The sequence below is a fragment of the Lepisma saccharinum genome, chromosome 24, assembly GCF_977018435.1.
Source record: "Lepisma saccharinum chromosome 24, izLepSacc3.1, whole genome shotgun sequence".
Lineage (NCBI taxonomy): Eukaryota > Metazoa > Arthropoda > Insecta > Zygentoma > Lepismatidae > Lepisma > Lepisma saccharinum.
In genome coordinates, this window is record NC_139252.1 from 43,280,064 (window position 1) to 43,553,407 (window position 273,344).

General features: G+C 37.3%; 3 protein-coding genes across 6 annotated transcripts; all 3 read left to right on the plus strand.

Annotated features, from left to right (window-relative positions):
* Positions 1 to 11,071: 11,071 nt before the first annotated feature.
* Positions 11,072 to 26,987, plus strand: LOC145978312 (intermembrane lipid transfer protein Vps13-like). Its single transcript, XM_083110861.1, has 4 exons — positions 11,072 to 11,302; positions 16,960 to 17,046; positions 21,909 to 22,107; positions 26,856 to 26,987. Exons 1-3 carry the CDS (start codon positions 11,203 to 11,205, stop codon positions 22,103 to 22,105), a joined length of 384 nt encoding a protein of 127 aa, XP_082966987.1. The 5' UTR covers positions 11,072 to 11,202; the 3' UTR covers positions 22,106 to 22,107; positions 26,856 to 26,987.
* Positions 26,903 to 195,782, plus strand: Vps13 (vacuolar protein sorting 13C). Of its 2 annotated transcripts, XM_083110859.1 has the most exons (56): positions 26,903 to 27,088; positions 31,979 to 32,117; positions 36,535 to 36,654; positions 37,135 to 37,261; positions 38,129 to 38,363; positions 51,057 to 51,186; positions 52,059 to 52,305; positions 54,472 to 54,726; positions 56,756 to 56,908; positions 60,296 to 60,473; positions 60,942 to 61,125; positions 66,339 to 66,433; positions 69,031 to 69,160; positions 73,194 to 73,426; positions 74,790 to 75,039; positions 76,575 to 76,801; positions 79,179 to 79,334; positions 80,557 to 80,691; positions 81,902 to 82,074; positions 83,380 to 83,533; positions 85,098 to 85,251; positions 86,584 to 86,726; positions 94,046 to 94,337; positions 95,707 to 95,987; positions 97,026 to 97,148; positions 97,849 to 97,951; positions 99,144 to 99,290; positions 102,213 to 102,403; positions 102,607 to 102,744; positions 103,942 to 104,046; positions 113,346 to 113,525; positions 113,871 to 114,032; positions 120,901 to 121,062; positions 121,268 to 121,425; positions 122,474 to 122,591; positions 123,162 to 123,386; positions 130,016 to 130,231; positions 132,992 to 133,039; positions 148,590 to 148,793; positions 150,366 to 150,644; positions 153,704 to 153,852; positions 156,590 to 156,713; positions 158,386 to 158,621; positions 166,235 to 166,397; positions 168,522 to 168,738; positions 171,820 to 171,995; positions 172,815 to 172,934; positions 173,201 to 173,331; positions 174,756 to 174,951; positions 177,339 to 177,456; positions 178,767 to 178,885; positions 183,919 to 184,088; positions 188,373 to 188,487; positions 189,627 to 189,767; positions 193,044 to 193,205; positions 194,656 to 195,782. In XM_083110859.1, exons 1-56 carry the CDS (start codon positions 27,053 to 27,055, stop codon positions 194,701 to 194,703), a joined length of 9,171 nt encoding a protein of 3,056 aa, XP_082966985.1. In that variant the 5' UTR covers positions 26,903 to 27,052; the 3' UTR covers positions 194,704 to 195,782. The 2 variants fall into 2 exon arrangements, with proteins under 2 accessions (XP_082966985.1, XP_082966986.1); XM_083110860.1 differs by lacking the exon at positions 132,992 to 133,039.
* A 19,733-nt stretch (positions 195,783 to 215,515) lies between these two features.
* Positions 215,516 to 257,302, plus strand: LOC145978007 (protein lifeguard 3-like). 3 transcript variants are annotated; one of them, XM_083110381.1, is made up of 8 exons: positions 215,516 to 215,638; positions 230,292 to 230,427; positions 235,458 to 235,687; positions 239,525 to 239,578; positions 244,764 to 244,854; positions 249,438 to 249,563; positions 250,950 to 251,099; positions 254,527 to 257,302. In XM_083110381.1, exons 2-8 carry the CDS (start codon positions 230,299 to 230,301, stop codon positions 254,668 to 254,670), a joined length of 924 nt encoding a protein of 307 aa, XP_082966507.1. In that variant the 5' UTR covers positions 215,516 to 215,638; positions 230,292 to 230,298; the 3' UTR covers positions 254,671 to 257,302. The 3 variants fall into 3 exon arrangements, with proteins under 3 accessions (XP_082966507.1, XP_082966506.1, XP_082966508.1); XM_083110380.1 differs by having other exon boundaries at positions 215,570 to 215,720; XM_083110382.1 differs by lacking the exon at positions 215,516 to 215,638 and adding an exon at positions 215,810 to 215,908.
* Positions 257,303 to 273,344: the final 16,042 nt, after the last annotated feature.

Below are 273,344 nucleotides of genomic sequence, written 5' to 3' on the forward strand. Positions count from 1 at the left end.
TTTATTTCTCCCTCTCCATTTTTGTTTTTTTCTGTCCTTATGTTCTTCTTTCTTTATTTCTCCCTCTGTATTTTTGTTTCTTTTGTCTTTCTGTCTCCATCCACTTCTTATTGTATTTCTCCCTCCATCTTTTTTCTTTTTGTCTTTCTGTCTCTATCTCCTTCTCTCTTTATTTCTTCCTCTGTCTTTTTGTTTATTTTCTCTTTCTGTCTCTCTCTCTTCTTCTCTTTATCTCTCCCTCCATCTTTTTTCTTTTTGTCTTTCTGTCTGTATCTCCTTCTCTCTATTTCTTCCTCTGTCTTTTTGTTTATTTTCTCTTTCTGTCTCTCTCTCTTCTTCTCTTTATCTCTCCCCCACCTTTTTTCTTCTTGTCTTTCTGTCTGTATCTCCTTCTCTCTTTATTTCTTCCTCTGTCTTTTTGTTTATTTTCTCTTTCTGTCTCTCTCTTTCTCTCTTCTTCTCTTTATTTCTCCCTCTGTCTTTTTCTTTTTGTCTCTCTGTCTCTATCTCCTTCTCTCTTTATTTCTTCCTCTGTCTTTTTGTTTATTTTCTCTTTCTGTCTCTCTCTTCTTCTCTTTATTTCTCCCTCTGTCTTTTTCTTTTTGTCTTTCTGTCTCTATTCACTTCTTTCTCTACTTCTCCCTCTGTCTTTTTCTTTTGTCTTTCTGTGTCTATCTCCTTCTTTCTATCTTGCTCATACTCTTTCCTAATCTCTCCCTTTCTTTCTCTCTTCTCAATTGTAATTCTTTTCAGAAGAGAAAAATTTGAAGAAGCAGCTTGAAGGATGGAAATTGTCCCTTTCTAGTGTAGAGAGGAATTTTCGCATTTTCGCACTTCATGGCAACCTCTTGCAAGTGTTTCACGTTCGCTCCCTCTGCCAGCTATGTACGCTAGTACCAAACTGGAGGCTCATCCTTGCTAAGCTATTTATTGTGTGAGATTTGTTGCATACGTGGAAGATACAGCTCTATAGACAAAACTCGCTTATATACTCTTAATGTCTCTCTCCGTGTGATTTCCCTTTGTATGTGTGGCCTCATTGGCTGGTTTTCTGAATTACTCTGGGTAAAGCTTGTTCTACTAATATCTCAAACTAAATATATATGTGGTATTAAGTACCTCGAAGTGGTGGTCGAGTTTGAGGTTAGGAGGGGGGTGTTGTATGGATCAAGATGGAGACAGTGCAGTAGCTGTGGGGATAAAAAAATCCTATCTGGGGGATCGGGATACCATCCTTCGCCTTTCCCCCACTTCGAGCACTGATTTGCACTACAAATGCCAAGAGTAGTCGAGAGGCGATCTTGATTTATTATTTTTATTTCTCTTAGTTTTTCTACCACTTTTGGCTAATCGCGAAGATGAAAATGAGTAATGACACGATGAAATTAATGAAGGGACGCTCACAAAGAACATATATGCCCATGCCATGATACGATACGGGGATCCCGTGTTCGAATCCCGGCTTGGGAATGGGTATTCCTTGTGAGTGTCTCTTCATTAATTTAATCATATCATCATTCATCCTCATCGTTGCGATTAGCCAAAAGTGGTAGAAAAGCGAAGTGAAATATACCAAATCAATGAAAGAAATTGTTACAAAATATTTTGATGTTTGTAAATTGTAAAGTGCATTTTGATGTAGAAGTGGTTGTAGATACTAGATGGAAAAAAAAGTTATCTTCATTATAATATAACATAAACGCATAAACTTTGGTGAAGAACATATATTTACACGCGATTGCAGACAAAACACAAATGGTGAAGCTCACACGTATGGAAGCTCGACCTCCTTCCGTGTGTATCGTGATCCCCCCCCCCTTCCTCCCACAGACGAGGCCGCAGCAGGCGACTGTCACGTAACTAGTGATAAAGAGCTGTTGCTATTGACGGCTTTCCCTTGTATCTTACCACAGCGATAACCTCTCCTTCGAACTCACTGAAACCAGGTTACGAGAAAGGCAAAATGGACTTAAACTTGTAGATCACTGCAGCTATACAATTATATGGTGTGTGGCGGAGTGGTTAGTACCATGGTGGGTTAGTCAGTGCGCTACGACGCCGGGAGTACCGGATTCGAATCCCGATCTGGTCATGGGTGTTGTTCTTGAGTATCCCTTCATCATATCATCACTCATCTTCATCAAAATGAAAGACAAGCTAAGAAATGTTCAGTAGTTTGGAAGTAAGAACAATTACTTCTTTCGAGAAACGGAGGGGAAACCCTTGGAAATGATTATCAGCCTAAAATTATTTATATAATTTCTAGGGGCAGCCGATACCACTTTGAACCGATAACGATACTCTTACCGATTCCAAACGATACCGATGTTTGAATAGTGTAATAATTAAAAGATGTTCAAAATATTGATTTATATCAGCGTGTAAGTACTCTACTCTATTCTTATGCATTAATTTACCAAGATTTATGCTTTAAAATATTCACGATTGATTGATTGATTTTACATCTCTTTTTGTGCCACTTTTGGCTAATTTGCGAAGATGGGATGAGTGATGACTAGACCTCAGATTTTAGGATTTTATCCTATTTTTTCCTTTGCAGGTAAATAAGAAATAACAAGTGATATCAGCGTTTCATTAAAAAACGAAACAACTAAGTTTTATAGTGCTTAAAATAACCTATTTTGCTTGTTAGAACCTATTTTAGGTTTATGTGCCTAAACCTTTTTTTAGGTTTTACAGGATTTTTATATCTCACTAGGTTTGTTGTCGAAATAATTCAATGACTACCGTGTTTGAAACATGTTTTCTGTCGATTTCCCTCCCTCCAAGTGTATGATGTTTATCAAAGCTTTAAACAAAACAAAAAAATGTCTGACGTCACTGTTCCCTGCAGATAGTGAGGACAGTTCCCCTCTACTTTTTACCCCTGCACTATAGACTTTTAATGCTAAGCCTTGCCTACTAAGATAAAGTAAACTGTCCTTGCCCCACCCCCCTCCAACCCCATTTTCAGTTCTGGCACCTAATCGTCTCTACTGCCTGCACAGTCCCAATTGAAAACAGTTTGGTCCTTTTTTGGCATTCACGCCTTCCGAGGTAATGTCTCAGCATTCAAATTTGCCTTGATTGATTGATTGATTTGGTGTTTTAAGTCGACTTTATGCACAGCAAGGCTAATCGGGACTGGACCTACAGTTTAAAGTGGGATCCGAACCACTATGTGCCTCCACCGGGTATCGAACCCGGAACCCCTTGATTACAATTGCACTACTGACTATATTTCTGTTGAAAGATAATTTTCAGCACATGAAATGATCCTCACAGACAAAGGTGGAGTTTGAGTGTGGATAACACAAGATTCATGGTGGTTACCATGATAAAATTAAGTATAATTCCTTGTTTTCGAGGCGAACTTTCCAAAAATTCAAAGATACGAGCAGATGTTTTCTCTATTCCAACCTTACGTATTACCGACTCTCACCCTCCCTTCCATATACAAAAATATTGACAATATAAAGGGTTTGTATGATTCCAATGTAACAAAAAATTGACCTAATCAACTTCAAGATATATTATTTTGTAATAATCTTCCGTCTGTCAGATAGATTGTTCTGCAAAATACTAACAAAGTTAACAGATTGAGAAAATGTTGTTTTATTTTCCATGTAGCTTTCTTTTTCTTCCTAAAAAAATACAATCTAAACTGAGAGAAACTTGCCTCAGGGCATTTATAAACTTGTATAAATTTAATGGGATTTGGATTAATAAAAGTTGCTAGACAAAACATCCGGTTGTACCTTTTGTCATGTTTTGCCAAAATTCATGAATAATTTCCAGAGCTAATAATTCACGCATAATTTCCGGATCCAATAATCCACGTGTAATTCCGGGAATTCAAGGAATTCCAAATGAGTAGCAACCCTGATATTGTGCAGCAAATTATACATACGTAATTCATTTTTCATATCAACAAGTAGCATTTTCTAGCAGCACAAGTGCAGTATTATAATAATTTGTAGATAATTTTGAAAATGATATAAAGAAATGAAAATTTGTTTAGAAAATTAATATTTGATTATTGCAGTTCTTGTGAAATTTTGTTTTTAACGATTGTATCTAATCAGTATTTTTCAGGAATTTTGAACCAAATTAAGTCTTTTTGCAACCTATTTCAGGATTTTTCGAGCCTAATTTAAGGTTTTTAGAACCTATTTTATGATTTTTAGAACCTATTTTAGGATTTTTAGAACCTATTTTATGATTTTTAGAACCTATTTTATGATTTTTAGAACATATTTTAGGATTTTAGAACCTATTTCATGATTTTTAGAACCTATTTTATGATTTTTAGAACCTATTTTAGGATTTTTAGAGCCTATTTTATGATTTTTAGAACCTATTTTAGGATTTTTAGAACCTATTTTATGATTTTTAGAACCTATTTTAGGATTTTTAGAACATATTTTTAGAGCCTATTTTAGGATTTTTAGAACCTATTTTAGGATTTTTAGAGCCTATTTTATGATTTTTAGAACCTATTTTAGGATTTTTAGAACCTATTTTATGATTTTTAGAACCTATTTTAGGATTTTTAGAACATATTTTTAGAGCCTATTTTAGGATTTTTAGAACCTATTTTATGATTTTTAGAACCTATTTTAGGAATTTTAGAACATATTTTTAGAGCCTATTTTAGGATTTTTAGAGCCTATTTTAGGATTTTTAGAACCTATTTTAGGATTTTTAGAACCTATTTTAGGATTTTTAGAGCCTATTTTAGGAACCTAAAAGCACATTTTTTAGAACCTAAAAATCCGAAGTCTAGATGACATTATGAAGTTGATGAATGGACACTCACAAACATCCATGCCCAGGTCGGGATTCGATTGATTGATTTGGTGTTTCTTTTAGTCCACTTTATGCACAGTGGATGGAGCACTGGTATCGTCGTTGCCTTGTAATCAAGGGGTTCCGGTTTCGATACCTGGTGGAGGCACTTTAAACTGTAGGTCCGGTCCCGATTAGCCATACCGTGCATAAAGTGAACTTAAAACACCAACTCAATCAAAAAACTTTATGCGCAGTAAAGCTAATCGGGACTGGACCTACAGTTTAAAGTGGGATCCGAACCACTATGTACCTCCACCGGGTATCGAACCCGGGACCCCTTGCGTTGTAACGCGATGTGCTAACCACTCCGCCACGGGGGCTGGCTAAAACATTGACGAATTATATCATTAAATTACATGTTATCATAAAATTAAGTTTCTCCACATAAAACTGGTTGAAAATAAAAGGAAACTTCGAATGAGACTCCGCGTAAGTGTCGCGCGGTATTTTTGTGGAGCCTGTGAAAAACCAAAATGCCGGACAAGGATAGGCCGGTGTGGTAAATAAATTCTAACCGATACATCGACATCGATATCGGCCCAGGCCTAATAATTTCATTTCAGTCACGATAATTTGCGTTAATTATTATAAGAGAATGACAATTATATGTAAGACAGGATAAATACAAATTGAAGCAGTGCTTTTTAAGGGAGCAGCACTGTTATGAGGGAAAATGCCGCGTTCTATATATTTGACTCGAATTAAATATCTAGGTATCTAGTTGCACTGGCAATTTCAACTATAGTGGCGACACTACGGTGGGGTCAGGAAGCCGCCCATTTGAAATCTGGTTGACCCTCAGTTTAGAAGAAAGACCATGTGACATAAGTGAGAAATATTATTGTCATGTAAATGTTCGTCAGTAACTTCATGATCGTTTTCTTCTGTTTACTTTTCGTTGAATTTTCAGGCTGTAATAAAGTTACATTGTGTCATACAAATGAATAGTTCCACTTCCTGATTTCATTCTGTAAATAAACGAATAGTGCACATTAACTATTTTTGATTGCAATATTTGAACATGATTCTTTTATGTACTTTGTTTAGAATATGATTTCAGTAATTCTATTTTTTCTGTAAAAATAGTAAGGAAATATCAGATTTGGAAGCACCTGCGTCTTGTAAACTCCTAATACACCGTGCACAACAATTAGTCTTATCTTATCTTCTGCGGCCCTGCAGGTCTTTCTGAAACGCAGGGTCTCGAGTTCCCGAATTTTCTCTCTCTCTCTCTCTCTCTCTCTCTCTCTCTAGGGCCGACTCTGTCCGGGAGAGATTCTATTTGAGGGGGAAAACTAGGAAGAACTCGTGATGTAGCTTTTCGGCTTTCCTGTCACCGCCTGAAGTTATGTCATGTTTTCCGAACTCAAGGTCACTGCTGTGAAGACTGAGGCTACCCACGCCCAGCTACAAACAGAATGACGTCATCACATTTCCTGTTTAAATGGACAGGTAACCATGGTTGCTGCTGATGAGGTGCAGCAGCGGAACTTTCTCCTTTTGTCGAACGTGAGGGAAATGCTAAGGGCGGAAGGCGCTACGCCGCCAGGGGACCCGGGTTCGAATCCCAGCCTGGACATTAGTGTTCTTTGTAAGTGTCCCTTCATCAATTTCATCATACAATCATTCATCCTCATCTTCTCAATTAGCCAAAAGTGGCAGAGAAGCGAAATATAATATACCAAATCATACAATCGAAACTGAAGGGTCTTGATTTATCGCACACTTCTCAAAACATCTTTCTTGGTCAAGCCCAGGGTTGGCATGTTTAAAACAAAAGTGTTTAAATCAACTTGTTTTAAACGTTTAAAAGACACGGCTTTGTTTTTTACAAATGTTTAAAACATTAAAACAATGTGTTTTGAACATGTTTTTTTCAGACATGTTTAAAACACATTTTGATACTTGATGTTTGATAGTTTGTGGTTATTTGCGTGTTCTGTAACTTTGTATTTTCATTCATTCCGTGTCATTTTGTTTATTATGCACAAAAATCTGTTGAGTGGCTGAAAATGTGTAAACAGTTAACAAGAAACATATCGTGATGAGTACCCGTGGGCCTCTTTTAAACGTCTGGGCTACCCCGATGGCGCAGTGGTAGCGTCGTCGCCTTGTAATCAAGGGGTCCCGATACCGGTGGAGGCACATAGTGGTTCGGATCCCACATTAAACTGTAGGTCCAGTCCCGATTAGCCTTACAGTGCATAAACCTAAAAGTGGACTTAAAACACCAACGCAATCAATCAATCAACCAATCTTTAAAACATCTCATCTGGGTATGTTTTTTTTACAAGTGTTTAAAAAAAATGAGTACTATATGGACGAAACCGTTTTGTTCCTCACTTAATACACTGCACACAGTTATTAATGTCAATATTTTGTTGCATTGACGAAAGAATGTCGTATTCCGAAAAACAAAGTAGCTACCACGTGGATAGAGTGTGGCCTAGCAACTGTGATTTACTTGAAGCTTCTTGAACAGCCTACATGAGAGATTTAACTTTTAAGATTAACAAAAATAAGTATTTTAAGAAGTTAGTCAAGCGATTACTTTATAACTAGGAACATGGTCCTTTCTTGGATTATTAACAGATTCCTTATTCATCATTATTCTTAGAAAATAAGTATGCTTGGCATTATGTTTTAAACGTTTTATTTGTTTAAAACACGGTTTAAAACATTGTTTCAAACAAAAGAACTGTTTTCTTTAAAAAGAAATCCACATAAATTTTGCCAACCCTGATTCCAGCGCCATCTTCGGGAAATGGTTGAACTACAGATTATTTACGTCCCATTGAATGAGATTGGATACCTCCATGTTAAAAGCGTAATTTTACTATAGTTGATTCCAGCGCCATCATCGGGAAATTGCTGAACTACAGATTATTTACGTTCCATTGAATAAAATTGGAAATCATTATGTTTAGAGGGTAATTTTAATATATTTGATTCCTGCGCCATCATCGGGAAATTGTTGAACTATACATTTATCTCCCTTGGGAAAGGATGAATATCTCCAAAGAGAGTTAAGTGATTTGTAATTCTGCTACTTCCCGATGACGGCGCTGAAATCAACTATATTAAAATTACCCTTTTATCATTGAAGTTTCCAATCTTATTCTATGGGACGTAAATAATCTAATCTGTAGTTCAGTTTCGTTTGATTCATTTGATATTGATATTTAGTTATCAATCAATCAATCATTCTTTCAATGATCATGATCTCCATCCTTCATCCTGAACGCCGCTATTATGCAAAAATGCTGTTTGTCTGCCGGTGCTTAACTGTAGTATGTAAGTCACTTTTTCCATAGGTTCGAAACCAAAACCTTCTGGGTCAGTACGCCTCTGGAACGGGGTAAGATAGAGAAAGCGAAACATTGATAAAAAGTGACAGAAGCGGGAGAGGGAGGAAGGAATATATAGAGGCAGAAAAGAGGAGAAAGAGAAAAAATATACGAGAGAGAGAGAGGGGGGGAGGTTAAACAATCGGCACGTCCATTTCCATTCCGCATGTACGTTCTCTTTTCTGAATCTGCTTGCTCTTGACACAGGAAATAGAGTGTTTTCATTATTTTACAAAGTAGGAATTCCACGCACTGAATACTTGAAATGTCTCACCTTTTCAATTTGCATTTCGTACCCTTTTCTAAATTGTATTGCTAAACGGGGCGTTTTGTCCGTCCCGGCAAAATCCGCTGTATTTGAACTATTTAAATTAACAATACTTCACTCAATAAAAATTGGGAATTATACTTAATATAGTTTTACGTTTTAATATTTTTTATATTAATTTAAACCTTAATTTAATCGATTGGTGGATTGATTGATTTAGTTTAATTTACTTCCCTATTCATCTACTTTTGACTAATCGCAAAAATGAAAATGATTGATGATACTTATTAAATTGATGAAGGGATGCTCACAATTTCACAAAGAATCACCAATGCCCAGGCCGGGATTTGAACCTGGACACCCGGCGTCGTAGCGCGCTGTGCTTACCACTCCGTCGCGGAGGTCAGCTTATTTAATCGGGACCGAATATTATGATTTGAACACCTAAAAATGTATCTCCACGGAAATAGATTCAGTTTCAAATACACTTAATTTATTACAATTAATGTGATAATTAATGACAACCTTTTGCTTAAAACATTTATATACATCAGTGGGGGATCCAGAAGTGACACTTTAGAGAGATTTGTTTTGAGAGTGTCTTACCATGCTGGGAATCTGCATATTTTATCTAACCGATGATAACAAAAATGAGCCCTGGGTTCCAGGCCCGTACACAGTGTTCAATGCCCCTCCCCTCGAACAGTGAAAAATTAATGAACCTATAAAAAACTACAAAAATAACCGTCGATTTTCCAAATTTTAAAAATTTCAATTTTGTTCTTACATAAATGAATGTGTTTCTTGTGTAGAAGTCTCCAGTCTACAATATTGGGTAGTTTTAGTCATATAATCATTGATGCAAGGCTACCAGACGTCCGATTCACCGGCGACGCCAAGAGTCCCGGGTTCGAATCCTGGTCGGGCTTGGTTGTTTGTGAATGTCCATTCATCAATTTCATCATTTCATCAATCATCCCCATCTTCGCAAATTAGCCAAGAGGCACAAAACGCGAAGTAAAATAAACTAAATCAAATCAAATCAAATCAAGTCCGATTCACCGATTTATTCAGGATCGTGGGTTATTTTTAATCCCTGTCCCGACATTTTCGAACTGCAGTCATGATGCGAAAAAACTCTCTTCATTTTTCTTGTAAACTAACATTTAGACATGTTTTTTATGGTAATAATAATTGCTAATACGCAACATTTATTTTCTTAACATAGAATTATCATGGGTTTTCAATGGCACTCTCATAAGAAAATGAAGGAAATTAGAAAACATTGTTAATTTGCAGAACACAAAACTATTTGAACTTTTTGTAATCTCTCTCTCTCTCTCTCTCTCTCTCTCTCTCTCTCTCTCTCTCTCTCTCTCTCTATATATATATATATATATATATATATATATATATATATATGTGTGTGTGTGTGTGTGTGTGTGTGTGTGTGTGTGTGTGTGTGTGTGTGTAATTTCGTTCCTGGCCCCTCCCTCAAAAAATCCTGGGTACGGGCCTGCTGGGTTCGAATCCTGGATGAATGTTATTTTTTCTTCATTATTACCATAATTTATCACATTGGCGGTACATATTCTATGGTACAGGACTTAAAAAAAAACAACAACAAAAAACACTATGACAAATCCACAGTAGAACAATAGTCACCAATAATAATAATAATAATAATCCGTTGCGCAACAGCCCATGAGGGGCCTAGGCGTACTGCGTGGTCTGAACAGTGGGGAGGGGCGATCATCGTCCACGTGGACCTGTGTCTGATTTACATACGTTCGTTTCAATGACATATCCCAGGCTCAAGCCTCCAGAAACGTGGGCATTACGTCATCGGCGATAAAATGTACATTCCTCTGATGCAAAGTTTATTTTTATGACTGTTTTCATGACAGAAAGCATCCTACACATCGCGATAACTGAATGTTATTTCTGTTTTAGACGATTATGAAATAACATGTACTGCGCCTGTGTCACTTTTGAATGACATATCTACTTGTTCTTCTTAAAATGCACCCGCTCTTGCCGCTAAAATAAAGGAGATAAGTGAAAATTACAGAGCATATTGCACAACGATTCATTTTGTGCAGTGAGATCTACTAAACCCATAACTTTGTTACTAATTTTATCTTAAGTGAGAAATCCTCGTGTCGTATTTATCGTACAGGTGTTACAAGTTATACAAGTGTCCCCACGACTCGTGTCACAGATCATATATCATGTACCAAGTAATCTGTGCATTAGTGCAGCAGAAGCAACGAGTTTGGAAGTAGGTAGAGTTTGTAGAGTTAAGGAATAAAGGAAATAGATCGTCTTTTGTTGAGGAGCCATGCGAACGCGAACGATTGCGAATGAAACGAGACCGGCGACGTGGAGAAAAGACTATTTATGGCAGTGACATATTTGAAATCCTCTTCAGATATTCTAAAATATCATAAATAAACTTTTGCCGCACAACCGTACAAATCATTTGCGTTATTTTGTTTAGCATTGCCGAGGATTTCCGCCGTAATTTTCATGCGCTCTGCCAGCTTACTTTTGTTTCACGCGGGAAACTCCTTCTGATGCTCTACGACTCAGAACTCGTCCAGCAGCAGTGTTTTGAACATGGCGATGCGGATTTCGTGTAGTCTGCAGTGAGGAGGGCGTGAACAGCGTATACATGCATTGGAACTTAATAAAACCTCTCCTTGTGTTGAAAACTACAATTTTGACAACACAAAAATGGTGTTCGAATCACTTGTGGTAGAAATAGTGAATAGGTTTATTGGTGATTATGTAGAAAATTTAGATAGATCACAGTTGAAAATTGGAATATGGGGAGGTAAGTCAATATTTTTATTAATTAAAAAGGAATAGACTTGTTATTGTTAAATTTATATTAAGTGGCATTTTTATGTAAAAGATTAAGCATTAGTAAAGTAAGTTTGAGTGATGGATTCTTGTGCCTAATAAAATTTTTGGATATTTATCGTTAATATTTGGATGGGACGAAGGATATCTGCATATGTTATGATCATGCATGTGATGTTTACTACGACGATTTACTATATTGGCATCTTTCCAAGTGTCAACAAGGGATCTTGCAGGAATATTTTTTTCTAGGTGTGGAATTGTTCAAGCAACGTGTATGTACTCGTGTTATGCTCCAGAGAAAAACTTCCAATAAATTTAAAAATACTATATCTACGTATGTGTTAATTCCTTTGTACTCAAAATCATACATGTAATTTTATTTTATACTTTTTAATATGCTTAAGTATGTGTTAATTCCTTTGTACTCAAAATTATACATGTAATTGAGCTATCTCATATCATAGTGCTATTTGTACTCATATGATCAAGTGGATGGAAATAAATCTTATCTTATCATGTATTAGCCATATAAATGATTTGACTGGTAGGGAGAGTATACATGATAATGCCTAATAATGAATGAGAATTTAAGTTGAACAAATGGGAAAATATTACTCAAACTTTATGCCTAATAATGAATGAGGAATTTAAGTTGAACAAATGGGAAAATATTACTCAAACTTTTCTGTGCACCATAATGCAATTTTGTAAGATTTATAACATATCTGTGCATGAAAATTTGGTTTCTCAGTTTATCTTTCGGAATTAATCTTCAGTTGATTTCTAGTTATGATACACGAGGTATGGCATTCTAATTGAAAGTAAAATATATATTTGTGTTTAGTCATTATTATTAATTGGCATGCCCAAGCAATATATAACCTATGCTTTTCTTTTCATATGGGAACATGTGGTATGTTTTGAGTAGTGGTCCCATAAGAAGATAGTAACAATACTTGGTACTTGTTTACTATCCTGTGAACAGATTTCTTCATTTTTACAGAAGAAACTACTTACCGTAATAAGTTCCTGTAGTATTGTCTAACATCGGGAAGGTGTTTTGTGTGAAATTGAAGTAAGTTTTCCGTATCCTGAAAACGGATTTCTTCAAATTTAAAAGTTTGGGGCTCATTTGGGGGCAGGTGACTCCGGCCAATTTCTAACATGCCTTTAACAGGGATTCTATAGAAAAGGCTGGAGTGGAGGCGGGGGCAGTAGGTCAATTACCCCAGGGGCGGAGCCCGGAATCTGTGGGAAATTTTGACTCGAAATTCAAAGGAAAATAGTGAAGAATTGCAATTACTTTGATCAAAAAAACGTCAATACACCTTAAGGAATTTTCCGTGAAGCAGATAGGTAAGTACGAATGTCAAAAATTGACGAAGCGAAAGAAATTATAGGTGTTTGCAGGATAGTAAATTTTTACCCAATACTTTGCTCCCCTGGTGATGTTAGTTTTTGGTGTGATGAGAGTCTTCTTGCTTTAATATAATTGTATGAAATGGCATAGTCCATATCAATTCAGGCAGGGGGGTTACCTTCATAGTCTCAGATGTTATTGAATTAAACATGTTAAAATTCAGGACAAAGTAAGAAACCCATATTTTTTTGTTTAGTCCAAAAAAAATTCCTGCCCCGAGATACAGGCCGCCAAAGATGGTACCACGGGCGTTTTTCTCACGTGCGATTTTCGGCAAAATATTAAAATGCTCTATCTCTGGAACGGTTCAAGATATTTTGTTGCTGTTTTTTTATTTGAAAGGGAATAATTTTCTGAACAAAATGATAACATCTGTTTGGAAATATGTGTTCAAATTCTCTTGCTTTAGCCTTCTGAATTTTTTTTTAAAAATCAATAATAATTTGTATAAAAAATGCCAATCCCAAAAAAATTGATTTTTTTTACTGTTGATCAGTACCAAGTACTACATTCCCTGAAAAGGAGAACTTCGACTTTTGAGTTTAACAGGTCTTATGAACAATTGAAAATTTTGCCATACATTAAACCAGTTTCCATTACCACATTCTCACATATTGGTCTCATGAAATCAAAATCTAGTCTTATTTGACATGGCATTTTAATTCTTCATAAAGATGAGTAACAGACACTGATTTCAAAACATATTAAAGCTTCCAAAATATATATAATATATCTCTGAGGACTAGAATATCCTTACCTATTAAAAGCTGAGGCTGCAAGAGGTCACTCGGCACACGTAGCAGGGTGTCTACCAGTCAAGCTTTCAAAACATATGTATGAATGTGGTAATGGAAACTTGACATAGCAGATGACTCTTCGGAAGTTACATATGCAACATGGGAGGAAAATAAACTCATTAAGAAAACTGTAGCCATTGATACCTTCATTGACGAACTTGGGAAATGGACAGTGAAAGCAGTAACACACCAACATCTGAAGAAATTGCAACAACAACACGTTGAAGGGATGTGTAGAGGCTGAACAACTACGTTTAGTGCTTCACTGTGATTTTGCTGAGAATTGGTCTGAGATTCTGCCACAAGAAATACAAGGGTATCACTGGAGTAATGACCAAGTTTCAATTTTTACAGGAGTCACATATTTTCAAAACAAGACCACAAGTGTTGCAGTTGAGGACATGACTCAGCACATGCATTGTTGGCAATACGCAAAATTCAACAACAGCTGCAATCACAGGCAGAAAAGTCATCATTATTTCTGATGGTGCCCCGAGTCACTTCAAAAATCGTTACCAACTGTTTGAATTGACTGTCGCTTGTGCCAATGGAGTGGGTATACAGTGCTACTGGTTATGGGAAGGGGCCTTGCGATGGTGTAGCAGGCCTGCTGAAGCACCACGCTACAAAACATAATCTTTCCAGCCCAAGTTCAGCTACAATTCAGAATGCCGAGGATTTTACAAGAGTGGTGAAGTCATACGTGCACATCAACAGCCCTCATCCTGTTGCCCAAAGAGGAAGTTGAAGAATTCCGCCAGCAGAAAATAGAAAAATGGTCCAACCATTCACTACCCCTGTGAAAGGAATTCAGAAGAGACATGTCTGGATTCACAGTGATGGGCAAACATATATTGCACGAACTTTAAAGGTCAAGAAAGAAGAAATTTCATTTGTCCATCCAAGATCTCGGAAACTGCAGGAGAATATTCAGATTCACAACCTACAAAGAGGGATGTTTGTGATTGGTGGATTGCAGATGTTATAGATATCAGTTGAGTTAAGTGAAATTGTCATGAACTTTATGCTACCACATGGACCGGCTGTTGGATATAGATTTGCAGCTGCAAGACAGCAACACCACCACCACCAGTGCTCACTTCCAATTCGTGATGTTTTAAAGATTGTGGGTGCCCAGTTCCTAAATGTTCCACAGGAAGGCATCACTCAATATCAAAGGAAGATACTGATGCAGTTGAACAAATTTTTAGTTCATTGAATTGCTAATTTCAGTTCTAAGCAGAGTGCACAGAAGTGGTATGCTTTGGAACCTGTAATATGTTTTGGAACTTGCACATATATTTTGGAAGCTTTAATATGTTATGCTTTGGCCGCGGTGGCTCAGTCGGTAACGCATCTGACTACTATGCTAAAGGTTCCGGGTTTGATCCCTGGCCGGTTCAAATCCGGGAACTTTTCTAACGGAAGCGGCCCTGGTGCCCACCCAGCATCGAATGACATGGGTACCTGGGGGGAAACCCTGGGGGCTAAAGGCAGTCAGGGACATGATGCTGATCACATCATCCCCACTCACGGCCCAATCAAGAAAGTGTGGGGCGTTACCTCCACACCCCTTCATGGCATGGAGCTTAGCTTGCTTAGCACCATGCTATGAAGGCATATAGGGGGTGTAGGGGTAATGCCCCACACTTTCTTGATCGGGCCGTAAGTGGGGATGATGTGATCAGCATCATGTCCCTGACTGCCTTTAGCCCCCAGGGTTTCCCCCCAGGTACCCATGTCATTCGATGCTGGGTGGGCACCAGGGCCGCTTCCGTTAGAAAAGTTCCCGGATTTGAACCGGCCAGGGATCGAACCCGGAACCTTTAGCATAGTAGTCAGATGCGTTACCGACTGAGCCACCGCGGCCAAAGCATAACATATTAAAGCTTCCAAAATATATGTGCAAGTTCCAAAACATATTACAGGTTCCAAAGCATACCACTTCTGTGCACTCTGCTTAGAACTGAAATTAGCAATTCAATGAACTAAAAATTTGTTCAACTGCATCAGTATCTTCCTTTGATATTGAGTGATGCCTTCCTGTGGAACATTTAGGAACTGGGCACCCACAATCTTTAAAACATCACGAATTGGAAGTGAGCACTGGTGGTGGTGGTGTTGCTGTCTTGCAGCTGCAAATCTATATCCAACAGCTGGTCCATGTGGTAGCATAAAGTTCATGACAATTTCACTTAACTTACCAAGTTTATTCCTGTATAAAGAGGTCCATTTTTTGCATCTCAAATATTTACAGCACAACCTCACATATTTCAGAAACATGAAATATGAACACTACAGCATGATATTTCACATTTTCTGTTTTTGTCAAAAACAAAATATGGGTGCCTCTAATCTGAATATTTTGCTGCATTCCCATGAGCAAATTTTCAGATCAAGACAGGGCTTCCAAAGTTGGATGCTTAAAAAAGTCTGCGTCATATTTCTATATCAGATATCCAGGCCCTTGTTGCACGCTCTTCTTTTATTCTGTATACCTTACAAGGAGAGGTTGTAAGTTAATCAATGCTAAGACAAGTATGTGGTTGATGCAATGGGGATCTGAATAAGAAAGCAAATGCACATGCATATATTCATAAGACTATAAAAATCTGAGATATATATATATGTATGGTAAATGAAAGAAACACAAGTCTCTACATAAATGTGCTATTAGAAGGGATATGTTTATTTTTGAAATATGTGCAGTTTTTAAATCAAATGAAGATTTATTTCACAATTTTAAAAACAAAATCTCATTTTATATATAGGCTACACCACTTTTTATCCAATTTCTTGCTACAACAACACCAAAAAAATTATTTATATACCACTTTTGAACCCAAAATTGACTGTTTTTGTTCCGAAACTTTGCTTTTTTATTTACCAAAAATATGTGCCTCTGTCAATATACATTAAAAGTGGTGTAAATACATTTCATTTGAAATGTTCATTTTGATGATGTATCCAGTGGTATACTTGTTGGCATTGATTTTTTTTAACCTACTACTTGTGAAGATAGTAGGCATCCAGGAAATATATTTGTGAAGTGTTTCCACCCTGCATGTTGGTACTTGACCTCACTGGTGGAATTGAGACCCTCTGTCAATTTGGCAAAAGTTTATTTGAAGTCTGTTTCATGTTCATGTAGGTTAATTGGGACTGGGCCTATGGTTTAAAGTAGGGTCAGTTACGCTGTCGTACGGTCCTCCAGATGTGGGAGTCCTTGATTAGAGGTGTGAGCCTATGCCTCTGTACTATCGGAGAGGGTACTGCCAATAAAGTAGTCGATTACATGGTCTTGGCAGAATATTGGATAAGTATAATTATGTCTGCCACATGTGTAATGTCAGTGTCTGCAATGTGAATACCTTTTTATATAATTTTGTATATTGTTGTACTTTGCAGGTGATGTGGTACTTCATGACTTGATACTGAAGGAGAGTGTTTTGGATGACCTAGATCTTCCAGTGAAGACTGTCTATGGTCGTCTAGGTAGTGTATAATTGCTTATTTTTCTTTTTTTGTGGAGGATCCTGCTTAATTTAACTGTAGTAGTGTTTTCATTATTATCATAACCAGGGTGGTCCAATCAGTAGAACATCAGACTGCCACCCGGGCTCTATTCCTAAGGTGGAAATTTTTCAATCAGTGTCCCTGCACGGAGCTGCTCTTGGTTTCATTCAGCCTCTTATAAGTGGATACTTGAAGGGGGGTGTAAATGTGCCTCTAAGCATGATGCTGATCACATCCCCTGCACCAGTGGCTGAGATTAGCAGCATTGAAAAATAATTTATGAACGTCAGTCGGATCAATTGCAGTTATAGTCTGTTAGTTGTGCAGTTGTCAGCCATAATGTCTTCGGTGGTTTAATTCCACAGGTGCTGTTGGCATTTCTTTATTTTTTACTCTAGCAACAGACAACTACTTCAACTATCAATTTGGCTTGTCTACTTGCTTTTTATATAATTTCTGTGGTTAAAATTCTTGAAAAGTTGACCCAGAATACATATTTTCAATTCTTTTGGAGTTAAGAGTATGCGGAACAGTTTTCGCAAGACTCTTCCCTTCGAGTCAGAGTTGCCAACTTAGCTCTTTTGGGGCCAGATCTAGCCTTCGTAAATCTAGCTCCTTGAAAGTCACTTTTAACTCAATTTAATGTGAAATTTAGCTCTTAAATGGACATCAGGTTTGGCAACGCTGCCAGGATGCCCATAGGAGGCAAGGCTCTTGGGAATATCAAAATTCTGACGACAGAAATATATATAACCGAAAGAGGGCAGTTTGATGAAGCTTTTGACTAGCAGAAAAGTCAAAACTTCCATTTGATCAGCCGTAACTTGATGTTGAAGTTGATTCCTCATAAGGTATAAATGGGATTCCGAAAATTTTTATTCATCATATTTTTCAAACATCGTGTCTAGCTTAATATTCAACATAAAAGGACACTTCCACTTGCAATAGAGGGCGAAATTCATACTTTTGCATACGTCCAGATTATTTTTTAGTTGAACTGCCCAATACGAAGATATTGAAATGAATGCACACATGGGCAAATTTTTTTAAATTTTCCTCTCCATTGAAAAAACCTCTTTGATATTTCAAAATATTAAAAATGACATATGCTGAGAATTCCTGTAGTTTTCTTTCACTGTTCTCTAGATATTATCAATAGTTTAATAGACTTACGTAATCACAAAACTATTGATAATATCGAGACAACAGTGAAAGAAAACTAAACGAAAATTCACGTCAATGCTCTAGAAGAAATTTTAAGCGTATGTAATTTTTCATATTTTGAAATATCCAAGAGGTTTTTCGAATGGAGAGGAAAATTTGAAAAAAATCACCCAATTGCATGCCAAAGGTCCAGCCGAGCCTTAAATCAAAACTTGTCTGATATTTACATACACAACCATAACTTACGTAGTACAAAATTCTACCATTTTGGTATTTTTATGAATGCAAGGTAAACTCCATATATATATATCTTGGATTCGAAAATATTAGGACTGATCCAGTGCCACTTTGAATTGACACCAGTAATGATGTCAAGACTATTACTCATCCCTCCAATAATGATGCTTGAAAATTGGCTTCAATTTAGCAGTTTTACTTTAAAATATTCAATAATTATATCAGAATCTGAAAATACTCGTAGTACAGCACCTTGAATAACGTAGTGTGGAAAACGACCCAAGAAACTGGTTCCCCGAGACGATGACAAGTAGATGGCAGTGCGATCGACCCAGGTGCTAATTTTGTTATGAAAGTAATGCGGCTTAGTTAGTTTTTGGAATATATTGTGTAGATTTGTTTCTCTAGAAAGGCGGTAAGAGAATTGATGGAAACAGTTATATTTGTGGAGTGATTTGCAGTCACGAAATGGCATTAATTTGGAAAGAAAAGTAAAATAAAATAAATAAATAAATAGCATGCGTAACACAAGAAGAAACATCGCAATGTGATTCCGGACGTCAGGTCTTGGACTGTGTATTAGAGTTTATTTTTCTATGTTATTAGAATATAAATAGTATCCTGAGAGATATTTCATACCGAGGCGACAAACCACAAATGTCGCTTGAAATCAATGCAGCCTTTTGAACCGTAGGGACACAAGCTCTGACTGCACAGTTTCCTCGAGGAGATTTTACACCAAAGCGAAATGGGTCCTTCGGTCCAAGGCAACTTTCACACCAAAGCGACACATGTTGCTTGGAAACGAGCCAATCAAGAGCAACATTTCACATCGTAGCGGCATGACGGGAAGCACAGGCCAGCGTTCGGTTGGTGAAATCCTTAAGCGATAAGTGTCGCGTGCTGCTTGTTGCTTTGGTGCGCAATCTCACTAAAGCAAGACACTCATTGCATCGCGTATGCGCGAACAACAAACCATGGCAACATGTTGCAAGCTAATTGAGGAAATGGCCCAGTTTGAGCATCGCAGAAGCGACAAAGCGACACGTGTGACTTATCGTGTAGCCTAGATCTATAGTTGTAATGTACGGTTTATCATGTCGGCAATCGGTTGTTCGCAAGCAACGCTTGCTAATAGACTGAAGGCACCATGTCGCTTGTCACTTAGTTGGGAACTCCCCCTGTAGCGCGTCACTTCGGTCTCAGCACCCTTCCTTTAAGGAGCTTTCCGATCGAAGTAACAAGTAGCACGCGAATACGCCATATGAACGTGTCGTTTGCTGTTTGGACCCTCATGTGCAATGAATGCTATTTTACAGTCTGGAAGTGTGTGTCACTAGTGTGACAGTGTGAACATCCCGTGTCGCTTGTCCCATTGGTTTGAAAGTTGCCTTACACTCATGTCGATGGCACTAAGAAAGTTTTGTGGGGTTCCCCGTGTTGTTTCATGCAATCATCATTATCATCATCGCCGCGATTAGTTTAAAGCAGAAGAAAAGAGACAGTAAATATCAAAAATACAAATGCTTCAGTGTGTATATCTTTAAAAGAAATGATGATGATAATAATAATGAACCTAATTCATACACAAAAATGTAGTTGCCAAGAGCATTCCACGTGTATTTTTTCTCCCGTATTATTAACAAAAGTATGACTATAACAGGACGTGGTCGACTGTCTAGAATGTTCGTTAATATCTTCGCGACCACTGTACCAAATATCATAGCAATTATCACATTCATAGAAATGCTTCATGTAAAAGAATCAGACGTTGCAGCGAAAGCTCCATTTACTTCCATTATAAGCAGTCGAACACCAAGCACCGGGGTCAACACCAGTGCCTCTAGCGCATCATTTTCGAGTGGAACCAGCCAGAGAGCGCAGAAGCATGCCGCTTTCCACACTACGTTATTCTAGGTGCTGTACTTGTAGTTACCATTTTATCACAAAATACATTTTTTACACATTACTGATGCAAAACAAATGAATACTCTGAATTTTGCCGAGACTCCTCAAAATAGCTAGACACTGAAAATGTATAGGCTGGCATCAGAGCATAAATTCCAACCAATATATTCTGATACTTATACATTGGCTCAGCCCCATTAAATATACGAGGGCAAATCGAAAAGTATTTGCACCTAATTTTTTTCTAGCTTGTTATAAGTGTTATTACAAAAGTGAGATGTACGAGCGATGCAGTAGGCTTTTCTTAGAATGGCCCTTTGTAACTTCCAATTTCTTCCATGGCACGGTGCTGTTATCAGTTGGCAAAGATGGCCGGAGTGCTCAGTAAGTCCACGCTGTATGAGCAGCAAAGTGTTATTAGTTTTTTATGGTGCAAGGGACAAACAGCCACAGATATCCACCGGGAAATGGAGCCAGTGTATGGGGACAAGTGTTTATCAGTGCGATGTGTACAGTGGTGGTGCAAGGAGTTTGAAAATATGGAGGACAATGAGCGATCGGCGGACTTTAACGACATTACCCATGTTGATGAAATGGTGAAAAATGGTGACATTGCCACTGAACTTGGCATTTCCTATGGTAGTGTTTACGACATTGTTGAAGAAGTTCCTGGCAGGACAGAGGTTCATGAATGACACCGAAGTGCAGAATGTTGTTCGTTGTTGGTTCCGTGATCAGCTGGCCACCTTCTATGCAACGAGCATTGCGAAACTTGTGGTACGGTGGAACAAGTGCCTGAACAGGTGTGGTGATTATGTGGAAAAGTAGCAAAAAGTACGTAGAAGATTGTGTATATCTTGTTTTTCTTTTATGGTTTGTAATTTGGCAATAGATAGTTAGGCGCAAAGACTTTTCGATTTGTCCTCGGAAGGTTTTTTTTTTTCCAAGCAAGACCCATTTGAGTCATCTGATTGTATATGTTAATCAAGAATGTGAATGAACTGGATCATTTGTAACTATACATTAGATAAGTAAATTTCTTATTAGCATTTGCTATAATTCCATAGTGGTTCATCACTAGTACATATTAAAATATTGTAGTCATAAACTGAGAATGAATCAAGAGAGACTTCCAAAGAAAATTGTAACAGAATAAGAAAATAAAGGGGTCAGAGAAGGGAGGGGAACAAAGTATGGTGGAAAGGCTTTTTGAAATGCAATTGATGATGTACAGTGAAATCTTGATTGCTTGTGTTTTTATGGATTGTAGCTAAAATAAGAGAAAACGTGAATTCAAATTTAAAATATGAGATTAGAAAAACTCAGTTTCCTATGGCTAGTTAACATTTTTGGATGGCCAGATGTGGAGATTAAAAAGAAATTCTGGATATTTATCCTTAATCTGAACACATCCTAGTTTCAGTGCACTTTTTTTTTACCTATGACTGTACCAGATAAGTAAATGGTATAATGTTGGAGTGTGCAAAAGCATGGTTTCATTCTGTATTTTTTCTTGTCCATTTTCTTTTCAGGCAAGTTAGTGCTTAAGATTCCATGGAAGAACATTTACACAGCTCCTGTGATAGCCTCGGTGGAGAACTTGTTCCTGGTAGTAATTCCAAGCAAGCTGGTGGTGTACGATGCGGAGAAGGAAGACAAGTTGCTGCAGGAGGCGAAACAACTGGAGCTTGATAGAATAGCGGAGGCAAAAACTGAAGCAAAGTGGTGAAGGTTGGTTTTATATGAGAGAGTAATTTATCGCCATTGATATTATATGTAGTACACGGTTAGATTTTATCATTGCAACCTTCTTATCAATTCTATAGTGTGGTATTATCAATACCATAGAGATTAGAATACAGAATCAATGGATCAGTCCTAGTTGGTTCGTTTTACAGAACAGAAGTTAACATTTATTTCCAGAAATGTGGATATTAACATTTTGTTTCATACTGATAGTATATGAAGCTAACTTTGAGGGAGTGAATATCCACAAAATTAACTTTCTGATCCTTGAGGATTACAAGTTGGTATTTACCTACATAATCCTTACAATTGAAATTATGTGAAAATTTACACATAACTGTCTTAGTAGACTGATTTAATAGACAGATTATTTGCTACTAGCTTCACGTAGTGTGTGTGATCCACCATAATGAAATTGCCTTAGTGGTAATGCCATCGTGTTGTAATAAGGGGTCCCAGGTTCAATACCCAGCTCGAGGCACAAGGCACAGTGGCTCGGATCCTACTTTTAACTGTAATAATAATAATTCTTTATTTCCGTTGACCCATGTCCATGGGCATTTCTATTCTGCCATAATTCGTACTACTCTCTTCTGCAGAATAAAAATTTTTGCACGGTTTCTAGCATTCCCCCAAAAAAGCAATTCTGTATATTAGTTGCGACTGGAAAACACTGAAGTATGTTGTTCTTATTGTCTCCCTGTTTATTATGGTCCTCAAGGTTCGTATACGCTAGCTGCTCAATATGTATGTCCCAGTTGAGATTTTCTTGTATGCAAATACCTAGGAATTTTATGGAATTTATATATTTGAAGTTTTCATTTTCTATTTTTATTACTGGTTCTTCATTGTTTTTATATCTTGAATGATGGAATTTTATTGCTAAAGTTTTGTTATTTGTAGGTCCAGTCCCGATTAGCCTTTCTGTGCATAAAGTGGACTTAACATTTACTCGTATTTTGGTCGATTTTTCAACCATCGAATATAAGGTGCTACTCATAATTTGGTTCAAAAATCGACCATGCAGCGGATTACAAAATTCCTTTTTGTGGATTATCTTCATACTTTTCTATTAGGTGTGAAACACTTACGGTGGGTTAATCGAAGGTTTGGCACATCATGTGGATGCACCCCCCCTCCCCCCCGACTCCAAAGTTACGTATGGAAGCTGGTTTTCGACAGCTGAGCAACAAATACAAAAGGAATTTACGAGCTTATTTTCCTTTCCCGGACTAAGTGACAGCTTTTAGCATGACTTGGGTAACCCAACCTATCTTTTGTCATTAGCCTGCAGAGAGGTCCCTTGGAGACTCATTTACACGACTGGGTGGCATCTCGTGGCCTGACCCGAGCTAAGAATAGACAAAGAGGAACCGAAATGCACGTAACAGCTGGCTGTAAGAAAGGAAAGTTCTGGAACATGCTACGACCCTGGGGGTACGTACTTGACTATGCTATTTATACCACGGCTACAGAAATCTTAATAATATAAAAAAAGACGTTAAAAACTGTACTTACGTATGCGAGTATGTTGTTCCTATTTTCTTTCTGTAGGGATAGTTAATCTCCGAATCGTCGTTCTACAGAAAGAAAATAGGAACAACATACTCACATACGTAAGTACAGTTTTTAACGTCTTTTTTTATATTCTGGAATTGTGAGTAATACGCACCAAACCTACAAAATGCTAAGAAATCTTAATCTAAGGGAATAGGTTCTTTATTCGAGAATTCCAAATAAGAAAGCATTTTATAGCCAAGAGGATATAGTTAAATGCGGATCTATATTTGAAAACTGTACACAATACAGAGAAAAATATATATCGAAGCTTGTATATACATTGAAATATATATATATATATATATATATATATATATATATATATATATATATATATATATATATATATATATATATATATATATATATTGATTCCAAATTTACGTCGGTTATATTCTTCTTATACAACCTCTGGCAATAAAGTTCGGTGAATGATCCTGAATATCGAAAGTAGATGAATTCTTAATGAAACCTATCTTACTGTCCTTCGAAGTAGTCCCCTCCCATGGCTATGCACCATTGAGAACGGCTGTATATGTCCTTGAAACTTTTAGAAAAGTCTTCTTTCGGGATGGTGTTCAAGACCCTCGTCACGTTCCGTTGGATGTCCGGAATATCCTCAAATCTCTGACCTTTCAAAGCGATTTTGAGGCGTGGGAAGAGAAAGAAATCTGGAGGATTCAGATCCAAATTTCTTACAATGCATTGCTACAGAGGATGAGAGCTGGTGTGTGAGGTACGACCCTGAAACGAAACGCCAAAGCATGGAATGGCATTATCCTGCATCACCCCATCGGAAGAAGGCCAAGGCGGAAAAATTGTTGATCCCTCCAGCAGGAATTCCTTGTGGATCATGCCATCACTGTCAAAGAAAGTGATAAGCATCGTCTTGATGCGTGATTTTTACGCCTTGACCTTCTTCCGACGGGGGAGTACTCTTCTTCGGGCCTTTCACCATGGACGCAATGATATATGTCGACATCTGCTCATCAGTTGCTGTCTTCGGACATCCAGTTCTCTTCTTGTCTTCCACACTACCCGTTTCCTTAAACTTAGCTTTCAACTTAGGAACAGTGTCATGTGTGATGGTATCACGGTCCAGGTGTTGTTCGTTGAACTTCTGGGCAACCTGCTGGGTCGAATTTTCACCAACAAGAAGGATTAACTTAAATTCTCTCCTGGATCGTCAGTGGCATCTTTAAAACTGGGGAAAAAAAGAAGAATTAAAACCTAGGAATGTTTTGTGCCGAAGAATGTGTAAATTCAAGTCCCCTCTTCGAATAATGTAAAGTGAAAATAACGGTGGGTAATCTCACATTTCATCATGTTTCTGTCAAAACAAAATGTACATCCCCCACTAATCATGAAAGAAATGATCCTTATTACTCTTGCTGCACTAAATTGTTTGTTGATAAACTAAACTAAATCCCATGATGCAAAAGTGTTTTGAAGCTAGATTGATTTTGTTGTTTTAAGTCCACTTTATGCACAGAAAGGCTAATTGGGACTGGACCTACATTTTAAAGTGGAATCTGAACCACTGTGCCATGTTCCTCCACTGGGTATCAATCCCGGGACTCCTTGATTACAAGGCAATGATGTTACCACTACGCCATCGGGGAGGTACCTTTTGAAGCTAGAATTGCCCACCATCTCTTCATTGGGTGTCACTAGGTTACTGTATCAAGCCCCTTCACTTGGTGGAATAGTCTGCAATTGCTTCTTTCCAGTTGACCTCCTGGTGCGGGATAAGCACCTAAATTGTTGGAAGTTACCACTGTGTATTGAACCTGGGTCCTCTAACACCAAAGCTGAGAGCTCTTATTAGTCTATGTGGGAGCTTGAATTATCTGTGTATTTAAGTAAAAGTTGCCACCTACTTACTTTACAAATGGTTTTGGAATGGATGTTGTTTGATTCTCAGAATTTAATATTTTTGAAGACTTTTCTCAATAATATTAATAATGCGATTCACACAAGATATGGATAATTCAACTACCCATTAGTTTCCAAATACTGACAATACAGCGACTATATACAGCGTGTCCCGCTTATACGTATAATAAAAGAAAAATTCATAACTTCTAAACAAACTGTCAGAATGATGTGATTGTTGTTTCATTTTAACAATGAATTTAAAGAATGACTCAGAAATTTTTTTTAGCAACACATTCAGTGGTAGTTGTGCATGCGCAGTATCCAGAATGTCTTGAAAACTGATATTATCAGTTCCTCAGTAGCCATTCATCATGTGGTCGCCACAAGAAAAGATGTTTTGTGTTTTAACGTTGTCTGAAGTGAAGTCTGTGACACTTGTGCATAGACGATTTTGTGCACGTTATGGTTTGGGTGCTAAAGAAGTAGTACCATCGTACATTTCAATAAAGAAATAGGAAAAACAGTTACGCGAAACCGGTTCATTTCTCAAATCTCGTTAGAGACTTCCTGGACGAGCATTTCAATGGAAAATTGATAGCAAGAGGTTCGGATTTTATTGAATGGCCCCCACGGTCACCAGACCTCACTGTGTGTGATTTTTTGTTGTGGGGGTGTGTTAAGGACAAAGTTTACTGTACACCGGTTAGAGATTTGCAAGCCTTGCATGAAAGAATTATGGATGCAGTAAGCAACATTACCCCGCACATGCTTCAAAACGTGTGGCTTGAGGCTGACAACCGGTTTGACATTTGCCGTGCCACTAACGGTTCACATGTGGAAGTGCGCTAGTTTTCTTGATTTGCAAAAAAAAAATTCTGAGTTGTTACATGTTTGTACAAAGTTTGGACAAAAAATATTGGTAAATAAAAAAGTTGTGATTTTTTTCTTTTATTATATGTATAAGCGGGACACGCTGTAGATAAGTAAATAAACGAAGTAGAAGCAGTAGGCAGGCTGTGTTAAACCTGAAAATTGTGTGGTTATTAAATAAAATGCAGCATCTTCCACTGTAGAAACTGCTCTGGGAAAGAAGCAATTAAATTACTTTCACTGTTCCTGCTGACTATTCCCTGTCTTGCTCTTGCCATCTGATAAAATGCATTCATTCCCATTGTAGTAACCGTGATAAAGACTCAAATTACGTGTGTACTGAAATGTGAGGCTCATCCTCACATTAGATAACAATATAGTTTTAAAAATGCAATTTTAATAAGCTAATGATATTCTCTTTCCAGATGTGCTTCCAGAAGTTGCAGACACGTTCACTGAGAAACTGGCCACGCAGGTCATAAGGAATGTTCAGGTGCACGTTAAGGATATACACATACGTTACGAGGACAAAATCACCCATCCTGGACACCCATTTGCCCTTGGGATAACTCTCCACAACCTCACAGTCGAGACGACCAATGAGGGTTGGACACCTGCTGTAATGCAAGATACTGGCACAAAGGGGATGATATATAAGGTTTGTTAGAGCTTGCTTTAATTTTTGTGCAGTCTCTCGCTTTCTTATGTGATTGTAAGCTCATCAGAAAAAAAATTAGTCACCCCCTGGAGACATCACTCTAATACCGAGTAACACCACCTCTGGCCCTGATAACTGCCTCGATTCGTCGAGGTAAGGAGTCCACAAGGTTCTGCAGGTATTACACATCCAGTTGACACCACTCGCTGATCAGAAGATTACGTAAGGCCTCCAAATTGCCGGGATGCTGTTTTCGGCATTTCAAATTTCCAAATAGTCCCACAAATGTTCTATGGGGTTAAGATCAGGTGATTTAGCTGGCCAGGTTGCCTGAGTTTTCATCAATCCACTCACATATGTCTGCTGCCCTGTGAACACTGCAGTTGTTCTGATAAGTTTTGTTTTGCAGGTAAAACATCAGAGCATGCAACCGTGTACAATTCAGAACACCGAACCGAGGAATGGGATAAAAATATGGAGTTTGCCCTCTCTTCTCCCACTATTTTGGGGAGAAGGTACAAACCTTAGTATTCTTTTCAAAGAATGGACATTTCCAAAGAGAATGAAACATGTTTCATGTTCCTGGGTGCCATACAAGTTGAATAATGAGCCAAAATGTGAAACTCTGTTCGGAAATGTGGCATGGATATGTTGCGGAGAGGGGAGGTTGGTCATCAATGTGAATTTCCAAGGCTTGCTCCAGAGGTTAAAATTTTTCATCTTGATCTCCCTGAAAAACGTAAAATCGAGATTCCACTTTAGTGTATTGTCTCTGATGACTGAAATGGAGACTTGAATTTTCTTATTATTCAAGAAACAATTAGTTTTTAACACTGCATTTAACTTCATTTTAGGCACAAATTTATTGTAAAAATGACTTTTGAGGAAAGAAAGAATTTTTTCAATTTTTTATTACTCCATATTAACCATATACATTGGTATTTGGAGGGTTCAGTACAGTTCATATAAAAGAAAAATATATAATTACAAATTTTCTATAATTTACAATCTAGATATGCACTAACGCTATAATATTCCTTATTAACTAATAGTTTGTTTAATTTATTTTTGAAACTTGTCATACTTTCTGCTTTTATATCATTTGGTAAATGGTTGAATATTTTAATTGCCATCCGTTGGGGTCCCTCTTGAACTAATGTTAGCCTGGTGAAGTAAGGCTTTAAGAGCTGTTTATTTCGGGTGTTATATGTGTGTTCTATTGAACTTTGCAGAGCAATATTTTTTCTTGAATATAATGACATTTCATATATGTACAGAGAATGGAGGGTTAATATTTTAAATTTCTTAAACAGCGTTTTGCACGATTCCCTAGGCTTTATACCTGCTATAATCCTAATGGCTTGCTTTTGTTTTCTAAATTCTTCTAAACTTGCCGGTGAGTTCCCCCAAAATTCTATTGCATAATTTATTAGTGAATGAAACATTGCATAATATACCTGAATTAGTTTGAAGTGTTTGTTTTAATAACCTCAGTGCAAATATTTTGGAATTTAGTTTTTTAACGAGTATTTTTACGTAGTTTGACCAATTTAGATTTTCATTTATAGTAACTCCTAAAAATTTTGTTTCTCTAACTAATATTACTGGAAGATGGCTATTCTTTACTACATCTTTAATTTTATTGTTTTGTTTAGTGTGAAATAGCCCATAATTTGTTTTCTGTTCATTCAATAGTAATTTATTACTGTCAAACCAAGATTTCATTTCTTCCATTGTTTTTTCAATGTTGGCTTCTAACTCGTTCACATCATTTCCCTTTATTATTGTGCTAGTATCGTCTGCGTACAACAAAAACTTTGTATTCTGTATATTAAATGGTAAATCATTTATGTAGAAAAGAAAAAGTAGTGGGCCTAATAATGATCCTTGGGGAACTCCATATTTTAGCTAATGTCTTTAGAGTGGATTTGTATTTTCTTACGTTTCCTTCTCTTTCGTGGCTAATTTCAACACATTGCATTCTGTTTGATAAATATGATTTCATAATTTCAAGTGCGTTACCCCTTATCCCATAGTGTTCCATTTTAGAAATTAATATTTTGTGGTTTACTAGATCAAAGGCTTTTGTCAAGTCGTAAAATATTCCGAGAACTAATTTTTTATCGTTTATACCTTGCAAGATGTTTTCGATTAATGTATGTGTTGCACTTGCTGTGCTTTTATTTTCAATAAATCCATGTTGTTCTTTTGATAGTATGTTGTGTTTATTAAGGAACTGTAGAAGGCGACGTTTTAGTAACTTTTCTAGAATTTTGCTTAGCACAGGTAATAATGAAATTGGTCTGTAATTTTGAACCAGGTTTTTACTTACATTTTTAAATACCAGGTTGACTTTTGCTATTTTTAGCTTAGTGGGAATGATACCTTTTGCGATACATTCATTAAAGACATATTCTAAAATGGGTGCTAACAACTCCTTGATTTCTTTTATTACTCTGATTGGAAATTCGTCTCCTACAGCCTTTGAGTCTTTTAAATTACAGATCTCCTTCGATATTTCATTTGTTGTGGTTGGTGTTAAAAACATGCTTTCTAGAGTGCACGGCTTAGAGTTACACAAAAGTTGCAATGGGTTTTTTGCATTATTTATATTTGTTACTAAGTTATCTCCTAATTCGGTGAAGTATTTGTTAAATGTTTCACACGCTACAAATGGATCGTCTATTTGAATATCATTTGTGCATAATTTTATATTGTTATTTGTTTTTCTCTCTTTCATTACAGTATTTTCATTTACAACGTCCCACATTGCTTTGCTTTTGTTGTTTGAAGACACAGTTTTGTTCGCATAATATTTTTGTTTGGCATCTCTTATTTGTTTTTTATAGTAATTTATGTAAAATTTATTTACTGATTTATGTATGGGAGTGCGTTGACTTTGACTTATGGTTATCATATCTAACATGATCATAGATGGTTATTTAATTCCACATTGCATTTTGCATAATTCTAGGATATTGAGCTCCACAAATGTGTCAAGTTGCTTTTTTGCATATTCTGTGGTAGGACTAGATTCCAGAAAAGATGGGATCAACCCTCTTAATATGGCAATTTCAAACATGGTTAAATAACTATTACCAGACTAACAGAAAATCGTAAAACTGTAATTCATGTTTGGGAAATAAAAGACGCAGTTGATAATAATTAGATGTAAGCAAGTTACTAACTGAAACTTACTTGCAGACCTTGTATTAATTTTGGAGGCCTCTACTGCCATCCGCTTGGAAACTTGTTGCTTCACTGCTGGGCATGTTTCCAGTTCCTGTCATTTCCCTGCATGCTGCTAGGGGCGCTAGTGTAGCCAGTTCATCTGCTGCCTACGCTGAGTTTAAGTTGTAGCGGGTGCCAAATGTGATGCACCTCACTGCTGTCGATGTTCAGATCATGTGGAAAGTGCATAATTGTGTGTGTCTCCTTGATTTTGGTGTCAATTAGTGTGTGCGACGTATGGCTTACTGAAATTTCTTTGATATTGTGTTTGTTGAACTTGAGGTGCTTTGTTAGTCTGGTAGTTGGTTGGGATTTTTTTTTCCCCATCAGATAGTTGTTGTTCAAGGTGGCTACTCACCAGGAATTCCTTGAATCCCATTGAATTTATACATATTTATAAATGCACTGAGGTAAGTTTTTTACAATTTAGCTCCAATTCTATCGAATAAGGAAAAGCGAGCTGCGTGGAAAGTAAACCAAAATTCTCTCAATCCGTTAATTTTGTTAGTGTTCTTTGCAGAACAATCTATCTGGCAGAGGAAAGATTATTACAATATACAATATCTTGAAATTTATTAGGTAAATTTGACTTTGAAATTGTTATACAAATAACAATTTTTCATAGATTAGTATATCACGTTACATTTGTGACTTGTATATGTATTTCGAGTCTGGTTTTGTGAAATGGCAAATGTAAACTCCGCACATCAAATTAAATATTTTAAATATATGTGTATGTACCATTTAATTGAATTGCATTAAAATTTTGGATACCTTGGAATCGCACAGACCCTTCATATTGTTAATATATTTGTGTGGGTGGTGAGACGTGGTAAATACGTAAGGATGAAATAGAGCAAACATTTTACTTGTACTCTTGAATTTTTGAAAATTGATTGATTGTGATTGATTTCGTGTTTTAAGTCCATTTTATGCACAGTAATGCTAATCGGGACTGTACCTACAGTTTAAAGTGGGATCCGAACCACTATGTGCCTCCACCGAGTATCGAACCCGGGGCCCCTTGATTACAAGGCAACGACGCAACCACTGCTCCATCGGCGAGGCCTGAATTTTTGAAAACAGCCTTGACAACCGGTAATTATACTTGACTTTTATTATGGTTCTCTAGTGCCTACCATGCTGTTGTATACGCTCATTGATGGTTCTGATTCATCAGCCAATGTAATGCAAATTGCACTCGCACTGGGTGCCGTTTACTCCTGGGGGTGAGAGAAAATATGGTTTGTGTTTTTTTTAGAGCACTGGTTATTTTGGTTACTGGTTTGTGTGCTAGTTTGATGTCAAACTGTCTCAGGATCTTGGCAAGGCGGTTGGATGTGGTATGGTGGTAAGGAAAGGCAATCTATTTAATTTTATTGGTGCTAGTTGGTTGGTGATGGTTTAAACTAGCGGCACGCAACGAAAGGACAGGAACCGGAAACCAGCTCAGCAGTGAAGCAACAAGTTCCCAAGCGGATGGAGGCCGAGGCCACCGTAATCAATAGAACCTCTACAAGTAAGTTTCGTGGAAAAAGTTAGTAACTCGCTTACTTCTAATTAAAATTGTAATGTTAATTACTTTGGTTGTCGTGACATCATGGCAATTTTAGAATTATCTTGGAACGCTTTGAGTAATAATGTTTCCTTTTATTTCAGCTCCTCAGCTTGGATGGATTGGCCATGTATTTTAATTGTGGCTCAGTTATGATGGGTGACATGGATAATGCACAGAAAGCACATCACATGCAAGCAGGAATTGTGTACAAGGGATATCATCCAAAGAATTATATGTACAGTGAGTATCATTGTTCTTTTGATGCATGGTAAACAATAGCACTGAAACCAGCGACTTTCTCTAACTGTCACTTTTCGACTAGGCTAGAAGATAATGTAATGATTTATGTTACTTTTATAATGAAAATGAGATCCTGGTTTAATTGCCACATGATGACAGTTGTAAATCGTCAAAAAATTGTGTAAAAACAACAAATATGTGAAAAGTATAAATAAATCACATAAATATTTTCATTAAAATTAGGGCTGAGCCCATACCGATGCCTCTGTATTAACAGATAAAAGTGATTGATTGATTGATTTGGTGTTTTTAAGTCCACTTTATGCACAGCAAGTCTAATCGGGACTTGACCTTCAGTTTAAAGTGGGATCCGAACCAGTTTGTGCCTCCACCGGTAATGGAACCCGGAACCCCTTGATTACGAGGCTACGACGCGACCACTGCACCATCGGGGAGGCCACATATACCAGTGTTAACTGTTATCAGCATCAGAAGGTATTGGTTGAAATTCAGTGATACTGAATAATTCTTCCTCTACTACTGCAAATAAATGACACAGTTTTGTGATCACAATTTCGTTTTTCCAAGATGAGGGGAAAATTTGGTGAAGAGGGAAAATTTGACTGCTTCGAAAAGGGAAATTGTGTTTTTAGGCCAGTCAACAAGGGATATTTTTGGGGTCCAATAAGGGAAAAAAATCAGGGACAGCTGGAACAAAGTTCATTATCTTCCTAAAATGGTTCTTGACAACCTAAAATGGTTCTTGACAACATATTAATTTTGCACCCCTGTACCACCCCGGTTTGGCCACCATCTCTGAAAATTTGTGCCCAAAATCAGTTTTTTGCAAGTATCTTGCTTGGAAAACATTTTAGAGCAAAAGAGGTTATGACAAAAATTAATCTACGTGAAATGTTCTGTGCATTTTTCTCCTAGGATGCACCATTTTGGTGCTACATGAGCGAGAAATTTTACGTTTTTTTCCACCATGTTTTGGAATTGTGGAGCTCACGGAAACACTTTTGCACCATAACTTGAGGGCTTATTTCTCATTAAAATATCTATTCTAAATGTTCTAAGGACTTTTCTTGAACATGTATTTACAAATGGAAAAAAATGGATAAAAGCAAGGGCTAAATTAAAATCAAAGAAGGAGAAAGGAAACACTCACCAGACAGTGAAAAGAAATTGAATTTTCGCTAACTATATCGTAGCGTCTTCAGCGTAGAATATATGTATATTAAATAATATTTTTTTTAATGTTTAATTTAAAACAAATGAACATATTGTCTGTATTTCTGCTACTGTTAGAGGAGCGATTTTGCAATACAGGGAATTTCTCCATTTTGTTTGAAATTCGGCATACTCACTAATTTTGGCCCCCTAATCACGAATCTGCAGTCAAAATTTGGCGCTCACACGTGGAAATAGCGAAATAATCGAAATTAAGTTCTTATTTCCACACCCTCGATTTCCAAATTTCCCGCCGGTTCCGGGCTCCGCCCCTGGGGTAATCGACCTACCGCCCCCAACCGCTATCGCGGCCCCGCCTCCGCTCCGGCTTCCCGCCTATATCTATAGACTCCCTGATAAGGGCATGTTAGAAAGTGGCCGGATTCACCTGCCCCCAAATAAGCGCCAAATTTATACGTGAGCACCAAATTTTAAGTGCAGATTCGTGATTAGGAGACCCAAATTAGTAAGTAACCGAAAATTCAAACAAATTGGAGAAATTCCCTGTATTGTTAAATTATACCCTGTTAGAAACCAAGCTATCCTTTGTCTTCTACAGGGTGGCTACTCACTGGGAATTCCTTGAATTCTGGGTCAATTATTGGCTCCGGGAATTATATGTGAATTTTTCTCGGTAGACGTGAAAAATGGCAACTTTTATTAATCGAAATCCCATTGAATTTATACATATTTATTAATGCCCTGAGGCAAGGTTTTGACAGTTTAGCTTTTATTTTTATTGAGAAAGGAAAAGAACTGAAAGCTGCATGGAAAATGAGACAGAATTCTATCAATCCGTTTGCTTTGTTAGTGTCCTTTTCAGAACAATCTATGACAGACTGAAGATTACTGCAAGATATCTTGAAAGTTGATTAGGTAAATTTCAGTTTGAAATTCTTATACAGTTAAATTTTTTTCGTAGATTAGTATATCCCGCAACATTTGTGACTTGTGTTTGCAGATTTATTTCGAGTCTGAGTATGTGAAAAGGCAAATGTATATATACCGTTTAATTTATTTAAATTAGAAATTTTGGATAAATTGGAATCACACAGACCCTTTATATTGTCAATGTATTTGTGTATGTCTATGTACGGGTGGTGACAGGCGGTAATACGTAATGTTGAAATAGAGGAAACATCTTCTTGTACCCTTGAATTTTTGGAAAGTTCGACTTGAAAACTGGGAATTATACTTGAATATTATCAAGATCCCAGAGTAGACACCCTGTTATACCAGCAAGAATTATTTTAAGGAGACTACATATGAACAAGATCATCACAGTTGTCGTGAGCAACAGGCCACAATCTATACAGGGATTTCAAACCGAAGTGATGACACAGCCCCATTTAGTCTAAAAGGCAAATATTCATCCTGCATGCACACGGGAAGCTTGCCATGTCGCTTGAGTTCGAAAAGTTGCATTTATTTTCTTAAGGTTTGTTTCCAAGAGACACGTGCTGCTTTCATCTGAAAACTCCCTTCCACTTCTATGCTGTCTCAGGAATCTCTTGAACGAGCAAACGAAAGCAAGTCTTTGCACAAGTAGAACTCGAGAAGACTCAACCAATGAACGCTTGAGAGGGTTGCGTACCGGGGGAATAACGATTGTAGCTACTAGCTGCGTGTGTACTTGTTTGCTGTGCCCACTCGATTTCTCCTCTTCTCTACTTTAATGTGCGGCTTTGCTCCAGAGATTCCTGGGACAGAGTATAGACATTGCAAATTTTGAACACATTAATGTATTGCAACACTGAACACTTTAGCCCAATTTTCCTACAGCTACAAGGCCCCTTGTGCAACCTTTAAGGCATTTAGGATATTGACTAATGCGAAGAAGCTCTGGCGGTGCAGCTTCTTTGTCTGTTGGAATACTTTCAGAGGATCATAAAGAAAAGGCTTCTTGGTTTTCCACATTCCTACCTCATCAGCTATAACGGGCACGGGGAAGTTTGTACTTACAATTTTCTCTGAATTGGTAGTGTGATTTTTTAGTAAAATATTTTTTTAAATAAAAACTCTGGATCAACTGGGTACAACACATCTGGTTTTCACTACAGAAGTGAAGGGTTATTATCTTTTATTTCGTTCAAACTTGACATTTGCCAAATAGTCAACATTGAAGACACTCCAATATCATGAGCATCGGACAGATTGGATTTCTTATTTCCTGTTATTCCTGGAATTATTGGCTTTATATAAAATCAGAGAATGGTGAGTGAGATGAGAATTACTGTCAAAAGAACTGAAAGTCTGCTTACCCCTTGATGTATGAGACTTTTGTGCATCGACATGCAGCTCATCCGTTTTATCTGTGAACTAGTAGGCATGCTAAAAGTCCACTTAGCATTGAGTGTGATCACTCCTCTGCCATCCCCCACAACTTTTCATGGAGCGCATCACATAAAGTGGGCTCCAAACCACTGTGCAATGTGCCTCCACTGGGTATCGAATCCAGGACCCCTCGATAACAAGGGTGTTTTATTGTGAAATGACCTTTTTGTACCAAGTCAACATGTTCCTTTGGAGTTACCTTCAGTTCAGACCAAATATATTATCTCCTGCACACAGGTAAAGCTAAACCGTTTCCTATATAGTTCTGCATGCAATGATAAAAGCAATTGAACCAATTAATGACATTATAAAAGATCAAATGTATTAAGTCCAATTTTATAGAGGAGAAATGCTATAAAACATCATGCAAAATATGTTTCTGTGAGTTCCGCACTTCCAAAACTTCTCGGAAAAAAAAGAACATAAAATTTCTTGCTTATCTAGCACCCAAACGATACATCCTAAGAGAAAAATGCACAGAACATTTTTTGTAGATAATTTTATGTACATTAATTTTTGTCATAACCTATTTTGCTGTAAAATGCTTTCCAAGCGAGATATTTGCAAAAAACTGATTTTGGGTGCCATTTTTCAAAGCTGGCAGCCAAATCCGGGCTGGCCTATTTCTGGTTGGGGAAGCACCACTCGGGAGCGTGACTCCTTGATTACCAGGTGATACCATTGCCGCTAAACCACTAGTAACGTTTGGAAAATAAATTTCTTGATAACATTAGGATATATGATAAATTCTCTAAAATAGTTTTGCAAATGTGAGGTAGGCTGTTAATATTACACATGTTGTGGTGGATCAATGATTGAATTGTTTACAAAGAACAAAATTGATTTTCAGTGCTGGGTCCAATCAATGCCACTTCACATCTGAAACTCAACCCGAGACCAGAAGCAGATGGGTCAAATTACACTATCCCAAAAATCCAGTTGAATGTAGAAATGGAATCCCTCTTTATTGGTAAGTATATTTTCTTCTTTCCACCACTACTTACTTGAGAATGCCTAGTTTTTTTCTGTAGAAAAAGCATTGTCGAGAACTTAAGTGTTTCGTGATGAACGAACCATACAAAATTCTGTTATGTAAAAAGTAAATGTTTTGATTGCTTCAATGTAGTTACAAGCATATATGATAACAGAGCTATTTTTTATATTGTATACACAGTTTCAGGTTTCCTAATGACATGGAAAATTCAGAAAATTGTGTTAAAATGATTTAAAACCCTGGAGAAGTTGGGGAAATTTGATGGTTTTTGCTTAGAGATTGAAAAGAAAAAATCTGCTTTTTCTCCAACAAACTTATTGATTGTAGATATTTTGTGCAAAAATAAATATTCATAGTGCTGATGACTACCTATTTGTGCATTTACAAATGCATAATGCATTTCTTGTTATGTGAAAATTTCATGTCAGCTCATTCCTGATATTTTGTATTTTACAGGATTGGAAAAACTGCAGTATCAAGATCTTATAAGGTTCTTGGAAACCTTGGGGAGGCTAACACTTGCTGCACAATACAGAAAATATCGTCCTGCAGCTACTGAGTACAAAGGACATTACAAAGAATGGTATTCTTTATTATTCTCTCTATTTTGTTCTTGTATTTTTATATATATATATTGATTTTGTGCCTCATTGTGCTAAATGAATTTTATGAAGGAATTCTTATGGTTAGACCTAGAATTGAATGCAGAAACTTCAGAGGTAAGATCATGAGTTAAGACATTCAATGAGCTTAGGCAATGAAGTAGCATTTATTGTTCCATATCTTACTACTACTGTTTCGTGCCATGCCTGCAATATCTATTACTGGGAAACTTATACACAAACATAGAAGACTTGTCAAATACACTTTTGTAATTTCGTCAAGGGCACCCAGAGGGTTAGTGAATTCTCCTCAAACATCTTGTCCTGATTTTGATAACAAATCTTTGTGCCATTCTTATTGTGTGTTATTTCAATTTTTAACTTTTTTTTTTAAAAGAAGATAAATAAAAGATGAAGTTTCCCATCCCCATGCATATAGCTCCGTGCCATGAAGGCACATTTAGGGGATGTAGGGGTAGGCCCCACACATTCTCGACCAATTTGGAGGCGATGTGATCAGCATCACACTCCAGCCACCTTTACCCCCAGATACCCATTGATTTGATGCTGGGTGAGCCCCAGAGCCACTTTATGCGACAAGGCCAGAAAAATTCCGACCTTAGATCACCCACCCCAGGTATCGAACCCGTGTCTTCCGCATGGCAGTCGGACATCCTACTGACACTGTGGCTCATTTAAGAAAGATAGGAATGTATTTTTGTTTTTGAGCATGTTGAATACTAGTTTAGTATGATATAATATATCTTCATTGGACAGTGAATTTCAGAGGCATTTCTGATTATTGAGGTCATATCAGTAAACATAGCTCCAACATCTTTATTTTTCAGGTGGAAATTTGCATTCGACTGTGTGTTGGAAGAAGATGTACGCAGACGTCATCGGAACTGGGATTGGCACCATATACTGGAGCACAGGCAGCTCTGTAAGCATTATGCAAAGTGCTACCACACGAAACTTAATAGTAAGAAGGTACCTGGGGATGTCTCAAAGGAGCTAGAGGAATGTGAAAAGACATTGGATGTTCTGAACATCGTTCTCATCCGGGAACAAATTGAAATGGAGGTAATAATTTTTTTATATGCATATGGAGACTCAATTTATCTTTTTTTTTTTTTTTGTTTGTTTGTTTGCGTTCAATCAATTATGGAATGGTTTGTGTAGAAATGCCTTACCTTCTTGACTTTAAAGAAGGTAGGCAGTGTTTGATAACTAGGGAACGGAACTTTATGTGCTAAAAAACTCAGAAATATTTATTTTTTATGTGTCATAAATGTTGAAAATATGTGATAAAAACAGGAAAATATGTGACAAAAATAAAAACATTTGGTAACAAAAACAAACTATAACATGCATTTTAAACACCTGAAATTAGTTTCTAAATGATTACCTCTTAGCGAGCTATTTTTTGGAAGAGTTGCAGTGGATCATTGTAAATCTGTGACGATTATCTCTAAAAAGCGTCTTATATTGTGAGAAAGATCGCTCCACGTCACAAGAAACAATTCTTGCATATTTGAAGCACGAAATGTCACTAACGCCGAAGTTTTACAAAGCTTCCTCTTCCTCTACTTCACCTCCTTCCAAAACACATGCAATTTGGCACAATGTTTGAAAACCTTGGTTTTTCCCAAAAAATTCTGTACATTTAGACATTTAGATCCAGTGAGTTCTTTCTGTTTCGTTTCTACTATACGGACTTCACCAATGGAAGCTTCCAAAGTGTTCGCGGACGATTCAAGCTTGCATATGGAATTAGAGAGAATGGACAGGTTTGTTGAGATGTATGCCAATTCGACTTTTAAGGAGGGCTCCATCAACAGTTCTTGCAGAATTCTTCTTTGTCGAGATCATTTACAACAGATACAATTTTTTTCAAAGTTCTGGGCATAACATCTGCATCGCGTAACTACAGGTGTAGGGGGAAGGGGAACCTCAGGACATTTTTGTTTAAAAATGTCTATTCTTCTAGGCGACTTGATAAAAACTTTCTTCCCATTTGAAACCAGTTTATCAACATCGGGATAAAGAGCTCTTATCTTTTCACATATTCTATGCAATGCATGCGCCACACATGTAATGTGCACCATTTTGGGGTAGCTAACGGCAAGACCACTGCATGTAAGCTGCAGCATCTGTCAAGAGAAGAACATTGTCAAATTTTATGCCTTCTAGCCACAATAGCTGCATTGCTTCATTAAAAAGCCTTGCTATCGTTACGTGTAGCCAGCCCCAGCTACTTACAGCTATTTTTTCCCAATAGAATCATGGGCGAGGTGCCAGAAGTCTGCCAGCGAGGGTGTTCAAAGACAAAACAAACCTAGCACTCTCGATATGAAAGAGGTGTGGAGAATAAACATTTTTCCTTCGAGGATTTTGAGGTAGATGAAGTCAATGAGCGATTTTATGTATTTAAAATGAAAATTCGCAAAATATGTATTTACATACGGAAAACTGGAAAATATGTGTTTTGTTGACATATAAAGCTATGATCAGAATTTTGGCAAAAATGAGGGCCTCTATCTTATCGCAGAAAAAAACATTTATTTACCTAAAGTTCCTTTCCCTATTGATAACCTCACAAAATCTTTACGTACATGGGCACATGAGCATTAATTTATTTGCAGTGTTTACTGCATTTTTAAAATGCAAGAATAGAAGAGCATTTCACAAATGGTGCCAGGCAGACAAGCAGAATCTGTGAGAAAGAAATATATTTTCCTGCTTCTATAGCTGAAGCCATTGTGTGCCAGGGCACACAGGATTATATGCTAGGGCATGCAAAGAATGGCATATCAGGTCATACAAAGGATTACATGCTAAGGAATACAGAATTACGTACTGGGGTGCACAAAGGATTATGTGCCGAGATGTGTGGTGGATTATGCACACTGATTCATTCTTGTTAAAAAGCACACAAAACAAATTCACAACACAATAAAATACACTTTAAAGTTTGTCCAAAATTTTTGTTTGCATTTTTACTAAATGATGATGACTACTCCATTATGATTTTGTTACTTCTGCTTATCCAATGATTGTAGACTTGGCAGTGTGCATTCTGTGATTGCTGGTTTAGAAACAACTCGTGTGCCCATGTTCTAGAGGAACACACATTTGTTTCTCAAGATGTGAGATGCAAAATGTCAAATCTCACCAAATCTCTATTTGTGCAAAAATCAATTGATATATTGATGATAACAAGAAGTTATAATCCTATATCATGGAGGTACATTGTATATAATCTAACATATTATGATATAATTTTATGAAAAACAAATGTTGAACTAATCTGTACAGTAACCAGGATTGTAAATAATGCATGCCAATACAGTAATCATATAATTTTAAGTTTTTATTATCAGATGTAATAAATGTTTAGTGTATTATCTTTACATACAACAAAATTCTCACCTCATGCCAACATTTTCACTCAAGTAGTAATGTACTCTTTTGGCATGTACCTGTTATTCTTACCATCTAGTATTCATCACTTTGTGACTTCATCAGAGATGGAAGGAGACTTTAAAATATAGTAAAAGGCAAGAAGCTTGGAAAAGGTTGAAGTTTGACAATAATTCGACAGATTTAATATTTCTATAGCTTTATATGCTATCTGACAGCATTTAATGATGCAAAACTCTACAATTTCATTATTTTTATCATTAATATAAAGGAATAATCATGTACTATGATTTTCCAATGTGAATGTCTAAATACTAGTGATGGGACAGGCAATATAGACAAATTGGGTTATCGTAATTTGGCTAATTTGTTAACATTTTGGGGACTTTAAAGTTATAATTTGGATGTCAATTTTTTGAAAATTTAATGTCTGAATTCTAGATGGATGTAGAGGTTCATTGCAAAAGTGATCATCATTACTTGCATATTGGATTAAAATGCTTTTAGAAGCTGATTTTATCTTTCCATATGTCCCTGTCCTCGATAGAATTGGTCTAGTTTACCATCCTTAGTCAATTCTTTCAGATCCATTTCAACATTGTACAGGGGTAAAAGGGGGTGACATTCTTTGAATACACCCAAATGTAAACCTCTCTTTCACCCTGTACACATGTACACCCTAGGCTGCATTTTTAAGGCAGATGAGGCTCTAGCACCTGAATCCACATACAGGGTAATCCTTTGTTGGGCGTGTGTTGTGTTTCAACACATGTAAACAAATCATATTTGTTTTTGATTGTCCCTTCATCCATCTTATCACCCTTCATCTCAATAAGCCAAAAGTGGCAGGAAAGTGACTTAAAATAAACTAAATCAAATCAATTTTGTTCAACCAGTGGCTAATATACAGTAGGCAAACTGCCCATTACCTATATTTGTTCTCTTTCCATCTACACCATATGTTGTTTTAAGGGAAGGAATATTGATGGTGGAGAAGAGGTTGTTTCAATTCATGAACCTTTCATACTGAGTAACAATTCACCTACTATTACCCTTGCTGTTGGCTGTACTTTCATCATCTTCTTTGCCTTCCTACAAATTTTGTCATCCGGGTTCCAACAAATATTATGAAAACTCCTCTTTCAAGTGTCACATGGCCTGCCCTTCAAAGTTGCGTTAATTCTGATAATATTAGGAGATGAATGCAAATTATGCACTCAAAAAATTCTGCAAGCCTTCTCCTGTTTCTACATCTCTTCTAGCTCCAAATATTTTTCCAGTAATTTTCTTTTCAAAATCCTTTTATGTATGACACTTTTTTTTAGTGTAGGGGACCACATCGTCAGTTCTAAGGTTTTCAAATGTAGACTTAAGGCAAGTGTGTGTAACATGGTTCTAATGATGTGTTTCAATGGTGGGAATTTTGTTGTTGCTTACATACTCTTAACTTCATTCCAAACACACAGGACAAAATTAAAAAGGGAAAACGTTCAGTAAGTTAACACCACATTGCATTGTTTTGTGCTCTGGTAGCTTTTAGTATATATATTTCTTTAATTAAATATTTTTAAGAAATGTTACTTTGTTGTGTGCACATTTCCCAGTAAATATATCCTTAGCGACATGATTCTTTAATTAAGTATCAAATTAATAGTGTTCGAATCAGTTCAGAGCATTAGAATTAGTCCCAGGTTTGATACCCGGTGGAGGCCCATAGTGGTTCGGATCCCACTTTAAACTGTAGGTCCAGTCCCGATTATCCTTACTGTGCATAAAGTGGATTTAAAACAACAAATCAATGAATCAATCAATCATTAGAATTAGTTGAAAGTGTCGGAATCAGTTCAGGGTACGGAATCAGTAGAGTGTTGGAATAAGTTCACAATTTTCTAGTCAGTTAAGAGAGTCGCAGTGGCTCCAACCTACTATCTTCTATTATAGCCCAGTAAATAAAGGGTTGTGAGCTCAAATAATTTATATAAAGCTCAAAATTTCAGAATTTGTTTTTAAAGTTATTTGGAATAACTTACTAAAAGTCGCGGAGAATCGCATGTGTGCATCATCCTCAAAATGGCGGCCAGTCGATATGAGTACAGTTCAAAATTTTGGTCATAGTTCGGAAATGATAAGTCGTAGTTCACTTGTGTAAAATTATTTGAACTCTAAAAACACCTAACTTTAACTCTAAGTGTAACAGTTTTGGATCCAATCACTTTTAAAGAATTTACATCTATTTAAACCTGAATAATGTAGGAATTTTGGGCCTTACTCTGACAGTTTATGCAAAAATCTCCTTATCAATTAAGAAATAGACTGTAAAGGTTGTAATATTTTTAATGAGCTAATCATTACCTACAATTTAAAAAAAAAAAAGGCCGTTCAGATCGAATAAAAATTATCTTGGATATTTAATTTTGAAACAGACAGGCTTGTCCAGACTAGAAAACAAAAAATCTCTCTCCTCCAGATGGGTCACTAATTCCTGGACTCAGACTGGCAGAGTTCTGAAGCAACCTTTGGATAACCATGCATCTTGTGAAAGGTACGCCACAGCCATTGTGGAGCGTGCAAAGACTCTCCCTTTGATATAAGCAGTGTAGTTTCTTTGCCTTTCTTCAATAATTAGCGTCAGATATCATCTACTCTACTCTGCTGTATGCAGTGAAAGAGTGCAAGAAAGTTGGGAAGAGCACCTGTGTTGTGACATTCGACCAGTCATTATACTGGAAAGCTGCTGAAATTGTATCTGCAGCTGAAGAAACTTCTGAATTGTCCAAAGTTGTAGTGCGCTTAGGAGGTTTCCATTTACTTGTGTCATTTCTGGGCACAATCGGGTACATTATGTCAGGAAGTGGTATAGATGAACTTTGGGGTATGCTGTACGCCAAGACAACAGTAGTTAAAATGCTGAATGGCCATGCCTACTCAAGATCATTGAGAGCTCACTTCTTGACCCTGCCTGCCCTATACTAGCAGTTGCAGAGACATTTACAACCCATTCATGATATCACAAAATCTGAGATCCACGATCTTATTCAACAATATCCAAGATTTGCAGGAAAATGAAACTATTCGACACGTGACAAACGATATCGAGGAAATCAATGAAGGTGACTTTTCCTGAATTGGGAAACTCTGGATGCATTGAGCAGGTCAGAATCGTACTGCTGTTCATCCATGAAGATTGAAATGAGATTGGAAACTTTACTTGCATGCTATTAAATCAATGCTTCCATATTATCATGCAGCTGGCCGTCTTTTCTATGCAAAATGTGCCCATCACTATATTCAGCAGATGGAAGCTTTAGAGGCAACTATGAAACCAGAGGATTACAATAAATTAACAACCCAAGGATACTTCACAATTCATAGAAAAGAGACTTTCTGGAGCGTAGTTCCAACTGATCTGGTCATCGAAGAATCTTTAATGAAATTCATGAAAATTTCTCGGGTGTTAACTCAAGGCCGTGTATTAACAGACTCTACGTTAGCGAGATGGATTCTGTCATTCCCAATCACTGTTAAGGTAACAGAAGTTGTAGAGGACTTTTGTAGTAAACAGTGCGTGTCATCTGAACAGCACTAAGACCCTCCCGTTCATCTCGAGATGTTAGAGACTTGAAGAAATTCTTAGAATGGTTGTCCGTTCATGGCCTATTTGAAAACACACCAAAAGGAATTACTCAAGAACATTGCCACAGGCTTAGTTGAAGACAATTAAACAAATTGTGATCAAGTGAGGAGTGTTGGGGAAACATTAGTTCGGAGAATGATCGGAGGCTTCTACGGTTCAGTAAAATTTGAAAGAAAGAAGATAGTCATCCCTATCTCAGCCATCTACAGCACCCTCAAAATCAAAGAAGACCCGATTGTTATAAACTCGTTGCAGAATTGCAGCTGTAATTAAGCAAAGTGAAAATCTTTGTGAGTATCTGAAGTATGAATTAGCTTCAATGCCACCTTCCCTGTATGACAACATCTCCATGCACAAGAATGCCAAATCAACTATGGTAACTATTGTTGAGTGTCTCCTGCCTTGTGTTAAAACACCAGAAGACATTACGTATGTTGTGGATCGAGGATTCCTTCTTCACGCAATGGTGTGGACTAAAAAAGACACTTACCAACAAATCTGTGTTAAGTATGGGAGTTATGTCAAGCGACATTTTTCACCTTGTAGTGCCGTTGTATTTGATGGATACAAATTACAATCAGACACAAAGAATGCTGAAAATTTGGGGAAAATTTCTGCAACGATCGCATTTGACTCTGCCATGGAAGCAAAGACAGATCAAGCACAATTCTTGAGAAACTCGGAGCACAAATCTAGACTGATTCTAATGATGAAAACATACCTTGAAGCAGCCAGGATAACCGTATACCAAGCAGGAGATGCCGATACATTAATCTGTTCAACAGCAATAGAAGAAAGTACGAACGGCAAATCTCTAGCTGTTGTTGGATCTGACCTTTTAACAATCTTAATTGCTAGAAGACTTCTGGAGCAGTTGCTCTTTCTGTTAAGGCCTCAGACAAGCAAAACTGAGGGAAAATGCTACGATATTGCTAAAATTCAAGAAACTCTTGGGTCACTCAAAGACTGCTTCCTCTTCTTTCATGCTGCTAAAGGCTGTGGCCACCTCGGCTATATTCAGAAGAGGAAAGTCGACAGCGTTCAAGATGCTCCAAAAAGATAAAGAATTGTGCAAGTTAGTCAGCTTCTTCAACCAATCAAACCTCAACCGTGACAGAGTGATCGAAATTGGAGAAGTTTCTTATTCGCCTGTATGGAGGAGGAGACGTGTCCTCCCTGGACAGCCTGAGACATATCAGGTATATCAAGGAAGTCGTTAAAAGCTGTCTTCACATTTCAACTTTGCCACTTTGCCCCCTACCAGCGCGGCAGCCGCTCAACACTCACTTTGAGTGTCTATCCAAGTCCAGGAGTGGAACGGACGAAGCATGAACCCAATCAAATGGGGTTGGTGTGTCAAAGAGGGTATGCTGAATCCAGTGCCCACAAAGCTACCACCAGCTCCAGCCGAAATACTAAACTTACTTGCCTGTAAGTGCAAGGTGACTGCGAGAAAGGATTGTGAACGAGCAACATGTGAGTGTAAGAAAGCTGATCTCAAGTGTTCAAAGTTCTGTGCATTCTGCCAAGGAAGTTCCTGTACAAACGGCCAACTGGAAGACGAATCTGATTTAGATTATGACAAACACCAGCCCTAGAAAACCCATATGTCAATCACAATGATAATGGCCTATTTGCTGATGCATTCCATAAGGTAACTGGTGAACCCTTAGAATTTCATCTTTACTAATCTGTTTCAAAATTAAATATCTGAGATAAATTTTATCCGATCTGAACGAGCTTTTTTTTTTTTTTAAATTGTAGGTAATGATTAGCTCATTAAAATATTACAACCTTTACCATCTATTTCTTAATGGATAAGGAGATTTTTGCATAAACTGTCAGAGTAAGGGCCACAATTCCTTCATTTTTCAGGATTAACTGGATGTTAATACTTTAAAAGTGATTGGATCCAAAACTTTTAAACTTAGGGTTAAAGTTAGGTGTTTTTAGAGTTCAAATAATTTTACACAAGTGAACTACGACTTATCATTTCCGAACTATGACCAAAATTACGAACTGTAACAGTTGGGCTGAAAAGTTCATAGGCTAACATAGTAAAAAATATTTTTTTGACAAAATTCGATTTTATTATTCAATATAGTTGCCTTCGAGGGCGATACAACGATTATAGCGGTCATACAATTTTTCGATGCCATTTTTATAGTACGATTTCTCTTTAGCCTCAAAATAGGCCTCAGTTTCGGCGATTACCTCTTCATCAGTGCTAAATTTCTTTCCAGCGAGCATTCTTTTAAGGTCTGCAAACAGGAAAAAGTCACTGGGGGCCAGATCTGGAGAATATGGTGGATGGGGAAGCAATTCGTAGTCTAATTCATATAATTTTGCCATCGTTTTCATTGATTTGTGACACGGTGCATTGTCGATTGTGAGCACGCGCGGCACCCATTTTGCACACAGGTTTCGCATGTTCAATTCATGCACAATATGTCCAACACGTTCCTTTGATATTTTTAAAGTCTCAGCTATCTCGATCAACTTCACTTTACGATCATTTAAAATTATTTTGTGGACTTTTTTGATGTTTTCGTCGGTAACGGCCTCTTTGGGGCGTCCACTGCGTGCATCGTCTTCGATGCTCATTTCGCCTCGTTTAAATTTAGCAAACCACTTGTCAACGGTTGATTTTCCTGGTGCAGAGTCCGAATAATGTTTATCAAGCCAAGCCTTGGCTTCAACAGTATTTTTTTTCGCCAAAAAGCAATGCTTTATTAACACACTAAATTCTTTTTTATCCATTTTTTCACAATAACAAAAGCTGCTTCACTCACAATGCTATATCTCACGAACTAATTATCCGGCAGCTGTGAAATTTATACACGTATCTTTTGAAGGTTAGTACTAAGTAAAAATCACATGGATTTAATTCTAGTAACGCCATCTATGAGTCAGCCTACGAACTTTTCAGCTCAACTGTTACTCATATCGACTGGCCGCCATCTTTGTCGGCCATTTTGAGGATGACGCAAACATGTGATTCTCCGTGACTTTTAGTAAGTTATTCCAAATAACTTGAGAAACAAATCCTGAAATTTTTAGCTTTACAAGTATATAAATTATTTGAGCTCGACCTTATTTATAGCCCTTTATTTACTGGGCTATTACATATGTGTTGACAGCAAGAAATCCAATGTTCCCAATTGCCCTCAGGGACACACTGGAAGGAGTTCTAAACGGCTCTCATTTTCTGAATTTAGAATATCATTCTGATTTTTTTTAAGCAAGTCTTAAAATTGGTCCTCAATCCACTGCACTTGCTAAGGATATACTTATTGGACCTTAATGGAATATTGTAGTGCATATATTAAGCATTTGTGGCTGATGGTCAATCAATTTCTTCTCAGGACTTATGTACAATTAATGGAATAGTTTATGGCAGCTTAACCCTCCCTCATCCGCGTCCTTATTGCAGCACAAATGTCCCGCGTGTGGCATGGCACTCAGTGCAGCCTCATGAATACCAACGTTATTTACGTGATTACACTAGCACTTACTGGAAATCAGGTGAAATATACATGAACTCAAACATGTCCATTTCGGACATTTTTATCAGCTATTAAAAAAAAAGTAAAAAAAAAGTCTAATAGAATCACAAGCTTAGGCTCTTGAAGCAAATGCACCAAAATATTATTCTAAATGTAATTAAAACTTTGCCATATACTAAAGGCACTTCAAAATTAACTCGCCATTCACAAAATTTTCAACGTATTTTTCAAATCGAATTGAAATCTTACAATATGGGCGTAGAAAGGAACTATTTGTTCCAAAACTCAGTCAAAATCTTACTGACATGCAGAAAAAGGAATCAAATGTAGAGAAAAGGCACCTCGAAGAAATTTACAAAATATTTTTAAAATGTTCAAATCTCAATTTGTTTCTCGTACTCTTACGAGGTATACGTAAGAAAAGACATAATGACTCAAATATAAGGAACCGAATGTTATCATTTTTCAATATCGTTATTTTGACAACTCCGACATTTCGTATGGGTACTGCAATGGTTTCTGTATACAAATAATTTGCATTCCGAACAACGTACCGTGGTTTTATTCTTCTTATTTGCCTCAAATTAATGGCTGGCATGCTGCGATTTAGGATATGAAACGTTCCTGCGCGTGGTACTGAGTGCCGCCAAAGGGGGACCGGTTACTTCAGAGGCATGTAAGCAACTGAAAGAATGACAGAAGAAAGGTGCCAATGCCTCTATGTTTTCGTGGGAGTAGTGTAGATAAGTTACCTAGTACTTTCCCGACAATTATTGCGCTGGTAAGGGAAATAATTCAAAATTTTTAAAAAGGATTACGGAGGGTTAGAACTGATTTCTTGAATTTTGTATCGCAAGTGTATTGGTATAATAAAAATATAATTTTGTTAAGAAATGGGTGTACAATAATAGCTTCTATGTGTGCATTTTTTTTGTCGGTGTCGTATTTTTAGTATAGTAAGATGAATATAGTATTCACATGTGGCTTGTTTTAATTCTTTCATGCTCGAAGAGGATATTTTGTGCAAAAACAGCAGCATATATATATATAGTTGTACATGTCTTGTACAATGTTTACTCCTAAATTGTGCTTGAAAGTGTTGAGTGCACAGCTGAAGTCTAAAAAGAATATCTGAAACTGTATGGAGATGATGCAGTTCTGATTTTTATGTAAGCAATGTCAGTTTTCTACTGACATTGAAAGCATGGGAAGAATCAACCTATTTGAAGAAGTCATGGAAATTCAATTATTTTTTAAAATACACCCAAAAATCTGTGAATGTAAAGGGAATTCAAGTGTTTTTTTTTTCTACTTGCTATGCTTTGGAAATGAAAATAAATTTCAGATTTTACCCCTTGAACCAACTTCTTTGTGGAAATATTCTGTTTAAATGTGTTTTTGTTTATTTTGAACATCTTGGGATAAACTTTATTCCCTTGAATTCCAACTGCAGTTTAACAGTTTAAAATGGTGTTATTAGCATTTTGAAACACCAGAAAATGGTCTGGAAATTTTATTTAATATTGCTAGCAAAGTCAGGAAATGAATGGGAACTGTGAATGCAGAACTATTTTGCCCTTTTTTTTTTTTTTTTTTTTTACATGTAAATACATATTTTGCTACTTTGGATCTCGCATAAAACATTCACATTCATAAAGAATGCCATAGATCCAATTACATATTTTTTTATATTTTTTTATTTCTGGATGAAACTGAATCATACTACAGTGAAAAATATTTTGAGAATAAATTTTCTGCTGTTTCTGTCCAAGATATCAACATGCATGTTTAGCATTATACTTAGTAAGTAGTTAATGTTGTGTATAACTCATGTGCACATCTTGGTAAGCATGAATAAATGCAAGTAAGGATGCATTTTGTAAATGCAGCAGAGTTATGTTCGTACTTGCACGGTATGGGTGTAACTTTCTGTAAGATAATGTACTTACTATTATAATCGTATGCATACACAGCATGTTGTACAGTTTAGTTTAATGAAATGGAATGTGTGTAAAGTGATTATCATCAGCTACTTTACTAGTAAAGATAAACAGTTATCTTCCTTCTCTATGTAGAAAAGAGGGTATTATTAAAATGCTTGTGCACAAATTTATTGCTGTTTCAACTTACAGTTAAAGCAATCAGGTAAGAAAGGAGGTGCCATGAAAATCAATAGTTTTCACAATAGGGTGAAGTGGTAATGTCACTTTTTAATTAAAGGGTCCTGGATTTGATACCTAGTGGAGGTAGAGTGCTTTGGATCCTACTGTGATCTGTTAAGTTCAGTCTCAATTAGCCCTATCTGTGCATAAAGTGAACAAAACACCAACTCAATCAGTCAATCAATCAACAAGCCAACAGTGGAGTCTTTTAATTGAGTCAGCACAATGGACAGATGAGTGAAATAATTTTGTCATAGATTCTGTTAAAGGTTTGGTACTGGTTCAGTATGATTTCAAAGATTTTAATTGCAAAGAATTTTCTTTTAGTGACCAAAAGTGAAATTTTAAGAAAAGTTATCTCCTCTGAGAAGTATGCAAGAAAACACATGCAATAGTGTTATTAATTATAAGTTTGAGAATTTATAATTCATAATTCATTAAAAATTTCATTCTGTTTAAACTGAAAGTATACATTGTTCTTTGCGATTAGATCAGCTATAGTAGTAACATATATTGTGTATAATTATATTCGCCACTTTGAGACAGCATGTCTTCTTTTTGTTCATTGTGATTTGGTCACCCTATACATATGCTATATCAAGAATCTTACCACTTTCAAAGCAGAAAAAAGAAAGAGACAGCTTTCTAATCACTAAATATTACTCCATGCTGAATATAAAACTTGGCTATTTCTTTGCATCCAACTAGCAATCGTAGACATTTAAAAAAGAGTTATATGGTTTGAAATGTGTGTTATATTTTGTGTACAAGCATTTTATTAGCCCTTGTCTCATTGTTTTTTCATACTACTTCCATTTTGTCTCAGTTTCCTAACTTAAAAATACCCACTTTTGCACTGTTTTCAGGGAATGTGAAGTGTCTTTCAGGCAAATGTTGAGTTGTAACTGTTTACACCTCATTTGTTAAGTTCTGAATAAAGGAGGATATTTTCTATGTTCCTGTTTCAAATATTTGAGTTGTGGCAATATTGATGGAAGTTATTAGAAGTGAATGTGATGGACAACACATTCACACCTTTTGTACTTTTCAGGTGGCCCGATCAGGCCGTAAAGCAAAGGAGGAAGCCAGTGCGAAAGGTGGTGGTGGTTGGTTTTCTGGTTGGTGGGGAGGAGGCAAGAAGGAGGAAGATGCCGATGCTGGAGGAGCGGCTGCGGAAATAGGTAGGTTTAAAAGATTTGAATATCTAATTATTTTACTGCAGGAACTTTGGAGGGCACATTGTCTTTAGCCCTAATAACAACACATTAATACAGGGTGTCCAGAAAGGAATATACCTTTTTCAAAACATTTGTTCTCAGCCCCATGAAGTGGTATGAGCAGGATATCTACAATAAAAGAAAGACAAGTTTTGTTAACATGTGTTGCAAGTTTACTTTCAGCCGACCTGCATGGCATAGTGGCTATTCCTGCATGTTCACACTGAAGACCAAGCAAAGGGTTTTGTCTGGTTCAGTGAGTGCCTGCACATGTTGCACCTTTGTAAGCCTTCAGTTACAAATGCTTATGAAGCATATTCCACACTGGAGAGGGAGGACATTTCCAATTCATGGCTCGCTTTTCGAACCAAGTTCCTGAGACTGCGCTGGAAAGCTTGTCGAATTCTATTCACTTGCTTCCACCATACATGATGGGCGACTAGTGCTTTGGCTTTACACAGGAAACCTTTCTCCATCAATTGAGTATACCAATGCTTAATGGAGTTCTTATCAGGTGGATCAAACCCAAACTGAAAACTGCATTGAGCTGTGATCACAAATGTCATTTTCTCATATTCTTCAACAAAAAACCCTATCTGTTGTTCAGTCAGCAACATTTTGCACGTACAGTTTGATGTTCACAGTGGGTATTTCAAGTGAAACTTCTGCAGTCTAGTTACAATCAGTGCTTCTTATATGTGTCTCTGCGCACTAGTTAACCTAGAATGAAGCAAATTGATACAATATTTTTCCAGACACCCTATATATCTTGCATGAAAACTCTGAAGTATTTCATAGATGTGAAAATAGCTTCAATACTGTTTTTGTTTCAACAGCCAAGAAATTTGAAGAAGCAATGACAGGAGACGAGAAGAAGAAATTGTATGCAGCTATAGGGTACCAGGAAAATGTTGCACCGACCACCTATCCTCCTACGTTTGTTGAAAACACTTTTAGATTTATGCTGCGAAAGCTTGTCATCGAGGTGAAGGACAATGCCAACAGCCCTGACCCCGTGCTTAAAGTGGAGTTTGGTGGTGTGGTCAGCCAAGTGGAGCAGAGGCCTTCTGCACTTGCCCTCAGGTTAGTCGAGCAGTCCCTTCTGTTTCTTATACAGGTGGTCCATATTGTATCTACCAACTTCAAATGGCAACGGAAAGATGGTGAGTGCTTGTAGTAACTTTATATGGCTATGAAATAAAAATATTGACATAGGCATTTAATACAGTGTGTAATATAGACAATACAGACATCAGTACACCTTGAAAATAACATCCTCCTCCTGCTGGGATGCACTGTACGAGGCGATGTGGAAAGGCTTTCATGACGCGTGTCTCAACATGTCCTGTGGAATGGCTTGTATTTCACAGCAGCTGACAGTTCACAACATTACCTGCACAAGTCTCCACTGTCTAACCCACATCAGAATGCTGTGTGTTTTTGGAACAGATGCATGGTGATCTTCATTGTTCCACCGCAGTGCCCGGTGCCCATTTAGATTAACACTCCATGGTATATTGATTGCTTAACTCCCAATTGGCTATGGATGTTGGTTTGTCACAGCAGGGTTGACAACTCAAATTGGTAGATAGAATTTGCACCACCCTGTATTCATTTATGTTTGAACTATGGTCTGCAATGTGCTTTCACATGCTGGCATCAAAATAAGATGTGTCAAATCTGTTTCATTGAAGCCTAAGTGCTGGTTTTAATTAATCAAGTAAATGTGTGACTGGAGGAAGGTGAAGTAAGGGACTCATCTCATAAAATGGTTCGGGAGAGTGCTGAGGTGAGCACTCACTCGTAGTTGGGATAGTTTAGTCATTGTCCAGGGAGGGCAGCAACTCAATGAAGTATGGTCAAGTGCTTTCCTCGCCCATACACTCACTAGTAGGCCCTACAGCTCACACGGCAGTATAGTACAATGGATGTTGAGTGTAGATGCATGGTGAATTGAAGATGCATCCTAATCTGCACTATAAAGTTTGTAGATCCATAAAGGACATTGGTGTGAACGGAAAACACGTTAGAGCAACAAATATATGCGACAGTGTTTGTTAAAGAAGAGTTAAAATAATGCAATGCTTAGAAATACATAGACCATGTATCTACTTTAATTTGGAGGCTGATGGGCATTGTGTAAAATGAAAGTTAGTTTATTTAATTCAGTTCATAAAAAACAATACAACTGTTTTCTTGTACAAATTATTCCATTCTTTAAAACAGTGGTTTCAAAGTGTGCACCGCGGCACTCTGGCACACCGTGGTTGGCTTTCAATGGCACTGCGAAATGTTCCAATATTTGCACTGGTACGACACTTACTTCCAAAATATGTGCTTATCTAGTACTTTTTACACATAATATGTTTCTGAATTTGAAATGTGTTAATTTTTTAACTTAAGGCAAGCAACCTAACCACACTAACTGAGCGTTGCAAGTGTTAGATAGGCCTACATTCTGACTTTGGCACCGTGGAAAAATCTTGAAACACTAAGGGTGCCATGAAACGAAAAAGTTTGGGAACTCCTGCTTTAAAACATTCCTGTATGGAAAATTTGGAGTGTTATATATGCATGTTGCAGTAGAGGCCATGGTAGCTCAGTCGTTAGGGCATCTGACTACCATGTTAGAGACCCGGGTTCGATCCCCGGTGGGGGAGAATCGGGAATTTTTCCACCTGTTCAAGCTGCTCTGGCACCCAACCAGCGTCGTATAAAGTTGGAACCTGGAGGAAACTCTGGGGGGTGGAAGCAGCCAGGGCCATGGTGCTGATCATGTCACCCCCACCTTCGGCCGTGATCAAAAAGTATGGGGCCCTAACTCTACACCCTCTTTACTATACACCTTAATGGCATGGTGCAAAGCACAAGGGAGCACTTTACTTTTTTTTTTTACTTTATATATGCATGTTGTGTTGTGTTGTGTTTCACATTATCAGTTTTGATTTTTCCGTAGCCCTAATTCCCTGGACAAACACTGGTTGTGCCTCTCTGATGGCATAGTGGTAACATCATCACTTTGTAATCAAGGGATCACGGATTCAGTACCTGGTGGACGCACATTGCACAGTGGTTCAGATCCCGCTTTAAACTGTAGGCCGGGTCTCAATTAGCCTATCCGTGCATAAAGTGTACAACAATTCAAACAATCACTCATAATGTCCCAGGGCATCACGGTGCACAACTTGAGAATCTCTGAGTTAGCATGATTGCATGTATTAGTATTACTAATAATAATGTGTTTTGCAGGTTTGAGGCACATATAGACCACCTAATAGTGAGCGGAATACAGCAGAACAGTTTCATTCCAAAATTAATAGAAACTAAGAAATCAGCGGAAAACCTGGCGTTGGTGGATGTCCTTTTTGAAACAAACCCTCTGGACATGAAATGTGACCAGCGTGTCCACGTATCCTTGAGGCCTTTGGAAATTGTGTATGATGCCCAGACAATCAACACTGTAGTCTGTGTCTTTGAGCCCCCCAAGGCAGTGTCTATTGACCAGTGAGTATTACAATTTTTTTTCTGCATATGGAAACACTGCAGATTATTCTAATCTTATGGCTACCAGAAACCCATACTCATTCCTACTGGTATTTGAACATTGTAGCAATATTATGTCTTGTAGAAAAATACCATTCAAAAATACTCATTGTGGAAAATAGTAATGTCAGTAAAAAGTATGTTTTTTTAATGTGTATTAAAGTCAGAATTTTTGTGTTGCAAGGAAGATAAAGTTCAAGTTTGTCTGGAACTAAAGATTTCTTTACAGTTCATTAATTAAGTTTTTTTTTTTTTGTTTGTTGTCCAAAATGAGAACCTTGTTTTATCTTCATAAAAATAGTTCAGTAAGAAGATGTATGATGATTGACTACTAGTTTGCACTAAACCTTGAAAATAACACAAAATTAAAGTACAAAGTAACACTAATTTTGAGAGGGGGGGATAAAATTAAATTAAAAGTTTACATCTCTATTTATAAGGTGCACAGAATATTATATGTGGCTTGTCCGGAAAGTAAAGGTACAAACCAAAAATAACATATAAAATAAATGTATTGCTCGCAACTAAAGTTACACTTGATACACTGATACAGAGGCTATTTCTCCACATAAGTGCCACCATTGTCCAAACATTTGTTCCGACACGGAACAAGTTTTTGTATCCCTGAATCGTAGAAATCTGCCCCCTGCATCTGGAACCAAGTTGTGACTTCTTCCCTGACTTCATCGTCGTCGGCAAAGTGTTTTCCACCAAGATTTTTCTTGAGGTACAGGAACAGGTGGTAGTCGCTGGGTGCAAGGTCGGGCCTGTATGGCAGATGGTGAAGGACCTCCTATTGAAACTGTGCAAGCAGATCCTTGGTGACATTCGCTGCATGGGGCCAGGCGTTGTCATGAATAAAGCGGATTCCACTTGACAACATGCCTCTTGGTTTGTTTTGAATTGCACGTCGAAGATGTTTCAAAGTCTGGCAGTAGGTTTCAGCATTAATCGTTCTTCCAGGCAGCATGAATTCCACCAGCAGGATGCCGTGGCGATCCCAGAAAATGGTTGCCATCAGCTTGCGGGTTGAAATTGACGTTTTGAATTTTTTGGCTTTTGGAGAATGGGTATGGTGGCACCACTGCAGTGACTGCTGCTTGGATTCAGGCATATGGTGGAACACCCATGTTTCATCACCTGTCACAATGGAGTCTGGGAATGCATCTCCCTCTTCTCCGTAGCGAGTAAGAAAGTCCAGTGCATATCCCAGTCGTTTGGTTTTGTGTTCGTCAGTCAAATGTTTTGGGACCCAGCATGCACACAACTTTCTGTATCCTAACCCACTCACAACTTCATGAATAGTGGTTTTCGATCTGTCAGGAAACATCACACACAATTCTCGAATTGTCACCCGCCTATTTGCACGCACCTCTGCTTCAATATGATTGCGAAGGTCGTCAGTGATCACGGACGGCCTCCCACTTCTCTCTTCATCATGAACATCATGTCGACCTTCTGCGAAGGCACGGCACCATTTCGCCACATTTTGACGAATCATTACGTTCCCGTACACAGTCACAATTTCTCGGTGGATCTCTGATGGATGCTTTCCTTGTGCCTGCAAAAACCTGATCACGACGTGCACTTCGCACTTGGCGGGATTCGGTATCGCCGCTGCCATTTCCAACACATGTTCCTCGCACAAGACTCAGCGCAGCACTGACGACTCACTCCCACGACTCACTCCCAATCCTCGTCATATGTATCACGGTTACTGCCAGTGTTGCCAACTTTGGTACACATTTTTCTCCTAACGTGCAAATGTGTTTGTATCTTTACTTTCCGGACAAGCCTCGTAATAGCTAAAGATAGATTGTGAATCCACACATTGTTATGGAATTTTGAGCAAATTGCTATGCTATTGGAACTCTACGCAGACTTTGTAGGATAATGGAACTCTGAAAAGTAATTGGTTGGCAGATTACAGCAGCAGGATTTTGCCATTTAACTTTCTACTGACTACTTCATTACTTGTCATTGCTTTCAGACTGCAAGAGGCTGCTTACAGCAAACTGGAGGAGTTCCAAGAGATGTCAGCAACAGGCTTGCAGCATGCAATAGAGCAGCAGACAAAAATGGATCTGAAAGTTGAAGTGATGTCCTCTTATGTAATAGTACCACAAAATGGCATTTACAATAAGTAAGTTCTGCTTCTTTACGTATATACAGTGAACCCAGAATTTACATTCTCCTGCATTATACATTCAATGTTCATGTTTCCAACATAGCAAAATGTTATAAAATTTTCCTTGATTTTACATTTTCCCACATTTTAAGTTTTTTCAGCTTGGCCCCCTGAAAAATATAAAATCAGGTTCCACTTTGCTTTGGAAGTGAACAGGATGTATATTTTTTGAAAAAAATTTTTAGAAGTATTTTAATTTTAATAATACTGGGAACATTACTTAACATTAAGTACAGACATATTTGTGGTGAATAAAATAAAACATATATTAATTTCATAAGTAATAATATGACATTTCAGTGTTATAATGTTGAATAAAATCCCATATTTAATTTAAAACACACTTATTACATAAAATAGGCATTTCTTTGTAATTTAAATTAAGCATATTATAACATGACAAAGTTAAGGCTCTGCTGGACCTTTAGTCAATGCCGGGGGGCTCTTTTTGAATATTCTTCTCCTTTTGAAAAACCGTTATGATATTTCAAAATCTGAAATCTAGGCATTATCAATAGTTTAAGTTAGTAATTACAAGTTTGGGTGGAGCCCTTCACTTTTAAATGTGTAAATTTTTTTAAAAAAATATATTTTAACATTAAAATACGGAGAAACTAGTACTCACTTTATCTGTGAAACTTTTTTCTATACAAAGATGAAGAGAAAACAGTTCCGTGTGTAAAGTGAGTACTAGTTTCTCCGTATTTATATACTACCACGTCTCTTTTCCCAATTATGAATATTTTAAGTTTGTCGTAGTTTTGTCTTTATTTCTCTTCCTTAAACTGTTAAACTGAAACTTGCAATGGATGACCACTTTTCCAGTACAAATGTGACCAGCCAACCTTTTTCTGGGGGGGGGGGTCATTTTCACTGTAATAAGATTGTTTCGGTGTTCTTCAAATTACTAACACACATGTTTCTTTCATTATCATGATATTATAGCTGAACAAATGAGGTACCATTTGTGACTACTATAATTAGTTTCTGACATCAAGTCAAATTATTTAGAGTAATGCATAACTTCAAATTTAGTGCTGAAAGCAGCCTCTGTATTAAAGCTATTTGCACAGAAAAAAAATTACTAGTATCTAAGTGTGAGCTACCAGAATTATTTTTTTTAGGACAATTTCTTTGTTCATATAATGAAATTATTCTCCTAAATTTTAGTTCTTTATATTTAATAGTTCCTGTAATGTAGATAAATCACTTCAGAATGATTGCATTCTCTCACAGCCAGGCAAGTTGATTAAGTTACTGTGTTACCTTGAGCTTGCAATGGGTTTCAGGAGCTATACACTTTATTCTGGACTTGATTTGCTTGGTTCAGTTACCTACTTGTTTTCAGTTATCAAAAAATGCAGAGATATCTAAAAATGAAACTCCCAGGCTACTTTACGTAGCCACACGTCTCCCATGTGTGACGTGTGGTGTTCTCCGATTAGCAGCGAGTATTCTGCAGAAGACCCGCTGGTATCCAAGAGAACTTTCAGCCTGTATAACCGGTAGTGGAGGAGAGCTTAGCAGTTTTATGTACTCAGGAATGAAAATCAGACTTCTTTCATTGGACGAACATATTTATTTGCCATAAACAGACTTGACGGACATTTCACAGCCACAAACAAACATGTATCCACTTTTACATTTGCAGCACTCTCATAAAAACAACACATTCATACTTACAATCTCTGGAAATCAGCTGATGTTTAGAGATGGAAACTTTTTACCTTAACTCGGGCCTTTGCTTCACACTCAATCACTATGCTCGGCGATGGCTCGTTTTTTTGGGGGGAAACGGATTCTGGCGGCACACAAACACACGTTTATGGACATTTTACAGCCTCTCCTGGCTGTCGTGGGAGTTGTAGGTGTTGGATGTGTCCTGCAGGTGTGGATAAATGTGGATTCACTTCACCATGTATCCGGCAGTCCAGCTAACGCATCCACGTGGCCATAGGCGAGGAGTTCGAGAATCGCAAACTACGCATTTTCCCGATTAAGCACTTTTCAGCACACCCGAGTCCAGAGTATTGTGCATAGATAAATTTTCCACTACTATCTGCACTGTTGGCCTATACTAGGCACTCCTGGGACTTTGTTTCACTATCTCGCCAGTTAATAGGAAGTTCGGGGCCATTGTGTCCACTCATGTTTATCAAAAACGGCACACACGTTTCTTGCAACCTTGCTCAATCAAAATCTAACACACAAGAGAGTGCAAGGGACAACCTCACACCATAATAAAGTAATTTGCTACCTTCTTCATGATGTCATAGCTTGGGATGTCTCCCATTGGCTGGCTGAGGTAGCATGTAGCTTGGATCAAGTAGTTAAAAGTCTGGCCACCATGTGTCAGGCTCGGACAGTGACTATTTAAGTTCTCGATTGTTTTTTATCAAAAACATCGATTTTTGGGGCTTTTTATGCATATTTATGCTAACTGAGTTAAATGGATGGTATTTTCAAGATAAGGAGGGTTGTTCTGCCCCTACACAAATGTTATCTTGAAAATGCGTAAACAAATAAAAATTTCGTCTAACATGTAAGTTATAGCACATGGTGCTCATGCATGAAAAATGGCTTTTGCATGGTGATAATGACTTATTTTGCTGAGAATTGCAGCTTTTACTTGATTTTAAGCTGGTTCTCATGGTTTTTGGGCATTACGTTTGATTCCCGCTTGTTTCAGTAATAAACAAAATGGCTTCCCATGGCATTTTGGCCATGGTAGCAATGAGCCTTGTACTTGAGTGGAGTAGTGTGGTGTTTTGTTTGTATTTGGGGCTGTATGGCCAATCCTTGATTGGTCATAAGCTTTGGTAGGCCAGTCAGTCAACCAAAATTTATCTATGTAGCTCCAGTAGTTGCAGAGATATGTAAAGCAAAATTCTGGCAGATTGGTATGTTACAGTTCCAGTGTTAAACTTGTGTATTTAAATGTATAATTATTCCAAATTATTGTTAAAAACCACACAAAACAAATAATAGTACTTGTAAATAAAAATACTTCCTGTAGCGTCATCGGAACCTCAACTGCCTTTCAACCAACTCTGATGATGACTCTAAGATGGAGTCGAAAGCTTGGTCAGGCTTTTGAGTGCCTTATTTTGTGCTGCTATTTGTTTTGTGTAGTTTTTAACAAGAATGTTGCCATCACTTGACATAAGAAGTTTTAATATCTTATTCTGAATTACTTTAATTGAATTGGTAAGAGTATCAGATTTGGTATTGGTTCAACGTGTTATAATCTGAGTCTTAATTATATAATAATTTTTCTCCATTGTGATGATGAGAGAAACCTTCTTTCTCTTCTTTGTACAAGTAACAACGCATGTTTTCTAGGAAAGGCACTGTCCTCGTAGTTAACCTTGGCTGCATCAACATGAGGTCGGTGATGAGAGACCCAGGGACTCCGAGTGTGAGGCAGATGGCGCAGCAGGGCTCCTCAGAGGATGAAATCATGAAGGAGATGATTTCTCAGAGCTACGAGAATTTCCTCATTGAACTCAAGGATATGCAGGTTGGTATCTTTTCTGTGAGGAGTGGGTAGATTGCTGTACCTATATCAGCCATTAATGCACATCATACAAGGGGCATTCAAGTCACACCGGGACTTTTGATTTTTCGGAATAACTGAACACATTTAGATGTATAGAAAATACTTCTTTCTATATATAACCCCCCTCTACACTAATGCATTCATCTCAACATTTCGTCAATGCTTGCATGATGACAGTGTTTTCGCAAATGGTTTTGAGAAGAATTCCTTCTTAAATTTGCACTGTTATCCTTTTTCAAGGGGCTCTTTACACCCTTTTTTAACTTTAAGGCAAGGGTTTTCATTAAGGGGATTTTTCCTGGTATACTCAGGAGGGTGCAAATGGCCATACGTGCTGATGCACCCAAAAATTTTAATTCAATCAATCAAATAACATCTTCCTAATCTACTCACTGGCATGCTGGTGCATTGAAGTTTTAACTACTGCAGGTCTTGGTGGCTGGTGCGGAGGAGGATTGGATGGCAGCTATTGCTTCGACAAAGACACCCTTGCACCTCCTGCATCCAACGAATATGCAGATCAGCTTGAAACGGTGCCTCATTGCAGATGATCCTCGTTTACCAAAAATGAAGGTGGAAGGCCATTTACCAGCAGTGTCTATTAAACTTACAGGTATGTTTAAAGTTTAATTTTATAGCCTTGCTGGGAAACTTGTTTGAGTTGTACAAGGGCTCCGGTTTCATGTATTCCCTAAAAACCACCATAATGTGACCTTAAAAATTAGTATGTAACCTGAAAATATTGGTAAAGATTACAAAAGGATGCCTATTATTAATCATTGTATAAAATGATTTTATGTTTTCCAGTTTTTTTCAGTTTCGTACTCTGGAATGCATGAAATCGAGGTGTCACTGTATTATTTGCAATATTGTTGTTTAAAACATATTGTCAACCGTATAAAGTGTTTTAGAATGTAAACTGAATTACTTTATTGTAATGTGAAAAAGGGGAGAAATGTAGATTCCTTTTAAAATGCTTAGTTTATATTTAAATATATCATTTTGGTTGGCAAGTGTACCAAGATATCTATTCCATGCAACTCACTCATGTACTGTACCTGCCGGTCTCCATGGTGTATTATATAGTATCATCGTGCTATGATGTCAGGGGTCCCGGGTTCGAATCCTGGGCTGGGCATGCATGTTTGTGAGTGTTCATTCATCAATTTCATCATGTCATCACTCATCCCCATCTTTGCAAATTAACCAAAAGTTGCACAAAAAGTAAAGTAAAATAATGCAAATCAATCAATCCACTCATGTACTGGACTGAGGAAACCACCAGCACAGTGGAAACTTTCACGTGGAACTATCAGTAAGTTGTGTGGAATAGGATAACAATTAGTTTTTCTGTGAGAGTTGTCTAGTGGGTTGTCATCTGACTGCCACTGCATACTACGGTACGCGACTGTGGCTACGCAGTTTGGAGGATCATAGATGCACCGACTCAGTAACCCAAAGAATTCCCAAAGATAAATAACCTTATAAAAAACAACAACAACCCTTTCTATTCCTTTAAAAATCGTTCTTTTTGGTACTAATTGAACGTACAGTTAACTGGTTAGTTATTCTGCCCAATATGCACTTCAGAATCCCCTCACCTGTAAGGGAACACATTGTTAATATACACATGGACAAGGATACACAAAGTGATGCACTGTATAATATGCATTGAAGTTGTTTGTGAAATTCTAACTCGTATAACGATAAATATATGTTTATTGCAAACGACTTATATCAGTCAACATGAAAAAGAATACTCTGTGATCAGACCCATTGATCAGAATACAATGTTATTGCCACAACCTTTTCATTGAATACAAATTCCAACATTATAGTTGCGTTTAATGCCCTTAAACATATTATTGTTTATGGCTCAAATGTGAGAAAGACCCAAACACTCTGGTCTATTTATCACAGCCATTACATATAATGCAAGTTTGAATCTTGATATTTCCAATCAGATAAACACAAAGAATACTCAAATTTTTCTTGTCTGTATCTACTTATATTTTCCAACAAAATCCTCTTCTTAAATATGACAAATGCACAACCAAAAAACAATGTTAAAAATTGTCTTATTTCTCAGCGTATATATTTTATTGCTACCACATAATGTTACATAATATTCTTCAATTTCAGGCTACTAAGGCACAAGTAGCCGATATGTGAATGTCCATTTCTTACTTCAATTTACAACCACGCAATTACGTGACGAAATGTCTGTTGTTCAACTCACAATTTATCTAAGTGGAGGTAAACAACATAGTGTGACGTAATCATCATCATTCTTTGCATGCTTGACTACGAATAGTAACCAACATTATGTCAAGTCCAAGCGAAGTTAGAACAAAACTTCCACTTGAATGAAGTTGATGGCAAATCAGCAGCACGTAAAACTTCACGCAAACACTGTAGGTTATAGTAAGAAACCTTACCTCGTTACATGGTGTCAGTTCTTGTTCTCGTTGCCGCTTGTCATCGACCAACTTTTCACAATGGAAATTTGAATGTCGACCTATCTCCAAGGTTACACACTGCAGCAACGTATTCCATAAACTGTACTTGTCAGGCTGGTATAACCAAACAACACCCTGTAGACCATGCAACTTATGTAAAACGAGACTTTTACACCACTACACAAAGCATTTTTCCCGATGGCATCCTTCCTTTTTTGCCAAAACCACTTGCACACCACCCGTGCTGCTTCCGCAGTTTTTCCAACACCGAAATAACAATGCACTTATCAAACCGCCAAACTACTACATAGTCATGTGTGCTAAGGAATCCTTTATATTTCAACAACCTATTGTTGTTGCACTTTAACAAAATAAGCAAACACACCTGTGCGAACTTTCGCACTATTTTCTGTGCGTCTACGCCAGCTCCAGTTTTCTTTTGTTCCTCTTAGCGTTGTCTCAACCTCGGACCAGACAAATTGTCCCTGAGTAAAGGGATTAGACGCCCTGTTAAAAAAGTTCAAAGGAAAGAGAAGGAATCTCTAAAGATCGAGTTACTTTGTTTGTCGTGATACTTGTCATGTTTTCAGAATGCTTTTAACAATTACAGTGCTGCGTTGCATGATTGTATAACAACAATCATCCCAACTTTTCGCAAAATTGTACGATCCCTAACAACAGGGACAACGATTCTACCGACATCTATTGAGATTTTCTGTAACTGCTTGTACAGCGTATCTATGCCATAAAACACCTTAACGCCATCAGGCGTTAATGAAGCGAATGACTGTAAGTACCATGGCGTAACGTCATAGGTTCGATTCCCAGGGTTGGAATTTTTCCAGCCTTGTCCCTGCATGAAGCTGCCCTGGGGCTCACACAGCCTCAATCCTGGGGCAATCCTTGTGGGAGGGGGGGGGAGGTGGCCAAAGCATGGTGTTGATCACATCACCTCTAAAATAGCCGAGATTGAGATGTGTGAGGCCCTACGCCCACATACCCTAAGTGTGCCTTCATGGCATCGTGCTATATGCACGGGAAACTTTACTTTGCCTTTATTAGTTTTTCCGTTATCTTCATTCACTTAATGATAAAATACAGTGAAACCTTGATTTTATGTTTTTCAGGGGATCAAACTGAAAAAAGCTTTAGCTGTGGTAAAATGAAAAATCGAGGAAAATTTTATGACATTTTGCTATGTTGGGACCATCAAGATTCAATGTATGATGCGGGAAAGTGTAAAATCCAGAAACTTAAAATCGGGGTTCCACTGTATTTCTAAGGGAAGGGATGGAGAGGAGACGAACAAAATTATTTTTCATTTTCTCAAGCATGGTTTCATGAACCATATGATTAATGTAATACTTAAAACCTTCACCGTATTTGAGTTTTACAGATATTCTTATCTTCCTAGAATCTTGTTCAGCCAAGAGAGGTATGGCATGTACATATTAAAATGGGATAAGAAAATTCCAAGAAAGTAATAATCATACTCTTGTAATTCCTTTAGCTGCCAAGGTTCAGTTGTAGGCTGGTCTACCACCTAACCCTTTCATGTTAGAGAGAGGAGAATGACCAGACATACTTTTTTTTACAGTCTAATGTCTGGGGAAATAAAGAGCTAAAAATATAATTGTCGTAAGAGTACCAAGAAATTATCCAAAGGTCTTCTGTAGGGGCTCCGCTGATACCACTTTGTACCGATACTAATACCATTGCTTATACCCTTATTGATTGATTCACCACCGATATGGATGCCATTTCTTGGAAATTGAAACAATTTACATTAATTAATAAAATTTATAAATTTTGAGATATTTGGAACTATATATCAGTCTACCAGCATTTTACTATAAAATATTCATAATTCTACAGGAGATAATTATTTAATAACAAATTCCATTTCTCACCACAATGGTGTTGCCATAATATACTTTTCATAATATTTAAACTCCATGAAAGAGTTGTGTGGCATTTTTGCAGACCCTGCAAGATTTTCAGACTCTGAGAAAACACCAGCCAATATTGCTGATTAAATTTGTACCAATATTTTGTATGGTAGCACTGGTACAATGACATAGGTTCATCCCTAGTATCATTGCTACAGAAAATGGCATAGTAGGCAACACTGTTTCCAAGCAACTGTTCCAGTGTCATCTTTAGTATTTTGTCATCCTTTCCAGTCCAGGATTGCTATGCATCTGGAAAACCTGGAAAACATGGAAATGTCAGGAGATTTATCTTGTCAGGGAAAAGTCGGGGAATTTTGCAGATCATCTGGAATTTACGTGCATTTTGGAGTCTACAAGAGAAAAGGTTGTAAAATGAACAAGCAGTTCATTTCCACTTCTGGATTTGGTTCTTGTGATTCCACTCTCAAAAAAAATTCAGTTCAGAAACTTGTTTCTTTCGTTCTTATGATTCTCAGTCTTTTGCAAACTTATGGTTTCTTCCAATTTCTGTAATAAATTTTCACTTTTATAATTCACTAATTTTAGAAAGAATATCAAAGTAACACTTGCAGTCCAGATACCTGATTGATAACTAAAGTACATTGACAATATGATCATAATTATCGGAAAGGTTGGTGAAGATGCGGTTATACTCTATAATTTTATAGATCTTAGTCATATTGGCATTTCCTATAGAGTTCCTATATGTATCAAAAATTTCTTCAGATGCTGTGTACTTATAAATTTAAGCAAAAAGGCAGCATTTTCTTCGACACTATAAATCCACTAGAAAATGAAAAATTGTGTATGGTTTACGAAGATTATGTTGTTTATGAACTTTTTCTGTTGTTTTTAGATTGTGGAGATCTGTTAAGGTGAAATAATGTACTTCTGTTACCTTAGCCTGAAGGCTAGATGCACGTGATTGTAACACCCAATACATTTGATGCAAATTGCAATTTTACATTTTACTCCAAATTTTCACGTGTTTTTGTGCATGTAGAATGAAATTTGCTAAGAAAATAAGTTGTGAAAATGAATATTCATAATAATTAACGGATTATATATTTAATTGAAAAACACAAGGTTCAAAGCAAAAATCATGATGATAAACATGTCTGGAAAAATTTAATTTTTAGACTGGAAAACCTGGAAATGGCAGGGAATTTCATAATCAAAAAAATTGTGTCTACCCTGCAGTCTCACCCAGTTGTAGCACATGTCATTTTTTCTTTTCCCCTTCCCATCTTCTAACTCAACAACTGGAATCCGATGGTCTTGAAATGTTTATATCTTCTTGTGACTTATCATACTTTGTTCTTTCATCTGTATGTTAATACTGGACAGATTATTAACTTTTCTGCATGTGCCTTTTGTCACATTTGAGGTAAAACTTACTTGTGCATTTTTTCCAGATGAGCGTTTGTTCCAAGTGGCTGGCCTGGTCACCAGCATTCCATTTCCAGAAGGCGAACCTGCCTCTGAGGAAGAACCATTCCGTCCTCGATCGGTATGTAAATGGAGTTCTTTTGTTCTTGAAGTTGGTCTACCATTCATAGAGGTAAACCTTGGAGAGCAACATAAGGGGGAGGGGGGGGTGTACAATTTAGAAAGTATTAATTGTTCAAATAAATCCTCTATAATTGTTTTCTGAATATTGGATATATACTGGTAAAAAGGTAAAGTTCCCCATGCATATAGCAGCGTGGCATGAAGAGACATTTAGGGGATGTGAGGGTAGGACCCCACATATTCTCGATCTTGACCATTTTGGAGGTGATGTGATCAGTGTCAAGCTTCGGCCACCTTTAACCCCGAGGATTGCCCTCAGATACTCATTGGTTTGAGTCTGGTTGAGCTCTAGAGCCGCTTTATGTGGGAACAAGGCTGGAAAAATTCAGACATTAGATCACCCATCCCAAGAATCGAACCTGGGTCTACAGTCTGTAAGATGCCCTATCGACTAGACCTTCATGGCTTCAGGTAAGCAATTTTAACCAATATAAATGAAGTATTGGTGTAAAATATATCAATGTACTATGGGCCATGAAGAAACAGAATTGTTCCTTTTCCTCCTTAATTAATGCATGCGACTTGGGACAGAAATAGGTTCTGCCATTGAAAAAATAAACTTTGTATCTAGAAATCTGCTTTACAAAACTAGAATACTTGAATTATACCTTTATATATCAGGGTGGTGACAGACCTGGAAAACTGGGAAAAGTCAGGGAATTTTGTCTTTATCGACAAATGTTACTTTGAACTGTAGATGCGATGCAATGGATCTGCCAGGCAGGACTGGCACATTTAATGAGCCTCTAAATTTCACATTTAAAACTGTATTGAAATATCATTTCTTGTTGTCCATGTGGGAGCAATAAGGAGATAGAGCTGTCAACCATAGGAGGTGGGGTGAGAGGGGGGGGGGGGGTTGCACCCACTATGGCCCCATCCGACAGTTGTTCAACACCAGGGGTCTCGGGTTCGAATCCTGGCCTGGGCATGGATGTTTGTGAGTGTCCATTCATCAATTTCATCACATCATCACTCATCCCCATCTTCGCAAATTAGCCAAAAGTGGCACAAAAGGTGAAGTAAAATAAAGCAAATCAATCAAGATGTTCAACACCGTAGTATGGCATTTTGTCGGACATTCTGAAAGAACATTGAAATACAACAGGGTTTTTATGCATCCTGATTTTTTCTTCTTTTGGGTGTCAGACGAACATTATTAGGCTTCATTGATGAATGCAATTTTTGTCTCATATCGCCATCCAACTAATATCGAATTGAATCAAAATGCCTCACTACAACATCCAACAAGAGATCAATGCATGGCGCTCCTATGCAACAGATTTTTTTTTGTCTGATTTGGTATGATTTTTAACAGACAAACTTTCAAGCTCCTTTTTATGCTTGCAATTTTTGATTGATTGGTTGATTTTCTTTATTTTACTTTGCTTTTTGTTTCACTTTTGGCTAATTTGGGAAGATGGGGATGAGTGATGACATGATGAAATTGATGAACAGACACTTGCAAACGTCCATGCCCATGCCGGGATTCGAAACCAGGACCCCTGGCATCATAACATGATGTGCTAACCACTCCGCCACGAGGGCCGGTGCTTGCGATTTTTGTCGGACGTACCACTTGACATAAAAATTTGACATCTTCAATTTGCTGCTACACTTGCATTGCAAGTCACCTCATCTTCACTGCCCTGTTAACATCAAGAGAGATGATGATTAATATACCACTGAGGGAAGTTGACAGCACATTTCCCTTCTTAGATAAGATTAAGATTTAGCATACTGCGGGGCCAAAAGTGGCGAAAACTGCAACCCCCCCCCCTCATCCCTTGCCGCCACTGATCTGGAGGATACTGGAACTTGTGGCATTGAGATTTAGATCGAGCACGTTGTAACACACACATTTGTTATTAGTTGTATTTTGTATTTGATTTTTGTTAATTATCGTAGCTTTTCTTCCATTTTTCGCTAATCCCTACGATGAGGATGAGTGATCGTCAGATGAAATTGATGAAGGGACCCTCACAAATAACACCCATGCTGGGATTCGAACCAGGAAACTTAGATGGCAAGTCCAAAAGTCGGCCACCAGGCAAGATGTACATTTTGATTTTTCATTTTTTACATACGTACATTTAACTCCAACAGGTCATCAGTGAAACACTGCTTATTCCGCGTCCTTTGACAAATGGTATATCTTTGCACCTTGTGGCTATGTGGGGTATTTTATTTTCATAAGTTGGCAACACTGTTAAGGTACACGTGCTTTTGTTTACAGAAGGTCTTCAGTTCTATGATTCCCACTTTAGTCTTATATTTCTATAATTAACATTCAATTTAGTGCAAAATTTCTCAGTTTTGTTATTTTTAAGTCACAATTCATGTACCCTAGTTTTGTGAGGTTAATGTCTAAATACTCATAATCCATTGCATCTTTCAGGGGTGATTCAAGAAACATTCGCAATTTTATGTTGGATTGGTAGAATATTGATTATTCTATTGGTAAATATTATAGCAGCTCTTTATAAGTATCAGTAATAATTTCATATTGGTTCACCACTACTTTTTTGTTTGTAGGACTCCATTGGGCAGAGGAAGAGTATGGTAGGGTTGTCACACCTTGATGAGCATTTGGCAGTTTCCAAAAGGGATCGAGAAGTTGCAATGATGCAAACAGTTCACCTGACTCTGGAATTTCAGATGAGTGGTAAGCAGTGGTGGGGAAGGCATTGATCCACAATTTGCACTAACTTAATTGCAGAGTTATAGATCTTGAGTGTGTTAACGACCTTTTATTGTGTGCTTGTGTTTTAGAAAATGACAACTTGTTGAAGTGTAATGTCCTTTCCAAGCATTTTCTCTTAGTATTTACTTCAGGAGTTCTTCTTCACTTCATCCATGTGTATGTTTGAGTGGTGTACTAATTTGGTTTAAAGCCTCACTGGTCCATTTGCCTCCCTGATGCCGCTGTGGTATCTTCGTCGCCTTGTAATCAAGGGGTCCCGGGTTCAATACCGGGGAAGGCACATGGTGGTTCCTATTCCGCTTAAAGCTGTAGGTCAAGTCCCACTTAGCCTTACTGTGCATAATGTGGACTTAAAACACCAACTCGACTCAACTGAACTCGGTGGTCCATTCGGCAGGACACAGGAGATCTGGATTAGATTCCCAAGTCACGTGACTTCAGGTTGGAATTTTCCCAGCTGCATTCCTGGCTGGGGGTGGGGGATAAAGGCAGTTGGAGCATGGTGCTGATCACATTACCTACACAAATGGGGTGATATCGTCAATGTGTATGGCACTACCTCCACATCCCTCTTCTCACATGCCTTCAATTTGAAGGGAGTAGCTTTACCTTTACCATCTATGTTGGTTTACATTTTATTTCTTTGCCACAAGATACATTCTACTTGTAGGTTGGTAAGTAGACCCACTTTCTTGATATAAATGGTTCATAAGGTATCTCTCTATTTCTCCTTCAAATGTTTTAAATACTGTTGCTTGTACTCAAATATTCTGGAAAAGTGTAAATTGCTAATGCTAGAAATTAGAAGAAAAATGTAGGTAGCACATGACATTTTGACATAAGTAATATCCACTGTCGGCACATACAGTCAACTCTCGATTCTATGACCCTGGGTATAATGACCCTCTTGAAGTAACGACCCTTTTCCCGGAACCGTGAAAAATTTAGAAAAAAATAGAAAAATTTGGAAAAAAAAGTTGAAGAATTGAAGGAAATCGTCCGAAAAATGCATTTTTTTTCTCCACTCATTCTCTTTACGAGCGCTCTACCACTCACAATTAGGTCTGAACTAAAAATATGTACCACCACACCATGCTTGAGTGATATCCAATAGCACTTGACCTCTGCCCTCCCCTACCTCAAGTGCACCAATGTTACCTCGCACCCGACGGCCTCTACCCAACATGCCAGGCTTGCTCTTGGATACGCGAGAAGAGAAGATCGAATGTGCCTGGATGTTATTTTAAATCGACTTGACTTGTTTCCTTGTCCTAAGAGCTGCTGAAAACTCGCTGGGGAGCAGCCCAAAATGACTGCTGAACTTGCAGTTTTTGCCAATGTGTATGGCAGGTCAAGCTCTTTCATCGATAAATACACCACCTCGAGAGATAAGATCGCAGGAATGTTCGAAAATACAGATGCGTGGCGGCTGGAAGTCTGGCCCATCTGTCCAGCTCTGACTAGAGTTCAGCAGGTTCCCGTGAGTGCCAACTCTTGGCCTTGTAGCCGACAACTTTCGGTAACCACTTTCATTCAAAGCATGTTCTTTGTTCCCTGCAACACTTCATAAAAAAGCGAAACTGTTAGAGATAATCAAAACCACATAGGCGAACTAAAGATCGTCAACCCGCTTAATGCGTTGTCATCCAGGTTTCCACAAAAGTTTACTTCGATATTACGTGCATCATAACTCCCGTTTCCCACTTCATACGTTTTCCTAATTGTGTCGATGTTGTAATATCTGCCAAAAAAAGTGTTCCGTTGGCTGACTGACTTCTCCCTCTTTTCCTGTCAGCAAACGGGGGGGGGGGGGGGGATGTCGATTGTTTCAGCCACGATTTTCTTGCTCGTGTATGCACACGCGCTGATTACAGGCGAGGGTAGAATAGGATATATTCTTGAAAACAAACAAAAACCATAGAACAAGTAAAAAAAAAAAAAAGTGACCCTCCTCCATCCCTTTCCCCAGGTCAGTCTCCGCCACTGGTGTGCACGGCAATGTTGGTAATTGCAGAATTCAGGTCCCCATATGCTGTTGTCTGCATAGAAAATATTGCCCGTATTATTGTCTGTTGCATGGTAAAGCATAAAGCAAGTGTCATTTCTTTCTTCTTTACACTGCTGTTAAAAGTTCCATCTTCGACAGTTGCCTTATCTTTAAAATGCTGGGATTTTTCTCTTTCGCCACCTGTTGCTCGAACTTCCGGTCTCCTTGTTTTTACGATGCAGCTGGCACCAGTGTTTTGTCTATGGTCTGCAAAGCTCTTGCTTGCCGATAACAGAGATGACTCATCCAGCGCACGAAGGAAAAAGTTATTGTTTTGAATGTCGCAAAGCTGTTTTGATTTGAAGATAAGGAAATTCAATCTCCAGAAAGGAAAACAAGAGTTAAAATAACTTCATGTTCTGCCCCTTCTGATAAGCAAATCTGTAAATTTAATTTGCTTTTCTTCAGAACCATTCATGTGAAGAAAGAAGAAGAAAAAGGAAGAAAAAATTATTCAATGTAGGAATGGTCGCCGAGACCGATTAAAAATACAATATTCAAGGGGAAAACGATTGGAAGGGTGGGTGTCTGACATTGAGAATACTCCTAAATCCAACATTAAATCGCTGATTAACGTGAGAGTAAATAACGATCTACCATTTTGATATGTGAAAATGCGCAGTTTCATAAAGCTTGTTTTCAGCACATTTTATGTTGATGGGCTAATCGGGACTAAATATACAGTTTAAAGTGAAATTCAATTCCAAATCCGAAAGTTGGTTGAAGCAAAGAAAAGTGACTTTTTTTACGATGTATTTTACACAGCTGAACCAGAACGAAAATTACAGCCCTGCCTTTATTTTTTTTTTTTTTGTCTGGTGCCTAAAGAGGTTGTGTTGTTTCTCCCGAGAGATCTAATCTTACCAGTTAATCTTGTAACAGACAATGCTCCAGTAGACCCCTATAAAATCCAACATTCATTCTGCCCGATTATCTCCCGACTTTTGCTGGCAGCAGTCTTACTGGTGTCAAGATTCTTCGAGTTTTGCTTGCAATAAGCGAGAGATTGTTTTCCTTTCCATTGGTCTCAGTGCAAACGGGTTTCTCATGAACTAGAATTGTAAGAATTTCCTGGAAAAGCAACGACTGTGCACAATTGAAAGAAAGTAACATTATTTTAAATTCTTTTTTTGTGAAAACTTTTTCATGTTCTATTTTCCTTCTCACAACATGCATCCTGTGCATAACAGGTTGTTTAATTACCAGGATAAATGATATTACCATCTCCTAGGCATCTTTGTGTCCGTTTGAGCTCCGTTTAAGCTGAAAATTGGTGCAAATTCCAATAACGACCCCTTCGAAATAACGACTCTTTTCCCGGGAACTGTGAAAGGTCGTTGAATCGAGAGTTGACTGTACATGTATTTTCATCTCTCTTCCTTAGTTCTCAAGCTTATTAAAGATTAAGACATTGGAAGGTAAGTTTAAAAGCTTAAAGGTAAAAAGATGATAAAAGGTAAGACAAAGCAGTGCCCTGGCACTCCTTCCTACTCCAGCTCTGGCTGGCAACTGACTGTCCTCCTATCCAATATGGCTGCCTGGCTGTCAAGAGTCAAGATTATAACTGCTGCATGTCTGGTTGACAACTTATTTTCTGGAACAGGGCAACAGTTTCTTTGTTTTTACTTGATTGGTTTTATCCTTTTATCTTCCATGTTTCAACTTGTTTTTAGTTTTTAATTTTTTTTAAACTTGACCATCCTCCTGATGAAGCTAGAGGTGAATATACATACACATGCTGAAAGTGAATATTACTTGTGCAAGAGAAGAAAAATGATAGATTTTATTTTTGTAAAAGATGTAATAAATGGCAAGTTGGATGCCCTAGAGCCTTATATCTGTAGCAAGAAGGAAGATAGTGTAAATCAGTACAGAGCTTTCCTCATATGATGTGAGAAAATTCTGTTCCTTGCTCAATTGGGACATGAATCTATTGTTTTTTTTCAGAACTGGAAGTGTTCGTTTTCAGTTCCAATCCTACGGGACCAGTGCAGCTGCTGGATTTCCGCGTGATGGCCTTGGAGATTGATGTGAAGCAGCAGACGTACAACATGGATGTCCACTTGAGGCTAGGAGGGATTGCCTTGAACCAGAACAACAACGGGGAGACCCTGAACATCATCAGTACTCCGATGTCTGTCGGGAGACAGGAGTACCTCTTCACTGTTCTCTATCAGGCGGTAAAGATATTTATTTATAGACAATTTTCTCTCTATTTCACTATTTTCATCCCCCACACCCTTTCTTTTTCATTCTTTTGTACTTTCTCTTTCATTCTTCTTTTTCCCCATTTTCTTTCTTTTTTGCATTCTTTATTTCTTTAATTTTCATTCCTTGATGGCGCAGTAGTAACGTCATCACCTTGTAATCAAGGGGTCCTGGGTTCAATATCCGATGGAGGCACAAGTGGTTCGTATCCCACTTTAAACTGTAGGTCCAGTCCCGATTAGCTTTCCTGTGCATAAATTGGACTTTAAAACCAAAACTCAAAACTCTTTTTCATCCTTCTTTTCCTTCATTCTCCTTTTTCATTCTTTCATATTTACTTTCCATTCTTTTGCTTTTTCATTCATTAATTTCATTTCTCGACAACATTTCACAGCCATCTATGAGATAATGTGAATATTAAGACTGTCATTTAGTGACTAAGCTGACTTTTGGCACACAGTATTGACACTGAAATATTAAAAATGTTAGTTTGCACAATTTCCAGGATATTTGTACTCTTGCGAAAGTGTTGGTCAGTGTTTTATATGCTCGATCTACAAGATACGTGACCATGTAGAAATATCAGCTGTTACCGGTGATTGAAAGGATAGATTCCAAGAACAATGCCTTTGATATAGTTTGCTCAACCTTAGCTGATAGTGGCCTTTTTCTTAAGATCAAACCGTATTGATTGAAAGTGTCACATGCACTATACTGTTGTACTGTAAAGGAAAATATAACAGCTGTGTTTTTCAAATTCTGTTTTGTTGCAATGAATTGAAATCTCATAACTTTATTTCTTATAAATATATAATGTTGTTGAACTGCCTTATTGGCAGTACGGGGATTATTAGTAGATACACTCGCTTTTTTTTCTGACCAATATTTATTATGATACCCAGACTATGCAGACTCGAATGAATGTGGACCAGAAGTAGACCCCTCTCACTTACCTAATTCCTTCTCTCTCCTGTCCTGGCACCTCCTCACTTCCAGAATGCCACTCTCTCTCCCCGCACCATCTTCTCTACATGCTTCCCCAAACGCAACTCCCTGATCAGCCATGACTTCCTCCCGGCCAATGTCTCTCACTTTTCACAACTCGGCAATGACATTGCCCAATCGGAAGTTGCACCTGCATTTCTATTTCAAGATCTCCTTCTCTGTCCACAATAAGCAGACAATGTTTTTACAGGATTTATATTTTTACCGTGCTGAGAATGGCATTCTGTACCTGTTAAATAATTGTGTATATTGGAAACTGTTAAAATTCAGAATCAGAATCTTTTCAGGAAATTACTTAAGTTACATCCTTTTATTTTGTTTTTATCACAGGTAGACAAGAAGTCACCAGAACTGCACACAAGGTATGGGTCTGTCCTTCAGCTGTTAAGGGCCAACTTCACTGAGCTGAACGTGTTGGTTCAACAGGAGGCCATGCTCGCTCTTCTCAAGTTCTCCGAAGACTTCCAGACGCAGCTGACCAAAATTTTGGAGGAAGGGGAGACAACGGTGAAGGTTCCGGAAGCTGTCAAGCTTCAGGCTATCATTGAAGAACCAACAGCTTTGCAACAACAGAAACCTGGTATGTGTTTTTTGTGGTTTAGTTCATTGCTTTCATATTTGTTCAGCTTCACAGGTTAATTTGTATTGTTAATCTTAGATAATAATACAGTGGAACTTTGATTTTAATTTTTTTCAGAGGACCAATCTGAAAAAAACTACTTAATAGCTGTAAAATGTGAAATCAAGGTAAATTTTTTAACATTTTGCTATGCTGGGACCATCAAGATTGAATGCATAATTTGGGAATTTGTAAAATCCACTGTATATTCCTTCAGCTGCCTTGGATTTGGAAAAATGTCACCTCTTGCTGAAGGTTCTGGGTTCAAGTCCTGGTCACAGCATAGATATTTCCTTATTAGATACCAGTGTACTGGCACAAAGTGTAAGCCAGGCTTTAAAAAATAACACATTATTGATGACATTGTAGAAAATTGAAAAGTAGTTGAATATTGAGAATTTTCGAAATTTTGAGAAAATTCTTTTGGAAAGCAGTTTGTTTTTACGTGGTAGTGTATTACTTGAAATGCATACTTTTAATACAAAGTTTCATATTTTATATTATAGTTAATCTAATTTAACCAAGTACACTTTCAGATCAAAGTGACAAATGATGCATGAAAGATTGATACTGATTGGTAATTTTTCAAGTGATATGTGTCAAGCATCACTAAGTGGTCTAATGTAAATGCAACTATGCATTTTCCTACTGCACCATGAAAAAAGTCTGGTGTGATAAGTATGCTGCTGAACAGTGACGGCTTGAGTTGCTGTTTTACGTCAACTTTATGCACAGATAAGACTAATCAGGACTGGACCTACAGTTAAGGTGGGACCCGAACCACTATGTCATTAGGGAGACCATTGATGGGTTGATGAACTGAAAACATTCAGGAACCAAATGCTTAAAATATTTATACTCTAGAATTTAGAAATACTTTTCTTTATAACCTGTAATTTAAAATTTCAGAAGTGCTTGTTTTTTAAATACACTGTAATACTGTATTTACGCATATATAATGTACATGTGTGTATAATGCGCACCCTGGTTTTTGATGGGTAAAAGCAACAAACACTTCTATCTCGTATATAATGCACAGTACAATTCAGGTTCAAGAAATGGCTTTCTTAGTTGTAGGTTGTAAAGCTGTTGCTTTGCTGATCAAGAGCAACAGGAGGTGCATGCTTGAATTCTGCCAGAACGGCGCACTTTTCCCAGTGTTGCAAAACATTCTGTTACAAAGCGAAAAATCATGGGAAATGGCCATTTCATTTTTATAGTTTTTTTAAAAAGATATTACTAAAGAAATGCAACCTGGTAATTTTTATTTGAGCTTGTTGCTGTATATGTATGCAGTGGCATAGTGGAAACATGCGTGGTTTTAATGTTGGCTTTCTAAATTATTCTGTGCATAATACGCATCACAGTTTTTGGTGACAAAAATTTTGGAAAGAAGTGCGCATTATACACGAGTAAATACGGTATATAATTTAGATTGATGTACATGATTTTGAATTGTAGTACTCTAAGTAACGCCTGTTTTTCTACATTCCCAGTAAGAAAGTCAATCCGAAAGAAGGAAAAGGAGGTCATAGATATGAAGATCCAAGCTCATCTGGATTCCATTGCCTTAACGTTAGCCTCCCCACAGAGAAATGTTGCAAAGATGGAAGTTGTGGGTTTAGATGCTGGGGTTGTCATGAAGAAAGCAGAGACCCAGGTTATGGCTGTTCTCATGGGCCTCAATATGACTGATCCAAACCCAACCACAAAATTTAAGAAGGTCAGTGCACATGTGAAAATCTACTACAGGGTGTTCCAAAACTGATTCACCATATATTAAATGTATTAAATAGCACAGGGTTCTCAGTGATTTGGATATTTTAGACCTTGAAAAGTCAGAGATATGTTGCAGAATCTTGGCTTTGTTCTTAAAGTGCAGGACAATATAAAATCTGGGAAATATTTCTAATATTTTGTTATATTTGGGTGGAAATTAAATGTATCATGCACAAAATATATAAAATGGAAGTTCATAAAATAAGAGTTCCACTGTAGATAAATGACCAAAAAAGATCCTGAAAATGTGTGGAAATATTAAATATGGTTTTGTACTTAGAGTGAACATGGATTATTCATATAGTTGTAAATTCAAATTTGATATATCTTTGCGATGGGCCAAAAGTTGCAGAGAAGCATGTAAAATATGAAGATTAGTAATGATATGGTGAAATTTATGACAAAACAATTGCAAAGAACTCCCATACCCAGGTTGGGATTTGAACCTGGGAGCTCTGGCATTGTAGCACAATTTGCTAACCACTCGGCTGTGGAGGTTGGCACAAAATTTGATGCAACAGGTGTTCATAATTAGAAATAAACCCGTAAATGTATGCTGTTTCTTGGGTTTCATACTTTCACCAAAAAACATTGAAAATAGAGTTAGAATAACCAAAAATGCCTGGAAAGTCATGGAATTTATTTTGACAAGAACTAATGGGAATCTTCCAGCACTCACATATGTTCAATGTGCTTGCTGTCCTGTTGCATGCAGATATGTAGTCATTCCACACACATTCAAAGATATCAGGAGCTGCCATTGATGCCATTGTGATTCTAGCCTTTGAACGAGGACATCACATGACTTTCTTTCTGTTCAATCTAATTATGTGAAGTTGAAGCCATTCCACAGATCATCGTTGATCAATCTTATCACTCTGGAAACCATGCTTCAAGGTATGCACTTGCTTCAGCATCAACATTTTTGCCTATGGTGCGTAAGTTTTGGGACACCCTGCAGTTACTGCACTTAACAGTGATGCATACAGCCTGGAAAAGTCAGGAAATGTTTAGTATTGTCATTGTGATTTTAATGAATGAACATTTTTCATATAAGGGATAGGGACCACTGCCTCACAGCTCCACCACAACATTATGGATTAAGATTATTTTCTGATTGTGGTTCCATATTGTCCTGAATTGTGGCATTTACTTTAGTTTGTTAGCTGAGTTGATAGTGATGCTGATGTAGTGGTATTGGTGTCAAACAGTATCGGTTAGAATTTTTTCACTGATGCTTTTCTCAAGAGTTATGTACAGTCGAACCTGAGTTATACGTATGTCAAGGTGAAGAGAAAATAATATGAAAACTGAGAATTACTTGCAAATCATATTTAGATAACATGTCATATCATTATTAAGATACTGTAATTGCATCTATTTTGAGTTACAACCCGACCAGTAGCAAATGAAAACTTTCACTGAAGAAACCGCTGTTCTGTTTTTATTATGGGACACAGCAAACCTCAACTATCGGCATCTTTTTAACGTGTGCGCTTTCATATCACGATTACATACAAAATAAAATTGGTATTGTCTTCTGAACAACTGTGGCAAATCTTTCTCCTCTGATTTCATTCCACCTCTTCTTATCTTTTCTGTGACACATTGCACTCGTCTTTCTCGCAACTCGAGACCGACCGCCGCCATGTCCGCTTATCCAGTTTCATATTTGTGCTTTTGTAACATCAAGGATGTATAGTTCTGTGACATTGTTGTAGCTTGGTTACGTACAAATCAACAGTATTTTATGAAAATCAGTACGTGTAACACATAATTATGTGTAAATGCATTGCATACAAATAAGGTTTAATTAACATGTTTTTAAATTATATTTTGCTGGGACCTACAGTCATTTACGTATTAGACAGAATTATGCAGAACTGAGTTACGTATAAAGCAGTCTCAATTGTATTTTGCAGGGCCCACAAAAATATATAATGCAATGCAGTGTTGTACTGTTCTGTGAGGAAATCCCAAGAAAAGTCATTTTTAAGCTCTGTTCTTTTCCTTTCACATGTATGTATGTGGATTTTGTCATTGGTATTTTGAAATCAGTATATTTCCTGTTTTGTCATATCACTAATCCAGCACCTGAAGTGGAAAATGTTAGCTGGTCGAGCTTTGGGATTAGCTGTAGGGATTCTTCTATGGTTTAACATGGTGTCAGTGAGATAACTGAGGGAATGCTTTGTGAAAATTTTCTAGCTTGGGGATCTGCATCCCCCCCGCCCTCCACTTGAGGCATTGACTAATCAGAATTTATATGTTATCAGTGTTTGATTTTCATTTTCCAACAACATCCTTGTAATTATTCACAGGTGATGTCATTTATCGGCAATGAAGCACTGTCAGCAAATATAGTGATGTATGACACGGAACAGTCCACAGACCCAGAGGCTGTAGATCTTGCAGTCCAGGTGAAGATGGCTTGTGTGCGGATGGTTTTCCTCAACCAGTTTGTAACTAATGTTCTGGTAAGTGATACACTAACAGGGAAGAATATTTTTTATACATGTAAATGTTAAAACTGTTTAATTTAAACTGCAAAATAAATGTTTCCAATCTCTTGAGACCTGACATGTACCACAGACCTTTTGTGATTTCACATATATTTAAAGCAAGGAGTTAAAGATTGTGTCATGCTTAATATTTTATTCATGAAATTTGGAATTGTTAAACTATGAAGCCCAGAGTTCTGCCTTGCTGCTGAAGACATAGCTTCCTTTTATACAGTATGAGAAAAAAGTATAGCAAAAGTTGGCAACGCTGTTCATTGCTAGTATTGTGTGGGAAGCGAGGAAGTCCAGCTACAGTGTCGCATTGCTTCTTACATAGAACAGCTATAGTGAAAGGCAATCATCAGTGGCCTTAAGTATTTGTTGTTGTCGAGCATTATTTCTGCTCATACAGAATTGGCCATTCTGGTGGGTCTACTGGAAACATCTACAGAACTTGTTCGAGCAAGAGTTTCAGCAAGACAAAGCAGTGCCACACACTGTAGGAATCACAAAGGAACTACTCACTTGCAGGGTCAGTTTGGAAAATATTTGGTGTTTGACTGGTGATACTTATAACATGTATGCTGACTCTTCTGTTTACGGTCAAATGTTGTGTGTACAATACCTGTTGTATATACAGGTGTTGATTTAGATGTTATGTTGATACAGTTAACATTTTTCATTACATCGTACTTACACACTTAAATAAAACAGTGCACCTCATAATTGAGAAAAGAGAGACGCGGTAGTATATAAATACGGAGAAACTAGTACTCACTTTTATCCACGAAGCTGTTTTTTTTTTTTTTTCGTTTAATTTCAGTGGCCACTGCCACCATCCTCGTTGGAACTTGCAAGCAAGTTTAAAACAGTGCACGTTCTGCATTTTGGTATACCTTATCTCCGGCCATACAGTGTTGCCAACATTTTTCTCATAGTGTCACATGGATAATCACAATTTAATCCTGGTGTTAACCTCCTCATGTTGAATGGATGATACAATATCTCTGCCAAAGGTTTTGGGTTTGAGATCGGGCTGAGTGTATGCGTTTCTTAGTGAGCGTCCCTTCATAAATTCCATCTACATGCGTCTTCTTTGCATTTTGTTCTTGTAACATGTATCTTGAACATTTGACTTTTTTTTATATTTATGTGAAAATTTCATTTAGGTAACCTAATAATTTTATCCTCACTTCAGAACTTTGTGTATAATTTCCAAAGTGCAATGGAAGTAGTGATGGAGGCTTCAGCCGCAGCTGCGGAGGCTGCAAGACAGAACATGCAGGAGGCTTATGCAAAGGCTGTTCGTGTGTCACTGGATGTGGAGCTGAAGGTAAGGGTAGTCTTGCATCTGTACCTTTAAGACCTGAAGAGAGTACAAAAAAGTATGACCGATAATATTGATTATAGTGGTATGATTATCAGAAAGTCATCATCATCCTTTGCCGTTTCCTACTTCTGGCTGGGTCTTCCACCACTCCTCTCTTTCCATGGTGTTCCAATCTTGTCCTCTTCTCCTAACACTCTCCACTATCTGCTCTTTCCACAGACATCTTGGTCTCTCACTTGGCCTTATTCCCACTCCTTGTGCATTGTAAACTCTTACTGGCAGTCTTTCTGCATCCATCCTCTTCATATGTCCAAACCATCTCATCTGTGCCTGATCTATCCTGTCCTGAAGCTTCACCACCCCCAATGTCTGTCGGATCTCCTCATTCCTTATTCTATCTCTTCGAGTCTTCCCCAATATACTTCTTAAAAAATGTCATCTCCGCTGCCTGAAAGTATCAGTTATTTATCACTAATGCCAGTACTGATACTTTCAAGGGTGCCCTCGATATTAGATGGTGAGGGAAAGTATGCAAAATGTAAGAGAAAGAGATTTTGTTATTAAATGATTGTCATATAAGCAGCGCTCTGGTAATTTGATATGGTACAGGTCCAGTGGAATACTTGTATATTAATATGCATAAATATTCTTAACTAATTTAAATCGTTGCAATTTTCAAGTGTCTGTATCGGTGTCTTTGGGAATCTGTAAGAGTATAAGCATTGATACAAGAAGTGAAATGTAAATTCTGGGGCAGTCCCGCACCGTGGCTGTCCGGTCTAAGGCACCAGGCCTTGGTCCAGAGTCCAAAAATCTTAGAAAATACATGTTGTACTTTAAAATTGATTTTGGGCTGGAATGGCAGATCTTTGAATATTGTGATTTCTATTTGGTGAATGTGAATATTTTTGAGCAATCTGTTGGTAGATAGCTTTGTCATGGTTCCACTGCAGTACTTCCTGTATTAAGATCTATTATTACTGTAATATTCCAGCATTGATTTTGAAATCAGCAAGTGTATCAATTCAAAGTGATAATCTGCTTTCTTGTGATTGTGTAGTTTTACGAATGGTCAATGTATTTAAGTACGTTCGTAGACAACATATTTCAGTTCAGAGAAAATACTATAAATATTGTAATTTTGTAAGTGTTTTGCTCATTTCAATCACACTGCTGTAGCCTGATGAGTGACACTCATTCCTTTTACTTGCAGGCTCCAATAATAGTTGTTCCTGAATGTTCGAAAAGTACTAATGCTGTGATTTTAGATTTTGGTATACTTACCATAAAAAATACTCTCAAGACCTTGAGTGCTACCAACGAACTGGGCTTTCCTGCTGTAATTGATGAAATGCAACTGGATCTTCAGAAAATGAGCATGTCAAGGTGAGTTTTACCTTTCTGGGCTGGACACTTACTGAAGTCTCCATACGCACCCCTATTCTTACTCCAAACTTTCATACATACTTAGCTGTTTAACCCTGCATTAGACGCTTCATTTTTTTTAACACGTGGTGTACACCTGTCCCCCAATACTTCAACTATCTTTAAGGTATGAAATATATAATGAATTATACTGGCCATCCTTTCTTTGCCTTTCTTCTAAGATCAGATGTGATTTCTAAATGACTTAATATTGTAAAGTTAACGTCAGTCTCATGCTTCGGAGGCAGTCGTCAGCCACGTGCCTAAATATGTAACGACTGAAGCAGTGTCATGTTCACTTTGGTCACATTGTCGTTTTTCATGTTCACTTTGTCACAAACACATACCTACATGTCCTCCCATTCCTCACTAAGTCACTTCCATATAACATTTGATAACTGCTGTGTGCTCTGTCTTTTTCACTTCGATATTTTTCCTGTTCCATATTTAGTCCCCGAAGCATGCAACTGATGTTAACTTTATAATATTAAGTGACTTAGAAGTGCAACAGAACAACACAGCACAGCTTAGAACAAAGATAAAGAAAGAATGATCAGCTACACAAAAGTATCCATGTGCAGTGTAGTTCGTAGTGTTGCAATCTCGCACTGAATATCGATGGGGGACACCTATAACCCATGTGCATAATGGAGGAGTAAGTGACTGAGCATGTTTTTGATCTTACCACCAAAGTTTTCAAGTCCAAGTTTCAGTCTAGGCATGAGTGTTCTTTCTTAGTGCCCCTTCATCAATTTCAACTAATCATCACTCATCTTCATCATTGCGATTAGCCAAAAGTGGCAGAAAAGTAACAAAAATACAAAAGTAATATTTACAGCCCCATTGTTTGTGTTTCTGTGCTGTGTGAATGTCTGTGGAATCGTGATTTTAAGTCTCTTGAGGTTTTAAACGTGTCCACATTTTCGTTCTTACTCTATGGGGCCAGCCCCATATTTTTGTGACTTTAGCTAAAGTTCAGATTGTGTTCAGCAAGATGTTTGCCTTTTAAAATAATCTTCTTTTCGTTTTAAGTTCACTTTATTGTCATATAGCCTAATCGGGACAGTTTCCTTGATTACCAGTCTGTAACGCACGCTAACACTACACCATCAGGGTGGCTGTTTTTAAAAAAATCCATTACCCTATTTTTTTACACATGAAATTTTGGAATTATTGTTACGTGTCCTGATTGAAACCTTGATGGATAATACCAGTACTTGTTAAGTTATTTTGTATAACAAGACAGAAGTCTTTATTTTTTTTCAGAGGTATCATTAACCCAGAAACCATAGCCATAGAGGCAGGGTGTCTAATACTCCAACCAATCAGCTTTGGGCTGGAAGTGAAGCGAAACTTGTCTGTTGGCTGGTACAAGGACAACCCAGAGCTCGATGTCTCCGGCCATCTTGCTTCTATTCAGGTGAGGAGAATGTTTTGTTTCCCAGTGTAGTGTTCTTAAAGGAGAAGAGGAGCAGTTTTCTTTTCCACCAACAGTTCAGTATTTGCTGGTTAAAATACTTCTGCTGGAGAATTACTGGAAATGCAGAAGTAGGGTTTATGACAAATCGTCAATTTATTGTAAGATTCTGCCATTTTTTTAAAAAAAAAAAATATAAAAGTGAAATTCATATATCGTGGATTTGTAAAGTAAATCATCCACTGAGAATTAGGGCTGAGATGATGCTGATAGCAATGTATCAGTATCGGTTTATACTGGCTGATATTTTCCCAATTCTGGATGTTTCGTGGAGTCTGCAAAAATGTCGCATGGCATTTTTGTGAAGTCTGAATATCCTGGAAATTATGCAAAATGCATCATTGTCATTATTTTTGCAGCAACCTTGTTGGGGAGAAATTGATTTTGTGATCAAATGATTATCGTGATATTATGAATATATTAATGGAAAATGGTTCCTATGGCAAAATTATGTATTAAAATGTATAAATACTCTGAACTGGTTTGAATTGTTAGCATTTTTAAGTTTCGGTATTCATATGAGTCTCAGTAAAAGTGTCAGCACTTGTACCAACATCGATTCAAACTGGTATTGGCTCAACCTTAATAAAAGGAAAAAAAGATGATGATATTTTTTCTGTAGCCCATTTACGATACAATTGGTTTATCTATGCTGTCATCTTATACCTGCATTCAACCAATATGGATAATTTCAGAGGTTTCTTAGTTATTAATCTCTACAATTCAGAAGCCGTAAATATTCTGTTTAAACTTTAAAAACCGCTCATGTCAAGACTCTCAAAGTGGACATGATTCATTTGCGTTCTCAGTGGATAAAATGTCTAAATATGCAATTTATTTATCAAAATCACAAGGTATTAGTTACCTCTTTACATAGATCAATTAAGGAGGAGAATGAACTGTTAGGTTCCTCATGGAAAATTTGTAATTAGAATATTTTATGTATATGCTGAATGATGTTAATTAGGACAGCCCTGGTTGACTGACCATCCTAATTAGCACCGCCAAAAGAACACACTAGTCGAAACCCTTTTTGATTATTTAATTGATTTATTGGACCATATGTGACCCCTGGAAACGCATACCTGGTGTATTGGCCTGTGGCATTGTCTTGCCTAGGGCTGTTGCACACTTAACCTCCCCCCCCCCCCACACACACACATGCATGCGTACATATGTTTACTAAACTCCAATCGTTTTTGCCTTGTCCATCACTAAACTGTCTATCGCAACCGTCTATAACAAAACTATTCATCGCAGCTGCCTATCACAAACTATCTCCCCCAACTCTCTATAAAAACTGTCCTCTCCTCTTCCCCTACCACACTATATATATATCTCTTACCAAAATTCTATTGGTGGAAGTCTGGGGACAGGCACATTTAGCAAAATGTTGAGTTATCCCTTGACAGGCCATATACAACACAGTACTTAAAACTTCATGTTGTTCCATCCCTAAAGTGTATACACCATAGATAAGAGCAAGTATTTTTCTATTTACATTTAGATAACCCTCAGCCATGAAGACTTAACCACCATGATGCATGTGCTGAATGAGAACCTTGCAGAGGAATGTGATTCCACCGTAGCTGTGGAGCCTCGAAAACCATCTGAGGAAGTGTCGAGCAGGGATAGCGCACAGAGGCCAAGTACTTTGGAAGGTTCGTAAATATAAGGCACATTTTGGGGAATAGAGTTTCAGTTTCCTTTCGGGCAGCAGCACAGGTGGTAAGAAACTGTTGATAGCTGAAAAGTTTTAACATGGTAGTTCTTTGAGGTTATTGTAAGTCTTGCATATTTTGTAGTTTGAATTTTTTAAGATTACATGAATTTTTTTTAGTTTGGATAATCAGCACAATTCAAGAAATAAAGAGAATTATCCAATGAAGTTGTCAAGTGACACTTTTTAAGTTGTTCTATTAATAGTTCTGCCAATGAGCTGAGAAAGTGATTTAAGTAAAGAGTAGCATTGTATGGCACAGAAATCTGGATGGGGGATATGAAGAAGTGAGAAATCCAAGTACAAGCTTTAGAAATAACATGTGAAACTGTGCTGTCCTGGAGGTTATTTAAACATTTGCAGATATACCATGTGGTCACATTCATAAAACTAATAAAACACTTAAAAACTGCACTCTTTTTTGTAAAGGTAAAAGTTCAAGTTACCCATGCTCATTGCTCGTGGCCACAGGGAGTTATGGATGTAGTACCCCACACATTCACGATGTCTGTCATTTTGAGTGTGATGTGATCAGCACCATTCTCCAGCTACCTTTACTCCCTCGATTGCCCCACTATGTATGTATTAGAGCCTGGGTGGATGCCAAAGCCAATTTATACAGGGTCAAATTCACAAAAACTTCGACCTCAGATCACTCACCCCAGGAATCAAATCCATGTCTTCTGTGTACCGGTCAGATTTCCCTTTTGGCATGACCGCCATGGCTCATTTTTATACGTTTTATTGTATTTATTAATTTATATTACTACAAAAAAAATACTGATTATTTCTTGTAACTAACATTCTTTATGTAAATCTTGAAAAAAAGATTACACATGAAATGTGCTGAAACTTTCAATATTAATAAGGTTTAGTCACTACAAAAGAAAGAGGTTGCAGTTTTTATTAGTTCTCCTGAAGGTAAAAAAGAAAAAAAATAGTTGCATCACTGGGTTGAAATAAAATGCCTGCAAAAGGGGCACGTGATAGAATTGTTTATGAGGAAGAAGAAAGCATTAATGGATGGATGACATCAACTAGATCTTATGAAGTTACAAAACATAAAGGTACAGGCCTGTAGACCAGTGGAAAACCCACCCATTTGCTAGACGACAATGAAATGGATGTAACTCTTTTAACTAAGATTTTGTAAATTAATAGATGGTAGTTAATTGAACATGGATTAAGTGAAAGCTATAATTTCTATCATATAGTTCATTTTAATAATTTCATGTTAGTATAAGAACTTTATTTTTATTAATTTCCTTTCCAGGACTTCAAAAGGTGCAGGTGGAGGCTGTCCATGAGGACCCGGATATGCTTCTTGCTGCCCAGGGAATTATTTACACCAAAATAAGATTCACATTCATGATGGACAACCTTGTGGTGGATCTTTTCACTGGAGGATCAAAAATGGTACTGTTGACATGCTACTTTTGAAATCTAAATGACACATGGCTTTCGTCCGTTGTTAAAGTGTACAATCTTCTTGTAGCAGTGGAAGGATCCACTTTTGTTAGAACATTGCTTGTTGGGCCCTAACAGATGTCCAGTTGAACCAGTTTTTATGGAAACATAAAAATGATCCTGATGGTCCGTGAGGTTGAAGAAAGTTAATTTGTAAATCACTGGTGTCTTCAGACACTTTATGCCACCAGTTGTTATATACACAAGTAAAATATCCAGTAATATCTGTGAATTCTAAGGCATTTTAAAATATTATGAAACAATGTTCTATAAATTCATCACATGCAGAATAAGGTTTCATATGTATGATATCTTTTGTAAAAGGAAGAACTGCATGAACCTTTTTGATTCCTGGAATAGAATTAACTGTAACAAATCGGTCACACAACATAGAAAAATCATCCTCATGGTAGGCAACATTGATGAAGTTTTTGCGATTTTTGTAGTGTGCTGCTGCTCCATCAGAAAAGTAAAATATCTTGACTAGGTTGTCAGAACAAAATGTATCCTTCAAAAATGTAATAAGTACAAGGTGGTTATAATTAAAGTGACGGTGATCAGAGTGGTACAGCACGGGCTGTAATGAGAGTAGCAGTCTGAAACTTCATAGATATGATAATGAAGCAATGCGCTCGCGAATTATGCAAAAAAAAAAAATAGTTCCAATTCTCGCCACCAGGGTAAAAAATGGCACTGTAAGCAGTCAAAACGTGGTATAGTTACAGGAAAAAGGCAGGAAAGATCAAACACATGAGAACAATGGCTCTGGCATGTTTATTAGGAACTATGGTTACAAGAACTGTTCAATATGGCCTCCCAATTCAGCAACATGCTGCGTTCGTAACACGGCATGGTCGACGGTTGCTCGCAGCATGTCTGGTGAAATCTGAGCGACATGTCGTTGTATGCTAGCCTTCAGATCAGGCAGAGACCGGACATGTCCCTGATAGACACATCTTTTAAATATCCCCACAGCCAGAAGTCACATGGATTAAGGTCGGGGGATCTGGAAGGCCAATCATCTGGAAACTGCCTAGAGATGATGCGGTCATTTGTGAAGGTTTCTCGCAGCAAATCTTTCACGTGGCGAGTGACATGTGGTGTTGCCCCATCTTGCATGAAAATGGTGGTGTGTTCACAGTTCTGTTCTTGCAAAGCTGGAATCACGTGTTGCACAAGGAGGTCCCTATAACGTGCAGATGTCACTGTACACCTAACAGGCCCTCGAGGTGTCATCTCCTCAAAGAAAAACGGACCAAGAATGAAGGAGCTAGTGAACCCACACCATGCAGTCACGTAAACTGAGTGCAATGGTTGTTCCTGCACAACATGTGGACGAGTGGAACCCCATATGCGACAGTTCTGAGTATTCACTGTACCGACCAGAGTAAAATGCGCCTCGTCAGTCCACAGAATATTCCCCGGCCACATGTCATCCACTTCCATGCGTGCCAAAAACCGATGGGCAAACTCACGGCGTTGTGGAATATCTTGGGGTTTCAATTGGTGCACAATTTGAATCTTGTAGGGATACCAGTGTAAAATGCACCGCAATACCTTGCGAACTGTTGACCAGGGGAGTGACAATTCACGTGCCACAGCTCTAGCACTGGTTGCAGAAGTTGAGGCATGTGCTGCACGGTCAGCTACAGCTACAGCAACTTTGTCCACAACTTCCACGGGGATGGGCCGCCTTCCTCTCCCTGGTGCAACACCCAATTCACCTGTTTCCTCGAATTTCTTCATCATCTTCTTCAGCCCATTAATTGACATGGGCCCTCTTCTCAGCCCTTTCTGTTGGCGATATTTCCGCAGTGCAGCGTTACTATTGCTCCCATTCTGGTAAAACAACTTCACTAGCAGTGCACGGTCTTTCTTCGCAATAGCCATTGCTTTTTACACGGGAAAAATCAAACTTTTAATGTTCGGCGAACATTCACATCACTAAAGGAAAAAAAAGCAACAAGCGTCACCAACAACAACCAGGGAGCTCACACAATGGTTAGGCAATGTCACCGACTTTGACGTCAGAGTTACGGAAAATTCCACGTTTTGACTGCTTACAGCGCCATTTTTTACCCTGGTGGCGAGAATTGGAACTTTTTTTTTTTTTTTTTTTTTTTTTTTTTGCATAATTCGCGAGCGCATTGCTTCATTATCATATCTGCGAAGTTTCAGACTGCTACTCTCATTACAGCCCGTGCTGTACCACTCTGAACACCGTCACTTTAATTATAACCACCTGGTACTTTCTGGAGTAAGTGAACTAATGCTTTATCATAACTAACTAACTAACTCCCTAGCCTTCTTAAACCCGAAGGTTCATGGCTGCAGCAACACAGGCCTTCCATCTTTCCCTATCTTGAGCAAGTTCTCTTTTCCATCCCTACCGATTTCCCTTAGGTCCATCTCAACGTTGTCCCTCCATCTTCGTCTTGGCCTTCCTACAGGTCTCTTACCATCAGGTTTCCCAACAAGAATCCTGTAAATTCCTCTTTCCTCTCCCATTCGTGCAACATGGCCTGCCCACCTAAGTCTTCTTGATTTAATTATTCTAATAATATCTGGACATGAATACAAATTATGTCGTTCTAAATTATGTAACCTTCTCCACTCACCTGTCTCCTCATCCCTTTTAGGTCCAAAGATTTTCCTAAGGATCGTATTTTCAAATACTCTCAATTTATGTTCCTCTTTCAATGTAAGGGACCAAGTTTCACATCCATATAATAAAAAAACTAAATATGCTGACCAAGGCAGTAATTTATTTTATTAAAAACATAAACTAACGTAACGTTTCAACCTTCTAGCAAGGTCTTCTTCAGACTCTGTATCAAGTACAAAAGTAACCAGATACAACAAGAAGGGTAATATATATACACACAAACATTACTCCCTCCAGACTATTTAGAAAGTTGTTTGGAACTTTCTAGCAGATGACTTTTACTTTCCTACTTTACTTTCACCTAAAAGGCTAAACACAATTACTTCCATATAGAATGTGGTTGGACTTTTTAATCTCACGCTCTTTTCCCTTCATTTTTCTTCCTTCTCCTCTCCTCTTTTTCTCTTGTCCTTTCCACTCTTTCCAACATCTTCTTCCATTCTTTGTTTAACTTCAGTCCCCCATTCCAGTTCATTGTGTCTTCTTCGCCTTTCTTCTCTATTTCCTTGGCTTCCTTCCATTTTCTCACTAGCATTCTCTTCTCCCTTCCTATCTGCTTAGCCTCATCCCACTCTATGTCATGTCCTGTTTCGTGTGTTTAAATATTGCATTTCTCTCTCTTAAGTCTTACATCATCCCTATGTTGTTTCAACCTGTCTTTCAGCCTTTTTTTCGTTTCTCCTATGTACACACTCTGACATTCTTTACATTTTACTTCGTAGATAATCCCTTCTTCTTCCTCTTCTTTGTTTTCCTTTTTCTTGTTAGCATTCCTCGCTATTCCTAAGATGCTTCTCCCTCCCTTCCTGTAAGTTTTAATTCCTGCTTTCCTAAGCACTTTGCATATCTTTTCTGTGGTCTTCCCCATACTCCTTATTCCAAACCTTCTCTCCTCTTTTTCTTTCTCTTCCAATTCTCCCCTACCCGTTTTCTTACTTCTTCTGTTTATGTCCAGTCTATCCTGCTTCTCATAGCCATTCTTTTCCAGCTGTTTCCATAGGCTATTTATTTTGCCTTCTTTTTCACAAGAAGGGATTATCTACGAAGTAAAATGTAAAGAATGTCAGAGTGTGTACATAGGAGAAACGAAAAAAAGGCTGAAAGACAAGTTGAAACAACATAGGGATGATGTACGACTTAAGAGAGAGAGAAATGCAATATTTAAACACACGAGAGAAACAGGACATGACATAGAGTGGGATGAGGCTAAGCAGATAGGAAGGGAGAAGAGAATGCTAGTGAGAAAATGGAAGGAAGCCAAGGAAATAGAGAAGAAAGGCGAAGAAGACACAATGAACTGGAATGGGGGACTGAAGTTAAACAAAGAATGGAAGAAGATGTTGGAAAGAGTGGAAAGGACAAGAGAAAAAGAGGAGAGGAGAAGGAAGAAAAATGAAGGGAAAAGAGCGTGAGATTAAAAAGTCCAACCACATTCTATATGGAAGTAATTGTGTTTAGCCTTTTAGGTGAAAGTAAAGTAGGAAAGTGAAAGTCATCTGCTAGAAAGTTCCAAACAACTTTCTAAATAGTCTGGAGGGAGTAATGTTTGTGTGTATATATATTACCCTTCTTGTTGTATCTGGTTACTTTTGTACTTGATACAGAGTCTGAAGAAGACCTTGCTAGAAGGTTGAAACGTTACGTTAGTTTATGTTTTTAATAAAATAAATTACTGCCTTGGTCAGCATATTTAGTTTTTTCATAATCATGGAAACAAGGCTTAATGGAGTTATAATCCATATAATACTACAGGCAAAATTACTGTTTTGTATATTTTAACTTTTAGTTTCTTAGATATCAAACGAGAAGACAAAAGTTTATGAAGAGAGAAGTAACATGCATTTCCTGAATTAAGCCTACTTTTTATTTCCTCTTTAATATAATTTTCATTTGTTAATATTACTCCTAAGTATTTGAATTTGGAAACTGGTTCAAACGAGTTGTTATCAATAATTAGATTTTGATTATTACCTAACACTTGGTTTCGTCCTGTAAGCATATATTTAGTTTTCTCTTTGTTAACTTCCAAACCTATCTCTTTAGCAGTTTTGAAAAATATTTTAGCATTATTCTTAATTGTATTCACATCATCCCCCAGTAAGTCTACATCATCTGCATATGCTAAAAACTGAGTCACACCGTTTAATTTTAGTCCTTCTTTAGTTTCTTTTACCTTCCTAACAGCATATTTTAAGGCAAAATTAAAGAGCAATGGAGATAATGCATCTCCTTGTTTTAACCCATCATGAATTGTAAATTTGTCAGACATATTATTACCCCCCACGAATTTTACTTTCTGTTTCAATGGTGCATATTTTTATCATACTAACAAGCTTCTTAGGTATTCCAAACTCTACTAATATATTATATAATTTATCTCTCTTGACCGAATCATATGCTTTTTTGAAATCAATGAATAGCTGATGGACATTTTGATTATATTCCCACTTTTTTTCAAGTGTCTGTCTGATGTGAAAAATTTGATCTGTAGTTGATCTGTTACGTTTAAATCCACATTGATAATCACCTATAATTTCATTAGCATATGGGGTTAGTCTTGTTAAAAGAATGTTGGATAATATTTTATATGTTGTTGAGAGTAGAGAAATTCCACGGTAATTATTGCAGTTCATTTTATCACCTTTTTTAAACACAGGAACAATTATGGATTCTTTCCACTGTTGAGGGATTTCTTCTTTATTCCATATTAAACAAATGAATTCATGGATTTGACATATTAATGAATTTCCACCATATTTAATTAACTCAGCTGGTATTAAATCAATGCCAGGTGCTTTGTTATTCTTTAGCCTTTTAATAGCATCTTTAACTTCAGTCAAGTTAGGTTCTGGAACTAAAGGTTCTGCTGTGTGGGCTTCATTTACTTCTGATTTATCTCCTACATGGACATTTAAAAGGTCATTAAAGTAGTTCTTCCATCTATTTAGAATATCACTTGGGTCAGCTAGAAAATCACCGTCTTTATCTTTTATCAAGTTTACTTTAGGTTGCCACCCCTTTCTAAACTCATTTACACCTTTATATAAGTCTCTGATATTTTTATTTTTGCTGTTTGTTTCAATTTCGTTAATTTTGCTTTTCAAGTAATCTCTTTTTTTACTTCTAAACATGCAGTTAACTTCTCGCTTTATTCTATTATAATTGTTTAGATTTGTATCATCAGTTATTTAACCACCTAAGTCTAGCCTGATTTCTTATTTCTATTAGATTATGACATTCATTATCAAACCATGGCTTACTTTTTCTCGGTTTATGGTATCCTATACTTTCTTTAGCTGCTGATTCTATTGCATTACGTATGTGCTCCCAATTCTTATTTACGTCTGTTTCATTTATATTATCATCATCATTTAAATCCTGCAATGCTTTATCATGCTATCTGATATGGCAAAATTTCAGTTATGATTGTCGAAGTATTGGGATTTCCATAATAAATAGTGAATGGATGTATTGTTGTTGCTTGACCATTGTTCCAGTGAAATCCTTGCAAGGCATCTTGCAACACACAGGAGTAATTTTCTGCAATATCATGAAGTACAATGTAGTGCCTATCAAGAACTGTTTCGTTTAAATGCTTGAGAAATTAAACTTTTTCGTATGAAAGAATTTCCGATCAGGTGCACATTTTTTCAACTAGAATTTCTATGAATTCTGCAGACTTCATTGATGTTTCAAATGTTGATCTGTCTGTGGATATCCACTGTTTCTTCCTGCTTTGGTGTTATTTTCCAGGTGATACTTATTAATTTCAAAATGTGGACTATCAAGCTTTCCACGGATCTCAAATCTTCAAGGTTTTCTAATCTGGATGATGCCATGATGCTGGTGATCAAGATATCTTTCTTAAAAAAGTCAGCTCAAATTAGAACTGTCACACTAAACACACTATCTATTCAACATTCTACCACACTTGTTTCAAACAACACTGCTGCACACATTCTTCACTTTCTAGTTGCAGAAGTATTGCAGATTAGAAAGTCTGCAATGCAAGAGTGCAGTGTTGCAAACTCCCACTAGAAATGACCGGCTGAAAAAATACACATACTAATTAAATTTTTTTTCTTTATATTCCATAAACGTCCCAACTTCAAATTTGGTTATGTTATAGTGTAACCTTGTGTTAACAATATATTTCAGTTCCAAGGAAATCGCAGATATGCATCTTAAAGTTCAAGGTCCAAAGGTCAGAGTGGATGACCTTGAAAAGATTTTATTCTAAATATAGTGATGTGAAACACCCTTGGAAAGCTTATTTCATGTCCTTTCAAACAAGATTACAACCAGCTCTCTACGTCAATTAGGGTAAGAGCAATTATCCATGAAAGTCTCGAGCGCAGACTAAAAATCGACAATTTTTTGTATTTTCGAGCCCCCAAAAGTCCATAACTACGCCACACAGGAAGTTACAATTTCTCAGGATTTTATATCTTCATGAAGACTACCAAATAGTAGAGTTTCAGAAAAATCTGAGATGGTCGGGTCAGAAATGACACTTTTTTTTTTGTTGATTTGGCGTGGAATGACCCACAGTGTCCCATCCATAAAACATTATTTTTATATTGTCAAATGGTACTCATTGCAGCATGAAAGCGACTCCCCAAAGAGAACAGCTGATGACGGCTTGGCTCGCTTCAGTCTCTACATCCTGGCCCTGAAAGGAAAAATGCTCTCGGACAACTCGATGGTCACCTCCATCCTCCTTGTGGATTGTTTGCTGGACGACACCAGAAAGATTAGATCTCCATCTGGCATAACGCGGCTGATGGAAAGGAAGGAAACTGTGGGGAAGGATGCCACTCCTTTCTCGACAACAGATTCAGTGTCTCGAAGCATGATTGACATCACATATCAGCAAAAGAATGACGACACATTCAGTGAGTACTGATCGATTATATTTTGATGCTCTTTTTCTTTCATTAGAACTACAGTATCTGTTTAGTCACAGAACTGTGACTAAACAGATATCTTGTTGTTATTATTAATTATGGTTATTATTAGTAATAATTATTTTTAAAATTGTGATACAGTCTGTAGTTTTTCTTCACTACCTAACATGTTGTTTCATAATTTTAACTTCAATGCTAACATTTTAAAACTAATAAAAATAAATTTTTTCTTTATATTGCACTCATTTCTTAATAGCCTGGTCTGCCACATAGAAAAATGGTTAACACTCTTGCCTTTGGTGTGAGTGGTCCCAGGTTCGATTCACGGGAGAAAGCCCCCAAAATTTTGGCATTGACCCAGCATCATGAGGGCAATTTGCAATTTGAAATAATTGGATTTTTCGTTTAATTGCAAATGAACCACTGCCTTCATAACAATGGTTACAGTGTCTGGGACATCCAAATGCAAATTTGCAGTGTTGAAACATGGAATGTCATCTATACGAACGTACAGGAGTTTTATATTCTGCGGTGATTCATATGGTACAAGATTGGGCCCAAAGTTTTCCAGCCAAACTGGTTATACAAAGTTATATCTGGCAATGTTCAATGTGTCGCATAGCTCAATCTATCAATCTAATATGTGTAGGCAAATGTAACTGTTTTGCTAATAAACGCCCTGCAGTACTTTTGGATATGGTCATTTTAGTTGAGCTGTTAAGATATTTGCCTTAGTTATGTTTTCTTCTTACCAGTGGAACATATTTAGGTTAGTATCTTTTGGACCATACCCTTTCATGGATTTGATGACATTAAACATCGTATGGATTTTTTATGTGACTTCTTAACTGAATAATTATAAATAAGGCTGAGTCGACACCGATGCCAATATATCAGTAAGTATTGGTTGGAATTTATTCACCAATATCAGCCAATACTTTTGAACAATTTGTAATTGTTACAATTTTCAAGCACCAGATTGGTGGGAATCTTTAAGAGTATTTGCATCAGTTCAAATTGGTATTGGCCCACACCTAGTTATAAATGAGGGGTTCAGAGCACAAGTAGCATAACTTCATTTTCATGGAAGTGGGGTTACATGTGTAACTTAGAACTGTGAAGTATTAACATTTCACTGCTAGAAGTAAGTATCTCGTAAGTTTCAAATTCTTGCTCATAGAGGCACCTCTATGTTTGTGCTCCAACAGTTAAACATTGTACTACATTATCTAAATGTGCCTTTTTCTCAAAACTGTCTTGAATGGACACTTGTGCTCCGAACCCCTCAAATATACTCCACGTTGGTTAAACTTGGGGAATTTGTTGCAAGTTTTCTCATACTTCTTTCTCTTTACAGTCGATGTTCGAGTGTTCGGTTTCAATCTGATCCTTTGTATGGATTATATGATGTTCTTGGCAGAGTATGTAACAAGTGCTATGTCGCCGCAGAACACGACTGAAATAAAAACAGCCATTGCAAAGCAACAGGAGGCCAAGGCATTGGCTCCACAGCCGCCCCCTCCCCCTCCAGAGGCAACGCAGCCCTTCATGATGACAGTGAACGTCAGGGTGGAAAAGCCGGACATCATCCTAGTCGAGAGCATGGAGGACATCAACACAAATGCCTTAATTTTGAATGTGAGTAATGAGTTGATTGGCAATGCTTTGACAGGAATTTGGGTGCGATAAATTGCTATTTTTTTTTTTTTGTTAATTTTAGTAATCCACGAGTTTGAACACTGTAATGTTCATTGTAGATGATTATGTAAGACATGACCTGCATTTTCATACAAGAAATGTGAAACATGATGTGAACTTTCAAACATGAAATCTGACGTTTATTTGTCAGGACTGAATAAAGTATCCTATGAGTTATGAAAAACCATGGAACGTTGATGAATTCTGAAGAGAAATCTGTGGTAAGAAATAGACTTTTCAGAAGGAATACATTTTATATTCCATGTCTTTTACATAAGTGATAGAAGGTGAAGATAAGGAATGTGCCCATTAGGATGGAAATTTAGTTTAGTTAGTTTTTGTGCTTTCCACAAAGCTGCATCTCCAACATTGTGCTTTTGATATCACCATGGAAGTTACCAGTTTCGAGTGCTGGTGTAGGAATGGGTGTAACCATCAGTTTCATGCAATCATCACTCGTACATGAAAGAAATAATGCAATGAAACACTCGTGCCCTGGATACTCACACTCATAACTTTTAAGTTGCCAACCTTTCAGTCAAACAGCAGTTGCATGATAACAATGATTATCATTCATTTTAAAATATATTTATATTGTATAGTGGCAACCTTGATTACTGTGTGAATTGAATTCTTGACTCAGTCTGGGCTTGCAAGGTTCGGAATCAAGTTGCAGGTTTGGCAGAGGTGTTTTGAAAAGTTTGTGTGTGAAAGATTTGTCATGTGGCAAGTTATTACGTCAGTTTATTACACAAGAGAAAGAGAGAGAGCTTTGAAAACGGCCAAATTTTACTCTGAAAAATTACTTTGTATATATTGTATCTAAATATATTCATTTAGCAACTTGCAGTTCATTTTTTCATGTTGTTTTTGTTCGCAATCATTTTCGCCACTTGTCTGGTAGCGAACAAAAACTGCAGAAAAATTAAATGTAAGTTTATTAGAGTGAATTACTTTATGTACTTTTTTCTATTTTAGAACGAGATTCACTTCAAGTTACGCATGACCCATGACCAACAGGTGATGAATGGCTCTATAAAGGACTTGGAGATTTACAGCTGTTGCTACAACCCCGCACGGAGGAAAGAGACAATGGCACAGGTAAATCTTACATTCATTCATTGTGTTGGGACCAACGAGGGTGTTGGCAAATCTTTGGCAAGTTTGTTCATCATATGCAAACCTTTCAATGTGTATTATTGTCTTTAATTATTAAAAAATGGGAAATACTTTTGCATTCAGACATTGGTAATGTATTTTTTTTTCTCATTGTGTTTTTCTCTTCACTTTTTCCTTTGTTTCCTTTTTTTTCTTCATGGCCCTCCCTGTTTCTCTCTTCCTCATGTCTTTTATTTCTCTTTTTACTTTGTAATCAAGTGGAGACACATTGCCTTGAGATTTGAACCCCTCTTTAAACTCTAATTGCAATTAGCCTATTTCATATTGCTTTCTCTCTTTCCCTCTTTTTGTTTCCCTCTTTCTTTCACTTTTCATCTTTTTCCCCTCCCTCCATCCTTCCCTAACTCACTCTTTCTCACTTTTTTGTAGTGAACATGAATTACACATGAGAGTTCCATCTGCAAATTTAAAATCTTCGCATTGTTTTTTTTTTTTAAATTCAAGATCCATTCTTATAGCTTCAAAGAATTCAGATCTACTAGGAACAGGTTGAAATAAAGAACTCAGCAGCCTGAGACATTTCCAGTGTTTCATAGGAAATTCCTTTTTTTCACTTGTGTGCATTTTTTTAAGATACATGCCAGTAAGTGGTATTTGATTTTGTGTTTTTTTCTCCTTTCAGGTGCTTGCCAAGTGTACAATTAGCATTGCTGGATCGACACCGCAGGGCAAAGGGATGCACATGGAAGTTTTTGCTTCAGAATTTAAACTGTCAGTCTCTCCAAGTAAGTGTGTTAGATAAGCAGAGTGATTTGGTTAAATTGTTTGTCTGGGACAAAAATTCGAAATGAACCATCCAGGTTCTTCATGGAATATTTGCCATTTTGGATGGGATTGGTAGGATACCAGTTAACTGCACCTTATTGTTGTTGGTTAAAATTTCATGCTGGTCCATCCCTAATGTTCACATTAACCAGGAAGGCTGTTAGCAGAAAGATGCCTGTGAAAGTGTGTGATAAAGAAGCAAATAGCGGTTAAACTGCATTGCTTCATCTCCAAGTGGAAGCAGAATTTAGCAACCTGTAGTAACCCGAGGATGCATCTGTTCTCCAATCATACGGCTGAAGATTCAGCTGCTTTCGTACTTGACAGTGAATGTAGTTATGTTCTAATAACTATACGTTAACTGAAAGAAGTTACACATTAAACAGTGTAAGGAATAACAGAAATTGTGCACATATTTGTGCAGTATTGATAAGATTATCAGTGTTGTCTTCACACGCGTGGCCAAGACTGTGTGCTAACTAAGAATTTCTCGAATTTCAAGAATTCAACATGAATTTTCTTCATAAACATGAAAATTTCCAGCATCTATAGTAATCATACCTCATGAGTATAGCAAACATAGGCTAAAAAGGAGATTTGACTCTAATATTTATTAGCTCTTATGGTGGAAGGGGAGGGTAATTCCCTGCTATCTTTATTTTGTCAACTTTGCTTTAAAAATAAATGCTGCTTACTTTTCAAACTTTAGGGTGCCAATTTTTCTTTATCATGTAGTAGTTGCAATTAATGGTGCAAAATAATATAATTCTGAAATTGGAATTCTCTTCTAAATTTGAGAACATTTCTATTCTAAGTTTATCTATATAATTATATTACTATTATTTCCTCCACCTTAAATTATATACTGTAAAGAAACATGACGGCCTTGCATTAGAATTTCTAGAAAACCTGGAATGAGCTAAAAAATATATATGGTGTTGATATTTATGTACCAAACAATATCCAATACGAAAAGTTTTTTGTAGGTCATCCATATATTAGGCCTTGAAATTTCAGAAGTGTTTCCTTGCAAATCTGAATTTATACTTAAATTTTACATTGGTCTCAGAGTAGCCGGCCTCCTAGTGTGTTCATATTAATGCTCTAAATGTAGTTAAATGTGGAACTGAACTCTCTTCATTTTTTTTCCAGGCACCATCGGGCTGCTGACAAAGGTTTCCAGTGCAATGGCAGCAACACCCGTGGTCACAGCCAGCGAAGGGAAGGAGGATATTGATTGGAAGAACCTGTGGGCAGTGAAGAAGCTTAACGAGTCGGATCACTGGTTTCTGAAGACAGGTATGACTTAATTAGTGCTGAAATTTGATTCCAGGATTTTTTAGCTTTTCCTGGTCTCTTTCGGAACATAATAATTAGTGGGGCATAGTGGTAATGTTCTTGCATTGTATGTTGATTTGACTGAAATGTTGAAATTCCTTGTGAGTTCTACCACAGTGAAGTACGTAAATCAATAATGATAACTCTTTCAATTTTGGTATTGGTCATCTCAGGTTTTCAGTATGAAACAACCAATCAGGAGCGATCTGAGTTTGCAGAACACTAATCTACAAAGTCAGATGTATATAGTGATGAGAGCAAGGACTCACTACTAATATCATAGTTACCACATAGATATCACGTTGGGTTTCCAAAAAATAACTCTTTGAAGCTTTTATTTTGAAGTAACTGTGATGTTCATTATCATTGCTAATTCAAAGATATTTCTCTGCACTGCTTAGAAAAGTTCAGGCAAACTTGGTAAAGTAACCCCTGCCCAAATACATCTGCAGAGACTTATTGGAGGTTAGAGCTACCCCTACGTGAATTTTAATGAGTTTAATCAATGTTTCTAGTGTTAGGTTCCCATAGAGATCATATGCCAGTGATTCAGAATCCACTTAAATTGTAATTATTGTATCTGTGCATAAATTAGATGCACTGGATGAATAGGCACATGTTTCTCAGTGCTTTCACTTTCTCATATCGTCCAGTTATCATACGTACCAGTTCTACTGAAACGTCAAAAGCTCTGTGGGTAGTGGCTCTAAGATTAGATTTCAGAGGAGATCCAAAGCGATATAGGGGGAGACAATTAGTATGAAAGTCCAAGGTAGCCCGCTGATTGGTTAAAAAGTCGTTTCCCAGAATAGCTACTTGGTCAAAATTTGGAGCAACTCGAAAGTGATGATGAACTGAAAACCCATTAATTGAAAATGTTAAAAGATCGATCTCCTTAACAGCAAAGGGAGTGTTTGACACACCCTGTATGAGAGTATTAATCTTAAAACGTTTTGCACTGGGAGGAATGTCCTTGTAGCCAATGACCGAAATCATTGAACCTGAATCCAGAAGAAATTTATAAACCTTTCCCTCTTGTAAGACGTTAATATAAATCAACTCCGTGTTAGGGTAGGTCTTTATGGAGAGACATTTAACAATTGGGCCTACCTGGAAGTCTGTGCTCCAAGTAGCTACTGGCCGTTGAAATCACTGTCCCTAGCCTGGCATACATTAGCGGAGTGATAAGGGTAGGAACATCGTGTGCACCTGAACTCATCTTGGGGTTTGCCGGGTTCACCCCAGCCGCATCATGCCGGTGTGGTTTGAAATCGGGCTGGGTGAGAATATGAGTTACTTCACCGCCACTGCTGGCTACAGTCATTTCGGGCAGGCCTGTTGAAATTATTATACCGTGGGCTGTATTGGCCTTGGCCGCGGCAAGAAAAGAAGCTGTTGTTATTATAAAAGCCCCTTGATGACTGGCCGCGATAGTTATTGGGGAAGGGTCGGTAAAAGTCATTGCTATGTGAAAGCCTGGTATTCGAAGTTTATAGGCAGCGAGAGGCATATTGTAAGTAGGTGGGTATAGCTCTGAAGAGCAATGTTGACACTCAAACAAACAAGGGGACTTGCCCCATGAAATAAGAACACGCACATTTACTTAAAACACTTCATTTGACTGAACAGGTGGAGTGAGGAAAGACATAGGAGATGTTTGTTACCTGTAGCCCTGTTGGAAGATCTTGTCCTTGGTGGTCCTGACTTCGACAGGGTCCTAATCTGTAATAAATTGCTACTAGGGAGAGTAACTTGGTTTCTCCCAAAACTGCCCTAACGTAATCCCGATTTCTAAACGATCACTTTTGCTTGTATTTCTCTCCTTTCCTTCTACTATTTAGGAGCTCAGTTACTAAGACTTAATTCGATGTAAAATAGATAGCAATTCAGCGCGACTCTGGAGCTCACTAGCAATTACTGTATTTGCTGAAAATCGAAAAGGCAACTAAGAACGAGCTTTTCCCATGCAGACTATTTATTCGGAATTTGAACTTTTGATCGCTAAATCCGTTGCCTCGGGTGCATCTCTCGATAACGGCATTTTCAGCGTAAAGCTGTGTTTGCTTATTTCCCCTGCGAGGTTCGGTAGAATTCGCATCAGTGGATTTTTCAAGATCTGCTGAAGGTTGCCGATGTTATGTGTTTGAAGGAAGCTCTTTCCAGCTTCTTCACCGGGACCCCTTTTTATGACGTGATTAGCTTATTAATTTATGACACTCGTGATCCTGGGTTCGACTCATGCCTGCGGCGTGATACGATATACACTTGCCTTCAGAAACAGCATGGGAATTAGGAAACTAGATTTCGGTACCAAACCATGTTTTTCATCGTAGGATAATTGGTACCGTGTAATCTAGTGACCTGGAAATCCTGGAAAAGTCAGGAAAATTTGACTTGTAGCAAAGTGTTCAGGAATTCCATAATATCACTAAAATCTCTGGAGGAGTAATGAACTATTAAATATGGGTGTTGCATTGAAAGTCATTTTTTTTAATTTTTGCATATTTGTGAACCCTAATTTATGTAACAGGTGTTTGAAGTAAAAAAAAATACTTTAAAGTAAGGCATTTCTTGCCACTAGAGCAATTGTTTTCATATTTATGGTGAAAAAATGTAATGTAAATAAAAATTGAAGAAATTTACAGGGAATTTGTTTTAGCAAAATGAGAGGCAACCTTGATTTTACTCTACACACATTTTAGGCATGCTTTGTCATTGAGTAGTAATTGAAATACTGACCATGCATCACTTGCCTTGTGGTAGTCCCTGGGCTTATATGGGAGGAAAATAGTTTGACATTTATGGTTAAAAATAATAATATGTACAGCATAAAACATGTCATTTACATAATTGACTGAGTGTGTAAATATTTTTACTGTACAGAGATGGGCGTTGATGCCTTGTCAGCCATCACAACTGCTGCACCCCAACAGGCAGTCGTGGTAGGGGAGGTTCTCATCCTATCATTGCCAGTCATAAAGGTCACCCTGGAAGCAGGTGTTGGGAACAAAACTCTGCCAATGATTATTTTGGAATCCAGTCTTCAGGGCTCTGTTCGGGATTGGTCATCTCAAGTGAGTACAGTGCTTGTCCTGCATGTTTCAATAAAATCTCAAAGATCTTGAAGAGCATAATTTAAAATTCACTCTAACACAATTGTGTTCCAAATGTCATGCAATCCTTACTTTGATTACTTGTCAATAAGAGATATTGTAACTGTTTCTCACATATTAGTATCATGTATTGAATGAAGTTGGGTTTCTTCTCTGTATTGCAGATGTTTGTGGAATCAACTCTCTCCCTCCAAATGTCTTACTACAATGACCGTTTGGCATTATGGGAGCCTCTTATAGAGCCGATCGAGGTCGTGAAGGATGGCCGACTGTTTCACACTCACTGGGAACTAAATGCAGAGGTGAGAATTAACCCTTTCAATTTTTGTTTGTGTTTTAAGCAGGTAGAACACTTTCAAAATGATAGTGTCAAGAGCATTAACGTATGGAGGTAGAAAAGTTATTTAAAATATGCAGAATACAAATAGCATGGCTTAATTACAAAATACACTTTCGTTACTCAGTAGGGATGGGTAAAACAAATCAAAATTATTGTTCATACTAGTAAACCATTTATACCAATACCAATTATCAGTATTTACCCAACTGATACACAGTTTGAAATGTTATGTGTGTATGAATGGTTCATCAACCTCTTTTTTATATAGGCCTTTTATTCAGTGTACGAATTAAGGAGGTGATGCTGGTGATTCCCCACACACACACACAAATTTTTATCCCCAGCAGAGGGAAAACTTCTTAATCTTGCCAGTGATGTTTTTATCACCCTCAAACAAAATGGAATTAAAGCATTTCGTATACCATTTGTTAACTATGGTACAAGTATTCCTGAAAAAATGATTTGGGAAAGCACTTATTTAACCTTTAAAACAATTTCATTCTACCTCACGTCGGATGTTTTACAGAAAGCTCCCAGACTGGTGTCATTGCTCTGCCCATGGTTAAATGAACAGAAAACCTGCTGTCATGCCAAGTAGAGTTGATTTAGTCAGCTTTCTTTATTGGAGATAGATCACATTTCTCACTGCATGCAGTCATTATAACGGGCATTAGAAATTTGGTCAAGTTTTCTGTTACTGGTTAGATAGCCCTTTTCGTGTATGAGCTTGGGTTTTCTTGAATGTAAATACAGTATAAGTGTTTCTAAATTACGTGTAAATGTTATCATAAGATTTAATGTCCTAGATTAGAAACACCGTTCTAAGGTACTTAGAACTGCAAGCCAATATTTTAATTTACTAACTGGTAACATTTACAAATACCCCAAAAAAGGTACCACCTGAAATGAAATCGCAAATATGCCACTAAGATCTCCCCCATAGCAAAAAGTTTAATTCTTCACAATGCTTTTAGTGATTTATTAGATTGGTAAACTTATCAGTAATCTGTTCCATCCCTTAAAATATTTTCCCTTTGGACTTTTCCTTATATTATACTTTTATATTAGAAGACGTGTACTTCTGTCTTCCATTATTCTGATTTTCTAGTTGCATATCAGAACAGCAGTTTGTAAATTTACTTCTGTGTTTGTATTCCAGGTAAAAATGAATGAGCAAATACCAGTGGTCAGTCCCACAAGTGACACCGATGCAGAATCTATTGCATACGTGCCTCCAGCCATGAGCGTCTCAGTTTCTTCACAGGTAACTACAGAAATTGTTCGTTTAGTCTTACTAAAACTAGTGCAGATGTGGAAATGTAGTGGTAACGTCGTCGCCTTGTAATCAAGAGGTCCCGGGTTCGATTCCCGGTAGAGGCACATGGCACAGTGTTTCGGATCCCACTTTAAACTGTAGGTCCAGTCCTGATTAGCCTTCCTGTGCATAAAGTGAACTTAAGATAACAAATCAACAACATTTCTACAGAAAGGAGCTGTTAGCCTGTTCTTCAAAAGAGCAAAGCCAAGTTCTTCAAAGTAAATATTATTAGGGAGCTTTCAGAATGAAGTGCCAATAAGCTTCACACCTTGGTCTGTTATTTCACACATGTGCATTGAATGTTTTTTTACAGATTGGGAGGGCCTGTGTCGATTCTCACTCTGTCACCTCTTTGCATTTTAATTCATGTCAATGCTTTAAATTCCTTCTGTAATCTTTTCTTGCCATAATCCACTACAAAGTGGAGCAACCATTACAACCTCACCATAAATGAGCACATGGTTATAACTAGGGAATGCATTTTAAGGTTCAGCATCTTTCCAAAAATATAGCTGTTTTCATACTGATCGTTTGAGATATGTATTTTAGGACAAGATATCAAGTAAAGTGAACACACTTTGTTGCACCTTTTTGTGAGATTAGCACATTTATCCCCTTTTTTACCCCCTCTTTGATGCTTCAGTACCTTTTCCCTTCCTTTTCTTTCATTTATAACACCATTAAGCCTTGCTTCCATGATATGAAAAACTCAATATGCTGACGAAGGCAGAAAAAATTATTTTATTTTTAAAACATAAACTAAACGTAACGTTTCAACCTTATAGCAAGGTCTTCATCAGACTCTGTACCCAGTACAAAGTACAAAACAGGAAGATATATATACACACAGAAATCACTCCCCTCCAGACACAAGTTTATTACAAAGTTGTTTTCTCTCTAGAACATTCCACCATGTGGCTTTCCCTTGTTAACTGTACTTTCACCTGACATCCAATTTTGATAAACATTTCCTTTCATCTGGAAAGTGGTTGGACTTTTTATCTCACTTCATTCCTCTTCCTTCTTCTCTCGCTCTTGTCCTTTCCACTCTTTCTAACACCTTCTTCCATTCTTTGTTTATCTTCAGTCCCCCATTCCAGTTCATTCCATTTCTTCTCTATTTCCTTGGCCTCCTTCTATTTTCTTATTAGTACTCTCTTCTCCCTTCCTATCTGCTTAGCCTCATCCCACTCTATGTCATGTCCTGTTTCTCTCATGTGTTTAAATATCGCATTTTTCTCTGTTTTAAGTCGTACATCATTCTTATGTTGTTTCAACCTGTCTTTTAGCCTCTCTACACTGGGTACAGAGTCTGATGAAGACCTTGCTAAAAAGGTGGAAACGCTACGTTTAGTTTGTTTTAAAATAAAATATTTTTTTCTGCCTTGGTCAGCATATTGAGTTTTTCTTTTCTTTCATGTTTTGTTAAAAAATTGGACAGAAGAATATATGAGTTTCACTCTTCTTGAGCAGCTACATAAAATCCTATATATGACAGATCATAAGTTCTCTAGTTGAAAATGTTGTATATAAAAATAATCACGCTGTACAAATTACAACTTTGCCAGCAATGTGTAAAAAACTACAATGGCAATCACGCTGTACAAATTATAACTTGGACAGCGCTGCAAAGAAAAGTCATATTGGCAATCGCATTGTATAAAATAGAGGAATAGGAGGGTGGAGATATTCTGTGGCTTGGTTGAATGGAAGCCGGGGTTGTAAGTTTATGCGATGCATGTTAATCGGATTGTTTTCTAACAAATTTCAAGCATGTTTGCATGTAAAAATTAATAAAAATCTGAATTTACTAACACCAGACTTGTTTTTGACATTTTTCAAGAGTTAGCGTATGTGGTTTAAGCCTGAAAGGTAAAAATCCAAGTAAGGAAGTTGGTCCCCTGCGATTCTCAAGTTGCGAGAAGTGCTACGAGAATAGGTAGGCGGTCATTAAAAGATTTTATGAGACTCAGTACGCTGTCTCAAAGATTATTCGTCTAAAGATTATAATGTGAAATATTTTACATTATCATCGCAACTAGTTTGCAAAAACGAAATATGTGATTCCACGATTGTGATAGTGTTCAACTAGTTCTTGTTTGGTGCAAAGTGAATTTAAGTGGTTTTACGTGAAAAATAAGAAATATGGAGCAAATATTGGCTGAATTGCGAGCTATCTCGAAGTCACAAGAGGAACTTAAACAGGAGTTAGGACAAGTGAAAGCAGAATTTAAGAGTGATCTAAAGAATCTAGAAAAAAATATAAGAGCTGATCTGAACATCCGACTGAATGTCATGCAGAAAGATGTGTCCCTATACAGGCAAGAATGCATTTCTAGGAATGAGAAGGTTAGGAGTGAAACCCATAAAGTTGACATGGAAGTGAGAAAATTGATAGAAGAAAAGGATGAATTGCGTCAGGAACTGGTGGTTGTGAAAAACAAACTTTTTGAACTGGAAGAAAGAATAGAAAACAATCAAGCCAAGACTGTATGGTGTCATCGTCAAGTACAAGTACCAGAGTCTGTCAAAAAGAAGCCTGCATTTTCACCTGTAGATCACCAGGAATCTACTGAAGAGCCATCAGAAGCTGAAGAATGGTTTAATTTTATTGCTGGTAAATCCCACACAAGTGAAAATATTCCCATCGAAACTAGTGAATTACAAAATGGTAATGTTTCCCATGAGGTAGAACATTTAGTGGGTATTGTGAACAATACAGTGTTGCCCGTTTTGTCAGGTGTAGCTCAACAAGTTAAAGTTCTACAGAATTCAACTACTACCATGCTACACAGGTTTCGGGAAAGTGACTCAGATATTTCACCCAGCACAATTAGCTGTCATTCATCTGGGCTTAAGAGTAGAAAAAAGAATAGGTCTAGGAAAAAGTCTCCCTTAGTAAATGTGAATAATAATGATAGTGTAACAACACTTTTCCCTAATGGAACAAGTAAGAGTGTTTCTAGGTGTAAAGAAAATCAAGTTTCCTCACATGTTACTAAAAGAAATTTCTTGAAGTCAGATCAATTAAATAGGTTTCCGAAATTCTCTGGAGTTTCTAGTGAACTAATCCCATCTGAATTCTTAGATGATGTCGAAGAGAATTTCGAGTTATTTCAAATAGCAGAAACAGATTTTATGACTTATGTACCAACGCTGCTAACAAAAGATGCTAAGCAATGGTACAAGATCTCAAAGCAAAAATTTTCAGATTACCAATCTTTCAAAATTCAGTTTCTGAATCATTATCAAAATTCTAATTGGAAAACAACGATGCTCACCAAAATCTTGAATTCCCAGTATCAAAAGTCTGTTCATGGGTCACTGCTAACATTTTTCATGGACCAATGGAAAATTTTGCAGATTGTTCAACCTAACACTGACGAAGCACAAAGGCTAGCTCAAATTGCTACTTTGATGCCTTTCAAAATTAAGGAAATTTTCATAATGAAACCTGTTACAGAGCTGAGTGAAGCCATCACGGTAATAGAAAATTCCGAAGCCCTTAGCAAAACTTCATTACGTGAAAGGCCACAGGCAGTATTTAACAGTAGAACTAAAAACTTTGATAGTAATAGAAACGTAGCAGTTATTCAAACTAAATGTACTGATCAGTCTAAAGACAGAGGTGACAAACTCAAGTGTGAGGTTGTTGATCATTCCAGCACACAGCGTAACTCAAAAAGAAATGTAATCGCCAATGCTAATAAGTCTGCTTTTTCGGGAAACGAGTAAGTCGCTCATGTCGAGAGGGAGGTGTCATGAGTGTACCTGCTAATCCTCCTTTGCAACAACCTAACTCTAGTTATCTAAATCATACACACAAAAAATTTTATAATTCAGTCAAAACAAATACCGAAGCACAGGTCATTCAACCCTTGTACAATAATGTCCATTTGCTAGGTGATTCCATGATGATCCGCGTAGCAGAAACCTTGGCAAACTACACTGTTTCATATGATTCACTAGGTAAACGGAACATAGGGTTATGTACTAGCGGCCAAACTATTTCCAACCTATCTCAAAAGATCTGTCCAGATACCAAAGTTGGTAATAAAGTGATGTTGCTTATTGGCACCAATGATTTTTTGAGATATACAGAGCTACACAAAATGAAAAGTGACCTCAAAAGTTTAATACACAAGTTATTACCTTTAACGAATCAGTTAATATTACTCACGTTACCACCAATCCCAAAGTTGTTAACTGCTGACAATCCTGATTTGTGGAGTAAGTGGAGTCAGTGGAATAATTTTCTAATGGAGTTGGGGAATGATGAGAATCTCATTGTAGTGAATATTAGTCATCTGTTTTTGAATGCAGATTCCAGTATAAAATTGGATCTATTTGAAAAACACTTGGGAAATCCAAGGAATGGCCGAATTGATTTAATTCATTGGTCAAAGTCTGGGATGAATGTAGTTTTTGATTTCTTGAAACAAAAAGGTCTGTTCAATGATGTCAATCAAAATGAAATCACAGTCCAGGCAGACATACACCAGTTTAACTCGTTAAACTAGTTACGAGCTCATGTCAAAAAGCAGGTGATGTGAGTGATGCGATAAATCCTGCTATTCATTTTATAAACTTAAGTGAATGTGATGAAATAGATTGCAGTGCAGAAATCAAAAATTGTAAGCAACCCATAAATACTAATAGCAAGCGTAAACCTTCTGCTCACATAAAAGTAAGAATAAACAATAAGGAATATACTTCTTTACTCGATAGTGGTGCTGAGGTCAGTGTTCTCTCGGAAACCCTGTGGAAGTCTATTTGTACTCAGGCTTCTAAACCACGGCTATTGCCAGTTACGGGAATTAAATTAGTTGACTATACAGGGAAAAGGAAAGACAAACTAATAGGTTCCACTCATTTGAACGTTGAAATTTGTGGACTTTCCTTTTACATTAAATTCCTGGTAGTCAGACATTTAAAAGTAGACATTATTCTCGGTTTAGATGTCCTATACAATATTGATAGTACTTTAGACTTTGTCCAGCGAGGCTTACTCTTGGAATCGAGCGAAGGAAGCAAATTCTCCAAATTTATCGCTGTTTCAAATGAAAGTTGTCCGGAAGAAGAGTTAGATTTCAGACCTTCTGTATCTAACATATCCCCACGGTCATCCTCTCATCCTTCTGATGAAGACTTGTGGAGAAGGGTTAAAGAGTGTGAACATTTAAATGAGTCACAAAGGATTGCTTTATTTCAGTTGTTAAAACAATATAAAACATTGTTTTCTGAATTACCAGGTCTTTGTAACAAGTATACACACACAATAGAACTGGATACTTCCACACCAATAGTTAACAAAAACTATCCAATACCATTAGCATATAGGGATGAAGTTGGCAGGCAAATAGAACAAATGTTCAACTTAGGCATTATTGAATATTCTGAATCAGAGTACTTATGTCCTCTCCTAGTTGTAGTCAAGCCCGGAGGAGGCATTCGTCTCTGCTTAGATCAAAGAAATATCAACAAACATGTCAAGCTTGAGCAATTACATCCTATGAACATAAATGAACTCTTAATGAGTTTCCATGGATGTCAATGTTTGTCCTCCCTAGATTTGGTTAATGCTTTCTGGCAGGTCCCCTTACACCCCAAAGCAAGAAAGTATACTGCTTTCAGTTTTCAGGGAAAACTTTACCAGTTCACAAGGGTAGTGTTCGGATCAATCAATGGAACGTCTGCTTTCATTAATGCTCTGACACGAACCTTGGAAGGTACGGAATCTTTTACAGTATGTTATGTAGACGACGTAATTGTCAAAAGCACGTCTTTCGAACAACATCTTTTTCACTTAAGACTTATTTTTGACAAGTTACAAGATGCCAACATGACACTGAGACTGGACAAATGTAGGTTTTGTCAAGTCAAGGTGGAATTTTTAGGGCATTCTATCAGTGCACAGGGTTATGAGAAATCTCCCAAGTATGTTCAAGCCATAAAAGACTTACCTGTCCCTTGCAATATCAAGCAACTGCAGAAAGTCTTGGGAAGTTTCAATTGGCTATCGAAATATGTTAAAGATTATGCCATCATGGCACATCCCTTGTACCAGTTATTGAAAAAAGGCAAAAAGTGGGAATGGGATGAAAGTGCACAATGCTCCTTTGAGTTGTTGAAACAGTCCATTATTGCAGAAACAATGCTTTACCATCCAGATTTGAACAAACCATTCTTTGTTAAAACTGATGGATCAAATATAGGCATTGCAGGATATTGTTTTCAACTGGTAGACAACAACATGCGTCCGATTGGATTCGTGTCAAGGATTTTGAAACCTTTTGAGAAATCATATACGTCCACTGAAGTAGAAGTGTTAGCAATACTCTTTACACTGGACAAATTTAAATCACTGTTGTTAGGTAGAAAATTTACTGTTATCACAGATCATAAATCCCTCACGTGGCTAGAATCTGCACACACTTGGAACAATAGGCTGACTAGATGGTTTATTCAAATACAACAGTACTCATTCCATGTTGAGTATTGTAGAGGTAAAGAAAACCTCTTGGCAGACCTGTTGAGCCGATCTTTTAATGACCATAATAATGAACTCATATTCATGAATAACTTTGAGTATCTTGATGAGTCATTAATATGTGATAAAAACAATTTTGTTAATGAACAAAATAGTGATCCGTATTGCAGTGGTGTTAAATCTGTTCTCGCTGGTTGTGAAAGTTCACAACAGAGCAAACATCGAAACTGGAAGAATATATACCTTATTCACAATGATCTACTTACCATCAAAGATTTTCACAATCCAAACCGGATAAGAATATGCGTGCCTCAATCATTAGTAAATCTTGTACTGCACAAGTATCATGATCAAGGTGGTCATTTTGGTACAGACAAGACACTCGGCAAAATTTACCAAATATTTTACTGGCCTCATATGAAAAGAAACACAAAGTCTTACATCACTGATTGTGAAATTTGCATGAAAAATAAACCAGATAAACATCCTCCTAAGTATCTGGAAATCATGCACAAACCCTCAAAACCAGGTGAAATATTATTTATTGATTTACAAGGTCCTTTCATACGTTCCTCCAAAGGTGAAAAATATTTACTAACAGTATTAGATTCTGCTAGCCGTTATCTTGTGGCATATCCTATTGGCAATAGTACAGCTTCCATCGTAACTAGAAAACTAACACATTCTTACTTCATCCATTTGGGAATACCAACAATCATTATATGTGACAATGGTCCACAATTTCGTGCAGAACATTTTACAAAAGGTATGCATGCTCTCAATGTAAAAATTTTTTACATACCCAGTTATCATCCAAGTGCTAACTTAGTGGAGAGATATCACCAGGAAATAAATAGATTGATGCGTATATTTTGCAATGGTAAACATAAGCAATGGTCTAGCCATGTTGCTGCCATTTTACATCTGTTAAATAATTCAATTTGTTCCAGTACAGGTTATGCTCCTATAGAACTCAGGCTAAATATTGAACCTCAAAATATCTGTAAAAAAGTACTAACGGATCGCATTCCTGATGTAGAGATGTGGAAAAATAAGCTGCTTATGGCAGAAACATGTAGTTTCAATAAGAGACAAAAACATATTATAAAACAGCATGAAAAACAAGCAACAAAAAATCCAGTAAAGCAAGGTGATCTGATCTTCATAAAACTGCATCCTCAAAGTGACACTATCACTTGCATTATAAAAAAATATTGTAATTTATACCAAGGTCCTTTTGTTTGTATGCAAATTCATGATGATAACACAGTGAAAGCCATATGCTGCAATACTGGAAAAGACATTGCAAATATTTCCGTAAAAAATATCAAAGCTTGGCATTGTTCATTGAACAAACAAAAACTTTGGATAAACAAACTTTTAAGCATGCATAACGATTTGCAACTTCATGAGTTAGGTTTGGAGCAGTTGCATGATGCTGTCTAACGATATTTATTAAGAGCATGATAACAAATTGTAAATTATAGTGGTACCATATTTGTGATATGTGGAGTTTGTGCATACATGTTGTCTATTGCATGTTATGAATGTATGCATGCTAATTTATGTATGCGAGATGCATATGTTATGATTTTATCTCTGCATGCAAATTGTACATGATGTGTTTTCTTTTTTTTTTACTGATGCATGTAAACTGCACGTGTGTTGTTTTGTGTTTATTCTTGAAAATTGTACAAATTTGGTTCTGCGATTATGCATACAAACTGTACATATGTGTATTCTGTTTTGTGTTTATGCATGTTAAGTTATTTAATATATGAATCTGATATTTTGTCATAATCTTACATGTTGTATCTTTGTTTATGTGATGTTTGTTTTGTAACTAACTTCTTGCATGTAGACAATGTCATAATTTTAGTAATGCATGAAGTATTTGACATTTCTTCTTGATTCTCAGTAAGAAAGTCAAATTTCCCAACCCCGGGGAATTTATGACAGATCATAAGTTCTCTAGTTGAAAATGTTGTATATAAAAATAATCACGCTGTACAAATTACAACTTTGCCAGCAATGTGTAAAAAACTACAATGGCAATCACGCTGTACAAATTATAACTTGGACAGCGCTGCAAAGAAAAGTCATATTGGCAATCGCATTGTATAAAATAGAGGAATAGGAGGGTGGAGATATTCTGTGGCTTGGTTGAATGGAAGCCGGGGTTGTAAGTTTATGCGATGCATGTTAATCGGATTGTTTTCTAACAAATTTCAAGCATGTTTGCATGTAAAAATTAATAAAAATCTGAATTTACTAACACCAGACTTGTTTTTGACATTTTTCAAGAGTTAGCGTATGTGGTTTAAGCCTGAAAGGTAAAAATCCAAGTAAGGAAGTTGGTCCCCTGCGATTCTCAAGTTGCGAGAAGTGCTACGAGAATAGGTAGGCGGTCATTTATAGTCTCATTTAGTAGAGCAGAACGAGAGCTATAAAATGGTATAATACAAATTATACCATGTATACCATAAATCATGTTAATTGCTACAGGGTTGAATAAAGAAGGTTAATGTAACTGGTTTAGACCTGAATGAAGGAATTTTATCAGCACATTTTTTAAAATATTTTTAGAACCTCCTTCCTGACCATAATTTTGCACCTTGAAATCCATTCCTAGTTATAACATTTCTGTAAAGTTCTCTAATTTATTTGATGATACATTTAATTTCTAGCTAGTAATCTAATTTGAAATTTACTGTAGATGTTTTCCCTCATGTTTAACTAAATTGCATATGTACAGAACAATTTGGAGTTGACCCTGACCAAGACCTGCCTGGAAGTGCTACAGACAGTCGGCAAGGCATTTGAAACGGCTCTTATGGAGGGCGTAACAGGAAGAATTGGTCCACGTGCACCTTATCTAGTGCAGAACGACACTGGCATGACAATAACCTTGTTACTGGAAGGTGGACACTTTGTGGTAAGTTTTATTGTAGCATCTTTTGTCTTTGTAAAACACTAGGTAGAAAATAGACAGTAATGTTGATTTCTGATGTTATTTACAAATAACATACATGTAGATTGTCACTGAAAACAACTTTTCTTAATAGCAATTTGCTAACATCTGTGTATGGGCCTGAATTATTGACTAACGATTTACCACATTCCACTGTTATATTTTTGTCTAAATTCACATTTCTAGTCCAGCATAATTTTGTGCTTAATTATCCAAAATTAATGTTTCATGTACTTTTTAAAAGAAAATAGTGATAAATTGATACATCTTTTACCCTGCTCAAACTTTAATGTTCAATTTGTCATTTAGTTACAGGATGAAGTTGGGGTGGATGAGTATAAACAAGTCATTCTAGAGCATGGAGCAAACTGTTGCCTCACAAATCCCCCAGGAGCAGCTGATCAAGCTTTAAGTTCATCATCAATCATTCTGGAGCAGGGACAAGTCAAGGAGAAGTACCTGAAAATTAAGGTTAGTCATTAATATACTATCTGAGAAAACTGTTTCTTGTTTGTGTGTGGGGGGGGGAGGAGGGGGTCCTCAGAGGGTGGTGGCAGTGCCCACCTAAATTAATAGAAGAATAGAAAAATCAAAGAAAGAAAGGTTTCGCAGATAAACGAGTACTTCCTCTTTGTAGAAGGCTGCCCAAACTACAGCATGCGAGCCACATCCAACCCACTAGCACTTTTTATGTGGCCCACATTAGTACTTGTAAAACATCAAACTTTAGCTTGAGGCATTGTATTTAGTGTAGATATGGTATAATATTACCCCAACCAATTGCTTAAGTTGTTAACTAGCCCTGTATATGAAAAACTTTGGGTATATATTTTAGTGAATTAGTTTGCTACCTCATTTTTTATTCCTTCGAAACATGAAAAAGTTATTTGTTAAAACACTAAAATCACACACTAACAGCACGATAAAAAACACTTCGGAGTTCTTCCAAGCTTTCGACTCCTTCATGGAGTCATCTTCAGGGCTGGTCGAGGACAGACGGAGTAGACGCGGTTGTCGTTGCACTGGCGTCTACTCCGTCTGTCCTCGACCAGCCCTGAAGATGACTCCATGAAGGAGTCGAAAGCTTGGAAGAACTCCGAAGTGTTTTTTATCGTGCTGTTAGTGTGTGATTTTAGTGTTTTAACAAATATGTTGCCGGCACGTGACGTAAGAAGTTTTCTAAATCATATGAAAAAGTTAGTTATGTTGCTGAAGAATATTGCAAGGATGCATTGGTGCCAACTTCGTATCACTTTGCATCACTATACATACATCATACATCAAAGAAAAAGTAATGAAATCATTATGCTGTATCCATATACAAGCAGTATAAACCAAGGTGCAACGAAGACATGTTTTAAAAAAATATTTTCTGTAAATAATCAGATTTGTTTAGTAATTTCTTGAGTTAGTTACCTCCTTCATTATTCTGTTCTAATCAACTTTGTATGTGTATAATCTATCTGAGATTATCTGCTATATACTGCAGACCTATGAAAAATATGTTCCACTATATTAATGCATAGCAAGAATAGGGTGATTAATCAGTACTCTGTCAGTATTAGCCAATATAGGCACATCAGTGAATCTGATCTGCCTATGAATAGCCTATAATTTATTGCAAAATTGTTCCATTTTGTTGTTATTTTTATGAATATAATGTATGGTGCGTATTCTTTGCTTTTGTAAATTGTAAGCCTAAATGTGCATAGCCAGCTTAGCAGCCAAGCATTTTAAGTGGTCGACTTTCAATCTTATCACCAAAGTCCTCAATTTGAGTCCTTGTGTTTGTGTATATGGTTTTTCTTTGCAAGTGTCCCTGCATCTGTTTCATGTAACCATCACTCATCCTCATCCTTTTGATAGCCAAAAGTGACAGAAAAGAAACATTAAATAACAAAAATACAAGTACAAATAATAAATGTGCACTTTCTTTTCATTGCACTCGCGTTCATGGAACACTTGTAATTTTATATCAGATTGGTAGATTATCAGTTATTGGTGTCTGCAAGTTTTATATTGGTAATTGATTGGTACCTGCAAAAAATTAATATTGGTCTATCTCTAATGCTTATAACAGGGTGGCGACAGACCTGGAAAACCTGGAAAACCGGGAAATGTCAGGGAATTAGAGGTGTCAAAAAAAGTCAGGGAAATGTCAGGGAATTTCGTCCTCATTGATTTTTTCTTTTTTTTTTAATTTTGTTACTTATTTAAAAATATTGATATGGAACTCTGCACGGGAACAGAAAATCTCATTCGTAAGTTTCGGCCTCAACTTTTAGGCCCCTTTTATGCGCAACACAACGACGGCGCCAGAAACCAGTGTTGGCAGGAGGAGAGAGAGAGAGAGAGAGAGAAATTTCTCTCGCCCGGGCTTGTCGGCGGGAAGTTTAAATTCGAACACTCTTTGGAGGAAAATTGTCATAACTCTGGCACTATGGGAGCAATCTACTTCGGATAACTTTTGTTTTGCAGCTAAAACATCAGCGCATGCAACCATGTACAATTCAGAACATCGTACCGAGGAAGGTGGGCTTCGGGTGGGGAACGTCCCCCGAATTTCAATGGAAAAAACAAAAATCTGGATTTTGCTCCCTCTTCTCCCGCTATTTTTGGGAGAAGGCGCGAACTTTAGTATTCTTTTCAAAGAATGGACATTTCTCAAGTGAATGAAATATGTTTCATGTTCTTGGGTGCCATACAAGTTGAATAATAAGCCAAAATGTGAATTTTTCTTTTTATGAAAAATAGGTAATTTGCATTTTTGGAGGAAAATTGTTATAACTCGGGCACTATGGGAGCAATCTACTTCGGATAATTTTTGTTTTGCAGCTAGAACATCAGAGCATGCAACCGTGTACAATTCAGAACGGCGAAACGAGGAAGGGGGCTTGGGGGGCGCGAGCCCCGAATTTCAATGAAAAAAAAACAAAAAAAAATTTGCCCCCTCTTCTCACACTATTTTGGGGAGAAGCTGCGAACTTCTTTTCACAGAATGGATATTTCTCAAGAGAATGAAACATGTTTCATGTTCTTGGGTGCCATACAAGTTGAATAATAAGCCAAAATGTGAATTTTTCTTTTTATGAAAAATAGGTAATTTGCATTTTTGGAGGAAAATTGTTATAACTCGGGCACTATGGGAGCAATCTACTTCGGATAATTTTTGTTTTGCAGCTAGAACATCAGAGCATGCAACCGTGTACAATTCAGAACGCCGGACCGAGGAAGGGGCTTGGGGGCACGACTCCCGAATTTCAATGGGAAAAACATAAAAATCTGGAGTTTTCCCCTTCTTCCCCCGCTACTTTGGGGAGAGTGCGCGAACTTTAGTATTCTTTTAAAAGAATGGACATTTCTAAACAGAACGTAACATGTTTTATGTTCTTGGGTACCATACAAGTTGAATAATAAGCCAAATTGTGATTTTTTTACGAAAAATAGGTATTTGCATTTTTGGAGGTAAATTGTTATAACTCGGGCACTATGGGAGCAATCTACTTCAGATAATTTTTGTTTTGCAGCTAGAACATCAGAGCATGCAACCGTGTACAATTCAGAACGCCGAACCGAGGAAGGGGGTGCCCCTCTCTTCTCCCGCTATTTTGGGGAGAAGGTGCAAACTTTAGTATTCTCTTCAAAGAATGGACGTTTCCAAAGAGATTGAAACATGTTTCATGTTCCTGGGTGCCATACAAGTTGAATAATGAGCCAAAATGTTAAAAAATGTTCAGAAATGTGGCATGGATATGTTGCGGAGAGGGGGGGGGGAGGTTGGTCATCATTGTGAATTTCTAAGGCTTGCTCCAGACCTGTGTCAGTTTTCACCCAAACATAAGAGTATGAAGGTCCAAAATTTCGTAATCAGCACCATGATACCATATGGTATCATCGGTCGAGTACGACCCTACTCTGATGATACCATATATGGTATCATCGGGTTGGTAAAGTTTAAGCCTCTAAATATTACGTGGAAAATGCATTGAAATATCTTTTTTCTTGTCCGTATGGGAGTTGTAAGGGGACTTGTCAACAGATGGAGGGGATAAGAGAGGGTGGCGCCATCCGATAGTTGTCGGACGTCGTAGTAAGGCATTTTGTTGGGCAAACTGAAGGAACATGGAAACAAATAGGTTCCATTGATACATACGATTTTTGTCGAATATCGCCACCCGACAAAGTATCTCACTACAACATGCGACAGAAATTGCATGGACTGCAACATCCAACAAAAATTTAATGCATAAACAAGAAGAGCTTAAGACTGCAAATATGCTGCTGGAATTTTATTACTCTTCTGGCTCACTTCACCTTATTTAATGTAGCAGTGCTTACGAAGGTTTTCTTTCATCATCCTGACGTATTACTGGTTTCGCACAAGTTAACATACATTTACAATGACATTGCACTATTCTTAGATATCAAGAAGATTCCAATCAAATGGGATATTTATTGAATAATATCAGGAAAAGTGAAACATAAATCTGCATTAGTGAACGTTACAAAAATTGGCAAGTGCATGCTCCCAACCTCAAATTTGCTGCAACACTAGTATTGCAATGACATTAATGCCACTCTCTGTCCTGTCTGTTTAAACTCATGAGAGATGGTCATTAATCTCTCACTGAGTAAGGTTAATGTCGAATATTATGAAATAAGATATTAATAATAAATACATAAATATTTTAATATCATATTTACTCTAATCATTCAATCATAAAAGCAAATCAAGAATTTACTTCTCTCTGCCAGCCCTTCTAAATTTTCACTTTCCATCTACTGATTTATACAAGGGGTGGCCAGAAAGTAATTAGAAATGTCCTAAAACAACGAAAAAATTCCATGAAATCCAACATTCTTGTCTTTTCTAGGCCATGTTTGTGTACATAGAACATGCATATTTTCCAACATTTTACTCAAGAGTAAACTATAGAATTATACGTACATGGAATAATTCCGACAGCCACATTAAATCATTTTTTTCCCACTATTTTTTCAACTTCTATCAAAACCATTTGCATCACAGAGCAAAGTGGCAGGTTTCTAACAGGAGATCTAGTGCGTATCTACCGTCACATGGGAGCCACATCTTCGTATTTCACACGAGATATGTTTTGAATGACCAAGCTAAGTGTGCACCATCGGCATTTGTCGAGCGAATAATAATGGAGCTCAAGTTTATATGCAAATTTTGGGAATCGTAACACCTACAAGTCAAAAAAAGATAATGCCAGTTTTTGGTGCCATTATATATCGCTATCTGTCACGTGAGATTGATTGATTTTTTTTTTTTTTTTTTTTTTTGGTTATTATTATTCACCCTTCAGTATATACGGGGGAAATTATCTAAAACCCTTACCTTAAAAGGGGTATGGAAAATAACTAAAAAATAACTTTTAAGATATCAAACTCTCACGAAGAGGCGTAGGCCATATGACTTACAATTTGAAACAGTAGTTTAAAAACACCATGTAGGTATAATTTCAGGTATTTGCCAGAAAATGCGCTAAAATGAAAATGTGAATTTTGGAAAAAAAATAACAGCGAATAGCAAAAAATAAAAAAATACACCAATTTTTAAAAAAAATAACAAAAAATCAAGGTCCCTACCGATTTGGCATAAATAAAACAAGAATGTCAGTAGTAATTTATTGCATTAGTAACAGTGAGTCCTAACCTAATTTTCGGCATAATCACCACAGTTGTTCTGGCATTTGTTGTAGCATTGCACTAAATTTTGTATGCCCATGGCATATGTGTCTGACAGGAAAGACTGGAACTGTCTCTACCGCAGTTTAGCTGTCAAATCCTTGTTCTGCCAGAAACCTCTTCAGTTGAACAAAGATATGAAAGTCGGTACATGCAAGGCCAGGGCTGTACAGAGATTGGTCCAAGATATCTCACCTGAAGTAATGCAAAGGGCCCGCGTGTACTCAGCTGCATTGGTTTGTGCACTTTCGATCGGCCTTCTGTGAATTGTCTACACCATCGTCTGACCATACTATCACTCACGACGTCTGGTCTGCACACCTCACACGATTGCTGGTAGCTCTGTTGCCAAATTCTGAGCATGCAAAAATCTGATTATTACATGTAGGTTACATCGCAGTAGGTGGGAGTCTGTTTAAGAGCTGCAATCTTTAACCTAGAACTATCCTAAAACTGTCGCATTACAACTGTACCAGATTACAGCTACATGCCACTTCTTCCTGCCGCATGTGTGTGTCTCTCTCCGGCCACTAGTGCTGTGTACAGACACCATTGGAGCTTTTTTCAGGATGCCCCTCATATATGTACTTTCAGAAGCTGTTATTAACTGAGTGTTCCTGTTTTAATGTTTGGTTAGCTAAATCAGGTACCTATACAATGCAATTCTATAAATTCCTTACTAGTACCTACAGCAATAATGGTATAACTGCGTGTTGTCAGTTTAATAATACTTCATTTTGATATACTGTACTGAAGCAGAAATCCCATTGATAATGTAAGGAAATATGACACTTTCTTTTGTACAATTCAATTGTTTCACTTATATGCAAGAGTTAAGTTGTTTGCTTTACAGAGAAGAGATAAGTAGCTTTATGCATCGAAAAATGAGTCCACACTCATGGTTCTTGCAAGCAGAGGGTTCCAAACCTCAGTGGAAATATCAATATATAATACCGAGAATGGATAAAGAGACTGATAAATTACAAATTGTATTTCTTAATCAATCACTCTTCACTCTAATCTCATTTAGTCGTAACTTTAAAAATTATCAAGTATTTTATTTTAAACTTACTGCATATGATAAAATTCTGTAATCCTTCCCTAGCTTGTGAATTGTAATAATTTTCGAAATTCACTATTTTGCAGTTTGAATTCAAATCATAGAGAATAGAGAAATTAAGTCAACTTCATAGAAGATAATATTGGTACTTAACAAATCCATACCTGGATCTGTATGAGTTTATTATTTCCATTTGCAAAAAACATGGATTTAGTTTAGTTTGTAATTGTCAGGGAAAAATGTAAATTTTGTCCTGGAAAACCTGGAAAAGTCAGGGAATTTCATTTCTGCTTGTTTGTAGCCACCCTGTATAAACATTCTCAACAACTTTAACCCATTGGAGGCACATGGCACAGTGGTTCGGATCTCACTTTAAACTGTAGGTCCAGTCCCAATTAGCCTTACTGTGCATAAAGTGGACTTAAAACAACAAATCAATCAAATCAACAACTTTAAATTCTTACAACTTTTAAGTATCGGTATGAATATCAAAGTCCTTTAGTTTTTGGATATTTTTTTTTGTTTCCTTGTGGTTTTCATAATGTAACAAAACTTCTCCATTCCCAGATTGTTGAAAGGAACTGTGTCCTGCAGTTGCCTGTGACCCGAGCGGACAAGCGCTACTTTAACCTAAAGTACAAGCCGGAAAAAGGAGATCCGTGGGGTTTAGTGTCAGATGTGAAAGTTCAAGATGGAGGAAAGATCATCACCTTGAGAAGCATCATACAGGTAAAAGCACAGTTGAATTATTTAAGTTCACAAGTTTCTGTAAATATTTGAAACTATTTTTATGTTAGTACTGCTACAGAATAATCTGTATTATCATCAATATCTGCACATATTCTTCATACTTATCTATGAAATGTATATTTATAAATTTGTAAAAAAGTGAAATACATTTTTTTTTTCATGTTCATTCTTGTTGTTCTTCCAGGTGCACAACCATTTCAGTGAACCAATTGATGTCTACTACATGACAAAACGTGGCAATGAAGTAGAGTATGTTGGGACTGTGGATCCAGCTGGACAGATTAACGTCCCACTCAAGGCCATTTACACACCAACTAATGAGCTATTCTTCAGTGTTCGAGGGTAAGTTTTTCAGTCCAAAATTTTCCTTCATAGTGGGAGGTGTTATTCTTTGGTGCAAAACTTGTGGATGTAATATTACAATTATTTTCTGGAGCTCCCATGTAGTCAAATTGTTCGAACAATTGGGGAGCTACTGAATGGAAGAAAATCAGATTTTGCTATCAAAAGTCAGAAATTTGTGGCAATGGGACTCGATACACTGACCATGCATCACATTGAGGCCTTAACCCTCAAATGGTTATTGTGCCATAGAGTTTAGCTTTTAGTTTTAGTGACACCATCCACCAAATGGGGATTCGAATGTAGGACCCCACACTCTTGATGTTGGCCATTTTTTTAGGTGATCTGGTCAGCAGCATGCTCTGGCTACCTTTACACAGGGTTGTCCCCCAGGTACCCCATTTATTTGAGGCTGGGTGAATCATAGAGCCACTTCATGCAGGGACAAGACTGAAAAAAAAATCAATTATAGAACACCCACTCTGGGAATTGAACCTGGGTCTCCCACATGGCAATCAGATGCCCTACTGACTAGGCCACTGTTGCTCCTTTCTGATTAGAAGAAATATCAACATTAGTCAGTGACAGGGTTAACGCCATACTTAACACTCCTTTTGTTATTAATCTGATTAAGACAACTTGAATCAGTCGAAATATTATGTAAAAGCAAGTGTTTGTGCTAGAAATATCCCCAAAACGTGTTTTGAAACATTTATGGACTGATTGAATTAGGTTTGTTTACATTGCTTTTCTGCCACTTTTGGCTAATCACGACGATGAGGATGAGTGATGATATGATGAAATTGTTGAAGGACATTCACAGAGAGCACCCATGCCCAGGGTGGGATTTGAACCTGGAACTCCTGGCATCGTAGCATGCTGTGATAACCACTCCACCATGGAGGTCAGAAACACATTATATTTAAGACAAATTTGTATTTGTAATCTGCACATGTATGTCACTCACAGATATTTTAGTTGCTGTGTCTTTATTTCTGTACCAAATTGAACCCAACTGAGATTAGTGTGAATTTTTATTTGTTTTCAGGTACAGTGTTTCAATCACGCCTTTTGTTTGGAAGGATCTTCAGAAGACCCTTATGATGTCAAAGCTTCTTCAGTGCAACCCTAAGAAGAAGGAAGACAAGGAGCCCTTCTTCATAAAGGTAGGATGTTTTTTTTTTTTTTTTTTTTTTTTTTTTGAGTATGTTAAAATTATTTGCAATCAACTGTATTACCATTGTTTATTTTCTGAACTTTGATTTATTTATAAATAATGTTTCTGCAGTGATAGACATACCTTTATCTTCTCAGTATTATTACAACTTAAGCACTTCATCTCAAGCAAAATATCTCTTAAGCAATATCTACAGACTTAACAATCAATTAACATTGAGACAATTTTAATTTTATGAAACCTAATGTAAGGAAGAAGAAATCATCACTTATCAAGTTATCCCCTGCATAAATTGAAAATACTATGCATGTTCATGTGGAGCATGCCAAGAAGATGTAGAACATATTTGTCCAATGTTCAGAAAATAAAAAAGAATGACAAAATTTCATAAAAACGTTAATCATATTAAAAGATCAGTCTCATCTCCATGTGGGTAAAAAAAAATAACAAACAATAATGCTTTTTTAAATGTAAATCTGAGGTTCTACTGTAGTAGTACGCTTAGTTTTAAAATGCTCCAGTTGAAAGCATAATGAGATTATGTGATTGTTACTTCCAGGCTGTCGGAGAGCTAGAGCAGATCTACTTTGAGAACACCCGACGCCACACCATGTCCAGCTCTTGCTACAATGTTCATCTTCGGCCGACTGTTATACTGAAGAACCTACTTCCTGTCGATCTGGTGATTTGCGTGCAAGGCCTTCCCGTGCAGAAGTCCTTGAAGGCTGGTGATATGATGCAGATTCCAACGGCAGAACCGGGGTCTTCCAGCATCATCATTAGGGTGAGTGATGTATTTCATAAGATTTTGGCTTTTAATCATTTTTAATATTATTGTTATCTAAGCAGAGGAACATACGTGAAATAAAATATTGAGGTGAGGTGCCTTAGTGGCTGAATTTGTTGAGTGGTTGACTGACAAGCTCATCACTGAAGGTTCCAGGTTCGATTCCGAACCTTGATGTGTATATGAGGTTGTCTACCTGTCTGGAAATCCTGGAAAAGACAGAGAATTTACTTTTTCTGGAAAAGTTATGGAAATGCCAGTGTAATTTACAGTGTTTCTGGAAAATTCAACATTTTTGTAGTAATGCACTAAATATATGTTTTTGAACAAAGACAAGTTAGAGCAACCAAGTAATTTTAAATTTGTTAGGGACAAAGAATACTTCAGTTTGATTTACTGATTAATTCTAGTTACAGTAGAAATTGTATACATATTAAATACTGTTGGCAAAGGTGTCACGTTTTGAACTATGTATAATTTACCACTTCCTTCTTGCAATTTTTGGGCTGTGTTTGTATTATTAGGAGTAATACATATGGGTCATTCCACATCAGATTGACCAGGGCCTCCAGGTCATTGTTATTTGATTTGGATGAAATTTGGCATGAAGGTTCAATCATGTCTGAAGGCTTGTATTCCAAATATTAGGTTCCTTCGAGGAATAGTTTTGGAGTTATAGTCTGTGGAAGAATGTAGTGCGTAATAGAAAATGTGATCCAAATATGAGAAATGAGCCTCAGAGCTCTTTTCAGGACTCAATAACTTTGGAGCTATTGATCACAGCCTAGTGATATTTACACACCAAACAAACCGCTCACTAAGGAACACGTTAATTGCATCAAAATACCCTCAGCTTGTTAACGTTAGCAAATAAAATACCCCAAAATATGCCTTAAAAAGCCTTACGTATCAAAAAATGCATATTTTGTGTGCCTGCTGTTACAACTGTAATCCAACCAGGAAGGTTGCAATAATTTTTCTAGTAACCCTGATGTGAGCTCAGTATGCACACATTATGTCGTCTCCATATATATCATCCAATCCATATTATATGTTGTTGAATATACAAGAAATTGAAAAATCACAGGAAAATGGTGGATTTTTGAAATGGTGTGGCACAAAAGAGAGACGAGAGATCCAAGCCAAGTTGCATACAATACATAATTAGACCTTCCTCTAATGTGTGTCAAAATTTCAACTTGTTATTGCAAGGCACTAGTGCACAGTAAAGGTAGACCCTTAAACGTCCAGCTCGTTTTCAGTGGGAAGTTTAAAATTGCGCAAGGTTTTAAATGAAGATTTATATCTCTGTAACTACGAATGTTATAGTTACAAATTGTAGCTTGTTTCTTTCACTACAGTATCAGCTACATGCCTATTGTTGAAAAGATCCAATTTGCACTTACCAAATAGAAGAACAAGAAGATGAAAGTTAATGATCTTATTTTTTCTTTACAAAATTTCAATTCCGTCGGGCCCCCATGTAGACAACGACAGGACGTGAGAGTTCAAAACAGTTCCCTGCGCATTGCCTAATATGTGTTTCATTCTCGTGGCAAGAATTGTGCACTTACTGATGACACTTTCGTAGAGAAATATTTTCTAATATAAAAGCCATGATTTTTAAAGGGAAATTCAAAATTCCAAAAATTGTTATCTCTGAAACTATGAATCCTAGAGTTAAAACTTATATCTAGTTTTCTTTCGTACACTAGACAATATGCCCATGGTTGAATAAACTTAATTTTAATTTATCAAGTGGAAGAAGAAGAAAGTTAAATAAAACAATATTTTTACGAAATTTAATTTTCATCAGGCCCCCACGTAGGCAACGCTGGAACGTGATGGTTTAAAATGGAACCTGCATATTGCCGGATATGTGTTTCATTCTCGTGGCAAGAATTGCGGACTTGCTTCTGATACTTTCGGAGAAAAATATATTTTTTAATGTAAAAGCAGTGAATGTTTTTCAGGGCAAATATCACCCACTCCCCCCCCCCCAAATATATTCAGAATCAAATTGAACTTTACAAAATACTGATAGGATGCTTAAGGCTCTCTGTGTAGCACTCAAGACATGTATCTCTTAACATTGCCTGAATCGCAGTATGCTCCAAAAGTCGAAGAAACCAAATGTGACGTATTTCATCTCAGCGTTTATTGTTTAAAATCGTGTATTGGAACAGATGACCACTTTTCTGTAACAACCACAAAATTGGGCTTTAACCTCGCAAAAAATCACTACAAAGAAAATATACTATTATTTACAGTCCTATAGACATACATTAACAGGGTGAAGTGAAAATCATAGGACACCCTTTCATTTCAGAAAAGGAATGGATAATTAAATATTCGAGTACCACAGATAAAAAGGCATGATGGGACCTACCTTCCAAGATAGAACTACAACATAGCCACCATATTGAAATCTGCTATCTTATATATATTGGATTTGATTTTTTTTTTTCAATTGGAAAGGATACATATCATATGTGACTCTCATATGATATATCAAATCGGGCCATTTTTTTTCACCACAGAATTTCATTTCCTGCAATTAGATTTGTTTTGCCATATGTGGTGTGGTACGAGAGTTATTAGCTCAAAATTTTGAAACTACTACATCCAAGTGACCACATGATGTGCTACTATTTTGTGTGTTCAGTATGTTACCCATTATGCTCGTTGAAGGCACTTTGCCTAGTCGTTATGCACCAAAACATCTGGAGAAATGAATTATGTTGTTGGCCTCCAGGATTCCTTGCTGCAGGTGGACCTCGCGGCACCCATATTCATCCTAAATGCACAGTGCTAGCTGGAGACAGTCTTCTCTTCAATTCTTAGCAAAGATGGCAGTTTTCCCTGTTATTTCCAACATAATGAAGTTCCATCATAGTATAGAGCAAATGTTCGTCAATGTGCCAATATGAATTACCTGGTCATTGGATTGGTTGGCATTGTCCAGAGGAATGGACATCCAGATCACCCGACCTAACCCCCTACTTTCTAACTGTGGAACATCTGAAATCTGAAAATCCGCGACAAAGATCACTTGCAGGAACGCACCCTGGAGACCTGGAACATAATATTTTCAGATATTCTTGTGCGGTTGCATAACGAGTGCATTATGCTCTGTGCTTAGCCACACAAGCAGTAGCGTACTGAACACATCACATAGATGCATAACACATGGTCCTTTGGAGGAATACTGCTGACATTTTCAACAACAGAAGGAATTAGCGATCAGTTGAATCCTATTCGACTGACATCAGACATATTCATGCCACTAGACACTGATTGCTCCTAGCGAGATGAAAAAAATAATAACGTTTAGTGGATTGCAGAAATGAATTTCTGAGGAAGAAAAATCCTTGCCTGATTTGTACATCATAATGACAACCTTCTCCTTTGAAAAGAACTAATATGAACCCAAGAGGGTGGATTTCAGTACGGTGGCTATGTTGGAGTTCTATCTTGGAAGGTAGGTCCCATCATGGCTTTTTATCTGTGGTACTCGGATATTTAATAACTCATTCCTTTTCTGAAATGAAAGGGGGTCCTATGATTTTCACTTCACCCTGTTAATGTATGTCTAAATGGAATGACCCTATATTAATTATAATTGTGTATTATTTATGCTATAATTGTTACACTTTAAAGAGAAATAATTCTTTGTTAACCATTAGTCAATATGTAGCAAGTATTATGTGAAAGCTCTGATACCCTTTTGAACTGCCAATTTCTGTTCAGTTTACCCTGTTTGTATTACTTTTAACAAGTGAAGTGATATTCTAAAACAAACTTGGTTGAATGGGATTCTAAGAGTGGTGTTAGCAAAAAATATAGTGACCTTCTTACGTACATACATATTTAAATACATTAATTGCTCTAATGCCGTGATTTGGAAAATTTTGATTCTTGGTCTGGAAAAAAAAGGGAGGAAATTTTGTTTTTACAAAGTTGTAGACACCCTGTATGTACCATTGCCAGTTCTGTTGTAGCAAGTGTTTTATTTAGGACTGAGCCAATACTCTTACTTGAAAGTTGTAATTGTTCAAAGTAGTTGAGAATATTTAAAAATTTTAATGTGTATAATTTCTCCTGCTACTATATCATAGCAATTTAACAGATATAAAATATTCTAACTTTAAAATATTAATAATTGCACGAAGGTAATAATTTAATCACAAAATCCACTTCTTCCCACAATGCTGCTACAAAAATAATGAAAACTATGTACTTTACATAATTCCCTGTACATTTAAAGAAGAAAGTATCACACATCATTTTCTGCAGTTATTTTCATTTGATTAATTTCAGTAGCCCCTGCCCATCCACATCGAAACTTTTTGTTATTTTGTTATCTGCTGGTAGATACGATGTGTGACAGTGGTCTAATGAAAACAAACCATTTCTTGGATATACAAGTACAGTGCGTCCATTTCGATCTGCAGCCGAGAGATCGGGAGAAACGTGGCGGGCGGCGCTGACGGAGATGCCGACATTTGAGGCCTGTAATGCCCGCTTATTTTTGTGGACATCTTGCAAAACGAGCACTAACCTGTGTTATAACACGCAAAAGTTCTGTAATTCTTCCAAGTTCCACCCTTATATACACAAATAAATACGCTTTAGAAATTATATTAAGAGCCACAGATAATACTCTGTAAAACATTTTAATCATAGTTTTGACCAGTAACGTCCTGCTTAAGTTTATATCCTTGAAAGAGTTTTGTGTCGATGGGGATCGTTTGGAGGTTTCGAATGTGCAACACTGTATCAAGATTACGCTGCAGACGAACCGTTAAAAGCTAATGGTGTTCGTGAGCTTCCTTGCAATCCGAAATCTCCTAGCTCAAGTTTTTTGTTCCTTCGCGACTACAGAGCTGTGAATATAGTGGCAGGCAGATGTAAACCAAGAGCGTGTTAATTTCGTACTGTGCGTAAGAGTGTTATTCTTGGTTACTTGCCGTTACTTGTTTGTGTTATTGCAGTGTGTATGTGTGTTGTGTCAGTCAGACGATTGGAATGCCCAGCCGCAAGGTTCACGTTAGAACAAAGAATTATTATGTATGACACTTACGTGAAAACAGACTCGTGTCGAGACGTGTGTAGGCAATTTGTACAGAAATTCCCAGGCGTTTCACCTCCACATAGAGATACGGTTAGACATCTTGTCCTTAAATTACGAGAAACTGGATCGTTAAATTTTAAAACACCTAAGCAAAAACGTCGGATTCTAACCGAAGCAAAACTCGATGAAATTAGTGCAGCGTTAGAACGTTCTCCAAACAAACCTCTACGCCGTGTTTCACAGGAGATGGGCGTGTCAAAATCATCAGCACATACAGCCACTAAGCTACTAAAATTAAAACCGTACAGAGTTTCTATAGTGCAAGAATTACGGCCCCCTGACAACGTAACTAGAGTAAATTTCTGTAATTGGGTTTTGCAGAATATTGTAGATGGTATTGTTGATCCACAGTTAATAATTTTTTCGGATGAGGCATGGTTTCACTTGCGTGGTCATGTTTGTTCACAGAACAATAGATACTGGAGCACTGAAAATCCCTGAATAATACACGAAGTTCCGTTACACGATGCAAAAATTGGTGTGTGGTGTGCTGTAAGTGCCAAAAGAATAATAGGACCTATATTTTTTGAAGACACAATAAATTCAGAGAGGTACCGCACACAAATATTCGCGCCGTTTTTTTCAGTTGTTATCAGATAATGAGAGACAATATGGGTATTTTCAACAAGATTCGGCCACAGCCCATACCGCCGCTGATTCTTTGGATGCTATAAGGGAGGTGTTTGATGACAGAATAATTTCAAGAGGTTTATGGCCTTCACGTTCGCCAGATCTTACCGTATGTGACTATTATTTGTGGGGAACTTTGAAAAATAGAGTCTACCGAAATAACCCGCATAGCATCGACGAACTGAAAGACAATATAAGGGCAGAACTAGGAAGAATTACGGAAGAAGAACTTTTGTGTGTGAATCAAAATTTCATCAAACGATGCCAGGAATGTGTGAATGTAGGTGGACATCACTTTGAACAACTCTTATAACACAGGTTAGTGCTAGTTTTGCAATATTTATATAAATGTCTGCATATGTCCATAAAAATAAGCGGGCATTACAGGCCGCAAATGTCGGCACCTCCGTCAGCGCCGCCCGCCACGTTTCTCCCGATCTCTCGGCTGCAGATCGAAATGGACGCACGGTACATTTTGTGTATAAATATTAGTTCTTGTAGTTTCATATCAGTTTTTGTACAATTTGGACACGTGTCATTGCTCGAATCACGAAATTTTAATCTCTCATGTAGTTAGTTCAGTTGAATTGGTTCCCTCAATTGTAGGGAGATGGCACTGGTGTGTACTTGTCCAAGAGTGTCCAACAACAATGGAGAGTCATAACATACTTGGACTGGACTCCATAAACTAAAAGAAATTGTGGGGAGGCCACAGGTTTGCTTTGTAACTCATAGATAGAGTGCTGACAAAGAATGCCAATGATTCAAATTCAACCCCTGGGTGAGCCACAGTTTCCACGTAACTTTTCAAAAGGTTAGAAAGAGAAGTTGTAGTAATATATAATGTCTTTACTTTCTGTAGATGCCAAGTTACTTGGAGAAGGAGTGGTCGTGCAAACATGAAATTCAAGCGACACCACCTGAGTTAGCTGTGTGGACTTTCGACTCTTATGACAGCATTCAGAAAGTCTCCTTGGATCTCGGTATGCACACCGTGAAAGCAAAAGGAACCATCATCATGTCCCTGTACTGTCCCTTCTGGATGGTCAACAAGACTGGACGCATGCTGTCCTACAGAGTAAGTTCACGTTATCTGTCTTCTTCTGTGATCTCATTTCATTTTCTTTGTACTTTCTAATTGTTTATTTACTCTTAGGTGCTATTGTTACAAATGTGTTTTCATTTTTTTTTTTTAATGTGATGTTTAACATGATGGTTGAAATGTATTATCTGGTGATGACCCTAAATGTTGTCCGACTTATCCTTTAGCAAGAATAATAAATAAATAAAAATAAAAAAAAAAACCACGCCAAATGAAATTCAAACCTTAGTTCTGAGCTTTCGACCCCTCTCTCAAGGTCATTGTGAGGGAAACAAAAACAAGCACTTTGGGAGGGAAAAGGAACACTAAAGGATGTTCTGTGTCCTTCGGCATTTCCTTTCCCTCAGAACCTTCCTGTCTCTTTCCCTGATGATGACCTTGGAATAAGATCGAGAGCTCTGAATTAATGTTTCAATGTTATTTATACTGTGTTTTTAACATTTCTGGCTATAAGGTAGGTTGGACATGATTATCCCAGTACATGTCATAAGAAGTTTTTTCATGCTAAATATTTGTGTTGACTTTGCTTCATTATGACAATGGGGGTTATAACTTGAAAAGAAGCAATAGGTAGAAGCAGCAATAAAAGCTAGTGGTGCAGCAAAACAAAGCAAGGACTTGCCTGTAACCCTCAAAGAGCTTTTGTCCCAGTGAATTATGCTAATCATCTTAGTGCTCCAACATCAGAATATTCAGAAAGTCCGTTCTGTTAGGTTTTTGAAAAAAAAAACACATCTTTGTCACAAATTGATCATGGTAAGAATCCTTACACTATAGGTTACTTCTCTACATACAGTAGTCACCAACATTGTTAAAACACTTGTCATATTGGGACACAAACTTGCCACCTGTATGCAGAGCCATTTCTTCAGTACTTCACACTTTTCTTACTTATATTTTTTTTTCTATACAACATTACATTCATTTATTCTATGTAAATGATGTTGTGATGTTCCTCAATATGTTCTTTTCCTCTAATGCTGGTGATAGCAGACACACTGAAGAAGTTTCATCTTGATGACATCGGAGAAACCCTGCTGGGGTTGTAAACATGAGGGCTGAAAGAGAGGTCTGTTATGACCAGACCTTCAAGAGTGGGGGAAAAATAGCAGGCGGTGGACCTTGGTCTGAACTGACCAACATTCCGTGATAGTTGCATAGATTACTTATGTATGTAATAGGGATGGGACTGATTAATCGGTACTCTGTCGGTATCGGCCGATATAGGCATATCGGTTTATCGGTAAAATTACCGATTATTTTACCGATCCGATATATCGATAAATATCTTATAATTTAATGCAAAATTCTGCCATTTTGTTGTAATTTTTATGGATAATCTCCATGCCCTACTTTCTAAAAAAGTAAATGTCTAAATATTCAACTTCTTTTGCATTGCAATCAGCTCGAAACACACATTTATTACGGAGATCAATGAAAATTTCAGGGTCTTCAAGGATCATTTCTAATTTTATATCGGATTGGTAGAATATCGGTGAACGGTAACGGTAGATTTTATATCGGTACTGTATCGGTATCGGCCAAAATTTCATATCGGCCCATCCCTAGTATGTAATCACCACCATTGATAAAGCACTTGTCATCAGTGGCAGTGATTAAGGGGGGGGGGTGCAAGGGAGGACAGTTGCTCCCATATATATATATATATATATATATATATTAAATTAGGCACACACAGGAGATGTACTATGTAGATTTTCAGCGAAAAATGCAGGCTCGACCAGGACTCGAACCCGGGTCTCTGGCAATCCGTGCCATTGCTCTACCACTGAGCTATCGGGCCGGCCTGGCTTCCCCTGCATTTTCGCTGGCGCTGTTTTACCTGTGTGAAATCATCTCTGCAAGTGCTACTACATACATACATACATGTATATATATTTGCAACTTTTGCTCCCGCACTATGCTAAACCTTATCTAACAAGGCAAAGTAAACTGTCCCCCTAGTTTTGTCACCTTTCCCCCCAAGTTTTGGAACCCATTCGCCACCACTGCTTGTTATACTTGGACGCAGGTTATAGTAGATCCTCATTGAAGATGTTTGCCACCTTCATGCAGGGCCATTTCTCTAATCCACACTTTTCAGTCCATCATCATCAGCATTGACCTGTGAGGAACCTCTTCAAGTGTATATAGAGATAAAAGTCACTCTATTCCAATTCTGGGCTGTAATGAGGATACTTACATTTTTCCCATCCAAGGTACATATTGGGCAGCAAATTTCCTCAACAAAGGTCTACAAACCCCTCTTCTCCATGTGAGAAGTACCTTATCAATGGTGGAGGCTACATACAGTAGTAGTTGCTGGTGGAAGAAGCTGTAATTACATGCTTACAATCGAACAGGGTTACTAAGTAACATTTGTTGATTCAATATGAAACATTGCTTCATATACAACCATATGACTACACTGAGCTTTACCTTTTAAAATGACACTATATTAGGCACCTACTTTACAAAACCAAGGCACATGAATTTTAGTTTATATGTTAAAAAAATACTAATTATTGCATCAGGTTACAGGCTGTTTAAGAACATACCAGATGGATTACCTTGTCTGTAATTTTACCAGTAATGCATATATCAGTCAATATTGATAATGTACTGATTAATCTGCTCCATCCCTACTTTTTTGTCTTATGCTGTTTTCCCCTTAGTGTGAAAGGTAAGACCATGTTAACTTTTACTCCTTCACTAATGTGAATTGTGCATTTGCAGAAATCACGCAGAACTGAGAAAAACGAAGCTACTGGAAGCCCTCTAAAGGTACATTCCGAAGGAAATCTTTGTTTGGTTATTTAGAAACCAGAGGTTCTGGACATAGAGAGCAAAGCATGGCTTGTTCCACACTCTGCCACCAGAGATCCACATTGTTTGCCACAAAACGCAGCTTTGTTCATTTTATTTGGCCGTAGAAGCTCTGATAAGTGAGGAACATGCATGCATGGTGTTCTCGGAAAAAAAATTTGTTAGTGGAACTAAAGGACTTTTTCCTTCCTACTAATCAGTTTACTTTCTAGCATTGTGGAACTAACGAAAACTCCTTGTTCTGGAAATTGTGTGTTGGTGTTTAGGAATGTTGTCCAAGTTAATTGCATTGTTGTGATTAATTGTTTAAATTTGGCCAACTAATCAGTACCTTGTGTTCAACTCGTGTTGTAAGTGTAGATTAGTTTTGTCCTCGTGACTAAATGTAACTTCGTTGTCTTTGTCCATTTGTGTATTTGGATTGTTTCGTGTGTGTGTGTGTGTGTGCAGTGTGTGTATGCATTGTTCCATTCGCTGGAAACAAACGGAAACTGTTTTCAGCACCTATTATTTCTGTTGAATGAGAAGAATTTTAGCCACTGTTTCTCTTTTTGATTCTGACATTTGAGAGATTTGTGACCAATCCAAGTTGGTTGAGAAATTCTGGAGACAAGATACGTGGGTTGGAGATTTAATAGTGGTGACTATTTATTTACAAATCATACAAAAGAGATACTTCTGTGAAACTTTTACAGCACTTCAATGTAGTCACCAGCATTGTGTACAACCCATTGCCAGCGATGTGGGAGTCTTAGAATAGCTGTAGCAGTGCCTGCTCTGTTGATAGTTCGAATGGATTGGTCTATTGCCTGAAGCATCTCTGGAACAGTTCAAACGTGAATACCATGAAGTGATTCCTTCATTTTAAGGATCAAATCAGACACAGGGGCTGATAGAGCACCTGCCAGTCCCATCGAGCTAACAAATCAACCACAGGTGATCATGCTCACGAGCATTGTCCTCCAAAATGATGGGAGGATTCAGCAGAAAGTGTCCCCTCTTCTTTCACAATGCAGGTCGCAGTTTATGTTCCAAAAATGAACAGTAATACTGCTCATTGAGGTACAGTATGTGTTAAGATAACACCATCACAGTCGTACACGAGAATCACCATAACTTTCACATTAGTGGGGCTCTGACTACACAAGTACACAACTTTAGACTGCCAACACTGATACTATATTCCTCTCGTCACTGCACATGCATCTAGTGTTGGAAGGAAGAGTCCATTTACTGGAAGGTAGGTTAGGTATCAAACTAATGTGTGTTATAAGCAAGAAGCATGGATTCCTTTCATGGCGAATACATTGGAACCTCGATTTTACGTTTTTCAGGGGACCAAATCCAAAAGAACTTAAGATGCGAGAAAATGTAAAATCGAGGAATATTTCATAATGTTTTGCTATATTGGGATCATCAAGATTGAATGTATAATGCAGGAAAATGTAAAACCGGGGTTCCACTGTATACAGCTGTGTTGCCACTATTAAATCTCCAACCCACGTATTTTCTGGAAGAACCAGTTAATGTGCGAATGAAACTCCATTCTGTTTAGGGAAATTCATCATGTTGACGTTCTGTCTCGAGTAGTCAATCAATTCTTCATTAATTAACTAGCGCACATTGTATAATGCTCGAAGGCCTTTCTTGTAAATTCTCAGTAGCTCCAACTTCAGTCTTCTGTGTTGATGGTGATGCTTCTTAGTGTCAACTACCTTTCTGGACTCTCAACTGAAGTTTCTGGTTTCTCAGCCTTGGGATCGGTTCTTGCATAATTTTTCTCATTGATCTGCATCATCACAATGAGGAACAAAAAATAAATGTACAAATTAGAATAATACACACATGTTTTGTCACATAAAATCTTGTATGTTTTTGCTTCTTTCATATTTGTATGACTTGTGTGTATTGGTCTGTACACATAGACAATGACTCATATCAAAGGAAAAAGCTACAATTGACTCCTAGTTTTAAATGTTCCACACTAATTGTTTTGGTGTTTCATAGCTTTGCTGATGATCAGAATTTGAGTACTCTTCTCAAGTGCTGAAAATTTTTATTCTATGATTGCATACTTGTTATGGTGGTGTTACCATGACAGTCACTATGTGAAGTATGGCATTGTCCTGCAGAAGAACCTTTAGACTTTCCCCATGGCATAATGGTAGAACTGTTGACTTGTAATCAAGATGTCCCAGGTTCAATTCCTAGTAGAGGCACATTGCATAATTGTTCAAAATCCTTAAATTCTAGATGGTTCCAATTAGCATTTCTGAGCATAAAGGGGCCATGAAAGAAAAAGATAATCTTGAGTTTTTGAAACATCACCAAGAAATTTGTAAACCAGAAACCTGAAGCTCCAGGACTGATTTTCTTTCACAAGGAAAAGGAAGGGAGAAAGATAGATGAACTGTTAAATATAGGAGAACAGCTGGGGACAGGATTCTACCAATGTACATGTGTTGGGGCTTACATGCAAGAGCAACTTAATTAGCCTTGATGTTATGTACGCATCTGCAAATCGTCTGTAAAATAATCTGCAACAGCACGACAGGATTGCTCACCAGACATCAAGAAGATCTCGACACTTTCTTCTAGTGTTAATTTCACAAGTCACCTGGAACAGGACAAGTAGGCTTCAAAGAAGAGAGCCTATACTGACAAACTTAGGTCTTGAACAGATTTAGAATTGAAGTTGCACAAGAGTGAATCATACCAACATATTTCTCTTTAAACTCTAAACCATTTTCATATATCGCATGCCCACCTTTCCATTTAAAATACTGAAGTTGAATCCAAGATGGCCACCATTGTGGTCATATACCTTATCCAGTATTGCCTCTATCATATTTGGGTCTGTTTTATACCTTCCTGTTGTACCGTCCGTACTTATGGACTACCCTGTACATCTAGCAGAAACATACAGCCTTGTTACACTTGCAGATAACAGAGGTTAATTTTCAGTGAAATTTTAAAATCAACATTGAATGTACTAACCGCTTTTGCATTTCGTAGATGAACTTGAATCCAATCTATTGTCATTAACTTTTGCTGCATGCATTTTTCTTACCTTTATTTGTGATTGTATTGCCTGCCTGTGGCATCCAATCGCAGAACATTTCATTCAGAGAAACATGTAGTTCATCCAATATTCATATATATATTTTTGAGTGTAATGGAATTGTGTCCAGTTCAACTTTGAGAGTTTATGCTTTTACAGTATGTGAAGCACATTTCCTTGGTGGAAGTACTGCATTAAGTACCAATTGTATATTCTACATTTCTTTGATGAAAGGATGTACAAGTACTGCATTGAGTACTGATCGTATATGCTATGCCTTCCCTTGATGGAGGTACTGCATTTAGTTCTGATTGTACAGTATATGCTGCACTGCACTGTACAGCGCTGCATCATTTCTGGCCACCTTGTTTGAATATGGCATTCAATTTTGTGGCTGCATTTTACACATAAACCTTAAAATCTGATTCTTGTCTGATGAAAATATGTAAATTTTCAATATGATTCTTCTGCATGTAGCATGCATATATTTTTTCAGACATTCCTTTTTACTTCTTTTTTTTGTGCAAGAGAATTTATCTTCACCAATCTATGATCTAATATTGTTATTCAGCTATAACTGCACCTTTTTCACATTTTTACTTCAATATTTTTCTTATTATCGAGAAAAATCTTGCTATTTTTTGTATATATGAATGAAAATTATGTGCTAATAACATTTACATATCTCATTAATGCTGAGTTTGTTTCTAAGTAATTAGAACTTGTTCATATTGCAATAATAATATTACTGTAGCTTACATTGAGAAATTTGATATTTCACATAAATTTATAACCTCTTGAGTGGCATTGTTACTATGAAGATGTAAGTATGGCTGTTCATTAAGCAGTTTGACCATTTTCACAGCTTGTGTTATTTTCATTGTGTAATGTTCTGTGTTTAAATACACAACTTTATTGACCTAATAACTAGCCATACACGTACACAGTGAAGGAATATTAAATACCATTGATGTACTTGGTGAATTTAGATTTTTCACATATTTCTAAAATACTATATTTTTACAGTAGGTGTTCCGTACATAAAGATAAGTCTTTTTAATGTTGTATAATGCTTGAGAAGGTGTGTTGTTCATAATAGTCATGGATCCTGCTTATATCCCCATAGAAATTTTAGATCCAAAGAGTTTCTCTGCAGATTCTTGTTTTGGACCCATAGGAGTTAAACCGAAACTTGGGTAGATCTTGGACCAACTGGATAAAAAGATAAGGTAGACTTTTCTCCTTTGCTACTCTAGGTTTTTCAGTGTTTCAGGAAATGGTGAATAAACTACTTGAGATGAATATTACAGTCCCATGCGAATTAATCGGAACAAGATATTTTTATGCATGATAGAGTCTCAAATTTGACTATGGTTTCATGATGATGAATCTATGACAAATCGTGTAATACAAATTATATAACAGAAAGAAGAACATACAGTCAACTCTCGATTCTACGACCCCGGGTATAACGACCCTCTCGAAGTAACGACCCTTTTCCCAGGAACTGTGAAAAATTTAGAAAAAAAGTTGAAAAATTGAAGGAAATCGGCCGAAAAATGCGTTGTTTTTTCCTCCACTCATTCCCTTTACAAGCGCTGTACCACTCACAATTAGGTCTGAACTAAAAATAGACACCACCACACCATGCTTGAGTGATATCCAATAGCACTTGACCTCTACCCTCCCCTCCCTCAAGTGCACCAATGTTACCCCGCACCCGACTGCTGCTACGCAACGCGCCAGGCTTGTTTTGCCACGCTTGCTCTTGGATACGCGAGAAGAGAAGATCGATTGTGCTTGGATGTTAATTTAAATCAACTTGACTTGTTTCCTTGTCCTAAGAGCTGCTGAAAACTCGCGGGGGAGGGTGGGAGCAGCCCGAAATGACTGCTGGACTTGCAGTCTTTGCCAATGTGTATGGCAGGTCAAGCTCTTTCATCGATAAATACACCACCTTGAGAGATAAGATCGCAGGAATGTTCGAAAATACAGATGCGTGGTGCCTGGAAGTCTGGCCCATCTGTCCAGCTCTGACCTAGAGTTCAGCAGGTTCCCGTGACTGAGCAACTCTCGGCCTTGTAGCCGACAACTTCCGGTAACCGCTTTCATTCAAAACGTGTTCTTTGTTCCCTGCAACACTTCATAAAAAAGCGAAACTGTTAGAGATAATCAAAACCACATAGGTGAACTAAAGATCGTCAACCCGCTTAATGCATTGTCATCCAGGTTTCCACAAAAGTTTACTTCGATCTTACGTGCATCATAACTCCCGTTTCCCACTTCATACGTTTTCCTAATTATAAGGGGGATTGTTTTTTATATTGTGGGTTTTGCTTACTTCGTTTATATTACGTTGCTTTAAAGTTGGTTTTACAAAAGATTAACTTTAAATATATAATATATCAAAAGCAGCAAAAACAAAAGAGAAACATGCTTTACGCGGCCACACGCAGACCCTATTCCACGTGTGGTGTTCCGTATAGTAACAGATATCCCCTGAGATATCTGTTAAGCAACAGACGAACTTTAGCCTAACTTTAATAATCGGTAACTAGAGGAGGGCTTAATAGGCTTATGATTCACTAAAATGATAGAAGGTCAGACACCTTTAAATGACATATTTATTCATTGAAAAGAACATCACTTATGGCATAGCTGCCACCAAACATGAGCACTTCACTGTACAAGACACAAAAAAGATATACAAAAGATTTTGTACTTACATATCAGCCGTTTTCACACTATATCAATCATACCTGGGGCCTTACACACGCTATTTCACTCTTTATCGCCACATCCCGACACATGGACAAATTTGTGTTACACCACACTAAAAAATTAATATTATGTGCTTCCTTGGTGTAACAAAGGCTTTGGGGGGTGATAAATGAGTTTTCCTGGCTTTTCTTGGATGGATGGCTAAGAACAACTTGGATATTCTTTGATATCCTATGAATGCTTCTATGGCGTCAGTTCTGCCGACCATGTGGTCTGGATTTCCACATGGATGAGGGACACAAAACTCGCTATTTTGCTGAATTTTCACTGGGATCCTTAAATGCACTTGTGGACACAATATCCCACTTGGTCACACACACTTAGGCCTGTGTTTACTGTAACAGGACCTTAGATCCCTTTTCCCTTTATGTATCCTTTGTTGCTGGCACAGGTGGCCATTCTCACACTGGATTTTACCAGCAACTTCCAAGCTGACCTGCTCTCAGGTGGGTCTGTAATACAAGTGAGCTTGACTAGCAAGCTCAGAACACAATAGGCCATCTGAAAGTCTCCTCTGTGACGTCACAGCCTTGACGGCTTCTCATTGGCCAGCTGGAGTCCTTTGAGATCTTTCCTTGTCTTTGGGAGAGTTGCCACTTTCTCCCACCAGATGGCAGAGTTATCAATTGCTTAAAAAGCATAAACAAAAGTGTTTTTTCAGCTTTTCTGGCTTAGTTATGCCAGATAATTGCAAATGAGTTTACTTTTAATAAATTAGGCATTATTTTACCTATGGGTGAGTGTTATCTCTGATTTTCAGTAAAGAATAAAAGATTTAGTAAACATGTGATTTGGAGCACACGGTTTTTGTTCTCCATGGTGGCTGCTGTTAGCCTAACAATGGTTTGTTCTTTATAAATAAAGCATTTCTACCCCTCCCATGAGTGACAACTGGTTGGTAAACATGACCCATGATTCTAATTGGGGGTGGGGGGTACAAGTTTCTGGGAAAATAGCTCTCACAAGCTTTCCCTGATGCCAACCTAATGGCCCTTGTACTTAGGTTGGCCTGTGGTTATTTGTGTGTGGGCATGTATGCCCAATGCTGATTGGTCATATAATTGTGTCAATGTCGTAATATCTGCCAAAAAAGTGTTCCGTTGGCTGACTGACTTCTCCCTCTTTTCCTGCAGGCAAACGTAGGGGGGGGGGGGGGGATGCAGATTGTTTCAGCCACGATTTTCTTGCTGATGCGGGCTGATTACAGGCGAGGGTGGAAAAGGAACCACCCCTCTTCCTTTCCTTTACTAAAATGGGGAAACCAGTTCCGGATATATTCTTGAAAACTAACAAAAACCATAGAACAAGTAAAAAAAAAGTGACCCTTCCCCCTTTCCCCAGCTCATTCTCCGCCACTGGTGTGCACGGCAATGTTGATAATTGCAGATTTCAGTTTTTTTTATTTATTTATTATTATTATTACTTTTTAATGCTGTTGTCTGCATAGGAAATATTGCCCGTATTATTGTCTGTTGCATGGTAAAACGTAAAGCAAGGGTCATTTCTTTCTTCTTTACACTGCTGTTAAAAGTTCAGTCTTTGACAGTTGCGTTATCTTTAAAATGCTGGGACTTTTCTCTTCCGCCACCTGTTGCTCGAACTTCCAGCTGGTCTCCTTGTTTTTACAATGCAGCTGGCGCCAGTGTTTAGTCTAGCGTCTGCAAAGCTCTTGCTTGCGGATAACAGTGATGACTCATCCAGCATGAAGGAAAAAGTCATTGTTTTGAATCTCGCAAAGCTGTTTTGATTTGACGATAACGACATTGGATCTCCAGAAAAGAAAACAAGAGTTAAAATAACTTCATGTTCTGCGCCTTCTGATAAGCAAATCTGTAAATTTAATTTGCATCCCCTTTTCTTCAGAACCATTCATGTGGAGGGGAAAAAAAGGTGTGTTCAATGTAGGAATGGTCGCTGAGACTGATTAAAAAGACATTATTCAAGGGGAAAACGTTTGGAGGGGTGGGTGTTTGACATCGAGAATACTCCTAAATCCAACATTAAATTGTCGATTAACATGAGAGTAAATAACGATCTTCCATTTTGATATGTGAAAATGTGCAGTTTCATAAAGCTTGTTTTCAGTTCATTTTATGCTGATGGGCTAATCGGGACTAAATATATAGTTTAAAGTGAAATTCAATTCCAAACCCGAATGATTATCCACTGCCACACTGTTTAATGACGTGTTTGGGTGAAAACAGATCGCAAGTTGCAAGTTTCCTTTTTCACGCTGGATTACAATGCAAGTCAAGGAAGGAGTTTGGACTGCTCCCTTGAATGGGGAAGGAGGGTGAATGAAGTTGGTTGAAGCAAAGAAAAGTGACTTTTTTTTTACGATGTATTTTACACAGCCGAACCAGAACGAAAATTACAGCCCTGTCTTTATTTTTTTTTTTTTTTGGTCTGGTACCTAGAGAGGTTGTGTTGTTTCTCCAGAGAGATCTAATCTTACCAGTTAATCTTGTAACAGACAATGCTCCAGTAAACCCGTATAAAATCCAACATTCATTCTGCCCGATTATCTCCCGACTTTTGCTGGCACCAGTGTGACTGGTGTCAAAATTCTTCGAGTTTAGCTTGCAATAAGCGAGAGATTGTTTTCCTTTCCATTGGTCTCAGTGCAAACGGGTTTCTCATGAACTAGAATTGTAAGAATTTCCTGGAAACGCAATAACTGTGCACAATTGAAACAAAGTAACATTATTTTAAATTCTCTTTTGTGAAAACATTTTCATGCTCTATTTTCCTTCTCACAACACGCATCCTGTGCATAACAGGTTGTATAACTACCAGGATAAATGGTGTTACCATCCCCTAGGCATCTTTGTGTCCGTTTGAGCTCCCTTTAAGCTGAAAATTGGTGCAAATTCCAATAACGACCCCTTCGAAATAACGACCCTTTTCCCGGAAACTGTGAAGGGTAATTGAATCGAGAGTTGACTGTATTAGCTAATGAGAAATATTACGAATATGTAATTTATTGTATCTGAATAGTGTAATTGATGAATTAGGGTATAAGTACAAAAAAAATACATAAATTGTGTAGTTATTGTCATATTTCAATTAATTCGCATGGGACTGTAGACCTCATTTCTGATTGGCCTACTTTATTTGAAATATTTTCTCAACGTTCATACATTTAATAGTGGGCGAATTCACACACACGGACAGTCAGACAGTCCCGTGCGAATTAATTGAAATATGACAATAACTACACACTTTATGTATTTTTTGTACTTATACCCTAGTTCATCAATTACACTATTCAGAAACAATAAATTACATATTCGTAATATTTCTTAATAGCTAATATGTTCTTCTTTCTGTTATATAATTTGTATTACACGGTTTGTCGTAGATTCATCATGAAACCATAGTCAAATTTGAGACACTTATCATGCATAAAAATATCTTGTTCCGATTAATTCGCACGGGACTGTAGATGTCTTTTTAAAATTTTATCTGCCTCGAAAATCTATATTTTGACTCGAAATTTGAATATAAGTTAAACTTATTATACGAGTCCACCATTTTCCAAAATGGTGAAAAAGTCAGGTTACATATAGTTTCTTTGTTGAGTGGAAACTATGGTCACCAGACCTAACACCCCTAGATTTGTGCTTAAAAGGGCATCATGTATGCACTAAGAAAATTAAGAGCATGGACCACCTCAAAGAAAGGATCAAAGGAGCCATCTCCCAATCAATCCCCTCCACACTAGCAGATGTTTACCCAAATGGGAGCTTTGAATTGAATCATGCATTCAAGCAAATGGTATGCATGTTGAACATATGCTGTCACTGTAACCATTACACATCAGCCGTGTGTATGTTTGTATGCACATATTTGTTTTCCTCTGTAACATGACTTCTGCCTCACCCTGTAGGATTCCAATCAAAACTCTGTTTTTTTTCTTCTTTTCAACACTTAAAAACTAGAATTTTATTCTAAATTACACTAATTAAGCAAATGCACGGTTTTGAAAAACCATTTTCCAAGTTTTTCTATATCTCATATGAGTCTGAAATAAGAGTTTTCAGAGAAACTATCTGGACGATTTTTTTTATTATTTATTTTCATTTACAAGGTTCTAGGGTGGATCTGTGATCCTTAGTGTACATCATTGGTAATGATATGTCAGACTATATACAACGAAACCTTCATATTTTGACAATGTTATACTTATCATTTGGACCTCGGTCTTGCTACAGGTTGATAAATCCTTGACCAGAGTTAAATGCTTTGTAAAGGTTCTAGTGCTAATACAAGTGTGTGTGTGTTCTCTTTTCCCTTCTTGGTACACAGCAATGTTAAATGAAATGGTTTTGCTTTCAGCGATGGGCATCGAATATGTCAATTGCTAGCCTCTCTAGTTTGTCTATGGATGTTAGGGTGAGTTGCCATTTCAGGCAAGTGTTGATGAACGAGTGCAGTTTTCCCGCATGTCACTACTAACATTGTTTTAGTTGCATTGAAGTAAATGCTGTTGAATATCCTTTGCTGGCAAAGATACGTTATAGGGTTGTCACTTTATCACATGATAAAACGGATGAAATAGCATAAGAAAACAGCATGGCACTTCAAAATGCAGTGTTTCATCCATTGCTCATAGACACTGTCATGGTGGAAACTGTAGGAGGATGTAAGCAGGGCTGTAGTTGAGGGTATATGGTGGTATATGCTGTATACCCTTTGTTTAACCTTACTCATTAGCATATATCTATTTATATTTATGTAATTTGGCCTTAACTCCAGTGAGCTTGGCAGAGTGGTTAGCACAAATCGGGCTATGATGACAAGGGTCCCGGGTTCGAATCCTGGCCAGGGCATCAATGTTTGTGAGTTTCCATTCATCAATTTCATCATATCACTCATCCTCATCAAATTAGCCAAATAGTGGCACAAGAAACAAAGTAAAATAAAGTAATTCAATCAATCAATCCAGTGAGCTTATTGAGATCTGCCTTTTGTTATCAAAACCAATATAGAAGTTCAACTTAACATGTCTTAAGATTTCGAAGTATCGGGTAAGCCCCATGCGAAATTCTTAACAATATTTGTTTCTCTTCCTGCAACAATTGGCGACGGACTATAAATGTTCTTGTAGTTAAACACGTCAGTTGAGGTCTGTTGTATTTCAGTTTTAAACACCGAGAGAAAATTGTTGCTATTCCTTTTCATTTTTTTCTCTTTTGTGCTTTTTCCAAGTGTTTCATTTTTAGTGTAATTAGCAGTATTATTAAAGTTATTCACAAAAGCGATATTATAGTCTGCAGCCTATAAAATACTACCGTTTAGGTTTAAAATACACATTTCATTTTTTATTTTAAAAATGCCTTCTCTCTTGTAATATACCTCTTTTATTCCAATTATGGGTATATCATTATCATCATTAGTATTTTACCATGAATTACACTTTTTTTTTTTAAAAAAAAAAAAAGAAGTTAAATGATTTCATCCATACATGCAATGGAAACATGGTTTCCGTTTAATGTTTTAGCAAAACTTTATTCTTCTGTAGAGTATTGTGCTGGTATAATGTTACCATGCATCTTCAATTTCTGCATCAACAGTGTCCACAAGAAGTGAATGACACGGTATAGTGTTGTGCTGTTGTTAATTTTTGTAGTTTTTATCAGTTTTATCTTGTTACAAAGTGATAGAAGCTGCAACTTTGTCATTGTTCCAGGTTTCTATTATGGTGTGTGTGTAGTCACTTTCCTCTATGCAATTTAATATACCATGTTGTTATACTAATCTATGTTGAGCAGAGCCCATACTAGAAGTGAGGATATTGGTTGTTAAGATCTTCATTATTATGTAGTTGTTCGTGTTGCTTTTTTGCGAGTTGTTGAAGTTAGTTTTTAAGGTTTTCTAAAATTGTTTCCTATGCTTGAATTATTACTGTGTGGATTGTGAGGTTAAAAATTGATTATATAAAACTTTTTCTGTTTTATTAAATATGATGGAAGTCATTAAATAGCAGGAATTTTATTCTAAACTTCATGGAGATTTATGTACTGAAAATTTGTATTTCGGAACTCAAAATGGTTCCTTAGCAACACCAAGGGGTCGTGACGATCAAGTAGTTTTCACCTGTACAGTAGCTCATATAACATGGCCTCTCGACTGTTGACTTGCATCGCAGAAGAGCAACAAAGTGTTATTCATTTCTGGATGTAGAAAGTGAAACCTGAAATTACAGCAGAATGATGGTTTAGTACGGAGACAATTATGTAAGTCAGGGGAGAGTGTATGAATGGGTGGAATGATCCATTTTTAAAAACTGAAGATGGATTGTCAGTGATGAACACCAGAGTGGGAGGCCAGTGTGTGTGGCAATTGAGGCAGTGAAACAGCAACTTGACCAGCGAATACCTTAATTTAGTACACTCTCCCCCTGACTTAAAGAATTGTCTCCGTATTGATCCTTCTTTCTGCTGTAGATTTCAGAAGGTTTCACTCCCTCTGACCACAAAAAATGAATAACACTTCCTTGCTCTTCTGCAGTGCAAGTCAAGGGTGGAGCGGTCATGTTGTATGAGCTACTGCACAGGTGCATACTGCTCGATCGTCACGACACCTTTATGGCATGTTGCTAAGGAACCATTTTGAGTCCCGAAATACAAACTTTCATTGTGCATAAATCTCCATGAAGTTTAGAATAAAATTCCTGTTATTTATTGTCTTACCCTCAGATTTTGAGAATTTATAAATGCAGTGAATTTTGTATAAACTTTATCCACACATCTATTTGTTGACATATTATCAAATTTTGTTGCATTTGATCTTGTGGAAGCAACCACCAATGTTCAAAGCATGACAAATATTTTGAACGACTACAACAAACTTTCCAAAGTGTGTAGACGACGATGCAAGGCAAACAACTTTTTGTGCTGCATTGCCGCATATATACAGGACAGAAAATGGCATTATTTTTTTCGAGCATGTAAAATAACAAGGCCTCATTGAAAAAAACATTACTGAAGAAAAGTTGTTCACCTCTGTGACTTCTACACACACTGAGAGTTGTACAACCAGCACAAGCCCCTGGTGTTTATAGCATAGGTACATGTTCCTGGTTAACAAATACACTCTGTAAAAAAAAAATAGCATCACTTCATTATTTTTGGTCGTCAGCATTTCGCTCGTCAATTATCAGTTGTTTTATTGATTTAATTCGGCTTGTCGATTTGTTTTCCTAACAATTATATAAAACACTATATCTGTACAATATATTTTTATTATTTAGGTCATAGTTACGTACATAATGCGCTTGACAGAACTAATATCAAAATTATTGCAAACATAGCTTGTGGAACGTTTTCGCACAAAGACAATTTTTACAAGTAAAAAGATTGAACAAAGGTTTTAAATGCATCATGATATGTTAATTTGAAATGATAGTAAGTAAATACATTGACTAGTACTTAGTGTGGCCACCCCTGGCATTCCTAAGTGCTTCCAACCTACGAGGCATGCTATGAATTAGATTTTGACAATATTCGACCTCAATTTCATTCCAAACATGTACAATTGCTGCCATAAGTTCCTCTTTTGACCTGTACGTCTGATTACCAAGTTTTTTGCACATCATAGCCCACATGTTTTCTATAGGATTCATGTCTGGAGAGTTTTGTGACCACCAAAGTCTTTCAATATTCATATCATGAAACCAGTTATTCACCACCTGAACACAGTGACAGGTTTCATTATCGTCTTGAAAAATAAAGTAGTCCAAATTCTGTCCAGAAAAATGATGTCCTGCAGTTTGTAGAACTTTCCGATTCAGGATTTCCAGATATTGATCAGCCTTAACGGTCCATGTGCAATTATGCATCATGCCAATCCCTTTTGCAGAGAAACATGCCCAAATCATTACACTGCCACAAAAGTTTTGAGTTTCTAAACTACAAGATTTTGCAAGTTCTTCTCCCTTCCGCATCCACAGTTTAACTGAGCTGTCATTCCCCAGCAATTTAAATCGTTTTTCTTCAGAAAATATCACATGTTCCCAATCTGCATCATTCCATGCGCCATAACGTGTGACAAACTCACGTCTAGCTTTTGCATGTGCGTCAGTAAGTCTGGGTTTTTTACGTGGGACGTGTTTAGAAACACCCTGTTTCTTTAGTCGGGATACTACAGTAGCATGAGTAAGATTAACTCCCACCTTATTTTGAAGTTTATGTGCAATTTGGCGTGAACTCATTCATCTGTTCTTCAGTGCCATGTCCTTTATCATACGATCCAGTCAAGGTGATGTCTTTTTCTTTCTGCCACAGTGACTTCTCAGTGATGATTTTCCATGTTCTTGTTACTTTTGCAGGCAGCGGCTAACTGTGGATTGATGCATTTGAAGTTGTCGACCAATTTCTCTCTGAGAATGACCATCGATATGCAAAGCAAGAACCATTCCTTGCTTGCGTGGTGAAATGTCACATTTTCTGCCCATTGTTTTCGAAAAAACATGCTCAAATACGCTACACAGCACCAGAACACTTCACAAATATGATAACGTATACAAACTGTCAATAATGAACATGTAGTTGCAACATAAAACACGTCACAAGTTGCACTACTAACAATCGTTTTACAGATTCCTGACAATTGATTACAAAGCCTTGCAGCAGTAACTGACTGCAACACCCTCTAGCGGACACTCCAAACACTAAATCAACATAAGAATAACACCACACTACGCAGTGAATCCAGACCAATACTTCAATCAACTGATTTCAAGTTGTGCAGGAAAGATGCATGCATGCGAAACTCAAAATTGTCAACATCCGTAATAAGAATACAGTGATGCTAATTTTTTTTTACAGAGTGTAGAAGAAAAATAACATTCATGAGGTAATGCTGTACAGTTTATCATCAGTTTCTGTTTATAATAGAGATTCTTTTAAGCAACCTTGCAAACTGATCTTTTTCATAGATGATGTTTAGGAGCATATTCATTCTTTAAACAGTGCAAACTGTTTTGTGTGCCTGGAAATAGGCAAACAAAGAGTAGGTAATGTATGGAAGTAGTTTTGAAACCACGATATGCTATGGTTCAAATTATCTAGTTGATTTACTATTTCTGTTTTAATAAGAACGTGTGTCAGAATGTTTGCCAAATTTGTCTGAATATTGATATATTAAATTACTGTGCTTGTTGACTAGCATAGATGTTTTACTTCACCAGTGGAACTACTTGAAAAGAAGCAGTGGATAACATTCATGTCATCCAATGAAAAGCTGCTTGGGTTGCATCATATACGTTAGAAAGCTAATAATGTTCTGCAATAATTTAGTGTTTTTATTCATTGACATTAAAACTATGAACACTGGTAAGATTATTTGCTACAATAGTTTTTAGAATACAATGCATTTTATTTAAATACTGTATTTCCTTTATGTGAAATTGTGCCAATGAACTACTGAGTATTTTCCATTGACCTATTTTACTCTTACAAATGTAACTTTTTTTATACCTAATACCATACTGGATGATGACCAACAGTAGCAAAATTCCTTCCCTTAAATAATATACAGTTCCTTCTACCTTTAGATAAAACCTAGGAATTTTTTGTGCATGGGTTTGTATACATATTGCATTGCTGTTTGTGTATTACTGTTACATGCTTCCATTAGCTTAATATTGTGCTTCTTCCACAGCAAAGCGATGAGACCACCAACGTCCTCTACCACCCAGAAGATTTCGAGGGACCCATCATGTTCTCCTTCCGAGCCAAGTCCTTCTTTGGAAAGAAAAAGGCAACTGTCAAGGTTCATGACAGTGATTGGTCGGATAAGTTCTCATTGGATGTTGCTGGCAGCTCAGGAAGTGTAACATGCAAAGGGAAACAGTTAAATTATCAGGTAAGCTACCAGAACCACAAATACAAATTTTCATTATTTTGTTTAAGAGTTCTACAGTTGTTCTTTAAAATAGGGATGAGCATTTGAAACTGGATAATTAACTGAATTCTAGATGCAATATCTGAATCTTGAATCTTTATTCTTATATCTGAATTTCTATTTTTGGTACTGATATCTGAATCTTAAATCTGATATCTTGATCACAAATTCTGGAATGGAATCTTGAATCCTTGGACTAATATCCAAATCTTATGACCCTCCTATCTCTTTATATCTCAGCTTTACATCTCAAAATCTCAACTTTGCTTTTATACTCTTCTAGAACAGAACAGTGTTTCTCAATTGCCAGCATGCAGCCTGATACAAGGCCCTAGAACCAATTAATGGGCCATGAGATATTAATTAGATCCAGTGGTTGACAACTTTGTCAATAAACCTAGATCATCAAACTATTACTCAGTATGATTATACCATAGTTTATTTATTAATATTTAATTTCAAGGGTGCATATAAATTAATGTAAAACAAGTAGAAAGGTATATGCAAGTAAATTGTTGGGATCAAGCATCAGCTTTAAAAAGTAATTTACTACGCCATGGTGTCACGAAGATTGAGAACTACTCTTCTAGACCATGCACATTTAAATTAAAAACAATTTAACAGTTTTGAAAATTTAATACATACGTACTGCAGATGAGACAGTTAACTTTTGTGGTAGATTTGTTAACATAATGTACTGCAAAGTCAAAGGTACTATACTCTATCTGGGGAATCTCTGGAGCAAGGCTGTGCATAATGGTAGAGAAGGGGAGAAAGTGAGTGGATGGAGTGAAGCAGTTCGTGTTCATGCAAACAGTTGGTAGCTGCAGTTGCTTTTCCCCCTCCATGCATTCCTGTTCCCTCGCACGTGTTCATTGCTAGACCTCTCGAGTCTCTACTTGCACAGAGATTTCCGGGACAGAGTATAGGAGTGCTTATTCCTTTCTCCCCTTCACCATTCAAGCTAATTGTATTGATTAACATGGAGAGGTGGGCCTCCCCTATGGCGCAGTGGTAGAGTCGTAGCCTTGTAATCACGGGGTCCCGGGTTCGATTCCTGGTGGAGGCACATAGTGCTTCAGATCCCACTTTAAACTGTAAGTCCAGTCCCAATTAGCCTTACTGTGCACAAAGTGGACTTAAAAACATCATCTCAATCAATCAAACATGGAGAGATAGGAAAGAGGCACCAAAATTGAAATAGAATAGATTAATGTTTGCAGATAGAGTAAAGCTATCCTTGACCTATTTCCAAGGTAGCTGCAAGAACATGTGTACCACTTCAGTGACATGAACAGGACAATTTGTTTTATACTTCACAAAATCCTTTTTACTATTTTGATTCTGTTGTAACCCTTCCACTGCACTAAGAAAATTCAGAAGACGAAACAAGGTAAATATTGTGATTTGACCTCGTTTGTAATATGTCTACTGAATGAGACATCATTACGTTTATAATTCTCATGTAAGTTTTACAATGTGAAAATTGGAATGCATTTTGTGACCCATTTGGTGTACTCTTGTTTCTTGCAGATTGGAGTATCCATTATTCTAGGCTACACAACTCTTACAAAGCTAGTGGTGTTTACTCCCTACTATGTATTGATAAATCAGGCCCCGTACGACATTGAGTGCCAGGAAGTGGACAGGCCTTCGGATCCATGGATAAAGGTAGCAGCTGACTCCTGCGCTCCCTTCTGGCCCTGCTCGAACAAGAAAGAAATTGTTTTGAGAGTGGCAGGATTCCAGCAGAAGACTGCTCCGTTTTGCTATCATTCCGTTGATACAGTTTTGCTAAAGTTGGATAATAAGGTAGGGGTTTGTAAACAATAGAAGTTTATGTTAATGTAATGTTGTTATAATGCAGGGATGAACCAATACGAAAGCACAACATGCAACAAAGCCAGAAGTCCCAGGTTCAAATTCTGGTCGAGCAAGATTTGGGGGGGGAGGGGGTAATGTACTGTTTTGGTACTTTCATTAGTAATATATTACTGAAAATTCATGTGTAATTCTAAAAGTATTTCTGTACTTTGCCGCCAGGGGTCATGGGTTCAAATCCCAGCCTGCGCATGTTCTTTCATCAATTGCATCATATCATCACTCTTCCCGATCTTTACAATTAACTCTTTCCGGACAGGACTTAGAACATCGTATTTTCCCCAGAAGATGTATTTTTTTCTTCTGTTTTTTAAAAAAAAAACAGAAAATATGCTGTTAGATGTACTATTATTTATTTATTTTTTTGTAAAATCTGCAACACTTCCTCTTTTCACAGATATATAATATGTTACACTGCATACAAATTTTCTCACATTTATGATTTTTTCTGTACCAATTTTTCGAAACTAAAAAAATAAAATTAAAGCATTTCATAAAAGTTACTGAAGACTTATTTTGAATTCATATTACTATAAAATTAATTCACGAAAATAAGGTAAAAAAACACTATTAGGATTGAAATCATCACTAACTGCAAAATCTGAATTTGAATCATTATAATAAATTTTCATAATGTGGACATAAATTATTAAATGCTATTCTCAAGAGTATATACAAAAGTGCCACCTAATTCGACATGAATACAAGTTAAATTCGGCAACACACGTTCACAAGAAACACACTGTGATTTTAGCCCACCCTTCATTCACACAGTTGTCTTTTTAGAGAAAAATTGTAGCCTGTCACTCATCTGGAAAGGGTTAACCAAAAGTGACAGAAAACTGAATTAAAATAAATAAAATCAAACCAAACCAAACTTCTTTACTTTGCATTGCCTTGATAAATTCAGAAGTGGAGAATTTATTTGCAAGGATGAAACATGCTTTGTTGTGTTGTTTTAAACTTGTCCTTTAAAGTTAAATTGAGAAAACGTGCACTACAGGTAACAGGTACTTGTGTAAACAGTTTAATATGTTTATTGTATGACAAAGCAATGTAATGTTACTTTTGAAAGCAATGTAACAGTAACTGTAATGTATTTTTTTAGTAACTTACCCAACTCTGGCTTGAAGCATAGGTTTATCATTGTGTTTGTCCAATCTTCAGTTCATCATTCATCCTCACTGTCGCAATTAATCCAAAAGATACAGAAGGGATGTAAAATAGCTGAAAATAGAATGAAGGTAACAAATAAATGAAATTGACACTAATAACCAATATTCTATGTGATATGATGGATATTAAATGGCAAATGCTGCATGAAGAACCTGAACGTGTTGCTGATCTCCTTAATTAATATATGGAATCAGGTTACTGCAATGAGTTTTGCCTTGTTATGAAACAGTTGATAATGCAGGCAGTTGGAAGAACTTCAGAATCATCTAAATACCAGGCTCAGCACTCAATAAGAGTAAAATCTTTTCAGAGTACGAAAATTCCTAATCCCCCCCCCTCCTTTCTCGGAATATGTCACGTGTTTGGGCTTTGGGCTCATGTGTTCGCTGTTCAGTTGACAGACACAATGAATGCTTGGTATTTACGATACTGTTTTTCTCCAAGCTTCCAACACTGTGATTTAGTACTGATAAGGCACACATTCTTCTTTGTGTTTTGTGTTTAGACCTGGTGATCCAGCTGAAGTAGTGGTGGGGGGGCGGGCAAGGAGAGAGGGGATATGATGAGGTTTGGCGGTGTCAGCTTTCTGTCGCCTCTATGTTAAAAATGCAATGAAGCTTGACGATTGCCAGAGGCGCCAGAAGCGTGAGTCTCTCCAGAAGTAGAGGCAAAACAAACGATTGCAAAGGCTTCCTTCCTTCCTCTGTTAGGAAAAACAGTTCGTATCATATAACAGCTCATCGATTTCCCTAACGCGCAATTGTTGCACAATCATTTCCTAATTGTTTCCTTCCGGACATATTTCCACAACACATATTTCCACAAAGAGCCGAGTCAACAGGGAAGAAATAGATTGACAGAAGCTACACAAGATGCAAGTGCGAACGAAAAAAGCAAAAGTTTGGGTTTTCTCCCCAAAGTAGCTGGAGAAGAGGGGGCAAACTCCACATTTTTTTTTTCGGGGGATGCAGCCCCCGCCCGTAAGCCCCCGTGGTTGGGGCATCCAAATTTTACTTGGTTGCATGCACTGATGTTCTACCTGCAAAACAAAAGTTATCCAAAGTAGATTGGTCCCATAGTGTCAGTTACATAACAATTTTATGAATAATATGCAAATTGGCTAAAATTCGCTAGAGTTTTACGTTTTGCCTTATTATTCAAATTGTATTGTACCCACGAACATGAATCAAGTTTCATTCTGTTGCGGAAGGTCCATTCTTTGAAAAAAAAAGCAAAAGTTCCGGTTTTCTCCCCAAAGTAGCTGGAGAAGAGGGCGCAAACTCCACATTTTTATGTTTTTTTCATTGAAATTCGGGGGATGCAGCCCCCGCCCGTAACCCCCCCCCCCCCCCCGCGGTTGGGGCATCCAAATTTTACATGGTTGCATGCACCGATGTATTACCTGCAAAACAAAAGTTATCCGAAGTAGATTGGTCCCATAGTGTCAGAGTTATTACGATTTTTCTCCATTATGTATACGAATTCAAATTTCGCGCTCAAAGCCTCTGCGACACTGGGCTTACTTTCGTCAGACAGCACGGCGTAAATAATTATAGCGTGGTTCAGAAAGTTACTTAAAAAGTGCCTGGACCCTCAAAGTCAGGAAATTTGGGCCACGGTGGTGTAGTTTGTAGGGTGTCTGACTGCCACTCAGACCCAGAATTTTTCCGCCCTTCTCCCTGTATGGCACGGTGCTACATGCACAGGGAAACTTTACCTTTTTACCTTATTTGATTTTATAATGAGTTCGAACCTTGTATGTCTTTCAACCTGCATTTAGCTCTATAACATTCATAGATTTCTTTCTCTTTCAGTTTGGAGGAATCAATGTAGACTCCCAAATGACTGAGCAAGGTGTGTACGTGAGGATGATGTCCTATGAGCCTGGAGTGGCACCTGCTTTGGTAGTCAACCACACCAACAGTGCTATCACAGTGTCAGAGAGGGGAGTGGAAGACTCGAGGTACGTGCAAGCTTTTTGATATTTACACCGTGAAAAATAATATATTTAATTTTAAGGATCATCATCATCATCCTTTGCCGTTTCCTACTTCTGGCTGGGTCAGCAAAGAAGTCAAGCCTCTCCATTTTCTTCTGGTCTTCCACTACTCCTCTCTTTCCACGGTGTTCCAAACTTGTCCTCTTCTAACACATACCACTGTAATATAGTATGTGTTTTAGGAAGGGTGGTGGTAAGTTGCCTATTTTCAGACCACAATAACTGTAGCAAATTTAGAGGTTTTTAGCTGAAATTAATCACAACTAAATACACCTCGGGAATGATCTTGTTTTGCATTTGCATTTGTTCATATCATTTGAAGATCGTAGAGATGAAAATTTGATTTTTCATATGCTGAGGTAGATTCGAAATTCTGATGACATTTTCAAATGCCTAAACTACATTTTTGGAGATTAAGAAGAGAAAGTCTTTTAAGAATTTTATTGCATCACTTAAGCTATAGTTTGACAATAAATGTTTTGAAATATAGTACATGTTTGGAGAGCGTTGGGGACCAAATTGGGGGTCACAAGTGTGTTAACCATGGGAATTGCCGTTTCCATAGGAGCCAAATATTTTGAAAGATTTATAAGTCAGACAATTAAATATGGCATGGTTAATACACGGAGGAGGTATTGATGCTTGAAACACCCAGAAAAATAATGGGAAAACACAACTGTGATGAACTGTGAAAAAACTGTATTGAAGCAGATTTAACACATTGTGTTGCATAGTATTTTCGAATTATTTAATGGTCTATGGCATCTTGTAAGGAAATGAAATAAATGAGATAAAAAGTGTGTTTGTAGCTCTAGCATAATTCATTTCAACATAGGCACAACTCTGCATTCACAATATATTTTTTTCATAAACTGAAGTTCAGAATGGATTATCACTAATATTCACTAATAGTATTAATAGTACTAATAGTATTTACTAGTAAACATGCTGCATCTTGAAAAACATACACTTTAACATGCTTAAATTTTAGTATTGTTGCAGGGGGAAGAAAGTAACAAGCTTGATTGATAAAATTTAAAGTCTCACTGCAAAAAAGTTAGTTTTTTCTGCCACATTTGGCTAATCGCGAAGATGAGAATGTGATGATATGATGAAATTGATGAAGGGACATACAAAGAATACCAATGCCCAAGCTGGGATTCAAACCCAGGATTTCTGGTATCACAAGCATTTCTCTCGTTAAAATAAAATGTTATTAGTCCTCACATGTAATAAGGTGTCAGTACAGAGTGCCATTGTTGACTCCCAGAAAAAGAAAAGCATTGGTTATAACATATTTTGTAACCCCCCTCCCCAGTAGTCTGATTGTTGGATGCACCAAAGTATGTGCCTCCTCAGAGAATGCAACCCTGAACCAAAGAATGTGCCTTCTCAGGGAATGTAACCCTGAAAACCAATCACAAAGCAACAGCATTAACTATTAGACCATCCAGGAAGAGCAGAATGAAGCTGCTGGACAAATATTTTAGAACAGAATATGTTAAATAATTTTTGATTCAGTCAACTATACCCTGTTTCCTTTATCTCTGGAGCAAGGCTGCACATCGCGTCACAGAAGAGGAGGAAATCGAGTGGGCAGTACACACTGCTGCAAAGTCTGGTAACTGCAGTCACTTACCCCCTTCCCCCCATGCAATTCAGTCACCCCCCTCGTGTGCATTGGTGGAGCTGTCTCGCGTCACTACTTGTGCAGAGACTTGATTTCATTTGTCTGCTCCACAGATAAGTGAGACAGGGTATAAAGCAATACAAATTGAATGTTACGATACATTACTACCAGGGGAAAAATGTATTTCATTTTTAAAATATATATGTTTAAACATATCCTGAAAGAAACCAGTTTTGTGCAGGTTTGGGTTTTTATCTGGAAAAAACCCACCCTGGTTGGTTTTTTCGAAAAAAAAACCTGGGCAAAATGCCAACCCTGAAATATGTACACTCGAACCCTGATTTTACATTCTCACATTTTACATTCCCCACATGATACATTCAATCTTCATAGTCCGAATAATGTGATATGTTATACAATTTACTGGATTTAATATATTACTCATAATTTTAGTTTTTCATCTTGGTTTGGCACACACAGTAATGTGTAGAAATTTCAGCGGAAAATACAGGCTCAACCAGGACTCAAACTTGGTTTTCTGGCATACTGTGTCATTGCTCTACCAAGCCAGCCATGATGTCACCTGAATTTTCAGTCTTGCTGTTTTACCTGTGTGGAATTCTCTGTCAGTGCTACTGCTGAAGGATATGTTGCCTTTGAAACACTGTTGACATCGACAACACCTACTTTTTTTTCCCCACCATAGAGGTGTAAATTACCTTACTGCTTGACACACACAGGAGACGTGTTTCAAGCATACAGTCCCATGCAGGTAAAAGCAGCAATGGCGAAACAAGGGCTGGCTTGGTATCTCACTTGGTAGAATAATGGCACAGTATGCCAGAGTTCTGGGTTCAAGTCCTGGTTGAGCCTGCATTTTTCACTGAAATTTCTACTTAATACAGTTTATGCAACAAAAGTGGCACAATGCAAAAATATATTTTTTTAGTGTACTCCATTAGCCACCTTCACTTTAATATTGATTAAAATGTAATCAATATTATTATTAAAATTCCATGTGTTCTGGCTCCTTTTTAAATAGTAACATATATGATTGTATGATTCTTACAGGGCTTATTCAAAGCGTCTCAATCCAAAAGAAACCTGCTTAATTTCCTGGCAAAAGCCTACTGGATCAAGAGTTCTGGTCTGGGATGGTGGTAAAAACAAGGAAATCACCAATGAACTGAAGAAGGTAAAACCCTTTAAATTCATAGCACAAACATGGTTGAAATTCTCTCAAATATGTAATGATTCCATGTAATATGCTTAAAGGAAGTACTCACTTATGGATGAAAGTTTTGCAGATATACGAGTAATTCATTTTAGTGTATTGATTTGCTGCCATGTCTTTCATTTCCTGAAACATAAATTTCACATAACTTTTGAAAAAAGAAATATTCACGTATCGATTTTAGTGATGGTCACCATTCACAGAAGATCAAGTATAACAAAGTATACAACCCATTTTTCTCACAGAAGTAGTTATTGATTTTAGGATGATTCACCAAATGTCACTGAAATTCATAGGTGAATAAAGTTTTTCATAAAAGTTATGTGGAATTATTATATACTTTAGTAAGAGGTGAAGACAAAACACACTCTTATTTTCCATATTTCAAGTGTTAAATAGTTCCCAAGGAAAAAAATTATTTGAATTTATAGTTCAGAAAAAAGAATTGACTAATTTTAAAAATGGTGTCTTTCTCACACTGTCATTTGAACAAAGCTTTTAATTTTGCAAAGGTTTTTTTAATATCCTCAAGTGATACCAGCCATAAGAAGGAGTAGTAATATAACGTCATGGTAATAAAGAGCATAAGAGACAGACAGTGGAACTTTTCCCTCATTTGTATTCAGCTGGGACCCCCCTCCCCCTTCTTTTTCTTCCAGCTTGTTGTATTGTCAACAACAGGCTGAGAGATATGGCACCAGCAACTTCTCGGACAGATCCAAGGATATCAGTTTCAGATCTCTCCTTTGAGCAGACATGGCTCACCCAGGCAAAACCATTATTTAGTATGTCAAAACAGGAGTTAAATTGGAGCACATTAAAAGCGAGACTGCCTTTTTAATCCACTTCTGCCAGCTGTTCGTTACTTGCCTTCTGTTGAAGAAAAAAACATAATTCTTATCATTTTACATCTTTATACACTACATGAAAAACATCTTGAACATTTGCAGCCAGTGCTTTTTTTTCTGTTGGTACGCAACGGTATGCCGTACTGACCCCCTTTTTATAGGTGATTATTTACGAATATACTACAATGTTTTCAGTAGTTCTTATAATGAACACAAGGACAAACCAACTTGAAGAGTAGCAGGACCTTTCTTCCTAAAAAAGGAAATAATTTGTCAAGGCAGAGAGCTAAGCAAATATCTACTTGAGACCACTATATGCTGATAGGCTAACCACTTTATTGCTCATATGGTTTGACTGTGTTGCTCTCTGAACCAGTGTCTTCCTGTCCTTCATATTTTGTATAATGCAGAGGGCTAGAGGCTGCAGTTCACTTGTGAAGTTTGCCAGCACGAACTTCACCATCACATGGTGAATGGTGGATGAACAGAACACTGATCAATAAACAAGATAAATTTTCTGTTTGTTATGCCCATTTTCCAATCAAGCACATGCAATCACTCTTCGCAAACTTTCAATGTATCTCATACTTTGGAGTTACTTGCATATTTTATGGACAAAGTTTTCACATTTTTAAAATAACTAATTTTTGAATTGTCCGTTTTCAATGGGGAACTTTTTCTGAGCCATCGAAGCTGCAAGCTAACAAAACTGTAACGCTTTCCTTGATGAAATCTAAACATTAATTAAAGAGTTTTTTTAGTTAATATATCTTAAACTTGTACAGGATGAGGTAGGAGAATTCTATGATGCGAAAGGCAACAAACGCTACTGGATTTCTTTCCTGGATGGAATGCAGAGAGTCCTGCTGTTCACGGGGGACCCTGCTGTGGCCAGAGATGCTCAGGTGGCAGGAGACTTCGAAACAATTGACCAGGATATAACAGTTACACTGCATGGAGTCGGTCTTTCGTTGATCAACAACACTGTACCAGCTGAACTTGTATATCTTGGAATTGCAAGGTAAGTGTTACTAGGTTTCTCACTGATCTGGAAAAGCATGGGAAAAAACAAGTTTTCTTTTTTTATGTGCCCAGACTTAAGGATGGAAAATAATTAATTTTATGTAGTATGTTTTTATAGTCGTTGTTTATATATTTTGAATAATGACGAATTATCTTAATTCTCGTGAATAGCAAGTGCAGATTAGTGCTTAAAACTTGGTTACTAAGATGTTAAGGCACCACAGAATGGTATGGAAATTTATTTTAAAATTGCCTGGAAAAGTCATGGCATTTGTTTTACTGACATGAGTAGGAACCTTTGTCATGTATACAGCACAAATATCACCTATTCCTTATTTCAACTACTTTCACCTGCACAAAGACATTGAAACTGGTGAAGTTACAAGTTACAACTTTACATAAGTGTACACTTGTTCACATCTTTTGATGCGTTTTTTTGCATCAATATCACTCACATGAAGTATCTGACAAAAACTGATTTCCAATGTATGAAGATTGCTTAAAATTGGCATATTGGGTCTAGTATCAGAATCAGCAGAAATCAGATATTTAAACTGATTCTGTTGCTCAGTTTCCTATCTTTGAAAGTTTAATTTAATTTGTTCTGTAAGAGAAGAGCAGAGCCACGGTGGTCTAGTGTAGGGCATCTGACTGGCACATGGGAGACCTGGGTTCAATTCCCGGTGTGGGTGATGTAAGGTCGGAATTTTTCCGGCCTTATCTCCTCTCTGGGGCTCACCCAGCCTCAAATCAATTGAGTACCTGGGGGCAACCCTTGGGGGTAAAGGTGGACAGAACATGGCGCTTATCACATCACCTCCAAAATAGCTGAGATCAAGGTTGTGTACGACCCTATCCCTAAATTTACCTTCATGGCACGGTGCTATATGAAGAGGGAACTTTACCTTCACAGAAGACCTAAGAATGATGCATTTTAGGGTGTGTTTCCTTGTAATATTCTCAAATCTCTGACTTAAATGTAACAGTAACTGCTTCTCTACCAGCATAGAATATCTAAGGGAGCTTTCAGACTGATTTGACATGACAAGTGACATGTGTCGCTTGGAGAGAAACCTTCAAAAATAAATGCAACCTTCCATGCTTGCAGGTTGGTTCTGCATGTGCAGCGAATGCATCTTTACAGACTGGAGTGGCTTGTTTCACTTGTCACTTTGATCTGAAAGCTCCCTTTGGCATTTATGTTTGGAATGTTTGAAACTAATTGTGCATTTTTTATTTATTTTTTTGTAAATTGCAGACAAGGTTGTTCAAAAAGAATGTGCAAAAAGTAGAGATAGGTTGGTATGAAATTCCAAATAGTTCATTGAGCTCCTTAATAAATGCATGTTCCCAGGTGAACCAAGCTTTTGCAATGCAAAAGAAGATGCATATTTAGACATTTACGTACAGAATGGAGATTATATTTTTACATCCATAAAAATGATAACAAAATGGAAGAATATTGCTCTAAATTGTAAAATAAACAGACACACCAATATGCCTATATTGGCCGATAACACTCGGGAACAGTGAAATTGCGGCACAGTGTTTGATAGCTAATTTAGGGCGATTTCATGCTGCTAAATAATGATATAATAATATATTTCCTGAATTGGCTCTAATTTATGAAATAAATGCAACTAAACCAAAATGGCGGAAACATAAGACATACATATAAATGAACTTCCAACGACAATTTAATATTTCATTTTGTGATTACAATCATTATTATAAAAATAAATTTATATAGGCCTATGATCATAATAATTAAGAAAATATGTACACAATGAAGTAAGAAACTATGTGAAACGGTTTCTATTCGATTTCCTGCTGTATTGCTTTTTAGGACAATCCCTCTGTAAGCTCCAACAGTAGTCGGCCATCATGTGGCGATCCCACCGTCCCTGGTACCTTTCTTCCATTATCCTTATATCCTGATGGAACCTTTCTCCCTGTTCTTCACTAAAATCACCAAGGTTCTAAGGGAATCTGTCAATGTGGCTATGTAGAAAATGCATCTTCACACTCATATTAGCTCCCAATTTCTCAAAATTTTTCAACATAATTCCAACTATATCGCGGTAGTTTTCTGCTCTGTGATTCCCAAAACGTTTTTGATGATGGACACAAAGCTCAGCCAGCCCTCAAATTCGATGTAAGACATGTAAGTTGAAAAATTGGCTTCATTTATAAGTGTGCGAATTTGTGGTGGTCCGTCAAAGATTCCTGCCTTCAATTTTTCAATACTTAGTCCTGGAAAAGTGTGGCATATATATTTTAAACAATCACCACTTGTATCTAAGGCTTGACAAACTGTTTTATCAACCCAAGTTTAATATTCAGTGGCGGAAGGATGATTTTGTCCCTATCTATCAGCGGTTCATGAATGATATTAGCTTTTCCCACTAATAGTTTCCCTTGGGGGCCAAACTTTTATCGTCCAATGCTTTTCTCTAGCACGACTATCCCACAAACATAGGAAACAGGGATATTTTGTGTACCCACTTTGCTGTCTTAGTAAAAAATTCACCATCTTCAAATCCACACACACGAGCCACTTATGTTCAGCATATTCAATTTTTTTTCTAAAACCATTTTTATGTTTTGGTATTCTTCCTTAATTTTTGTTGAGTGTCCGATGTATTGCCTAGCAATGCTTCATATGTTGCCTAGCAACAATTTACAAATAAATAAATAAGTTTCTTAATGGGAATTTCAGCCCATTATCAAATTTTGATATTACCGAGAAAAGCGTAGAGTAATTTTACTTCCTACATTTTCCATGGTGTGTTTATCTTTATAACTGGAGTCAATTCAACTAAACCAATCATACAATTGGCAATCACAGCTGTTTTGTGTGCTGAAACTGTTATTAAACTTTATGCCACAAAATAAAATATTTTTTTTGTTCCCCAGTGTAATAATAGAGTATGGATTAATCTCTCCCATCCCTAGCAAAAAAAAGTAAGCAAGTGTGGTAAAAACAGCTTCCATCACGGAACCAATTAGAGGAGAAAGTCTTCAAATTCTTACCTGTGTATGTAGTAACTTTTGCCAGAGGTGTTGTGTGTGCAAGATGGTGACATCAAAGCAGGAGAAAGGCACTCTATATGATGGTATTTTCTTGACCAGAAGCTGTCATGACAGTGTGGTGATAATTTTAGACCAAATTCAGTTAGAATGCAACACATGGGATTCATTTCATGTTTGGCAAAGCATTTCAAATTCCCTGGTTGTTTTTGACCTGGAAGGTAGGCCGCTCACGAACTTCCATAGACCAGGGTGGCGACAGACCTGGAAAACCGGGAAAAGTCAGGGAATTGGAGGTGTCAAAAAAAGTCAGGGAAATGTCAGTGAATTTCGTATTCTTTGATTATTTTTTTTCGTTCGTTATGGAACTCTGCACGGGAACAGTAAATCTCGTTTCTTAAGTTTTGGCCTCAACTTTTAGGACCCTTTTATGCGCAACACAACAACGGTGCCAGAAACCAGTGATGGCAGGAGAGGGAGGGAGGGAGGGAGAGAGAGAGAGAGAGAGAGAGAGAGAGAGAGAGAGAGAGAGGGGGGGGGGCAGGCAGGCAGGCAGATAGGCTTCTCGGCGGGAATTTTAAATTCGAACACTCTATGAAGGAAAATTGTTATAACTCTGGCACTATGGGAGCAATCTACTTCGGATAAGTTTTGTTTTTCAGTTAAAACATCATAGCATGCAACCGTGTAAAATTCAGAACGCCGAACCGAGGAAAGGGGGGCTTGGAGGCAGGACCCCCGAATTTCAATGGAAAAAACATAAAAATCAGGAGTTTGCCCCTTCTTCCCCCCTATTTTGGGGAGAGGGCGCGAACTTTAGTATTCTCTGCAAAGAATGGACATTTCTCAAGAGAACGTAACATGTTTCATGTTTTTGGGTGCTATACAAGTTGAATAATAAGCCAAAATGTGATTATTTTTTTTTTTACGAAAACTATGTAATTTGCATTTTTGGAGGTAAATTGTTATAACTTGGGCACTATGGGAGCAATCTACTTCGGATAAGTTTTGTTTTTCAGATAGAACATCAGAGCATGCAACCGTGTAAAATTCAGAACGCCGAACCGAGGAAGGGGGGCTTGGAGGCAGGACCCCCGAATTTCAATAAAAAAAACATAAAAATCAGGAGTTTGCCCCTTCTTCCCCCCTATTTTGGGGAGAGGGCGCGAACTTTAGTATTCTCTGCAAAGAATGGACATTTCTCAAGAGAACGTAACATGTTTCATGTTTTTGGGTGCTATACAAGTTGAATAATAAGCCAAAATGTGATTTTTTTTTTTTTTACGTAAACTATGTAATTTGCATTTTTGGAGGTAAATTGTTATAACTCGGGCACTATGGGAGCAATCTACTTCGGATAAGTTTTGTTTTTCAGATAGAACATCAGAGCATGCAACCGTGTAAAATTCAGATCGCCGGACCGAGGAAGGGGGGTGCGAGCCCCGAATTTCAATGGAAACAAAAACGTAAAAATCTGGAGTTTGCCCCCTCTTCTCCCGCTATTTTGGGGAGAAGGCGTAAACCTTAGTATTCTCTTCAAAGAATGAACGTTTTCAAAGAGAGTGAAACATGTTTCACATTCTTTGGTGCCATACAAGTTGAATAATAAGCCAAAATGTGAAACTGTTTTTTACTAAAAATAGGTAATTTGCATATTGCTCAGAAAATTGTTATAACTCTGGCACTATGCGAGTAATCTACTTCGGATAAGTTTTGTTTTGCAGCTAAAACATCAGCGCATGCAACCGTTTACAATTCAGAACACTGGACTACTCCGGCGCCCACCCAGCATCATAAGAAGCTGGTACCTTGAGGAAACTTTAAGGGATAAAGGTAGCCTGGAGCGTGGTGCTGATCACATCACCCCCACCTTCAGCCGTGATCAAGAAAGTGTGGGGCCCTAAGATTTTTCCCCCAACCCGTGTGTCAGTTGACAACTTTTTGGAGAGCTTATGAAATGAAGTTTTTCCGTAATTTTTACGCTAAGTGTGTTACTAATTTTTTGATTAATCCTCTTCGATTTAAACGATAATTTCCAAATTTCTTCATGACGTGTGCACCAATGACTGTTTCTTTATGTGGGTATGGGAATTTTGGGCATGAATTTTTTCCCCAGTAGTCACTCATTCGTCAGCTGTTAGCAACGTGTCGATTAAGTGTCCAGGGTGTAGTAGTTTTTTCACAATTAGTAGTTTTCTGGTCGTAAGTCGGAATATGTCACGAAAATGTACAAACTGCAATAACTCGAAACCCATTGATTTCCGACTCCCTGTGCATAGGGTTAAATTTGTTGCAAATGTGCTCTAGTATTGCCCCTTTCCAGGAATAGGTCGAATTACCAATCACCCTGTATATGAGGAAAATTCCATTATCTAAAATCCTTACATTAAAATTTTAAAAAAGGGGTATGGAAAATAACTTTCCCAAAATAACTTTCAAGATATCAAACTCTCACGAAGAGGCGTAAGCCATGTGACTTACAATTTGAAACAGTAATTTATAAACCATGAAGGTGTAATTTCAGATATTTGCCAGAAAGTGCGCTAAAATGAAAATGTGAATATTGGGAAAAATAACACCGTATAGTAAAAATAAAGAATAAGAAAATACAACAATTTGAAAAAAAGTACCAAAATATCAAGGTCCCTACCGATTAGGCATAAATAAAACAAGAATATCAGTTGTAATTAATTGCATTAGTAACAGTGAGTCCTAACCTAATTTTCGGCATAATCACCACCGTTGTTCTGGCATTTGTCGTAGCATGGCACTAAATTTTGTATGCCCATGATATATGTTTCTGACAGCATAGACTGGAACTATCTCTACCGCAGTGTAGCTGTCAAATCCTTACCCTGCCAGAAACCTCTTCAGTTAAACAAAGAGATGAAAGTCGGTACATTCAAGGCCAGGGCTGTAGAGGGAGTGGTCCAAGATCTCTCACCTGAAGTGATGCAAAGGGCCCGCGTGTACTCAGCTGTATGGGGTTGTGCACATTTGATTGGCCTTCGGTGAATTGTCTGCACCATCGTCTGACCATACTATCACTCACAACATCCGGTCTTCACACCTCACATGATTGCTGGTGGCTCTGTGCCAAATTCTAAGTGTGCAATGTAGGCTACATCGCAGTCGGTGGGAGACTGTATGAGAGCTGCAATGTTTAACCTAGAACTGTCCTAAAACGGCTGCATTGCAACTGAACCAGATTACAGCTACATGCCACTTCTTCCTGTCTGCTTGTGTGTGTGTCGCTCTCCGACCACTAGTGCTGCGTATAGGCACCATTGGAGCTTTTTTCAGGATGCCCCTCGTATATGAACTTTCAGATGCTTTTATTATTAGTGTTTTCCTGTTTTAATGTGTGGTTAGCTAAATCAGGTACCTATACAATGCAATTCTATAAATTCCTTGCGTTAAATTTCTAATACCTACATACCCTTTTCGTCAGCGTTAATGGTATAACTGCATGTTGTCAGTTTCACAGTACTTCACTTGGATATACTGAAGCAGAAATCCCATTGATAATGTAAGGAAATATGACACTTTATTTTGTTCGATTCAATTGTTTCACTTATATGAAAGAGTTAAGTTGTTTGCTTTACAGAGAAAAGAAGTAGCTTTATGCATTGAAAAATGAGTCCGCACTCATTCTTGCAAGCCGAGGGTTCCAAACCTGAGTGGAAATATCAACATATAATACCGAGAATGTATAAAGAGACTGATAAATTACAAATTGTATTTCTTAATCAGTCACTCTTCACTCTTATCTCATTTAGTCGTAACTTTAGAAATAATCAAGTATTTTATTTTAAACTTACTGCGTATGACAAAATTCCGTAATCCTTCCCTAGCTTGTGAATTGTAATAATTTTCCAAATTCACTATTTTGCAGTTTGAATTCAAATCATAGAGAATAGAGAAATTAAGTCAATTTCATAGAAGATAATATTAGTACTTAACAAAACCATACGTGGATCTGTATGAGTTTATTATTTCCATTTGCAAAAACATCGATTTAGTTTAGTTTGTAATTGTCAGGGAAAAGTGTAAATTTTGTCCTGGAAAACCTGGAAAAGTCAGGGAATTTCATTTCTGCTTGTTTGTAGCCACCCTGATAGACAGTGGAACGAATTTTGAGCTGACGGTATATCATACAAAAGTACACATGTGACTATGAGAGACTCCTCAAATGTGATCTTCATATTTGAGGAAATGCTTTCACATGTCTGGAAAGAACTTAGATTCTGTCATGACATTGGCCATGTTGCTAATGGCACATCAAACTCTCGCAATAAACATGGAAAACTTGGAGTGGTCTGTCAATTTATGCCATAACACTTATGGTATGTCACTTCAAGTATGAATAATTTAACTTTATTTTGCATCATCCTTTTTGAATAACCATGTATGTTAGAATTTGTTAGTATACTCACCGTTAATTATTGATGAGTACATCAGAATTCATAAATTTCCTACTTTTGTCACATAACTAATGTTGGGAAACCTGTAGTGGCTGCTTCCAGAAAAGAGGAAAGTTGTCGTCTCCATTATTTAATTAGTTTTTCATCATTCTTCCAGCTCGGGTGTCATTTGGCAGGCGAAGAAAGCAGATGCCAAAAGGTTTAAGCCCCTTAGCCTGAAGGAGTGCATCATGATAGAAGAGGCTTATCAGAGGTACCAGAGGCAACTGAGGGTTGGGGAGCACCCAAAGCCACGAGTCATCTTGGAAAATAGGATGGAGGTGAGTTAATGAGTGGAGCACCTCTTGCTATTTAAGGCAGTTTTATTTTCAATAACCTAACATTGAATGTGTACTATTGAAAGTCTGTAGAGTTACTGTAATTATTAACACTTTAGCAGATGTGCTTCATGTCATTGTTCATTGTAGCTGTTGAAAGGAATTTTAATAATGTATCCACAAGTCAACCTAACTTTGCACTATTACTTAACTGTACAGCAAAATTTGTATACTGACTCAGAATCGTTAGGAGCTACCTAAAATTTCAGATTCTGATCTTGAATGTCACTTAATGACAGCAACAAAACTCAATGCATTGACCATGGACGCTTCAAGTTAATGTTTCATGTTGAACAAGTATTTCTTCTTTTTGGCATATAAGAATATTAAAGCAGTGCTTCTAAGAATAAATAAAAGCCTTGTAGTTGCCATGCCATTCATAGGCATGCAGTCTAGTGTGTATTGAAGGAAACGTGATATCATTTTTAACTCTAGGATTCATATTTTCCAAGAAAAAAATTTTGGAATTTTTAATTTCCCGTTAAAAAAGCACGGATTTTATATTAGAAAGTATTTTTCTAAGAAAGTATTATCACTAGGAGCTCAATTCTTGGTACGAGAATGAAAAACATATTGGGCAATACGCAGAAACTGTTTTGAATCTTCAAGTCCTGGCGTTGCCTACGTGGGGACCCGACGAAATTAAAATTTTGTGAGAAAAAGATGATTTTGTAATTTTTTCTTTTTTTTTCTATTTAAAAAAGGTAAAGTATTCCCCTGTGCATAGCACCACGCCATGAAGGCGTATAGGGGGTGTGGGGGTAACGCCCCACACTTTCTTGATCCGGTCGTGAATGGGGGTGATGTGATCAGCATCACGCCCCTGACCGCCTTTACCCCCCAGGGTTTCCCCCAGGTACCCATGTTATTCGACGCTGGGTAGGCGCCGGGGCCGCTTCCACCGTTAGAAAAGTTCCCGGATTTGAACCGGCCGGGGATCGAACCCGGGACCTTTAGCATGGTAGTCAGACGCGTTACCGACTGAGCCACCGCGGCCACTTTTTTTCTATTTGGTGAGTGATTTTTTTTTTTTCAACAATAGGCATGTAGCTTAGACTGTACTGAAAGAAATGAGCTATAATTTGTAACTCTAGCCTTCCTAGTTACGGAGATGTAAATCTTTATTTCAAACCTTGCACAATTTTAAACTTCCCGCTGAAAACGCGCATGGCATTCAAGTGTCTACCTTTACTGTGCACTAATGCCTTGCAATAACAAGTTGGAATTTTGACACACATTAGAGGAAGGTCTGATTATGTAGTGTGTGTAACTTGGCTTCAATATATCTTGTCCCTTTTGTGTTACACCATTTAAAAAAATCTGCCATTTTCCGGTGATTTTTCAATTTCTTGCATATTCAGCCACATATAATATGGATGCAACATAATGTGTTCATACTGAGCCTACATCAGGGTTACTAGAAAAATTAATGCCACCTTCCTGGGTGGATTACAACTGTAACAGCAGGCACACAAAATATGCATTTTTTGACATGTTAGGCTTTTTAAGGCATATTTTGGATTATTTTATTTGCTAACGTAAACAAACAGGGTATTTTGATACAATATGTGCGTTCCTTGGTGAGAGGTTTGTTTGGTGTGTAAGCATCACTAGGCTGCAATCAATAGTTCCAAAGTTACTGAGTCCTGAAGTTAGTTCTGAGACTCATTTCTCAGAATTGAGTCACATTTCTAGTTGCGCACCACCTTCTTCCACAGGCTATAACTCTAGAACTATTTTTCAAAGGAACCTAATATTTGGAATACAAACCCTCCAGACATGATTAAACCATCATGCCAAATTTTGTCGAAATACAAAACCATGACCTGGAGGCCCTGGTCGATCTGACGTGGAATGACGCAAATGCTGTACCCCGCATTGATAGGTTGATTTGGAGTTTAGCTTGATAAGCCATGCTTCATTTAAAGTAGGCTTATTCACTGAATGGCTTTCAGTACACACTTTGACTTGGGCTATCTGTACACTTTAGTTGCAATTGTGTATCACTGTGCCACGCCACCTTTAGCGAATTTGCAATAAATAGGTTGCTTCTACATTGTCCTTTAGGTAGATTTTGAGTTAGAAGAGGTAGTGAAGCCCCAGAAGAGGAGGCTGCGTCGCGTCTTCCAGACTGGCTTGTGGATGCATGTGAAGACCTCTCCCCATCAGATACAGATTCATGCAAAAGTCAACCGGCTGCAAATAGATAATCAGGTGTATAACTGCGCTTTTCCTACAGTGTTTGCTCCCGTGCCTCCTCCTAAGAGTGTTGCCGCAGATACTGGTAAGTAAGGGGAATTTACAGAATCCTTTGTCTTATCTGAATCTGAGTAGAACTAATAAATATATTACGCTACTCAGAAGGTTAAGTTTCATTAGGCTCAGAGCAGTGTTTGGAAGTGTTGTAATTCAGCCTAAACTGTACTAAACTGTAACTTGCTACTTTTAAATGTAAGTAACATTGTAAACAGTTACTTTACGACACTTAAATTGTTAACGTGAAAATTGGTAATATGGGGCAGGAGTTAGATTTGGCAACTCGAATTCCAACTTTGTGTCTTCTCAGGATACTAAGATGATGTATTTTCTTGGAATCGCCCAGAGAAGTCTTATGTTACATCCCATAAATAAAACACATTTCATATTTTTATTGTATTGTAATTTAATTTGCAAGAAAATTTCCAGCACAACATAACTATTTAGCTGTAGTTTATGGTTATTACAAGCATAAGAAAACAGTTTTTCATTGTGACGTTGTAATAACTGTAAACTACAGGAAAATAATTCTACAATGCAAGCAATGCGTACATACAAGAAAAGCAACATAACTGTAAAAGTAACTTACAACTTCCTTTCAAGTACCAGTAACTGTAATAGTACCAGTAACTGTAATGGAGTTAACTCTGGTACTTTCTTAAAAAAGTAACTTTCCAAACACTGGCTCAGGGGTATATCCAGAACTCTCCATCTGTGGAGGAGCATGGGTCATATAAGGGTAAGAAGTAAGAACCAAAGTAATTTGGACCTTTGTGAAGAATTTCAGGGGAATATTGAGGGAATTTTGGTGCATTACAAGGATGTGTGAACAAATCACGGAGTAGGCTTTTCAGACACAACTGCAGACGTATTTGTCACAAAATTATTATGGTCAGAATCCGTACAGATTAAACTGCTTCACTATATAGCCACAACCATTGCTAAGGCACTTGTCACACTGGGACACAAGCTTTTGCAGACTCTTATCGAGGAAATCTATATCTGTGCATGCTCATTGAAACAACTGCAACATACACAGAATGCCCCCCTCCTTCCTCGTACAATTCTGCTGTAGGTTGTTGCGACGTTCATCACTCATTCCCACTTACGTATAATTACTACCAGATCCACTTGAACTTTATATGAATCAAAATTTCTGTAACAATCTTTTATCACTCTTAGAATTAGCAAGTTTTCTGTTTTTCCATTCATTTTTATACTGACTTTCACTCAGTGGTAACCACTTTACACAATTCTTTTTTATTTTAAATTTACACTTGAAAATTTTCACTCAAAATCTATCCATATATATAAAAATGTGTGTGTGTGTGTGTGTGTGTGTGTGTGTGTGTGTGTGTGTGAGTGTGAGTGTGTGTGTGTGTGTGAGTGAGTGAGTGAGTGAGTGAGTGCGTGCGTGCGTGCGTGTTTATTTGTTTTTGTTTGTTTGTTCCGGCATAACTCTCGAACGCCTGGAGCAATTTCAACCAAACTTGGTACACGTATCACTTGCAATCTGGAAAGAAATGCTGTGTGGGTAAGACACCCCTGGAATCCTTAGGGGTGGGGTGGGAAGGGGTGACATAAAAATAATCGAGAATCACCGATATTAAATTCTGCACCAACAGACATCCATGACTCTATGCAATCTGCACAACGATAGTGCTTCTCAGGTTGTCTAACATTCAGGCTGTGTTGCGAATGGAATCCATTGTTTTCGTGACACTCGCAATGCGGTTCAACTCAAAGTTCATCACCTATCAGCATGGGGGTTTGAGGGGGTGAAAAATAAAATGCCACAAAGACCTAGATTAGTGTTGAATCCACAGTTTTCGGAGTCTCTAAGCTAATTGGTGACATTCATGATCACATTTAAAATGAGTTACATTTTACACTATAGTAGTTAGAATTCATTATTTTCCTGTCTAATACAAGATTGGGATAAATAAATACCCAGGCAACACCAAGTAATCAGCAACCTGCTTCTTTCCCTAGTTGAAGCTCTATTGACATGTTCAATGATTTCCAGGACAAGGAAAACACCAAATCAAGAAATTCAAACTTTTCTATATTCATTGAAAACATATTTCTGTATTTCAGGGTAGTAAAAATATATTGCACAATTGCTATATTTCTCATACTGGTAGCAGCAATACATCTCAGAGAAGATATTGAGCAGCTAACAGTGCATTTCAATTTGTAGTAGTTATTGTTTGTTTGAAGGTACATGGCAGTTCTTCAATTTATGTGGGAAGTCTTTATTTTCAATCACATCTGGCTTGTACACTACTCCAAATCTATGATAAGTTGAAATGAAAAAAAATATATATGAAAAAAGCATTAAGGCAAAAATAAAATAATCTGGATTGCATCATGATTGAGCATTTTTACCACCCCTAATTTGTGTAACTCTATGTCCAGGCTTTGTGTGGCACAAAAAATAATTTATGGTGTAAGGATAAGAAGTAACTTAAGGTGTAAGGATTCTGATCATAATAAATTTGTGACACATATTCTGTGCAAAGCCTATTAGGTTAGGTTCAGCCAGCCTTTAGAGTGGAGTGGTTAACATAATGCAGTAGGAAATGAGGGGTCCTAACTATATTAAAAATGTACTTTTGTGGTTGATAGCCTTAATTTTGTAACGACCTTCATCCTTCTTTGAACATGAGAGATAAGTACAAGGTATAAAAAAGGTAGCTGCAGAAAAGAGCTGGCCATTCCATCAACATAATTATGGGCTCTATGTTTAACCTATTAACACATTTTTAAGTCATGTTAACCTTGTAACCTATTTTTCATCTGAACCTATTTCGAATAAACTGAATTTCAGATAATTAGGAATATTTCATGTTAAATATGCACTGTATATTACAAATTTACAGTTAACGACACACTACTGTATTGAGTAGTGTTATTAGTAAAGTTACTGTATATATTATGTGCAAAGTGTTACATTTTGTGGAATCCTTTCTATACTCATTTTAATAATAATATGACCCTGTTTATATTTTTAAAATTCACTAAAAATCATTTGGATAAACAAATTCTAGTGTACTTTCATTAGTTTATACTTGTTTACGATGACTAAAACAGCTGTGTTTCCTTTCAGTACCCAAACCGTTTGTGGAGTTGAGTATTGTTGAGAGGATAATGGAGCACAGCCCCGTCAGGCAGTTCAAGTACTTCAAAATACTGATCCAGGAGTTCCATGTGAAACTCGACATTGGATTTCTCAATGGTCTGATGAAGATGTTTGAAGTCGAAGACGATGCAGAGTCTGAAGTTGTAAGTAGGATTTTACCATAGACATCCTCCTTTTTTTAATACCTTTGAGTTCTCTTGCTGTATCTAAGAGCACAGAAAGAACTCTTCTCTGCTTATGCTGCGATATTTTCACTCTCAAAAGTTCATTGTAAGTCTGGGTTATCATCGTTGACCTTGTCATCACATTGAGCAGTGCAAAGGTTTCATGTTCGAATCCCAGTATGGACATATTTTTAACGTCCCCTTGGTCAGTTTTGTTTAGGGTTAAGCCAATATAGATGCGAATACTCTTACCGATTCTCATTTTTACCAATGCTGATAATTTTATTTAATCATCATTCATCCTCATCATTGTGATTTGCCGAAAGAATGGTAAGAAGAGTAAAATATTTTTAAAAAATGCAAATGAACCTTTCTACTGTGCTTCCTTTCGGACGATTTGTCTTTCATTTCCCAAAAATGAAAACATCATTTTGCAAGTCTAATGTAATTAGTTTCTGAGCTATTATATTTTATTTAATAAAATTTAATTTCTAATCACATTCCAGAACAGCCTTGGTGTTGAGACTAACACTGCTGATGCAAGCCCTGACATTTGATTCTTATAGGTTTTCCCTTAAAGGAACATGCGTATGAGAAATTTATTTAATAAATTCAGGGTAAATGAATAACTACATACTCATAAAAACAAAAACAAAATGGCAGAATTGTGGAATCAATTGCAGACGATTTATAGAAATATTGGAACAGTACTACTTGAACAGTATCCCTAGTTTAGAAAAACTTGTGAAATGTGCAAATATTTATATGTTGTATAATTTTCTTTTCCTCTCATTCCAGAAAACTAAATTCCTAGAAGATATGAAAAAGGTGGAGGAAGACTTGAAATTGCAAGTTGCATTGCACTCTTCACAAGAGCAGAAGAATTTCTATGACATGCTTCACTTTTCTCCACTGAAGGTAATTTTGTCTTTATTTGATTTTTAAGATTCTTTAGCAAGGAAGATAGTTTTGTGAAATTGCCTTTGATGCAAGAACGTATGTCAGTGTGTGTGCAAAAGCATGAGGAAAATCAATAGATACGATCGTATATGTTTATCAGAAGTATTAGCCATGCACAGTGCATAAAGTCAGTTAAGTATGCATTACGGACTAAGATTCCATTGCTTTGGTTTCTTTAAGCAGAGGTAACAAAGTGAACGTAATGTGTTTCTTCTCCTTTGCAGATCCACATCAGCTTCTCCTTGAGTGGAGACAGCGAAGCAGCGAAGACGACCCAGCCAGCATCAGCTTTCATAAACGTGTTGATGAGGTCTCTTGGAGTTACTCTCACGGACATGAATGATGTCGTTTTCAAGTAAGTTGATTAATCCTATTTCCTTGGATCATCAGTATAGACAATACTGTTTATTTATTTAGCAATACAGCATTTAAGACATCTGTTTCCTGTCTCCATCCTTGTAATTTTTAGTCATCCTATCTTAATTTTTCCTGGTGAAGATCAGTTGAGTAGTGCCGACTTCTGTGGTGGAGTAGTTAGCACAATATGCTGTGATGTCATGGGTCTCAGCTTCGAATCCCAGCCTGGGCATGGCCGTTCTTTGCGAGTGCCCCTTCATGAGTTTCATTATAACATCACTCGTCCTCATCTTCGATTAGCCAAAGGTAGCAGAGAGGTGAAGTAAAATAAACACACTTTAAACTGTAGGTCCAATGTCTATTAGCTTATCTAGGCATAAAGTGGATTTAAAACTTTGTATGAATTCATCTTCTAGCTTACTGTTGTTACAGGCATTTAAACATGTTTTTTGATGTAACATTTTGGGGGAATGTTCCCTTCACACATTACATCAAGAAACATGGTAAAATGCTTGGAACAACCATAAACTAGAAGAATTGCTTACAATGTAAGCAGTACATACAAATTTTATGAATTTTTGTCACCAGGAATTATGCAAGAAAAAGACCCATATTTAATTCAAGATGCATTTTTGAAGTCTTTTTTTTGTTGTATCTAAAGATATCTGTTTGGCGGTTACGCAGAGATAGGTAATTTACTCTGATAAGCTAACTTTTCAGTTTTTCCGTGCAAATTTTCTTCGCGATCGATTTTGTCACCCATCTGGTGGCTTCGTCAGGTGTGTACTGTCTTGCTGCGAGCAAGAACTGATGCCTATAGTGCCAAAACCCCAATGTGCAGCAAAAAAAGGAAGCACTACGCCCACACCGAAATGGCGGAAAGTGTAAGGACTGCGTCAACTAGCACCACCACAAGCACAAGCGGAAGAAGAAGGAACCACATCGCCCGCAGCAAGACAGTACATGCCTGATGAAGCATGAAGCCACCAGGCAGGTGGCGAACTCGATAGTCTTTTTTTATGTCGCGTTCTAGCTTCATTAAAGATCTATAGCATTACTTTGAGAGGTCATCTAAGTGTGGGTGATCTTGGAGGACAAAAAAGGAGTGAACATCTTGGAGTGAAAGGTGTGACATGCTCAGTAAAATGTGTACTCATGTCAAATTAATATAAATTGTTTTTTATTATAACAGTTATTATATTCACCTTAAATATTTTGTGTAAAAAATTGCCTTGAAATCCTGAAATAATACTTGAGTTTTATCTGAGTCATAACCATGCTGATTATTGAATGTTGCACATTCAAATTTTCGCTCTTTCTTACTTTCTCTTGTCTTTCTTACTCTCTCTCTTGTTGATCTTTCTGCAGAGAGAATTATGAAACTGATGTTTTGAAATTTATCTTTGGTTTTATTAATTTCAGATTAGCTTATTTCCAACGGCAGTACATGTTCCTTAACCAGCGCCAGTTGATGGAGCAAGTACAAATGCATTATGTTGGACAAGCCCTCAAGCAGCTCTATGTTCTCGTCCTGGGATTGGATTGCATAGGGAACCCCTTCGGACTGGTGGTCGGCTTCACGCAGGGAGTGGAAGATCTATTTTATGAGCCAATCCAGGTGATGTCATATGAATGGATTCTGTTACTGTTTTGCATGTGATTGTCTTTATGTACTGTATTTACTTGAGTACCCTGAGAATTGGGAGTTTTTTAAATCAATGGCAGTAGCAGTCTTGCACTTGGCATGGCAGATATTTTACCGCCACCAACTGATGCTACATGTATTCCACTGTTTTCAGTAAGTAATGTTAGATAGTATTTTAAAGTACAAGGAGGATTCATTTGTATCTGATTTGCTGTAGAAGATAAGAATTGTTCTGCAATTTTCACTGGATCTTATCCATGTAAACCATGCACCCTCATTTTTTTTACATTTTTGTTAAAACCCAATGCATAAGGTGCCCATGTAGATACAGTAATAGTTTGATTTTGATTCTTCTGAAGTGATGCTAATACTGATGCACATGTTGGCATTGACATCACAAAAATTCTCTAGTCTGTAATTTAATGCAAAATTGTTTCTTTTCTTAATGAATATAAAAGTATAATTCTTATGCTTCAGTTTTTGTAAATTTCTAAATTTAGTGTTTCTCTTCTCCAAGGCAAAAGTCACCTAGTTACATTAATTATGAAGATTAACAAAGTGTTGGGCTCTTTGTGAAGCGTTCTCCATTTAAAATCAAATACAGTGGACCCCTGATTTTATGTTCCCCAGTTTTACATTTTCACACATTTTAAGTTTATTTTAGCTTGATTCCTTGAAAAATGTAAAATGAAGGTTCCACTGTATTGGTATTTTTTTTTTTTGTATTGGTACTTTATCAGTATTGACGTAAGTAGGGCTCGAATAGTTATGCACTAAAAAGTGTAAAATATGCGCTTAAATATGCACTTTAAAAACCCATTTAATTTATAAGTGCTTGTATATTACAAACTATGAAGATTACATGCCAGGCAATGAATATGCATTATTCTGAATGCTCATTCACCAGACAGATTTTTTTCAATTAATATGGTTCTGCTTTAATTGAAACACGATACATTACAGATCAAGATCATGATTGCATTTGATAACATGATGATTCAAATTTTCGAACTTGAAACTCCTTCTGTTTTCGGCAAGAATAGTCTTATATTCAGAAACACACGTTCCACTTCGCAAGATACAAGTGGGCTGTATTTTAGGGCAACAAAGTCAGACACATCAAGTTCCATATCATCCACATGTCCGTTTGCATGCAGAATTTTGCAAACTTTCACCATTGTTGCATACCCACTGTTCTTTTCCAATACTGCATCCAATTTCTGTACATACACAGGATCTTCAACCTGGGCGAGGCCTCTTTAACATCTTCTATAATTTTGATGCTTGTTTGAAGTTTTAACCCTTTGTTTTCTAATCAAGGAATGGAATCTTTCAGGCAAGAGAAATTAGCTCGGATGTAGGCAAGATCCTCACGAATTTCCTCTGTGGAAAGTATTCGCTGGGCCTCCCCAATGCACACTGCTTCCTGGGCATCAAGCCTATCAACAACCCGTTTCACCATTTCAAAATTGTCAGCGTAATATGCAGCAGCCTCATTCCACATGCCCCATCTAGTAACCAAAGGAGATGGTGGAAGTCGCACGTCAACCACTACTTCCTGGAAAACTCGTACACGGCGAGGTGCTTTGAGAAACACCCTTTTCACATTTGAAATTAGTTCATTGACGTTATGAAAGTTTGCTTGAACTAATTCAGACACACGAGGCAGTGCATGTGCAAGACATGTAACATGAATAAGTTTCGGATACAATGTTTTAAGACCGGCCATTGCTTTACACATATATGGAGCAGCATCGGTACAAGCAACTAGCACTGTCTGGCCACAATAACTGTAGAGAATTATTAAAGAAAGCTGCTATTGTATTATGGTTCATCTTTTCAAGTTCTTCAATTGTCAAGAAATAAGATTTTTGACTTTTCTTCTTCGACTCTCAATACACCGAACACGAAATTTACAACACATCTTTGATTTAAGTCAGTTGTTTCGTCAAGTGATACCCAAACCTTACTTTGGCCCACTTTTTGCCTCATTTTACTTAAAGTTCCCTGATACAGTTCTGGAACATAGTTTTGTCTAATGGTTGGTTCATCGTAACTGCCACATTTCATACAATTCAGGAAAAAGGAAAGAAGAAAGAGAAAAGATAAAGAAAAGAGAAGAGAAGTGAGGAGAAGAAATATAAATACAGTATATGCTCGGTGTTGGTTATGGGTACAAAAATATGCACATCAAGTTATTTTCATACAAATATGCACCTGCATATGCAATATGTAAAATGCATAATTATCCGAGCCCTAGACATAAGTGTGTCAAAAGGAAATTGCTTGCTATGTGTTTACTAAGGAAATGGATTAATTATTGTAATTTCCATGCAATAACTGTAGTTCTATATTTGCAGGGGGCTATTCAAGGCCCAGGTGAATTTGTGGAGGGAGTGGTGCTGGGAATGAGAAGCTTGTTTGGACACACAGTAGGGGGAGCTGCAGGGGCTGTCTCCAAAATTACAGGAACATTAGGTGAGGGAGTCTTTTTGATACATATTGACTACGAATCTTGTGGGCGTTTTGAGTTCTTTTAAAAGTGCATACTTATCATAACATATGAGTGGTGGGTCTTGGAGCAACACCTGGTAGAGGGTAGTTTCCTTACATGTTTCTTAGGTTTCATGCAATGCTGGTTTGTATTAGGTACAAGAGTTGTTTTTTTTTAGATATCGTTGTGTTCTGTGTTCTCTCTCTCTCTCTCTCTCTCTCTCTCTCTCTCTCTCTCTCTCTATCTCTCTATCTCTCTATCTCTCTCTCTCTCTCTCTCTCTCTCTCTCTCTCTCTCTCTCCCTCCCTCCCTCCCTCCCCCCCCAGTAAGTTTGGGAGAGAAACCAATGTTTATTGGACACAGGGAAGGGGATTCTCCAAATCTTTTGTACCAATATTATGTGAAAAAAACTGTGAATATTCTACTTGTATTTTTATATTCTGATGTAATTCTTTCATATTTTAAGGCAAAACTCTGGTGAATTGATTCTTATAATTGAAATGGAATACTCACAGACTAATATTAATCAATATTTTGAACAACTTTTAATTGTTACAATTTTCAAGTATCATTATCAGTTCATAGTAGTATTGATTCTGCCCTAGTAATTACATTTTGACCCTTCCATGAAAAAAAAATGTCATAAATTTAAGCTGCTGTGGTCTATTCGGTATGACATCCGACTGCCATGTGGGAGACCCGGGTTTGATCCCCAGGGTGGGTTATCTAAGGTCAGAATTTTTCCAGCCTTGGGCCTGCATAAAGCGGCTCTGGGGTTCACCCAGCCTCAAATCAATGGGTCCCTGGGGGCAATCCTGGCAGGTAAAGCTGTCTGAGGTGTGGTGCTGATCACATCACATCCAAAATGCAGGGATCGAGAATATATGGGGCCCTACCCCCACATCCCCTAAATGTGCCTTCCCTATCACAGATAGATACCTTTTTACATCATCTCCCCTAATGAGTATTGTAATGGGAGGCATGATCAGAATGTCATGGAGGTTCTTTTATGATTATATCCTACTTTATGCAGAAGACAAAGCAGTAAGACTTCCTCTCTTGCTGAAAAAAGTCTATTTCAGGGTTCGAATCCCAGCCTTGGCGTGAGTGTTCCTGCATCATATCATCGCTCATCTTCATGAACAGCCAGAAGTGGCAGAAAACCAAAGTAGAATAAACAAAATCAATCAATAAATCAATTTGAGCAACATAGTCCATCCCTCCTAGTATGTGTAGTTACAGGCATCAAAGTGCAATATCAGTTGTATTAATCTTTACTCTTTTTTCCTTCCAGGGAAAGGCATTGCTGCCTTAACCTTTGACAAGGAGTACCAGAGGAAGAGGGAAGCTAGGCCTCAGAGGCCAGCCAACTTTCAGGAGGGAATGGCACAAAGTGGGAAGGGGCTGGTAAAGGTGTGTGCGACAGTGTGCTTTTAATATATCTATACACCGTGAGCCAAAATTCACGATTGGATGCTATTACAAGAACATATTATTCACAAGTGAAATTGACATAAAAAGTTATAGGTTGATAGGAACATTTATCCTCCTCGCATACATTGTGTGGTAATAATTCATCAGTTTTCCGATAGAGGTCCGTCTATGTTGCAGTCTTCAACTGCTTTGTTATTAGCATTATTATTTATTAATAGGTAAAGGCACATAATTTTGATAAATAAAGAAGCAAAATTTTGGTACAAAAATGTCAATTTCGCGTTCAAAAGTGGTAAATACAATAAAATTTTGGTGTTATAGTGGTGAAAAATCAGATCAAAAGCGGTATATAAAATGGCATTTTGATTTTAAAATTGTGAATATAATCCTAAATTTCATTTAAAAACTGCACTTATTGCACAAAATAAACATATCCCTTCTAATAGCACATATATGTAGTTCCCAGAGTATTAAGGTTATTCCTGTATAAAGGGGTCCTTTTTTCTTCTTCTCAAATATTTACCGCAGAATTCATCAATTTTCTGTGAATTGCATAACTTGCAGGATAATTCAAACTTCAGAAAGTGTCGTGTCTATAAATAAACTCTAAATTTCGTATTTAAGAGTCTATTTTGCATTTTGCAGTTCATGTCGCATCATTTCATGACAAAACAGGGTAGAAAAATGTACCTCACACCTTTCAGAAACATGAAAAATTAACATTACAATGTGTTATTTCACATTTCGTGTTTTCATCAAAAACAAAATATGCATGCCTCTATTAATAGGGTTACCATTAAGACATGCAATATTTCATTTATAAACAATATCTAAAATAGAATCAGTTGCAAAGGTCTTCCTCTAGTTTCCGTAAATTTGCCTCAGCAGGAGCTGGTTTACTGAAGCAATGTAAAGAGTTTTCCCTGATTTCTTCATACATTTCACCAGTATGTTCCTCTTCCGTAGTCATCTTGGAAGCAGAAGGTGGAAACTAAATGTAATATGGCTTTTAATTGCAGCATTCAGACTGACTTCTGTCAGAAAACAGACAGATTATTATTATACTATTATTTATTTATTTATTTATTTATTTATTTATTTGAAAAGTCCTGAATACAGAAAAAATCCATTTTACATCAGGATATCAACCGGAAAAGAAATGAACAAAATAATAAGATGGACACATACACACACATATACATATATAACAAGAATAATAACAACTAGATCAAGAATAATATTATTTATACTTCAGCTGCTTTATGCACGCCGTTCTGTAAGTCTGCTTTGATAAATGGAAGCCCGGAGCGTCTTTTAATGAGTTGTAAATGGTTTGTAGCCTGTAGAGAAGTGATCTTTGTTCTAAGGATAGCCTTGAAGATTTAATGTAAAAGAAGTTGTTGCATTTACTGTTGGGACGTGGGATTCTGATATTAAGAAGTGGCAAGAGTTCGCTGGTGAAAAGTTGTCCATTAATGATTCTGAAGAGTAGTGTTAAATCTGAGAGTTGACGGCGAAGAGAAAGGTCATGAATTTGTAGAGTGGATAGAATTTCTTGTTTGGAGAAGTTTGCAAGGGCTGGGCATCTGTGTTTGACTATTCTGACGAAGAAACTTACTACTTTGTTTGTTTTCTTTAAATTGCTTTCACATGCCATTGACCAAATACAGGAGCCATATTCAAGAATAGGAACAACACACATTGTAAAGTAGGTTTTGAGGGCAGAAACGTGAGTTATGTCTGTAAATCTGTAAATTAGTCCAAGTGTTTTCATCGCTTTCGAAGTTATGTAGTCTATGTGATGGTTGAAAGTCAGTTTGCTATCAAAAATGACACCAAGATCCTTGTGTGAGGAGGATACACGTTCCTCTCACATAGAAGACTTTTTACGTCAATTTCACTTTGAAATGGTACATTCTTTCACTATAAATAGTACCCAATCCTGACTTTTGGCCTACAGTATACACCCTCTCTTCCGTACTTACACCATATGCCTTTTATGCTGTCTCTGAGCTCTATGATTTCAGTTTGTCCATTTATGTCCCAGATGCAAACAGAGCAGAGCATGTTATTTTCACCTCTATTCTTAATATTGCCCACAGATGGTGCTTGTTGTAGACTGCTCTCTGTTCTAGTCTTTCTATTCATGGAAGTACTTTGAAGCTTTCTAGAGATGTTTGTCTAAGTGACACCAAAGAAAGACCTTTTGCAGGTACAATGCCCTAAGATCCCCTTCACGTGACGCCACTCGTGCTGTACAGACACTCGACAAGCAATCCGCAAACACATGAAATTTGAGTGGATCCACTGCCTGGCGTAAAGAGTATACCGTACTACAGAATCTAGCATACGCTCACAAAATGCATCTCGGTGGACCCATGCGAAGGGACCCTAAATTGCAGGCAAAGAACAGCTCACATTTTTCCATGCAGTTTTTAAGAATAAAAGTACAGCAATAAGGTGTATTGTGCATTAGAAGGGAAAAGGGGGAGACAACATAACAGTGCAACAAATGTGGAGTTCCTCTCTATCTGCCTTTATGTTTTGAGATGTACCAAAGACAAATATCAATTTGAAATTTTCCTCTCTTTAAGAAGACATTTATCTTACTAAATGCAAAATTTGATGCCAATATACACAATAGACTGATTTAAATTAAGTACCATGTGAGGGCCACAACATCTTTTACACAAGAGCTCCTGGAACAAAGGTAAGGTCACTTCTTGACAGACTACAAACCCTCTACAACCGACCTTCATGGCAGAGTAACACAGCATGCTACAATATCAGGAGTCCCATATTCAAATCCTAGCTTGGGCATGGGTGTTCTTTGCGAGTGTCCCTTCATCATATCATCACTCACCCTCGTAGTCTTGATTAGCCAAGAGTGGCAAAAAAATTAATGCTAAATAACAAATGAAATCAACAAACACTTACTTCATTAAATGAGGCATCTACCCCTCCAAAGAAACTTTCAATACGGCATGTACCAAGCACCTTAAGAGGTAATAATACTTGTTTTATGGTTGTTGTTATTCTTGTGTGCACATGCCTTATTACGTTATTTTCCATTTTTCACTGTTAATATCCTGATATAAAATGAATTTACAGAGGTTGATCGGGTTATATCCAACCGATATGTAAAGTGTATTTACCCTATGAAAGTCATGCCGCCACCACCGGCTGTTCTATGGAACCACCAGCATTATAGACTACCACTAGACATTGCAATTTCCACTGCAACAATCTACATTGGAGCACATGCATAGGAATTTCATCCCATTCCTCCTTACAGGCTTTCCGTAGGCCAGTGAGGGTGCGGGGATGGCGATTTTGTAGACATCGTTTTAACAGTCCAAATGTGCAGCAATCCAGAGCTTTTGATAGGAATGTCATGAAGGGAATAACACGGATTCCTGTTTCCTGCTCCATGTCCTGATAAAACCGGAGGGATGATCTGGATGCTTTGTTCATGTGGATCCGCACCGGTTTCTTGTTGGCTCCGTACAAACGTGGAATGTCTGTCCAATAGATTGGGGCCATAATGGATTCCTGGAAGTAGGCAGCATTCACCTTTATGTTTTCTCCACTTTACGTATCTCCAACTTCCCCTCGTAACCACATCCGGCGACAATCATGATTCCCTGCAGGAAACTTTCTTGGCACTGGCGGTAAAACTGTACATCCCTTGCCAGAGGTGTCACGGTACGTAATTGCCCTAATGTTACCATTACGCGTGAGATAAATGTAGGCCTCATCCAATGTGACAATTGGCTTCCATTTTGACCCTGCCAAATGTCTTTCGTACAGTTTGCGGCAGTTGGTGTTTTGTTCTGCAATGTGGGGTGGGAGGAGTTTTTGAACCCGGCCCTTACATATGCACTGCAGGCCAAGACAGCGACGAATGACGTTGCTGACAGTGAACGGGCCCACATCGAACCTCTGGGCCATGTCACGTTGGGGTGGTGGATTCTCCTGGACAGCAATGTGCCGAATGTCCCCTTTTGTTGACGAATGTTTCTGCATGAGCACCATTTGTGTTTACCTGCCCACGATATCTTTAGCTGTGGTTACTCCGATGGTTAAACTATTTTCCCGACACTGTTTCACTATTCGGTTGTACGAAAAATGTGCGTGGAAAAGTGTCATGATGTACCCTTCCCAATAAAGGTTAATTTTCAGCTGCATTTCACTAGCACGACCACGACCCTCCAGAAACTGTAAGCTCAGACACATCACTGGCTTCAAGGCCAGTTTCAAGGTTCTGGCGCAACTACACACGTGGCAGCAGCATTGCCAAATCTGTCAGATATAGCCAGATCAGCCTTCTGTATTCTGTAATATTTTTCAATGGATTTATTCTGTAATCAGACTTCTCAAATAAATAAATAGCATAGAACATTTCAGTCAGTCAAAGGAACTGTCAGTGTTGAAATATTTTTGTGAATGGGTTAACACTTTCCGGTCGGGAATCGGATGTGATGCAAGCAGACTAAAACACCCGTTCTGGTCGCCAATTGGCTAGGATACAATCACCGTATTTCCGTTTCATTTAAATTTATTTGCCCAAACCTTATGCGATTATCGTTGCACACGCTTAGAGATAGTTCTGTTTTTCGCCACTAGAGACCATCTTATGCTGGTTGGGTAAAGACTTACCATTATTTCGTTGTTTGTTTTGATAACGTGCACAGTGCATGTTTATGCTGATTGATGCAGTGTTGCAGCTGTCATGTCCATTGCTTATCACCAAGAAAATGAGTGGTATTCGCGATGTTGTGGACATCTAATTGAATTATCTATTAGAACAGAATCTAAGCTCTCATTTGATATATAATACATTGTGATATCATTAATAGTGTATTTTTCTGGATTTTTTAAGAAATGCCCTAAATGTCCGTTCACAGGTAAAAGATGCATGAAAACCGTCAGACCGGAAAGTGTTAAGCTTTCATAAAATATATTCTACATGACGGACATTGTCTTCTAAACCCTTAATTTTCCTCCTGCAGGGAGTCGTGGAAGGAGTGTCTGGCGTTTTCCTAAAACCCATATCAGGGGCAAAAGAAGAGGGAGTCGAAGGCTTCTTTAAGGGGGTTGGCAAAGGAGTGATGGGGCTAGCCACCCGACCAATGGCAGGTGTTGTGGACTTCGCGACAGGCTCCTTAGATGCTGTGAAAAGGTGAGTCAGTCTCCGCATGGAGGAGAAAATTTGCTGAACGCTTTGGATAATTTTGAAGCAATAATACTTGGATACCACAGTGTGCAATGTTAGTAATAATTGTATTGGAAGATATCAATTTGAATTTTATCACCAGTACTACTCATTACCTCATGAAGTGAGGTAGGAATTATGTGTAATAATTTCTTTAAAATCTACACCAAAGGAAACTAAAGTGTATTTCTTTAAATTAAAGCTTTCTTAAATACTTGGCATAAGATGTCTTACACCATGAGTTGTAAAATGTGTTTTGCTTATTATTTATATGTAGGAATGCAAGATGTTAGTACTCAATCCATATAAGCTGATATAGGCATAGTGATACCAGTTAATGAGAAAAGCTGGCAATAGTGCAGAATTCTATCATTTTGCTTTTTTTGAAGGACAGGGCTAATATACATATGTATAAAGAGTGGTTCTTTAAACCACCAAATACATATAATTCATATTCCCTAGTTTTGTACAGGAAATATCTGAAAATGCAGTTCCTTTTTCCAGCAAAACCACTTTACTTACTTGGTTAGGAACATTACTTAAGATGGTTGGTTAATGAACCATTCATGTCCTTACAATTTTATATCATATTGTATTATATCTATAAATTTCACATCAGTACTGAAAAGAAAAAATCACATGGGTCAAATCTATTTTGAAAGTTTAAATGGAGTTTTTACAAATCGCAAATGTATACCCAGTGGAATTATAAGAAGTGATGAATAAGTCTAACTACATTTTAAAAGATATACAGTCAACTCTCGATTCAACGACCTTTCACAGTTCCCGGGAAAAGGGTCGTTATTTCGAAGGGGTCGTTATTGGAATTTGCACCAATTTTCAGCTTAAAGGGAGCTCAAACGGACACAAAGATGCCTAGGAGATGGTAACACCATTTATCCTGGTAGTTATACAACCTGTTATGCACAGGATGCGTGTTGTGAGAAGGAAAATAGAACATTAAAAAGTTTTCACAAAAGAGAATTTAAAATAATGTTACTTTCTTTCAATTGTGCACAGTCGTTGCGTTTCCAGGAAATTCTTACAATTCTAGTTAATGAGAAACCCGTTTCCACTGAGACCTATGGAAAGGAAAACAATCTCTCGCTTATTGCAAGTGAAACTCGAAGAATCTTGAAACCAGTCAGACTGGTGCCAGCAAAAGTCGGGAGATAATCGGGCAGAATGAATGTTGGATTTTATACAGGTTTACTGGAGCATTGTCTGTTACAAGATTAACTGGTAAGATTAGATCTCTCGGGAGAAACAACACAACCTCTCTAGGTACCAGACAAAAAAAAAATAAAGGCAGGGCTGTAATTTTCATTCTGGTTCGGCTGTGTAAAATACATCGTAAAAAAAAAAGTCACTTTTCTTTGCTTCAACCAACTTCATTCACCCTCCTTCCCCATTCAAGGGAGCAGTCCAAACTCCTTCCTTGACTTGCATTGTAATCCAGCGTGAAAAAAGAAATGCGCAACTTGCGATCTATTTTCACCCAAAGCGTATTGTAGGACAGGTCATTAAACAACGTGGCAGTTGATAATCATTCGGGTTTGGAATTGAATTTCACTTTAAACTGTATATTTAGTCACGATTAACCCATCAGCATAAAATGAACTGAAAACAAGCTTTATGAAACTGCGCATTTTCACATATCAAAATGGTAGATCGTTATTTACTCTCACGTTAATTGACGATTTAATGTTGGATTTAGGGGTATTCTCGATGTCAAACACCCACCCCTCCAAACGTTTTCCGCTTGAATAATGTCTTTTTAATCAGTCTCGGCGACCATTCCTACATTGAACACACTTTTTTTTTTTCCTCCACATGAATGGTTCTGAAGAAAGGTAAATTAAATTTACAGTTGTGGTTATCAAGAACATGAAGTTATTTTAACTCTTGTTTTGCTTTCTGGAGATCCAATTTCGTTATCGTCAAATCAAAACAGCTTTGCGAGATTCAAAACAATAACTTTTTTCTTCGCGCTGGATGAGTCATCGCTGTTATCTGCAAGCAAGAGCTTAGCAGACGCTAGACAAAACACTGGCGCCAGCTGCATCGTAAAAACATAGAGACCGGCTGGAAGTTCGAGCAACAGGTGGCGGAAGAGAAAAGTCCCAGCATTTTAAAGATAACGCAACTGTCGAAGACGGATTAACAGCAGTGTAAAGAAGAAAGAAATGACCCTTGCTTTACCTTATACCGTTTTACCACGCAACAGACAATAATACGGGCAATATTTCCTATTAAAAAAAATATATAATAAATAAATTTAAAAAAACAACTGAATTCTGCAATTATCAACATTGCACACGAGTGGCGGAGAATGAGCTGGGGAAAGGGGGGGGGTCCCTTTTTGTTTTACTTGTTCTATGGTTTTTGTTCGTTTTCAAGAATATATCCAGAACTGGTTGCCCCATTTTAGACGTCAAAGGAAAGGAAGAGGGATGGGTCCTTTTCCACCCTCGCCTGTAATCAGCCCGCATCAGCAAGAAAATCGTGGCTGAAACAATCTGCATCGCAACCCCCCCCCCCACCCCCCTACGTTTCCTGACAGGAAAAGAGGGAGAAGTCAGTAAGCCAACGGAACACTTTTTTAGCAGATATTACGACATCGACACAATTAGGAAAAGATATGAAGTGGGAAACGGGAGTTATGATGCACGTAAGATCGAAGTAAACTTTTGTGGAAACCTGGATGTCAACGCATTAAGCGGGTTGACGATCTTTAGTTCACCTATGTGGTTTTGCTTATCTCTAACAGTTTCGCTTTTTTATGAAGTGTTGCAGGGAACAAAGAACACATTTTGAATGAAAGCGGTTACCGGAAGTTGTCGGCTACAAGGCCGAGAGTTGCTCACTCACGGGAACCTGCTGAACTGGACAGATGGGCCAGACTTCCAGGCGCCACAGATCTGTATTTTCGAACATTCCTGCGATCTTATCTCTCAAGGTGGTGTATTTATCGATGAAAGAGCTTGACCTGCCATACACATTGGCAAAGACTGCAAGTCCAGCAGTCATTTCGGGCTGCTCCCACCCTTCCCCACGAGTTTTCAGCAGCTCTTAGGACAAGGAAACAAAAGGTCGATTTAAAATAACATCCAAGCACATTCGATTTTCTCTTCTCCCGTATCCAAGAGAAAGCGTGGCAAAACAAGCCTGGCACGTTGGGTAGCGGCCGTCGGGTGCGGGGTAACATTGGTGCGCTTGAGGGAGGGGAGGGCAGAGGTCAAGTGCTATTGGATATCACTCAAGCATGGTGTGGTGGTGCCTATTTTTAGTTCAGACCCAATTGTGAGCGGTAGAGCGCTCGTGAAGGAAATGAGTGGGGAAAAAACAACGCATTTTTCGGCCGATTTCCTTCAATTTTTCAACTTTTTTTTTCAAATTTTTCTATCTTTTTCTAAATTTTTCACGGTTCCCGGGAAAAGGGTCGTTACTTCGAGAGGGTCGTTATACCCGGGGTCGTAGAATCGAGAGTTGACTGTATGTATTTATTATAACTTTAATGAATCCACAAATATTGTTAGTAGCACTCTGATATGGTAAAGTTGTGGTAATTTTTAATCTGAAATACCATTCTCAACAGGATGTAATAATAACTGGTGTCACGTTGGTTATAAAACATATGCATGTATTGAATTTTCACAAGGAAAAGTAAATATTCAACCAGAAATTTCTGATGTCATTTTGAGTACAAATTGCCAAATATATCCATTGAAGAAGCCTTGGTTCATTTAGAAATTTTTTTGGACAAAAGAAATAAAAATCATATTTTGAAGAACTGAGCCAATATCACTGTGAATCGATACTGTTTCTTGAATACCAATGCTTGAAAATTGTAACATTGAAAGTAGTACAGAATATTTATAAATTTTAACATATAATTTGTCCATTGCAACTATATCATAGCAATCTAGCAAAGTTTTGCTTTTAAATATTAACAATTTCACATGAGAATGATTTAATCACAAAATTAATTTCTCCTCACAGTGCCGTTGGAAAAAATAATGAAAAATGCATTTAGCATAATTTCATGAATATTTAACTGTCACATCTCATTTTTGGCAGACTGTGCAAAAGTAGTATCTGTGATTAAATTTCAACCAATTCAATATCAATACTTTTGGCTCAACTCATATAATGTTGATGTGTACTGTTAATACCAAGCCAACCTCTGGCCTTCTCACAGTCTCTGTGTAAGTTTTAATATTTTATAATTATGAGCTAATTTATTTTTAGGGCAACTGAATTATCAGACGAAGTAACAAGACTGCGACCACCACGTTTCTTCCACTCAGATGGCTTAATACGGCCGTACGTTAAACAGGAGGCTGAAGGAAATCAGCTTTTGCAGGTAATATATCCTAAAGATCATATAAATCCTTACAGGGGCATATAAATACAATATATAATACTGTAACCACCACTACTCGATATGTGGCCACACTGTAAACAAATTATCCTAATCATGTGTATGTTACCTAAACTGCATTAGCAGTGTAATAGGATGAGTCAAAAGTAGTCTGTGTAAGTAACAACTTTACTTATTTTTTTCAGGGTATGAAATGGACAGTTACTTTTCTTTACTTTTTTGTATGGAAGAAAACCATAGCTCGAACTTACGCCTTGAATAGGTGCAAACCTTTGTAATTGCACAATTCTGATTCCTATGCAGTGTGTTGCATAGAGGGTATCTAAATATACCTGCCACGAAATTTATAGCTGCTACAAACAATAAGCATAGGAGCAGTGAACATGAAAATATGGGCTCTATGTAAAGTGACAAGGAATCTACCTATGTATAGGTCACGTTATCAGCTGAACATTTTAGACAGACAGGTTTCTGATTTTGTATGCATCAACCAAGTACCTGCCAGGAAATTTTTTGCTCTCTTGTTTTAGGAGTGGTGCTTTTGTGACTATCAAGTAATGAGGGATCTTATTGTCGAAATGGCTCTTTTCATACTTGTAACACAGGATCACTACTGAAATCACTATGAATTACCTCATTGTCAGTTCTTTCTTTGTCTATCATAAGTGTGTTAAACTGTTTCAAAAAGGTGATTTTAAATCTGTTCAAAAACTACAAGTTCTTTCGTTGGCATTTCCTCTGAAATACCAAAGAAATCTGCTAACAACTTAATGACCACACCTTTATCATCATGTATAATACAAATAACAGCTCACACTTGCACTTAATATACAACAGAAATTTTGTACCTCGTCTTCCCTTCTCACAATATCAGAGCTCTTCCTACATACACATTCCTCCCCTCTCCACTTCATCCTTTCTTGTGTTTTGAAACACAACTAAACTGGTCCTTCTTCAAAAATAAGTGACAATCACATGGAGATCTTTGCGAGTTCTTCATATTGTGAGGAAAAAACGCAAAGACACAAATACTTTGGCTATCATTAGATTTATTTTATAAAGTAGCTTTATCTGCCTAATTTTACTGTTACATTATTAACAAGCATGAATCTTATTCACAGGAAGTGGACAAGGGAAAATACTCCACAACTGACACCTACGTCTTTCATGTGATACTAGTTGCAGATGGCAAGGACATTCTGCTTATAACTGACAAGAGGATAATGTATGTCATGCGCAATGACATATTTGGTCAGTGGCAGGTAAGAAATGCAAGTTATTTCATATTAGAAATGCCTTGGTTGTGTGTTTCTGCATTGAGGCTTGTTTGCTATACATACATTCAATATATGCGGGCCAGTCAAAAAATTAGTTGCACACCCCTGTCAAAATTTTTCTTGCAGCAGGTAGGCAACACTGCAGACATGTATCTGTGGCACGTGACGTAGCGGCATTGACGTGGCAGTTGGAGGTTGCTTGCTAACCAGTCGTGAACATGTTTCGGTACCTGCAGGTGGCATCCAAAGTGGAAGTGCGTGCAGTGATTCGGTTTTTGTGGGCACAGAAATTTATCAGCAGGTGCACGAAGTGTATGGTGAAAATGCAATATCCCGTCAAGCTATTGCAAAGTGGTGCACCATGTTTGAGAATGGATGTACAGATATCGACTACACTTACCGTGAGCGAAGACCATCAACTTCGACAAATGAGATCGGTGCTTGCGTGAATGAACTCATTCTTGCAAACAGAAACTTAACAATAGACGAAATCGCAAATTAACTCTGTATTTCACATGCAAGTGTGCATACGATCAATGCCAAACATCTGGAATTCCGTAAAGTTTGTGTGTGATGGGTGCCTCTGCTATTGACGGACGAACACGAAGTGAAGCATTTTGACATTTTTGAAACGTTATCAACATGATGGACACGAGTTTTTGGACAAAATTCTGACAGGAGACGAGTCATGGGTTCATAATTTCTCACCTGAAATGAAATGCAGCTCCCTCGAGTAGAAACATCCCACGTCCCCGACTCGAATAAAATGGCTAACAGTTCCATCTGCGGGAAAGGTAATGCTGATGCTGTTTTTTGACAGAAAAGGTGTGGTGTATACCGAATTCATGCCGCAGGATGCCACGATTAATGCATCGTCTTATTGTGAAACCTTAAAACAATTGCGAAAAGTACTTAAAGATCGACAGCCAGGTAAGGTAAACTTTTGAAAGGCATTGTGCTCCTGCATGACTATGCGAGACCGCATGCGGCAAGACTAATGTCGGATCTTCTGAGCATGTTTCGGTGGGAAGTATTAGATCACCCTCCTTATAGCCCAGATCTTGCACCTTGTAATTTCCATGTTTTTGGACCCATGAAAGAAGGACTTGCAAAGCGACGATATCACTCGGATGACGAAGTGCAAGCTGCAACCCGTCAATGGTTATCGGACGTTGAACATGACTTCTTCGCAGCAGGCATAGACAAACTTGTGATACGGCTCAACAAATGTTTAAATAAAGGAGGTGATTACATCGAAAAGTAGCTTCTGTATGGAAGTTTGTGAAAGTTCGCTCCTGGTTTATTTTCTCATGCTGTGTAACTAACTTTTTGACTGACCCACATAGAATTCTTGTTTTTATTTTTTTATTTTTCTGGAAAGTAAGCATCATTGATTTTAGGCTACTGTTATCACTTTATTGAGATTAGCGAAGACATTATTTGTACCTAACCTCAAAGATCTATTCCTTTCACTAATATATCATGATTCCATATAGCTTTTGTAAGGAAAACTTTATTTGACCCGATTCTGGTGGCTCATGGTAATTATTAACAGAAGGCTGTCGATTGGACATTGTAATAATTTTACAATAGATCTTGTTCAACAAAGTGTATATTAAGCTTTTTCACAAAAAATACACGGAATTATTGTGTATTACTGATTTTCAACCAAATTTATGCTATGAATTTACTTGTATTTTACTCTTGGTCATTGTCACCGTGTAATCAAGTGTTTCCAGGTTCGATACCTGGTGGAGACATATAGTGGCCCAGATCCCACTTTAAACTGTAGGTCCAGTCCTGATTAGCCTATCTGTGCAAAAAAACAAACAATAATTCCAAGTTACTTTCTGAATATTGTACGTATGGAACATTAATTGATACTCTATTTGTGACAGCTAATATTCCTTTAATTGAGTGCCGTTTTGTTATAATTAGGGCCTTGAAGTTTAAAAATCATTTTTTCCTGATCATAATGCTAGTTTAAACCATTAACGAGGTAGTGTGTCTCAATGTCACAAGTACTGTGACTTTTTTGCGCTCTATATGGTATCTAAAGTACCTACATAGGTCTTTTTTGAGCATGTTAGTTATCAACTTCCATGCCCTCTAGTTATATTTTTTGTGAATATAAAGGTATACGTCATGTACCTTGTTTCTGTAAAGTAAATGTCTCAATATACAGTTTCTTTTCTTGAGGTACAACCTATTTCAGTTTTCTGGTTGCATACATAAATTAAGGAGTTTTGTCGGAGCATTTGCAATTTTATATCAAATTGGTAAAATATCAATACTTATTGGCGATTGTCAAACACACAAGTCTAACAGTACTCTATTGAACATAATTGTATTGAGAAAAATATATGGTCATGTACACATTTTCCTTCTATTCTTATGTATAGAGATTGTGTACTAGTCACTTTCTTGGTTCTTTTCATGTAACCATCATTAGACAGTAAGAAGCATATAAAAGAATTCATTTTCTGAAATATTCCCAGGGAGTTTAAAATATCGAAAAGGACTTGCAACATTAGTTAAAATGATAAGTTCTAAAAGGTTAAAATATGAAGGTTGAAAATTGGCAGCAAACTGACGAATGCTCCAACCTTCCTATTTTAACTTTATCATTTTTACCAATGTTACAAATTCTTTTTAATATTTTAAACACTTATTTTCCTGTAGTTTACGGTTATTACAAACATAAGAAAACAGTTTTTCTTTGTGACGTTTCAGGAGAACACACGCTCCTTTCATCAGACATTTATTTTCATTTTGACTAAAGATACAGTTATAACAATGGTTAGTAATTTTTTAAACAAAAAGAATCTGTTATATAATGGATGTTGTCAATGTTACATTGTTGTAATATAGCAACTTAACTGTGAAAAAAGCAGTCTGTTTTATTTTTATTTCAGATTTTTTTAAAATTATGAATCCCAAATATCATCAGGTAATTCAAATTCATCATTGTTTTCACAAAGTCTCTTGATGTTTTCTGTTACATTAAATTTTAAAGATGGTGGCTTATTACAAAACTATTTTAAACACTCCTGGGAAACGTGGAGAAACAGGATGAAATGCCATATTTTGGAAAGAAACAATTGTGAGTTCCTCATTTATATGTATCTTATTGTGTACCAGTCAAATGTGTTGAACTATGGACGATGCCATAATTTCTTGTTACCAAGAGTTAATATTGAAATGAAGATACCGAATCAGCTGCATAGTCAAATGAAATTCAGTCAAATTTTCAAATTCCAGCTGGAGTGGGCGTACACATGGCCGGAGTTACATTCGCCTCCTAAGGCCACGGATAAAGGAATCCTGCTGACCACTGGAGAAGTGAAGAAGAAGATGCTGGGCATGTTTGGGTCGTCACAACCTGGGAAGCTTGTCTTGGTACATGATGCAACTAAACGAGAGGTAATTCCAGTGCAGAATTTCTTTAGTAGTCATAGTAAATGAGTACAATACATTTTAGCTACCAATAATAAAAAAATATGCAGTTTATTGTTCTAATTTCCTGCCTTTTAGACCTTTACAAGCAGTTTTATTTTATCTGAAATTGCCAAACTCTGCACTAAGCTGGCCCTCAGTTCTGTTTTGGTAACAGGAGAACCCCCATCCTATTTCTGTTGTATTAAAGGGACGCTAATGGATGACGTGTCCGCTTGTTGCTTTTAAAAGCATTCACATCTGTGAAAGACCGGGATTGCTTTGTTAGGTAGATGGGATTCCATGCAAGTCAAGGTCACTGACGCATCACTCTATGGATGCCACTAACAAATCAATGCAGACCAATATATTTTCAGAATTTCTATCTACGTAAACAGTTAGCAGTGCAAAAATTTCAAATACAATATCTGAAAAACAATGCATGCATTTTGTCAATATTATATGTATAAGAAAAGAAAAACGTTGCTTGAAAAGTTATAACCAATTTATAGATGAAGCTTGTAATAGCATTGCATATTTTTCTTGAAATATCTACTTGTTTAAAAAGCACTTGTTAAAAATACTAACAATTCACATTTTGTTTTGCAATTCGAATATCTTGGACCCTGATATGTACATAAAGTAAAAAAAAAAAAAAAGAAGTGAAATATCATCTTTGGTTTTGGGGAAATAGTGTGTCTCACTGGTTTTTGGGAAATAGTATGCTCAATTGTAGTCATACGATGCTGGCTGCATAAATGGCCTTCAGACGTGAAGGGTAAAAATCATATGGCTGCCTCAGCAGGTGTCAGCAGCCATCTGAAGGTTAAACCAGAGGTGCATCACCTATACATGGGTATTGTATAAGACGTAAGCGAGTTACTAAAGATATATCCACGAAACTTACTTGTAAATGTTCTTTTAATTTTGGTGGCCTCTGCCACCATCCACTTGGGAACTCAATGCTTTACTGTTACATTGAGTTCCAGTTCCTGTTGTTGTTTCCTCCACTACCGCTAGAGGTGTTGGTGTAGCCATTTCGTCTGCTGTGCGTGATGGGTTTGAGCTGTTGTAATAGCGGGAGCCAAACACGATGAGCCTAACTTGCTTATGTCTTATATTATCAACCACGTTGTTTATTCCCCTCGACATGAAATGGGTATTGTATTAGAAACACTATTGTATTAATGATTATTATCTGTGTGTAGTAACATAAAATTAAAATCATATTTACTATGAATGTCTTACAGTGTCACGGAGTTTGCAAGGATTACAAGTTAAGATATTAACATTTGTCCCCGGCACATGATAGCAGAGGGTGCAAACATTCCTAGCTACATCTCTGAACTAGACAGAACACTACCTTTTGCAGAATAGCACTTGAAATAGCTAATCAATCATAATTCTCAAAACACCTGTGCTTACTTTCTCGTTTCAGTGGCTGGAGAAGAAACTGAGAGAGCTTTACACTGCAAATAAGCAGTAGAACTGAAGACTGTAAGTGAAAAAGACTACCAGTAGACATTGGCATACAATCGAGCCACACAGCCGTATGCTACATGTAAGCATATATGGCAGCCTGCTTTGTACACATCACACTATGCAGATAACTTTCCTACTTTCAGATCTTTTACAAGGAAGAGAATAGGAGATTTTTTAACGTAATTGTATTGTTGAGAAGCTGTATCGAAAAGCGAAACTGTACTTAAATGAATTTGGCCTGTACGGAAATTGAAGTGTGTTTTTTGATGCTTCATGTGATAGCTTTCAGATGAAAATTTATCAAAGTTGCTGTTGTTTAAGAAAAATCAAATTTGCACTAAATTTAGCATAGTACTCTAGCATACGTGATGTACTTGGTAAAATGAACTTCCATGTGCCTTGTTTGTATGTATGGAAGAAGATTTTTATATCTTTGTTTAAAATTGTAATGTCCTTTGAAATATCACTGTTTTTTCTCATTGTTTTGTGTGTATATGATGTTGAAGAAAATATGTATATAGCTCTTTGAGAAACCTCGTTGATTTTTCTTAGTTGTGTTTTTACATGCAGTTGGAGGGTGTGCATTAATACCAGCATGGCAATTGTTGTAAATTGTATTTGTTTTAAAAAGACTGTATTAGTAAAAGGAGTGTATAATGACACCTTTTTAACATCGTTGATTGTTTAATTGCACTAAATAACATAGCTTTGATGTTAAGGAAGTTAGGTTACAGTAGAATGTCATTAATTCAGACAAATTACAGGAAACAATGCAAACTAAACATTCTGTGGTGAATATCTTTTATCTTTATTTTTATTTTTACAAAGTCGTAAAATATTGTATATAAGCAGCCATGGAAGGCTACTTGCTAAAAGTAAGTAAATTGTTGACTTATCTTTTTGTAGTTTCTTTTCTCTAGAGAAGATATGATTCATATGTGAATTGCAAGCAGGTTGGTCTTTGATTGAGGACAATCTTAAATTTCCATCACATTACAAATAACCTCATATGTTTAAATATGAAAATTTATGGGCAAGAATTTTCAAAGTATTCCGACATTCCTTCATACGAAAAGAAAGAAAGGGAACTGTTTATTTCGTTATTTGTTACTTGATAAAAGTAACTGTGTTGGAGTTACTGTTACTTGCAAAAACTTTATACAATGTACCCTTTTTTTTTTTTTGTCGGGGGAATTTGCCTTCATAGAAAATTTATTTTCAAAATATGTATACATCATTCAATTTGTAACCCTTGCTAAGTTAGTTCATAGACTTCCCATGAATCAGTTCTTGCAATCACATTCAAATGTACTGCAGTTTTCTTTTACCTTGAGTTTTTCTGAATTGATGAGGTGTTACTGTACTTCCCATTTCATATAACATGAAAACTGGGAAATGAGATTACACAATTTGACATAAATTATTTTTCCCATTAAGAGTTGATTTTGTGATAGTTAACAAAAATAATCTGTAAACAGGTTAGATATGATTGTGGGTTTTTTCTAAGGATATATAAATATTACCGTATTTACGCATGTATAACGCACTCTTTTTGAAAATTGTACACCCGAAAACAGTTGTTTCCCACGATTTTTCACCTGCTATTGGAAAACGTTTTGCATTACTGAGCAAAGTTGTGCTGTTTGGCAGTGATCAAGTGTTCACCTACCATCACACGGAAGGTGCAACATCAGGATTTGTCACACGAGAAATAGTGGAAAATAGTACACAACGATATTCCATCTTTGTCCACATAACAACAGGTTTATGACGAACAATCAAGAAAATCACAATTTTTGATTATAAATTGTGTTGAGCTTCATATACGAGATATAATTTTTTGCTGCTTTTCGGTATCAAAATGAGAGTGCACATTACACATGTGTAAATATGGTATTTGTCATTCACTGAAACAGAGGTATCAAAATACAAGATTTGATCCTCAAGGCTTTTTTTTTTATATATACCTCTCCCCAGAAAATCTGTATTTAGGGAATGCAGTGTACTTATGTATATTTATGTCTGAAGGAGGGTTAAGAAACAAGCATATGAGGGGGGGAAAATTCCACATTACACCATAAAATATGTAGATTTGGTTTAAAATCAGAGCTATATTCTAGTCAATATATGGACTTTCATACAAAGAAGTTGACATACCCAAATAGTGATTAATTATGTCTCGTGATTGAGTTTGTCTACCTTTTCCATGTTAATTTCTGTTCTTCTTTGATGCATTATATACAGCTGTCAAACGTACCATGTTCTCCATCCTATTCAGCATCTTATGTTGGTTTGCTTGAACATTTTCAATTCATATTTATGAAAGGCTAGGCATAAGACTCCTCTTACTATGTTACATTTTCCTCACTTGTTCTGTCTTCTGCTAATGTAATTTCTCTGCAGCTTTCGTAATTTACACCCTTAATGATTTGTTTTATGTGATCCATTGTAGGCCTACCAGTGTTTTTTTTTTTATTTATTTCTATATACTTCTATTCTCCTTCAAATATTGTTGTCATTTTTTCCTACCGTCTTGCATCTTCTTTAATGAATCATTGCCACAGGCTTTTCTTGCTGGGTGTTTGTCTGAACAGTCTCATTTGTTACCCAGTTGATCTTCAAGTTTCTCCTATAGCAGGCCAGGATTTAAGCCAAAACCAATTTTTTCAAATTTTCCTCTCCATTCGAAAAACCACTTTGATATTCCAAAATATGAAAAATTACATACACTTAGAATTCATTCTAGAGCATTGACGTGAATTTTTGTGTGGTTTGCTTTCGCTGTTTTCTAGATATTCTCAATAATTTTGTGATTATGTGAGTCTATTAAACTATTGATAATATCTAGGTAACAGTGAAATTCACTCTACATGAAAATTCACATCAATGTTCTAGAACGAATTCTAAGCTGATGAAATTATTCAGATATTGGAATGTCAACGTGGTTTTTCGAATGGAGAGGAAAATTTGAAAAAATTTGCCTTGGCGGCAGCCAAAGGTCCAGTCGAGCCTTTAGGAGCCTACACTAGGGGACAAAGTGCCTTGAAAAGGGCCACAGAAAGGGGGAAATGAGATGATGTAACCTGGACTAAAGGTTAACTGCAATTATATATATATTGGGGGGGGGGGTCTACATATGTAAATCCAGGGCTGTCCAGTAGCACCACATTTCAAAGGCTTCCAACCGGTCATCTATGAATTCCATCTGTCAGTTGGGTGTCTATCATTAAACATTCTTCAAGACGTTTTAGTGTGGCATGCCCATTGGATCATTGAAAGGACTTGTATCCTGCATTATAGTTCATTACTAACAAATATGTATACATGTGAAAAGATATAAAACTATAACACTGACTAGCTTAAAAGGGGGGGGAAAAGTAATGTCCCCCACTGTTTTAAAAAATTCCTGGACAGAAATAGTTTCAAAACAGATGCTCCTTTCACCTTAATACTTGATTATCATCTTTCTTTGCCACTCTCATCTGTGTGTTCTGAAAATGTACTAAAAAAACCTCTCCCCATTTCTCAAAATAAACTTCGTATGCTGCCTGTATCATATCACCTTTCTACACTAGATCTCATTCATATGTACTCAAAGATCATGCATTTAAAGTGTTATTTAAATTTCCTTAGTTAGTATGCTAAATGTATATTTGAATGTCTCTTTTGCTAACTAATCTAACATGCATGAAACTAAATAAACAGGTTTTGACCCAATATGCTGTTCATAAAAGATAAAAATGCAATGAAGTAATATTTATGTATCTGTACATGCTTTGGCTTTGCATATATTTGTTTGACAGGCCTATTATGAATACAAATTTTTAATAATATACAGAAAAAAATAGATATTGACGTGCAAATTGTAAACTGCTTATGGTAGAGTATTTTTTAACTCAACGTGTGGGTCATGCTTTTTTTTTTTAATTACTTGTACTCTTAACAGAATATAAGAAAGGGTTCTTGATTAATTGTAGTTTAGCCTAAAACCATGGAAGGAATGTTTTCAAATATGTACAATAATTGACATACCCTCAGGATCTTTACAACAGTACACTTTGCAGATTGTACTAAGATGACAACAGGTTATGCAGAAAAATTGCATTGGTTTATGTTCCTTCCTCCATGATATGAGAGGTAAAGAGAGTCAGAACACTGCCAAGAATGGGCAAAGAGAACTATATTCTGAGTTTATTAACTGCAGTAAAACCAAATTTGGTGCAGCGACTTCTGTGATCATGATAAATCATTGATTATAACTCTTCATTGTAAACCACAAGTTATAATTATTCATATTACGCTGTGAACAAGTGATTAGTAAATATGCTGCTTAATTTGTGTATGGAATATATTTAAAAGAATATTTTTACATATTTAGGAAATTTCTGGGGCATTTATCATAATTTATGTTACCAAATAACTAAACTTGTGCTGATCGTATTTCTCAAAAGTGTTTTGGTCCGAGTTCCAGTTGAGTATAGGAGGATGAGAAAGGTGTATAGAAGAATAAATATGTGTGTGAAAGTTATGTTAGAAGTTGGGAGAAACTAACTTACACCTTTTAAAATTATGAAAAGTAGGTTGTGCAAGTGACTGTACTTGAAAGTCTGCTGCTGTATGGATTTATTTTTTTCCTCGGAAAACCCACACAGTAGAGGAAGGAAAGACAAAGATGTTTAAACATAACCTGCTCAAAGCATAATTATAATGCTAAGAGCACTAAGGATAAAAAATTGTTCTCCACAAAAATATCTCTGAATCATTAAATGTGCTGCATCTGCTTATAGACATACGCAGAGTGTTTCCGTGACCATGTTATAAACTTTCAGAGATGATGGAAGGGGACAAAAGCACAATTTAAGATAAGGAACCCCTGTTCGGAAAGCCCTCATTCAGAAGTTATAAAACAAAACAAATGTGACAGGAAGAGTATGTAACCACACAAAACATGTAGGGGGACCCCCCCCCCACAAAAGAACAGGGAATGTGACCTTGAATGGCAGATATGTTTTTTGTTTATGGACATAAGAGATAAGGAACCTCATTCCAAAGATGCCCCAGTCAACAGTTATAAATTAAAACCATTGTTGGAAGGTTGTATGCAATCCCTTATTCTGGGATGTGAAATTAGCACAGTGGTTCTGGCCCCACTTTACCTGTAGTGTCAGTCCCGATTAGCCCATCTGAGGCATAAAATAGCCTCAACAAAAACAAAGTTTAACCAAAATTTGGGATGGTTATGAAAGTGGAAAAAAAAAATTGTGTTTGTAGCTTTAATAAGTAAATTACTATCTTCTGCCATTACTATATCGTACATAACTAGCAAGGATTAAGGCAGTTATAGAAATTGTTCAAAATTGCATCCTCCAGCTTCGATTCAGGCATGACAGCATCACAATAAGCTCTGTTGTAATGCTCTAACAGCTCTGACAGCAAGCAAGGATTCTTGCCAGGAGTTCTTCATTATGCACGGGTGTCTTGCACACAACATTTTTCACATGACCCCACAAAAAAGCAAAATAATCAGATCAGGTGAATGTTGCATACCCTTCTCGTCACCATGGTTTTGGCTTATAACTTCTGAATGAGGCATTTCCGGACAGCGGTCCGTCATCTCATATTAATGCTTTTGTCCCACTCCATCATCTTTGAAAGTTTGCTAACATGGTCACAGAAATACCATGTATAGAATTTGATTCAGAAGATGTATCCGTATTACACCAGTGGAACTTGGCCCAGCACTTCTGTTGTAATATGTTCATGGTTTTGGTTGGTAATTAAACACACTATTAGTCTGTGTCCATGCTTGAATTTCATTTGCACTTTCTATGAAGAAATTTGTCTATGTTGGTATCAGAAGCTGAGTTGTGAAACAAGCACCAATGAATGTTGTGTGGAATACATTTTCACATTATGGTGTATTGACAGTTTTTATGAAAAATTATTTTCTAGTCGAACTGCAGGCTTTTCATACCAAAACACACAAACAGCATTAATAAAGTGTTTTTTTTCTAATGCTACAACTTGTTTATATTATTTAATTTATGTAAAGAGTAAATATTCTACATTAAACCTATCCATATCATTTTTTCCCTTTCATTCTTTCCACAATAGATATAGATAAATTTTGATTAATCATCAATTATTATCAATAGAAAACTATTAATTCTTTCATTTCATTTTATTCATAAACATTGTTTTTGTCTAGGATACAGCTTAATGTCCAGTTATGTGAATTGATTCACAAAGCCTGTAATTACTCTGCAAGAGTTTGGGTTGACACAAATAATCCTTCATACTGGCCTGATTTGGCATTGATTTTTATCTTTTTATCTTTTTTCTATCCATTGGAGAGAGTACTGGATGCTACGATGTCATGTTTGAAATCCTTAATTCCTGTCCAGAAAGTTTTGTCAAGTTTTAAATGTTGATTATTGTGTAAATTTCAACTGAATGATGTAGAGTGGGATGCACAAGTATTACCATTTAACTTGTCAATCACCAAGTTCATTCACTTTGTTTTACACAATGTGAGGTTCAAGAAATGAAATAAAATGCCGTGAAACAGGATAGAAACCTCTGTACCGCATCAATAAAAAGTTATTAAAAAAAAAAAGTAGGATTCAAGAGAAAAATGATTGAAAATAGTGATTGATAATTTGTGTGGTAACACACATGCATCCCACATTACTGAAAGAAGAATGCCTGGATTCTAAATTTATGAATGTTACTCGTTTAGTCCTCCAATATAAACTATCTGTGTAAGATATATCTGACATGTGGTCTAAATGGGGTGCAAATAGCATCAGTTCTTGACCTGGCTAACCTGCTTACAAGATCATCAAAGAGTGGATCATGTGGAATATAGGAGGACGTGTGAGGAGGAGACTGCAGAAAAAGGTCTTTCATCTGTATCATCGGATAGACCCTTCTGCTGTTGTAAATGATAAATTCTGCAGACCTTTGGTTGGCACTAGCAGTAGTCAGTTAATAAAGTCCACTCGTTTATTATGACCCCATCGGCAACCCTTTCATGAAACTTAACACTGGCAACAATAGCCAAACTGCTGCCAATAAGCGCATGCACTCAGACGTTGCCACATTTTCTTTAATTTCTTGTAGTTGCAAGGTGCCTCTCGTTTTTGTTTTTTTTGTGCCATAACCACGTGTGGGGTTGATTTTTTTAACTAGTTGTGTTGTGTTATGGTGCTGTTTTGTTCATTTGTTATAGTGTTGTGCTTTTATTTTATTTCTTAGACTTTGCATAATGCAAGTTATCACTCACGGCTGCTAGTGAAAATCACAAGTATGAAGACAAAACTGCAGGATATTATTTTCTTCATGGAGAGCAGAGGTGCCCATCCCCCCAAAGCCAATGGTGCATTCCCCCCAAAAATCATGTCATGCATCTTCCCAAATCATATCATGTGTCCCCCCCAAAATAAAACATCATTCGCACCCTCAAACCATATCGTAATCCCCACAAAGTATTTAATTACGACAGCGTGTCTACCGAAAGTAACTTTTTTTCTTAGCTTGACAGAACACTATACTTGATCTGCCCCTCCTCCCTAAACAGGGGTGGCCATCACTCAAGACCACCCCTAAAATCGTTCATCATAATCCCCCGAAAATAGTTTGGATGAATGTGTGATACTTGATGTCTATTTGATTGAAATGCCATGTTACTTATTTTTTGATTGTTTGATTTTCGAAAAAAACTTAAAGCTAGCACATTGATTGGTTAAATGTAGTAAATTAAAATATGTAAATATGCATATAAATAGTATTTTTGAGTGGGTTTATAAAACTCAATTTGAGTATTTAACACAAATTGTTACACAACTTAAGATAAAGATAGAATAACTCAACCTTGGCAAACCAAATAATATGCTCCAGCCGAATGGCAGATTCCATTAGTTTCGCGAGACATTACAGAACCCTAGCTAGAAATTCTTAACCTCAGGGCGATAATATAACAGGGTTCCCCTTTCAAAGAACTCACCCCCACCCCCCCCACCCCACCCCATTTTCCTGGGGTAAATATAATTATTTTAGTAACAAACCATAATCCATAACAATAATTACTTGGATTTTATCTTCAGTGCAAATTTAATTTTTTTCTGTGACAAGTTAGAAATGCGGATTTGATATATTTTTGTCCCAAATGATGCACCTGCTTTAAATTAAGCAGTATACCAACACTAAGCATTATATTTTAAGATGTGATGTTATTAATGAATATCGAGAATATCGCTTATGTCTTGTAATGCAGCTATAGTATAAAACTTCACATTCACCTCAGTAAAGCGCCAACCACGCATTCTCGCAACACATGATTGCGAGTGAAGTGAGCAAGAAAATGTTTACATCCATTTCTTTGCAGGCTATAAAGAATATTAATTTAATGGGGTGTCAATACTTTCTTAAGATTCCGAGATATTTAGTCTTTTCCAGCTTCTCTTTTGGCACGTTTGGGGTCGAAAACGTGTAGATACATATATCGCTAAATACAGTCTCCAAAATGTAATGTTCGAACTCTCTCTTTATAAAGAGCATCCTATTTCCTCCTTTAAATTTAATACTCAATCCTACCACCAAAATTTCCATGCTAATTTTAGACAGCATTGCCTCCTCCAAAAAAAATTAATTCTCAGTCTCCACAACAGAATTTCTGCAACAGTCCAAGACACTAGTAATACACAAGAATTGGATACTTCCCTCAATATAATGCTCAATCCCTCTCTAACTAAAATACCAGCCATAATGTAAGACCTAGAGTTGGATACTGCCCCCCCCCCCCAACGTTTAATTCGGAATCCCCCCCAGAACCCGCGTGTCAATTAAGGCCTAATATGTAAGAGTTGGATATTTGTTAACTGCTGGGGATATAATGAACGTGCGGACTTTAAGGAAGGCTGGTACCTGCTACAGAATGTAAAATAAAAGGATACAAAAAAGAATTATTATTCTTGCACATTTACATGCATAAAACTTGCACATGAATGCCATCTGTTTATTCCTTAATGTACTTTTGAGAAAGGTCATAGAGTAAGGAGTTAAGTGGTGGTGTTGTATTCACTCTGTTGATTGTTTGGTTTTTTTACATTGCTTTTCTGTCACCTTCAGCTATTGGTGATGATTAGTATGATTGGCGATAAGATATAATTGATGAAAGGACAATTGCAAATGTACATGGACAGGACACAAGACACGACCCACAGAGGATTATACTGGCTGTGATTCCAGACGCCAGGGCCTCGCTAGTCTGCAAAATCCAGTCAAGGTATTCACTCTGACATTAGTTCCAAATTGTTATCAAACAGATAACCTCACTGGCTGCATGCAACATGGGGCAGACTACAGTCTACTCACAATGTCACCTTCCATGTACCGTGCGTCCATTTCGATCTGCAGCCGAGAGATCGGGAGAAGCGTGGCGGGCGGCGCTGGCGGAGATGCCGACATTTGCGGCCTGTAATGCTCGCTTATTTTTACGGACATATCCAGATATTTATATAAATATTGCAAAATGAGCACTAACCTGGGTTATAATTCATCATCTGTAATTCATCCAAGTTCTGCAATTATATACACAAAAAAATACGCTTTAGAAGTGACGATAAGAGTCACAGATAATAAAACATTTTAATCATAGTTTTGACCAGCAACGTCCTGCTTAAGTTTATATCCTTGAAAGAGTTTTGTGTCGATGGGGATCGTTTGGAGGTTTCGAATGTGCAACACTGTATCAAGATTACTCTGCCGACGAAACCATTAAAAGTCAATGGTTTTCGTGAGCTTCCTCGATGAACTCGATGAAATTGGGGCAGCGTTAGAAAGTTATCCAAACAAACCTCTACGCCGTGTTTCACAGGAGATGGGAGTGTCAAAATCATCAGCACATACAGCCACTAAGCTACTAAAATTAAAACATACTCTTATAACACAGGTTAGTGCTTGTTTTGCAATATTTATATAAATGTCTGCATATGTCCATAAACATTAACGGGCATTTCAGGCCGCAAATGTCGGCATCTCCGCCAGCGGCGCCTGCCACGCTTCTCCCGATCTCTCGGCTGCAGATCGAAATGGACGCACGGTACATTGCATGTTATTTTCAAAACTACATTTTTGCCCTTATGAAAAAATACCATAATCAAATTCTAAGATGTAGAAGACTCGTGGATGTTCAAAATAACAAACGATGACCAAAAACATTTTTTTTTTCTAAATAGCACAATTGAACACTTGCCTTACGATTTGGCACACACGTATCTTTACCAGAACCAAAGCTGGGACTCTGGCATACCATGCCATTGCTTTACCAACTGAGCTATTGAACCATCCTTGGCTTCACCTGATTTTTTGCTGTCTGTTTACCTGTGTGAAATTTTGTCTGCTACTGCAACGGGATCTGTGGTGGGGAATGTTCCCTATCTTCAAATCAGCCCTGGAGGGATTTTCGAAAAAGGGGGGGGTTACAAATTTGGTAAGAATTTACAATATAGAATATCTCCAATTTCGTTAATATTTGGTACACTAACTAACTTTGGCCTTCTAATCACGAAGCTGTTGTTAAAATGCGGGGGCCACGTGTAGAAATTGTACATTATGCATGGGTAGCCCCACAAACCATTCACGGATAGCCCCACGAACCATTTCCGGTAAGGTTAGTAGGTTAGGTTAGGCAAGCTACAGTGCCTTGAATAACGTAGTGTGGAAAACAGCACTGTTCTGGTTGCTCTGGCTGGTTCCACTCGAATATGATACCGCTAGAGGCGCTGGTGTTGGTACAGCTACAGCTGCATGGCATTCGTCTGCTTATAATGAAAGTAAATTGAGTTTTAGCTGCAACGTCTGATTCTTTGACATGAAGCATTTCTATGAATGTGATAATTGCTATGAAATTTGGTACAGTGGTCGCGAAGATATTAACAAACATTCTAAACAAGTCGACCACATCCTGTTATCTTTATACTTTCATTAATAATACAGGAGAAAAAATATGCATTGAATGCTATTGGTAACTTAATTTTTGTGTATGAATTAGGTTCATTATTATCATCATCATTTGTTTTAAAGATATACACACTGATGCATTTGTATTTTTGGTCTCCTTTCTTCCGCTTTAAACTAATCGCGGCAATGATGATGATGATGATTGCATAAAACGACAAGGGGAAACCCACAAAACTTCCTTAGTGCCATCGACATGAGTGTAAGGAAACTTTCAGACCAATGAGACAAGCGACACAGGATGTTCACACTGATGTGACTAGTGACACAGACACTTCCAGACTGTAAAATAGCATTCATTGCACATGAGGGTCAGCAAGCGACACGTTCATATGCCATATTTGCATGCTACTTGTTACTTCTGTCTGTAAGCTCCTTAAAGCTAGGGTGCTCAGACCGAAGCGACGTGCTACAGGGAGAGTTCCCAACTAAGTGACAAGCGACATGGTGCCTTCAGTCTATTAGCAAGCATTTGCTGCTAATTGTGCGAACAGCAGATCTAGGCGACACGATAAGCCACATGTGTCGCTTTGTCACTTGCGTGTCGCTCACACTGGGCCCTTTTCCTCAATAGCTTGCAACGTGTTGCCGTGGTTTGTTGTTCGCGCATGCACGATGCAATGAGTGTCTTGCTTTAGGGAGATTGCTCAACAAAGCGACAAGCGACGCGTGGCATTTATTGCTTGAGGATTTCACCAACCGAAGACTGGCGTGTGCTGCCCATCATGCCGCTATGATATGAAATGTTGCTCTTGATTGGCTCGTTTCCAAGTGACATGTGTCGCTTCGGTATGAAAGATGCCTTGGACAGGAGGATCCCTGTTGCTTTGGTGTGAAATCCCTGTATTGTTTGTCGCGTGTCGCTTTGATCTAAAATCTCCTTGAGGAAACGGTGCATCAGAGCTTGTGTCCCTACGGTTCGAAAGGCTGCATTGATTACCAACTGTTCGCTTTCAAGCGACACTTGTGGTTTGTCGCCTCGGTATGAAATATCTCTCAGGATACTATTTATATTTTAATAACATAGAAAAATAAACAATCCAACACCTGACGTCCAGAATCACATTGTGATGTTTCTTCTTGTGTTACGCATGCTATTTATTTATTTATTTTATTTTACTTTTCTATCCAAATTAATGCCATTTCATGACTGCAAATTACACCGCAATTCACGTACCGCCTTTCAAGACAAACAAATCTACACAATATATTCCAAAAACTAACTAAGTTGCATTACTTTCATAAGAAAATTAGCAGCTGTGCTGATCGCACTGCCATCTATGTTGTCATCCGTCTCGGGAACCAGTTTCTTAGGTAATTTTCCACACTACGTTATTCAAGGAGCTGTACACATGACCCCCGCATTTTAACAACAGATTCGTGATTAGAAGAGCAAAATTAGTTAGTATACCAAATATTAACGAAATTGAAGATACTCTCTATATTGTAAATTCCCTCCCAAATTTTTTGGTAGGCATTCCTCATTTTACCATCTTTTACTACGTTTGACCAGGGGCGCTGACTTGTCAAAATTATTGGGCGGCTCTGATCACTGAAATACAGGGTTATTATAAATGATGGACCCATTTTCAAAACGTCATAGGTAGGGAAGTACAGATCCAAATTGAACAAGCTATATACCAATGGAAAGAGGAAGGTTCAAAGTTTCTGGCGGGCAGCGGCCGGCGGGCTGTGGTGGTTGCGGAAGCGGCCGGTAGAGTTCGCGAGAGGACCGTCTCTGTCAGTTGTGAGCGAGATGGCAACCTTGGAGCACAAGGTTTTCTGCGTGCTTGAGTTCGCGAAAAGTGAGTCGCAAATTGCAGTGCAGCGGGCATTCCGTACCAAACTCTGAACGATCTGCGTAACCGGATCACTGCTGCCGTGCACTCGGTAACAGCAGATATGCTTACGCGTGTGGAACGAGTTTGGCTACCGTGTCGATGTTTGCCGTGCAGCCAATGGTGGCCACATTGAACATTTATAACAGTTACAAACATTGTGGTAACAAACTTTGAACCTTCCTCTTTCCATTGGTATATACACTTTGGATTTGTACCTCAATAAATATGATGTTTTGAAAATGGGTCCATCATTTATAATAACCCTGTATATTAATGAATGACTCACTCCCTCTTTTTTTTTTAAGTTTTGGCCTCAGTGTTCGGAATCTCGTAAATGCCAATGAATTCCTCAAAAATATTAAAATTTTCATTTACAGTTCGAATGCAAAATGTCAATTGTTCACGGATGGATATGTCACAAGTTTCGTCAACCATAATAGCAAAATATTCCCGATTTTTAATATCTGCTAACACGGAGCGCAAAACAGATCTCCCTAATATATCAATGATCTCGTTCTGAATGTCATGTGAGAGCCATTTGTAGCCCGAACATCCACTGTCCTAGGTCCTAGTTCATGCACATCTTCTTTTGAAACTCCTTTTAGTAAAAATGTTAACAATACTCATAATTATATACTTAGTATACCGTGTGAATGTTTTAGCTTGACACAACGAAATATCTCGAAAAGTACGCATCCGAACAAAAAAAAGTTCCGAATGAAATTTGTTCGTCGAGAAGGGGCTCATCCAATGATGCCAAACTCCACCCCCAACCCCACCTCCTGGGGGTGGAGCGAGAGGCAACCAGGGACGTCGTTAGGGGGGCACGGGGGCACTGGCCCCCCGAAACGTTCACGTGGCCCCGGCAAACTGTTCTACATTTGCTGAAAATTTTACTTTCATGACAAATATTGCAAAATAGTTTTTCAGTATTTTTTTCTTTCAGTTAGAAACACTGTACTTAATTTGAGTGGCATGAACCCAAAACCACATTTATTTCTAGTTTTCCTGATTCTAGCTATAGTGGATGTCAGTGTAGGAACCTAGAACTTCGTTGTTTCTCGATATTTTTAGGGAGCTGTCTTTCCTCCCCTAGCAGTCGCAGGTCAACAACAGGCAGGGTTGGGCGTTGAGTGTTGCCGTTGCGTCTAAACAAAGTTTTGAGCTTGAGTAGATTGATGAACGACCGCTTGTGCAGCGGTAAACCACATATATGCAAACAGTTACAACTGGTCCCGAATCAGAGCGCAATTCACGCTAAATAAATATAATGGTGGCAGGATGCCTCATATGTCCGGGTAAGGTAGTATTATTCGCACCAAATAACTATTCTATTATTGAAACAGTCTAAAACACGCAACGTGTTAAAAGTAATTATCTTCACAAACTGTACGATTTCTCGAGTCGCATATTTTTCTCGATATCGTGAAGACCGATTTTGAGAATCCTCCTTAACCTCCCGGATTGCGCAGTGATAGCGTTGTTGCCTTGTAATCGAGGGGTCCCGGGTTCGATACAAGAGTGGAGATACACAGTGGTCCGGATCTTACTTTAAACTGTAGGTCCAGTCCCGATTAGCATTACTGTGCATAAAGTGGACTAAAAACACCAACTCAACTCAACTCCTTAACAAACTTTTCGAAGAATCGAAAATTTAAACAAGAACAAGTAAATACATTTTTGTAATTTTGAAGTAAATTATTATTATTGTTATTATTTTGGGTATTTTTGGTTCGTATGAATCTGCCTCACACAGTAAGCTTATTTTGTTGAGTCAAGTACAATAAAAACCCTTGCAATAAGTCACTGGAAAGACGTGAGGTTGCACATATATTTAAGCATCTATAAATATATAATAACCCGTGGTTCGACAGCCCTGGAAGGGCCTTGGTCTATCTCCCGACTACAAGGTCCGAACCTTGGACCTCTGGTTTCGTAGTGCGTCATGCTCATGCTTCGGGAGTGGAATCCTTTGAATTAAAAGCTATAAAAGTAGGGTGAAAGAAAACAACATTGCACTGTGCAAAAAAGCCATGTTTAGGTCCTTTAAAGAAAAGTACAGTTATTCAGTACAATTAATTTTGAAGGACAAAGCCTCCGAAGTGTTTTTCCATTCGGTGACGCGTGGTCATCACATCGAGTCCCATCTAGCTTTGAGAGTGGAATTCGCTTACATATGAAGGGCCAGGGGGAAAACGATGAATGTCGATTTTTCGCCCATTTTGAGATCGCAACGCCATCTGATAGTTCAGAATCTTATAAGAATGAGAACAGCCTTGGTTGGGAAACGATGAGAAGTGCCTGAAAAACGCATTATTATTTTGGCATATATTAACGTACTTATGAAAAGAAATACTTTGTTTTTCATTTCCTGGCAAATTGTCTCGAATGAACATTCATCGTTTTTCCCCCTGGCCCTTCATATTGATTTCAAGTAGCTTCCCAATTGTCCTCACGATGTTAGGCCATCACAGAAATTTTGGAGTTCCTACCAGGGATCGAACCTTGAAAGACTAGAGCGCAATAATTTGAGCGCGCGGGAATTTTGTTGTTTCTATTGCCATCATATATTCAGTTTTGCGCGCGCAAAGAAGATTACTTTTAAGAAACTAGATGCGTGCATAAAATTTCATATATATCGTCATCATTCTCCAATGTGAACAGTACGACGCCACAAAAGACTCGTGCATGTCCCATCGAATAAAGGCCGCCGGACTCGATTCTGGTATAAGCAATATAGATGGGATGCCTATCTTGAACTCATTACACAAACATTTCATTTTCGCACCGTTGTCATACTTGTACGTACACCTGATACCAGCACCCTTGTATATCTAAACCCACGGAAGAGAGTTTTCTCTACTTCTCAATTTTCTTCGAGCAAATTTACAAATCTAAGGAGTAAGGACTAATGACATTGTTCTTGGTGTCTCAAAAATCTAACATAAGAGAAAATACATGGAATTTTAAAGACTGTCTAGATGCCATTATGTTAATAAGTTCATTCTGCATTTAGATTCCCGAATAATGGCCGTGGATTTCGCGTAAATTTTTGGGGGCTACACGAGAAAATAATGTTCTCTTCCAACAAGATTTTATATATATATATATATATATATATATATATATACATACATACTGTACATATACTTATGTAGGCCTATATGGTATATTGATAGTTTGTTAGTTTTTAATGGTTTGATAGAAAAAAAATCTTAAGTTTTTGCCCCCCCCCCCCCCCCGAACTGATCAACCTAGCTACGTCCCTGGAGGCAACTGTAAAATCTCAAATGAGAACCCATTTTTTTATTGCAGATTCGGATTCTCCAGACAAAAATACGTAGGTTTTGTCTGAAACTATTTTTTTTGGAAGTGTGATAGATGCCACTGTAATCGCAAAAAGTAAGATTTGGCGCAATTCTCGAGAAATACTACACTGTCCTCTTCGTCAGGCTTCGTGGCAAATTATGCCGTGTCTGTTTGACCAGGAAACAAGGTGTAATGGTTTGTAAGATAAAGCATGGGGTCCTGAAACATGCTCGGCAATCTGTTAAAAACGAGGTTAACCAATTATAAAATTGTAAAACGTTGAAGAAAGGGAATGTAGAGGAAAGATGGGCAAAGATGTTAAAAAAATGGAAGAAGATAAAAACAAATAGGCTTTAATGTAATGAAAGAAATGACACGAGCGTTCATGATGATAGGGGAGTTCTAAGGCGGAGGGATGACGTAATAATGCAGGAGTAGCGGGGAAAAGGAGGGGAGGGAGGAACAAGTGGGTGGGGCCAGTACCAGCTATCGGCAGCACATCAGCAGCACAACATTAGCTGTGAAGACGACTAACTCGACGATCCATTCCGCGGAAGTGAGATTGTTTATTTTCACATGGTCAAAGGTTTTTACGGAGCTTTGAAATCTTCAACGTTTTAGTTTTATAAGTGGTTAATAACGTTCTGAACAGATTGCCGAGCATGTTTCAAGACCGCATGTTTTCTCCTAAAGACCATCTGAGCTTGTTTCCTAGTCAAACAGACGCGGCATAATCTGCAACGAAGCCTGAAGAAGAGGACGGAAGTAGTGTTTTTCTTCCTTGACTCCATTAGTGGTTATAATGCAGGCTAAAACGGTGCAAGAGAAAATTGAAATGGTGTACATTTATGGAGAAAGTGGCAGGAATATCAATGATCCTGTGATTCTTTATGCTCAACGTTTTCCAGACCGGGTGCGATCGCACGCTTCTTTTCGCAGAGTTGTTCAACAGTTCTCCACTGAGAGAACTGTACTACAACCAAAAAATAGGAATCGCCGAAGAACAATTGCTGGAGAAAATAATGAAATTGCGGTATTAGCTGCAGTGGCCCATAACCCCCACGTTAGTACTCGACAAATAAGTCGTGAATCGGGAATTTCGCAGACTACTGTCTGCCAAATACTGAAGCGTAGAAAATATCATCCGTTTCATGTTTCGTTGCATCAAGAACTTCATGAGGATGATTTTCAGAACCGAGTGACATTCTGTCAATGGGCGCTTCAGCAAATACAAGGAGACCCTAATTTCTTTTCTCGAGTTTTGTTCTCTGACGAGTCGACTTTTACAAACCACGGTACGATTAATCGACACAACATGCATTATTGGAGTGTCGAAAACCCGCTTTGGTTACGCCAAGTTGAACATCAGCGCCCTTGGAATGTAAATGTTTGGTGTGGAATAATTGGCGATAAACTTATTGGTCCATATTTTATCGATGGGAACTTAAATGGTGAGAAATATCGAAATTTTTGCAGAACGAACTTCCAGTATTCCTTGCAGACCTTCCCTTAGACGTGCGACAAACAATGTGGTTTCAACATGACGGTTGTCCAGCACGTTATTCTGTTGCAGCATGGGATGTATTTATTATATCGCGTGTACGTACAACCGTCGGTGGATCGGAAGAGGTGGTCCATTGTCTTGGCCTGCAAGATTGCCAGATCTTACTTCGCCTGACTTTTGTTTGTGAGGCTCAGGCCCGTAGCCAGGAATTCTTTGTAAGTGGGGGGGGGGCGAAGTCAATCCTAGAGGGGGCAATTTCTTAATATATTGTGTCGCATTGGCAGATATAGCAGGGTACACAGAGACACTTGCCCCCTCCCCCAAAATAGATAAATACAGAAAAGAGATGATATCTTGCAACTGCAACGAACAATAAAAACTTCCAGCAACATCAAATAGCAATATTTCGATAATAATCTTCTTAGATTGCCAAAGAATCAGTGGCGTGCCCAAAGGGGGGACTGGTGGTGGTTATACCCCCCCCCCTCCTTTTGGTCCAATATTTTATAAAAAGAACGTCAAAGGCAGGAAAATATGGCAAAATGAGGACTGACTACTTAAAAATGTAGACGTAACCCCTCCCTTTCGAAAATCCTGGGCAAGCCACTGCAAAGAATATAAATTTTAACATAAATTAGCTAATAGAGACTGTATCTACTTGTTATTTACAGGTCCATAATGTTAATAGATGATTAATATGTATACCAACAGCTTTGAGTCTCTCTGCAAAACTGATTAAGGGAGCCCTTTATAAATTATGCTTCATAATGATTCCCTCTAGTTTCCAGTATGCAAGATTTTTACTCACAAAGGAATCTAACGTGAATCCAACAACACTATTGTGTTGTGTTATGCAAGAAAAATAGAATTAATTAAATAATAATGGTTACATATTATCTACACTTTGATGAATTGTGTAAAAATTTGTAGTACATTTTTTTGTACTTGCTAGAACATTAAAACATGGGTCCCTTAGTCCACCACGGACTCTATTTCCTTCAATGGGGAGACTCTTGAATCACTAAAGACAATGTTTGCCTACTGGTTATGTTAACCATTTTGTATGAATTATAGGTGAAATGCATGTGTTTGACACCTGACAAACAAATAGGAATCCCTTGATTGATCAATGACTTCTTGGATTACAGTGTCATCATTAATATTCCATATTAAGTTTCATAGAAAGAAATTGTTTTAATAGGGTGAAAATAACTTTACGGGGGCGCCATGGCATTCTCTTTAACATTTATTTTTACTATAGATCGTTTGGTTCCCAGGAACGACTCCCGCCGCCCCATATCTGTGGCTATGAACTTGGACTATAAGAAGTGCAGAAATTGCGAGCGAAGCGAGTAAGACAATTTTACGAAATGTATTTTATTTCTATAGAATTTGAAATGGAGGGGGGCAATTGCCCCTCTGTGCTCCTTGCAAGTGCCCTTGGCCGTCTGGAAGAAAAATGCAAGGAACACGTAAAAACTAATTCCATCATGAGTATCCAATTGTCCTGCTATTCTTAGATTCTCCTAGTCTTGTTTTTTACTTCAATGTTTGCTTCCCCTAGAATGGACTTCCGTCAAAGGGTAATCTCCCCTGCCCCCTTGTGCTTGCAGCACTGTTTATGAGTGTCTCTTCATCAATTTCACGTCATCACTCATTGTTGCGATTAGCTAGAAGTGGCAGAAAAGCAACGATAAGTAACGAAAATTAAATATCCACGTGAAACAAAAATTTAAGCAGTTTCAAGTTCATAGCAACACATCCAAGAAAAACACCGGACACCTTTAATACAAGACTACTCAAAATGTCACAACTTTTCTAGATTCATTCATTTTCCGAAGTCTGAATCTGGAAGGGAATTCCATCTCCCCCAATCATGATACGACATTATACGGAATCCCATACACCTTATAAATCAAAAAATCAAAAAGGTCTTTGTTATATTGCTAGAGTAACACATGATATAATTGTAAAGATTATTGAGAATTTCAGGTAGAAATGTGTTCTGTATTTTTAACGGGGGGGAAAGCAGGCTCTCAGGGGGGCAGTCGCCCCCTGCCCCCCTCTAGCTACGTGAAGAGTGAAGTTTATAATGAACTGCCAACAAAGCGTGAGAACATGTTAGAGCGAATCACCAATGCATGTCGAAAGATTACACCGGGCACGCTCCTCAGTTGTGTCCAATCATTCCAAGTGCGGATAAATCAGTGTATCGAAGTGGGTGGTGACATTTTCGAGCACTTATTGTAAAATGATTATTAAAAACAAGCACCCCGATGGTGAGAGGCGAGGGGACTCACCTAAAACAGGAACCCCGATGGTGAGAGGCGAGGGGATTCACCTTAAAAAAGCACCCCGATGGGAACAAAAAAAATGCTACGTCCACGTCGTTGTTCCTGGGTTATGCTAAATGCAGTTTCTTATAAAAAAATCAAGAAGTCATGTGTTTTGCTGTCTCAGGTCATAGCCCCTCCCCCAAAGTTGATGGTTTAGAACATTTCAAATGTGTATTTAAAGTTAAGTTCATGTGGCATAATTCAGAGTAAACTTCCTCTTAAACAAAATTATTTGTGGGCTCTGCTCCCACGTCGATAACATTGGGAGGGGGCTCGAGCCCCCCCCAAGCTCCATGGGGTCGGCGCCTATGCATTTAACGTTCTATTTTTGGAAATACTAGGACAAATGGTTTTATTACCCCAGGCACCCCCTTTGGGCACGCCACTGCATGAAGGCCCGACATTTGTTGAAATAATGGGAAATTACAATAAAAATTACTACAGAAAAAGAGGAAATAGATACCTTTTTCACAAGGGAAAGATCTATAATCAATGCGTACCCGGAACGTGGTGCTAATATTACGGCCGCGGCCGAGAGAGATCGAGCCAATCTTGTAACTTTAAACTCTGCTTCATACCTTTACTAATTTTGAAAATTATAAACACCATATCTCCGATATTTTTTTCTGCGTAAGCAGACGACTTCTGAGGTGAATGTTTGGTTACTCATTAATGACGTCAGCGTCGCTAAAACGTAAGTGGTGCAATTTATAAATGTGTAGTAGATAGCTAGTATTAAGATTTAATATACATGTGTTCAATTAAAGCTTAATTATTTTTCTAATTTCGACTTTTACGAAATTATACGTAAAGTTGTGCGGTAGGAACTAAAGTAACAAGGTCACGGATTACAGCCACATATGTTCGATGTCTTGTGATCGCGTAGGTAGAAAAAGGGAAAACATCTTTACGTCATTTGAATAGTCTGTGGTAGGTTGCGTTATCAGCTAATCGCAATCATTTTTCATATGATAAGTTGATATTTTATAAGGATATTTGAACCCACCTCGGAGTAAGTACAGTATACTTCTATTCATACGTTAATGTCAGTAGTTGAAGTGAAAATATCTTTCTATTTGTAAGTTACCTGTAACTGTCAAACTCTCTACATGCATGTGTGTCGTGAACTGAATGGGCAGGTTGAACAAGGAAGTTATTGAAAATATTAATTTCTCTGTTTAAATTTTCATCTTTCTTAAGGTACGATAACATTTTGTGATACCAATTATTTATGATTTGTATGCACGCATATGGTCCGCATGGACAAACAAAGAAAGTGCAAATTTGGGTAAATTTCTCGTAAGGGACAAACAGCTGAAATTTCCTAGTTTATTTAATTTGAATATTTGTACTTACGTATTCTGCATTGAGAAACATTGCTGAAGGTGGCATTTTGCTTATTTCACGGAAATAAGCTATATTTGCGACATATTGAGTAAGTTTTCTTCGTTTCTTTTTGCCTTCGGTAACACGCAAAATGGCGATTACAGTTTCACTACCGTACTCAGCATGCAGTGTTTCCACCCCACTGCACCCAAAGATACCTACGTAGCCCACAAACCATTGACGCATAGCCCCACACACCATTCATACATAGCCCCACGAACCATTTCCGGTAAGGTTAGGTTAGGTAGGGTCACTATAGGTTACAATAGTTAAAAATTGGTTTCGAAAAAAATATGCGTAGCCCCACACACCATTCTCGCATAGCCCCAGGAACCATTGACGCATAGCCCCACGAACCATTGACACATAGCCCCACAAAGCATTTTTAGAAACGTATCTTCTTCAGTTACAAAAACACGTGTTTGGAAACACTGACCAGGATTACGTCATCACACACAGGCTACATCCACCTGGAAGTAAATGGATGCAAGAACTTCCGTGCATCGGTCACACATTTATATCGAAAAATAGATGATTTACCGTCAAAATTCAATGAACGATGCGAGAAAACACTTCCCCGAACTTCCAGAAGTATAAAGAAACTGCATTCGGTAAGTAATTTCTCCTGTAAATTTGATGAAATCTGTTTGTCCCTTACGAGAAATTTACCTTGAACTCTTGAAACAATACCCCATCTTCGTGCCAGTTATGCAAAATGTGCGAAAATTACGCCCTCTTCTTTGCGTAATATAGCGTTGCTCAGCATGGTGCGTTCAGTTCGACAAGTTCGAACTATAACACCATTAAGCCTTGTTTCCAATATTATGAAAAACTAAATATCCTGACCAAGGCAGTAATTTATTTGGTAAAAATTTACTATCCTTCGGACACCTCTAATTTTTTCGTTTTGTCAATTTTTGACATTCGTACTTACGTATCTGCTTCGCGGAACATTCCTGAAGGTGTATCAACGTTGTTTTTATGAAATTTGAACTATGTTTCCTAACCTAACAGAACTAACCTAACCACGCGCAAATGGTTCGTGGGGCTAGCGCCAATGGTTCGCAATTATTTCCAATTTCTAGATCCTGATACTAACACGACACCAAATTTTAACTATGTTTCCTAACCTAACAGAACTAACCTATCCACACGCCAATGGTTCGTGGAGCTAGCTATTCTCTGTCGGAGAATTAATTTTCAACGAACAACATGAATTTCAGCTATGAAACATTCCCACATCACACAATACACTTTCCCGATGTTCGACAATGCTACAGGAACTTATTACGGTAAGTAGTTTCTTCTGTAAAATTTAAATAAACGTGTCCGAAGGATAGTAAACTAGTACTGTACAAAAGTAACAAGATACACAAAAAGGCATTATAGGCTATATACACAAACATTACTCCCTCCAGACTATTAGAAAGTTGTTAGGACTTGTTAGCCACCTGCTAGAAAGTTCCTTATAACTTTCTAATAGTCTGGAGGGAGTAATGTTTGTGTGTATATATAATGCCTTAGGACTTGTTAGCCACCTGCTAGAAAGTTCCTTATAACTTTCTAATAGTCTGGAGGGAGTAATGTTTGTGTGTATATATAATGCCTTTTTGTGTATCTTGTTACTTTTGTACTTGATACAGAGTCTGATGAAGACCTTGCTAGAAGGTTGAAACGTTACGTTTAGTTTATGTTTTTAATAAAATAAATTACTGCCTTGGTCAGCATATTTAGTTTTTCATAAGTTTGAACTATCTATCAGACTACAGTGAGTTTTGAATGCATAATAGTACGGTATTATCGGAGAGAATGGTTACAAGGCAGTGTGCTGTGAATATCTAAAATCTCAATCGAATAACATAAAACAGTTGTGTTTATTATTTTTTTTTTAGTATTTAAGAAATAAATATGTCTAAATACATGTCTAAGCACATCTCGCTCAAAGTAATGCAGATATATTCCTGTCTACAGGATTATATAATTTGTCAGCATGTACAGTATAAATGTAAAATGGGAGTATTTGCATGTGGATACAGGTACATTGTGTAATTGCTGAAAAGGCAAGGTATACTAGTTGTATAAAAATATAGCCCAAGTTCCTTTTGTTTTATTGCGATTTCATCATGCTACGAATGCAAGTTAAACATGTTTTGATTTCGATTTACCTCTGTTAACATATATGGTGGAGTTTTAGCGATTACTTAAGATTTTGTTCAATATAGCCTATGCTTTCGTAGTTAGGTTAGGTGGGCCAGGTTTGGTTCTCTTAGCATTAAAATCAAGTCCCTAAATCCACTCTATTAGGGTTCAGATTTACTTCTACATTAATTATCATTGGTCCGGTGTCCCATTCTACACACTCGATTTGGAAGTTATTTTTTTATGAAGATTATGTGATGCTAATTATGAAGAACAAAAATTTGGAGTGCGGAAACCAGTATTTACTAATGTACAGCCGTTTGAAGTTGAGATATTGTCGTTTGAAATTGTTGAGTCCAAATTTCCCACAGATTCCGGGCTCCGCCCCTGGGGTAATTGACCTACCGCTACCATGGCCCCACCTCCACTACGTTCCGGCTACCCGCCTTTATCTATAGAGTCCCTTTTAAAGGCATGTTAGAAATTGGCTGCAGTCACCTACCCCAACACTATTTCTATTTTTCGCATTGACATATGAAGATACCAAAAATTAAGGCTAAAATTAAACCTAAGAAGGTAACTTACCTCTTTTTACCAAGGCCAGGCACTGAATTGCAGGTTGAAGTTAAATTTCAAAGTCCAAAAATGAAGTAACTCCTATGTTGAAAGTCCTTGTCCTTTTCCACAGCATACTACCCTCCACTTCCGTCCTATCATAAAATTAAGAAGACTCAAATTACCCCATCCCACAAGTCATTTAGAAAAAATAACCATCCCCTTTGTGGCCTGCAGTTGCCAAAAATAAATTATTAATTCCAATTTCTGAAGTCGTATAAATGAAATCCAATGTCTGAAATGTTCAACCTGCCAATAAATAAACATATCGCAGTCGCAAATGTTCGCATTGCACAAGTCAATCATAAGAAGAAAAATAAAAAATCAGACGGCACCTGTGACATTAATCCGTGATCCAAAATCCTCAGACTTGTGCCTGTGACATGAATCCATCATCCACCATCATAGTAGCCCTGAAAAACCTCTTTGACGTTACACAAGGAATTTTAATTTTAAGAAAAACGTAAGTTTCGTAGCACGTAGATCTAAAAAATTACCTTCCACGCTATTTACAATCACTGTTTGTTATTAGGAACTAAATATTTTCACGAAAATATTTGAGATCTGCGGAAAATCGAGGGTGTAGAATGATACCCCAGAGCCATTATCACTAGTCTACGATACTTAGTCACTTGTTAACGGAAAATACATTGTCCATGGGATGTGCACATGTTTGCGTAAGGTAATTTTTAAATTGTTTTTTCAACATAAATAACTTTTTTCGAAATACAAACAGTGCTCATCCTTTAAGGAAATACAAACACTGCTCATCCAGTGAAACAGAAAGTAAAATTCGTGTGGGTATTAATATGTCTGACAAATTTACAATTCATGATGGGTTAAAACAAGGAGATGCATTATCTCCATTGCTCTTTAATTTTACCTTAGAATATGCTGTTAGGAAGGTAAAAGAAACTAAAGAAGGACTAAAATTAAATGGTGTGACTCAGTTGTTAGCATATGCAGATGATGTAGACTTACTGGGGGATGATGTGAATACAATTAAGAATAATGCTAAAATATTTTTCAAAACTGCTAAAGAGATATGTTTGGAAGTTAACAAAGAAAAAACTAAATATATGCTTACAGGCCGAAACCAAGTGTTAGGTAATAATCAAAATCTAATTATTGATAACAACTCATTTGAACCAGTTTCCAAATTCAAATACTTAGGAGTAATATTAACAAATGAAAATGATATTAAAGAGGAAATAAAACGTAGGCTTAATTCAGGAAATGCATGTTACTTCTCTCTTCATAAACTTTTGTCTTCTCGTTTAATATCTAAGAGACTAAAAGTTAAAATATACAAAACAGTAATTTTGCCTGTAGTGCTCGTATTATATGGGTGTGAAACTTGGTCCCTTACATTGAAAGAGGAACATAAATTGAGAGTATTTGAAAATAAGATCCTTAGGAAAATCTTTGGACCTAAAAGGGATGAGGAGACAGGTGAATGGAGAAGGTTACATAATTTAGAACTACATAATTTGTATTCATGTCCAGATATTATCAGAATAATTAAATCAAGAAGACTTAGGTGGGCAGGCCATGTGGCACGAATGGGAGAGGAAAGAGGAGTTTACAGGATTTTTGTTGGGAAACCTGATGGTAAGAGACCTGTAGGAAGGCCAAGACGAAGATGGAGGGACAACGTTGAGATGGACCTAAGGGAAATCGGCAGGGATGGAAAAGAGTATATAGAACTTGCTCAAGATAGGGAAAGATGGAAGGCCTGTGTTGCTGCAGCCATGAACCTTCAGGTTTAAGAAGGCTAGGGAGTTAGTTAGTTAGCTCATCCTTAAGATAGGTTCAAATTACGTGTAACAATGATTAGTCTTCCTGCTAGGAAAATTTGAAAAGAAAATCATAAAACAATTTAAACAGTTACCAAAAATATTACAAAATTAGCAAGCTTTAGCCCCATTCACTGGAAAATAATGGGTTTTAAGCAATAGCTCAAGTATTGAAAAGTACATTCATGGGTAAGAAGATTGAGGATAGTTCGTTACTATGTTTGTAGCAGCATGTAACAATCATCTTGATTGAATGTGTGTTTAAGTAGTATTGTGTATGTAGGCCTACATGCAATGTAAAATTTAATATTTGAGATATTTAGTTCTATAAGATTGACTTGTTCATTCTCATTGTAAATTTTGTACTACATATGATCAAATGAACAGAAATAAGTCATTGTCCATCTCGTGTCGCTTGACAACACTTAAGAATACCACAAACACATTACACCAATGGGAGCGATTTTACAATACCGGGAGTTTCTCCAATTTGTTTCAAATTCGACATACTCACTAATTTTGCCCTCCTAATCACGAATCTGTAGTAAAAATTGGCGCTCATGGGTACAAATTGCAAAATAACCGAAATTAAGTTTTCTGCGATCGGCACAATTGCTCATTATTTATCGGAAAATTTTCTGTTTGGAATACCTAAAAAAACGATATATACACCACTGAACAAAAATCTGGAGCGCGGAAAGAAGTATTTACGAATGTATAGCCGTTTAAAGTTAAGATATTGCCGTTTAAAATTTTTGAGTCCACATTTCCCTGGGGTATTTGACCTACTGCTACCCTGGCCCTGCCTCCACTATGCTCCAGCTACCTGGCTTTCACTGTAGAGTCCCTTTTTAAGGGCATGTTAGAAATTGGCTGGAGTCACCTGTCCCCAAATGAGCGCCAAATTGCAACTGCACATTCGTGATTACAAGACCAAAATTAGTAAGTATACCAAATTTGAAACAATTTGGGAGATATTTCCGTTATTGAAAATTAACGTAACCTATCCTTACCGTCAATGATTTGTTGAACAAACATTCAATCCACACCCAAATTTCAACTCCACATTCATGATTACGATACCAAAAGTAGTAAGTATACCAAATTTGAAACAAATTGGAGATACAGGGGATGGACGAAAATATGGAAACACCTGCAGAAATGCACATTACCTTTATTAATATCGAGTAGGACCACCTTTGGCACGTAGAACGGCCTGAAGTCGACGTGGAATGGACAAATACAGGTTGCGTATGGTTGTCAAAGGGATGTTGTACCATTCTTCCTCCAAAACAGCTGCAAATTGTTGTAGAGATGATGGTGGTGGGTAGCGGGCTCGCACCTTTCTCTCCAAAACTGACCACAGGGGCTCAATAATATTGAATTCTGGCGATTGTGGAGGCCATGGCAGATGTGACACTTCATTTTCATGCTCATCAAACTAGTCCTGGACGATGTGAGCTGTATGAACAGAGGCTCTGTCATCTTGAAACATGGCATCACCATCTGGGAACAAAGTTTGCACCATGAGATGCAGCTGGTCACTCAAAATGTTAATGTAGTCCCTGGCAGTGACATGTTCATGCAGGGTGATGATGGGTCCGGCAGAATACCAGGAGATGGCTGCCCAAATCATCACTGAACCACCGCCATGCTTCACTCTCTGTAACAGACAGTCTGTATCGTATGCTTGTGCTGGCGTTCTCCACACGTACACTCGGCCAGCAGTTGGAAACAATGTAAAGGATGACTCATCCGACGAGACTACAGTCTTCCACTGCTCCATTGTCCAGTTTTTATGGGCGTTGCACCACAGTCTCCGTCAGCATGGTCAACAGTCACGAGTGGTTTGGGAATAGCAGATCTGCCATGAATACCCTGCTTCTGGAGTTTTCTTCTGACTGTTTTGATGCTAACAGGGTTTGTAAGCACTGTATTCAGCTCAGCAGTGACTTTTGGAGCCGTGGTGATCTTCTGCTTGGTCACAATCCTACCCAATGTGCGCCTGTCTCTGTCACGTAACACACACTTGCATAAACGCTGGTGCTTCGCTGATGCAGTTTTTCCGGAAGTCTCGTAGGCAGTCATGATCTTCGAGACTATGCCTCTTGATACACAAAACATTTCCGCTACTTTCGTCACGGAAGCTCCCACCATATGCGTACCCAGAATTTACCCTCTTTGAAACTCTTGTCAGCTCAGACATGATTCACGATAACCTGCACGGACTGGTCGCTGAACATTAACTGGCCCATCTGTCAGGTTGACGAGGGTGTATACCTCGCAGGAAGTGCCAGTGACCACAGTGCCACCTACCATTCAGGCGCAAATAGTGTTTGAAATGGCTACCTGTTTTATACCAGGTGTTTCCATATTTTTGTCCATTCCCTGTATTTCCGTTACTGAAAATTAACGTAACCTATCCTTACCGTCAATGATTCGATCAACAAACATACAATCGACACTATCCAACATGCCATTTTCTCACATACAAATGAACGCCCCATGCAACTGGTATAACTTTCGGCACGACACACTAGGAAACACACCGTTGCCAAGCTTACCTCTATTCGAAGCCGCATTCCACAACCTCTTCTCCCTCCATATCCTCGTCGTCACTGTAAATAATTGCACCACATGAAGGATCTTTTCACTCCTTCCCTCCTGCATTCTTCCACGATCAATGATCTCCAAGTGACAAATTAACAATGTCTCAACGCTGTAGACAGCATAACGAATACCGATCTTCAATTGTTCACATCATCAAATATGGCTACCACAATAGTGTATCGACGATCATACCGTTAATAATTGCACATAATTTCACAATTTCTATACACCAGCACCAAATTTCAACTTGAGATTCATCATTAGGAGGCCAAAGTTAGTGAGTATCGGCCAAAGTTAGTGAGTATCTCGAATTTGAAAGTAATCGAATGAACACCCCATATTGTTAAATCATACCCACCAATGTTCATGCAAACCCAAACTTTCAACTGATTAGTTCCTTGTGACTTGTGTGATGAACCTACAGATTTTACTGTGGGTTAACCCCACTCCTCCCTTGCCCAAGAGAATCTACACTAGTTCATTGTTTCTGCCGTGCTACGTGCCAAAATAACTGGGTCAACAGTGTAGCATCTAAAGAAATGACGAACTCAAACCACTGAATTACACAACAGTAGTGCATCAGAATATTGAATTTATTCAAGTAGTTGATTTCATGTTACAATTGAAAAAGTACCAGTATCTCCAAATGGCAGTGGTGTGCCATGACTTTTTCAAAAGTGTTACCGGCCATCAGTACGACAATTATGTCTGCTAGATGTTATCCCCCCGGTAAAGAAAACATGTCTTCGCGTTAGATATTTGTTCATTTCGTTCTTGTTATGCAATCAGCACAGTGATTTAGCCACAGACACACTAGAAAGAACTACCACTCATGAGATAGATAGCATGAAAATGAATAGTGGTAGACCCTTGTCAATTCTTCATCTGTCTGTTTCTTTGCAATGAGGTGCGAAGGGGAAGAACAACAACTACGCTTTTCTCGGGTCAGTTTAACGTTTGTGTGGTGAGCAGATGACAAAACCCCGCTCCTTTGTGGAAGGGAAGGCCAGCTGTACGTACTACTGTTGCCAACTCAGGAATCTCACCAAGGAACTATATTTTCATCTATTACCTAACTGGTCTCAGTTGTAGTTCAATCCAGCCTTGGCTTTGCAGTCTACCTCAAGTTGCTTCACAGATATGGTATTCCTATTTTAGGTGGGATTTAGCTCTTTTTCTGACAATCCAATGTGACAACACTGGCTGATCTGGTTGGTCTGAATTGCAACAGGGCCCCTTAACACGTATATGAATAACCCCATAGCACACTATGCTTCTAAGTCCTTCCCCGCTCTTTCCTTGCATTGGTGCCCTCTTCGCTTCTATCGGCTGTAGAAAAAATTTCCTAGGCAATATCTACTCGATGTCAACGGTGTTCATTAATGTATTTAACAATGTTGTCATTTTATTGAAACAACTTTTTAATTCTTTACATTTTGCTGTTATCTGTGGTAACACCGGCTACATGCACGCCACACCTCTGCTAAATGGTCACGGGGAGTAATGTGAACATAATCATATCCAAAAGTTTCTTCTATATTAAACAGTACTGCATACATGGGCATATTTAAGAGGGGGGATGTTCAACGGGTCCAACCATAACCCCCCCCCCTTTTTGGTTCAGTAAAATTGCCAGATTACCTGTTCTATCCGCTATGAGCAGAGACTCGTTCGTAAAAATTTCTTCAGACTTATTTTGTTCTCCTAAATTACAAGTGTATAGAACAGAATACGGATGTGAAAAAGATTAATTCCTCACATCAGATGGGATTGCAAAGCAAATGTCTGAAATTTCCTGATAGTTTCGTAATTTCTCTGGTAAATACTCAGAAAACTTCTGACATTTTGCAAATTCTATAATACTACATGTAATTTCTACCTGAAGTAGCTGTTTGTGAACTTATAGTGTGAATATTATCATTTCATTGTACGAGGGTCACTATTTATATTTTGAGCCTTGGCAACACTGATTGAAGTTAGGCACGATTTGACGTTTGCACGGAATCGTCTGGAATTATTGACCATAACGTACTTCAAATGTTTTGTCAATAGCTTCATTTATGTTGTTTATGTTACCTTGGAGATTGCGCGACAACAATAAAATGGAATTAACTCGTGAACATTTTCGTGCGATGATTTATTACGATTTTCGACGTGGATTATCAAGACAATAGTGCATCGATCAACTTACTTCTACATTTGGCGATGAAGCTCCATCCTTTGCCACTGTGAAACGCTGGTATAACGAATTTAATTGTGGCCGCCATTCGCTGACCGACAAGATTCGCGAAGGTCGTCCAAAATCGGTTGTTGTTCAAGAAAACATTGATGCTGTGCAAAACCTAATACTGCAAGATCGTCATGTGACATACTGTGAGACTGAGGCAACCATAGGCATTAGTTCCACCAACATATATAAAATATTACATGATCATTTAGCTGTGAGAAAGGTATGTTCTCGTTGGATCCCACACAATTTGACAAAAACTCAAAAAGACGCTCGCGTCAATTGGTGCAAACAAATGTTCAATAAATACAATCGTGGTGCTTCAAAAGACGTATATAAGATTGTAAGAGGTGATGAATCATGGATATATGCATATGAGCCGGAACGTAAACAGCTGTCGACTGTATGGGTGTTTCAAGATTAACCCAATCCAACAAAAGTTGTTCGCGCTCGAAGCACATTGAAACAAATGGTCGCCTGTTTTTTCTGGAAAACTGGTCATGTGGCAACTGTGCCTTTAGAGGAACGTAGAACGGTCAACTCTGAATGGTACACAACAATTTGTTTGCCAGAGGTCTTCGGTCAAATACGGAAAACAAACAAACGCCGTCGGATCATTCTTCATCAAGACAATGCCAGCTGTCACACATCTCGTCTAACAACCGACTTTATGAACAGTCAAAGAATCGAATTGATGGGTCATCCACCATACAGTCCTGATTTGGCACCCAATGACTTCTTCTTGTTCCCGAATGTCAATAATAAATTGCGTGGACAACGATTTTCGTCGGCGGAAGACGCCGTTGATGCGTTCAAAAACCATATTATGGAGGTGTCTCAAGAAGATTGGAAAAACTACTTTGACAAATGGTTCGAACGAATGCAAAAGTGTATTGACCATAAAGGAGAATACTTCGAAAAACAATAAAGCAGTTTTCAATGCCAAATTCCTGTTTTTTCACTGTTAGGCTCAAAATATAAATAGTGACCCTCGTAGGTTCTCGATATGGTTTGTTACCATTCAAGAATTAAGTATTCCTCAGTTTCTAATTTTTTGATAATTTGAAATTTCTCAACTGTTTGATAATCCCGAAAAGTCGATAAATCATTTCCGAAAGTCTAGATCAGAATGGGAAGCTTTCCGTCCGATTTGTCCCTATTGGAGATTGTAACTGCATCTGAGTTAGCTTCAGCTATTAGTACTTCTACTCTCTCTGGGTTGGGTGGGTGTGGATTTAGAAAAAAATGGGTGGTGAAAGATATATGATGGTGCTGATGTAATGAGTGGTAGCATTAAGGGGGAGATAGATAATTTCAGAGAAGTGTACATTGTTCAGCACATATTTTAACCCTGCCTGTTGGCCATTTCTGTGAAATTTCTGCAATATGGAGACTGTCAAATCAGTTATGTTTTCCCCTCGAGTCTTCTCAAAGGAGCTGCCTGCCATGGTGGACTGGTAAGCACATGTCACGTGCCCGCACGGGTAAAGCATATGGTGGGTGTTTGAAACTGCGACTCATATATGGCAGCACTCTGTACAGCATTGATCTCGCTCCGCTTAAATATTGTATATAGGATAAAAGGAAGATGAAATTATATATATATGTATTGTTAATATATAATTGAAGATTGATCTATAGTATTATAACAATAATGAAGTATGAAAAAGGATATAAGAAGAGAGGATAAGAGTATTCACCATATATATTATGACCTGAAGAGTCAAAAAGTCTGGAAAAGTTTCCAATTTTGTATGTCTCTTTTACAATCCGGTTGGGAATGAGATTTCTCAATTAAGTTTTGGTTGTTTTTCCCATGGCTGCACCAAGTCCTAGACTGCACCAAAGCACACAAGTTGCACATCATATGGGGCACTGGGTCAAGAAGTGTGGATAAGATCGTGAACCTTAACTCTCATTTCTGGGTCGTCTGTCGGCGCATTGATATATACCTAGATGCCAAAGATGTGTGGGAAGCATGCTTGCTGCAGGATTCGTTGGGGTTAAAGGAGGATATTGCTAGAAAAGAGAAGAAAGCCAAGCTAATTCCTATAGATATTGTAGAAATGACGTGCGATATCTATAAGGATATCAAAGATGCAGATTCTAATTATCCCAGATGAGGATCCTGATAAATAGAAGGATATCCCTGTAAATAGTCAATCAGTTGTCAGCAGACGTGACAATTGTAAGAAGAAGAAGTCTTACCATACTGAAGATTGAATTGGAAGAAGAAGAAGCCTTCCCATATTGGTTATTAGATGATAAGTAGTAGTCCTTCCTATACCTGGTGAGAAGAAGAAGTTCTTCTTACTATATTGAAGATTGAAGTGGGAGAAGAAGTCCTTCCTATACCTTGTAAGAAGAAGAAGTCCTTATATTGAAGATTGTATTGGGAGAAGAGGAAGCCTTCCAATATAGATTATTGAATCGTAAGAAGTCCTCCTCGTATTGAAGATTCCATTGGAAGAAGTTGTAGTCTTCCCATACTGATTATTAAATGATAAGAAGAAGAAGTAGATATATTTCAATATACCCACAAGGATATATATGTAGATAAACAAATAGACAGCTCAAAATACGATTATGTATATCAAATGAATGTAATCTGCAGAGATAGGAATATATGGTGCATTGTACCTTTTGTAGTGGGTTAAATAAGTTGTTTCCTTTCATTTCCTTAAGGTTATCATTTAGTTTTAGTTGCCCTGAGCATGTCACGTTTTACCCTGGCCTAAGCCGGACTGGTTCTACCCTCTCTGGTATGTAGCACACATCATGCTATGATGCCCGGGTTCAAAACCTGGCCTGGGCATTTGTGGGTGTCCATTCATCAATTTCATTATGTCTTCACTCATCCCCATCTTCGCAAATTAGCCAGAAGTGGCACAAAGCGAAGTAAAATAAAGGAAATCAATCAATCAATCAATCTTCTCAAAGGAATTTGGTTTTAAAAATGCAGTGTAAGATAACCATGGAAATACTTTAACGTTCTCAATTTGTTTGACACAAGATGGACGGAAATCCTAAGTAGGGTGACTTGTGAAATCGTAAACACTAATAGTAATAACTTTACTGTTGTCCATTTTTGGACCATTTTGTAGTATAAATGAACCCAAGTTTCTCTGAACACAGTCAGCACATTTAAAAATTGCAACAACTTATTACAATATATAGTTCCTATTCCTCATTCATTGCAACAGTGTCAAAATATTGGATGGCCTGGTTGATATTTTTTACATTTTCAAATCTGAATGAAAAATGTGGCAAACCGTAATTGAAAAGACGTGTCCAGGGTCTGCATTGTAGGCAGTAGAAAATTGGGACGAGCTCTTGTACTCAAGTATGCACGAATGGTTGGTGATCTTGGCTACACTGCCAGCTTCATCTTCAACACCTGAGAGGATGTGTTCAACATTAAGAGGTTGAAATAATGTCCTTGCAATTCAAAGGGAGATTATAGACTTATGGACCTTGCATTGTTAAGTGTATATACATACATACATACATACATACGAACATTCACGTCCTTGACAAGGTGGCAACAAAGGACATGGATGGAAGCAGCAATCCCTGGTAGGCAGAGGACAAAGCACGTGCTGTCTCCAAGGCTTCTGCCAATGGTTGAAAACACTCACGTGAAGCCCGGGAAAGTCTGCTAGCAGAAGGAAACCTATGGTTTGGCGCAAACTGTGCCATGTAAAACCTGCACTGTAGGAATGGTATACGTCCCGGATTTCCGGGGACAATCCCGGAATGGTAGCGTTTGTCCCGGTGTCCTGAATAGTTTATTTGGGATGCATATATGTCCTGGAATTGGGTGGGAAGGAAGAAATGATTAAGACTGTACTTTCCTGAACGTTTTTATATTTAAATGCATGGACGTAATTTTAAAATGCTCATTTTACAAAGAATCTAACTCTACATTGAACCACTCACTCTCCATAATACAAGAGTTATCGAGTTACAAGGTGGTACTGCAAACATCTTTGACTTCACGATGGTGCCGCTGTCTGTTGGCATTGCTGAATTTCAATTATGATTCTCTTCCATCCTATAGTAACCTGCTTACTACAATGAGTCAGTGCTCTTCAGTGCCTATCTGTTCAGTCTGTAGGGTGAAATGACAATTATGTTGTACATACATACAACTTTATCGGGCCCAGCCCCACCCCACCCCCCTCCCTAACAAGTTACCGGTAAGTAGTGTCCCAGATTTTTACTTATGAAATATAGGAACCCTAATTGTACCAAAAGTTGACCCCCCCCCTTACGTAAACTATATATACGCCCACTGCATATATACGGTGCCAAGTTATCTGAAACCTTAGAAAATATTAAAACTAAAAGCTGCTCCTTCTCTTTATTTCATCCCCCACTGTTTAGTTAGAGCAATGGCCTGTGATTGAAACTAGTGGCACTAGCGTCACATTATACACACTGGTACGATTTCCTAAAAGCTTCTATTCTCTTTTGATGAGGTCAATTCAGTCATGACGCCACCTTCAAATATTAATCGTAGACTATTTGCTATTATACCATAGCTTTACTGGCTTGTTGTACCTGAAGTTGGCAGTTGCACTTAGAAAATGTTTGCATTATATCTTGTCAGTTCTTAGATCCAGTTCAGCGCTACTCTCTCTCTTTCACCAAAGATGGCATTCAACTCAGTTGTGAAAGAGGAGTTTGTTTCAATACAGTCTTTGTTCACCATTGCTTCCACATTCAGATGTATTAGTGAAATGTGATCTTTGATGCCTTAATGGATGAAAGTTTATGGGCTTCTAACCTGTATTTATTTTTCTTTCAGAAACAGAATGTCAGTGCCTTACAGTAAGCAGCAGGATGACCATCTTGGACATCAAAACCCACCACCTTATGGGTTTGTTGCACCAGGATCTGGGGTATCACCTCCTCCTCCCCCCTATGGTCAGCTGTACCCTCCAGTAAGTTTCAACCTTTCACAAATTTTCAGATTTTATTCATGAAGCAAAACTAGTACTGACTGCCTTGCTGTTTCAATGCATTCTTCTCAGAGTACAGCATTGTGGTTTTTAATGACCTGTAAAAGTCAGGAAAATCAAGATAAAGGCAAGAAGGTCATGAAAAAGTGAGGAATTCTGTAAAAGCATTCAAAATCCTGGAAAGTCAATTAAATGCAATGCTTTTTCGCTTCTCAGGCTTGATAACTGAAAATATATGTCCTTCTATCTTGATTTCTTTAATTTTATTTTATGAATAAATGTGATTCGTTCAGTTAACATATCAACTTGAACAGACAAGATCTATTTATTGGTGTGATAAATCTTTACAGAGTGCTCTGGAAATTTATTTGGAAGTAACTAGAAAAGCTCAAGGAATTTGGTTTTGCCAAATGAGCGAGAACCCTAAGTATGTTTAGATTTACAAAGTAAATCTTAGATTTATTTAAAAATAACTAATGACATGACAATCTTAAGTATTAAAATTTAATACTTAAGATTGTCATGTCATTAGTTACGATTAAACCTCGGATTTTAGGTTTTTAACCTATTTTTTTCCAAAATAAGTTATATCCGCATTTGATAAAAAAAACAACTAACTAAGTTTTATAGTGCCTAAAATAACCTATTTTGCTTGTTAGAACCTATTTTAGGTTTATATACCTCAATTAAACCTTTTTTTAGGTTTTATAGGATTTTATATCTCACAGAGGTATTTACTAGGTTTGGTGGCGAAATAATTCAATGACGGGCATGTTTAAAACATGTTTTCTGTCGATTCCCCTCCCTCCAAGTATATGATGTTTATCAAAGCTTTAAAGAAGTATATGATGTTGATCAAAGCTTTAAAGAAAACAAAAATGTCTGACATCACTCTTACCTGCAGACAGTGGCGGCGAAAGTGGACAGTTCCCCCCTACTTTTTACCTCTGCACTATAGACTTAATGCTAAGCCTTGCCTACTAAGATAAAGTAAACTGTCCTTCCCCCCCCCCCTTTCCTCCCATTGTCAGTTTTGGCACACAATCGTCTCTACTGCCTGCACAGTCCCAAGTCAAACTTCTGATCTGTGTGGCCTTGCTCACTTTTGTGTCAGTTTGGTCCTTTTGGCATTCACGCCTTGCAAAGTAATATTTCAGCATTCAAATTAGCACTACTGACTATGTTTTTGTTGAAAGATAATTTTCAGCATATGAAATGATCCTCACAGACAAAAGGTGTAATTTGAGTGTGGATAACGCAAAAAGATTCATGGTGGACACTAGGATCATGATAAAATTCAAGTATAATTCCTGGTTTTCAAGGTGAACTTTCCAAAAATTCAAGGATACAAACAGATGTTTTCTCTATTCCAACCTTACGTATTACCCACTCACCCTCCCTTCCATACATAAAAATATTGACAATATAAAGGGTTTGTTTGATCCCAATGTAACAAAAAATTTACCTAATCAAGTTCAAGATATATTATTTTGTATTAATCTTCCGTTTGTCAGATTGTTCTGTAAAATACACTAATAAAGTAAACGGATTGAGAAAATTTTGTTTTATTTTCTGTGTAGCTTTCTTTTTCATCCTCAAAAAAAATGAATGAAATAAAACTAAACTGAGAGAAACTTGCCTCAGGGCATTTATACACATGTATAAATTTAATGGGATATGGGTTCACGTCTACGAAGAGAAAAAATGGAATATAGAAAACATCGGTTTTTACCTTATTTCATGTCTTTCCAAAATTCATGAATAATTTCCAGAGCCAATAATTCACGTGTAATTCCCGGAATTCAAGGAATTCCAAATGAGTGGCCACCCTGATATTGTGCAGCAAATTATACATACGTAATTCATTTTTCATATCAACAAGTAACTTTTTCTAACAGCACAAGTGCAGTATTATAATAATTTGTAGATAATTTTGAAAATGATATAAAGAAATTAAAATTTGTTTAGAAAATTTATATTTGGTTCTTGTGAAATTTTGTTTTTAACAATTGTATGTAATCAGTATTTTTCAGGAATTTTGTAACAAATTGTCTTTTTTGCAACCTATTTCAGGATTTTTCGAGCCTAATTTAAGGTTTTTAGAACCTATTTTAGGAACCTAAAAATCCGAGGTCTAGTTCTGATGAATGGGAAGGCTGCATCTAATTGATTTTGACTGCAGCATTGCCATTTTTGGTTATATTGTAACATTTCAACAGGGACATAAAAATGATAAAATGGTGATAGATTTAGCATTTGGTGTGTGTAACTGTTAGAGCCTGTTTTAAGTTAATTTTTAAGACTATATTTTCTATTATGTATCCATTGTAATAGTAATAATTTAAACCCATAGTGGATATGGTTAGGCACATGCATATTTCATTTTTAACGTAAATTTAATGTTTGCACACTGTAATGTGTTTTTTTTATGTTCTTTAAAATTGAAAGTGCAATTTCCTGTCATAATTTGCCATGAAATGATTTGCAATCCAGTGCAAAAAGCAAAATAAGCTCTTAAACATGAAATTTAGCGTTTATTTTATAACACAACATTCTTGACACATTATTCAAAAACCAGGAACATTAATTCCATTGCAAAATTTGGGATGAGAAAATGCACTTCTACACACAGGAATAAACTTAATAATACTTATTTTGTAAGTAGTGTTTAAATCAAAGTTGGTATTTTATTCACCATTTTAACTCCCAAAATATGATACATATACAGCTTTCAATTCGGAACTGTCCTTAGTTTTTGTACCGAAATCTTGATATTTTATTCACCCTTAATATGATAAACTGGAAATAATTTCAAAGCAAAGACACACATATTGTACATTGGAGGAAGTGTAGGAGTGGGCATTCAAGCACTTCATGATTATATTGTTTAACCAGTCTTTTGGGTACGGGCATTGTCATGCTATTCCTGAGCATACTTTTACTTGGTACGTCCTTTTCAGATAAATATTTGGTAGTCAATAAATAACTGGAATGAATGTTGTACGGACATACCTTTTAATACTGGTCGGTATACTCCGCTGCATTGTTGAGGCAGGAATCCCACCGCATCACCAGATTTTTGATGCCCCTGTCCCAGAAGTCCTGTGGCTGCTGTGAGCACCAGTGGAAGACCGCCTCCTGCAGTTGTATGTCCGTGGCAAAGGGTATTCCACTCAGGCCACCTTTCAGTGGGCTAAACACATTTAAGTCACACGGGGGTAGGTCAGGGCTGTAGGGGAGATGATCTAAGCATTCCCAACCCATTTGTGCGATCATGTCCATAGTGTGTCCAGAAACGTGAGGAGCATTGTCTTGCAGTAGGATGACACCTCGTGACAAGAAGTCGTGTCGCTTGCGCCTGATTGCAGGTCTCATCTTGTTTTGCAAGATGTCAGAGTACAGGGCAGTGTTCATTTTCTCACCCTGCCGGAGGAAGCGATCGAGAAGTGGACCACAATGATCATAGAAAATCACGAACATCACCTTGTCTGCTTTTCTTGGGTCATGGGGACGAGGGGTGTTTCCACTCCTTGCTGTCATGTTTACTCTTTGGGTAAAAACACAGTGAAGCACAAGGACCCTTGCTCATCGACAGGGAGACTGGTCAGGCCATAAAAATGCCAGTATATAATGAATAAACAGACTGTTGCCCAGGCATCTTGACCACCATCGCACAAGCTTGCAAACATCAACTCTGTCAAAACTAAGTGGGGAAATAGGAGAGTGTCTTCCAGGAAATGGAGAAGTGACCTTGAGTGGACCAATCACAGCCTTCCACTTGAAACAAGGGACCCAAGATGAAACCATGTTTGTTCTTGGGAACCTCTCGCGATGAGCGTGGCTCCACTATGTTTATCCCCCATTTCACTCCATGGTTATGAATTACTGGAAACTTGTCCCTGTGAGTTTCTGGCGATGTGCTTCACTGTGTTTTTACCCTTTGACGTATACCGGCTGAGCAAGATCTTGTCCATTGCCACAATGCGCTTCAGGAAACCCTCGCCCTCCGTCGAGTACCGCAGGAGATGCGTGACACTCTTCCCCATTTTTGTAGAATTTTGCTCCTCTGTGAGCATCTTTGGCACCCAGGCTGCACACACCTTCCGTTGTTGAAGGTGTTCATGAACAAAAGTGTATGCTGTACCATGACTAATGCCGAGTTCAGTTGCAATCTGGTTCAGACTAATCCCCAGACACTCCAATATGAGGTCATCAATGGCAGAAATGGACTCATCCGTAATGGCACATTTATGGCACCCATTACGTGCCGCATCAGACACTGTTGTGTGTTCTGCTCGAAACCGACCTGCCCACTCATACACTTGTGTTCGGGACATTCACTCACCACCATACACAGCAGTCATACGCTCGTAAATGTTCCCTGGTGTGTTGCCTTCTGCCATCAAAAACTGTATCACGGATCGCTGAACCTCGTTTGTGGCACCTGACACCATGAATGCCATGACTGACTGGTGCCTTGGAGGCAAATTGCACATACACAACCTCCCTTCCCTGCCACGTAGCGACGTGTCGTGGAACTCCGTCTCACAGACATGTGGTGTACCGCAGCCTGGCCTACATATCCCGTAAATTTCATCGCTCTGTCACTTTATTTCACTTTTTCGTGGCATCAATCCGGTTATTAATTGACCGTACCAAATATTAGTAGTAAGTGGGCCTTGCTAGCCAATGAAGAAAGCAAGCATCGTATGCTTCATTTGATGTATTTTTTTCCGCAAGGCACCAGTGGTGTATTCTGAAAATTTGGCATGGTTTACCACAACAATTTTTTGTTTATTGTACGTATTTATTATATATTAATTAGATATAATAGAAATAAAATACCAATGCAGGCATGCAAGTAAAAGAAAAACAGAAGTCTGGCAACTTCAAATTTTATGGCAATTTCTATATGTATGAGAAAAGTTGGTTTACTGGTGGTATACCATTTAACATCTCTTTCATTTGATTGCTCTTTTATACTAATTTATAATTTTTAACCTATCCTCTAGATGATGGGTGTTCCCATAAGGAACGTAACTGGTGACAATCCACCAATGACCTACTCGGTCAACTACTCGGGTGGAAGCCAGAGGGATGGGGAGTCCCCAGAGAGCCAAGAGCCCTTCGGATCCTCCTTTGGGGACAAGAAGATACGAGCTGCATTCGTGAGGAAGGTGTATTCGATTCTGATGTTGCAGCTTCTAGTGACAGTTGGGTTTATAGCACTCTTTATGTTTGAGTAAGTTGATACATATCTAACATTTCATTTGTATGTGTAAGCTGAATTAAGTGCTTATCATCTGCTGTTTCTATCTGAAAATGTTGGGAGATGGCCATGAGTGCAACTTCACCCCCTGTCCTCTATAAGGCCGCACAGTAAATTCCCATATTGTCTCCATCTGTCTTTCCCAACCTCTACCATCTTGCCAGGTGAGAAAACCACCTGTATTTCCATCCCAACATTATCTTTGCTCTGGACGTAGGAACTTTGCAGTCTTTTAACTATGTATTAAGTTAGGAAAAATTAAAGATTTCCAGATTCCGATCAGGGTCTTAATTTTTTATGCAAGCCTTTTAGTCCTCCTTTTTTCGTCAATTCAATTGAAATTGGGATGAATACATATTAAAATATCAAATATGTACTGTATAGACAGTTACATTCCTTTAATTTTTCTTGTATGTACACATTGCTTGCATTGTAGGATTATTTCTCTTGTAGTCTATTACAAGCATAAAAACACACTTTTTCATGTGTTTTTATGTTTGTATTAACTACATGAGAAATATAGTTACATTCCTGTCTTCATATGTAAATGCTCAAGTATGTATATACATCCCTGTTTCTCATTCTTGTAAATTGAATAGGCAATTTGAAGATTCAACAACATTAATCTGGGGGTCTCTTTATGAAAATGGACATGACATTAAGGACCAAGAAAAAATGTGTGTTCTTATATTGATTGATATCCAAGAAAACAACAAAGTAAACTTGGTGTCAGTTGCATTGAAAGGTTCGCCTCAAAGTAATTTACACCATAAACAACTTGCAGTTCAAGAGATACCGCAATATAACAATTTGAGTTTTCATATTTATGTGGAATTTCTCATATCACCAGCCTTTTTCATATTCTGTGAGTAAATGATGATTGCACCTAAACTTTAAATACCTTCCCTATCTTGAAATGAACATTTTGTACATGCCAAAATCATTACCTCATAATCCAAAACAATATACATGATGCTAAAACTGATTAAATGTGATATATAAGGCAGGTAAGGTAAGTTATTGTTTTCCAGAATTGACATGGCTGCCATGTATGCTAATAAGTTGCATAATTATGCTTAACCTTTACTCGGCCAATGGGTCACTGGTGACCCATCGTGCTGATTAAAAAGTTCAGGTGCTTTTAGCACCTTCATACTTGTATGTGCAGTTGTAAACGCTGACAGATGTTCAGATAAAACTTTGAAATGTCATGTGAAAGAAAACCCACCCACCCAGGACCCCCCCTCCCCCCGACTCCAAAGTTACATATGGAAGCTGGCGCGAATTTTAATTTTGTACACTTATTTGACAAAAAATGTTATAACTTGTAGACTATTTGACCAATCTACTTCGGATAATTTTTGTGTTGCAGCTAAAACATCAGGGCATGCAACCGTGCAGGAATCAAAACTTCAAAGCCAATAAGAGGGTTTGGGTGGGCAACTTTCAATGAAAAAATCATAAAAATGGGGTGTTTGCCCCCTCTTCCCTGCTATTTTTGGAAGGGGACGCAAACTTTAACCTTATTTTCAAAGAATGGTCCTTTCTCAACTGATTGAAAGTCATTTCATGTTCCTGGGTGCATTACATTATAGGATATGTGAAAAAAAAACATTTTTATGATTTTTCATTGAACGTTGGGGGCCGCGGCCCACCCAACCCCTCTTATTGGCTTTGGCATTTTGATTTCTGCACGGTTGCATGCCCTGTTGTTCTAGCTGCAAAACAAAATTTACCTGAAGTAGATTAGTCAAATAGTCTATGAGTTATAACATTTTTTGTCAAATAAGTGTACGAATTTATAATTCGCACCAAAAGTCCTCGGCGAAACTGAAAAAATGTTATAACTCTTAGACTATTTGACCAATCTACTTCGGGTAATGTTTGTTTTGCAGCTAAAACATCAGGGCATGCAACCGTGCAGGAATCAAAATGCCAAAGCCAATAAGAGGAGTTGGGTGGTCCGCGGCCCCCAACTTTCAATGAAAAAATCATACAAATGGGGAGTTTGCCCCTCTTTCCCCGCTATTTTGGGGAAGGAGAGGTAAACTTGAGCCTTATTTTCAAAGAATGGTCCTTTCTCAACTGAATGAAAGTCATTTCATGTTCCTGGGTGCATTAAATTATCGAATATGTGAAAAAAAAACCATTTTTATGATTTTTTTCATTGAAAGTTGGGAGCTGCGGCCCACTTAACCCCTCTTATTGGCTTTGGCATTTTGATTTCTGCACGGTTGCATGCCCTGATGTTCTAGCTGCAAAACAAAAGTTACCCAAAGTATTTCTGAAATAGTCTCAGAGATATAACGTTTTTCTGAAATAAGTGTAAAATTTAAAAATCGCATGCAAAGGTGGCGGCCAGAGAGAGGATGCTTTCAAACACCCGCTCGGCGGTCTAAAGGTTAAATGCTTAAAAATAAGATTACTATTTAACTGTAACTGATACAGCATCGAGATTTGGGATCATAATCATCCTTCACCATTTCCTGCCTCTGGCTTGGTCGGCTTAGAAGTCAAGCCTCTCCATTTTTTCCTGGTCTTCCACCACTCCTCTCTTTTCACAGTGTTCCAATCTTGTCCTCTTCTCCTAACACTCACAGCTATCTGCTCTTTCCACAGACATCTTGGTCTCCCCCTTGGCCTTATTCCCACTCTTTGTGCATTGTAAGCTCTTACAGGTAGTCTCTCTGCATCCATCCTCTTCATGTGTCCGAACCATCTCATCTGTGCTGATCTATCCTGTCCTGAAGCTTCATCACATCCACTGTCTGTCGGATCTCCTCATTCCTTATTCTATCCCTTCTAGTCCCCTAATATACTCCTTAAAAGTTTCATCTCCACTGCCTGCATCTTTCTTTTGTCTCTCTCTCTATCATTGTCCAAGTTTCTGCTCCGTATGTAGTTATTGGCACATAGTATGTGTTGTATATTACTTTATTGCATTTCATAGATTAATGAAAAGGAGACTACGGTTATGTCTAAAGAGTATTATATTACAGAATATTTGCACTACATAATATGTGAATTACAATTAATGTGTAACATGATACCTACACATAATTGCCATTGATATTAATGCACTGATCCCAGCGCGTAGAAAGGGAGTGGATGGCTTCAGTGTAGAAACTCATGGGTTCTGCCTTCCTTGTCACAGGTGAACCGTTGACCTTTCAGTGATTGTTTCAAGGGGCCGAAGATATGGGGAAATATCGGTGCTGTATGGAGAATGTGTGAGGACTTTCCATTGAAATGTTCTCAGCAGGCCAAGGGTCTTCTTGGCCACATGTGGCCTAGCGTTGTCCTGGAACAGCACTATCCCCTTCGAGAGCTTAGCTCTGCACTTGTTTTTGATGGCCTGTTTAAGCCTTTCGCTACACCTGCAAACTGGGACAAACACGGTGCCATCTATCGGCAAACATATTTACCTTATTCGATTAGATACAACGCCGCTACAGCAAAGAACTCCTTTTCATTTGGGCATACCTTATACATCCCTGTTCCATATTAATCTTCGAACGCTTTGATATAGTCCACCACCAATTTGTCCTCTTCTGTTTAACTCCTCCTGTATTCTTCCACTTCCCTCAATTATGCTTCCTAGATGTGTACCTGAGATTTGGGATAAATGACTAAAATAAAGTTAGTAATCTTTTTGAGTAATGAAGCCACTGTGAAATATTTGATTTAAAGGTTGAGAATCAGGTATTAATTGAGTGTTGTGTTTAGAAGCCAGAAAAACATGATTCGTATGTAACATGTAATTTTGCTTCTTATGTTCTTGTTTGACTTTTACTTACTATTTCTTTCCAGGACAAGAGTCAGAGCATTTGTTCAGGGTAGTATGGGAATGTACTGGTCTGCATAGTAAGTATTTTTCAATGAATTTTTACTTGAAAGATAATAGTTTTTTTTAACCAATAAAATGGTTTAAAATGAATCCAGCAGTCTCAGCTAATTGCTATAATTGGAAAACAGATATTTAAACATTGGTTTCTTTATATGATATTTGTGCATGTTTAGTTCACTTTTTTTACACCAAAAAGTTGGGGAGAGGAAATTGGTTGCTTCTAATATTTGAGATGGCTAAAAGTCATACTTAATTTTAAAACAATTTATTCATAATTAACTCTTCATACTTGGTTAAAACTATGAGTATAACTGACTTCATATATGTATTAACAACACTTACTGTCAGTCCTTTTCCTGAACATAATGACCCCTTGTAACTTAAATTTCAAGGTGTGTCGCATTTGTTTATGACCGATGTTCAGTGACCATTCAACTCTAGTAATAGAGAAAGAATGTTAACCTAAGGAACATTGATGGCAAGATCAAAACTCAGCCATTTAACATTCTCAATCGTACACAGGGTGTTCAATTTAAACATTAGACAAGAAAATTATTCTTTACATGAACATTCAGTATAGGGAAAAGTTACTAAGGTGTAAATAAGTTTTTGTAAAAAGTAAAAACAAAAACATGGATAAAGGACAGCTGCGGAGTTGCTTGCAAGAATTTTCCATGTGTATCTGTATGCAGGGTGGCGAAAGACCTGGAAAACCGGGAGTAGTCAGGGAATTTTGTCTTGATTGACTTTCTTTTTTTCTTAAGATATTGTTATGGAACTCTGCTCGGGAACAGGAAATCTTGTTGCTAAGTTTCGGCCTCAACTTTTAGGCCCCTTTTATTCACAACACAACCACGGCGCAAGAAACCAGTGGTGGCAGGAGGAGAAAAAGAGAGAGAGAGAGAGAGAGAGAAATATTTTAAGCCTCTAAATATTAGGGGGAAAATGCATTGAATTAACATTTTTTCTTGTCCGTATGGGAGTAGTAAGGGGACAGAACTGTCAACAGATGGAGAGGATGGGAGCGGGTGGTGCCATCCGATAGTTGTCGGACGTCGTAGTAAGGCATTTTGTTGGACAAACTGAAGGAACATTGAAACAAATAGATACGATTTTTGTCGAATATCGCCACCCGACAAAGTATCTCACTACAACATGCAACTGTAATTGCATGCATGGCACTCTTATTGAATTGATTTTTGTTAGATGTCTTCGGATTGCAACATCCAACAAAAATCGCAAACATAAACAAACGCTTTAGACTTCAAATATGTAGCTGGAATTTTATTACTCTTCTGGTTCACTTCACCTTATTTAATGTAGCAGTGCTTACAAAGGTTTTCTTTCATCATCCTGACGTATTACTGGTTTCGCACAAGTTAACATGCGTTTACAATACCATTGCACTATGAACCGTGAAAAATGTTAATTGCTGCGAAGTTGTGTTTATGAATGTGTAGTGATGTCTGGACATATTTTTCGCCCGTTCGAAATTTCGAAATATCGAAATAATGTGAATTTAGCATAAAATGCGAATTGTTGGCATTTTTAGCAATTTTTTTTAAAAAATGTGCTAAAAGAACGAAAAATTCCGTGAAATCCAACATTCTTTTCTAGGCTTAAAGAAATAATATGTGCCATATTTGTGTACATAGAACGTGCAAGTTTTCCAACATTTTATTCAAGAGTAAACTATAATGCTTGTTATACATTGAATAATTTCGACAGCCACATCAAATCATGTATTTCCCATGATTTTCTCAACTTCTATCAAAACAAATTGCATCACAGAGCAAAGTGGCAGGGCAGGAGATCGAATGCGTATCTACCGTCACATGGGAGCCACATCTTCAGTATTGTGGCGCGAGATGTGTTTTGAATTACCAAGCTAAGTGCGCACAATCGGCATTTGTCACCCCCACCTTCGGCCCTGATCAAGAAAGTGTGGGGCCATAACCCCACACCCCTATACACCTTCATGGCAAAGTGCAGGGGAGCACCTTACTTTTACTTTCTCAAAAATCTGTTCCAACATATCAAACTGTCACAAAAATACGTAGACCATGTGAGCTACAATTTAAAATAATAGTTTAAAAGCACAATGGAAGTATTAAGTTTTGGTATACTTGGCAGAAAAATGTTCTAAACAAAAACGTGCATTTTGGAAAATGTAACACTAACAAGTCAAAAAAAAGATAATGCTAATTTTTGGTGCCATAATATCATCTAAAGACCAAATATTTGGGGGATTGTTGATAGGCTATGACAGCCTGTAGCCACTCTCTTATTAAGCGAGAGGAACGTTGTAAGAAAAAGGGGGTAGCTCTGAAGAGCTATGTCTACGCTCAAACTGTAAGGGGACTAGCCCCATGAAATAAGAACACACGGACATCTATTTAAAAACACTACCTTTGACTGAACAGGCAGGATAAGAAAAGACATAAGGAATGTTCGTTTACCTTTAGCGCCGTTGGGAGTTCTCGTCCTTGGAGGTCCTTGCTTCGATGTGGTCCTACCCTGTAACAAATCGCAACTAGGGAGCGTAACTCGGTTTCTCCCAAAACTGCCCTAACGTCAACCTGATTTTTAAGCGAACACTTATTGAACGTAATTCTCTCATTTTCCTTTAACTTCGATGTGAAACGTAAAGCGATTCAGGAGCTTACTAGCAATTACTACATTCGCTGAAGATCTAAAGGCAACTAAGAAAGAGGTTTTCTCCCACGACCTATTTAAGTGAAATTCGAACTATCTGTCGTTAAGACTGTTCACTCAATCACATCCTTTGGCAACTGCGGATCTGCGGAAAAATGCTGATTTCCCGATTTTCATACTGTGTCGGCCTAATGCAATGACAGCGGTTGTTTTCCAACTTCGCTGAAGGTCGCTGTCATAATTAGCTTTTAAGAAGCTCTTTTTCAATGCTTCAGCGGGACCCTTTTTATAACATGATTAGCTTATTTATTTATGATGCCCAGGTCCTAGGTTCAACTCACGATATATCTGTATCCGTAACGTGAGATTGATTGATTAAAATTTTTGGGTGCGTCGCCACTTATGGCCATTATGCACCCTTCAGTATATACGGGAAAAATTCCATTATCTAAAACCCTTACCTTAAAATATGGAAAACAACTTCCCAGAATAACTTCCAAGATATCACGAAGAGGCGTAGGCCATGTGACTTACAATTTGAAACAGTAGTTTAAAAACACCATGAAGGTATAATTTCAGGTATTTTCCAGAAAATGTGCTAAAATGAAAACTTGAATTTTGGGAAAAATAACACCGAATAGTAAAAAATAAAAAAAATAAAAATTACACCAATTTGAAAAAAAATATCAATAAATCAAGGTCCCTACCAATTTGGCATAAATAAAACAACAATATCAGTAGTAATTTATTGCGTTAGTAACCTAACCGAATTTGGGCATAATCACCACCGTTGTTCTGGCATTTGTCGTAGCATGGCACTAAATTTTGTATGCTCATGGCATATATGTCTGACAGCAAAGACTGGAACTATCTCTACCGCAGTGTAGCTGTCAAATCCTTGTCCTGCCAGAAACATCTTCAGTTGAACAAAGAGATGAAAGTCTGTACATGCCAGGCCAGGGTTGTACAGGGAGTGGTCCAAGATCTCTCACCTGAAGTGATGCAAAGTACCCGTGTGTACTCAGCTGTATGAGGTTGTGCACATTCAATTGGCCTTCTGTGAATTGTCTGTACCGTCGTCTGACCATACTATCACTTGCAACGTTCGGTCTGCGCACCTCACACGATTGCTGATGGCTCTGTGAGTAATTCTGAGCGTGGAAAAATCTGAGTACTACACGTAGGCTACATCGCATTTGGTAGGAGACTATGAGAGCTGCAGTCTTCAATCTAGAACTGTCCTAAAACGGCTGCATTGCGATTGTACCAGATTACAGCTACATGCCACTTCTTTGGAGCTTTTTTCAGGAAGCTCCTCGTATATGAACTCTCAGAAGCTGTTATTAACAGAGTGTTCCTGTTTTAATGTTTGGTTAGCTAAATCAGTTACCTATACAATGCACTATAAATTGCTTGTGTTAAATTTATAATATACCCTTTTCGTCAGCAATAATGGTATAACTGCATGTTGTCAGTTTCACAGTACTTCACTTGGATATACTGTACTGAAGGAGATATCCCATTATTTCATTGATAATGTATGAGAAATATGACACTTTATTTTGTACAATTCAGTTGTTTCACTTATGTGCAAGGGTTAAGTTGTTTGCTTTACAGAGAAAAGAGAAGTAGGTTAATGAAAAAAAATGAGTCTGCCCTCATGGTTCTTGCAAGCAGAGGATTCCAAACCTCAGTGGAAATATCAACATATATTACCGAGAAAGGCTAAGGAGATTGGTAAATTACAAATCTTCGCTCTTCACTCTAATCTCAGTTAGTCGTAACTTTAAAAATAATCAAGCATTTTATTTTAAACTTACTGCGTATGTGAATTGTAATAATTTTCCAAATTCACTATTTTGCAGTTTGAATTGAAATCATAGAAAATAGAGAAATTAAGTCAATTTCATAGAAGATAATATTGGTACTTAACAAATCCATATCTGGATCTGGATCAGTTTATTATTTCATTTGCAAAAACATAGATTTAGTTTAGTTTGTCATTGTCAGGGAAAAATGTAAATTTTGTCCTGGAAAAGTCAGGGAATTTCATTTTTGCTTGTTTGTAGCCACCCTGTATATGGATATTTATTGAACTGGTAAAAGAACTGATATTTTTTTTATGCATCACAGATGAATTATGTGGTTATTTATGGCATATTCATAAAAATGTATGTTTTTTAAATTGCCAGGTGTTTTATGCATAAAAATTTATTTTAGTTTTACCAGTTCAATAAATACCTACAATGACCGTCGATACACATTGCAAATTTTTGCAACTCCACAGCTGTCTTTTATCCAGGTTTGTTTTTACTTTGTACAAAAACTTTTTTACACGTGTAAGTTTCATGTCTCGATTGCAGTTTGTACATGCATTCAATGTCTCTGTTGTATGAATTTTTGTACACCTGTATTTGGTGTGTGTGTGTGTGTATGAAATGGTATTTTATTTTACACTGTCTCAACTTAAACTGCACATTGTGTAATTGTACATACAGTTTATCTCAGCCATGTGTGTTTATGTATTTCTTTTTTACTATTTTCCAGTGGCATATTTCTAGTAACCTACTTCACACTTGTGTGCTGCCCCAGCGTCCGAAGAAAATGGCCAACCAACCTTATTATGCTCTGCATTTTTGTAAGTATTACTTGTTTTTTGTAATAAAAAGGTAATTTTAAAATTATTTTTCTTGCTAAGAAAGTTGGTTTCACTCAGAGGTGCAAATGATGTTTGTTTTGACTTCCGTGAAATTTGAAATTTTTGTAGGGTTACCAGGTTTGGTTCCAGATGCGAGTGTATTTCAGTTCTTTAAATTTCATCGAAACTGTTGGTCCTGTCCTGATTGGCCTATCTGTGCTTATAGTTAATTGATATATTTTTAATTCTGGATAGGTTTCGGAACATTCAAGAGTTAATGTCACTCGCAGTGTAAGGGGATAAGGCGCAGTTCTGCATAATGTGCACATTTATTTAATTTCAAAATGCGTGCATGAATTCCAAGAACAGAGGTATCTAGGTTATGGGTTTCTCCTTATGTTGTCGTTTTATGATGATCTTTAAGGTGATTATTAGGCTAAGCTAAAGCTTATTAAGAATATTATTGTTTAGTGTGTTTAGTTTTGCTTCCATAATTGCCCTTGTAAAATTCTACTTTCCTTCCGACTCAATGTTTAAACTTTGTTTGTTCATAGTATGAGGGTGACTAGGATAGTTTTGAGATGGAGCCAACGGGGACATTGCAGGAAGAAAATTTTGTTGCCGTGAGATAGTCCCATCTTTGGTAAGAACACATGCCTACTCTTGTGACTGCCATGTCACCTGATGCATGGAGCATTGTTGCCAAATGGCTGCACGTGTCGTCAGTTGTGCTTCAGCCATGGTGCTGAAAAGAAGGGATTTTTGAGCAATGATTTTCTAAGACTACAAAAGTGGTTTAAATGAATCACAGTCACTTGAACGGTTGTCCCGTGACTTTGGATATACTGCACCTTCGCGTGCAACAGAGTTTCGTTGGTTTGCGGAGTTTAAGCGGGGCCGGCCCTCGCTAGACGATGAGAGGTGCAGTGGAAGGCCATCCACAGCAGTGGCGGATGAAAACATTGAAGCTGTGGAGAAAATGATTAAGGGCGATCCAAGATAACACACTGACGTAGAGTGTGCCCTTGGGATTACTGTAGTTCGCCGAGCGTTGCAAACCATCCTGCACAAACACCTTCGTGCGCGGAAGGTGTCTTCTCGGGTGCCGCACAACTTGACAGAAACAAGAAGCAGACACAAGTGGGATGGTGTGAAGACATGCTCAGAAAATTTCAAAATGGAGACTCTAGGAGGGTTTCGGACATTGTGAGTGGTGATAAAACCTGGATTTATCAGTTTGACCCTGAAACAAAGCGCCAGTCGTCTGTTTGGGTTTTTCCTGGAGACACGCCACCAGTGAAGGTTAAGCGGTCGAGAACCATAGGAAAGAAAATGGTGGCAACATTCTTTTCAAAAAGTGGGCATGTGGCTACAATTCCTTTAGAAAATTGAAAGCTGGTACACAAGTGTTTGTCTTCCAGAAGTGTTCTGCAAAATCCAGGACCGGTTTGAGGGGAATCCTGTTGCACCACAACAATGCTTTTGGCCCATTCTGCCAACCTGTCGATTTCATCGAGACCACACCTGTTAAACTTGTTACCCATCCACCCTACAGTCCTGAACTGACACATTGTGACTTCTTTGTTTCCTCTGGTTAAGGAGAAACTTCCAGGATAGGTTTCGGAGAATGAGACTTTGTGTAGAATGTCAGGGAGAATACTTTGAAAAGATGTAATAGTAATAATAAAGGTTTGTCTTCTCAGAGCTGCATGACTCAAAACTTTCCTAGTGACCCTCGTATTTCAAATAAAGGCAAACCCTGCAACCACTCTTAATGCTTCATTCTGTATTTTCTTAAACTGAACTCTGATAAAAGGTGATTTGCAAGAATGAAAGTGATATTAATACTCTCTGTTTTTGTTTCATGATACTTTGCATACTGTTTGACCAGCAATCCGAGAGCTCTCGAGCTGTCTGTGCATGACCGAAGTAGCAGAGCTCAGTCGAAAATTGGGGGAGTTTGCGGAGCAGCTTCTCTGAAGCGGGTGTGTCACATGGGGAAAGAGAGCAATGTTGCCAACTGGATAATATTGACACTACGATGTTGGAAGTGCTATGGCTGTGGGGTGGCGCGTTTGCAACAAAACGCTGTTCTTTTATGAAGTTTGTTCGTGTGTGTGTGTAGTGTGTTTGTGTGCAGTTCTGTGTGTGCTTTTGTAACGATGGAGGCAAGACCGTCACAATGTTCTGGTGTTAAACCACTATGCAGCGCGTGCAAACAGATGGTGCACAATGTGCTCGCATTCTGTAACAAAGAAGCATTAGAATGCCACCCTCTGATTCCAATTTTGCAGGCTACAGAACGTGCGAGTGCAATTGCGGGCATATCAGAGGCGACTGTGAAGAGAATTCGTAGTGAAGTAAATGGTGAAGATAACCCGCAATTTCGATAACCCCTAAAATGCCAGAGAAGAAGCGTCATTGAGAATGTCGCTTTGAATGTTTGTTTTTCTGTATGCTTATATGTTGCACATCTTCTTTATGAACATTTCACTTGCGCCATGTGTTTATTTTGTTGCAATGAAATTTTCTTCTTCTGTTTTATTTCTTGCCAATATCTTGGAGAGGATGCCCCCAACCCCCATTCTAACGATGCCCCTATAAGTGAAACTGCAATTCTTTATCCTTCTATTTTAAATTGGAAAGAGGACAAAGGTTGTGATAGAAAAGCAAGTCCTTGACACAATCCTTTACTTCTGTGCATGTCCCTCAGTTTTCCTTAGTTACGTTCTGGTGAATAAGCATCGTTGCAGATTGGTAACACTGTTCAACGTGCAACTGCGAAAGGAGTTCTCCCACCTGCCTTCCCTCACGACCTTTCCCCTTTTTCTTGGCATTTTGCCAACTGGAGCTCTCGAATCGCTGGTCAAACAGTACAGTATACCCCTGAGCATGTTCATGTGCTCATGTGGAGGTTGATTGACAGATTTGTATTTGTCATATCTTATTTATGATTGGACCTTATTCAAGAACAATGTGTACTTTTTTTTAACCATTGGGAAAATAAAATGTTCAATTTTTTTCTGTATCATATTTGCAATTTTAACTGAGGGTGCAGTAGTAAGATGGTGAAAGTCATAATATTTAGGCCAAAAAAAAGGGCTGATAGTAAGGATGGGCCAATATGAAATTTTGGTCGATACCTATATTCTACTGATCTGATACAAAAATTTCAAAGGCTTCATTGACCTCCTTCATAAATGTGTTACCAGATGAACAAAACTTTTGCAATGCAAAGGAAGCCCCACATTTAGACATTTACTTTAAAAGAAAAGTACAGAATGGAAATTATATGTTTATATCCATAAAAATTGTAACAAAATTGCTCAATATTGCACTAAATTGCGAGATATTTATAGATATATTGGATCTGTAGAGGTATCCAGCCAGTCTTGCACAGCCCTGCTTTTGGTGCATGACTTTCTAGACAATATATATTTATTTATTTTTAACATGTTAAAGTATGGATTCACACATATAGAAGATAGAATATACAGTCCGTCACAAAAAAATAGCACCACTATGTTTGTGCTCTGCTATGAATTATGTGATCTAACAGCTGGACATATGGAAAACAATTTCTTCTGTTCCGAGCCTGTGAAGGGGGCAAGAGCAAGGGTGGAGCCGTGGTCACATACAGGGTCGATAAAAATCATAAATTTTATTAAATCATGCTAAACATGCAATATTTAAGAGTGGTGCTATTTTTTTTTGTGATGGACTGTATGTAGGATTTCCAAATTTGGAGTCTGTATTCATTTCACACACATACTGGAAAAGTTGAATTGATTTCAGTGGTAAACCAGGCTTCTGGGAAGTACATGCAGGAAGGGATTAAGGGGATTTTATGGCCTAATTATCAAGCCGCTACCCAGTTTCCTTTAGTTTGTTTTTTTGGTTAGTTCAAAATAATAATTGTCTGAAATGTGCATTATCTGGATTTTGTAATTTTTGAGGTAGCTCCTTAAAATCTGTTGATCTAAGTTGTTTTATTTATATATATATATATATATATATATATATATATAATATATATATATATATATATATATATATATATATATATATATATATATATATATATATATATATATATATATATATATTAAAAACCTGGGACCTCCAGCTTTGTACTGTTTGACCGCTGTTCCATGGAGGCCAGGTCAAACTATTGTTGTGTTGTGTGTGAGCAGTAACAATTTATGCTCCATTGCAAGTGGTATAGTAAATGATTGTACTCAAGATTCATTACAACATTGATGTATTAGTTGCACAATTTTACATGGGAATTAATATGAAGCCATTACATGCTAATACAACTTAGACAAAATAAACACGTGCCAATGGAAAATGACTGGGGGGGCATTTGGCCATCTGGATGTCCGTATATTACAATTTGCTACCTAGTGCGATGACCACTAGGCTATTGTTAGTTAGGGTCGAGCTTAAATTGGATACATTGGTAGGTCGATAGTATAGATTTGAAAGTAATGTATAGTTACGTTGAATTCAAAATAATTTTTAATTTGCTGAATAGCTCAAGTATCCGAAATAGTAAGAGTACATTGCTCATTGTATTTCAGACCTTGGCCATGTCGTACATGACTGCTACGATCTCATCTTTCCATGACACGGACATTGTGCTTATTACAATGGGAATCACAGCCGGTGTGTGTCTGGGAATTACTCTCTTCGCAACACAGACTAAGGTATGTTTGTTTTGATTACTTATATAACTAATCTCATCATGCTCCCCCTTTCGTTATCATAATCTGATGTTTTTTACCATAAGTTTGTCTACTTAGAACAATATTTGACATCTCATTTTGTCAAGCTTCTGTTTTATACAACAGAAGTGGGACAAAAGTTAACAAGCATATTAAAAAATAGGTTAGAATCAGAATTAAGAGGTTTAAAAATTAGCAGGGGAAGTTACCTACATGGTTGCCTACAGGTGCTACAACTACTCCTTCTCCTCTTCCCGGTGCAACAGGCCTTTTGAGGGCCAGGGCCGGCCAAGCCACTTTTTATTGAGTGATGTGTAGTCAGGATGCGAGGTCAACACCAAAATTGTCGAGCTTCCAGCAGGGAATGAATTCGGGATCACCCACATGAAAAACCTGAATGCTAAACATTTTCACATGTAGGGAACTGTTCAACAGCTTCAAACTTAATTTTACTAAAAATAAGTTGGGTTTTTCTTTTTATTATTATTATATATTTTTATTTAAAGTTCCCTGTACCCTGATGGCACCTAGGGAGATGTGAAGAAAGGGCCCCACATATTCTCAATTTCTGCCATATCTGAAGGTGAGGCAAAGTAATCTAACACAGTTACTTTTAGTGGTTTTTATTTTATTTTATCTACGATGTTTAGTTCTGGTTTCCCAGAACTTTTTCAAGCTACACCAAAATATATATACAACACAATCTCGCATCCTTCCTTAGAAGTTGACTAACCGTGAGGTTGTGTTGTATGTATATTTTGGTGTAGCTTGAAAAAGTTCTGGGAAACCAGAACTAAACGTCGCAGATAAAATAAAATGAAAACCACTAAAAATAACTGTGTTAGATTATTTTGCATCTACAAAAAGTGGTTATGCGAACCTTTAAGAAGAACATAGATATTCTGAAGGTACCCATTTATTAAGAGAAGGTGCTTGTGAACCCTAGAGCTGCTTTATGTGGGTACATGTATGGAAATATTACAACCATAGATCAACCACCCTAGGAATAAAAACCTGGGTCTCAAGCATGGCAGTCAGACACCCTATCAGCTTCACCACCACAGTTACCTGAGTTTCTCCTTCTACTTCAAATGACTAACTCAGATTTGTCTGTAAGTAACATGACAATATAGCACGATATGTGCTGATCAAAATATTGTATTGTGCTGAAGTCACCCTGGTGTTGTCTAATTCCGCTGAAAAGGGACCAAGTGCCTAAGGGTTAATGTGCTGTTATTAGCAGGGATTTGGGGACTGTAGTGCTTGTGTTGCTGTCTTTCTTGTACACCCAGTAAAATATTCACTGTACATGGCAGTGCATTTCTGTCAAGTACTGCAAAATTAATGACTTGCTATTTGCTTTTTCAGTGGGATGTCACTGGGTATGGAATTTACCTGGCAGTCATACTTTTCGTTGTTTTCCTATTTGGAATCATTGCCATCATTGTGAGTATTTACACCAAGGACAAGATTATGATGACTGTGTATTCAGGACTGATAGCTCTCGTCTTCTCGATGGTGAGTAATGTTAATTTCGTATGTACAATTTTTACGCCTTTTTTGACTTTTTTAAAAGTTCTCATTAGGTTGCCCCAATCTCTCTCCTGTTTATGACTGGTGTTAAGCATATCTGTATGATGCTTGCACTGACTGGAAATTCTGGAAAAGTCAGAGGAAAATAAAGCATTTATTTGTACTCGGCAGGATTTGGGATGTAAGCAATTCCACTTTTACCTTGATCCATTTTCCTGATCTGCAAAGTAATATAGTAAAGGCTACTATTAAAGTGGGTTTTAATCTTGTGGCTACATATTTGCCCTGGTTCCCCAGAAATATTACACTACCAGGGAATACATGCAACCTTGCATGACTAGTCATTCTACGCTAATATGAACAGTTTGTGCCCTCTCCTAGGTCTTGCCCTAGGAAACTGGCTTTTCCACCTTGCTACACTTGCTGTGGGGTCACACCTGCTTATTTCTAAGTATGTGTCATTTGTCACTTTTCTCTCATTTCATTTAGCCTTTCTTTTTCTTCCTCATTAATTATCCATCTAAAGTTCAAATCACCAATCCTGAGACCTTCTGTAAACAAAACCACGTGCATGCAGAAAGCATTGCAAACTCATAGAAGTAAAATAATCCACACGACATTCCAGCGTTGTTACAGGATTCATTACGTAAGGTAAAACAACAGCTAATTTGTAGTATGGGATACACTTCCGCAAATGACGTCTCACTTTAAACCCAATGCTCTTTCTTTTGTACTTATTACACCTTTATGGTTAACTCTTTGCACCAGTAATCATTTCCCATAAATTTGGCTCCTTTCTTGCATGCGAATTGAATATATTTTACTTACATGTTTTTAGACAAATGATATAACATGGTAATGTATATTTCTAAGGTTTGATATAGATCGGAGTGTATTTGAAATTTGTTTGTAGATTTTATGTAAATTGTATCTTATGTAAATAAAATATATAATGGGCATAAACAGCCATACGCAATGCTGTAAGTCCAATAAATATATTGATGCTGATAAAAACAAGACAAAGAAAGTTCTTAAATTTATTGCGGTTGGAAACTTTGACAAGCATCCTAAAAACGATTTTTGTTCCGTCAAATATAGTGCACTTCGTAAAATAACTTGGTGACATGGCAAGGCAAGATAAGTGTGAATATTTTGTAGGAATATGTATGCATTGTAACTTAGAGATTTGTGTACATAATGATATTTTATAACATTGGTTATTTTCTAAAAATAATGATGTGAACAACAAGGAAGTAGTGCCACTTTCAACATGGTGAGTTCTATGCGTGCAGGAAGGTCTGTGTTCTCCGAGCTTGTCTTCAAAGCACCAGTGAGAAACATATTCTACTCAATATTTATGTAACGTTCTGTCAGTGGAATCCTGAGAAATCAGTAAAAGAAGTGGTTAAGTTGGTATCCCAGTGCAGTGGTGTGTCAGTGTCTGCAGTTTTAAGGGTAATGAATCAGCTGACGTGGAATGATACATCGAATCAGTGAGACGGTTTGTTTACAGAAGGTCTCAGGGTTGGTGATTTACACTTTAGTACCTATTGTTTCACGTAATCACTATTCTGTTCAATGGGTTGACCTCAACTTTCTTAAAATTTTCCTTCCTAAAAGACTGCCTCATTTTCTTCTTATATTATGATTAAATTTCTCTTGTCCTTCATCCATTCTTTTTTCTTCACTTTTTCCTTCATATTCTTATGCAATGCTTTTTTCATGCCTTGTTCTGAACTCTTCTCTATAACATTCCATCTAATTTTATTGTAAATTAATTTGTTGTGCTCTGGTTTTTAACATTCCCTTTAAGAAGAACATTTTCGTGATTAGAGATAATCTGCATAAAAATGTGTTTTTGTGTTTTTTGTGGTTATTACCATGTTAAAGCACCACAGAATGGCTGGAAATTTATTTTATAGTAGCCTGGAAAAGTCTGAATTTGTTTTGACAAAATGGATGTGAACCCAGTTACAGTGAGAGAATTAAAGGTAGGGGGAAAAGGGGTTGCTTTTAATCACATTCAGAACACAGGATCAATAATGGGTCACAGGCAAATGATTAGAAGTAAAATGTTTTGTCACAGTCTATAAGGTTTACTGCCAGCTCGGTTGCAAATAATATAAAAGTACAAAGTTATTTATTATATTTATATTCTTAGATCTTGACAATGATGTATGTAAAGTGCATTGAAACATGAGCAGATTAAAGGAAGTGTAGTCGCTAAAGAACAAAGTTCTTAATATTTCCTATGGCTAGAGGCACATTTTTTTGGTAAATAAAAAAGCAAAATTTGGTACAAAAACAGTCAATTTCCGAATCAAAAGCGGTAAATAAAATAAAATTCCGGTGTTATAGTGGTGAAAAAAAAATACTGATTAAAAGCAGTATATAAAATTACACTGCTTTTAAAATTGTGAATATAATCCTACATTTGATTTAAAAACTGCACTTATTACCCAAAATAAACATATCCCTTCTAAATAGCACATTTATGTAGTCACCACAGTACTGTATTAAGTTTATATCTATATAAAGGGGTCATTTTTTTCTTCTCAAATATTTACAGCAGAATTAATCAATTTTCCATGAATTGCATAACTCACAGGATAATGCAAACATCAGAAAATGTCGCGTCTGTATATAAACTCTAAATTTCGTGTTTAAGGGTCTATTACACATTTTGCACTTCATTTTGCATAATTTCGTGACAAAACAGGGTAGGAAAATGCACCTCACACCTTTCAGAAACATGAAAAATTAACGTTGCAATGTGTTATTTCAACTGGCTGCGGTGGCTCAGTCAGTAACGCGTCTGACTACCATGCTCAAGCTCCCGGGTTCGATCCCTGGCCGGTTCAAATCCGGGAACTTTTCTAACGTTGGAAGCGGCCCCGGCGCCCACCCAGCATCGAATAACACGGGTACCTGGGGGAAACCCTGGGGTGTAAAGGCAGTCAGGGGCATGATGCTGATCACACCACCCCCACTCATGACCGGATCAAGTAAGTGTGGGGTGTTACCCCCATACCCCCTATATGCCTTCATGGCATGGTGCTAAGCACAGGGAGCACTTTTTTTTTTTTGTGTTATTTCACATTTCATGTTTTCGTTAAAAACGAAATATGCATGCCCCTACCTATGGCCAAAAGAAGCTGGAAAGTGACATGAAATAAGGGTAAATACAAATGCAATCTGGTTTATGTTAAATTTTTATATAAGACTTAAGCGAGTTACTAAAGATATATCCGTGAAACTTACCTGTAAATGTTCTATTAATTTCGGTGGCCTCTGCCACCATCCAAGTAAGTTTCATGGATATATCTTTAGTAACTCGCTTACATCTTATATTATCAACTGTGTTGTTATTCCCCTTAACATGAAGTTAAATTTTTGTTTCTCTTTTTTGTAGTATCTGATGTATGATACCCAGCAGATAGTTGGAGGACGAAAAGTGGAGATGTCGCCTGAAGAGCATATTTACGGAGCCCTCCAACTCTACCTGGATGTTGTGTACATATTCCTTGCTCTGCTTAACATCGTGGGTCGCAAGTAAGAAGGTCACCTTCTGGTGCAATTGTTATTGAAAACTTAAACAGTCGCTAAAAAAAAAAGTATTAAAAATGCCAGAACGTAGCAAATAACTAGCGGCAGATGAAAAATCATGCAAGAAATTGATGTCTTGTTAGTATTAACTGTCCAGTGAAGCCATAACTATCTGCGATTACCATGAAAGCCATTTCTTTAACAATATTATCAGTGTATACTTATATTGTATGAATAATCAAAGCTTTATTTTGTAGAAGTTGAAAGGTTATGGTGATGTTTGAAATTTTTATTTTTTTCATTGATGTTCCTCATGTCAATTTACAAATTCAGTGAACATATGTATTTTGTTTTTGCATTGTTGAGGCTTCCCGTATGAGTATTTAGTTTCTCACATGATTCACTTGTGTTGAAGCAAAATAATTCAGCTCTCTTGTGTACACTACAAAGAGCTTACGTCATGAACAAGGTCATGATATAAAAATATTCTATTTAAATATAGGCCACACAATATTAGTATATGATATAGAACTATTGTCTAGCATGTAAATAATGTGCAGTGAAACATTAGGGTGATATTTATCCCAGAAGAGTATTGTATCAATGCCTTTCATAAATTGGATCTTTATTTCCTTTTCTGACAAATTAGTTTCATGGGATGTGTATTTCTAATAAGGCCTGTGAAAGTAAATGTAGGCCGTAAAAGAAATTGCTGTGGCATTACAAAGAAGAACCAATTCACTAAAGGCAAACACTGTTTCTTACCACCACAGAATTCTTTTACATACATTATACACCCTTCAGGGCTGTTGCGCAAAGGATTATTATGCACATTTACAATCATGCCATGAATAATTTATTTTATTGTTGGCGAAAAAAGTTAAACACTGCATGATTATGGAAATAGTATTTATTTAACAAGGTAACTGTCTTTCTGTGAACATAGAAAACTAATTAAATGTTATATATTTTTCATTTGTGGCACATTATCAGATGTTTGAGAAAAATGGCTTAAATACATAAAATAAATCTGTGATTTACGGTGAGATATTGTGGCTTGCATTGAAAAGAATGAAAACATGACATTTATAAAATCAAAACTTTTTTTAAAAAAAATCTATATATGTAAATGAAAACTATTTATGTTCATGATCAAAATATTTGTTTGTGAATTCATGTATGTCTGTTGCATGTAGTATTTTAAACTAGTAACAATATGTTCAGCATTTGGGACAACAAATGGATTAACCAATGTCTTGTATTCAACTTTTAAAGATTTTCCAGTGGTTTTTGAGAAGAAGTGCTGCCTTGGATTTTATAGTCTGTGTCAAAGAAGTAATGTTTGTAGAAAGTATCTGCTATTTTTATGACACAAGGACCGGCCAAACTTCTGTGTTCTGTAAAGTTACATCTTTCTGATAACCACTCTGTGTAAAAAATGTCCATGCTATTTTTACAGGGAATTTTTCTACAATATCAGCATAGTTTAATCGTCTGCTTGATGAATGTTACAGTATCTAAGACTGAATTATTTTATTTCTAAATGTAATTGGATAATTAATGTGAAAAATTGCCTTTTTTAATGTGCAAGACTTCATTTTCTGTTTCTGTGTGCAGAATGACATATTTTATTCAGTTTTGCTTTTGTGTGCTCAAGTTGGATGTAGCATTGCATTGTATGTTTATTCAGAACAGGAACAAGTTATACATTTAACAGTGCAAATTCTTGATGGTGATGTCATGTTTGGGATGTTGTGAACTTGTAAGCGATTTTATTTTGTGTGCAAATTCAATATTTTACATATGTGATTTTTTTTAGGTGTGCAAGGAAAATCTTAATGTAAATAAGGTGTAATATGGTAATCATTTCTCGCATGCTAGTTTCTAAACCTCGTAAAAAAAATAATAAGTGTCCATATTTGCAAAATAAAACTGTTATTATTCCAGCAGTTCTAAAGAATAAACACTTATCTATCATGACACTAGGTCCAATTGATTTTTTTTGTACTACTGCTTGTAACAAATGAGCATCCATTGTGTAAAGATGGCAAACTGGTGTTCTTTATGAAATTTTGTTCCCATGCAATTTGTTCTGTTCTACAGGAAAAAGGACAAAATTCGATGAAACTATGGTTATTTCATGTCTATGCAATATCTAACAAAGGTCTGCTTAATGTAATCAAATGGTCACTAATAATTTCCAGTTCTGTTCATTTACGTTTTGTATTATGTTGAAATGGGGCATGTTTATTTTCTGATACATTTATCACACGTGCCCTTATTCAGATACTGGTACCTGGTCTTGCACCATATAGGTTACAAAACTATCCACAGAATGCACTGTCATGAATTAACTGCTGCAAATGTCACTTTGGGGACATTGCAGTTGAAAGTGTTAGTTGTATTTTTAATTGAGAGAACAAAATGTGAGAAACATCACAAAATGTAATTCTAAGTGGAAGGTGTGATAAGAGTAACTGGTTCATGTGTGTGTGTTCTGGTGATACTTCATATTAACTTGTTCCTTGCATATAATATATATATATCCACAAATGTATATACTTATGCATATAAGATGCTATTTTGTGAATGTGATTTTTTGTGTAATATTTCGTGGATTGAAAAATAAATATGTGCAAGTTTCTGGAGTTATTCTTTGATCAGCAATTACTTAGCTTACATTCATTGTAAGTACATAAGTGGTTTGACCATTGTGTGACAAAATGGTATAACGAAATTTCAAGAATGGCAGCATATGCCATCTGGAGGCAAATGTGAGAACTACAGTAAAGGGTTGCATGTATGGTTTTTTTTTTTTTTTTTTTTTTTAAAGTACAATTGCTTAGCAGTATGAAAATTCTGTCTGTGCTGTGGCATGCTACCAGAATTCCCAGGACTCCATGTTAGTGTTGTGTTGCACTTCATAGGTGCGCAAAGTCCGATAGTAGGTGAAATATAATTACAGTGCTGTGCATAAAACATGCACACTCGTGCAAATGTTAACTCTGCAGAGAAGTAGCCTGTAAACCACATATGCGAGGCTCTCCGTGGATGTGTGAAGCATAGTTTTTGTGACGGAAATGGGATTTTGGAAAAAAGATCTAGAGGCTCTGCCTCCCCACACATCTCCCTAACTGATTGTCTTTCAAGGATATGACAGCAGAACAGGAACCAAAGAACTCTCACATTTTGCATCTAAGTTGATCAGTTTTATAGGAAAGGCACCTGTGATCACTCATCGTGAAGTCTACATTGATTAGTAAAGATGATCATGAATTCAAACATTTTGAAGGACATGATAGTTTGTATTTTCATGACAACAAGATGTTGAGTGGAGGGTTTGGGGCTTGGCCTCAGTCCAACAAGGGACACTTTACCACGAACTATACATACCTTAATTTTCCATTCTACCCTGGAAAAGGTGTGTGGCCATGGTGGCTCAGTCGGTAACACGTCTGACTACCATGCTCAAGGTCCCGGGTTCGATCCCAGGCCGGTTCAAATCCGGGAACTTTTCTAACGTTGCAAGCGGCCCCAGTGCCCACCCAGCGTCGAATGACATGGGTACCTGGGGAAACCCTGGGGGGTAAAGGCGGTCAGGGGCGTGATGCTGATTACATCACCCCCACTCATGACCGGATCAAGAAAGTGTGAGGCGTTACCCCCACACCCCCTATACGCCTTCATGGCATGGTGCTAAGCACAGGGGAGCACTTTACCTTTTTTTTTTTACCTGAAAAAGGTATTTGTTGTACAGCCAATGACAAAGAAAATAGATAAATTGTGCATCATTATTTTTATTCTTTTCTATCCTATATTCTGTGTTTTGAAGAATGGAATTCCAATGATACGAAGCAGGTATTAGCGGTAAATTTCTCGTATCGGACAAACGGCTGAAATTTGCTAGTTCATTTAATTTGAATATTCGTACTTGAGAAACATTGCTGAAGGTGGCATTTAGTTTATTTCATGGAAACAAGCTCTATTTGCGACATATCAAGTAGGTTTTCTTAGTTTCTTTTTGCCTTCGGTAACACACAAAATGGCAGTCACAGTTTCACTACCGTACTCGGCATGCAGTTTTTCCACCCCACTGCACTCAAAAATACCTACGTATGCCCCAGAAACCATTGACGCATAGCCCCACGGACCATTTATACATAGCCCCATGAACCATTTCCGGTATGGTTAGGTTAGGTAGGGTCACGTATAGGTTACAATAGTCAAAAATTGGTTTCGAAAAAAATATGCGTAGCCCCACACACCATTGACACACAGCCCCACAAACCATTTGCAGAAACTTACCTTCTTCAGTTAGAAAAACACGTTGTCTGGAAACACTGACCGGGATTACGTCATCACACACAGGCTACATCCACCTGGAAGTAAATGGATGCAAGAGCTTTCGTGCATCGGTCACACATTTATATCGAAAAATAGATGTTTACAGGCAAAATTCAATGAACGATGTGAGAAAACACTTCCCCAAACTTCCAGAAGTATAAAGAAACTGCATTCGGTAAGTAATTTCTCCTGTAAATTTGAAGAAATCAGTTTGTCCGATACGAGAAATTTACTGGTATTAACATTTTTATTTCAATTCATGAACAACAAATTGTGGAAAACAGACTGGAAGAAAATGTAGTGGACAATTTGCACATCATTTATTTTGCCATTGAGTGTACGAGTAATGCCATGCAAATTGTCCATCACCATGTTCGTGCATGTTATTTGACCCAATAAAAGAAAAGAATTAAAAGAACTCAAAACAAGCTTCAGACAACTTGTGCACCAGTATACATAAAAATTCAGGATGTAAGAGAAAGAATAATTAAAATGGTCATGGACAATTTGCATGATAATACTCATGAATCAAACTGTACATGTGCAACAAACATACCAAGGTGACATATGCAGCATGTAGATTTTGAAAAATGTAGTGAAGAGATGCTTCTGTATTGTAACCCATGGTATGATGAGGCAGTCATTACAACCTGGGATTATACCAGAGGCAGACATTTATCAACTGTTCAATAATTATTGCAAGAGGAGGTGTTGAACTGGTAAATTTGGTATTCTGTGAATGCATGAATTTTATATTTTCACCATACAATAAAAAAAAGTTGGAAGCATTACTCACATGAATTTAAGGTAATTATGCAATATAGCCCGAACACACCTCACTTGTTCATTTTAGCATTGATACTTACCTATTCTGCATTGCGGAATATTCTTTGAGGTGAAGTTATGCCTTTTTCCATAAAATAGTGTCAACTTTTCATATTAAGTCATTATTTGTCTTCCTTGTTCCGCTTGGGTAACAGACAATATGGCATGCACTCGTCATGGATCATTGTGCATCGTGCTTGTGTTTTGTCGATTTGGAATGGGTATGGAGTTTTTCAATCTTCTTAACCGAAAAATATATACTTTCGTGTTCATTATGTTATCACAAACCATTGACGGATAGCCCCCAAAAAACCATTCACGATAGCCCCACAAACCATTGACGGATAGCCCCAAAAACCATTCACGATAGCCCCACGGACCATTTCCGGCAAGGTAGCATAGTTAAAAAAAAATTCTCGTAAAAAACGGGCACGTTTGGAAACACTGGCGAGACCGTGTGTCTTTCGACGCTCGTGCCATCTGCAGGTACATAATGGAAACAATGGCAAAATGTTGTCGCTTTACAGAAAATGAAAGTTCCTTACATAAATAGTGATTAGTTCTTGTTGTGCAGCATTCTATGGTGAGGTTTTCAGTTTCCGCGAAAAAATATACCTCTAAGAACTTCGACAATGCTACAGAAACTGATTTCAGTAAGTAGTTTCTCCTGTAAATTTGAAGAAATCTGTTCGGGCTATATCGCATATTTACCGAATTTAATGGTAAAATTTTGTAAGGACCTATGCAACTTGCCATTAATATAAGTTATGGTGACAAAATGAAATTATCAGATGTATACAGAGAGAGAAGCAGGTGATCACCATCTGGAGCGACTTTATATTTACTCGACAATCACTCAATCTCAAGCAAACCACTACAGTATATGCTAAAGCATGAAGATAACACTGAGTAAATGGCCTTGCTTGACTATCAATGCGTATTGAAACAGTAGTCACTTTACCATGAAATAGAAGTATTTGCAGAACTGTAAAAGCAAAATATGGACCTGGCAGAGGTTAGACTACTACTCTCAAGGTGAAATTTAAAAGAATGTAAAATTCGCTACTTTTAGCAAACACCCCTGAAGGAGATCTAGATTGCCTGAGACCCACCCACTTCCCAGTCCCTTCATCAATTTTATTGTCCTTGTTATGATGAGTTAGAGGTGAGGAAAAAAAGAAAAAATGACACTAACGAAGATATAAATTTCTTCTTAGTAATATTTAAGCATGTAAAATTGTAATAAAGTCTGCCGGCCTTGGACAATGTGGTCACTGCGATGTCAAATGTCCGGGGTTCAAACCCCAGCCTGGGCATGGGTGTTGTGTGTGTTTCCCTTCATGAATTTCATCATATCACTCATCCTCATCTTTACAATTAGCCAAAAGTGTAAAAATGTGAAGTAAGAATACATCAATCAATTGTAATGAAGTCTGATTTCTATATTCTTATTTGTACTACTTGGTTCCAACCCTTTTCTTCAAAGTCTAGAACTTCTGTAGCAAATAGTGCAGTGTCATCAAAGATTTTTGTTGTAGTACAGACAAATAAAACTGGGTATTTACAAAAAGTGTGAATTTACTTTCATGATCTATTTTTACTGTATACATCTTGGATCCTTGGAACTTGCATCCATGAAGGGAGCTTCATCCTATATACTTTGAATGAAATAGCAGTTCCAACGCTGTATTGAACATGAAGCTTCATAGCTATGTTGGTATGGGTGCTGTTTGAAGATCTCATGTTTGAGAGTTCAAATCCACTCCAGGAAATTTTTTTTCAGGTTACATTTGCAAATGTTGGGTATAAATATAACTTCCAACAAAAGATTGAGTGAGCACCGCTGGTGGCTCAGTCAGTAAGGGCATCACTCCTAGACCTACAGGTCGTGGGTTTGAATTCCACAAAGTAATTGTTGGTTTTGTTCCTCGGTTCTTCTCTACCAATCCATTCCACCAAATCCTCTTCTTCCATTCAATCTCTCCTCTTTCCGTGGGCGAATTCAAGCCCCATGCCGGCCCCTAAGGGGGCCCTACCTCCTTTGGGGCTCGCAGGAGTCCACAACTACCTTCATGTACATTTCCTATCACTTAAAAGCTACAATTCCTTTGAGGGATCTGCCTGCGACTCGGGGTTTGGGAGTGGCAAACTTACTGACTGAGGTGCCAGGGATGCTTTCCAATTTTTCTTTTAATGCTAGTTCATACATTTGCTAATAGATTGCGTAGGCATTCACTTTTGAAAAATGTTAGTTCATACCTTTGCTAATAGATGGCATAGTCATTCACTTTTAAATTCATTAGTTGTGAGACTTGTTAATAGATGGCGTAGGCATTCACTTTTGAAAATGTTAATTCATTCCTTTGCTAATAGATGGCATAATCATTCACTTTTAAATTCATTAGTTGAGACACTTGTTAATAGATGGTGTAGGCATTCACTTTTGAAAATGTTAGTTCATACCTTTGCTAATAGATGGCATAGTCATTCACTTTTAAATTCATTAGTTGAGAGACTTGTAATAGATGGCACAAGTTGTTCTTTGCACAGAAAACTTTTTTGCTAATAGATGGCACCACTTGTATGAAAAAAAAAGTTTACAAAAAGTATGGCACATGGACTTTAACTAGTTCAGACAACTCTTAGGAAAGTTAAGGAAAAAAGTTCTTGTTCATTCCCAGCCTGGCCCTTAATATATGCATATTTTGCCCTCTTCAAACCCTCCTTTTGAACACAGTATAGTAACAATAGATAATGAAAATAAATTCACACTTTTTGTAAATATCCAGTTTTATTTCTGTACAACAATTATTTTAGCACACTGCAACATATGCTACAGAAGCTGTTAGATATGAAGAAAAGGATTGTAACCAAGAAGTAGTAAAAATAAAAATATATAAATTAGACTTAGTTACAATTGATTTGGTTTATTTTACTTCACATTTCTACCACTTTTGGCTAATCGCAGAGATGAGGATGAGCAATATGATGAAATGGACACACACAGAACACCAATGCCTAGGTTGGGATTTGAACCTGAGTAATCTGTCGTCATAGTGTAGTGTGCTAACCACTCTTGCCACAGAAGCCAGCAAACTTTATTACAATTTTATATGCTTATCTAATACAAATAAATTGATATCTTTGTTATTGTCACTTTTCGCTCACCTCTAATTATAACAAAGCCAAATAAAATTGAAGGTGTACAAAGAAAACACCCAAACCACGGTTCATATCTAAAACTCAGTAGCAGCACCAAGGGTAAAATCAACAAGAAAAGAGTTTAAAATTCAGAATGACACTTGTGAAAATACCACAGAACAAATCTCAGAAAATTTAACTTCCGTAAAGGCAAGCATATGTACCTATGTTCTGATGGTGAAACTTTTTACTACAGATGACAGGTTTCATTTGTGGTGTTCATGTGAAACCTGAGAAATGCGGTGGAAAAAATAGTGAACAATATAAAGAAATCTTTATTTATAAATATGTAAAACATGACAATACACAGATAAGCTTTCTAATATTTCAAATTAAATATTAAACCTGGAAAGAAGTTCCATGAAAAAGGATGAGGACATTTCAGGAGACTGTGGCAATTTGCAGGAATACCGCTTAGCACACTGCAGCAATTAGCACTTTACCATATCAGTCATGATAGGAGACATTAGACCCTTCTGGACATTCTCAGTTTTTAACCTGTTTCAGTATTCCTGGTGTCTGAAGAATGAGCACTAGAGAAGGGTTTCAACTTACATATTGAAGTACGTAAATTAAGATAAATACATATTGCACTACATTTCATCAATATTACTACTATTTTTGATTTTATAACTCCGTACTGGTAAATCTACCTCCTAATCTGAAGAGCACTCCCTATCCCTGCTTTCTCAACATATGCCTTCTCATGGGGGGAAATGCCAACCACCTACCACTGAAAGCAATACAACCACCAGCTGAAGACTGAAGACCACCACATTTCATTTTCCACTATGGTGGAATCAATGGCAATAACTGAAAATGCACCAACACCATAGAACATATCTTCATTTTGCAAGTATTTTTTCCCCATTTCCTTTGTGAACAAATATATTTACTATATTTTCTCAAGCAATCACTTTTGTTTTGATAGATGTAATTTGAAAGCAGTAATGTAACTGCTTTTAGGAACTTTTTATAATAACTTCTAGAGATTTTATTGTTCTGGATATAATCAAGATTAACACACTGTTTATAATTTTAAATTTATCAAGTGCACATGTATCAGAATTGTAGGTAAGTAATAACACAAAATTATAATTCTGAGATCATAGTAGGGATATTAAACACATGGAAAAAAGTTTTTAATTGAAAATTAACAGATGTATTACACAATTTAGAACTGACAAAAGAAAACAGCTTCACTAATTTCCTTCTGTTATAAAGGGTGTTCCATTAATTTGGAACGATTTGAAATGTGAAATAAGGTTAAGTGTTTAATGTTTTTTTCTTTTTCTTTAAGATTTTAACAACTTCAGCCTTTGCCAATTGCAACCATGGAAAGATTAACAATCGAGCAACGTGTTAAAGTTATCGAAGCGTATTACAAAAATGGACGTTCAAACAGAAATGCATTTCGGGCACTTCGCGATTATTTTGGTCAACATAATCGACCAACCGAGAGTGCAATTGGCAAAATTGTTCGTAAATTCAAACAAACTGGGTCGGTGGCAGATGTGAAAATGCCAATGTGTGCTCGTTTATGCCGTTCAGCTAAAAACATTGCTGCAGTGCACGAGAATGTGGCTACGAATCCAGACACCTCTATTCGTCATCGTGAGCAGGAATTGAACCTCTCCACAACAACGCTACATCAAATTTTGACAAAGGATCTGTCTCTACACGCTTACAAAATTCAATTGAGACAAGAATTGAAGCCTGCTGACCATTTGAAGCGCCGTACATTTGTCAATTGGATGCACGAGCAAAAACAAGCCGATGATGATTTTTCGCTAAAAATCATCTTTAGTGATGAAGCCCATTTTCATCTTGGTGGGTTCGTTAATAAGCAGAATTGTCGCATTTGGGCTGATGAAAATCCAAGGAACATTATTGAAAAGCCACTGCATCCACAAAAGGTCACTGTTTGGTGTGCATTTTTTGCTAGCGGAATCATTGGCCCGTATTTCTTCGAAAATGATGCCGGGAATTCTGTAATGGTCACAGGCGAGCGATACAGTGACATGATAACCAACTTTTTATGGCCTGAATTGAATGCTATGGATGTCGAAGATTTGTGGTTCCAACAGGACGGCGCCACAATCCACACAGCCAATGCAACAATGACTTTATTGAATGAGAAGTTCCCAGGTCGATTCATCTCTCGAAACAGCGATGTCAATTGGCCACCACGATCGTGCGACTTAACCCCATTAGATTTCTTCATTTGGGGTTATCTCAAAAGTAAGGTCTATGCCAACAACAATTCAACAGCTGAAGGATGAGATAATAAGGCATATTGATGAGATCGACGAGCAACTATGCAGAGACGTCATCAAAAATTGTGACCATCGAGTGGACGTGTGCCGCCGAAGCCTTGGCGGACAGTTGGCCGATATTGCTTTTCACACATAATTACCATGCCTTTAATAACATGATCCAAAAGTGAAATCAATAAAGTTTCACCAATAACACAGTTTTATTTACTGCTAACTTTGATCCGTCTTAATGGAACACCCTATATATGCACGTCAAAAATTATGCATTCAACATTGGAAACATTAACAATATTTTACAGACTACTCAATGGAGTTTTCATATTAATCTCTTGAATAGGCAACATTGCGAGTACATATTCAACAGGGCCTTTTTAAATTTTGAAACTCAACTTCCCAATTACATTTTAAAATGACAAAACTTAATAATGTTACAAAGATAACCTTTGTATTAATTTCTTATTGACTTAAATTAGCCTCATATAACATAACTTTATATGTATGATATTTTGTAAACAGATTTCAGACTATGCCAACTAACAAAACATACTATGTATCTAGTTTTGCAGTTTATGGATAAAATTTCCTACAAATTAGTTGATCCAATGGTTCAATAACCATCAGGTCATTCATAATTCTGCTTATGTAGATCAAATCACAATTAATATTTCAGTGAAAGATAGATGTAGTAGCAATTTATTAATCTGAAATAAACTCACTTATCTGTGAAACTGTTTCATATGATGATCTATTAATTTTAGCTGCCACTGTCGGGAACTTTCAGCCTACGATATGCAATATTTACTTAGACCTATATGCGAGTACAAAATAATAAAACTTCTTACCTTAAATCAATTAAAGTTCAAATCACAAACCCTGAGACCTTCTGTAAACAAAACCACGTGCATACAGAAAGCATTGCAAACTCATGGAAGTAAAATAATACACACTAAAATCCAGCGTTGTTACAGGATTTTCAATAGTTTCTCTGCACGTAAACCAGATCTACTAAAACTAGTGACGGAAAGACACCCTTTAATACTATGTTTACAAGAAACTAAGGGTCGTCAGCAAGAAATATATAGAATTTCCCATTATCATTGTATAGGACCTCCATACAAAGATACGGAACGGGGAATTGGTATATATATCCATGAAAAGGTAGCCTACCAGGAAATACAATTACATAAACATAAAAAACTTCCAGAATTATAAAGTAGAAGCAAGAGCAATCCAAATTTACATAGCAGGATATAAAATTACGATAATCAATGTGTATATTCCTTCCAATTACAATTCTCAAAATATAAAACAAACTGATTTACAAGCTTTAACATTCAACATACCCAGTCCTTATTTAATTGTCGGGGACTTTAATGGGCATCACGATGCTTGGGGTATGCATACAGCAGATAGACTTGGCACTAGTATAGTGGATTGGATGGACGACAACTCTTTCATCGTTTTAAATGATGGATCACCAACACATATACCTCGAAATGGAAGTAATCCAACATCAATTGATCTAACTATAACATCGGACTCATTATTCCCTCAATTTCAGTGGTTCATAGAGGATGAACTCCATGGTAGCGATCATTTTCCCATATATATTCGTGCCCAATTTTTACCAAGCCAACTTTTTCCCCCGTCCAATTACCAATTCTCCGCTGGAAAACTAACAATGTAAAATGGGAATTATATAAAATATTAATAGATTCCTTGATTTTAAGAAAACATCTTACTTCCTCCCAGCCTATATCTTATTCACTGCTACTTCAATATATTACTAAAGCTTTAGATATACTAACCTCGCGGAAAAATACTCATTGTGAAACAATGTTTCCAAAGATACATTGGTGGACGACAGAATGTGAAGAGGCAAAATCAAATAGAAAAATCAGAGAAGAACAATATGCCTCATGTCCCAATCCTGAAAACCTCGTATCATGGAAAAAGTCCGTAGCTCAAGCACGAAAAATATACTTACAAACCAAACGACAAGCATGGATTAACTACTGCAATTCGATAGACATGTAGAAATCATCTCGAAATATTTGGCATAAATTCAATTCTTTACGCAAACCACGTTCTCAAAAAAGACCGATAGATGACAGTTGGCAACATCAATTTCTCTCCCAATTAACTCCACCATCTGTTCACCTACATTATGATAATAACGAGAATCTCCCTTCAAAATTTACAAAAGATTTTCCACCTGTAACCCGAGAGGAATTAACAACAATTCTTAAAAATGTGAAAAACACAGCACCAGGTCTTGATGGTATTCCATACCAGGTCATAACACATTTACCGAATACCGGAACAGATATTCTTGTTTCACATTACAATAATATATATCAAACCGGCATAGTTCCGTTAGAATGGAAAAATCATGTAGTTGTTCCAATTTTAAAAGCAAACAAATCTCCGGACCATGCATCCTCATACAGACCAATAGTACTAATTTCAGTTTTGGAAAAAATATTTGAGCGCACAATGAAAAATAGACTATCTTGGTTATTAGAACGTGAAAATTTTTTTTATTACACACAATTTGGATTTCGAACTAATCTTAGTAGTCAAGATGCTATAGCCACTCTAACAGCAGCAATTCAAAATAGTAAAATTACACGTTCCTACTGTTTCAGTTTGTTTATAGATATTGAAAAAGCTTATGATTGTATAAATTTAAATAATCTGTGTCATAAATTAGAGAATTTTCATATACACCCAAAACTTTCAACAATTGTGTGGAATCTATATTCCAACAGGATTATATTCGGATGGTTCGCCGACAAACTAAGCGATCCTCGTTCCACTTCAATCGGCATACCTCAAGGCTCACCTCTGAGCCCTCTCTTATTTAATATCTATACGAATGAGATACATGCATTACCAATTCTACCATTTCATCCCCTTCAGTATGCAGATGATTTCTGTTTCTATAACATTACAGATGATGCTACTCAAGGTATAATAGCAATGCAGAATTTAATCGCCATCATAAGAGCGTGGTTTTTCAAAGAAGGATTATCCATCAGCGAAACAAAATCAAAAATTATTTGTTTTAATAATAAACGATTGGATACTCATCCTAACAATATACCACACATTTCTAATATCCCAGTAATAGAAACACATAAATATTTAGGTATACATTTTGACAGGCGATTCACATGGAATACACACATCACACATTTAATCAATAAAGGCCGTAAAATAATAAATATACTCCGTAACATTTTATAGGAATTGTTCTTGATCAAACTTTGAGTATGCAGCCTTTAGTTATGGTGGTGCAAAATTAAGTCTTTTAGACAAAATAGACATACTACAGAGAAAAGCTTTGAGGACCTGCTTAGGTCTCATGCAGTCCTGTCCTAATGTCAGTGTATATATGGAAAGCAGAGAAACTAGTTTGACACATAGACGGATCCAATTAACAATAAAATTTCTGCTCAAAACCTGGGAAAATCATACGCACCCATTCAATAAATTATTTGAAATACAAAAACAATGGACAGAAAATAAAACCATAGATCCTAAACACACATTCTTTTATTTTGTATATTGCCAATACATAGACCTGGAATCACGTGCAAAGTCTGTTACCTTCCAACATCCTTTAATTTATCAATTAGACATACCCTTATATACCCAATGCAATATCCATTTCAGCGATTTAGGAAGACATATCATGTATAAAGAGAAATGGCCAACACACCTAATCATATATACTGATGGATCCAAAGACCGCCTAGGTGTGGGTTGTGCTTATTTCATTCCAGATCAAAATATAAACAAACAATTCCGTTTACCACCTGACACTTCTATTTTCACTGCAGAAAGTTATGCAATATATAAAGCTCTCACATACGCTATCCATAATAATTACACAAAAATTCTCATCATAACAGATGCTTTAAGCGTATTAATGGCGCTGAGTTCCTCATATCCTCAGATTTGTAAACATCCTTTATTCATCATACTTATAATCCAACAAACTCAGTATGCTAATGGAAGAAATATCAACGTCCAGTTTAGTTACGTAAAGGCTCACCAAGTAAACACAGGAAATGAACGTGTGGACACATATGCCAAAGCCGCTCGATCATCGGAAACTACCTCACTTGCGAGACTTCCATACACGGACCTTCTTCCAAGAGTTAAATATAAACTTCAAGATAAATGGAAACAGTGGTGTATAGAACAATTTCAATCCACGGGCAACACATATAAAAGGTTTGCAGAACATTCACAAAACAAACCTTGGTACTAAACATATATTTTTCCAAGATCAGTTATTACTTTTATAATACGTCTACGTACAGGTCATGTTCGCACTAATGATCATTTATCACGACTACATATTACAACAAAACAAGCCTGCGCATGTGGAGAAGATAATCAAGATGCTACACATCTCTTTTTACAATGTCCCAATTTCGACAGAGAACGAGATAAATTATATAGTGGTTTACGTCGAAATAGAATTCCATTCCCTACATCTCTTACTGCCCTGCTCACGGACCCTACTCCTCCCACCATATGGCTTCTTTATGGATATGCAAGAAGATGTAATTTGACGATCTAACAAACAGTATAAATAAATATCAATAGATGTTTTTTTTTCATTCTTGTGAAATATAAGTGAATAGCGAACTAAATACATAAAAAAAAAATTAAAAAAAACTCAGGAAGATGACTAAAATCGACTACCAGTTGATAGGGTCAGAAAAAGAAGAAGAATGTTACAGGATTCATTACATAAGGTAAAACAATGGCCAATTTGTAGTATGGGATACGCTGCTGCAAATGACGTCTCACTTTAAACCCAATGCTCTTTCTTTTTTTACTTATTGCTTCACCTTTATGGTTAACTCTTTGCACCAGTAATCATTTCCCATAAATTTGGCTTCTTTCTTGCATGTGAATTGAATATATTTTACTTGCATTTTTTTAGACAAAATGATATAACATGGTAATGTATATTTCTAAGGATGATATAGATAGGAGTGTATTTGAAATTTGTTTGTAGATTTTATGTAAATTGTATCTTATGTAAATAAAATATATAATGGGCATAAACAGCCATATGCAATGCTGTAAGTCCAATAAATATATTGATGCTGATAAAAACAAGACAAAGAAAGTTCTTAAATTTATTGCGGTTGGAAACTTTGACAAGCATCCTAAAAACTATTTTTGTTCCGCCAAATATAGTGCACTTCGTAAAATAACTTGGTGACATGGCAAGGCAAGATAAGTGTGAACATTTTGTAGGAATATGTATGCATTGTAACTTAGAGATTTGTGTACATAATGATATTTTATAACATTGGTTATTTTCTAAAAATAATGATGTGAACAGCAAGGAAGTAGTGCAACTTAGTAATATTGCCTGACTTATCCTTAGAAAAATAACATGCCGTGTTGTATGCGTGCGGGAAAGTCTCAGTGTTCTCAGAGCTTGTTTTCAAAACACCAGCAAGGACAGCCTTTGGAAAGGGGGTGAGAAACATATTCTACTCAATATTTATGTAACGTTCTGTCAGTGGTATCCTGAGAAACCAGTAAATGAAGTGGTTAAGTTCGTATCCCAGTGCAGTGGTGTGTCAGTGTGTGTAGTTTTAAGGGTTATGAAAGAGAGAATGACCGGGAGAGTAACAATGTATGCGGCTGCATATTCGTCTGATGTTTTGAGATCAGGTTCTCACATTCAGAGGCTGTTATATAAAATGAATAGGTGCGGCGTGTAACAGCAGATGATTTCGGTCATGAATCAGCTGACACGGAGTGATACATCGAATCGGTGAGACCGTTTGTTTACAGAAGGTATCAGGGTTGGTGATTTACACTATAATTGAAGATAAACTCCATTGTTCTCTCTATGTGTGTGAATTTCTGGGTCACTATTTCACAAAATGTTCTTACTTTACCACACATGCACACAGCAAAGATTTTAAAAATTCTCCCCAATCCAATTTTGTAGTACTCAAGACGACACTTCAACTTTTCTTATCATGCAAGGATGTTTACGTTTTCCTGGCTGTGGACAGGCTCAAAGTCGCAGAGCGAAGGGTCCCCGAAGGCCAATTACAAAAGGAACCACAAGCGTCTGCTTTATGATTCGTCTGGCAAGAAAAGCGAAATTACAAGATGCAGCACAGCACATACAATTTGTAAATTTTATTTTAAAATTGCTAAATCTGGTACAGCAAGTGATACAGCTGACTGTCATCTACATCATTTAGTTAAAGTTTGTGTAATTTTTTTTTATACAAAGTTTTATGTGAATGTTTTGTCAACATGGAAAATACACTGTCATCAATTATGCATGTGAACATTTTTATATGCATTTCATTTAGCGGAGTTTGAGTTTAGCGTATTTTGCAATCAAATTGTTTGCAACACTGAGGGGATCTCTGGGATGAACTAAAGACTTCTCTATCCAGCTCTTGGGCTAGAAGCCACCACAAATACATCACAGGTAAGTAGCTTGCTGAGGAGGTGCTGGTTGGGGAAGAATCTTCAAGTAGTAGTCTGGAGATAGGTTAAAGAGAACCATTTAGTGCCATTTCCCCGCGATCATTATATGAGAGTGAAGCATCAGTTACATTTGTTAGTCGATTATTTTCTGTATTTTTGTTTGAGCTTCGGAGATAACCTAGCTAGCCTAGAATATATAAACCTGATGATTAGAGTAGAATTTAGTAACATATGTTTTACTCGTAATCAACTAAAAACAATCCAAAAATTGCAACGAGAAAGTGGTAAATGCAAATATGCACTTACTGTAGTAGATCTCTACTTGAAAATTGTTCAAAACATGACCTATTCCTGAACATTTTATGTGATATTTCTGCTGTAACTACTGGTAATATTCAATATACTAAACTGAAGTATAATTTGTCCACAACAAATTTAATTTTTAAAAAAATCTTGCTTGTCCTATTCTCTTTGCTCAAAACCTAGTTTTAGTGAACTGCTACATAAATGTTGAATTATACAGGAAAAAAAAGTAAATTTCCCCAACTTTTCCAGACTGGTAGACACCATAAATGTTAACACCGAACAAAATACTGATGTGGGAACAATGAATTTCACTGTTCACAACACTAACTTGATACAATAATACTGGTAAATCAAAAATTGTTAACACAATGATCAAGAGTGAGCAGTACATTCGTTTTACAGCACAACTGTCTGAATACTGGTGGCAACTGGACATCAGGATCCTTCCTTGCAAGTATCAAGTAGTCACCACAGAAAAACTGCAATATTTCAGGTAAAAAAAATGCAACAAAGAATGAAAGACAACTGTTCAACAATAAACCCTTAAAATCAACAACCAGTTTATTGGAACAATGTACATATGCAAGCACAGCTTGCAATTATACAATAAACATGGTTAATATTACGCACACAGGAATGTTACACTCAATTTACAGGATTAAAACACTTGATTAATTCTCCCATGAATTCACAAGATCTGTACACAGACTATATCTACCAGAGACAATACTTTATGCAAAATATATGGGAGTACCATTATTAACCTTACAAAACATGCACACAAGGCATTACAATCTTGTTCCCTAAGCATTATACTAAAACCCAAAAGGATGACCCTACCTTAAAGCAATCACTACCGTTTTAATGAACAGAAGGCTATCCAATTCTCACCGATAAAAGCATAAAACAATAACTACGATGAGTAGTTCATATTTTTTTAACATCTACTTTAGCGCAAATACATTATTCAACATGATTATCAATTGTTTATACAGTTCTGGAAATGGAACATAAAGTAGGACTTTAATCACAAACCAACGAGGCATGTCCACCACATATCTCTTCATTGTTGTCAATTCTTGTAAGAGCACCCCATCAAACGGGCAGTGGACCAGGTTTTAGTTTGTCGCAAAACTTTTACTTGAATCAGAAACTACACTTATGAATACACGGAAGCAATTAAAAAACTACATGTTACTTAAAATGTTTATTATAAAAGCAAGTATTTTTTTTTTTTATTTCA

What these genes read in the sequence shown, in the direction of transcription:
- Vps13 (XM_083110859.1), top strand. Translation starts at nt 27,053, where the DNA reads ATGCAAGATACTGGCACAAAGGGGATGATATATAAG. An exon ending in TCTGGAATTTCAGATGAGTG is followed by an intron (nt 69,161 to 73,193) that starts GTAAGCAGTGGT and finishes GTTTTTTTTCAG; the next exon opens with AACTGGAAGTGTTCGTTTTC. An exon ending in GGAAAGAGACAATGGCACAG is followed by an intron (nt 97,149 to 97,848) that starts GTAAATCTTACA and finishes TTCTCCTTTCAG; the next exon opens with GTGCTTGCCAAGTGTACAAT.
- LOC145978007 (XM_083110381.1), top strand. Translation starts at nt 230,299, where the DNA reads ATGTCAGTGCCTTACAGTAAGCAGCAGGATGACCATCTTGGACATCAA. An exon ending in TTATTATGCTCTGCATTTTT is followed by an intron (nt 244,855 to 249,437) that starts GTAAGTATTACT and finishes ATTGTATTTCAG; the next exon opens with ACCTTGGCCATGTCGTACAT. An exon ending in TCTTCGCAACACAGACTAAG is followed by an intron (nt 249,564 to 250,949) that starts GTATGTTTGTTT and finishes TTGCTTTTTCAG; the next exon opens with TGGGATGTCACTGGGTATGG.
- LOC145978312 (XM_083110861.1), top strand. Translation starts at nt 11,203, where the DNA reads ATGGTGTTCGAATCACTTGTGGTAGAAATAGTGAATAGGTTTATTGGT. An exon ending in GAAAATTGGAATATGGGGAG is followed by an intron (nt 11,303 to 16,959) that starts GTAAGTCAATAT and finishes TGTACTTTGCAG; the next exon opens with GTGATGTGGTACTTCATGAC. An exon ending in GACTGTCTATGGTCGTCTAG is followed by an intron (nt 17,047 to 21,908) that starts GTAGTGTATAAT and finishes TTTTCTTTTCAG; the next exon opens with GCAAGTTAGTGCTTAAGATT.